The sequence below is a fragment of the Lygodium microphyllum genome, chromosome 26 (genome assembly GCF_053477565.2).
Source record: "Lygodium microphyllum isolate KBCC chromosome 26, Lygodium_microphyllum_v1.1.10, whole genome shotgun sequence".
NCBI lineage: Eukaryota > Viridiplantae > Streptophyta > Polypodiopsida > Schizaeales > Lygodiaceae > Lygodium > Lygodium microphyllum.
In genome coordinates this window covers 96,491,613-96,779,970 of record NC_141160.1, presented here as the reverse complement: position 1 = coordinate 96,779,970, position 288,358 = coordinate 96,491,613, and the positions used below count along the sequence as shown (strand labels likewise).

Here is a 288,358-nt window from a genome sequence, read left to right as displayed (position 1 = left end):
CACTATGCTGCGATCAGAAGACTTATCCTGCACTTTGTCTTTCCCCTTATCTTTGTGCCTTTCATTGCACAGTTCATGAAATTGTGGCCTAATATGGCCCTTTTTCCCACAATGGTGACAAGTAACATCTGCATTCCTGCCACAGGATTTGCTACGTGACTTCCCACGAGACTTGAACCGAGATTTCTGAGAATCCCGTCCACAGCCACTACCATTGCCATGCTTTCCATATCCATCATTCTTGCCTCTAACTGTCATAGCATGCGACACACGAGAGGCATCCAAATTCTTATGGTTAACCTCTTCCTGCAAAAGTTCACTCTCAACATCAAATAAAAGCAAGGTAGCAGCAAAGGCACATAATGCAGTGCAAAATACATCCCATGACTCATTAAGAGTACTAAGCAAGAAAAGAGGAGTGACATCCTCTGCAAAAGTGATATCCTGCGAAGTCAAGTTCTTGAGTATAGCATGGAACTGGCTCAAGTGAGCAGACATAGTCACATTCTCCTTCATGCGCAGATCCATAAGCTGCTTCAGCCAATACATCTGACTCACTGGAATTTTCTTGTCAGAGATTCTTGATTTTATCCCACAACTGCCATGCACTCTATTCTTCCTCAAATACATTGTAATGAACTTGTTCTATGAGAGATAATACAATAGTGGACTTGCATAACTCATCAAGCTCAAGCCATGCCCGCTCAACCTCAAAGGTTTGATCTGCAATTTTCGCACCAACACCTGCCAAATCTGGCTCTTCCAATAAGAGTAATTCGTACCATCAAACTTAGTGATGTTGAAAATAGCATGATGGACGAACTCGCCATAATGCAGGTTGGAAGACTGTAGAAGTTCAAAACTGCTTGCTGTTTACTGCAAAAAATGACAAAAAAATCACCAAAATCGAGAGAAATTTGCGAGAAAAGTGTAATCAAAGCTGCTGCCCACCAAGTACTAGTGAAAGTACATCATTTCAAAATATTTCAACATGAAAAATCCATGTCAATCCGAAGTTATATGCTTGTTGTAATAAATGACAGCAGGGTACTGTGAGAGTCAATTGCTGATCAAATCACTACACCGAGTCAATAAATGATAGCCAAGATATGACCAGCCATAAACAGGCATATATCAGCACCAAACAGTCATCAAGACCCTGAGCAAACACCCAAACATGTCACCAAAGCATATACATAACACTGGCAAGACCTAACACCAGTAGGTGTATACTCACAAGAGTGCAAAGCCCAAGCTCAAGTCAAAAGCAACTCCAAGGCATCAGTGCATGAACCATGCAACATCTAAGTGTAAGAGATCCCAAAGTCTCAAGTATCTACAAAATGCTGTCGGTCAAGCATACAATATGCTCCCACTGGCACAAAAGGCGGATAAATGAGCTCAATAGCTCAATCAAACCAAGTCAAAATGCCAAAGACAGGTGACCAAGACAATGCCTCGATAGCATCCCAAGAGCATGACGGCTACAAAGCAACTATAGGTAGCATCCATGAGTAAGACATACATCCCAATAAACTCTGACAAGCCAAGTAACATCCAAGACAACTCCAGATAATCCAAAATGCATCCAAGATAGAGATTCAATGAGCACTCAAGCTCAACATATGCATAGGGTAATCAACCAAGACATGAGCATCAAGCAGTAGGCAACGGGTGACCCAAAGAGCATTACTGTCAAAGCATATACCACTGTCAAGCATGAACCATATCAATGAGTGCATAATGTCAAATCTCTTCCAAAAGCATCCAGAATGGAATCCAAGCTCAAAGTCGTACCCCGAAGATCAATACTTCATTGCATATATCCAAGACATAACCCCGAATCAATAGGCATAACCCAAAGCAATCAAATGAGCTTCAGCCCACTGTTATTATAGCCAAGAATGACTATCAAAACTAAGAAATTTCAGCATGCAAATCAGTCCAAAAATGATGGCATAACATGTGCAATCCATCCCCAAGTCGATCGGCATCCAATAGGCATCAAACCAGTTGACTATGTATGCCTAGACAAGCATAGCATTTACTATCAATGTAGCATCAGCATAACATGACTATGAACTGCTGTAAACAGTCCCAAACAGTGTTTGAATCAGCCTCAAATCAATGTCCAATTCTCAAGCTTCAAGACCAAGCCATAGACCATGTCAAGAGTGCATTATGAAGCCTAAACATCATGCCAATGACCACCAGGAAGTAGGGGGCTGTTTTGGTGCTGTACACAAGCTACAAGAAGATGGCTCAAACTATCCAGATCTATAGGGGAGGCCTGCTACTCACGTGGCTGAAGTTTGAGGTGTTGGGGGGCAAGAGAAGTGGCCAATGGTGACCCACAATGAGCCCCAACAAGTCTTGTTCAAAGGCAAGTGAGATATGAAGCAAGGGAGCTTCAATGGTGACTGCCCCAATCTTGTTTACAGCCTATGAGACTTGATAACTGAAGTAAACCGTGAAGAAAATGATCAAATACCTTTGCTTAAATGCCCTGAGGGTGCCTCAATAGGCCGGGAAGAAGCTCTCGGGAAGCCGAGGAGTAACAGGAGCTGGGGAAGGTCGGATATGGCTACCGGGAAGGAGACCCAATGCGAGTGGGGAGTCGATGGGAAGCTAAGAATGCCACGAGCCAAGCTCAAGAGTTAGGAAGCTGAGCTCTGATACCAATTGAAAGGTGAGAATAATCAAAGCTTGCACTCGAGAGCTATGGGGGGAGAGCAAGAGCAAGAAAGAGAGAGACAAGAAATGGGAACTCCAACAGTCACAATGTGTGACCAGGCCTTCCTTTATTCAAACTGTCACTAAAAGAATAAAGAATAAATGGACGGTGAAAGGTAACCGCCACCTACAGTGTGTAGTGGCAGTGACTGTCAATGTAGTAATACACGGGCGGCTAGGCGGAGGCGCCTTTACCCCCAACACTTCCTATTGTGGGAAGCTTTGAAAAGCAAGGAGGAAACTATTTGCATGCTATGTAACCCAATGCCACCTTGGCATTGAGTGGGGGTATTAGAAGTGTAGCATGGGAAGCTTGAGTTAGCAAGGCTACATGCAGGAAGGTGAGGTGTGAACAAACTTAAGGTCAAGGGAAACCGTAACTCTAGCCAATAGTGAGGCTATATAAATAGTCCAAAGGTTACTCTCAAGTGTAGAGAGTGTACCAGTTGTACATTGAGTAACTTACTAAGCAAGATTTCCTTCTTTTACTTGAGCTCTCTCTTCCTCTTGTGCTGATGAACCTAGAACGGGCTGGCACTGGCTCGTGCACTAGCCGGACCTCTATCTCACGCGCTCAACAACCCCACGGCCTCGCAGCCATCCTGCGTTGATAACACATACATTGCCTTCCTAGACATCTTGCGTTTGTATTACGTCATTTGTAGTCCACTCTTCTCTCACCCACTACTCCTCAGAGGGAGTCCCTTACACATTGCCTAATGGCACGAAGCACAGACATAGGGGGTCCTCCAACGACTGAATGCCACCACCCCTGTGCGACTCTCCTACACCTTGGGGATTGGCCCCTCGATGCGTCGCTCAACATATAAACATTTCGCACAAAATCCACTCAAGGTACCATTTAATCGTATACAGGAATGTACCATTGTCCTTACTTCTCTTTTCCCTAGACCCCACAACTAGCCTATGGCTTAGGGTGTCCTGTCTCTCACTCAACGTGGGTCAAGGTCCTAATGAAAGCAATTGCTGTGCATCCAGGATTTCTGATACCTTTAAATATTTCCATGATTTATGCATATTGTGGATGCCAAGTGCTCAAACAATTATAAAATTAATATTGTGCACATGTGGAAAACATCCTTTCAATGATTTTCAACTACCATTCTTATGCGGCGTTGCACGAACCTAGCACCAAGGAAACCCTCGTGCTACTAGGCTCTTATTTTATAATTATTCACCGACCTATATGGCATGCAAACAAAAACAGCAATCTTTTCATCGTCTTACTCCACATTTAGACACACTTTAACCACTCTACCCTCCCATCGATCAAATGTTGCATTGTGGTATAGATTTATAGCACATTTTGCCATCATTTTATGTGTAAAAAGCAGGAAAAACACACTAGAACAAGAAGGTGGGGATGAACTGAGGCAAATCCTCATGCTTCAGTCCCCACAAACATTCACAAACATTTTTCTTAATTTTCATTAATTTTTCGCACCCAAAATGTATTTTTCCCCTATTTTTAATGATTTTCCTCTATTTTCCTTGTATTTTTTCTTATTTTCTGCATTATTTAATTACTAAAAATTCAAAATAGGTTATGGGCTGTGGCCCTTAGTTCCTTCTTGCAGCAAAAATGAAAATTTAGTTGGTGTTCCTATTCATTTTCCCATTTTTATGCCCAAAAACATCATTTTCCCTTGATTTTCCATATTTCACATGTTTTAGTGTATTATTTTGAACCAGAAGATGTATATTTTTCTGATTTTCTAATTATGATCAGCAAGTGCTCATGGAAAACAGCAACATAAACAATTTTTAGCCCACATGAACAACATTTTATCAATCTCAAAAGCCATGAAATCTCAAATTTCCTTTGAAAAATTTGAATTACCGCTTATTTGCGTGTTTCGGGTTTCATGTCCATGGCTGCAAATCTGAAAATCAGAACCACTTCATGTTCAGCACGATCACAAATCACCATTTCCAGCCCGTGGAGCAATCCGATCAATGCCGGACAAGCCTCCACCATTCTTTCTTCTTCCTTCTTCTTCCCACATGAACTCCCTCTTAGAGGAGAGAGAAGGAGGAGAGAGAAAGACTAGATTTCCATCTCAGCATTCAGGCCATCAATTGAGAAGCGAAGGGCGGTGAAATGACCAGCATACAGAGGGGAATGAGGGCCAATGATCTGCTTGATAGGTTGTATACAACCTCCATGCCATGATGAAGGAGGAGGAGGCGCATTTTTCGGGCGCATCCTGGCGCCTCCTCTCTCCACGATTTCATGCTCTCCTTGCATCAAACTTTCATGTGACATTTAAATTTCTTGGGCTCCCAAAATTCATGCCCACTTTGGCCACTCTAATGTCCACCTCTTCGCATCTTGCCCAACTTCTTGGCCATTTCCCCGTCCGGACTCGGAATTGAGCTCTGAAAAATCCTGGGCGTCCGGCTTAGACTCCCGCATTGGCCAGTAGCTCGTGTCAACCTGCACGACTGTTTGAAAAATTATGAAAAATCAACAAATGTCGCTCGGGCACCTTTAAAGCACTTTGGTGCTTAAAATCGTCCTAGATCGAGCCGCCGCCTTTGACATTGAATATTTTTCCCTTGATATTCATAATTTTTAGCTATTTTTAAGCACTTCCTGGCACCTAAATTCCGCTCTCATGTGCACACTTTCCCATGCTACTACTCTGATGTCCTAATAGAGATGCAATTTCTTGGTTGCTCAATAACTCTTCAAGTATATGGAGTCCTCACAATATAGTTTGTAGCTACAATTATAAGAAATATTGCTCATTTGTGAAGCACTTACTCTTGGAGATCAAATTCCTTCCATATTTGTGTAATCTCAAATAAATATATCCTTAATCTATTATAAGACTACAATCAATCTTACTTTCTTCATGTGCTTTAGATCAACTCCAACATTCATGGTTGTTAATTAGCTCTAACATCAAAATAGCATTGATAACTTTATCAAATCCAGGGGCTTGTTAGAATCTAGCTTTAGGTTTTCTGGCAGTGGAGATAAGTCTACAATCCCTTTTCTTTCTTTTCTTTAGAATATTACTTTGCTTTGGTACATTCAATGAATGGCAACTCATTGATAGTGAAGTAAACAGTGATTTCGATGTCAGAAGAAAATTACTTATGGTGGCATTGCCTCATTAGATGTGAAAATGAGGCAATGCCACCACGATTGTAATCTCTAATCTCTCGTACAGATCACTTACATAGTGTCTCCATCAAGCACATGTTCTATTTGACTTTTCACCTCTATTCTTACCAAAAGAGCAACTTAATGTGTTCCTCATATTCATAAGCAAGTGATTTGTACATCTACTACTCATGATCCACGAACTACCTTAAACTCTAGTAGTACATTTAAAACAAGATGGTAAAATGAGTGTCAAATTTATTTTAAAGACAAGGTGTACAATATACATAGTTAATATGGAAATTATATTCAAAACCATGTGCACCATATGCATAAACTTATTGATATGAAAATTATACATATTCAACTAACATATTCATACCAATATTATGACCTGATGGGGTAAGCCACATATTCTTCAAGACTTCAACATAGTCATATAATCTTTTGCAAACCCTTAAATCTTTTGAAAACCAATGCAATTCTAATACCCAAACAATTTAAAGAAGCCAATGATGGTGCATAATCAAAAAATCTTTTGTAAGCCCTTATATCTATCAAAAACCAACACAAGTCTACTACCCAAACAATCTAGAGAAGCCAATGCACCATCAATCTATTCCATAGCAAAAGTATACGTGCAAGAAATATAAAGTATGAATATATATTAATTTAGAGGCAACACATAATCTAAGGATTCTACCATGATCCTTCTCAATAATAAAGGTCCATACAAAGAGCTACATTGTTAACCCTCAAAGACAAACAAGATGGAAAATCTAAAACATCTAAAGTAGTAGACAAGGCCAAGGAAAAAGTGAAACGGAAGACAAAGTCGTGCCAAGAAAAATTTGGAAACATAATAAGTGCAAAAAATTCCTAAATCAAGGAGAGAGACACACAAGAAAAAGCACAAGTCATTACTTTTGTAAAAGAGCGAAAGGTGCACCATGATTTATTTTGTAAAAGAGAGCCGGGCTCTCACCCATGGGCTCTCACCCGTGCAAATTATAAATGGTTGGAGGCACGGGTTGAGGCCATGCCAATAAGGAAGAGGAGGAGAAGGCTTGGAGGAATGGGCCAAGCTCATACCAAAAAGGGGATGACGACCCAAAGGGAATTACGGTTAGGGTTTTATATAAAGGTAAAAAGTGAATGAAGAAGCTCATTCTTATATGTAGCCAAAAGTAGATCTCTTCTTCTTCTTCTTCTTCTTGCTTGCTTGAGCTTGTGCTTGACAGAGGGACCGTGAGAATGTGAGGGAGTGATGTGTGAGGGTGAGGGACGATGGTGGAGAAGCTCTCCATCTTCTTCTCTTCTCTTCTCTTCCCTTCTCTTCTCTTCTCTTCTCTTCTCTTGCTCGTTCGTGGCAATAGAGCTTAGAGTGTGGAGCTTGAGGATCGAGCTCGCTTGAAGCTTGCACTTGGATTGTGGAGCTACTGGGGTGCTCAGGAGAGGAGGCAACTCGATTGGGCATGGAGGTAAGCTCACTATACTTGAAGAGAGAGATAGCGTGTCGGCTATGTGAGCGGTAGCCATTAGTGCTCAACTTAAAACACTTGAAAGAATAAGCGATCCGTGGGTCTTGGCGGTTGAGCTTGAGCTTGCCTCTACATTTTGGTTCCGTTGTGGGACCAATGAATTCAAGCCTTGAGTGCTTGCATACTCCAAATAGAGCATTGAAGTAGGGTTTTTCCCGAACCAATGCTTGAAGTAGATAGGTAGAAAGCAAGGGAGTTTGAAGAGATATTTGATCTCCTTAGCAAGTAAGTTTTTGGTTTTTTGGATTTGGAAAAGTAGGTTGGAGTAGTGTTGGTGTTTCCTTTGTGATTTGGATGCATTAGGGTAGGAAAACACAAAGAAGAAAAGGAAAACAAACATTAGGGTTTTTTATGTGAAATAGGTCCAAACAGGGCACAAACAGGGAAAATAAAATGGAGAAAAAGAGTGCTTAGAGGTGTTAGAATTGCATAGGGAGTGATCGGGAAGAGTAAAGTTGAGCCCAACAAGGGTTTATGACCCTAGGAAGCAAAGGGAGACCTCATTTTCAGGTTCTACAATAGAGAGAGAGCTTGAGAGCTTGTGAAAGACTTGGAACTTCCAACGAGTCAATCAGCGAGACCACATGAGTTTTCTATTGGGCTTAGGTGTGTAGAAACCTTTCTATGTATCTACCCTTGGATTCTGGAGAATCTTGCTTGTGGGCATGGCCAAAAATCGTTGCCCTGAAGCAATTTTCATTGCCGATGTTTATGTGCTATCAGAATCGAACACGGTCCACAAGGGCCCGATTCCCAAAATTGGACACTTGGACCAACCCATCCTATCCAATCAGACATACCTTGTCCAATTTCAAAAATCAAACATCCCATAATTAGACACGAAAATCGGACATCCCATAATCAAACACAAAAATTGAACCATCCAAAATCGAACACATGTCAAATCGGACATTTAATTCCTAGAATCAAACACACGAAAATCGGACACACAAAAATTGGATCAACCCATAATCAAAATCCTAGAATCAAATGCACGAAAATTTAACCAATTGGACTCGAACCATTCGATCAACCAATCGGAAACCCGAAATCAGACATCCAATTCCGATAATGAAACTCCTAAGAATCGAACCTCTGAGAATTGGACAGAAAACTGTCAAAATTGAACAAGTAAATAGAATACAAATTTGACACATCTAACCCCTAAAACCGACCCGGAGAACATATAGAGCCGAAAGCACATCATAGATCTATCACTGGGCTAAAATCCAGAGCAAGTAGTTCAAAATTTGGCTACAAACGGTCCTTCAAATCACACATGGTGTTTAGCATAACGGCTTTGCGGGCTGGGGGGACTGCTTCCCCTCCCCTGGACCCCCACGTAGGGGACTCTACCCCCTCCGCACCTCCCCCAAGTAGGCTAGAGAGAAAATGCACGCAATGATAGGTCCTCCAAATTAGATCCTAGTGTAGTAATGGCTTTGCACAAGCATAGATTCTCACTTGCAAAATAGCAACCAAAAGCCCATACCCGAACAAAGATAAACAAAGACCCTAAAACCTCAATGGGCCAATCTAGCCAACAAGGGCAAAAAGGCTACACCACAAAAACATGTATATATTGCGTTTGGGCTGCATCTAGTCAAAGCAGAATACAACAATGTCAAGCTACAACTGAGAGGATGACTAGACATGATAGTCCTGATGATAGGTGCATCTTGAATGGGCACTACGCAGATGACCCAAGACATCAGTAGAGAATCCACATCTATTGGGGACTCAAAGGCATGTATCAGAAGGCTTGAACTTATGAGCCAAGACCCAGAAGACGAAGACATAGTACTGCCTACTTATCTTAGGGTCAAACTCACTGCAAAAAGAGAGCACAATGTTGATGCTCTCATCAATGAAGGAGTAGATTTTAATATCTTGACCTATGAAGCCTGGACTAGGCTAGCCACACCGACTAATGCAACTCTTAATCCTTACAAAAGACACCCATAAGCACTTATAGGAAAGTGCAGGATCCTTGTAACTATTGAAATTGAAAGCTTGCCTATCCTATTCCATGTTCCTCTAAATAGTGTAAATTGTAGAAAGGAGACCCTCCTAGGAAGACCCTTCAAAAGGACGATGAAGTGTGAGGCCGATTACGTAGCACAGAGGATACACTTGACACTACCATGTGTGAGGATAATCACAACCTTTAGCAAGGGTGACTTCATCAAACCTCGAGGGAAAGACAAAGAATATTCTGACATACTAGGCAAGCATAGTAATGAGAGCAAGGACTTGTTGAAAGAGTTGATACAAGCGCATGTTGAACAGAGAGAACTAGTGAGCGAGGCCATGCTTGAACAAGAAGGTTAGGAGGACAATGCCAAGGATAGGCTTGGACTTACAAATATCGTAGAAGACTACAAAAGAAGTCCAAGCCTTATAGACAAAGGTATCACTGGTGAAGAGCCAACACAACGCCATGATAGATATCCAAAATGTTGCTACATACTCAAGGGTATTACGCAAGTAACCAATGGATTTGCGTACCAAAATCCCCCACTAATTTACCTCTACCAGATAAAGGTCAAATCGTATCAAAAGTGAAGAAGTGCAGGAGGAAATCTAAACAAAAATCCAAGACTTGAGCCAAAAACATTGGAGTGATTGAGCCCCTCACGATTGAAATCAAGAAACCAAACATGACTATTCAGAAGATAGATCCTCGGCCTAGCATGCTTAACAAGTGGATGTCAGATTTAACCATCGAGTCTACACAAAGACGACCAGTCCCCAAGGATTCTTTGACTTCTAACAAGGATAATGAACACCATAGATGCAATGTTGCTCATGATAAGGCTGATTTCTCAACAAAGCAAACTCCAGAATCATCTAACAGCCACCAACAAATCTTACAATTAGTGCCAGGTCCACCTAGGAGTCCCAAATCTCCTACACCCTCTTTCCCTAAATGGACACATGAAGCACAATAGCAGTCATCAAGTGCAGCTGCTCAATCCCAATCTCTATCTCCATTTGAGCTTCCAAATGTCCAAAGTGCAGGACACAACACCACCCCTAATTCTCAGCCTAAGGATATGCATGTGCAATGCACCGTGACTAGCTCAACTGATGCTCAATCTACACAAGTGAATGCGCAAAGGGCAAAAAAATTCACGACCACTTCTAATCTGCTCAAGGACTTGACACTGTAGTCTACCAATAGTAGCCAGTCCACCTGAACTAGCCGATACTACTTCCAATCAGGAATCACAATAGTCACAACCTTTGGCCAACAACGCCCCTTTTGCGAAATGTGTCCTTAGAAATTCACCTATTGAAGAGATGTCACAACCAATATCCTTGACACCTCCAGCACTTCTAAAGCACCTAAAGCCATCACATGTGCATACACCCATAAGGACATGGGAAGGCCAACACCAGAGCACACAAAGATCATAGCCAAACCCCCAACTTGGGATGAGCAACAACATGTTTGCTCCCATTATGTAGCGATCGATTGCTAAAGAAGTCATAAAGGACATCTCAAAAGCCACAACTAGGGAATTGCACTTTTGATACCCTCACTCTATACTACTCAATGTGAGACAAACAAGGAAAAGCTCAAAGCAATCAAACAAAAAGGGAAAGGACAAGGTAACTTTGTGCAGAAATGGTACTCCAACCAAATTTTGGCAGCCAAAATTGGCCACCGACGAACGACACTCGCTGAGTAAAGGAAAACCCTTTGGACGTTAATACATGATCCCACGTACATTGCCCTGACTTCATTAAGAGTGTTGGCAATGGTCCATGAAGTCCAGCTTTTTGGCACTATCCAAAAACATCCCTCATACGATAAACTACTTCTAGAAGAAGATCTACATGTGGCTAGTAGGCTAGGAGTAGGGAGCATGGTACTTGATGTTAGCACATATGTCTTCTGCCTCACTCAAGACCCTGTAATCCTAGATCTCTATGCTTCCCATCAATAAAACCTTGACTTCTTTAGCTAGTTTCATCCAAGCCTACATGACAGGAACCCTAAACTATCTTTTGGTTCTACACTAGAGTCAACCAAACCTCTAGAGCAAGAGCAAAACGACTCTAAACACAACACCCTCCCTGATAAGAAGCAATGGGGGCATGTTTCAATGTGTAAGGACAAGAGTTTAGAGCAAATGCCTGACCAAGAGCAACTACCAATGCAATCGGGTGAGGGGCTAAACAAAGGGGAATCAACTAAAGAGCTAGACTCTCCAAAAAAAGAGGTAGTTGTACCTTCACAACCTAGCGAGGCTGTTCAACAAGTCGCGGCTATATCCCATGAGGACACATTAGAAAAATGGAATATTGAGGCCAGCCAAGCACATCAACAAAATTGACCTTGTTTAGGGACTTGAGTCTGTAAAGGATACACATTTATTGCCCAAGAAAAAGAGGAGAAAACAATGAAAAAAATGAAAACAATGGCAGTTGCAAGTGGCTGTAGGGCACCAAGAAGATTGAGACAAAGAGTGCTCAAGAGCTAAGGAATAAAGCATCAAGAACCGACTGCTATCTCTCCTAATGGTAGTGAAACCTCAGACACATCTGTGTGTTTTTCGATAAATTAAAGTAACCATTACCATCAATGGTTGCTTGCAACACTCAATCCACTGACAATAGAACTTACATTGAACAATCAAGAGTGGATACAACACTGTCACAACAGGTTGACGAAACTATACCAGTCACATTCGAGGAGAACCATGACACAATAGTAGCAAAGGCTCAAGAGAAACATGAAAACCCCCGAGGACATGAGCAATCCTAGCATTGACCAATCTTGCTCATCTAGGCCTGAGCCCTCAACTATGCTAAAACCTAGGGAAACTCCCAAACCTTGAATGAGATAGCAACCAAGCAAGCCTTCATTGAACATAGAAGTGTCACAGAGTGCTTGACCGAGTTGGATACTAAACTCAAATTATTCGCACGTGCCTACGTCCTTTGTGAACATGGGCACATTTCCTAGGGAGTGACTTGAGGAATATTTTTCATATACACTATCCTGGGAAGAGCAAGAATATCTCAATGGACACTATGACAAGCTCCTACATGAACACATGCAACTCATCTCTAATGAAGAAGCCCATGAACTACGCTTAACTATGACATCCAACGAAGCACTTTGCCAACCAAATCTCTTAGAGATAGAGTAGGTAAAGTGACAATCAGAGGGTCGAAGTCAATTTAAAAAACATTGGTTTGAAACGTGTGTTGCAATGGCTAGAACTTGGAGCCTAGATTAGTCTTAGAGGAGCAAGTGGCCCAATGGCAGGTCTCAAAGAGACCTGTCCAACCTATGTGAGGCCAACTTCCTTTCGAGTACTAACTACTGTTCAGGGTATAGACTTAGCTAGAACTAGCCAAGAGAACTCTCTAATAGTTAAATTTCTCACTGAGGAGGAGCTACATGTTGCTAGTAGACTCGAACAAGGCACCATGCTACTCGATGCTCCAAAATATATGTTGTTACTAAGTAGGCTGCCACAATTACTAGATACATATGCCACACTCTAGTACAATCCTGAGTTCTTTTTATCCTCACAAAGTGTCATGGATTCATAAGCATGTACATAAATAAACAATGTGTTTTGTGACTATGTATAAATAATACCAAAAAAAGAAAAGTTAGCACACACACAAGCAATGATAATCAAGCACAGGTGATATGCATTGAAGTTAACACTATGGGATTCAGACAAGTGATGTCTTTTTGAGCTACAACTATCCATTATGGTTGAAGCATATGACTTGCATGTACTCTCACAGTTTGCCAAGTGAATGTAGAATGACAGAGGTCTCTGTATGCAAGCGTTCAATGTCCAAGTCACCACAAGACCACCAACCCCCACAAAGAATCATTATGGAGAGCGACATAAATACCAAGAACAAAGAGCCATGATGGAAGCCTCGTTGCTAGAAGAGAAAATCACCCCTGCAGAAAGCATACATTGCATTTGAGCATGGCCCAAAGCTTAACCATTGGATACTCTTTCTTTCTTGGCCAAACTCTACATCCGGGTAGGAGCCATGCTCTCAACTATGACAATTGTTTCTTCATCAACCAGTATTCAATTTTCTAGATGCTCTAGTCCCTTGTCCATGCACAACTCACTCCAGTGCTATCTCAATTGGTCTGATGTCTCACACGTTATAAAGAGGTTTGCAAAATTTCAAGTGTATCTCTTCATCTCAATAACTGTTCCTCTAGCATCGAGGCTAGTAACACAATCATCTTTGTAATATCCATTTTTCACAACCTTTGGATCTCGATATTTCCCAATCCAAATGAAAGGCTAATAGCCTTAATATATTGCATTGATTGTATTCATTTTATCCAAAGAGAGATAGAGAGAGAAGAGAGAGAAAAAAAAAGAAAAGCAAAGAAAAGAAAAGAATAGAAGAAGGCACCCATGATCACATCACAACATCTAAGGGTCCTCCAATTAGGTACATCTAGTGACCTTGGTTAGCAGGCTCTGTCCCTAGTCCCCTAGCCCTTTATACATCCCCCACAATTGTTCAAGGCACATCAAGGGCATGACATACCTAGGGAGCTTGTCTTGCCTATGGTTATCGCCTATGGTTAGACCTATCACCCTAAACCATTTGCACAATTCCTTTTCACACTCCATCTCAATGCCATCACAATCAATAGTGGTAAGTAAGGCACAAAAGACCATGGAAAGTATATCATACTCTTCAAACAATACAAGTAGCCACCAGCTATCAAAAGCTAAGGTGTCAATGAGCTCAATTATGCTACATCGTATTGTCAAAATCACAAATGATGTCTCAAGATGCCTTCAAGTGTACTTCTCCTCAACATCAACAATATTTTCCACCCCATTGAACCCTCGCTTCATCCACACATTGCTACGAGGAACCAAACTAGCACTCTTATAACTACGTAATATCTAAATATGCACATGCACTCACATAATATTTGCACGAAAATCTATACATAGTTTGGGTCCTCAAATGCAGGACAATACTCTCAGCTTGCTTAGAGTTTGACCTATCTCCCAAACTAATCAAACTACATCTTGTGCACGATAAGAAGACTAGTACTAACCCCTAGGGAGAGACCATATGAGAGGTTTTTAATTACAGGTATTGAAGACTCCAATGAAAGTACCGTCAGCTCTTCATCAACACTCAACTCTGAACTCTTGTCATTTATCATCGTGCAAGCCCATCAAAGAATCGTCATGCGCATAATCCCCAAAAACCAATACCTGTGCCAGCCATGAGTGCAACTCCCAAACAAAGAACAAACCTATCACCAACTACAACAACCCTATCACCAGCCAATCATGCCAACAAAGTACCACCAACAACCTTCATCTGCACCACCACCAAAACTCCTCCATGGCAAACCATAGTAGCCCCTTTCACCCACATCTTTGGTGCATGCCAAAGCCTGCTACCTACGATGGAGAGTGTCATGGGACTGGCATTCATCTAGGAGGGGGAAAATGTTAATCCTCAGACGAACAAGGTGGAAAATCTTGAAAATCTAAAGCAAAAGACAAGCCCAAGGCAAAGTGAAATGGAAGAAGAAGGTGCACCAAGAAAAATCTAGAAACACAAGAAGTGTAAAAAATTCTTAAATCAAGGAGAGAGGCACACAAAAAAAAGCACAAGTCAATACTTTTGTAAAAGACGCAAGGCGCACCATGATTTATTTTGTGAAATTGTGTTGGGCTCTCATCCTATAAATGGTTTGAGGCACGGTTTGAGGCCATGCCAATAAGAAAGAGTAGGAGAAGGGTTGGAGGAATGACAAAAAAGGGGATGACCACCCAAAGGAAATTAGAGTTATGGTTTTGTATAAAAGGAAAAAAGTGAATGAAGAAGCTCTTGTATGTGGCCAAAAGTAGCTCTCGTTTTCTTCTTCTTCTTGCTTTCTTGCTTGAGCTTGTGCTTGAGAGAGGGAGTGTGAAAGTGTGAGGGACTGAGTGTGTGAGGATGAGGGACCGTGGTGGAGAAGCTCTCCATCTTCTCTTCTCTTGCTCATGGAAATGGAACTTAGAGCATGGAGCTTGAGGATCGAGCTCGCTTGAAGCTTGCACTTGGATCATGGAGCTACTGGAGCGCTTGGGAGAGGAGGCAAATTGATCGGGCATGAATGTAATCTCACTACACTTGTAGAGAGAAATAGCGCATTGGCTATGAGAGAGGTAGCCATTAGTGCTTGGTTTGAAACGCTTGAAAGAATAAGTGGTATGTGGGTCTTGGCGGTTGTGCTTGACCTCACCTCTACATACATGTAGATAGTGAAAATTCCTAAACACATCGAGTTCATATCCCAATTACATAAGTAAGATGAGTAGCTAAAAAAATAATGGAATTCTAAAATGTTACAATCTTTAAAAAATGATTTCTAAGCAAGAGTCGTTCATGCTTACAAAAGTTTATCATATAAACAATGTTCATATGTGGCAAAGTAAGCAAGATGTCAATCAACTTGAAATCTTCCCTACTACTTCACTTCATATGCCTTACCTAATTTGATTTGCATTGTCACCTTTATTTTTTAAGGAGGTTTTGGAAAGGAAGGGAAATTTCCCATTTTTACTTTTCAGTTCAAATGTTTCTTGTGGCTACGAGGCTCAAAGAATGGTTGTGTCTTGGCTAGTGAATTCCCAAAGTTATCCTCAATAGAATGCAAGCTATTAAGTGGATGTGCAAGTTGTGTCTTTGACACCTTTGCTTGTTGGACTACCATTTGCATTTGAAGAGCAAGGCATTGAGAAAACTCCAAAAGTTCTACATCACCATTTGCAAAGCACAAATTATTTAAAGATACGCATAATGTTTGTCACATGGTCAAAGCTAAGAATGATTATAGTCAACACTTGCTGCATTAGAGGAGTGTCTCATCAATGAGTTGGTGTATTTTTGCAATCTTATACTCATTTGATGTCATCGATGAGCTTACTAATAAATCACTTTCTATTAATAAATTATAATTTGCAATAATTTAACAATGATGGCTTGGATTTATTGGTACATGCACCAACCCCAAAAGGAGAAATGGGAAGTGGCTCCTCAACATCAATTGGGTCCATGTGGCATAAGAAACCATGACCTACCAAAATCCTCAAAGTGCAATTGGGTCCCTACCATGCCAAATTGGGTCCATGTGCCAAATTGAGCACCATGTGGCATAAGAAACCATGACCTATCAATTGGGTCCATGTGGCATAAGAAACCATGACCTATCAATTGGGTCCATGTCTGCCATGGTACTCGAAGACATAATGGCCTAAGCAATAGGGATGCCATTTTTTTATGAAAGCCAAACACCAAGATGGTGTAAAAATGGAATTGCAAAAGATCATTCTTGTTAACTTTAATCAAACTTATTTCAATGAACACAAGATCCCTAACAAATTATTTTCCAATATTATACCTTACATTTATTGGTACCAAAAGTGGCATCCATTGCCAACAATCCATTGTCCTCATGTGTTTTTGCCATCTCTAGTTGCCAATCAATTTGCACACCAAGCACAAATGCATGCCCTTTTGTCTCATCAAAGAATCAATTTTAACAATTTTGGCTCTTATTGGAGAGGACCCAGTTATGCATGTTGTGTGCATCATCTTGGTCCATTTGCAAGGTGATTTTTTCAAACTTAGTGGAAATATTTAAAATATCTTACAATATTAAAAATATAAATATTATGGTATTCAAGATACATCTTGGCATCCATTTGCACTATATATATGTGATGCTGCAATACGTGTTGTGGAGTGAAACCTTTGTGAAGCATGTCACAAATCCATGATCATATCCTCATTGACAACCATGGTGCAAAGCCATCCTTGCATTGGATTGTCCAATGTAGTGTGCACCATGACATGCATTTTCTTTTGTATCAACATGCTCACATTGTATATAATTTAGACAAAAAATGGTGGGTCATAAGTATAGTTTCACTGCTATTTACCCTTTGTTTTCCAGCCTTCTTTTGGGATTTCATTGATGTTGGGTTATCGTGAGCACCAATGGGGCCAAAGTTGCACTAACACCTATAGAACACAATAGAACATTCAATAGCATTGTAGAAAGTAGTCCACATTGGAAAAAAGTCACTTAATTGAAGTATGCTACATTGGGCTTTGCAACTATTGATTTACCTAATAAGTTGCTTATGACTATCTTCCATTGGACATATTAGTTTGTATCATGCACTCTTTGAAAGCCAATTGGTGTATCCTTTCTTTGAGATGCACCACATATGAAATCATCCAACTAGTCCCATGGAATGTATACAATATTTTGGAAGTAAAATTTTGATGATGGATCAATACACGTCTCCCATTGAAGATTTGAGGCATCAAATGGACTCGATGGGAGTTCTGAACATTAATTTTTTGATTTGTGATAGTGGATGTGACATTTTTGACAATGATATGAGTCATGGTTATGGAGATTGGGCTAGGTAAATGCCCATGAATATAACTTTTGTTGTGGATGCTAAGCTTGAAAGAATAGCACCTTTGCTATGGGAAAAAATGACAGATTTAAAAAATGATAGAAGTGATAGGTCCATTATGTTATGGCAAAAATTGATAGAAAAGCTAGCTTTGATATCCTCAATGCCTTCTATGTATAATAGATTTTCTAAACTTAAACACAATTTGCATTGAATGGATGGGAATAAAGGATGAGTCTTGAAAGTGGAATGGAGGAGGAGGGCATGTTCTTGTGAAAAACGCAAGAGGAGAGCATGAAAAAATGTAGGATGAGATTACATTATGTTTTGGATTAACATGAATGGTGGAAAGGGAGCCCATTATTAATCATTTTATGTTTTGACACCACCCCATGGATGCATCAAAATGGGGTCGAATGATGGGTGTAGCTTGATTCTCCATCTCATAGTGAATCTCAAATCTACTCTATGTGTGATTTGCCTGTAGGACCCTTTTTGCAGCCGACGTGTACAAAATGCCAAAAGACCTCGCTTGTTATTTAGGAGGCCTACTTAGACAGCATCCAACACTATGGCAAGAGCTGAAACAGTGGGTTGAAGAATCAAATGAACAAGTTGTCGTAGACTTGCATGAGTATGATGCGGAAACATAAATACCTAGCCTAACATTGCACTTCGTACCTCAATCCTTGCACATGAATGTCTTTTGGAAAGGCACAGAGATGCACGTAGTCTTGCCAGTCTTAGCTCTTAGAGATGTCACGAGAAAGAGAATTGTAGACACAGGAGTGGGAGTTAGTGTGCTAAGCCATGTGGTGCTTCAAATTTGGGGTAATCCACTGGTCAAGACTGCTAGGTTCAACATCACACTAGCTAACGGAATTAAGGTAAAACCGTTCGGCATGTTAAAGAATTAGCCAATGAAGATAGCAAGAGTCTAGTTCTCTGTTGACTTTATAGTCATGAAGGGAGTAGACTATGACATCCTGCTAGGCTGACCCTAGATGCACAACACAAGAGTCATACAAGACTGGGGCAATGGTCTCATCTTTTTAGGCAATCGAACGAAGGCTATAAGAGTAGAGATGGACACCTGAAAGACTACGACGGTTGACCTAGATGCAATCTCCACTATGCTAAAGGGTGACAGCCAGATTAGGGAATCCTATGGGGCCTTAACTAGGTATATTCAATGTCCCGAGGACGAGCAAAACTAGGTGCATGTTCTTGCTACCATCAACCTGCCGTTCTCGGACAATGAGGAGTACGAACAAGCCATTAAGATGATTGGCAAGCCCAATGACACACCCTCAGTACCAATCTACATGATGGTTGGAAGCCTACGAGAAAGACCCAACCCTATTACATTCCAAGTCTTGAACAATAGATGAGAGTTCCTAGAGATCCTAGGATATTTGACCGACAAGTTGGTTGGCAATCTAGCAACAAATCTCAAGCCACTCCAATATCTCTTGGATGAGCTTGAATGACGATGGTCCAAGTGCACAATTTAAACTTGAGGTACAATTGGGCTTTAGTCCCCAACTAGCCAGAGGAGACGTATCATGACTTAGGAAATGGGGAGCAATCAGACAAAGACAGCTCTGATGAGGAATATGAAGATTGCTGCTCCTTCAGTGATGAGAGTGAAAGGGAAATATATACTATAGAATACGACACTTGGGGACATGTAATCAAACAAATACGAGTTGACTCTAGACCATGGAAGCAGAATGCATTTAGGGAAGGGAGAGGAGTCATGTGCATGGACTGTGACCAAACCTGGTTGGAGCACATAGGCACAATTGACTATGAGTAGGCAAGCCTAACCCAACCAAGCGATGCACCATTGATAAGAAAGGACTCACCTTCCGAGCTATGACTAGTAGGAGAGACTTCCGCTTCTAGCGAAGATGGGAGTTTGATTCTAAATTGGAAGTTATTTTAGAGAGCGATCCTAAGATACATTGACCTCCCAAGACTAGATGCACCAAAGGGGGAATCTACCCATCTACCTAAGACACCGACGGTTAAGGAAGGAACAACAGAAGCTGCCTAAGAAAACGCAGACAAAAGAGTAGCGAAACCCGCAAGGCCTACCAAAGCGATTAATGAAATTCAAAAAAGGAGATAGGGTAGTTATCTTGTTGGGAGCCAAATGACAGGGGCAAGCAAGTGAACCAATCGAAGGACCCACTAAGGTCAAGGAGGTCAATTTAGCCAGAGAAGGGGAGACACCTCGACAAATTTTTATAGCTGAGACTTGACTGAGGAAGAGGAAGCAAGTCTCACTGCTCTCTTACAAGAGTATATAGACGTCCTTGCTTGGTCACTAGAGGAGCTAAAAGGGGTAGATCCGAGTGTAGTGACTCACAACATACCCATGACACGAGATGCAATGCCGAGCAGCGACCATATCCCATGAACCCAAAGCACGCCCACACCATTCAGGAAGAAATTGACAAGCTAATGAGAGAAGGATTCATCTACGAAATTGAACACACTGATTGGGTTTCGTCACCCATAGTCATCGTATTAAAGAAAAATGGAAAGATTAGAGTGCGTGTCAATTACAAGAAGGTAAACACTGCTACGAAGAGTGATAACTATCCATTGTCATACACCGAGCATATGCTCGAGAGAGTGAGTGGCAAAGAGGCCTATAGTTTTTTGGACGGCTTCTCTAGATACAATCAGGTGCAAGTGCATCCTAATGATAGGCATAAAACCGCATTCGCCATTGAATGGGGTGTCTTTGCCTACAGTCATGGCTTTTGGGTTGACTAATGTGTTGGCCATCTTCCAACCAACTGATGTGCACGATATTCAAAGACATGCTTAGAAAGGAGTTAGAGGACTTCATAGACGACTTGTGTTCTCACTCTACTTGGAGGGAACACTTAGGTCTTTGAACAGTGTCGACTATATCGTCTCTCATTGAACTCCTTGAAGTGCCATTTTTGGGTGAAGCATGGATGCATCCTAGGACACATGGTGTCAAAGAACGGCATTGCCATAGATTTCTCAAAGATTAGGGTCATTGTCAATCTTCCACCCCTGACTGATTACAAGGGTGTTCAATGCTTCTTAGATCATACATGGTATTATCGGCAATTTGTGTTGAACTATGCATTGATTGCTAGACCTCTATACAAGCTATTGATCATATTCAAATGGACCAAGGAATGCCAATGCGCATATGAGAAATTGAAAAAGGCTTTGACAATGGCACCAATTTTACGAGCCCTAGACTTGACACTCAAATTCCATGTGCACATTGACACTTCGAAATTCGCCGTAGGAGTTGTGTTGTGCCAGCCTAGTGAACACAACGTAGACTACCCATTGAGCTTTGCTACTAGCAGACAACTTACTGATACCGAAATAAATTACTTAACAACGGAGAGAGAAGGTTTGGCTATGTTGTTTTTGTAAAGAAATTCCGGCATTATCTTTTGGCTATGCCTTTTACCTTCTTTGTTGACCATCAAGCCATGTTATATCTTGTTAATAAACCCTGTGCTACAAGACATATCACTTGATGACTACTTCTGCTTTTGGAATTTGACTTCTCCGTGGTGGTGCGTAAAGGGAAGCAGCATTACATGGCTGACCCATAGGAGAATCCGTCAGGCAAGGTATTGTAGATGAACTGCCAGATGCACATCTATTCAACCTGTCCAACAAAAGGTATTTGTTTAGAGCCAACATGACGCCATATTGGACAGATGATATAGTCCAAGTGCTTGAGCACAGACTACTTGAACGACCAATAGAAAATGCCGACTTAGGTGACTCATTCTGAAGATCCAACCCTATCAATTGATAGCAGGCCAACTCTACAGGCTGGGGCAAGACAGATTGCTGTGCAGATGCATGTGTGAGCATGAAATGTATGATGTAATCATAGAGGCACATGATGGAATTGTAGGTGGACACTTCAGTGGAGATACGACAACTTGCAAAAGGGATTTGTTTAAAGCTGACATGATGTTGTATTAGGCAGATGACATAAGGGATTCAACCTATCCCAGTGAAAGGGATTTTTTTAGACCCGACATGACACTGTATTGGGTAAATGACATAGTCCAAGTGCTTGAGCACGGACTACTTGAACGACCAATAGAAAAGGCCTAACTTAGATGACTCATCCTGAAGATCAAACCCTATCAATTGATAGCAGACCAACTCTACAGGCTGGGGCAAGATAGATTGCTGTGTAGATGTATGTGTGAGCATGAAATGCATGACATACTCACAGAGGCACACAATGGAATTGCAGGTGGACACTTCAATGGAGATATGACAACCCGCAAGGTGTTGCAGTCCTAGCTGTGGTGGCCTACCCTTTTCCGAGATGTAGCACGATTCGTAAAGCATTGTGATGAGTGCCAAAAGACTAAGGTCCCTATTCATAAGGATCACATGGAGCTGACCCCAATCATTGCACGACAACCCTTCGAGAAATGGAGAATTGACTTCATCAGACCCATTAGTCTCGCCACACAGTATTCACAAGCCAAATACATAATTGTCACCACCAATTATCTAATGAAATGGATGGAAGCACGCGCTACGAGAGGAAACGACACTCAAACCACTGCCAAGTTCTTATGGAAGCAAGTGATCTCTCAATTCGGTTGCCCCTTCAAACTTGTTAGTGATCAAGGCACACACTTCATCAATGAAGTGATAGCTCATCTCTTATCCACCTTCCTAATCATCCATCAGAAGTCTTCACCTTATTACCCTCAAGCAAACGACCAAGCTAAATCCACAAATAAAATCTTGGTGAATGTATTGACCAAGGTAGTCTTTACTTCACGCAACAACTGGGATAACAAGTTGATGGCAGCCTTGTGGGCCTATCGCACGGTTGTGGATTAGAATCCCTTTAGGTTGACCTATGGAACTAAGGAAATTCTACCCTTAGAGTTCTTCATTCCTAGCTTGAGGATAGCCCTTCAAGAGAGATGGGATGGGAAAGAGATGTGGACGAAACACCTACACTTATCGAAAACTCGACTTCTAGCCACCCATGCACTAATATGCGAGAAGGCAAGACGCAAAAGCTGGTTTGATAAGCATATCAAGCAATGAAACTTTGAATAGGGAGACTTAGTACTGCTATACTCAGTTAAGCGACATAAACAGAAAATGAAGTTTCGGGGGCTAGGTCATTTTAGAGTTTGAATCATCAGCCGCCGCCGTGAACTAGCAACGTAGAACTCGAAACCCTAGAAGGTGAGGGCATATGCTTCTTCAATGGTAGCTGCATGAAGAAGTACTTCCCTCCCACACACCCACTGCATGAGCCTCAAATGCTAGCATCCCTTGTTAAAGTACGAGTAGCCACTATCACCAAGATGGACGATGAGGACGAGGACGCTATAGAACCAGCTTACCTAAGCATAATGGTCACTGCCAAGCACACATGCACCATCAATGCATTGATCAATGAGGGATATGAATTTAATGTCTTAAATCATGATCATTGGACCCAAATTGGCAAACCGCAGTTATAGCCCACTAATGCTAAGCTCAGCCCGTATGGGAGCCAATCATATGCACTCTTGGGAAAGTGCAAGGCTACAATTTCTATCGAGTCTGAAAGCATGCAAATGATCTTCTATGTGTTGCTTAACACTAAAGATGTAGGTAGAGAGTTGCTATTGGGACGAACCTTTAAGAATCAAGCTCGTTGCAATGTGATCGACTACGAGTCGTAGAGTGTATCCACCTTGCCATGGGCAATGTTCTCATAGTTACAGCTTTCAGCAAGGGCGACGTGACTCCTTCTAAGTCTACAAAGCCACCAATAGAGAAACCCACCGTCAAGTTTAAGGAGGGGGATCGTGACTCATCACAACCCACAAAGTCTCAATGCCAGCAAACCATTGAACCCAACGCTGAAACCCATGGACCCCAATTCAAATGGGTACCTAAAGATTAAGGACCACCACCTTGAAACAGAAACCCACGGCCTCGCAAGGCTAATGACCCACACTCAAAACCTAGCAGGCCAAGAGGAAACTATAAACATCGACGTACGGTCAAGCCGTGATGCGCCCCCAAGACCTTATTGCAAGCGCAAGGCTATTATGAGGGTAACACCTAGATTTGGCTACCTAAAGCCAAAACAAGCCCTACTCAAATGCCAAGCTTGACCACATGAAACATTAAGCTAGAGGCACTTGGGCCACAAGGGCCGCTAAGTACACAAAACCTCCAAAGCCTAGATCAACAGGGCCTAAACCAATCTATCACCCAAAATCGTAGCCTGCTACTAACAAATGCCCAAATCTAGCATTAATGGTGCCCCTCAGACCTCAGAAGCATCTAGTAGCATGACAACCGCAACTACAACCAAACCCATCAAACATGAGTCCAAGCTACAACCTCAAGGGCAAACTAAGTAGCAACCATTAGCTGGTTGAACTCTCTAGTTTGGTCAAACCTCAACCACCTACCATACTTAGACCCTCTAATGAGCGGCGATCAATTCTAACCTTGGCCGCAGACTTTGCCAAAAATACGGGGGATGACTTGGTTGCTTTCCTTAGATGCTTAGACGTGACTTTCATGACATTTACTAAAAGCTATGATCGACTAGACTTAGGCCTCTTGGAGGAACCTATAGCAATAGAAGTGCGAACACTCCCTTGCTCTTGGGAGGAGTTGAAATTTGTATTCATTAAGGCTTCCAAAGCAGCTGAGGAGTTAATTACAACTAACATATGTAGAGAATAGGCAATTAAACATCGTCTCATTATGTCTTATAATAAAAACATGATCATGGCCACAGGCTAGGAATTTGAGAAGTTGAAACAACTAGCTGACAACGACTCCTGTTTTTTGTGCAAATGGTATGCTCTTCGATTGTAATGGGAGCTAGAGGGTTGCCAAATAATGACCAATGCTGAGTAGGGACTTGCAATCAAGGCATCAGAATATGACCTAACATATGTAGCTCCAACTTTCTATAGGGTGTTGACTACCATATGTAATCGACCCTTGAAAGAACACATTAAGGGACATCCTTATTTATATCGCATCCTCACTGAGGAAGAGCTGCATATTGCTAGCCGAGTGGACTCCAACGACTTCTTTCTTGATGCCCTCACTTACATTACACATGTAGGCATACATCCTTTTGACATGGACAACTATGCTAATTTAGAATATAATCCAAATTTCTATGCGTGGCTCATGCGAAAGTAAAACACTTAGATAATGTGTTGAAGGCCCTCCCTCCTCTAACCCTTTAATCCTAGGAAGGATTCTTCTCATTTTACAACAGAGGGAGAGGGGGTAAGGTGAATATCAAACCAAACACATAAGAAAAACAATAAAGGACAACACATTGGAAACCTCAATGGTAGGATGAAACAACTTGTGATCGAGAAAAATGTAAATAAAATTTGAAATCAATAGACTACTTGGGGGAAAAGTCTACTTTTGCACTCAAGCATTTTAGTTCAGTAAGTATGTAGTCGTTTCCTTTTGCTTGTAATTATTCTAAAAAACACTAATGGAGAATATGGCTTCATGATAGGCACCCATCATGGCAGGTCAAAAAGACTAGAAAAGTGCATTTTTTTGAAGAAGAGCAAGCAAAATATGACTTTCGGTGGAAACACAGGCCTTCAACCAGTTTACGTTCCAGCATGTCTTCAACCTAGAAGACTTAGCCATTGAAGAATGGGTTGTGAGGCAGATCATTGAGCAATGCAACCTACAAAAATATTTGGAAGCAGTAAGCCAAGGGGTAGACTACATCCATTGTGCAAAGTTCTTGCAGACCTTTCACAAGAACCATAGCACCATGATCGTGCGAGAGGGGAAGGAACCTCGTCGAGTGCATATTGAATTGACCCCGGAGGGAGCTGGTAGAAAAAGCATTGGGCTTGGCAAAAAAAGTAAAGAGGAAGCCTAAGAGAGACGTGTACGCCTTGCTAGGAATGGACAATATGAAGGTCCACACCAGCAATGACATCAGCTTGGCGGATAATCCAGATCCTGAAATCCAACTCCAAGCTAAGATGGTGCATGCGTTGTTTTCTAGTCAGAGGTACACCATAATCATGAACCACATTAATGTACCCTTATTAGAGAGCATTGCAACATGGTCGATGGATGAGGTGAACCTCAACGGGTTTGTGAGGAAGACCATGGAGACCTCGACAAAGGCTTTGGTGATAGGAGGACAGCCTGCTGGGGAAGAATTCCCTGCCATAAAGGCTAAAAGGAAAGCTTCATCTTCAAAGGCCTCAACAGTTGGATTCGGTGGGGCCCTTACCACCATCATCAGAGAAGCCTTAGGGCAAGGGAAGGAAGGAGGAGAAGGAGTGTTAGAAGATAGGCATAGGAACCCATTGTAAGCAAGGGTGCATGAGGGAAAATGAGTGTGAATAGTCTTAGGGGCATGGGAAACCCTAACCCTAGCTTGGCAGAGGCTATATAAACGCCCTATGGGTCACTATCATGTGTGGGAGAGTGTACCCAAGTTGTACTTGTAAGCAACTTACTAAACAAGATATTGTTCTTGTACTTTGAGCTCTCTCCTTCCTCTTGTGCACACATTCCAATGTTGCAACTCTACGTTTTCACATGGTATTAGAACCTCCTCTGATCCCCTCAGCTTCCTCAAATCTTAGCTCCACTAAGTGCACAAGACAATCTCCATCTCTCTCATTTTGGACCTTCAAACTCCATAGACAGCCAGACCCCTTGACCTTGGAGGAGTTGGTGTGGGCAACAGAAGGGGTTTCAGTCTCTGGTTTCTTCTGGAGATCTTCTCCTAAGCACTGAGCAATTTAGCGTGGCACGTCAATCCCTGACATTGGACGTCGTGGTGAGCAGGATTATCAAAAACACAGAACGACGCAATTAGCCAGTTCGTACTAAAGTGTAGGTTGTGAGAGACACATTGAAGGCGGCCACCATAGGGATTTTGTAGCCCCCTAGTGGGCCATCTATTCCTAAGAGGGATATGGGAAATTTGACCTCTATTGGCTGCTATAAGCCAAACCCTAACTGTCAGTCAGCCATAGCTAGGAGCTCCAAGCTTCGTCCATCTTCAACTTTTTTCAATGTTTGGTCATCAACAATGATTTTAATAATTGAGTTAACTCTTCAGAATGAGTTATGAACCTGGGAACTTCATTTTAGAGGTTCCTCTACTCAAAGGGTCATCATCAAGCTTATTAAGACTAACATTTACCATCTCTGGCAACATGAGCTATAGATGAGTGCTTGTAAGCACTAAGGCACATTGCTTAATCATAATTGTTGCTAATACTTACATAATCTGAATGTTTTTCATCGGGAAAATAAAACAACTAAGTACCTTGCTTCAAGTTGTAAGGCTATGTGTACAACTATAAACACATAGACCATCATACATTAGAAGTGTATTGCATATTTTGAGTGATTTTTTCTTAAGTATATTGGTCAATGAAATTAGAGGGATGAGTGTCATTGTACTCTCCTCAAAATCATTAGCAACAACCATTGAAATCATAGACCATCCTTGTCCAACACAAGGGTCATCCATTGAGCCATACCACAAGGAGGAGCCTGAAGTCTAGTCTAGGTTCAAATCATTGAAGCTTAAAAAGATCATTAAACCTCGGAAGAAGATTGCTCCTAAGAAAGGACCACCAAATTCATATTTTGAAATATTACATATGTATGATTTTCAGCCTTTCTCCTCATTATAACTTTGAATTGCTTCCACATTTAGTGGCAAACTTGTAAGGGACTAGACACTACCCTTGTTCTAGCAAGTGGTAAGACCTTCCTAATGGCCACAACATATGTTGATGTCCGTCCTCAAATTTGAAAATTTGATAGATTTCCACCCATGGCAAGTACTTATCAAGTATAAGATGATGGAGAGAGGATATTGGCCTCTCATTCAAGGAACTAGAGCTATAAACTCTACAAATCTAGTTGATATAGAGGATGACCAACGTGCCTAGGCAATCATTATTTTACACTTAGATGAGTCATTGATTCATCATGTTGATCAACTACATACTGCTAAAGAAAAATGGGATGAGCTTGAAAAGCTCTACGGAGCCAGTGGTAAAAATACTAAAATCTTCCTTAAAATTGAAGTCTTTAGCTTCAGGAGAAGACTTGGGAAAATTCGTCTCTCACATGATTGGACTTATGGCACAGCTTGCCTCAGTACAAGCTCCAATACATGAAGAAGATGCTATTGCTATTCTCCTAAAAATTGTAAAACAAGTGTTTCCTACTCTTGTAACCACTCTTACCAACATTCTAGATCCTACATTGGCAAGTACCATCCAATCCTGTTTGGATGAAGAAAAGAGGAACCACAAAGAAGGCAGCAACAGTTAGGCATCTTCAACTTCCAGTATTGGTACATACAGTTCTCACTAGATGTTCTTTCTATAAGAAAAAAGGACATCTTGTAAACAACTGTTGGAAGAAGTATCTTGAGAAAATGAAATGTAACAAATGCAAGAAGATAGGGCATATCACTAGTAAATGCCCCAACACTCTTGACGTACCCAAAGAACTGGTGGCCAATTATGCCTCCAATTCATCTGAAGTTCGACTTTTTTGAGTCTTTAAACCATCTACCTAAAAACACTCTTGTAGCCTGATTTATAAAGGCATCCCAGTTGTTTAAAGGGGGGGACATCTTACATGCCAATCTTATATGCCTTGTAATCCAATGCCACCCTGCCATTGAGGGGGGTGTTAGAAGATATGCATAGAACCCACAGTAAGCAAGGGTGCATGAGGGAAGATGGATGTGAATAGCCTTAGGAGCAGGGAAAACCCTAATCCTAACTAGGCAGAGGCTATATAAACAACATATAGGTCACTGTCATGTGTGGGAGAGTGTACCCAAGTTGTACTTGTAAGCAACTTAGTAAACAAGATATTGTTTCTGTACTTTGAGCTCTCTCCTTCCTCTTGTGCACACATTCCAATGCTACAACTCTGCTTTTTCACAAGGAGTGGATGAGATACCAAGCAGGTTGCAACCTCACCAGGAACAAGAGGCACAATCCAGCGAAAGGGCGTTGAGTGAGGAAGAAGAAAACATGGAGTAGGAAGAGCAGACTAGCCGAGGAAAGGCTAAGAAGATGAAGAAGAAAATTGCACACGAAAAGCAAGAAGAGGAGAGGAGAAAAAAAGAGAAAACAGACTTGCAAAAGGCTTGTAGGGAGTTCAAAAAGGCTGATGAGGAAAGAAGCAGAAAGCAGGAAGAGGAGGAGGAGGAGTTGAGAAGAAAGGAGGAAGACATGGCCCTCGCAACACATAGGTCCATTGAGTAGGAGTCCAAGCAAGATGAGTTGGAGCCCACGAGCCTGCTTAGAGATGAAGGGCTAAGCTCAAGCGCCCACGTGCCAGAGTTCATGCCACCTACAGTGTGAGAAGGCAAGGGCAAGGCCCCAATCACCCCCATTCTCACTCTCCTGGTGCCCGCCACCACCACTGCCATGTCCACACCCAGTTCTACGACCCAGGTGGATGCTAGTAACCTAATGGCTTGGGTGTAAAATATTACACGGCGCAGCGAACAGAATCTGAGAAAGAGATAGAGAGTACACAACAGATAAGAGGAGAATCAGTAAATTCTTTAACTCCAAACAACTGATACAAAGATGGCTCTGTCCACCCGTGCGCTTCCACTTTGTGAAGCTTAGATGGCGATCTAGACAGAAGATAGGTGAAGAGTTTAAGGCTAGCTGGAACAACAACTCTGACTGGGTGAAAGATGAGTGAATGATGGGTGCGAAGGGGTTTAGCTTTTATAGCCCGCGAAGGTCGTTAGGTCGGCCTGCTGACCGACCTACCATATGAGCCTCCACTAGTCGGCCAGGGAATATTCCAGGGAATATTTCCTTTACCATCGGGCCGGGGGCGCTGCCCCGGACCCCACAATAGGGGCCCCTTTTAACTCCCTTACCACGCAACTCAATGCAATGTGCCTCGAGTTGCTACCAACTTAACCACTCCATCTAACCCAAAGATTAGACCCACAACAGTCACCTTTTTGCCATCCGGTCACATAGACCTCATCTGATATACAAGTCAGGACTCAACCAATGTCCGGGCTCACATTTGGCTTCTCCTCATAATGGGGGCCTTACAACTTTGAGCACCATGGATCATTGGTAGCACCTAATGAGGGTGGGGCATTGATCATATCTAACACCCCCCCTCAATGTCCACCCATAGGTGAACTATCTCCTCGGCCCAATGCCGAGTCTCTGAAGATGAACTTGAAGCAGATCCTTCGTAAGTGCTTTGGTGAAGATATCTGCTCCATTCTCCTCTGTTGGACAGTAGACCAATTCCACTATCCCATCCTCCATCAAATCACGCACATAGTGATACTGGATCTCTATATGTTTGGTACGTGCATGAAACACTGGATTTTTGGCAATGGCGATGCAACTCTGATTGTCACATCTCAGCACAGTTGGTTCTTCATCCTGCACTCCCATATGCCATAGAATCCTTCTCAACCATACGGCCTCACATGCAGCAAAACAAGCTGCCTTGTACTCTGCTTCGGTAGAAGACAATGCCACTGTTGGTTGCTTCTTACTAATCCAAGAGAAAATTCCTGAACCCAAAGAGAAACAATAACCAAAAACTGACTTCCTGGATTCAATGTCTCATGCCCAATCTGAGTCACAGTTCCCCACAAGAGAAGTTCCGAAACTATATGTGATACCATAGTCAAGAGTTTTCTTCAAGTATTTGAGCACCCGCATCCCAGCCTTCCAATGACTCTCATGAGGTTTGTTTGAGAACCTGCTCAAAACACCAACAGCAAAACTGATATCTGGTCTGGTGTTACAGAAGTAGATCCGACTGCCGACCAACCTCCTATACCTCCCAATGTCTGCTAATGCTGATGTATCCTCGATGGATAACTTTGCATTCACCTCCATAGGTGTAGCTATCTCCTTGCACTCGGTCATGCCAAATGCCTTCAAGATCTCCCATGCATACTTCTTCTGAGAGATGAAGATCTTTCCTGGCTCTTGCCAGACTTCAATCCCCAAACAATAGTGCAGCAAGCCCAAGTCTGTCATTTCAAACTCAGAACTCAAAGCCTTTCGAGTTTGGTTGATCATATCTTCATAGTCACCTGTAATAAGAAGGTCGTCCACATATAGGACAATCACTACAGACTTTTTACCATCCCTGTAAACATACAAGTTAGCATCTGAGGCACATCTTTTGAAGTTTAGGTTTAAAAAGAACCTATCTATCCGCTGGTACCATGCTCTGGGGGCTTGTTTCAGCCCATACAATGCCTTCTTCAGTTTACACACTTTATTCTCAGAATGGGGGGCCTCAAACCCTGGTGGCTGAGCCACGTACACCTCCTCCTTGAGGTCACCATTTAAGAACGCTGACTTAACATCCATTTGGTACACTGGCCACTTCTTGTGGGCAGCCACTGCAAGTACTGTGCGAATAGTGGTCATTCTGGCAGTTGGGGCAAATGACTCTTGAAAATCAAACCCTTCAACTTGTGAAAATCCTTGGGCAACCAGTCTAGCTTTGTACTTTTCTAAGGTACCATCAGCCTTGTACTTTACCTTCCAGATCCACTTGGTGCCAATAACCTTCCGCTTTGCTGGTCAATCCACTAGCTCCCAAGTGTCATTCTTCATTATGCTGTCATACTCCGCCTGCATAGCATCCTTCCATGATGGATCTGCAAGTGCTTCTTCTAAGTCAGTTGGCTCCTTTACTTCTCTCATAATCTCAACCATCAAGGCCATATTGACTATGTGAGCAGAAGCCCTCCTTTGCTCCTCTATTCTCTGAGACCTCCTTGGTCCGTCTGCCTTCTCCTCAACAGATGCAGGCATAGGATTATTGTGGTCATAGAGCTGCTTCACCCAGCACGGCAATGGCTTTTCCGGTGGGGTGATGTCAGGTTGGTGAACTTTTTCCTCATCATCTGAAGATGATGCTTCCTCCTCCTTAAGGATAGGGATAGCTCTCGAGACAGGTTCATAATGGACTACTTCTTCGCTTGATGATAAAGTGGAAGAACTTGCCTTCTCCTCCTCCACTGTATGCGGCTCCTCCTTGAACACCACATCACGACTCGCGATGATCTTCTTTGCCTCTTGGTCATATAACTTGTAAGCCTTCTGCTCATCACTATAACCCAAGAAGATACATTTTCTGCTTTTTGGTTGTAACTTGTTTCTCTTCTCATCTGGAACATGTGCATAACATTCACATCCAAAAATTCTGAAATGTGAAACAGATGGTTTCTTACCAGTGTAAGCCTCATGAGGTGTTTTTCCCTTGAGAGCCTTTGTATAGCTCCGATTTAAAATGTAGACCGCAGTATTAACAGCTTCAGCCCAAAAATGGTTAGGCAATCCCTTGCCCTTTAGCATGCATCTTGCCATCTCCACAATGGTGCGATTCCTGCGTTCCACAACACCGTTCTGCTGAGGTGTGTGAGGCGTCGTCAATTGACGCTTGATCCCTTTGCTCTTGCAAAAGCCTTCAAACTCCTTTGAGTTGAACTCACCACCACCATCTGTTCTAAATTTCTTCACACTTTTCCCTGTTTCATTCTCAACAAGTATTAGCCATTCTTTAAACTTACCAAAACCTTGAGCCTTATCACGAAGGAAGTACACCCACATCTTCCTACTATAGTCGTCGACAATCAACATAAAATAAGAAGATCCCCCCAAGGCCTGTGTAGGCATCTTACCACACAAGTCAGCATGCACCAACTCTAGAGAAGCTTGTGCTCTATTCTTGCTTTCTTGTGGAAATGCCTTTCTTTGTTGCTTGCCCATCATACAAGCTTCACATGGTTCCTTCAATTCAGTTATTGTAGGTAGGTGAGCAACCATACCTTGCTTTTGCATCTCCTTCAATACTGCAAATCCGATGTGTCCAAACCTTTCATGCCAAATCTTACTTGTGCCCACTCCAGCGGTGGCTGTAAGAGCACTTAGCTCATACAAGTTGTTCCTTCTTTCTCCTTTGCCAACAACTGTGCCAGCACTATCAATAATTTCTGCACCTGTCTTTTTGAACCTCACTTCATGACCAAGATCAGTTATGGCAGCAACTGATAAGAGATTTCTCCTGATTTCGGGAACATACAACACATTTGAAAGGTTTTTGACTTCACCATTTGCAGCAACAAAAGAAATAGTACCTGTGCCCGCAGCAGGGCATTTAGCATCATTTCCAACCGTCACAGTGATGGATTCTTGTAGAGGCTGCATAGAACTATATAGACCTTTCTTGTTGGTCATGTGACGGGAGGCCCCACTATCCAACACCCAAGAGTCAGTGGTAGATTCTTCTTGCGCCGAGGAGCACACTTCCTCAATGGTCGCCATGAATAATTCCAACTCTGCTTCAGCCGTATTGGCTATCTCTTTCCCTTTACTTTTAAGGGTACCATTCTTTTCATCTGCCTTCTTGACACGACAATTTGCAATTGCATGTCCTTTCTTCTTACAGTAGAAGCACTCTCCTTGAAACTTCTTCTTGCCGCCCTTCTTCTTTTTGTCACCATCATTTTTGGTGGAGGAAACACCTTTGCCTTTTGCATTGGCAGAGAATGCAGCATCTCCATTGTTGCTTCCTTCTCGGGCTTTCAGCCTCAACTCCTCGTCCATTAATAATGTACAAAACTCCTCAAAAGTCAAAGCTTGAGGTCTCACCTGAGTATTAAGGGCAGTTACTAGTCCATCAAACTTTTGTGGACAAATCCGAAGACACCTCCGAGCTAGCTCTTCGCTAGTCTTTTGTATCCCAGCGCCAACCATCTGGTCGCGCAGATTCTTAATCCGAGTGATGAATGCTTCAACCGTCTCTCCTTCAGCAAACTTCTCCGCTGCTAGTTGATTCTCCAAGTTTTGAATCCTTGTTTGGTTTCGTGTTTCATACTGACTCCTTAGTACATTCCAAGCCTCTGACGCTTTGGTTGTATGCTGAATCAGAGTCAAAACACTGTCAGAACAACTTGTAACTAAGGCACACAATGCATCTGCATTCCTTCGTTTCCAAGCTCATAGAAGATCTGCATTCGGAGGAATCATCACACTAGGATTTGATGGGTCGGGGGTAGGCTGTGGTTCTGCGTCAGTCCCCAACATAGTCTCCAGAAGCTCATAAGAATCAAGGATAGTTGTAATTTTGAACTTCCACAAGGTGTAGTTTGTACCATCTAACTTGCCTTCGTTGAAGGTTGGTGGACGAATCCTCAGTGTTTGAATAGCCGGTACAGCAGCACCACCTCCTACACCGCTTCCTGATGCGCCAGAACTGCTTCCCGGAGTCGACATCGTTTCTCTTTGCTGTTGAAGCCTTTGCCTCTTGCACGCTCTCCGATCTCTAGAGCCCCCTGGGCTCTGATACCATGTAAAATATTACACGGCGCAGTGAACAAAATCTGAGAAAGAGATAGAGAGTACACAACAGATAAGAGGAGAATCAGTAAATTCTTTAACTCCAAACAACTGATACAAAGATGGCTCTGTCCACCCGTGCGCTTCCACTTTGTGAAGCTTAGATGGCGATCTAGACAGAAGATAGGTGAAGAGTTTAAGGCTAGCTGGAACAACAACTCTAACTGGGTGAAAGATGAGTGAATGATGGGTGCGAAGGGGTTTAGCTTTTATAGCCCGCGAAGGTCGTTAGGTCGGCCTGCTGACCGACCTACCATATGAGCCTCCACTAGTCGGCCAGGGAATATTCCAGGGAATATTCCCTTTACCATCAGGCCGGGGGCGCTGCCCCGGACCCCACAATAGGGGCCCCTTTTAACTCCCTTACCACGCAACTCAATGCAATGTGCCTCGAGTTGCTACCAACTTAACCACTCCATCTAACCCAAAGATTAGACCCACAACAGTCACCTTTTTGCCATCCGGTCACATAGACCTCATCTGATATACAAGTCAGGACTCAACCAATGTCCGGGCTCACATTTGGCTTCTCCTCATAATGGGGGCCTTACAACTTTGAGCACCATGGATCATTGGTAGCACCTAATGAGGGTGGGGCATTGATCATATCTAACATTGGGTCAAGTACTTTGTGAATAAAGAAATGAGCCAAGGAGTAGGAGAAGGAACCCCTTTGGCAAGAACCAAAAGTGGCATCAATAGAGGCCGAGTCGAGGCAAGACTCGAAGAGGCAAAAGGTGGCAACCTCCACAACCTCCATCTTCACAACAGAGAGGCCGCATGTAGAATACGATAAATATGTCAAGGAGCTTCTCTCTCATCTAGAGAAAGCCAAGGAGGAGAAAAAAATCGTAGTAGCATAGCTAGAAGTTGAAAAAGAGGCCATGGCTACATCCTAGTTGAAGAAAACACGCCATATAGCCATGGCTCAAAAGAAAGTTAATGAGATGAAGGAGAAGCTACAGGCTAAAGAAGAGACAGAAGCTAAATGACAAGCAATATTGGATGAAGAAATTGAGGCCATATGGCACCTGCGAAGACACAATGAAGAGATTGTGGGGCTCTATGAAGATATGCAAGCTGAAATGGAGAAGATCACTGAAGCCACATAAGAGCTAGAGGCGTTGAGGGAGGAAAGAGCACATAGGTATGAAAGAGAGGTGGAAAGATTGACACAAGAGGCAACCTCGGCATAGGAAGAGTAGTAGAAGCTAAGAGGAGAAATGGAAGACCAAGAACGAAGACTGACAATGCTAGCTTAGAGGCAGGGAGAAAGCCTTGAGGACATGAAGAGGAGAGTGGAAGAATGGGCCAATCAAAATGACTGAAGAGTTAAAACCTTGGCACACCATCTAGCTCAGGTGGAGAAAGACAAGAGATTGGTTAAAAGAAATGTAGTGGCTGTCCACATGAGTTTCGAGGCCCAGTAATGTGCCTTCCTCAATATGCTACTTAATGTCACTCAGATAGAGGAAAGGGAGGCTGTTGAGACAATTAAGAAGAAGCTTGGGATTGCATGTAAGGCCTTGAAGGCAGGCCTGCAAATGCAGGCGCAACCAGTGGGAGTCTCCCTAAGCTCCGAAGAACAAAGAAAGTATCTGTTGCAAGCAGGCATGACCACACAAGAGGTGGATGAATTAGGGTTCACCGAAAGGGGCGCAGTTGGAAGCTCAACAAGAGGAAGAGGCTGGATTGAACTTCGAGATGGGAACGGACCTCATGAAGAGGAATTAGTCCCACAGCCTCCTTCCCCACCACGGCCAGAAGACCAACAACAGGCGGACACCTCCGAAGAAAGAAGAGCCACACTCAAGGAAAAAATAAAATAGATGGTGGACGAAGCAAGGAGAAGGCTGAATGCCAAATTGATACAAGTGCCACCTGTGCCTATTCCACTGAGAGCTAGGATACTGTCCTAGCAAGCTTCCACATTGATATGGTGATCTGGGAACAACATGAGACCTCCAAAAATCCCTTCAACCTGAACTTCCAGTTCCCTGCTAACTTGCATAGGGTTTTACCGATCAAGGTGGTGGAAGAGGTAATCAACATCAAAAGCAGGCTCAAGGAAAATGGCTGACGGAGAGAGAATTGAGGACAAGTCTGTTGACCTTGTCAAGATCTCAACTGACTAGAATCCTGCAGATCTACTCACGAAAAGCCTCTCTACAAAGCGATTTGCCTTCCTCAGGAGGTTGATGGGCATTGGATGAGATGACATCTTTCCTCATCCTGTTGTACATGTTGTACTGCCTTTTTTCTTTTTCTTTTCACTCCTCACTAAGGCAGATTCGCCTTTAAGTGGGAGGTTGTTGGGGGTAAAGGTGCCTCCGCCTAGCCGCCCGTGTATTACTACACTGACAGTCACTGCCATTGCACACTACAGGTGGCGGGCGCTCGCCACCGTCACTTTATTCTTTATTCTTGTAGTGACAGTTTGAATAAAGGAAGGCCCGGTCACACATTGTGATTGTTGGAGTTTCCATTTCTTGTCTCTCTCTTTCTTGCTTTTGCTCTCCCGCCATAGCTCTCGTGTGCAAGCTTCGATCCTTCTCACCTTTCAGGGAGAGTAAAAAATGACCCTAATTTTTGTTTAGTTTGTCCCCAAGGACCCATCTTTTTAGCCTAAAAAGTGAAAAGTTGCCTAAAAGAAAAAAAACTGCTCATGAGATAGGAGGCACATAATCATTTTTCTCAACTAATTTATTTTTAAAAAATAAGATCCTTATACTAGAGTATACCCATACATTATGCAAATTCTATTTTCCTTAGGTCTGCCATAGAAGCCAAAAAATATTTATTTTATGGAATATTACCAAGAAAGACTTAGTTTTTGCAAATTCTTACACCCCCATTGGGGTAGGTACACAATAATTCTTCTTTTATTAATCATGCAAAACATATTGTTGAACATGCTACAATTCTCAATGTTGTACACATCAAGTAGAAATGCCATTTAAATTGTAGATGATTTCACCCCCATTGAGGCAAGTAAACAACAAATATGTTTTTACTAATCATGTAGAACATACTGCATTTTATGACCATGGAGTTTAGTGGTTACCTCAAAGAAGCCACCAAAAGATTTATAGAAAGACTTAGTTTGCAAATCACAATGTTGTACAATAAACCAACTAGAAAGGCTATTTTTATTGCAAATTCTTTTCACCCCGTTAAGACACAAGTCTTTTTTTACTAATCATGCAAAACATACTACAATTCATGATCATGCAACTACTAGTTACCTCAGAGAAGCCACCAAAGACTTAGTTTTCATAGACGTAGGCTATTGATCAATAGTTTCAAGGTTGTATAAGTCATGAACAAAGATATTATGATACTTCTAACATCTTAAAGATTGACCAAAAAACCTTATTCAATCAAATTTAGTATTGCAAAAGACACAAATAATTATCAAATTTCTAATCCACAATTAGAGAATAATGTAGATAATTCAATGCATAAGGAAAATTCTATGCAAATACTTAAATGCATGATTGCTTGATGTTGCTATTAAAGTCATATCTTGGATGTGGTTGAAGACGAAGACTGCTATAGAGATTTGTGAGAATAGGCTACCCTTGTGATTCTTTCTACACGAGTGTCCTTTTAAAGTTGCAATTAGATATTAGCAATGAAGCTCCGAAGAAATTGGAGGAGAGTATCAAATACAACATTCATCTTGCTAATGAAAAAGGAGGAAAAATCCATGCATAGGTGGTGTGCCTATTAAAGGGAGAAGGGGTAAAAAGAGGAAGGTGTTTGTAAAAAATGGGTTATATATGCATGCTTTGAAGTGTGAATGTTGTGTGCATATGAGAGAGAGAGAGAGAGAGAGAGAGAGAGAGAGAGAGAGTGTGTGTGTGTGTGTGTGTGTGTGTGTCCCTGATTTTCAACAATGTGTGCAAGTGGATGAGAGAGGAGCAAGTACAATAGTTGGTTTCAAAGTTAACAAACAAGGATGAGGTCTGTATTCACTTTTTTTACTTTTACACATTAGAACTAGGGTTAGGATTTGCCACCAAAATTTGGGTACCCCACCCACTTTTGTGGCATATGCCTAGTCCTTTCAATAATATATGCACACCACTTAAGTCAATTAGACCTCATCTAGACAAAATTAAATAGACATTGCATATCCACAACCCTCACATTCATTGTGGGCTTTCTAACGTATCTATAAAAAATATTATAACTTGGACTCGAACCTCACATAATGTTACAAACTTGAGATGACATCATATGATAAGTAATAATAATGCCTAAATTAATACAATGGAACCCGAATAAACAATCCTCTTTTGAAATTAAATTTTAGTGCTTTGTTTTAACATGCTTCTAACACTTTGACTTATACTTTACATCCTTCTTTGCTCCTTAAGATTAATACAATTTTAAGACAAGTTCTACAATATGGAGCCTTAGGCTACCACAAGGAGATGAACAAGTATCCATTTTTTTTGGAATTGATAAATTAAAGACAAGGATGCCTTACAATTCAAGGAGCACATGTTAGAAAACAAAGGTCAATTAAATCTTTGAACCTTAAAATATTGTGCTTGTACTGGGTGTTAAACATGAGCAAAGATATGTAATATTTTCATAAAATTAAAAGTTAGATATTCAATCATAAGTCAGTAGGTTAGTTATGAGCTAGTTAGCTAAGTTAGCTTATACATTAGTAAGTTAGTTAAGTTAGTAAGTTAGTAGAATTACTAACTAAAGACTAACTAAGCCTAAAAACTAACAACTAACTAAAAACTAATGATTAAAAACTAAATTTAGTAAAACTAACTAAGAAAACTAACATTAATTATTAACATTTAATAAAAAGAAGAAAAAAATGATGACTATTGATGCCGAAAAGAAGGCCGGTCGCCTCATCATCAATGACACCATTATCATAATCATAATCATCATCTTTGTCATCATCATCAACATCATCGTAGTCATTGTCATCCTTATCATCATCGTCATCACCATAATCATCATAATGATAAAAATACCCTTTATCATGAAATCGTAAAAATCTCGTTTATCATGAAAATCTTCTTTATCTCCATTTACAGGCATCGGCAACCTCACAATACCTCCTTCACCACCCCCCCCCCCTTCCCTTGCTTAGTTTAGAAAAAAAAAGAGAGAAAAATTTTAAAAAATAAAAGAAGAGAGAAAGAAGGTCCCCACTTTGAGTGAAGGAGCTTTATCTAAAAGAGGGCAAAAAGAGAGGGGAAGGGAGAGGCAACCTGCACTCCCTTTAGCCTATAAAAAGGCATGCCCTCTACTTATTTTAGAGGCCAAGGGAGACCTCGAGGGGCACATGTAGGAGTCCCCACCCGAAGCACTAAAGCCAATAATACCCCTCCTGCAGAAGTTTAGGTTCCATCAAATTCACCCTTTTCATTTTCTGCATGATATGGGTGCAATAAGAATAAATTCGCATAGGGTAGTCTTAATCGCATTGAAAATTTACTATAATTGGACGCTTTGTTTTAAAAAGATCATAGGAATGTTTGGGAAAGTTTTAGATCGCATCACAAGGTATTTATATTTCCTGCACCATCATGATGAAAGGTTGTTGCATTCTTGAATATATGGTTCATGTGTTAAAAGATGCACTCATGCAATAATGTCCTAGTCGCATCGCACACATAGGTTAAATATATATGCGATGCTCATGTACATTGGAAGGTTTGCATTGGGTAACTTACGTTGGCAAGAATGAGTTATGTTGTACACAATGCATTTGTGCAATAAAAAAATCCCTTGTGATAACCGTAAATAGGTTGATTCATAGGAGGATGTTTAATTAAAGAATAGGTAGTTGCTATGGAGAGGAATAAAAGGGTTATATTTTCGCATAAGCAACTGCATTCTATTTCACGTGACTTGCGTGGGAAAGGAAAAGATTATGCTTTTATTTCAATATCACTGTAATTGTACATAGCATAACCTGCATGCATAAGCAACTTGCATGCATAAGTAAATGTATGAAAATGAAAAGGGTTATATTTTAGTTTTTTGGTGAAAAGCATATCGGATGCAACACCATGAAGTGATAGTTACAATCAATATGAAAAGATAGGCGCTTGCAGAGTTAATCCAACAATCTCGCACTTAGATCATTCTATGTTGCGAGTAATGAGAGGGTACGAGGCCTTAGGACACGAACACTAGTAATATCGACAAAGGGATGTAATTCCTCAAGATAGGCACTGCTACCTATCTCGTGCAACTAAGTCTGCAAGGTCAGATGCTATTGCAACTAAATTATAAGATGCTACTACTACATCTTAGGCCAAGGGAGGCGAGACCTAATTACAAGCTAGATTCATTAAGAAGTCGAGTTGTTGCCCTACTACAACTCTCTCTCTTGGGGACCGATTTGTCAAACTTAGGAAAATTGTGAATTGCCAAGAAGCAAATCGACCAACCGAGGGCAACGGGGTTGTCCACAATCTATGTTACAAGGAGACCTAAGGTAAGGATAATTAGGGTCGGTAGGGTACAAACCCTAACCCAAAGAATAAGGGGAAACAAGCAACCTAGCTTGCCAAGCCCTTGGAATCTCACCAAGTTGCGAACGATCCAGGATCGAATGTTGGGAGTATTCGGGAAAAAGGAATCACACCTTAGCACTTGGTCGTATGAACGACCATAGAAATGATCGTGATTGTACACTTAGGAACATTGTTTGAACTTCTTTACTCAAGGAACTAATTCAAGGCCAAACACTTAATGCTTCAGGTTAATAGCCTGGAGGGAGAGGCAGGTTTAGTTACCTCCGAGGCCCTATCCAAGGGGGTTGTTAGCCGCACCAAGTACATGGACCAAACCTGCCGCCGCGAGAGGTCTCTCCGTGGGTGCTGCTTGGAGCGGGAGGACACTTGGGTGCCAGGGGAGGCTCTGGCTGTAAATTCCTTGCCTCCAGATCCCGCACAAGAGGCCAGCGTGACTTGAGATGGGATCTCGAGGCCCGTGTACTAGTCTACGGGCGAAACTTGGAGCAGCAATCCTGTTGATTGCTGGGATAGCCTTCGGGCATGATACTTGATGCATTCCAAGACTATGATAAATAAAGGTCAAATATTTGGAAAAGTAACTTGCTTGACATTTTTTAAAATGTTAATGCCTAAGTTACGTGAAGGAACCTGTGTTTAAATTGATTAATTAAGGAAGCTGCTTTTGTATGTCAAACATAATGTGGTAGGTAATTAGATAACTTAGCAACCCGAGGAAAGGTTGAGCTTCGCATCCCTCTCGTTTCCCATTCTCCATGAACCAAGTGTAGCATAAATCTGCTTCGACTCTGTTGTTCCTACGCAAAGTGGTTCATCTGGAGCTCGACGCTAGCTACTTCTTAGAGACTTGGCTGATAGGAAAGAAACCCTGATTTCAAATCGGTCCTAAGTGGGAATGGCCGAATACTTTTGCTTTGGGGCAGACTCGGGAAGACCTAGATCGCAAACCCTGTGACATTCCTTGCGAGTGCCAGGTGGCGCTTTCTAGACTCTCTTCCCGATGGGTGCTAAGACGCGTCCCACAAGTGGACAAGCGGACATGTTACATCTTATGCAAAATACAAGTCTACATGCCATACAAACAATGATCACATGAACTGAATAATCCAAGAGGAAGAGATACTTAAAATAGGTAATGCTTTCATTCATTTCAAAGACATGTTCCCAAGGCAATGATACCATAAAGATACATATGGAATATTGGTCACAACCAAAACATGGTCAAAACATTAGAAACAAGCAAAGGGTAGAGGTTGCCAACCTTGGTACCTCTAGCAAAAATAAGACTGCCACCACAGGTGATCTTTCATGAAGAATCACCAAAAGATACATGGTACTTGTCAATATCCAATTTTCTAATTTAGATAAAGCTTTTAGTCAAATCTGGGACATGATGTATATCATGAAACACAAAAGGAGCACTAGTGTCAAATTGTATTTTAACATCACTCATGCCAATGACATCCAATCCAGTATCATCTTTCCAGTCTAATAGAACCTGTAATAGTATAGTAGTTATGAAAAATGACAATCCAAGGTAACACGGAATGAATTCTTCAAATCAAGTAGCCAATATTGAGAGTAAGTGGATATTTCATCAGTCAACTTAGTAGCATTGACAGATGAAGTTGTGAGAATGTAGTCATCATAATAGAGGTTGCACCTGGGCAATGGATGGTGATATGATGGGAGCCCCATCGCCCTATCAATATGGTGATATGATGGGAGCAGGAGAGCACATGGATCAGCCATATGGCAATGAATAAAATCTAATGTAAGGTATTGCATGCTAATAATCCCAAGCTCCCTTAAAAAAAATAATCCTAGAAATGTGTACCTTTCATTAATTCTAGATTCCAAATAGTGCAAAATGGGACCTTGAGACTAGCAATGTAAGTAAAATAGATAATCACATTAACTCCGTGGATGGCGGACCACTGATCATGCAAGTGTATCTTACATTTCCAAGGACTACTCAAAAAGTGTTTAGGGTTCAAAGCTTTGATAGGATGCCCTCTCCTACTACACTCATGCTCTCTAAATCTCCTTTGATCATGCCGACTCTCTTGCTCTCTCTTGCATTTGCTCTTTATTGGCTCCTACTTCATCCATGCACTCTTGTCATTGTTGCAATAGAGACATACCACATTAAGCATCTCTGATCCAATGATGGATACCATCTCTGTACGTGAGGTGCCATCTAACAATGCAACAGGTGTAGGCTATTTCTAAGTTCATGTTATTGATAACCAAATTGAATAGTAACTTCATAAATCTAGATGCTCATTAAAGGGATGTGTAGTTTCATAAAGGAGATACCCTCAATGGTAGTGTAAGGTAGGGCCCTTGTACATGACCCTGGACAAGGGGGACTTAACTAAGGCTCAATAGCCTAACTTTGGACAAAAAACAAGGAGTTTTAATTGAACGGGAGTAGCATATTCAAAAGGGAAAAAAAAAACAGATAGTGGCATTGTGGGAGGAGCAAGCAATCCTAGATGTCTTGGGGATAACCCTCTCATAAATTGAACCTGCAATGATCAATCTCCTACATTTCCATCATCTCATGCACATGTTGAGGACATGTTTTGCTCACCCATATGTTGAACATACATATATACTTTGTGATTAAGCAAACAAAACAAAAAGAAAGCGAGAACCTTTGCGTTGGGATAACTCATCTTTCATGCAAAAGGAAGAAAGACATTACCTACAGATCACAAGTACTCCCAAAGATTGCATAGAGGCTTCAAAGTGAGAGCTTGTCACAATTTACTACTGTCTAACTATGTATACAATAGGGTATCTACTATCCACAAGGTTTTTTGGATAGATTTATGGTCTTTAGAGACTCTCGTTGAATGCTGTTGATGCTCTATTGTTGATAGATGATTGCCAAAACCAAAGGACATGCTTTGGAGTGATTTTTGGGCAGTATATGTATGTTTTAATGTTGCTGTAATAAATTTGTCTAAAAGGGCTAAAATAGATTTAGAAGGCCCATAATGGGTTAATAGAGGTATTGATGAGTTTTGATGGATGATAGCACTTTTGGGTAATGACACCCATTATTTACTACAGGGATTTTGTTACATGCATGGTAGTACTCCCATAGATTCCATGGAGGCTTCAAAGTGAGAGCTCGTGTATACATAGTTTATTGCTATCTAAACTAGGTATACAGCAGGGTATCCAAGTTCCATAGGGTTCTTCAGATTGATTTATGGTCTTTAAAGACTCCCATTGAATGCTATTGATGCTCTATGGTTGATAGATGATTGCCATAACCAAAGTACATGCTTTGGAGTGATTTTTAGGTAGCATATGAATGTTTTAATGCTGCTATAATAAATATATCCGAAAGGGTTGAAATGGATTTTGAAGCCCAAAATGGGTTAACAAAGTTATTGATGCTTTCTCATGGATGATAGCACTTTCGGGTAATGATACCCATCATTTACTATAGAGATTTTGTTATATGCATGGATTTATGAGGCGCATGTCATTGATTTTTGGAGTAGTGATATTGATGTATGCCAGAGTAATATATGTGAGTCATAGTCTCAAAGTGTGTTATGGGCTAGCATCCCAAGTGTGTCTTCATGCCTAGGATTTAGGCCATTATATGGATATACTACGATTACTTTGCCAAGTTACATGTGATACAAGATCTTTGGATGGTGCCTTGATTATTGTCTTTGGATTCATCTAATCTTTATATTCTCTTTCTTTCATCTTGTTCTAGGACTTAAAAGCTTTGTATCCATCTCTCTTTTACCCTGCGGTAGACCTTTAACCTACATACTCCGACAACGTTGTTCAGAGCAACCTCAAACCAAGCTGGACATACCTTTTTTGTGCAAGACAACCATATTCTTATGTTGTGTTTTCAGCCCAGGGTTTACTCTGCTAGCTTGGCACTACAATAGCCTTCTAGGCAACATGTTTAGCACTCCAACAAGTACATTTTGTGTTGTGTTTTTGCACTGGGTAGTAGGCTTCTCACTGGGCACTACCCTAGTAGTCTGGGCTACACACTTTGCAAGTGGGGAACCTATTTTTTTTAGGTAGGTTGATTATCTTTATTGTTGCATTTCACATTGGGCTGGTCTTTCCAAACTTGGGTAGCACCTTAGTAGTTTGGGTGGCCTCTCTATCATGCTAGTATTAGGACATATTTGCATTTATTGCAGGGAATCCATTTTCAAGCACTCCTAGTTCTTGACCAGACCTTGGATTAGCTACATTTATAGGTTGAAGACTTGTTTTCCTTGCCATTTACTACTCCATCTCTCTGGCCAACATTGCGTGTTCCTTTTGATATCACAGACTCCCTATCTACCTTGCCTAAGTTAGCCTTCTTCTGTATCATGGCCCGATTGACCTAGATTAATCAAAGGACACCTCTTATTGGTTGCTTTCACTCCAGTGGCAGCATCTTTATTGCTTTCTTGTGAGTACTTATTGAAGGAAACCTATGGCCGAGACATGTACTTTTTGGGGGATTGTATGGTTCGAGACAATTTAGACCAGCCACCATCCTATCATTTTTTCTTGCTAGATTATTTGGGGGCTTCTAATCCCTAATTGGCATTGATGGCATCTCTTGAGCAAGTGTCAATCCTACCCTATCTACCCGCATCCGACAAGTTGGATGGGATGAACTTGTGAGAGTTTGCAACACAAAGGGGAACAATGTGACTATAATGGCTAAAGGTACAAGGTTGCAAGAATTAACCCCAACACATAGCAATGGGACAAGCTTCTCTCTAATGAGAAACTCTTGGCTAGAAGAAGTGAGAAGACTAGTGTAAAACACATCTTATGTTGATGATGGAAGATGTGAGAGAGGTGTCACAGCTAGGTCCTTCAAAGAAATATCCATATTGAGGGATGCAAGCTCATCCCAAATCTCCTCCATCTTGTGGATGTGATCCCACATTGTAGGGGAATTTGCGACCAAAAGTTGTAGCTTCAAATCGAGAGATAATCAATGCCCAAATGTCTATATGCGAAAGAGAGATTCCAATATCTTCCAAACCTCTATGGCAATGCAGATATATCTAACATGCATGAGTGCAAAATCTACACAACTCAAAAAAAGAAAAGAGCAAGCTTTAGCATTCAATCAATGCCTTACAAATATTGAATCTATGAGCCACACCATCATGGCTATTTATAGTAGATTGGGATATTGAGAAAGAGAATGCAAATAATGTCAAGGGTAAATAGATCATAGATCTTGAGATTCAAGCTCTTAGTCTTTGGTCCGTTGTTTATCCTAGTTGAATAAGGAGGTTAAGTCACACTGACTTAACCATGATTTGATCTAGGTCTGTTGATCTTTTGTGTGAAGTACACAGTTGTCTTTTTGTGTGTTGAAGAAATGGAATGACAAGGAGCATGTTTGCTACCCTTCTTGCATGTGCCTTTGTCTTGGTCCACCTATCTCTCTTTGAACTCTAATATGGTATCCGAGCTATTCTTGTTCCTGTGGTAGGAAGTTCATTTACCCCACCATCTATAGGCATGATGAAAATGGTTCCAAACAGGCCACGAGTTGTGACCATTGCAAGGAAGAATGTGGGTCAATGGTCACGTGTTCCCAAAAGGTATGCGTTTGTTTGCCAGCACTGCTAGTATGTACATTCTTGCAACCATGGAAGCGAAACACGGAAGCGGACCCAATGCTGCGGGGGTGGAAAGATGACGACTTGACAAGTCTGGAATCTCTTCTGGTGCAAATTTTGAATGTGGAATGCATAACTAGGCCTGGCTACAGCAAGATTTCTTGCAAATGAACGTGCAGAAACACATCAGGTGCTTTGATTTCCCATCTTGAATTGTAGTGTATGCTTTCGTGATGGGCTTATGGGAGATTGTTCCTCACTTGGTTACATTGAGGGTATCTTAACCTGTCAAGCTACTTTTAGATATATTGTCAGTGATGAACAGTGTCTGCATTTACGTCCCTTCTCCAATGAATAAACTCAACATTGGCAGGCCCGCTTACATCAAACCATATCAACAACCGTGAAATTTCAACCTCATATAGTCATGGCTATTGATTTGAAAGGCTTTTGTTTCTGATTTTTCAAGTATTTGAAGGTTTGTTGGTGTAGGAAAATGTATACACAATCAACAAACATGTCCCTTGAATGTTCTTTACATGGCTCCTTCAGCATGGGCATGGAAGAGACCAGAAGAGAGGCTAAAGAAGTGGACTGGTGTTTTTGACTACATTCTATGTATTCTACCTTTTGAGGAGCCGCTTTTCAAAGCAAATGGCTTTACCTTGGCTCCATGTATAAGCTTCCTCTGTTGTACATTCAAGAATTGGAGAGAAGGAAAGAAGTCCAGTGTGAGAAGAACCCAACCATCATTGTGAAATAGAGAATAGGAATTAACATCTAAATAAATTCTTCACTGATTGATTAAGTTTGGTAAACTTGTAAGGATAGTGTGATAGCAAGCTTCAAGGATCTTAAGCTAGCTGGAATAGCATCAAAAGCTAGCTTCTCCTACAATGGACAAGTCTACCCAGTGATCCAAAATTGATGTATAGTTGGTTTTTGCCTCTTAAACTACTGCAAAATTGCCTCTCAAATTCCAATATTGTTCTCTCCTTCTACCTTGAGCATATATAGCACTGTGAATATAGACGCAGTTCCTTGCACACAAAGACCATCTTCAAAATGGTAGATGCTCTTGAAATGGAGTGTGCTTGATCACGAAGAAGATTGATCCGGGGTTTCTTAAATAACAGGAATGTATCCAATTCTGCCCGAGCTGCAATACTAAAAATGGAAGCAATGTTCCTAAGAGAAGGGTAGAAGAGACAAAGCACAAAGGGGATTGCTCAGTGATGAGAGGCATGAGTTTGTAGTCTGCTATATTTTGCATTCTTCTGATTGATAGAATCAAGCAAATGAATGTCTTTGTGGAGTTCAAGGGTGCTCATCATAGATGTCGATAGTGTGGCACTAAATGGTCAATGATAGACATGTGCATATTCAAGAGCATTGTATGCTCAAGCTTCACTTTTATGAGGCTGATTTGATAGACTGCTAATTACAATTAAAAAAAACTGGTTGCACTACAGGTCACTGAAGGATATTGCCTGCTAGTATTTTGAGAAATTGACTAGTTTTGCAAAGTTTAAAACTTTGAAATGGCAAACACAGGAGAGAAGGATATTATTACTCAGATAGTTGGTGAGAAGCTGGACTACAACAATTTTGTTCGATGGAAATTCAGAATGTCTAATTTCTTAATTGGAAGAGGCTATTGGGACCTAGTTACAGGTCTTGAAGATGAGCCCAAGCTACCGGAGGATAGACCTCCAACACAGGATCAGTTAAAGGCACACATGTGTTGGTTGGGAAAGGCTAGCAAGGTCTTGCATTGGCTATCGTTATGTGTGTCCGACACAAAGGCTATGCAAATTGCAAATTGTACTTCCCCAAAAGTTGCTTGGTTGGGACTTATGATGAAGAATTATGGGCATGTCACTCATACAAGAAAGACACAATTGAAGCAAAAATTAAGCCACATATCCAAGAATGGAAGGTCTATTGAAGACTATGTTAGTGAGATTAGATCCATTGCAGAACAACTAGGCTCAATTGGAGTTGAAGTTGAGTATGATGATTTGGTGGCCACTATCCTCCATGGACTTGGACAGGAGTATAAGTAGTTTGATACTTCCATTTCAGTGCGTCAGGAGCAACCTGACTTTGATGAGCTTGTAGCACTTCTATTGCATTAAGAAGTGAAACTTAGACTCAATACAAGTTCTAGTGGGTCTTAAAAATAGCATAGACAGTGCCTTCTACTCCAATCAAAGGGGTAGAGGTGAAAGATGAAGATCAAACTTTAGAGAAAGAGAAGCTAGAAATGCATATGCAGCTTGTGGGCAGCAAGCTATTGGATGGCAAAATAGGCAGCCTCAAGCAAATAGAGGTGCCTCAAATGCTCATGGAAGAGGGGGTTATTCAGCTAGAGGAAGAGGCACTTGGTAGCAACCTCAAATAAGTCATGGACAACAATCAAATGTAAATAAGGATTGCCATTATTGTGGCAAATACGAGCATGTAGCTAAGGATTGCTACAAGAAGTAGAATGATCAGAGAATAAGAGGGAAGCAACATGGTAATTATGCTTCTTCTAGTGGTATGCATGAGGATGACAAGTTGTTTGCAATGCAACATGTGAAGAAAGGGTTGCCCACACAAGGTAAAGCATATGATGTATGATATATAGACTTAAGGGCATCTAACCACATGACTCCTCATAGAGAGTGGTTTGAAACATTGGTAGAAGGTGCTCATGGATATGTTTGCATAGGGGATGATACGCAACATGACATTATGCATAGAGGTACTGTTCCCTTGATGATGCATATGGTGACAGGAAAAAGAGTCTCTATGATGTGTTACATGTATCCTCCATAACCTTGCTTTCTGTGGGACAAATTGCTAAAGAGAATCTACAGGTTACATTCAATAGAGATGGATGCTACATTGAAGAGTACGGTCAAGGATGCAAACTAATTGCTAAAGGCAAAAGAAATGGCAGGATGCTTACATTGGATACAAAAATTCCAGCATTGAATGCTGCTATGTACTCATAGGACAATGCCGCAATAAGGGACATTGAGATATGGCATAAAAGGATCGGTCATGTAAATGTTCAAAAGATGAAGAATATGTAGCATAAGCAAGTTGTAATTGTACTCCCTAAGTTCAAGCATGCAGAATTGGGACATGTGTGTTAATCTTGTCAATTTGGGAAGCAATTAAGGCTTCCATTTATGAGGCATGTAAGCACTACTACTAGACCATTACAGCTTGTACATTCTAATGTATGGGGACCCTCACAAAATGCATCTCTTGCGGGATCACGTTACTATGTGTCATTTATAGATGACTATAGTACGTACAAATGGTTGTATGTGCTAAATCACAAGAGTGATGAAATGGATGCTTTTCAGGACTTCAAGAGACATCTAGAGAAAGAATTGGCTTGCTACATCTTATGCTTGAGATCTGATAGTGGTGGAGAATATGTTTTTAAAGACTTTGATCACTTCTTGGCAGCTCATGGGATTAAAAGGCAATTGACATGCAAGTACACACCACAACAAAATGGTGTGGCAAAAAGAAAAAATAGGGTGATCATGGAATCTGCAAGAGCCATGTTGAATGAGAAAAGCCTACCAAATGCATATTGGGCAGAGGCTGTAATGACTACATAATGTATGTCATTAATCGTACACCAACAACTGGTATACATGAGGTGAATCCTCATGAGAGGCTTTATGGGATAAAGTAGGACATTAGCCATCTTGAGGTTCTTGGATGCTTGGCATATGTACATGTTCTAGATGAAAAGAGGAAGAAGCTTGATCCAAAGGTAGAAAATGCCATCTTTATTTAGTATTCACAAGATAGGAAAGCGTACAAATGCTACAATCCTTCTACTCATGAGACATTGGTCTCAAGAGATGTAGTATTTGATGAGCTAAAATAATGGCATGAGAAGATGATCACTTTGATGAATGATGATGATGGTTGTCAGGAGACTTATGTACATGTAGGTACAGATAAAAGTGCAAAATTTTTTGGGCATTCTAAAGATGCTACTATATTAGTTAGTCCTTGGACAGGTAGATTGAGGACTTCAGCATCTTTGTCCCACTGACATGGGTATGCCAGTGAGGGGGAGAAATGTGGATAAAGGCAAAGGCAAACTTGATGATGTTACAGAGCCACTCAATTGTGGTTATGATTCACCTAGCACTGACAGCTTGGATAGTGAGTTTGGTATTCCATCAGTTGTGATTCTTGGTTTGAGACATAGATATGTACCACCTCATGAGAGAGGAGAGTCTCATGCTGCACCTTAGTTGAGGAGATAAGAAAGAGTTAAGAAGCATGTGGATAGGCTTACATACAGTGGTTACATAGTGAGGCACTATGCATATATGGCAAAAGTCACTAGCTTCAAGGAACCCACAAAGTTTTCTAAAGCTATTTTGGATGATCATCGATGTAAGGCAATGGACAAGGAATATTCAGCATTGGCTGAAAATGACACTTGGGATTTGATTGATTTGCCTGAAGGCAAAATGGCTATTGGTTGCAAATGGGTATACAAAGTGAAGTGAAAATCAGATGGCACATTGGAAAGATATAAGGCAAGACTTGTGGCAAAGGGTATGCACAACAATATGGTCTTGATTATGAGGAAACATTCAGCCCTATTGCTAAAATGGCAACCATGAGGATAGTGATTGCTTTGGCAGCATCTAAAGGATGAAGTATGTATCAGATGGATGTGAAGAATGCTTTTCTCAATGGTGATTTGGTTGGGGAAGTATACATGGATCAACCCAAGGGCTATGTACATCCATATTTTCCTACATATGTGTGTAGATTGAAGAAAGCATTATATGGGTTGAAACAAGCACCTAGAGCTTGGAATGCTAAGATAAGTGTATGCTTATAGAAACTTGGTTTCACTATGGGCAAGACTGATCATAGCCTATTTACAAAGAAGACAAGGGCTGGTTATGTGATATTGGTCATCTATGTGGATGACTTGATCATTATAGATGATGATGCCACAGGAATGAGAGAGATCAAGGAAATGTTACATGGTGAATTTTAGGTCAAAGGTGGGTAGTATCCACTATGAGAGAATTTGCACGGGCCAAAGAATCTGCATGGGATGTAGCCTTCCATTTCAGACTCATAGGAGTAGAAATGGCCTTACGTCCCTCCATCTCAAACATGGACAAAAGCTCTTGCACATACTGTTGTGGGAAAGGAAAATCCCCCTAAGATTTTGATAAATCTCATGGCCTAGAAAGAAATGAGGAAGGCCCATATCCATCATCTCGAGCACCTCATGTAGTGCCTCCTTAGTCTCCTTGACCTTCTAACACAATATTAGTGTTTTTGAGAAGCTCCCAATTTCCATTTTTTGAATACTAAAAAGGTGGCACCTGGATAACATGCCCATAATTTTCTCAAAACCATATGATGACCTATCATTGGAAAGCACTTGAAAAATGGAATCTATTGAGCTGTAGAGCGCTTGATTTGGAGTTCTAGTATTCAAGTTATGACAAATCCAAAGATTTGACCACATGTCCCAAACTTATGGGAAATTCCCATATTCCCCAATATGGTGTTTTTTAGGCATGGTCACTTGTCAAAACAAGATTATCTACATAAAGCAGAAACAATGCTGCCCTCTAACTTAGGCGTGGACATACAATTAGGGATCAAAATAGGAACACCAATACCCCAACTTCCCTTGGAGAAACAAGTCTATCTTCTCGTTCCAAGCACATGGAGCCTATTTGAGGCTATAAATGGCCTTCTTCAACCTATACACCTATCCATATGATGAGGAAAAAACAAGAAGCACATCCATCCATAATCCCACTATTGTACTTGAAAAGCTTAGAATTTTGGTTTTTTCGTTAAGACCAAGTATGGAATCAACCATAGAGGTCCTCACACTCTTACGATGTGGCAGAATAAGAGGCTCATTGATGACATGCTCACTCTATCCATGGTTATGTTAGAAAGGGCATATTGAGAGGGCAGTAATTGTTGGTTTGTTTGTTGGATTGATATTGATTAAGATACGATATATTTGAAGAGGAACAAACACAAAACAAATACTAAAAAAATGGGTGAAATCTTAAAGGAGTAGAGGCCTCAGCTTCACATGGATTCATACTAGGGTTGGATTTTGATATTCATTGAGCACAAAAGAAAAGGAAGATTAGCAAATGGCTTGCTTTGTTTTCAAGCTATAGTAGAGATTAAGTTTTGCTTCAACTACTATACCACTAGAGTTAAGAATAAAAGAAAGGAAAAACATTGAAAAGCAACACTTGTGGCTATGTGTGCTACTAGGAATAGCAAATATTGTTTTTTTAAGTAAGAAGGATGTGAGAGGTACCAAGAGCAACATTTTAAAGGAGTGGGTGGTCACCAAATTATTAAGAAGGTTACTAGCTACTTGCCTCTCTCCTGACCCCATGGTGTCTGGCCAATGGCCTTGACTAATTTGTTGGCCCGTAGCATTTAGACTTTGACTAAGCGGCACTGCTTGTGGTGCAATGGCATCCCTCAATTTTAATCGTGGGGGTGGAATTGGTGTGCTTATGCCTAAGAGATCATCGATCTCATCTTCCAGTATGGGCTTAGCGTCTTTGAGGTGCTCTTGGGCTTCTTTCATCCACTCCTTCACCTTCTTGATGGCTTCAAGCTAGTGCTTTGAGTTGGGGTACTCCTCGACCCTAGCACTTCCCATTGCAGCTGTCTTCGGAGCTTACGTTTTTGCAGCTGCACCAGTGACCTTCTATCCAGCAAGCAATGTCATGGCCCTTTTGGTTTTGAGCGTGACCTTAGCATCTGGTCTCTTCTTCCTGTGTCTCCGAATCTTCTTTCCGATTGAGATTGCGTCGAGATTGCTAGGCCCTAGCAATTATATGTCGACCTGCTTTGTTTGTGCACGGGTCATGACATGCAAGGGGATAGGCATGGCCTCCCCATTGAGTGTCTTGACACCAAAAAACCCCAATGAAACCGATGGCTCGTTTGTCGAACTAGAGGATGGTTTCATCTAGGGAAATCGACAAAGAGATGAGTGATTTCACACTCAACACATCTTAGGTCAGCCTTGTCTCTATTAGCTTGCTCCCTCTCGGTGCAGCACGAAGAAATGTGCCCTAGGTAACGGCAAGTCTAACACACAATTGGCTCTTGTTTCTGGCCTCCTAGGCCTCTGCCTCTCCCTCTACCTAACGCCATCACCGATACGGCATTGCCTTCTTCATCATACGATGCATAAGGGTTTACATAAGGCTCCTCATCGTTTGGCTCCTCCATGTAGTGGACTGGAGTATTGTCAAGATTGTGGGAGAGAAGGAAGGAGTCTCACTTGTAGCTTTCTTGCTTGCACAATGGGGGAATACACACAAAGGTGGAGGCTGAAAATTGTTTTCCTCTTCTTAGTTGTGTAATCCAAAAGAACTCAAGTACATAGAAATAGAAGAACCCTATATATGGGTCTCAAACCAAACTCAACTAACTAAGGTGGCATACTAACTGAGCCACGAACTAGAGTAGATAAGGATAGCTGTCATCTAGCAATTATTCATGGGCGGTGTACCAACCGCATCTGCAACAACTGACAAGTCGGTGATATAAATGCACAACGGTCACCCTGGCATATCAGAGTGGAGCTCGATATCTCAACACTCCCCCTCGAGCTCAATCCCAATTCCTGCACACCAAGCAGGTCTCTGAACTTGCGCAGCTTCCCTGTGCCCAATGCCTTCGTAAATATGTCAGCTACCTGATCCTCTATGCTAACATAAACTAGATCAATAAGACCTAGTAAAACCCTCTCTCGCACATAGTGATAATGCACCTCAATGTGCTTTGTTCTAGCATGATAGACTGGGTTATTTGCCAAGTGTATACTGCTCATGTTGTCACAATAAATGATAACTGGCCCATCTATAGGCTGATGCATATCATAAAGTAGCTTATGCAACCAAGCTACCTCACATGCAGCCATTGCTACACCCCTGTACTCAGCCTCTGTGCTCGACAAGGTAACTGTTGGCTGTTTCTTGCTACTCCAAGTGCTGCAACACTCCCAAAAGAGAACACATATCCACTGGTAGATCATCTATCAGAAATACTACCAGCCCAATCAGCATCAATGTATCCATACAACTGTATCTGAACCCTAGTCTCATAAAGTAGTCCATACTGCAATGTGGACTTCACATACCTGAGTATGCGTCTAGCCGCATCTAAATGCGGTTTCCTTGGAGCCTGCATAAACTGACTTACCAATCCAACAGCATAGCTCAAATCTGGCTTGGTAATAGTCATATAAATCAAACTTCCTACTATGCGTCTGTACATAGTAGGGTCTTCCAGAAGCTCACCTGCATCTGCGCTCAGCTTCACATTCTGCTCCAAAGGAACTGAAATAGGCTTACAGCCTATCATCCCATATTTGGAAAGCATGTCCAATCCATACTGCCTCTGTAAGAGCCATATCCCACTTGGTGATCCAATCACCTCAATGCCCAAGAAATAACACAGCTCTCCCAAATCCTTCATCTCAAACTTTTGCTTCAATAGCATTTTCACAAGAAGGATATCTTCATTACTATCACCTGTGATAATCAAATCATCAACATAAATGACAAGCAGCATAATACATTTCTCTGTTTTTCTCACATAAAGTGAGAAATCTGCCTTGGAAATCTGAAAGCCAATAGTGACAAGATACTGTCCTATCTTGTCAGACCATGCTCTAGGTGCTTGCTTCAAGCCATACAATGCTTTCTTCAACCTGCAAACAAACTCAGGATGAACGGCATGCACGTAACCTAGTGGCTGCTCCATATATACCTCTTCTTGCAAATCACCATGCAAGAAGGCATTCTTTACATCCATCTGATGTAAAGACCATTCCTTTGATGCAGCCATAGCAATGACTACTCTTACGGTTGCCATCCTTGCAACTGGACTAAATGTTTCTTCATAATCAATGCCATATGTTTGTGCATACCCCTTGACTACTAATCTTGCCTTGTATCTGTTCACAGAACCATCTGCATTGTGCTTCACCTTATAAACCCACTTACAGCCAATTGCATTCTTACCTTTAGGCAAAGGTACAGATTCCCATGTAGCATTTGCTTCCGAGGCATCCATTTCTTCATCCATGGCTTTCTCCCATTTTTCTTTTTCCATGGCTTGCTCAAAAGAAGTGGGTTCTGGTTCCTGTATCACTTTGACCATATATGCATAGTGAATGGCTATAAATCCATCATATTTCAGCCTATCCACAAGATACCTAGCTCTGGTAGACCTGCGCAAAGTAGGTTCACTCCCAGGTGCTCTCAAAACATCCCTGGTCTTCCTTACTCTAGGTGTAACAATAGAAGGAATACCTGACTCATCATCAATGCTCTGTTTTGAGCCACTGGATTCACCATCCACATAAGAGTGACATGCATTCACATCAAACATGGGGCTGATCTATCTTCTCTTTTCCTTTTCGTGATACCTGCATACCACTATCTGCATTGCTTTGAGAAGATTCTCCTAATCTCAATCTACCTGTCCATGGCGAAGAATGTGAACCACTGCTAGAGGATGCTCCAGGTCCACTAATATCTTGTGACTGCTGTTGTGAATTCTGTGCAGCATTACCATTTTGTGCATCTACATTATCAATCACATTTACTAGTTTATACCAGCTACTCATCTCATCAAAAACAACATCTCTGCTCACTGTAAACTTACGAGTAGAAGGGTTATAGCGTCTATACCCTCTCTACTGCAGAGAGTAACCAATAAAGATGCACTTCTCAGCTTTTGGATCCAACTTGGATCTCAACTCATCTGGCACACGAACATAGGCAATGCAACCAAAAATTCTCAAATGAGAAATATCTGGTTTCCTACCAGTATACCTCTTCTCTGGAGTCATCCCATGTATTGCTGCAGTGGGAGTCATGTTCATTATGTAGACTGCTGTAGAAACTGCCTCAGCCCAATAAAAATCTGGCAAGTCTTTTTCATTGAGCATGGCACGAGATACCTCTCCAATATGCCTATTTTTTCTTTCTACAATTCCATTTTGTTGTGGGGTATGACTACATGAAATTGCTGCTTTATGCCATGCTCCTGCAAGAACCTTGCAAACTCATTTGAGAGGTACTCTCCCCCTCCATCTGATCTTAGGCATTTTATTTGCAAGCCTGTTTCTTTTTCAACCATAGCTTTAAGAGTTTTGAAATGACCCAAAAACTTCACTTTTCTTTTTCATAAAATACACCCAAACTTTTTTGCTATAGTCATCAATAAAAGTGACAAAATAATGACAGCCTCCAAGAGATGCAGCTTTAGTAGTCCACACATCAAAGTGGATTAATTCCAATGGCTTCTTACTCTCTTGAACATGTTTAGGAAATGGTTTCCTTGCCTGTTTTCCAAATTGGCAGGCTTCACATACCTTATGCATTTCTGCAACCTTGAATTTAGGCAATCCTGCAACAATATTTTGGGCCTGCATTGATTTAAATCGTTGTACATTAACATGACCAATGCGTTTATGCCAGATATCAATATCTGCAACTACACCGGTCCCATGTGCAAACATTGCTGCACTCAATTCAGACATGTCTGCATCCAACGTAAACATTTTGCCCTTCTTCTTTCCTTTTTGCTATCAAGCGACCATTATTTTTCATATCCTCAACAAAGCATCCATGAGAGTTAAATCTGACCTGCAAGCCCTGCAAAACCATTTGACCAACAAAAACTAGGTTCTTGGTGATATTGGAGACATGAAATACATCCGAGAGATATTTCTTTTTCCCATCCTGCATAGACAAATGAATTTTTCCAATCTGCACAATAGGATGTGCAGTATTATCACCAGTCTCCACAAATCCTGGTTTTTCCATTTTCCTTGCATCCTGCATCCATTCTGCATGACTTGTCATGTGGTTTGATGCACCTGAGTCAACATACCACACATCGTTTCTTTCTTCTGCACTTGTCACAGAATTGGTCATGTGCTGCACCATAAACAAATGCTCATTTCTGTCATCACCCTGTCTACTAGAAGATGCATAATTCCCTTGTTGCAATTTTCCATTCATGATGTCATTCTGCTTTTTATAGCAGTCCTTAGCCATATAACCCATTTTACCACAGTAGTAGCATTTAACATTGCTGTTTGCATTTTGGCCTCTTTGCCATCCACCACGACCTCTTTGGCTCCCCCTGCCTCTAGAGTTACCACGTCCTCCTCCATAGGACTGGTTTTCTTGAGTTTGCTGCATATTCTGATTTCTACCACGGCCTCCAGATCGGCCTCCTCTACCTCTACCTCTACCTCTTCCAGCATTTGAGTAGAAGATAGCTTCTTTTGAAGTTCCTCCTGAAAAAGATGCACCACCATTTCTCTGCTCCTCAAAAATTAGAAGAGCAATCAACTCCTCAAAATCAGGAAATCTTTCACGGACGGAAATAGATGTTCGGAACTGTGCATAATCCTTTCCTAGACCATTCAAGGTCACATAAACTAAATCATCATCTTCCACTGGCGACCCAATGGAAGCAAGTGCATCTGCAATCTTCTTCACCTTCAGGTGGTAGTCATTGATGCTCATATTTTCTCTTTGCACATTATGCAACTCTTTGCATTTTCCTGGCTTGTGTATTTGTGCTATACATTTTTGACAAAGTATCCCATGCCTCCTTTGGCGTACTTGCATCTTGAATATGCACAATCATAGAGTCTGAAATGCTGATAGACAGCCAGTACATAACTTTCCTGGCTCTCTCATGCCATGCTTTAAATGCCTGCATTTGCTGTTGATTGGGAACATCAAGAAGAACTGGTGTTCTTCTTCATTTCCTGCAACAAATTCCCAATATCCTTTTCCCATAAGGAAATTTGTCATTCTAAACTTCCATGCTTGGAAGTTGTTCTTCTCAAGCTTTTCAGTGACAATCTGTGAAAGAGAATTAGACGCCATTACAAAACACTGCAAAAAATTCTGTCATTGCAAAGAACACAGCTTTAGCCTCACAAGGGCAAATCTGCAAAACTGACGAAAGTGGTATTTGACCACACAGTCACTTCCTAGTGACGATTTTGCATCAGCAGGCAACAAGGATGATTCTGTAACTCCCAATGTCTCTGTGCACAGGCATACGATGCAATTTATACAGTAACTTTTCACCGACCTGTAGAACAGTGGTCGCACAGCATAAAACTGGGCCTTTTCCTGAGTGCGTGCAGAAAACTTCCGCCTCTAAAACAGGTTCCGAAATGGCCTCAAATAAAAAAAACAGGGACACCAAGGGTTAAAGCCCTTTCCCGCAGCATATACTGCCCTCTTGCTTCACCACGAAGGGCGCCTCAACCTAAGACAATGCACTCTTGCACTTTCTGGCTGTGCTACCTGCTCTGCAGAGACTTGTTCCCAAAACAGAAAAATGAAAGCAACACTGGACAAGATTTCAGGGTGCGCCTTTTTATTTTAAAATGCGCCCTTCCCCTTTTGCCTTTGCCTTGGACTTTTAAGGTTGCCCTTGCGCTTTTGGCCTTTTCTCCTTTTCTTTCTTCAGTCGGGCTACCTTTTTTCCGCCTTTTCCCTGCGTCTTTTCCACTTCCTTTTGCTTTCTTCGTGGTGGGGTTAACATTATCCCCCTCCTAGACGAGTGCCAGTCCCATGGTACTCACCGTCGTAGGTAGCAGGCTGTAGCATGCACCGAAGTCGTGGGTGACAAGGACGCCTGTGGTTTTCGTGGAGGAGTGTTGGTGGTGGTGTGGCAGAAGGTCCTGGGGGCCTGTTGGTGGCCAAGGTGGCTGGTGGAAGGTTGTTGGAGTTGGTGGTAGGGCTATGCTATGTTGGGGATTGCATTGATGGCCAGCACAAGTGTTGGTTTGTTGGGGATTCTGCACATGACGATTCTTTGCGGGCTTGTCGGATGGTAAGGGACAAGCATTCAAAGTTGAGTGTTGATGAAGAGCGAACAACACCTTATACCTGCAATTGGAAAACCTCACATGTGGTCTCTCCTTAAGGGGTAGTGCTAGGCTTCTCATTGTGCACAAGTCATATTTTGATTAGTTTGGGAGATAGGTCGAACTCTAAGCAAGCCTAGAGTATTGTCCTGCACTTGAGGACCCAAACTATGGATATACTTCAGTGCAGATATTATGTGAGTGCTCGTGCATACTTAGATATTACATAGTTAGAAGACCGTGGGCTAGTTTCTCATAACAATGCGTGGATGAAGCAAAGTTGTCTATGTGGAGAAGGAGTACACGTGAAGGTATATGAGACATCCTTTGCATTGTGACTGCACGATTTAGCCTAATTGAATACAAGGACACCGCACTTTCAGTAAGCTGGAAGCTATTGGACTTGCTTGATGAGTACGGTGTACGTTTCATGGCCAATCGTGCGATGCTTATCACCACTGATTGCAATGGTACTAAGGCAGAGTGCAAAAGAAAATTGTGCAAGTGGGTCAGGGTGACAGGTCTAACCCTAGGTGAGACAAGCTCCCCAGGTATGTCCTACCCTTGATATGCCCTAAACAATTGTGGGTGATTGTAAGGGGCTAGGGGACTAGGGACAAAGCCAGTCGACCAAGGTCACCAGACGTACCTAATTTGAGGACCCCTAGGTGGTGTGGTATGATCGTGGGTGCTTCTTATCTTTCCATTCATTTCTTTTTCTTTTCTTTTCTTCTTTTTTTTTGATTTGCCTGAGTGCAACCATTACAATATGTTGAGGCTATCAGCCTTTCAATGGGTTGGAAAATGTCAAGCTTCGAAGGCTCAGAAAATGGATAGTACAATGATGATCGTGCCCTAGCCTCGTTGTTAGAGAAGCAGTTGGCGAAAGGGGGAGATACACTTGAGATATTGCAACCCTCCTTGCGGCACATGCGATGTGGGTACAATTGAGGTAACGACTGCCGTGAGCCAACTATAGAGCTTGGCCGAGAAAGGGGGCGTGGCCCAGGGATGTGTTTTGGGCCATGCAATGTGGGTGGTTGGCAAGGGTGATTCGTGATTTCGGCAAGGTGGCTTTGCCGCAGATCCTTGGGGGGTCAATGGTCTTGCGGTGATCGAGCATTGAACACTTTCGCCCAAAGATCTGTCCCATCCTGTATCCACTTGTCGCTTCATGAGAGTACAAGCATGGCATATGCCGCAACTATAATAAGCCAGTGCAATGCAAGGAGACATCACTAATCTGAATTCTATGGTGTTGACTTAGACATTTATCACCTGCGCTTGATTAGCTTTTTCTTTGCTAAAGGCGTAAAATATATTAAACGCAGATACGAAAAGTTCATACAAGTCGGGAACATGTCAACACTTAACAAGTCGGGAACACTTAACCATTTAAAAACAAAAAGTTATGGCCAGTTATCATTTGATAAGCCCTTTATGCACCATGGGCTACTCGATTTGTACGAGGCGGGGTGAGTCTAGGTGGCCGGGTGATTGGGGCTCTGCTGGTGTGGGACTCCCGTGGGGGTGAGCAGGGAACATGTCGACCGGGACATGAATGGTGTAATCCCGGCCCGCTACCGTCTCCAAAATGTCTTTAAATAATTCATTAAATTCTTCTCTTTCCCGAGCTGCCCTTTCTGCCTTTGAGCATCTGTGGCCCAAGCGGAAGCTGGGAGTTCGTACCACTAGTGCTGCCACCTGTTGCGCGTTTCGAGTCTTGACTTTCTTGACTCGAGGCCTTCGCCCTGGGCAGTGTCGCTTAGGGCCTCGCTTCTTGGCATACCTTTTGATGGTGGGCACATAGCGCTCTGGTGAAGGGGCGCGTGCCACATGCTCCCGCCTTCTGCGAAGAGCGTCTTTGCATGCTAGATCTCCATGATTCTCCATGCGTTCCGCCGCAAAAGGAAACCTGCAAAACGCAATCCAAGGGTTAGACCTGGATATATGATACAACTGTTTGCATGGAAGGGATTTTAGTGTGGTTCATGAAGCGCATATGACAAGGAGGGAAGGGGTGAGGCATGCGGTGTTTGTTGTAGAGGAATGGCCCCCATGCTGATGTTCGCGTTGCACCCAGTCATTAGCAGATATTAGTTTATGCTAAGTCGCATGGACTGGTTGTCATGGAGCGGAATAGGGCACATCCTCGGAAGGGTAGACCAAAACGGGAAGAAGGTGTATAGAAAGGGACTGCACCCTGTCTACAACATCAGTGTTGTTGGTCAAGGCCTCCTATGGCAGTAATGTGGGTTGCATGCCCTTCACTTGGGGGTGGGAATGGTCACACAGCTTTTAAATGTGTGATGAGAAGAGGACTTGAGGAGCTTAGCCTGTCAGACCCAGCTCTTCTGCCTGCGCTTGACTATCATTGCTTGCGTGTGTTGATATTGTTTATACAAGGTGACACAAGAATCAGTGTTTATTTATATACATATTCATGAATCCATGTCACTTCACGAGGATAAGAACCAAGTGTAGAACTCGGGGTTGTACCGAAGCGTGGCACACGCATCTAGTATTCGTGGCAGTTGACTTAATACTGATAGATATTTTGCCATGTCGAGTAGCATGGAACCTTGACCGAGTCTACTAGCAATATGTAACTCCTCCTCAGTGAGAACCTTATCAATCAAAGGGCCCTGTAGCCTAGTCCCAGCTAAGTCCGTACCCCGAATGTCAGTGAGCACTCGAAGGGAAGTTGGTGCCACGTAGATTGGGTCTCTTTGAGACCGCCATTTGGCCAATCGCTCTTTTGAGACCGTCATGATCTGAGCCCCTAGTTCAGCCATTACAACGCGGCTTTCACACCAACGCTGCACAAATTGACTCTGGCCTGCTGACAGTCACTTTAGTAGCTCTATGTCTACGAGATTCGGTCAGCAGAGCACTTCATTGAACATGACGGTTAAGCGCAGTTCGTCAGCCTCCTCATCAGGGATGAGTCGCATATGTTCATGCACGAGCCTATCGTAGTGCCCGTTAAGATGTTCTTGTTCTTCCCATGATAGAGGAAAGGTCAAGTAATCTCCAAGCTGCTCCTTGGGGATCGTGCCCATGTCCACAAGGACGTAGACACGCGCGACCACTTTGAGCTTAGCCTCCAACTCAGTTAAGCATTCTGCGGCACTTCTATGTTCAACGAGGGCTTGCTTGGTTGCTATCTCATGCAAAGTTCTAAGAGTTTCCTTAGGCTTTAGCATGGCTGGGGGCTCAGGCCTAGATGAGCAAGATTGGTTAACGCTAGGATTTCTTATGCTCTTGGGGTTCTCACGTTTCTCCTGAGGTTTTGTTACTATTTTGTCATGGTTCTTCTCGGATGTGACTGGTATAGATTTGTCACCTTGTTGTGACAGCGTTGTATCCACTCTTGATTGATCAATGTGAGTTCCATTGTCAGTGGATAGAGTGTTGCAAGCAACTGCTGATGACAACTGTTGCTTTGGTTTGTCAGAGCACACAGATGTGTCCGAGGTTTCACCGCTATTAGGAGAGGCATCAGCGGGTTCATTGGTGGGTGGACTCGATGCTCTATTCATCAGCTCTCCAGTGCCCTTCGTCTCAATGTTCCTGGGGGTCCACAACCACCTGCAACTGTTGTTGTTTTCTCTGCTTTCTCCTCTTTTTCTTGATTAATGAAGGTGCCTCTTTCAACGACTCAGGACCCTGGGCTATATCGACCATTGATGTGCTTGGTTGGGCCTCAACATTTCCCTTCTCTAGTGTGTCCTTATGGGACATAGCCGTGGTTTGCCGAATAGCCTTGCCCGGTTGTGAGGGCACAACTGTCTCCCTTTTCAGGGAGTCTAGCTCTTCAGGCAACTCCCTTGCGTGTAACTCCTCCAGCCTAGGCTTTACACACTTTGAAAGAGCTGGAGTTGTCGAGGAAGTTGGTTGTGACACCTCCTCTACAGGTAAATTTCTAAGGACACGTTCCACAAGGGGCATTGTCACGGCCAAGGGCTGTGACTGCTGTGATCCCTGATTGGAAGTAGTAGCAACTAGTTCAGTGGGCTGGCTACCCTTTGGGGATTGTGGTGTCAAGTCCCTAGGGCGATCAGAAGTGGTTGTGTCTTTTGTTGGCCTTTGAGCACTCCTTTGTGTAGATCGAACATGAGCTGATCTAGTCGCATTAGGTGGCTCAGGCATATCCTTGGGTCGAGAGCTACAGATGGCATCCTGTCCCACCTCTTTGACGATTGGGAGCTTAGATGGAGATAGAGATTGGAATTGAGCAGTCGCCCTTGACAACTGTTGTAGTGCTTCCTGTGTCTGTTTGGGAGGAGAGGGCGTAGGAGATCTAGGACTCGAATGATTTTCTCAAGGCTATTAGATGATTGTGCCATTTGCTTTGTTGAGCGAGTAGCCTTGCCATGAGCAATGTTGTGCCTATGATGTTTGTTCTCCCCTTGGGAAATCAAAGGCTCATTGAGCACTAATGGCTTTTATGCACGCTCAATGGTTACATATGACATCTGCTTATTAAGCATGCTAGGTTGAGGCTCTTTCTTTCGAACACTCATGTCTGGTTCCTTACCTCGAGACCTAGAGTTTCTCTTAGATTTCCTCCTGTGCTTCGTTGCTTTTGATGCACTCTGGCCTTCAGTCGACCAGGGAGGTTTAGCAAGGGTTTTTGGCACCCAGATCCATTGGTTGCCTGCATAATACCCTTGAGCCCGAAGCAATGCCTTGGATATCCATCGTGACGTTGTGCTGGCTCTCCATCGACGCCTCTGTCTATAAGGCTTGGGCTTCTTTCGTGGTCTTCTATGATATTTGTGAGTCCAAACCATGTCCTTGGCCTTGTCTCTTGACCTTCTTGTTTCCGGCATGGCCTCACTCACTGGTTCTTGTTGTTCGACTTGTGCTTGTATCAACTCTTCCAATAAGTCCTTGCCCTCGTTTGTAGGCTTGACTGTTATGTCATCACCTTCCTTGCCTTTCCCTTGAGGTTCGACGAGGTCACCCTTGCTAAAGGTGGTGACTATCCTCACACCCGGTAGTGTCAGGTGTATCCTCTGTGCTACATAGTCAGCCTCACATTTGGTCACCCTTTTGAAGGGTCTTCCTAGGAGGGTTTCTTTCCTGCAGCTAGCACTTTTTGGAGAAACATGAAATAGGATAGGCAAGCTTTCCGTTTCAATTGTCGCAAGGATTTTGCACTTCCCTATGAGTGCTTGTGGGTGTCCCCCATAAGGGCTAAGAGTTGCACTAGTTGGTGTGAGCTCTGGTTGGCCTAGTAGGGTCCATGATTCATAGGTCAAGATGTTAAAATCTGCTCCTTCATCAATCAGAGCATCGATAGTATGCTCTCTTTTCGCGGTGAGTTTGACCCTAAGATAAGCAGGTGGTACTATGTCTTCATCTTCTGGGTCTTGGCTTGTAAATTTAAGCCTTCTGACCGATGCCCTTGAGTTCTCAACTGCACGACCAGATGTGGATTCTCCACTGCTGTCCCGGATCGTCAGTGCAATGCTATTCAAGGTATATCTCTCGTCAAGAGTGTCATGTCTAGTCATCTTCGCATTTGTAGCTTGCTGAAGTTGCATTTTTCTCTGACTAGTCACAGTTTGAACACAATGTCTTTGTGTTCTCGTGGTGTGGCCTTTTTGCCCTTGATGGCTAGATTGGCCCATTGATGTTCTAAGGTCTCTGTTTATCTTTGTTCGGGTATGGGCTTTTGGTTGCTCTATTGCAAGTGAGACTCCATGCTGGTGTAGAGTCATTACTTCACTAGGGTCCAATTTGGAAGACCTGTCTCACTGCACGTGTTTCCTCTCCAACCTTCTCGGGGGAGGTGCGGAGGGGGCAGATCGCGGGGGTCGGGGGGGTCGGGGGGGCAGTCCCCCCCGGCCCGCAGGGCCGTTACGGTAGACGCCATATGCAATTTGGAGGACCGTTTATAACCAAATTTTGAACTACGTGCTCTAAGTTTCAGCCCAGTGAGGATCTGTGATGTGCATTTAGCTCTACGTAGCCTTTGGGGTCAATCTCAGGGTTTAGATGTATCAAAATTTGTGTTCTAGACACGTGTCCGATTTTGACAGTTTTCTGTCCGATTCTCAGATGTTCGATTTTCAGGAATCCGATTATCAGAATCGGACGTCCGATTTTGGGTGGGTCCGATCGGACCAGTGGTCCGATTTTGGTCATGTTCGATTCTAGGAGTCAGATCGAAAAGTGGTCCGATTTTCAAAGTGGTCTGATTCTGGGACTCCGACAACCTGGTCCGATTTTGGGAGGTCCGATTCTGAGCTGGTCCGATTCTGGGACTCAGATGGCCTGGTCCAATTATGGATTGGTCCGAGTGTCTGAGTGTCCGAGTCGGACAGGTTGGGGTCCGAGTCAGAGTGGTCCCAGTGCCACGTGGCACGTCCGATCGGGCAGTCCGATTCTGGAAATCGGACGAGACTGGTCCGACTCACTCTCAGTCGGATGGTCCGTTTCTAGAAATCGGAGAACTCGGGTGGTCCGATTCTGGGAATTGGACCACTGCGAGTTGGTCCGAGTGCGTCAGCGGCGGGCGCAATTCCCGCACGTTTGACCCCTCCTCACTGTCTGCTGCACCCAATCACCACAGACTTTCTAGATCTGATTAGGGCACTTGTTGGAAAACACCAGACTCACCTAGAACAGCATGAATTGCCGGCGCCTAGAAATCGAGGTAGTGCTTCCTCGTCCTGTGAACCAGAAGTTCTCTCTCCCTCTCTCTCTCTCACACAAGGCCAACCAAGGAAATGAGGTCTGTCCTGGCCTCCCATGCCTCTTAAGGTCCTTTCCCAATGCCGCAGAGCCTTACAACTAGTTCCCTGTCCATGTCTCACCCAGAAACTTGAATCTGGTCCCCTGTTTCCCTGTTTTAGCGTGTTATACAACAACAAAAAACCCTACTGTTTGCTTGTTTTTTCTTCTTTTTCTTTGTTTTTTCCTACCCTAATGCACCCAATTCATAAAGTAAATACCTACACTACTTCATTCCACAACATAAATCTCGAAAGCAACAAACCTACTTGCCAAGGAGATCGAATACCATCTTCAACCCCCTCGCTTCCTACCTATCTACCTCAAGCACCGATTCGGGGGAAACCCCTTACTTTAATGCTCGATTCGAAGCGCGCAAGCACTCAAGGCTTGAATCCGTTGGTCCCGGCAACGGAACCAAAATGTGGGAGCTTTCACTCAACCGCCAAGACCCACTGACCACTTATTGTTCAAGCGTTCCAAGCGAGCTCTAATGGCTATCTCTCACCTAGCCGACGCGCCGTCGATCCTACGAGTGTAGTGAGCTTACCTTGATGCTCAATCGAGTACCCTCCTCTCTCTTGCACTCTGATAGCTCCACAATCCTAGATGCTAGCTCAAGCATCCTCAAGCCTCCTCCATCTCCAAGCTCCATCCTCCATAGCCGCGCGCGCAAGAGAAGAGAAGAGAAGAAGAGGAGAGGAGATGGTGAAGAGCTTCACCCTCTTGATCCCTCACTCTCACACACACTCACTCCCTCACACTCTCACACTCCCTCTCTCAAGCACAAGCTCAAGCAAGCAAGGACAAGAAGAAGAAGAGGAAGATGAGAGCTACTTTTGGCCACACACAAGAATGAGCTTCTCATTCACTTTTCAACTTTATATACAAAACCCTAAATCCCTTTTGGGCGGTCATCCCCTTTTCCCTTTTTACATGGCCGACCATAGCCTAGGCCCTTTTTCCCATTGTCCTTCTATCTTCCTAGCTTCCTGTCCACCGCCCGTCTACATTTACAAATTGCACAAGTGAGAGCTCAGCGCTCTTTTACAAGATTTCAGGGTGCGCCTTTTTATTTTAAAATGCGCCCTTCCCCTTTTGCCTTTGCCTTGGACTTTTAAGGTTGCCCTTGCGCTTTTGGCCTTTTCTCCTTTTCTTTCTTCAGTCGGGCTACCTTTTTTTTGCCTTTGCCCTGCGTCTTTTCCACTTCCTTTTGCTTTCTTCGTGTTGGGGTTAACACTCAGGAAAATCTTCTAGGTCAAGTTCTTCATTGCTTCTATGGCCTGAGCTGCCCTCTTCCATGTCCAAGACTTCCTATTCTTCCAAGTTATCGATAAGGTTGATGAGATTGAGTAGATCCACTTCCACGATAGTGTCGGTCCTTGTTGCATTCGGCTTTTCAACTGTGTTCTTTGCTTGGTTCTACTTTTGGGGATTCAATCACCTGTCTATATCTTGGGATCTTCTCTTACTGGTGGGCTCCTTCAAGGTTTTACGTCTGAGTGAGTTCCTTGTTAATTACAACCAGTCCTCAACTTACCCTCACTCTATGCGTGTGTGTGCGTGTGTATTCTTTTTTGTACGCCGTGCACAACCATGCTCTTAGCTCTTCTCAAGTATATTTCAAGTGCTGAAAAGCAAAGTGAGTGAGAAAACAAAGTGTCTACGCAGCTCTAGCACTCTTGTTTATGGTGTGGCCTGATAGGCTTGTATGTTCAGTTTCTAGCTATCCTCGTCACCTTATAGGGTTTTTCGCAATGCTATGCCGAGTCCAATTTTGAAAATTGGATGTCTGATTTACATGTGTCCGATTCTCAAAATCAGATAGGGTCAGGTTTGATTGTCATAATCGGACAAGGTGTGTCTGATTGGACAGAGTGGGTTGGTCCGATTTTAATATGTCCGATCCTTGGAATCATATAGGGGCGCTTGATCCGATTCGGATAGGTGTTCCATCAGACAGGTAGATAGGTTTGATTCTGTGGTCCGATTGTCGCGATCAAATGGGTCGAGCGTCTGATTGGACGAGGTGATGTGTCCGATTTCTTCTCATCCGAATCTCGAAATTAGACGGGGGTGGGTTGTATGAGCGGTGATGTGGTGGGTCCGATCCTAAGTGTCCAATTATCTGGGTTGGACAAGGTATTTGGTCCAAGCATCCGATTCTGGGAATGAGATACTGGGAAGAGCATCCGATTCCCTTAATTCTAGGAATCATAGGAATCAGACATTGGAAAGAGCATCTAATTCCACCAGCCGAAACACGTGTTGACTACAATTTGTTGAAAATCTCCACATTCAAGCTACTATCACCTACAAGATCTTCCAAAATTCAAGAAAGGGTGCAGGCCAAGGGTCTCATGTATTTGAATCTCGTAGAAAACTCCGACATGCTCCGATCGATCCAATGTGGACTCATGGCCTACAAGCTCTCTCTCTCTCTCTCTCTCTCTCTCTCTCTCTCTCTCTCTCTCTCTCTCTCTCTCTCTCTCTCTCTCTCTCTCTCTCTCTCTCTCTCTCTCTCTCTCTCTCTCTCTCTCACTCTCTCTCACACACACACACACACACACACACACACAAAGCTAAGACTGCAAATGAGGCTTTCCCTTCCCTCCCAAGGCCTTAAACCCTTGCTAAGCACAGCCTTAGTCTTCTCGATCACTCCCCTTTCGACTCCGATACATCTAAACATTCATTTTTCCCATTTTTCCCTATTTGTGCCCTGTTCACACCTAGTTTACAGTAGCAAATCTTGAGCTTTCCACACTAATTTCTCGATCCTTTCCTACTCTAAATGCAAAAAAATCAAAAGCAAAGTACTGAAATGATTTCTCCTACTCAACTAATCATCAGAAACCAAAACATACTTACTTGTAGTACGGATTAAAAATCCAAAACCTCCTATCTATGTCAAGCTCCGACTTGGGGATGAAACCCTTACTTCGACGCTCGATTTGAGTGTACAAGCGCTCAAGCTTGAATCTGGTGGTCCTAACAACGGAAGCAAAATGTTGGGAGCTCACGCTCAACCACCAAGACCCACGGACCCCTTATTGTTCAAGTGTTTCAAGTGAGCACTAATGGCTACCTCTCACATAGCCAATGCGTTATCCCTCTCTATGAGTGTAGTGAGCTTACCTTGATGCTTGATTGAGTTGCCTCCTCTCTCAAGCACAACGGTAGCTCTACGATTCTTGATGCAAGCTCAAGCATCCTTAAGCCTCTTCCTCCAAGCTCCATCCTCCATAGCCACATGCAAGAAAAGAGAAGAGAAGAGAAGAGAAGAGAAGTAGAAGAGAGGAGATGGTGGAGAGCTTCACCTCCTTGATCCCTCACCCTCACTCGCTCACACTCTCACACTCCCTCTCTCAAGCACACCCAAGCAAGCAAAGAGAAGAGAAGAGAAGAAGAGAAGAAGAAGAGTCTCTTGTTGCCACATACCAAAGAATGAGCTCTCATTCACTTTTTGAACTTTATATACATGCCCTAAAATCCCATGGGCACCCATTCCCTTTTTTACATGACCGGCCATTGTGGCAATGTCCTTTTTCCCATTCCCTTTTACTTGGCCTATTTCTTTAGTTTATGCCAGTCTACCCTTTTACAATTTGCACAGGAGGGAGCCTAGTGCTATTTTTCAAAAAATTTGGAGCGCCTTTCACTTAAAAATGTGCTTTTGCCTTTAGCTTGATTTTCGAGGCCATCCTTGCGCCTTTGCTTGTTCTCTATCCTGCTTCTTCCATTGCCTCTGTATTGTACTTCTTTTTCTTCCGTCTCAAGCTGGGATTAACACCTACCATATCCACAACCTACCATTTTCTAGAGAGGGGGGACGTTAGAATGATTGGGTGTACTCATATGAACATGTACTTAGAGAATATCTTGGAAGAAAATACTAAATATTTAGGAGAACTAGAGAAGATGGATCTAGAAAGTGTGGATGATACTTCAATAATAAGAGAACCTACCATATCCAAAACCTTATTGTATGTATATGTATACTCTCAACGATTGCAATACAATTGTGTGATTCATTCTCCATCTCATTGTCTTGTTGTCTCTCCCCCTCTTTCACTCACGAGCACTTTCACTACATGAATGCTAGAAAATATAAGATTAAGTATCCTATTTCACAAAAGAATTATATAGATCATCTACTTATTGTTATTCTTTTCACTTCAAGCATGGAGGGAAAACACCAACTAATGGTTCAAACATCAAAATCTTTTTTAAAAATTGCACTTATAGTCTAACACCTCTATGAAAACCATGGAGGAAATTCATCAAGAAAAAAAAATTAACCTTAGATTTAAGATGGCACAACTCCAATATGATCTATATGGATACATATAAGCTAAGTATGAAAACTAGGAAATGTATTCAATTTCTAGCTCTTATCCAAATATTATCAAAATATAAAACTTATCCCTCATGATATGGAATGATATCATATTGTAGATCATTAGGGCTCAAATTCTCTAAGAAGAAGTCTGTAATTGAGGCATTAGTCTTGTTAGAAATCAAGGAATCCATTATGTGTACTCTTTTTTGCTCATCTAGTGGTAGTGTAACCAAGAGATACCCACAAAAGAATTTTAAGATTAGATGGGTGGGACATAAGGTTTACAAACTAATCAAAGTATATAGCACCATGTTTTCTTAAAAAGGATCAAAATGTGTAGTAAGACAAAAAGGAATTCATAAATGCACAATATAAGTCTAGATAAGGACCCGGACCTTGCAATGCACCATGTTTTCTTAAAAAGGATCAAAATGTGTAGTAAGACAAAAATAAATTCATAAATGCACAATATAAGTCTAGATAAGGACCCAGACCCTACAATGCACAAGGAGGCCATTCGAGAATGTTAGAATGCCTTATTTGTGCACCATAGAGACCAGACCCAAAATTGAGAAATTTTGTGCTTACAATGAAAATCTAAAGGTTCTACACAACCAACAACTGAGACAAAACCTAGGTTACATTATACAACTTCATTTTATTTTATAAGTCAAAATGCATAGAATTACTATATGATATTTGAGTATACCTATCTATTTCTAAAATTATTGGACCATTTATCTCCTTGTCCTTCCTACAAAGAAAAGTAGCATTCCTTGAGAATTGGTGAGGTAGTCCAAGTTGCCATCAACTTCAACATTCACAAGCACCTACCCATGTATCCCATAGAAGTGCACAAAAGATAGTTATTTCAACTCACATATAACTTTTAAACATGTGATATAGGAAGTATTAGGGAAAACTAATAGTATTATAAGCCAAAATTTAAGATGCAAATGAGCCAATATGAATATTCTTGATGCTAATTTTTTAAATGAGGATTTTGATCATTTTAAGGCATATGTGAGCTCAATATGCCCATTTTGATTGTTTTGAGTACAAATATGACTCTATTTTGAGCTTTGAGTGGAATTTATGACATATTTTGTGGTGCAATCTTATTAGGACCCTACAATGTGCAAAAGGTCGCTTTGATCAAGTTGGACGGTGCACAAAGTCCTGATCAAACAGCACCATAAAATATGCTATAACTTTCACTATAGAGCTTGGAACATGGTCATGTTTGTACTCAAAACAATCGAAATAGAACTTTTGAGCTCAAATCTGCATTGAGAATTTTTATCTTTCTACTTGTGTTTGCCTTGCATGTCAGACTTTGGCTCATAGTACTATCTTTTTCTCTAAGTAGTTAGTAGTATCATACTTTGTTTCCAAGCAATGTTATCATGCTCCTTAAGATTACAATGTTAGCTCAAACAGTTTTGCTTTTCTCCAAGTAATTGGTGACATTGGTATATAGAGAATAAGAGTTGATGTAGAAGGCTCAGAGGATCCTAGCATACAAGATCGTTATTTATAATAAACTGACAATGAATATGAATTTTCAACTAAGAACTTATTTTTTTTTCTTTATAAAGCAAGATAAACTTATCGATTTAATAGTGCATCAAGATCTTAAATGTACCATGCAATATATATTATGTTATCTTCTCAAATACTTAGTAGGGATATTGGTGACAACTACTTTTGAATATGAAATCCAATTGTGAGAGGTTCCATTACATGTGCCATCTAGTAATTGCAATTGCACCATTTATTTTTCTCCTTTATAAAGTTGAACAAATTGTTTGCTTTGATAATTATCTAAAAAATCAATGTACAACTCATCATATAGCATGTAATCTTATCAAATCATATTGCTTTCATGAGAAGTTTTAGAGTTTTAAGAAAATGGTGGAGATTGAAAAAGCCTGGAAAAAGTGGTTACATGATTCAAGACTTTTATACACTATCCATTTCAAGAAAGATGCCAAATCCAAAGAAGGGCTATAAAAAGAGGGTTGTAGATGCTTCCTCAAGATTCTAGAGCAACACTGATTGTTCATTCTATAAAGTAAAGTATGAGCTATATGAAATTTGTTTAACAGTCTATTACAGGTTGCTGTGTAATCCTGGACAGTCATAAAGAATCAATTACAGAAAGGGGATATTTCACTCTGAAATATTGCTTCTTATACTCAATGTGTAGAGGACAAAGTTAGATTCGACCCTAGCTATAGAATACTTCATTTGGACCAATGGATCAAAAGTTTTGGCCATTTTAGTGACAGGTGGTCATTGTAGACAGCACTAGGACTGGTTGATAGGGTACACTGTTTTGATCCAAAGCAACCACATACCTCTTCCAAAGTTGTTATTTCAGTAAATCAGGTATATCTGTTTTGGTTTGTATGCTTCTTGGCTACTCAATTACTCATTGAAGAAAATATTTCCTCCTTCTTATACTTGGAAATAGATTTCTTCAACTAAATCATGTTGAGAAATTGACAAGGCTTAGGTAGGAGTATTACATAGATATAATGCATAGCTTTGAGAAATGGAGGACTTTGTGGATTTTTCCAATGAACAAATCTCCTTCTTGGGTATCAATATCCTAGATTCTTTAAATTTTGTAAAATGCTAACTTGAATTTTTGCTCATTTAATGATATTTTAAAGCTTATTTTGGTGGTACAAGGGCTAAGATTGAGGTGGATCTACACTTGCCCATTACTTTTCAAGGCTTAATCTAAACATGATTGAGTTTATTATGCTAAGACTTTGATAAGCCCACCTTGCCACTTATAATGCTTAAAACTTTATAAGGATAATGTTATATTTAATGAAACATATGGTATAATTAGGATTTTTAATTATGATTTAGGCTTCATAGGTTCAAGAAGTGGATATCTTCCATGTCATAGTGCTTCTATCTTGATTGCTAATCCTCCCTAGAATCTTCATTGCAAGGTTATAAGAGAAAAATGTATCTCATGCATAATACAAAAAACACTCTCTTGCTAGAAGGAAACAAAAAATGATGACAAAGTTGAAAATAACAAAAAGAAGATCCATGGATCTCTGATTGAATTCTCTGCAAAGTAATGTGATTAAAATCACATGTATTGTATAAACTCTCATTATACTAATGAGAAGCTTCATATTGAATAACATTTGGATATTATTCTATGTTTTCTCAATCTATTACATGCTTTTATTAGTATGATATCAAGTCTTCTAGTTATAATGGGAACATCCTTACTTGGGAGTAGATTTCTCCATGTGCAAGTGTCTCATGCTAATGGTCACTTATTTATCGACAAAGGATATTCCTTACCTAAATCAAATGGTGCTACACATGAAAAAACCATATTAGAAGCTATAGAAGAGAAAATGTAAAGCTTAGGAGGTTGAGTTGAAAGATGAAATACTTATAAAATAAAATGTGATGCCATCTTAACTAAGCATTTACTATCACGTCTATTGTGATAATTGAATGTGTGTGTATAGAAAGGCATATAATAATTGAATATATATTTATTAGGACATCCAAAACTATTACACATGTGATTATAAATATATTTGAGTATTTCAAATTATATCTTGACAAGTTACTTAATTTTTGCACTCAAAATGATATCTCAAGCTTCTTCCAATCATATATCCAAATGCATGAAAGAGAAAGAGAAATACTGAGAGTAGAAAGAACAAAAAGATCAAGACTTGAAATAATCAAATGTTGGTTTATTAGGGCTTCTAAAACTACCACAAATTTAAACATAAGGAAAAAGAATACTTCTAATATTCCAAAAATTCATTAATGAGTTTCTTACTTCTTGAAATCCAAATGATACATTAGACTTCTATCAATGGCGCATACAAATACACGAGAGAAAGACAAGTGACACACTTGAGAGGAAGAGAAAGAGAAATAATATCTCATGCTTCATTTAATGGCAAGAGAAGCATGAGGAGCAGAGTCTCTTGCCTCTTGCAATCCAATTGTCTTGGCTAAGCTTCTTTCAACTATGCATATGAATACATAAAAGAAGTGTGATAGAAAAGAAAGAAGAGAAAGCATTCAAAAGTATGTTAATGAATTTTTAAGTTAATACAAGTGAAAACACAACGAATTATTTTTATATTGCCATTCTAGTTACCTTGATAAGTTTTTTGCATTTTCTAATCTAATTGAAATGCAAGCTTTTCCAAATAGAGCATAAAAATAACAAGAGTAATGGTTCAAAATAAAAAAAGATAAACAAATAGACTTATAGCAATGGAAAATTCTTAAATCCTTTCAAATGAAAATACAATGAAAAAGTGTGCTTTTGATATTGAAAACAATACCTTGGTGATCTTTTTGTCTCTTGCAATAAAAATGCTACATTAAGCTTCTTCTAATTGTGTAATTATAGTACAAAGAAATATAAATATTGAGAAGGTTTCTTCCAATACTAATGCATGGATGGAATGCACAAAAAGAGAAAATTTGAGAGGGAAAGAGAAGGAAGAAGAGAAAAATGTAATCAACACAACAAAAGAAATGATGGAAAGTAAATTAAATCGGCATCTACAAGTCATAATTAAATATCTTGGGAGATGGGGCATTATTTTTTAGGTCTTAAATAAAATATTTAGGAATGGGTTCATTAAGCACAAAATTATGAGAGAGAGAGAGAGAGAGAGAGAGAGAGAGAGAGAGAGAGAGAGAGAGAGAGAGAGAGAGAGAGAGAGAGAGAGAGAGAGAGAGAGAGAGAGAGAGAGAGAGAGAGAGAGAGAGAGAGAGAGAGAGAGAGAGTTCACATAAGCTCAAAAATACATTGTCCCTAGAGGTGCTACTAAACTTGGAGGTGTTTGCTCTAGGAATAATATACTCAAATGTGCACAATTAAACTTGATGATTTCCTAGAAATATCTACATTCATCTTGTTTGATGTTGCTGAACACAAAATAGGGACTTCTTAGGGGTAGTCATTAGCTTTTTCATGACTGAATAGCCCAATGAAAAGGCTCCACAAAGATTGGGGTAGTGCTTGCTCAATCTAGTAGGCTAGCTTTTTGGCCTTTAGAGTGGATGGTTGCTCAGATTGGCCAAACCAACCATTTGGACCGTTTGTTCATGGAAAGTTGTTTGCAATCCATTGGCTTCGGAGAGATTATCAGTTTGTCCCCATTCTCGTGTTCATGTAAGGCTTCTTTAATATTGAGGATTTAGGACAAACTATTACAAAACAAACGTAGAGAGTCAAAGGTAGGCCCACCCTTGTGACTATCTCACAAAGGTGAGAGATCCCTAATGTGACACAATCAACAACTTGAGCATCACATATGCATTTTGAAGGCACTTATTCGTCATCCAAATGTCAAAAAGAGTAACCCATGTAAAAGTAGTGACGCATGCAAAAAGTCGTAATCCTTGTGTGAGGTGATGCCTTGACATGACACATGAGCAAGAAAAGGCTATGGAACTGCTTTTTGATTTTAAAAGAGGCTAATGGACAGGCAATTGGAGTGTGAATGAGGTAGTGGTAGGTTTACCATTTGAATCTTTGCCAATGAGGCAATCACAAGTTTATTGTTTGAATCTTGGGTGTAATGTATCATACACCACGCACATAATGTACGCATCATGTGCAAATGTACATGTCATGTGCATGGTAGAAAACTTGTTTTTAAAAATACCTATTATGTGTTACTTCTCATGCACGTGCATTACAAATTTATAGACAAATGACTTCTACAAACACCAATAAAATTATGAACGGGACGACTTTGTACCAATATGCTGTTGGCAAGTAGATAGATAGTGCTTGCAGTCTCATTCCTCACCCCTCAAACGAAGGAATTTTCGTCAGCATATTCACCTAGGATTTCAACGAGATGTCTTATGAAGCCCTTGTGTGCGAAGTGTATCAATAATCACAAAAGCAACATATTCGCCTAGGATTTTAATGAGATGTCTTATGAAGCCCTTATGTGTGAAGTGTATCAATAATCACAAAAGCAACATATTCACCCGAGATTCTAAGGAGATCCTTTATGAAACCCTCATTTGCGAAGTGTATCAATAATCACAAAAGCAACATATTCACCCGAGATTCTAATGAGATCCCTTGTGAAACCCTCATTTGCGAAGTGTATCGAGATTCTAATGAGATCCCTTGTGAAACCCTCATTTGCGAAGTGTATCGAGATTCTAACGAGATCCCTTATGAAACCCTCATTTGTGAAGTGTATCAATAATCACAGGTTTCTGGGTTCAGAGAACACCAGTTACCGCTTTTGGCAGGGGTTACCTACTGGAATCTGGATTGCCTCCAGATACAGTTCGCGCACCGTCCGGACTCCGAGTCTCCGAGGTAGCGACGAGGCAAATGACAAGTCCACAGCGAAATGAGCTAATATTTTGGCCTACGTGAGCAGTGAAACTGGAATCTCGGACCCACGATCGGCGACAGGGACATCGTGGACAAAAAGCTAGCATATGGAATCGACGCAAGCACACGGACGGAGTATCTGTGATCGTACACAGAGAGAGAGAGAGAGAGAGAGAGAGAGAGAGAGAGAGAGAGCCCTCTTCTTGTGTTTCACCTCTCGTCCTGTGACCTGCTGTCTCTCTCGCACACGCAGCCTCCAACATGCAGCTGTTACCCAGGGAAAAGGAAAAGCTTCTCTTGCACCAGGCTGGATACCTCGCCCAAAAACGGCTCGCCAGAGGTCTCCGCCTCAACGCTCCAGAAGCTAGCGCCCTTATAGCTTCCCAAGTAAGTAGCGAACAGATCTGTTTAATTGTCACAGTATTGATTGACTTCTTCCATTGCCAGGCAGATTCGGTTCTTTGTGATCATCGAGTAAAATCATAGTGTCTCTCTCAAGTGCAGCAATCTGCGCATTTGTGGCTGCTAAGTCTCTGTGCTTATGGATCTCTGGCTGTTGCAATATACATGGCACACATTTCTTGACGTGCATAGGCTTTAAGCACCTTTGGCTTGCCTCTTTTTTTGTACAGTGAGTAGCTCGCATAGCGCATGTGGAAGAGCTAAAGTGATTGATGATCGCCCTGCAATATGAAATCGCTCCTTATAAGAAGAGTAATAATCTACATCAGTGAGAGGCTGGTTAATCCTCATGGCTGCGTTCCTGAACACAAAAGAGTCAAAATTTCTTTTAACGTAAGTCAGTTCCAAGGCGGCAAAACCTCAGAACTATCGAAGGCAATGACGTTACATACTGCGGTGCTGCTAGCTCGGCATCAATCCTCCTTCGTCAGTCTTTCAACCAATGGCTTTTGTATGTGCAATAATAACACGGGAAACGGACAACTAATAAGATGAATAAGATGTTGATGTCCTATAAGACTGGGTATGTTAAGCAGCCTCGGACTTCACACAGAAACGAGGGCCTTAGAGCCATTCTCATGGACAGAAACAACAGTGGAAAGTAAAAGAAAAGAAACGTCGAAGGCTTTTCAACAAACCTTGAGCCATTGTTGCCATGACTAATGGTTTTGCCAGTAATCTTCAGCTTCAATTATACCTCCTGATAGTGCATAATGTTGTCCACCAACTTCTTGGCATCGGCACCTTGAGAGGCAAGTCCAGTGTCTATGACAATATCATATCCTCTCTGGGCATTCATTAGCCCAATGGTCTCTCTATATACCATACTAGTGACATTGGGATAATTCTGAATAAGACAAGTAAGACGATGATGTACATCTAGATGGCTGTGATTGGTGACCTTTGTTATTGTGTTGTTTATGACCACCTTTGTGATGAGCCTGGGCCAGTTTTTGGAAGGGTGTGTATATTTAGCAGCCTCAGATTCCACATTAGAAGTGATAGCCTCGAAGGTGGGACCCCCAAGTGGAAACAACAATTAAAATTGCACAAAAGGAATCTGTTTCTTTACCAAAGTATTAACCATAATCTGATTACTGGTAAACTGTAGTCTTACGTATGGCCTTAGCTTTAGTCATAAATCCTGATACTACATAACTTGTTCCATCAACTTGGTACCAACATGAGACTTCCAGTCATGTAGCTATGCTCAAGATTGACACCCATATAGTGTCTTTCACTGCAAAATCAGTCTGCAAAAACTGCTAAGACAAAATTTCAAGCACACTAGCTCAGTGCTAATGATAATATCATAATAACGTGCTAGCCAACTGTGGGCACTCTCTTCTTCTAAAGATCATAAGTATCATCTTTAGATCTAGATGCTGAATCAAAAGTAGGAAATATCCCCTAAGCCATATGCATTTAATGAAAGTGCCAATGCAGTAGGACATTGTAGCAGCTCGAACTGCTGAAAACAAAGTTGCCTGAGCATGTCTGTCTTAAGATCTTGGATTAAATGCAGGTGATTGTTACTGTTGTCTGTCTGTCTAGGAATTGGACCTTACCTGATTGAAATGCAGCCTTTGATGCACCTCATCTTGGTTAAGTGCAACCTTTGCTGTGCATGACAGCCTTTTGGTGGTTTACTATTATGACACTCATCAAAACAAAGTATTGCCGCCATTTTTTGTAAAAATGGAGCTCCTGTTGCACATGAACAGTGCTGAGCTGCCTCACTCGAGGTAAATGCAGCCTTGTGCTACAGTTGAGTAGCCAGAAAACAATTCAACCTGTGGAAACACAGCCTTTGCTGCCCACAAACAACTGTGAATCGCCTCACTTGCTAGTTCAGCAACATCTTGTCCTTGGTTCCAGTGCAGCCTCCTGCTGTAGACACCTTTCTGATGGCAGAGATTGACTTTAAAGACATGGAAATGTTGAAAACACAGTTGCACTAACTCAATGATCAACTCGAGGCATTTATTCTGGTGAGAAAATGCAATTCTAGCAAGTATATGCATATGCTTCTACATCATATTGTTTTGCTAAATCTGCAATTGTACAGATAGGTCTCTGTGTTGAGCTTCATGAAGGTGTCAGAATAGGGGGTGGCGAAGGAAGAAAGAGATACTGCTGTAATAAACTGCAAAAACACAAAGAACGACGAAGAATACTGCAAAGAACACAAGAGCTCAAACAATGAATGAACGGGCAATGGAATCCGCAAAACAATACAAGAGATGTATCATACAAACTACACAGGTGAATGGCACATGTGGTGACCAGCAGTAGCTGTGGATTCCCTCTCTCCAGATGGATATAATCTGATACCACAAGAATGGAGGAGTGGAGTATAAATAGACATTGTGGAGAGACTCCAGACAAATGAGCTGGCCCCAAAATGGATTGCCCAATTGCCCATAAGATGCTCTATACAAAGCCTAATAAATGGCCTAACATCCATGAATTGTACATAACACCCTCTCTCAAATCATAGGTGGTCAATACAATAAAATATACAAGGATGGGGAACAACAGGCCCCTAAAATCATCACTATGTCCATTGTAATGATTTGCTAGAAACCTATACCATCATAGAACATACAATAATGATAAGGGATGCTTGAAGTACCCGAATGCACCACTGGAAATACTCTAAGATGCTCGAAGTACCTGAATGCACCACTTGAAATGCTCCAAGACTCTTAACTCTAGGTTACGACTCCAGTCTAGAAGACATCTAAGAAGAAGCACCAAGTTGATGTCAATCATACTCAAACTGTGATCACAAAAAGTGAAAATAACTGAATCCCTATTTGTCACTAGTGCCTTGTAGAAGTACACCATGTCCATGGATTCTTAGCCTTCATCCAGACCACTGAAGTGGCCCCTTATCTAAGCTCAACCTAGGAGCAAAGATTGCTCTCTATCAAATAGCCCATCACAAACGTGGAAGTCCATCAGAGCTCTAGGATTTGATCTTGCCAAAATGTCAATGCATGTAGAAAGCATGCATCTGGATCCATCGCATCATATCAATGTATAGTAGGTATCAACATGCCCAACTACTATCCTGTCACAATCATCCCTCTTTGGCAAGGGGATATGTGAGGAGCATCATCGCACTTCTATAGGACAAAGAGATCTTTGCTGTGTGCCAAGTCATGCACTCCGAAGGAGAATAGATGTTGCGGAAGAGGAGATCAAGGAATGTTAGATCCCCCAAAAGAAAACCTGCTAGGCACTAGTTCATCTCAACCATGACATAGAAGTAGTTGGTTTCCCTCCTTGACATAGAACCACCAAGTCAATTCGAGGAGTCAAGAGTCCATGGAGTAGCCATGTGTCCATGAGTGGAGCAGAAATTGTGAAGATATCCTAGGGTTTGCACTGAGGAAACACAAAAGTACGACCACGACTGAAACACAAAGACTCAGACAATGATGTGCAAAACTCAAACCCTAAATGCAAAACACAAAAAGCACACAAACACAAATAGAGAAGAGGAGAACTCTGAAGTGAATAAATGAATGCTGTAAATGAAGGAAAGAATGTACAACATGCTCAAGGGCAAAGTTGTCCAATAGTCAATGGCTCTTGTGGGAGTGGGAGGTTTTGATGTGTATCATCCACTTGAGATGGATCCCAAGTGTAGTAACCACTAGTCAAGAGTAGAGGCTAATGAAGAAGAGTGCTGAAAACACAAAAACAACATGATGTAGATGATGGAAGTTGTTACAGACATGGGATGCACACTGTTCCTTTTGTGGTTTCATCTTCCTAGGAGATTTGCTCTTCTACTAGCCACGTGAAGAAACTACTAGGGTTTGCACTAAGGAAACATAGAGTGTACGACCATAATAGGAACACAAAAGACATAGACAGTGATGTACAAATCTCAAACCCTAAACGGAAAACGCAAAACTTGAAACTCAAAATGCAAAAACACAAACATATATAGAGAGAGAAGGAGAACTCCGAAGTGAATGAATCAATGTAGTAAATGAATGTTAGAGTGTATAGAATGCTGAAGGGCAGAGTAATAGAGTGTCCGAGTGTGACGTGCACCAGAGATGGATCCCTAGTGCTGTAACCACTAGTTAGAGATGAGAGTTTGCTGAATAATGAAGGGCGACAAGATGGTCATCAAAACACAGGAGTCAGAGGCTGAAATCTAGTAAATGTAGTAGTGTACCACTAGAGAAGGCTGAAAATTGATCACCCGAGGCAGAGAATTATCACGTGACAATAGGAGAGGTGTTTACTAATGTAGGCGGCCTATTGGACAACAAAAATGCAAGTATTATAGTAGTTGCTTGGTGGGAGAGATGGCAAGAGATGCTGAAAATGCAAGCTGATCAAGTGCTATGATGATGCAACAAATGGAGATGTCCAAATAGCAAGGTGATGGCTGGAAATAGGCCGTCTAGGGCTGGATGGTGATGGGCTATAGTTGATGATAGCTGGATAGCACATGGTAGGTGGCTGGTGGCTGAAATATGCATGGTAGAGTCAGAAACTTGCAACTATTTATAGATGTGGATGGACCCTCCTAAATTAGGGTTTGCACAGAAACTCTCTCGAATTGCTCCTCATTTTAGGGTTTTTCATTAAGTAAACATGTTTTGGGGTTGTTATCTCCCTCTATGTTTATCACTCACTCACTCACTAACTCACTCACTCACTCACTCACTCACTCTCTCTCAATCCCTCAATCCCTCTCCTCTATCTCCCTTTATCTCTATTAATCTCTGTTACAGTGCAGCAAATGCAGAAGCGTATAGACAAGATTAAAAGAAAATGAACACGAGAGAAACAGAGAGAAAAGAGACAGAAGAATACAGAATTCTGCAATCAATGAATGCTGAAATGAAGAGTGTGGATCTTGAGCTAAAACATGTATTACTTGCTGATTAGCCTCTTAAACAGCCCCAAAACACACTAAAAATGCTCTTTTAGAGTAAAACCCTAAAATGGGGAGCGGTTCGAGAGAGTTCAGTGGAAACCCTAAAACGGGGAGTGGTTCGAGAGAGTTTAGTGGAAACCCTAATTTTTGGGCCACCCTTCCACATCTATAAGTTGCCCCCATTCAGCCTCATTCCGTCTGTGCAGGTTTCTCACTCCACGTGCAGATTTCAGCCATCAGCCCCCTCCCACGTGGTTGTCCAGCCCTCCAGATTGCTGCCACTCAATTTGTGTTTGCTCCTGCTGCTGACACCTTCATCCATGCTGACGTCAGCTGCTGGCGACATCAGCATTTGCTGCGATTTGATCATCCAGTCATCGCCAGCTACATTAGACACTGTTTCAGCCCGTTGTTTACAGCAGACTGTGTGCAGTTTTCAGCCTCTAATCGGCGGTACATTGCTGCGTTTACCATTTTTCAGCCTCCAGACTGATGCGTTTTTGTGACCAGCCTGCTACCATTCACTTTTAGCACTCCTACAATCCGACTGGTGGTTAGAGACTTGGGATCCGTCTCTGGTGGACGTCACACTCCAACATTGCTCTGCCCTTGAGCACAGTGTACACTCTTACATTCATTATAGCTTTCATTCACTTCAGAGTTGTGTTCACTCTCTCCCTTCTTTTGTTTGTGTTTGAGTTTCTGTATTTGAGTTTTTGAGTTTTGAGTTTAGGGTTTGAGTTTTGAGTTTTGCGTTTAGGGTTTGAGTTTTGCCCTCTGTGTCTGTGTCTATCTCTTTGTGTTTTTGTCGTGGTTATACACTTTGTGTGTCCTCAGTGCAAAACCTAGGAGTTTTCTTCACATGGTATCAGAGCCGGTGCTCTTGTAAAGAGTATCCTGTAGATATTGTGGAGAGCTTGTCTTTGTGCGAGGCACACAATACGACTCCTAACCTAATCACAATGTCCCAGATACCTTCTTCTCCAGTTCCTATGATGTCTTATCAGGCTTCTCCATCATTGGAGGCCCTAAGACGGCATTATGGACTCGGTGAGGAGGATGACACTCCACCTTCACCAGATTTCACTAACATGACAAAGGAGGACTTTGAGGAGTACTATCGCAACAAGTACGGTGATGTTTACACCCCTCCTACCAGTTTTGCTACCATATCTGGACTAGTTGGTGAGGCTGGCCACCTCTCCATGGCCACCTCTTCGATCATGGAGGACATACGGCATTCGGAATGTCTGGCGATCCATCTTCATCATCTCAGCCAGGTCCAATGTCAGGTTTGTACAATTCTTTTGTGTTGCATGAATCAAAATCCTCACCTGTTTCTTCTTTTGAGGTACAGGATCCGGATGGCTTTGCATATGTGAACTTCAATAAAGGGGGCTCACAAAGCAGAGGGAATTCAGGTCCATCTACAGCTTTTGTTTCATTTGAGCATATCACACATACTTCTCACTTCCCTCCCATCCCACCCTCTTCTATATCACACCTTGATCACCTCTCATCATCTTCCCAAAACCTTAGATTACACTCCACATCTGCATCACACACCCTAGGGGTTGGATCTTCCATCTCCACTCCTAGCACCTTTTCCTTCTCCAACCCATTCTCTACCTCTTTGCACCATGATACTTCGTTATAGGGAATGCCACCCTTTAACACAGTGCCTCTCACCTTTCAGCAAATGAGCACACCCATAACTCCTGGGTCGACTGTGATGGGCATTCCCCTCACTATCCCCAGCTTTACATCTCACATGACCACTCATACGCAGGGGTTTCTATCCTCAGCTTATGGTGTGTCTTCACATTCTTCTTGGGTTACACCTACACAGGGATTCCCATCTTTTGCTCCTCGTGTTCCCATTCCACCTCCTTGGGTTTCTCATGTGGCTACCATGCCCATGCCTAGTCAGCCCATCTCTACCTATGGATCCACCTTGCACACTACCTGCATGCGTGGTGGGCACTCTGGGGCCCATTCCCAAGTGTACTCCATTCCCCCATCCTACCCACACTACACTTTTTCACACTATCCATCTCCGAGCACTACCACTCCTGTTGCAACGGCCAAGAATGCCTTCACGGATAATACACGTTTTAACGGGTCAAATTTCACCACTTGGTCTAATTTCATGCAACAAATGCTTGAGTCTCAGGGTCCTTGGGATCTAGTCATTGGTCTAGAGCCTATGCCGGACCCTTGACTAGCTCACCCTAATTACATCCGTCAATGGAGAGCCCTCGACTATGCCGAATCCTCGACTAGCTCACCCTGATCACATCCGTCAATGGAGAGCCCGCAATGCCACAGCCATTGTTGAGCTGTTGCAGGGATTGTTTCTTGAGTTTCACTCTCAGTTGCAACACTTCCCGCTCGCGTCAGAGCGTTGGAGTCACCTTCTCGACTGCTATGCGGCTCGTGATCGTACTCGGTGCATCAATCTCAACTTCGAGCTTCAAGAGTTCTCTATTAAGGAAGGGGATGATCTAAAAGTCAAGCTGGCTGAATATAGGTGGTCACTTGCCGAGTTCGCCACTATTGGCTCTCCAAAGTCAGATGACGATTAGTTTACATTCTTCTTGAATAAGTTGCCTGAAAAATACTTCAATTTCATTCACCACATCATCTCCCAACCTCGATTGCCAACCTTCTACGAGTTTAAGTGCTAGTTTTTGCGTTACGTAAGGTTACATGATCAAGTCCACAAGAAATCCTCATCATATCCTTATTCAGAGTAGAGGGGGTTGGTTGCCTCTTCTTTGGGAGGGAAAACCACCAGTGGCAAGAACTGGCAAGATGCGAAGGCAAGCCAATCAAAGGGCGACTCCTCTTCCTCAAATGGAACCAAAGAATCTAGACCTATCTGGCAGCAACTTCCTACTAAGAAAAACCGGTTTTGCACACATTGCTAGAGAGCAAGCCATGTGGACGAGGAGTGTCGCTCGAAGGCCCAAGGTCTTCTATCTAAAAAGCCTTTGCAGACCGCTGCAACTACACAGTCCAATGGGGCTACGCCTTCCGCTCTTGCTTCATTTGCTCTTTTTGCACCCGCTGTTTTTGCTGGACGTGTGGCTCGAGTACAGCCTCAGTAGCCCATCTCTTTCACTACCCCTGAGGGACTGGCTGATTGGTCTGCAGGTTCCGATCCCATTACACTTCATGCATCTATCTCACCTTTCTTTCCACCTCGTCAGGTGTTTCCTTGGCAGAGCCCTACTACTGGACGTACGCGATGGTAGCCACCTTCTTAGACTAGCATATCTCTAGGTCCTTTCATATACCCTAGGTCAGTCTAGCATTCATTTTTCACACTCTTAGCGTCGGGCCCATAGGATTCATTGTCCTTAGCTTTTCCATTCTTTTGACTTCCGCTGCATTTATTCACACACATACACATTCATTGCATTTATTTTGAGTTACATTTCCTTTTTGTTATGTTTTGCTTTGGAGCATCTCACCACTAACCTCTGTGTTTGCAGATTCTCATCTCTTTTGTAGGGTTTTGTCTTTCCGTGTAGGGCTAACTTGCAGATTGCTTTGGTTCTACCCGGGCTAGAGACGTGGGGATGTACACCGTTCCTTTCATGGTTTCATCATCCTAGGAGTGCTTGCTCTTTTTTTAGCATGGCGGTTTTCCCTCTCGAGGCGGATCGTGCAACATCTCTCTCGATGCTATCATGGCGGTGACTTCTACCTTGCTCTTCTAGCGGGGTGCTTCATCCACTTCATCCACTTTCTCTTCTTTCATTCCTCATGGTTCTCGGGACCATCCAAAGACCGAAATTAGGCTCCTCTTCCTTCTTCGGCATCTACATCCAGGTTGAGAGGGGGGTTCCTACTCTTCTTGGTATTTTACAGGCTTCAACACTTTGTCTTCAACATCGGCTTCTTCCCCCTGTTGTACCTTACCCTTTGCATTGCATGATTTCATCATCTTTGTTATAGGGCACTTGGGCAAGTGAACAATTTTCCCATGAGGGACATTGTCCAAGTGGCACCTGCTGCATAAGCATTCTTCAGCATGTAGTATACTTTGCATCTCATTGTGCAAAGCACCACTTGAGTGGATCCTAAGCTGTTTCCATCGGCGGCTGTTGTTACCACACCACCATCCTCTATCACATGGATACCTCATCACCTATTTTTCCTCGTCATCGACACCCTGAGTGGATGGGTTAGCTTGTTCTATTTTGTGATGTGTTGGGTGTACTCTCCCTACTTCCGTCTTCTGGGTGACTATTACTCAATCAGCCGCATCCCATAAAATTTACCTCACTTATTCAAAAAAAAAAAATCATGTAGTTCCATCCGCCTTTGTAGGGCTTGGTAGGCCACTAGGCAGCTGCCGCGCACCCTTTGTCCGATGCCTTGTCCTCTCTAAGGTGACTACTTGGATTCCCTTGGTAAGATGACAATCACCTTTGTAGTCTTGGTAGGCCATTGGGTAGTCGACGTGCACCCTTTGTCCGATGCCTTGGTTGCTTTGCGGTGGGATGCCTTGGGGTAAGTAAACATCACAATGGCTAGCCTCACCTTTCAGCTCAGTTTTGGGCCTGAGAGGGGGTATTGAGCTAAAACATGCATCACTTGTGCTGATTAGCCTCTTAAACAACCCCAAAACACACTAAAAATGCTCCATCATCGAAGAGAGGCCTTCTCTTGCTCCATCATTGAAGAGAGTCCTTTTTTTTATAAAAAAGATCATGGAAAGGAGAAATTCGTGCACAATGTTTGATAATTCCACAACTAATGTATGAGCCTAATAAGGTGGCTCTTCAAGATGTACAACATGGATATCAAGCCATTCTTGGATTGTGGTTACCTTGTTGAGATTCATTTGAATGCCTTTGGAAGAGATGACATACCCACGTTAAGCTGATTCACTAGATGAAAAAGTCACTCTTTTTAACATGGATTAGGGTTTTTTTTTTGTAGTTTTAAAACAATGTTTTGGTATTGACAAGTCCTATCACAAGTCTTACCAGCCTTGGAAGTTCATGAGGGAAGGAAAATTTAAGCCTTGGAAAATTTGTTTTCTATGTCATGTTCTTATTTGAGATTTCCTTATGTTTCCATTTGTTATTGAAGGTATTGGAGTTCATCAGAGAAGGAAAAAATGTGGCAGAATTGATGGCCCTTGGTCGAAACTTTTTGGGCAGGTAGATTTCGTTTTGCTTTTTTTTTTGGGAGGTTTGTGCTAATTTGTCTTCATTGCATAGTTGAATGTGTGCACATGTGATTCATGTGTATGCATGTGTGCAGGCGGCAAGTCTTACCAGCTGTGGCACGTCTTGTTGAGGTTGTTCAGGTAAACAATGTTCTTGTAATGTTTGATCAGTTGTGTCATACTTCTCATGTTTTTACATATGCTAAAACAAAACCATCAATTATTGATACATTTTATAGCGCAATGGTCTTCCCCTATCCCTCTATATATTGTTGGTTATTGGGGCTGATTGTTTTATGTTTTCATCTCAACCTATTCCTTCTCTGAGATAGTTTTTCACTGTGTGATAGCGGAATAGGGAGACTGATGTATTTTAAATGGCAATATCAAGATACCATGCCACTAATACAGACCAATTCAGGCATGTTCATTTTCTTGGTCAAGCTTGTGATTCCTCTCATGCAAGCGATTAAGTTTGACCTAAGTCTTTGTCACTCCTGCGGAAGAAAGCTTTGCAAATGCGATAGCAGTAATTGGAGTACTGTGTTGAGCTACCTAAACATAAATTTAGAGAATTAATCCTAAAAAGACAAAAGTTGGTAGGTAAAACGGCTTGAGCAGCTGTATAAATGGGGCATGTGGGGCATGGCCACAGTTCATCCTTGATCCTTACACCCAAGCACCATCATTCATCATCAGCTTCCGTTCTTATCATCCTTGCCACCTTCGCCATCAGCCTTTGGTCCATTTGGAAGTGATGTACTTATCCAGTGCATTTTGTGATGTATCTCGGGGGAAGTGGCAGTCTTTGCTGCCCTGGTGCCATCATTTTCTTCTGAGATATCATCTTTGCTGCTGTGTTTTGCAGACCCTGTTGCAAAATATAGGTTCTCCTGTGTTTTCTGCCGCAACAATCAAGGCTGCTGCTGCTGCCCAATATGCTGCATCTTGGATCTACCACATCATCAAAGTGGAGCTCTACTAGTGCTGCTGCTATCCAGAAGGTGCTGTTGCTGTGTATACCTGCCTTGCAAGACTTGCTTATTCTTCTTCTTTTAGCATTGAATTTGGATGGTTGGTCACCTTCGGGGTTTGTCTGGCGTATGACACACTTTTGCTGTTTGTGTTGCCATCAACAACTCCGTCAACCCCCCTTCAGCCCACTCCCAAAGAGAGGGACCTGTTAGGGTTTCTCTTCTGCCTCTGCATTGAGCCTCCACCTCCATGCTGGCTACATTGCAGTTGGTTCTTCAGCTCATTAAGCATTATATCATGTCAGAGTGCAGCGGTGCGGAAGCGTAGGACTGAGAGAGAGAGAACGCAGAGAGAGAAGAGAGAGAAAGAGACAGTGGACGATGAAGATCTGCTGTATAAAGAATGCTGAATACAAAGATATGCAGATATATACACGGGCGCAGTGCGCTGGACTGCGTGTCTCCACCTCGACGATGCAACCTGCTGTCCACCTCGAAGTCCGCTGCAGTCTGCACTGTCTGTTGTCTGAAATCTGCGAACAGAGACGGAATCTGCGCGTGTCACCGGTCTGTAATCTGCGAGCAGAGAAGTGTACCAGACTGTTGAAAGTGCCAGGTATAAATAGCCGAAAAACCGGGGGAAATAGGGCGCCAGAAATAGCCAGGCGGCTGCATTTAAATGCAGCCGATTGGCTGCTGCAGGTCGGACTGCCACGTGGCAGTCCGACTGTGCAGTCCGATTGCCAGTCCGACTGCACCAGCCTGCTGCCCCTGATCAGGCTATGACCTGATCTCTAACACCCCCTCTCAGAGCCTGGGCAGGGCAGAAGCCTGAGGGATCTGGAATGTCTCCGAAGTAGAGCCTGAGGAAGCGCCTTCGTAAACAAATCCGCAAGATTGTCCTCCGTCTTGCAATACTCCACAGTGATGGTCTCATCCTGAAGCTTTTCTCGGATGAAGTGGTACTGGATCTCGATGTGCTTCGTCCGGGCATGAAAAACAGGATTCCTTGCCAAGGCAATGCAACTCTCATTGTCACATCGCAGCAATGTAGGACGAGTCTGGGGGCACCCAAGCTCCTCCAATAATCTCCGAAGCCACACAACCTCGCATGTGGTGGAAGACGCGGCCCGATACTCCGCCTCAGTAGACGAAAGGGCTACCGTGGGCTGCTTCTTGCTACTCCATGAAATAACACCTGCACCCAAAGTAAAACAGTAACCTGTAGTAGACCGCCTGTGGTCCACATCACCGGCCCAATCCGAGTCGCTCCAACCTGCAAGTATAAGATCTGACCCATCTGTCCCTGCGGGGTAATGAATCCCTAAATCAGACGTCCCCCTCAGATACTGAAGTATCCTCTGAGTAGCCTGCCAATGCACCGTCTTAGGTTCACTCATGAACCCTGCCAAGAGCCCAACAGCAAAACATAGATCAACCCTCGTGTTGAGAAGACAAATCAAAGACCCAATCAACTGTCGATAGCGGGACGCATCCGCCAAAGGAGAAGCTGAATGGGAAGTGGCCTTCCAGTCCGGATCCATAGGAGTAGAGAGGGCCCGACAATCCTCCATCTCAAAAGACACCAAGAGCTCCTGTACATATCTCTCTTGAGAGATAAAGATCCCCCTCTGAGACTAATAAATCTCATGGCCCAAAAAGAAGTGGAGTAGACCCAAGTCCGTCATCTCGAACGTCCGATGTAAAGCTGACTTCGTCTCTTGGACCTGCTGTGCAGCATCACCTGTGACAATCAAATCATCAACATATAATACAAACAGCACACAACCATCCTCGGAAGTGTGAACATACAGCTGCGGATCGGCCTGGGACCGCCGATATCCCAACTGAGATTGGAGGAACGAATCAATCTTCTTGTTCCATGTACGCGGAGCCTGCTTGAGGCCATACAAGGCCTTCTTCAACCTGTAGACTTTCCCATCGGAAGATCCAAAGCCTGGAGGCTGCTCAACATAGATCTCCTCCTTCAAATCACCATTGAGGAAGGCCGACTTCATATCCAACTGATAAACAGGCCATCTCCTATGGCCAGCCAAAGCAAGAACAGCTCTAATGGTCGCCATACGAGCTGTGGGGGCAAAAGTGTCATGACAGTCAATCCCGGGGCGCTGTGTAGAACCTTTAGCAACAAGGCGAGCCTTGTGCTTATCCAAAGTACCATCGCTTAGGTATTTGGTCTTGAAGGCTCACTTGACGCCAATCGCCTTCTTCTTCGGGGGGCGAGGCACGAGTGACCAAGTGCCATTCCTCTCAATAGCCTCCAACTCGGCTTCCATAGCTTTCTTCCATGGGGCGGATTGTAAAGCCTCCTTCACGGAGGTGGGCTCTCGATCCTGCATAACACGGGTCATCAAACAATAGTTGGAGCAAACAAGCTCCGTAGAATGTGCCTGGTGCCTCCGTGACCGCCGCGGACCATCCTGCGGTCCCCACTTCTGAGGAACCCCCTCGATCCCTGAATCACGGAGTGTGTCACGGGCCCAGCGAGGAGGAGGCCGAACCTCCCCTTGTCTTTCTCCATCAGCAGAAGACTCTGGAATATCCACCGGCGGTAACTCCTCAGAGGTGTCCGGTGGAACAGTAGACTCTGTGTCAGAAACAGAATCATAATCAAAAGGCAGGGCTCCAGTGGAACTGTCGAAGGAGCCCAACTCTCCCCTGGATCTCCAAGAACGGGATGCTCCTCACCCGTTGAAGTAGCCGGAACCTCCACAAACCGCACATCACGGCTAGTGTACACATCCCGCTTGACGGGATCATACAGAAGACCCGAAAGTAAGAAACATCTGGCTTCGTCCCAAAATAAGCCTCAAATGGGGTCATCCCTTCCACGGCCGAAGTCGGGGATCGATTAAGGATGTGGACTGCAGTAGCCACAGCCTCGGCCCACAGAACCTGAGGGGTCTGTCGGTGCTCCATCATGGTGCGCGCCATCTCGATCACACTGCGGTTCTTCCGTTCAAGAATACCATTTTCTTGAGGAGTATTGGTATTGGCAAACTCCTGGTGAATTCCTCTATTTGCACAAAACCGAGCAAACTCATTAGAAACAAATTCACCTCCCTTGTCGGATCGCAAGGTCTTCAACTTCCGGCCTGATCGGTTCTCCTCAAAGAGAAGCCAATCCTTGAAGTGCGAGAAAGCTTCTGACTTTAGTGCCAAAAAGTAGGCCCATGTCATCCTGCTGTAGTCATCCACGATCAGCATGAAGTACGAGCTCCCACTCAAGGACTCATTCCTCATAGGGCCACATAGATCCGTAGATACTAGCTCCATCGGTGAAGTAGACCGCCGCGAAGCTGTGTGGGGAATGGCATCCCTATGCTGTTTCCCCCGTATGCAGGAGACACATGGCTGCTGGCTCACCACTATATCCGGCAACCCTTGAACAAGCTGTCCACGTGACGCCCTCCAAAGATAGTCATAGTTCAGGTGACCAAACCGAGCATGCCATAACTCTGACTGTGACTGAGAGGTAAGAAGAAGAGTAGAGAGGGCGGTGGAAGACTTCAGTTTGTAAATGCAGTTCTCCTCATATCCGGATGAGAGAACCTTCCTCGATCCACGATCAAGGACTCGCACCGTAGTACTGTCAAACTCCACCAAAAGGCCAAGGGAGCAAATCTTATGAACTGAAAGGAGATGGTACCCTAAGCCTGGTACATGCAAAACCTCTGAGGTATGGGTACCACCTCGTCCATCCGGAATAAGCTGCATCTTACCCCGACCTGCAATAGATACGGAAGAGCTGTCTCCAATGAGAATCTGCCCACGCGAGGGTCGCAACTGGGCAACACCATCTAAGGAAGGAGTCATGTGCCGTGAGGCACCACTATCAACGATCCACTCTCGAGCCTGGGGAGCCGTCATCGCAGCATCAGAAGCATTCGGTGAAGCGTCCTTAATGACAGCTAGATGAAGAAATGCAGCTGATGAGGGTGCAGCCACCGCTCCAGAATCCTTGGTGTCCTTCTGCTTGGTGTCCTTCGTGTCTTTGTCAGGGCAATCCTTCTTCCAATGGCCAGTCTTTCCACAAATATGGCATGTGGAGTCTTTGTCCTTGTCCTTCTCCTTGTCCTTCTTGGACTTGTTATCCCCCTTCTTCTTCTTTTGGTCCTTCCCCTTCTTCTGAGAGGCTTGACCTGTCAGGGCTTCCGACTTGGAAGCATTTTGTCCCTTTAACTGTTCCTCTTGGTCCAAGACCATAGGAACCAACTCTTCCCACCGAAGAGTAGACTCTCGCCCCGAAGCAATAAGGGCAGAGTAAAATGTACCGAATCGTGGCGGCAACTGGGACAATAGTGTGATCGCCATGTCTTCGGAGGAAATCGGCTTCCCCGCATTCTGAACCTGCATCTGTAGCTGCCTTAGCTTGTTAATGTGCTCCCGTAGCGAAGAAGACTTATTGACGGACAAGGTCCACATTTGTACCTCCAAAGAAACCCGCTTCATTAGGGTCATCCGATTGTACATCTGATCAAGCTCCAGCCATATCTCCCGAGCCACCGTCAAGTGCTCGATGTGAGCGATCACGGCTGTAGTGCATGATAGAAAGAGAAAGGATCGAATCCTGGCATTCAGTTTGTCCCAATGAGACTGGGCCTTGGCCAACTCCGCACGAGCATCGGAAGAGAGTTTGGACTCATCTCTTACCGAGGACCGGTCAATCTCCTCCTGTACCAACTCCGCCAAATCATAGGACTCAAGAATGGCCAACATCATGACGCGCCAAATGCGGTAGTTGTCGCCGTCGAGCTTCTGATCTGTAGGAAGAGCCGGTAAGACAGGCACCTTCCGGTCCATAATCGCTTGGAACTCCAAGTCAATCTCTGTAGACATCTTCACCTGCAATGCCTTCACAAACGCAAAAGCAGCCCCCTCTAACTGGGTAAACTCAGCCTGCTAAGACTCTTCTGCGTCCTGAACCTTCACCCGCCGGAGGCGATGAAAAAGCGAAACCTGCACTTGTAGGCTGAAAACTCAAACTTCCTCCGCGTCAAACAGCAGTAAACAGCAGCAAATCCACCACCTGTACTCCTTTCCTGTGCGCCCACACTCATTTCAGCCTTGTTCCAAGGCGCAGCCCTCCTGTCTGCCCTTAAACGCAAAAAACGCAAAATTGTGTCGCGATGGAAACTCCTCTTCAGGTTGATTCTGCGCTCAGTCAGCCCTCAAACACTGCTCTGATACCATGTCAGAGTGCAGCGGTGCGGAAGCGTAGGACTGAGAGAGAGAGAACGCAGAGAGAGAAGAGAGAGAAAGAGACAGTGGACGATGAAGATCTGCTGTATAAAGAATGCTGAATACAAAGATATGCAGATATATACACGGGCGCAGTGCGCTGGACTGCATGTCTCCACCTCGACGATGCAACCTGCTGTCCACCTCGAAGTCCGCTGCAGTCTGCACTGTCTGCTGTCTGAAATCTGCGAACAGAGACGGAATCTGCGCGTGTCACCGGTCTGTAATCTGCGAGCAGAGAAGTGTACCAGACTGCTGAAAGTGCCAGGTATAAATAGCCGAAAAACCGGGGGAAATAGAGCACCAGAAATAGCCAGGCGGCTGCATTAAATGCAGCCGATTGGCTGCTGCAGGTCGGACTGCCACGTGGCAGTCCGACTGCCAGTCCGACTGCACCAGCCTGCTGCCCCTGATCAGGCTATGACCTGATCTCTAACATATCATTCATGTGTTTGCTACTTTGATCATTTCATTTCCATTCATTTTGGGCAGTCATTTGCTAGCTGTTCATACATTCTTGTGCTTTGTTTGTTAGGCCTTGTCCTCTCACATGGTATTAGAGGTGGGCACTCATGACACTTGAGCTGCCCTGAGCATCAGGGATTTCAAGGGTGCAAATTATGGGAGCTTCAAAGCTTGAACCCTCTCATCTAGTTTCCCCCTCCCCCCCTCTATGAAGGCTGTGAGGGAGTGCTGCTTTCATCCATCACCTTTTATGTCCATGTATCCTCTCCATATTCCTTGTACATCTTGGAGCATTACCAAACCTCACGATTTGAACATCCTCAACCCAAGGTCTTTGGAGCTAGGTTGTCACATTCGATGGCGTCCATAGTACTGTCCGGTACTAGTACAATACTAATCGATCTTGGACATACATCTGATACAAAAAATTTATACATATAATGTAAAGTCTATACTCAATATTTGGACTTAAAACACAATATTGAGGAAGTAAAGAGAGCTTGAGGGAGTAGAAGGTTGAGGAGGTAGAGAGAGCTTGAGGGAGCAGAGAGATTGGGAAGCTCAAGTGAGTAGGAAGGATGAATGACAAGGGGGAGGGGAAGAGATTTTTATAGAAGAGGGAGCGTATTTTTGTTGTGAGAGAGAGAGAGAGAGAGAGAGAGAGAGAGGGTCGTTGCCGTTCGTCCCGTTGCCTGTTTGCCTCTTCGCAGCACCCCCTTCGACGACTGCTTCTGTGCCTGATTGCTTTCGTCAGGCAGTCTCTCCCTCGCTGCACGCCTGGCCACTTCAACATACTCCGCTAGCTGTGCAGATCGTTTTCTGAGGCGTCGCTGCATCTCCATCCCCAGCTGCGTCTCCCGTCCTCTCATGGACCATCCGAGCTCACGCCCGTCAGACCTCACGCCTGCGCTGGCCCCTGGCAATATTGAGAATTTGAGCGCAGCAGGGTATTCGTGACACTAAAGGCCAGGGCAAGTCGTGACGGGCAGAGGCGCAGTCCAGGGGTGTAGTCCAGAGCCTTTGGGACCTGCGCGGTGTATATTGGCGTGACAAGAAAGAAGACAACAACTTGACATGGCAGACAAAAGGCGACCTGCAGATTGATGATTCCAGCCTCAGCGAGAGAGAGAGCAGAACTGTTTTAGGGTTTCGTTTTCATCTGTGATGCTGTTCTAGGGTTTCGAAATTCCTGTACAGACCCGTTTTTAGGGTTTCGAAAGCAGCTGCAGAACTGTTCTAGGGTTTCGTTTTCATCTATGCGTGGCAGCAGCTGTGCTGACTCTGTTCACAGAGAGAGAGAGAGAGAGAGAGAGAGAGAGAGAGAGAGAGAGAGAGGCCTGTAGAGAGAGAGAGAGAGTGATATAGTAGAGGGTCGTCCTCCGCCGTGTGAGAAACCAGCTTACAGGGGTGCAGATTTCTAACTCAGCAGACAGCGATCTGCACTGTGTGTCAGTCCTCCTTCGAGATCAGATCGTGATACACGATGGTTGTTTTGGATCTGGATTTCATAGACCAAACGGTGGCAGCACTTGGCCCGGATTCTGATGCTGAGGAACCTGAGGATATGGTTCCGTGCACCGAAGAGATGCCCCCTGGTCCTGACATCCAGCCTGCGGGTAAACGTACCAAGCATACTTCGGAAGAGATAGGTGTTCATCACGATCGTTCCTATGCTCAGGTTGCTTCGGATTCTGTGGACTCTCAGGATGTTGACTGGGAGCATTTGCTGGAATTTGCCAACACTCTGCTTGGCGATTATGTTCAACATAATCAGGAAGTCTTTTCTGACTCTGCACCTGACGATGTTCTGGAAGCCACCGTGGACCCAAAAACTGTCCTACGCTCCTTTTCTGTGTTTTATGATCGCGCCGTTATACTCTTCTTCACTGGTCGAATCCCGCTGCTTTCCCGTATTCGCCAGTGGTTGCACAGTGTGCTACAAGGGGAATGTGTTGAAGAGATTTTTGTTGGGTCCCGAGGGTTTTTCGAGGTCCTGTTGAAATTTGAGACGCACCGTGCTGCTCTCCTGTCTAAACTGCCTTTGTTTTTTGATCGCTGGTTGGTTCATGTGGTTCCATGGCGCCCAATGGCAGATTTTCAGCGTCTGCTGCAACGTGAATGCCCTGTGTGGGTAGAAGTGGAAAATTGTCCGGCTGTTTATTGGCCACTATTGAAGGATGCTATGGCCGCTGTGGGCACTGTTCTGGTCCCTCCCAGTCTCAGGGCTGTGAATCACAACCGCTTGTGTATGTTATGGGACACTGCAAGGAAAAGACCTGCGTGGTTACGCCTCAATTGCTCTGGCATGCATCCGTTACACTTTTGTTTGAAATGGGGCAATTTTGCAGGACATTGCTTTTCCTGTGACAGTTGGGGCATTTTATGGCTGAATGCCCGGAGCAGCAACACACTTCAGATGTTGGCCATGTTGCGCCGCCCATGGAAGATATGGTGTGTGATACTCCGTCGTTGGATACTATCCACCCGCCCCAAGTTCTGGCCAAAGGTAAACAACAGGTTTCGGGTCTGGATTCCCGTGCCACTGATTGGGTTGAAGTACGTGCAAAAAAAGGCAATAGGGTTGTTGCGGGCATGGAGAATACTGTGCCTACTACCTCTCAAGATTCCATGCGTACATATATGCGCAGGAAGGAAATGTTGTCTTCCGAGCGCTCTGCTCCTGCTATGGTTTCCTCTGCCCCCCGTCCTCAGCCCGCCAGGAAAATGTATTCGGATCGTCCAAAGGGTCCACCTGCTAAGCTGGCTTTTGATACCAGAGGCAACGTCATTACCCCGTGGGACCGTCGTTATCCCCGTTCCAACCCCAAGCCAGCAGACATGCCGTCTACTTCCAAATCTGGTCCTCAGAACTCTTTTGTGGTGTTGGCGGATTTCTTGGACGAGGGAGTCCTGGACATTCTCGCCGACAAAGTCCAATCGAGGCAAGCTGTGCCTCGTACCTGATTTTGTTTTGAATACACATGAAAATAGCCACGTGGAATGTGCGAGGAATTTGTTCTCGACACAAGCAACATGCCATGTGGACTGCATTGTATGAGAATCAATGGGATGTCCTATGCGCTGTTGAGCACAAGAGTCACGGTGAAGCCGGAAAAGTTGTGGATTGCCATGGCTTTCGTTTGTTCTATGCAGGGACACAGGCCATGCATTATTCGGGTGTGCTCATGATTGTACATGACAAATATCAGCCTGTTCTTATTAAAAATGATGTTCATGGCCGCTTTTTGGTGATTGAAATTTTATTCGAAGGGGAAATCTTATGGTTACTTGGCCTCTATGCTCCGAATGATTCGTTATCTCGTCGCGAGCTTTGGCACACTTTGCAGACCTCCTTGTCACTTGGCAGACGGGGCTTCTTCATGGGGGATTTCAATATGTGTGTTGATTCTTCCCAGTCCACATCGGAGCATTCGGTAATGGATGCGTCGGAAAATCGTATGTGGCATGAGTTGGCTCTTGCTGTTCTTAAGCAAGATCTCTGGTCCTGGCTACACCCGTCTTCTACAGGGTTTACTTTCCATTCTGCCTAGTATGCAACAACATGGTCGCGGTTGGACTGTATATATATCATGCAGAATGATGATTTTCTTCCCGAGATGCTCGAAATAAAAGTGTTGCAGCAATATGCCTTGTCGGACCATTTCCCTCTGCAGCTCGAGCTGCTTGCACAACCCATTGCACCTTTCAAGCAATTCCTGGAGAGACTCCCTTTGCGTTTCAACTCGTCTTACTTGAAGCATGCAATCTTTCAGGGCTATATGCAGCAATTGATTGACAGATTCTTCTTGGACTTCTCCTCTCAGGGCACTGCGTCATTTGAAAGATTGCTCTCTAATGTGCAGTGGGTTGCTCGGCAGTATGGGATCTATCATGCCTCTCTTTGTCGGTGGCGTCGACAGGCAGCGGAGGACCTGTTGGTTTTGGTTCGTTCTCTGCTGGTGGACACTCCGGATGATGCATTTTTGCTCGCACTGGCCATGCGGGTGGCTGATATTATTAAAGAGTTCCAGTTGAAATCATATCAGCAGGCCAAATTGCAACATCTGACGGAGACTTTGCAAGATAGTGCATGTCAGACCCATAAGTTCTTTCAAGCTCTCCACGCCTCTCCTGCTCGAGAGAATATGACCAGACTCGAGGATGCAGAAGGCCACCTTATCCTGGATTCGCAAACTATTGTGCATATGTGCAGGAATTATTTCCGCGACCTTCTCGGTTCCACTTCTCCACCTTCAGCCCAAATTACTCAGGCCCGTTCGGTTTTTTATGACCTGGTCCGCAATCAGCTTCCGCAGGACATGCAAGCTACTATGGAGTCAGATATTTGTGAGGCAGAGGTTATGGACGTCTTGTTACACTTGCCCAAGGATAAAAGTCCGGGTTGGGATGGTCTCACCAATGAGTTCTTTGAAGCTTTTGCTACCCAACTGGCGAAACCATTGCAGGCTTTGTTTCAGCAGGTGTGGGAAACGGGGACCATGCCTTCCTCATGGAAAGAAGGACTTATTAAACTGCTTCCAAAAGTTCCTTCGCCATCTAAGTTGACACAGTGGCGCCCAATTTCTTTGATGGGTTCAATGTACAAAATCTTTTCCAAAGTAATGGCGAATCGGCTCCATAAGCATCTCCCTGCCATTGTGCACCCTCTTCAGTATGGTTTCATTAAGGGCCGAAACATTCTGCACAATGTATTGAATGCTCAACTGGCAATTGATTATGCAAGGCATTCTAATCAGGAGGTAGTACTGATTCAACTGGACCTGGAAAAGGCTTTTGACTATCTGGACTGGTCTTTCGTTGCTGAACTTATGTCTGCTATGGGCTTTGGTGCTCGGATGTCTCGTCTAATCTACACCATTAGCGCTGCGGCGTCTTCGCGAGTCATGCTGAACGGAGGTGTTACTGAGCCATTTGTCCTTGCCCGCTCTGTCAGACAGGGGTGCCCTTTGAGCACTCTATTCTTTGCCCTTGCGACACATCCAGTTCTTTTGATGTTATCTCATATGGCAGCCTCTTCTCAGTTGGCCGGACTGTCGCTTCCTACAGGACAGCACTTCATTAGCCAATCCCTGGCGGATGATAGCTTTATGATTTTGCGTGCGGACAAGGATAACCTTCGAAAAGCATTGGATGTTTGGGGTCTCTTTGGTCAGGCGTCCGGCCTTCGTATCAATGCGCTCAAATCAGCCATTCTCAGCTGCACGGAGTCGGATTTGCAGTCCTTGGACTGGCAGGGTCTGGTTGTTCCTCGTGGCTCCATTGTCAGGCATCTTGGGTACCCTTTGGGTGTTGATGTTCCCCCAAAGCAGCTTCTGCAGTGGATTTCTCAGAAAATGGTGGCTAAGTTTATGTATTGGAAGTCTCAGGCCTGGCCCTTCCATGTTCGCCTCAAAGTAGCCCAGACAATTATGTTGCCAATGCTCACATGTTTCTTGCCATTGTTGCCCTGGACTACTACGACTCTGAATGCTCTTACTCAGTCTATTCGTTTCATGCTATGGAAGAAGGACTTGTTGCATGCAGGTATTTCCTAGATCTCTTGGTCGCATGCGTGCACCCCCAAACGCATGGGTGGCGGAGCTATTTTAGATGCCCAAATTCACATGCAGGCACTCCAATGGTCTCTTTTCCGCGCCATGTGCTCGGATCATCATCCATGGGTCGATATAGCCCGTTATTTCCTTGAGGGCCATGGGCTTCTGCATGGCAATACCCAAATCCGGAGTTCTTGGTGGCATGTTCTTAATGCTGATTCGCGGTTCTCCAGTTCTTCTTCATCGCTGCTTACTCATTTGGTATGTTCCTGGAAACAGGTCCTCCAGAAGGCTCAGTGGCATCCAGCGGAGGATCGCTTAGCTACTAACTCTTTTCAATTGGAATTGCTGGCAGTCTCGCGTTTACTTTCATGGGAAGGTAAACATGAGCTTAGACCACAATTCAACCGGATGGCACGTTTGGGCTTGTCTTCGGTTGCGGATGCCACCCTTGCCAGTCGCAATGTGCTTATATCGTTTTGTACAACTAGGAGGCTTTTCAGGATCCCTCGTGGATATAGGCCTTTATGGGAACAGCTTTTGAGGGTGCTCCAGAGCAGACAACCCTTTCCTGCCCTTGCTTCGGATCATCCCTGGCAGGATTGGGACCTACAAGGCCGGCTGAATTTAACCAAAGCTTCTGCTAACCAAGTGTATCATCTTCTGATTAAAGATCATCAATGGCTAGGTACTAAAGTAAATGCTTTATGGGGATTGCGTAAATCCCGGTCATGGTGGAGGGCAACTATGATGGAGGGCTGGTTGAACAAGACACCCTTCAAATATAAAGTCTTTCTTTGGAGAGTGATGATTGGTGGTCTTCCGCTTGCTTCAGCTCTTTCCAAGCGACGAATCTCCAATGGCAACTGTTTCTTTTGCACCACTACTGTGGAATCCGCCCGCCACCGATTTATTTCTTGCCCCATCGCTAAGAAAGTCTGGTTATTTTTGTCGGCTGTTTGGCAAGGGGTGGTTGGTTTCACCCTGCGCCCCTTTGATTGGGTTTTTGGGCAGCCCAAATACCCCACTCCGGCACAGCCACATATGAAGCTCATGTATCACTTTCTTCGATATTGGGGCTGTTGGCATAACTGGACCATTCGGAATGCTTTTCTTTTTGACTCCGCCTATAATGTTCAGCGGCATATTGCGAGGCTTAAGGGCCTCTTGTATTGGCAGTTAGATCTTCTCCAGCATTTTGATTTGCTCTCTAGGGAGGACTTACGTCCCTGGCATATGGCAATTTCCTCCGCGTCTTTGCCATGACGTTGTAACTTGTAGTACTTAGAACCTCTTCACATGATGGCTTAGATTGTCGTCATGTATCTTGTAATCAAGTAATCTTGTATTTTTTTTTCGTAATTAATACAATTACCTTTTACGAAAAAAAAAAAGAGAGAGAGAGAATGAGAGGGTGATGATCGGTGGTCTTCCTCTTGCTTCAGCCCTTTCCAAGCGTCGAATCTCCAACGGCAATTGTTTCTTTTGCACCACCAGTGTGGAATCGGCCCGTCATCGATTTATTTCTTGCCCTCTCGCTAAGAAAATCTGGTCACTCTTGTCAGCGGTTTGGCGAGCAGTGGTTGGTTTCTCGCTAAGCCCTTTGGATTGGGTTTTTGCGCGGCCCAAATACCCCACACTGGCACAGTCGCATATGAAGATCTTGTTTCACTTTCTTAGATACTGGGGCTGTTGGCACAATTGGACCATTCAGAATGCTTTCCTTTTTGATTCAGCCTATAATGTTCAGGGACATATTGCTAGGCTTAAAGGCCTCTTGCATTGGCAGATAGATCTCATTCGGCACTTTGACTTACTCCCTCGGGAAGACTTACTTCCCTGGCATATGGCAATTTCCTCTGCGTCTTTGCCATGACTTTTGTAACTCTTTTGTCGTTTAGTACTTTATAAATATGACATCCATTACGAAAAAAAAAAGAGAATGAAAGGGAGCAGAGAGATTGGAAAGCTCAAGCAAGTAGGAAGGACGAATGAGAAGGGGGAGGGGAAGAGATTTTTATAGAAGAGGGAGCATGTTTTTGTTGAGAGAGAGAGAGAGAGAGAGAGAGAGAGAGAGAGAGAGAGAGTTTATTTATTTATTTAATTTAAAAAAAAAAAAAAAAAACGCGATGGCGGGGAGAGAGAACGGCGCTCTTCGTTAGACCTGCGCGGCGGACGTTCAGCGCTTGTCGCCTGTGCATCCCGTCGCCCACGTCGTCATCGCCTGGCGCCTGTGCATCTCGTCGCCACGTCGCCCGCCGCCTGTGCAACCCGCCGCCACGTCGCCTGCAGGTCTGCGCGCCCCGTTGCCTTGCCGCTTGTCGACTGTGTGAGCCGTCGTCCACGCGCCAGGCTGTCCCGTCGCCACGTCGCCCGATATCCTACCCCTGCCCCTGCCGTCGCCTGGACCTGTGCGTCCTGACAGATCGTGCCGTTGACGCCTCGGGCTTGCCTGCCTGTCCCGCCCCTGTTCGCCTGTGCCAGCCTGCACCTGCTCGCCTGACGACTGCCCGCCGGAGCCGCTGGTGATCGTTTCCCCTGCGTCAGCGTGTAGCGCCCTGTGGCCCCGTCGACGCCCGAAGTTTGAACGCCTTCCATTTGCAGAAACAGGAGCGACCTCAACTAACCTAACTCGCCCTTTACCAGGACGAGTGTGCAGACAGCAGTATGGCTGGCCTGGATATGGATTTTCTTGACCGGACGGTGGCAGCCCTTGGCCCTGATTCCGATGCAGAGGAGCCGGAAGATATGGTGCCATGCACGGAGGAGTTACCGCCGACTTCTGAACAGCCGCCTGCCGGCAAACGCTCCAAGCATACGCCTGATGAGCCAATGAGCCCTCCGGAACGCTCCTATGCGCAAGTGGCCTCTGATCCTGTGGATTCGCAGGAAATTGACTGGGAGCATTTGCTGGACTTCGCCAATACCCTGCTTGGTGATTATGTCCAGCATAATACCGAATCTTTTTCTGTTGCGGGAACGGATGATGTGCTGGAAGCCACGGTCGACCCCAAATCAGTCTTGCGATCCTTCTCGGTGTTCTATGACCGTGCCATTATACTTTTCTTCACTGGCAGGATCCCAGTGCTTTCGCACATTCGCCAGTGGTTGCACCATCTGTTGCAAGGGGAGTCGGTTGAGGAGATCTTCCTTGGACCTCGCGGGTTTTATGAGGTCCTGCTGAAATCAGAAACGCATCGCGCTGAGCTCCTGTCCAAGTTGCCGCTATTCTTTGACCGCCGCTTGGTTCATGTTGTGCCATGGCGCCCCATGGCCGACTTCCAGCGTCTGCTTCAACGCGAATGCCCGGTGTGGGTGGAGGTGGAAAACTGTCCGGCGGTCTATTGGCCCACGTTGAAGGATGCGATGGCAGTTGTGGGAACAGTGCTGGTTCCCCCAAGCCTCAGGGCGATGAACCGCAACCGTTTATGCATGCTCTGGGACACGGCCAGGAAAAGGCCCGCGTGGCTTCGCCTCAATTGTTCGGGCATGCATCCTTTGTATTTTCGCTTAAAATGGGGCAACTTTGCAGGCCACTGCTTTTCATGTGGAAAACTGGGGCATTTCATTGCCGAATGTCCTGAAAAGCAGACGTCTTCGGAGGATGCGCAGGTTGCGCTGCCCAAGGACGACATGGTGCTTGATGCCACGCCCCAGGAAGCCCTTCAGTCTCCTCATGTCATGGATAAAGGCAAACAACAGGTCCTGAGTGTGGATTCCGGTCGCACTGACTGGATTGAGGCACGTCCTAAAAAAGGTAAAAAGTTGGATGCAGGCCTGCCGGATCCTGGGCCTCCCGCTTTCCAGGATTCCGTGCGCACGTATACGCGCCGGAAAGACATGGCCACTTCACAGCAGGCTGCGCGTCCTACGGCCCCGTCGGGCCCCCGCAATCAGTCTCCAAGGAGAGCCTATACCGACGGCCCCAGAGGCCCACCTGCCAAGCTGGCGTTCGATGCCAAAGGAAATGTTATTACACCCTGGGATCGGCGTTATCCCCGCCCCTCTCCCAAGGTAGTGGATTTCCCTTCTACCTCCAAAGCAGGTCGCCAGAATTCTTTCGCAGTATTGGCTGATTTTCTGGATGAGGGTGTCCTGGATGCTCTCGCGGAAAAGGTGAAATCAAGGCAACAGGTGCCTCGTTCCTGACTTCCTTCTTTGAGAATACATGAAGATAGCCACGTGGAATGTGCGAGGCATTTGCTCTCGCCATAAGCAACATGCCATGTGGACCGTCTTGCACGAGAACCAGTGGGATGTATTGTGTGCAGTTGAGCACAAAAGTCACGGTGAAGCAGTAAAAGTGATGGATTGTCATGGATTTCGTCTGTTTTATGCAGGGACGCATGCTTCGCACTATTCGGGCGTGCTGATGATTGTCCATGAGAAATATCAGCCTGTCCTTGTTAAAAATGATGTGCAGGGCCGGTTTCTGGTGATCGAAGTCTTATTTGAAGGAGAGATTTTATGGCTGTTGGGCCTTTATGCTCCGAATGATCCCGCATCCCGACGCGATCTTTGGTCCACTTTGCAAGGCTCCATGTCACTCGGCCGAAGGGGGTTCTTGATGGGCGATTTCAATATGTGTGTTGACTCTTCACAGTCCACTTCAGGGCATTCGGTAATGGATACGCCGGAAAGCCGGGTGTGGAATTCCTTTGCTTTGCACGTGCTCAAGCAAGATCTTTGGTCGTGGCTTCACCCTTCTTTTTCAGGGTTTACTTTTCATTCCGCACAATATGCAACTACCTGGTCACGACTGGACAGAATGTATATCATGCAGGGCGATGATTTTCTTCCCAAGATGCTGGAGATGAAGGTCTTGCGCCAATATGCGTTGTCGGACCATTTCCCCCTTCAGCTTGAGATGCGAGCACACTCGATTGCACCTTTTGTGCAATTCCTGGATAGGCTTCCTTTACGTTTCAACTCCTCTTATTTGAAGCATTCAATTTTCCAGGGCTATATGCAGCAGCTGATTGAGAGGTTCTTATTGGACTTCGCCTCGGAGGGCTTGCCTTCATTTGCACGACTGCTTTCCAATGTGCAGCGAGTTGCTCGCCAGTATGGGATCCATCATGCCTCGCTTTGTCGCCGGCGTCGACATGCAGCAGAAGACCTACTGGCATTGGTCCGTTCCTTGCTTCTGGATTCCCCTGATGATGATTTTCTGCTGTCTTTGGAGAGGCGGTTGGCCCATCTTATTCAAGTGTTTCAGTTGAAATCCTATCAACAGGCCAAGCTGCACAACTTGACGGACACAATGCAAGACAGCGCCTGCCAGTCTCATAAGTTCTTTCGCGCCTTGCATGCGTCTCCAGCTCGCGAAAATATGACCAGACTCCAGGATTCGGAAGGTCGCATGGTCACGGATCCGCAGACCATTGTCACTATGTGCAGAAACTATTTTATGGAACTCCTTGGTTCCTCTTCCTCGCCTTCTAGCCAGGTTACGCATGCCCATTCGGTCTTCTATCAACTGGTCCGCCAGCAGGTTCCACTTGATATGCAAGCCGCTTTGGAGACGAATATTTGCGAGGAAGAGGTTATGGACGTTTTGTTGCACTTGTCGAATGATAAAAGTCCTGGCTGGGATGGCCTCACTAATGAATTCTTTCAGACCTCGGCCACGCAGTTGGTGAAGCCATTGGTGGCCATGTTTCAGCAGGTGTGGGAAACGGGGGTCATGCCCTCCTCATGGAAAGAAGGCCTTATCAAACTAATTTCAAAGGTCCCTTCGCCGTCAAAGTTGCAACACTGGAGACCAATCTCTTTGATGGGCTCCATGTATAAAATCTACTCCAAAGTGCTGGCGAATCGGCTTCATAAGCACCTTCCAGCTATTGTGCATCCTCTCCAATATGGCTTCATTAAGGGCCGCAACATTCTGCATAATATCTTAAATGTGCAAATGGCGATTGACTATGCGCGGCACTCCGGTCAGCAAGTGGTATTGATCCAATTGGACTTGGAAAAGGCGTTTGATTATGTGGACTGGTCGTTCATTGCAGACCTCATGTCGGCTATGGGCTTTGGTACCCGCATGTCCCTACTGATCTACACCATTAGTGCTGAGGCTTCCTCCAGAGTTATGCTTAATGGTGGAGTTACAGAGCCATTTGTCCTTGCGCGCTCGGTCAGACAGGGTTGTCCTTTGAGCCCGCTCTTTTTTGCCCTGGCGACTCACCCGGTCCTTTCAATGTTATCCTCCATGGCAGCATCTGCTCAGCTGGCCGGGGTGTCTCTTCCGTTGGGTCAGCACTTCGTTAGCCAATCTTTGGCTGACGATACCTTTATGATCTTGCAGGCGGACAGGGACAACATTCGAAGGGCATTAGATGTTTGGACACTCTTTGGTCAGGCCTCTGGGCTTCGCATCAATACCCTTAAGTCAGCCATTCTCAGTTGTACGGAGCCTGATCTGCAGTCCTTAGGCTGGCAAGGCCAGGTGGTTTCCCGTGGCTCCATTGTCAGGCATCTTGGATATCCATTGGGGGTGGATGTACGGCCAAAAGACCTGCTGGAGTGGATTTCACAAAAACTGGCGGCGAAGTTTATGTATTGGAAGTCGCAAGCGTGGCCATTCCATGTCCGCCTCAAAGTGGCCCAGACAATCATGCTTCCGATGCTTACATATTTCCTGCCTTTGTTGCCATGGACGCCTACTACTTTGAAGGCCCTCACTCATCCCATCCGTTTCATGTTGTGGAAGAAGGATTCACTGCAGGCCGGCATCTCCTGGATTTCATAGTCACACGCATGTACCCCTAAGCGCATGGGTGGAGGAGCTATTTTGGATGCACACACTCATATGTTAGCTCTCTGCTGGTCCCTTTTTCGTGCCATGTGTGTGGGCCATCACCCATGGACCATCATAGCCCGCTATTTTCTTGAGGACAGCGGGCTCCGCCATGGTAACACACGGCTTCGGGCCTCCTGGTGGCATGTCCTTAATGCGGACTCTCGTGTTTCCAGCCCCTCTTCCTCTTTGTTACTACACTTGGTCGGCTCTTGGAAAGTGGTGCTCCAAAAGGCCCGTTGGCACCCAGCAGGGGACCGCTTGCAGACTAACTCCTTTCAGCTGGAATTGTTGGCAGTATCGAGACTCCTTTCATGGGAAGATAAACATCAACTCAGACCAAGATTTAATCGCATGGCCCGTTTAGGTGTGACGTCGGTGGCGGATGCTACCCTTGCCACTCGCAATGTCCTCGTATCTTTTCGGACTACTCGGCGACTCTTCAAGATCCCGCGTGGATACCGTGATTTATGGGAGCAGCTTTCGTCGGAACTTCAGGGTCGGCAACCCTTTCCTGCCTTGACTGTGGACCGCCCTTGGCAGGATTGGGACCTTGCAGGCCGCCTGAGTCTGGAAAAGGCCTCTACTAATCAGGTGTATCATCTTCTTGTGCAAGATCACCAATGGCTGGGAGAGAAAGCTAACACTGTTTGGGACCTGCGGAAATCGCTGTCATGGTGGCAGAAAACGCTGATGGAGGGCTGGCTAAATAAGACACCTTTCAAATGCAAGGTTTTTCTTTGGCGGGTGATGATTGGTGGTCTTCCTCTGGCCTCGGCCCTTGCCAAGCGTCGCATCTCGAATGGCAATTGTTTCTTCTGTACCACACCGGCGGAATCAGCCCGACATCGTTTTCTCTCTTGCCCGCTCGCCAAGAATATCTGGTCGCTCTTGTCGCACATTTGGCGCGCGGTCGTGGGATCCTCGCTATCTCCTTTCGACTGGGTTTTTGTGCGCCCGAAGTATCCCGCACCGCCACAGTTGCATGAGAAGATCTTATTTCACTTTTTCAGATATTGGGGATGCTGGCACATTTGGACCACGCGCAATGCTTTTCTCTTTGATTCGGCCTCTAATGTACCCCGACATATTGCCAGGCTTAAAGGGCTCTTGCATTGGCAGTTAGATATCATCCGACACTCCGACTTGCTCCCTCGGGAGGATTTGCATCCGTGGCATATGGCAATTGCCTCTGGGTCGTTGCCATGATTGGTGTAACCTTTTCAGTACATTACTACGGGGCTTCCCCACACGTTGGCCTAGGGCCCTCGTGTATCTTGTAATCAGAAGAACAGAGAGAGAGAGAAAGAGAAAACCTCTTCACATGATGGCTTTGTGTCATCATGTATCTTGTAATCCAGTAATCTTGTATTTTTTTCGTAATTAATATAATTACCTTTTACGAAAAAAAAAAGAAAAAAAAAGAGAGTTCATTTATCTTTATGAAAAAAAAAGGAGAGAGAGAGAGTATATTAACATCTCTAAAAGGTATTAACATCTCTAAAAGGCCAATGTGGCCTATGAGATGAACGCAATACATGCAATGATGGTGTGTTTCTCATCTTGAATGAGAAAAGATGAAAAACATGTCTATCAGTAACATTTGAATAAGGGGAGGCAGGTCATACATTGTGATTGTTGGAGTTCCCACATCTTGTCTCTCTCTCTCTCTCTCTCTCTCTCTCTCTCTCTCTCTCTCTCGCTCTTGCTCTTTTCACCATAGCTCTTACTTCCGCTCGTGTGCTTCCACTCCAGGCTCACTCCCTTCAACTGGTATTAGAGCAATTGCATGGCACTGAAGAGCTCAACCCAACACTGTCTCAGTTTGCATTAGAATACCTACAACAGTTCACAATCATTGGCTGCCATAGCTTTAACCTTCAAGGTATGAGTTGATCTCCCATTGCTCCAGCACTTATCAAGGTCCCTTGAGGCTTGTTCGAGGGCTTCATGTGGTCTGCCTGAGCACCTTAGAGTGCCTCTAAAGCCTCACCATCATCAGCATAAGCAGGCAGCGTGTTTGCGCCTGCTGTCCCTGCTCTTCTTCTTGGCCCACTCGACCTCCTTCCCAGTTCCTGGACACTCCTCTGAAGGCTCCCCATTAGTGTTGACCACCCTTGGCACTAGTGCTCGGAATTTGGCATTGGATTTGAGTTCCTCTTCACCCCTATTTGCTGTTATTAACAGCAGACCTGCTGTTACAGGTCTGTCATAGGGTCTCTTTCACAGCTTGGAGCTCATATAGGTATTCATTCATGCCCCTGTGGAAATACACTGATGTTGGGATGCTATGGTAATGTTTTGTAAATGCTACTGGCCTGATTTGAGCTTGTACTTAGCTCAGTTTATCAGAGATTTTCATTGCTGAAATATTTCAGGGCAGTAAGCATTTGACAGTCACAGCTTATGTCTATTGCCACTCGATGCTTCCGGGGTTATCTATTGGATGTACTGAAATCTATGATGGATGCTACATGCTTGGTTGTGCTCATAATATGTTAGTGAGCTGATTTTGAAGCTGGAATACATTGACATTGGCTGTCATTCACTGTTATGGATGCTTCATTGAGTGTTACTACTTCGAGCTTTGCAGACTACTTGGGTCAAATACTTCTGGATGTATGCTATATGGATCTTGGATGTATGGATACCATCCAGCTTTGCTTGCTTATTTGGCGTTTGACTTTTGTTTTTAGTGGGAGCTATTCGGCTTTATGTATTGAGCCACATTTGACACTTGGATGTACTACAGAGCATTTTGGTTTATGCAATTGAGCTTGAGCTTGTTACAATGAGACAGTGGGGCTCAGTGTGACATGTACATGATCTCTTCATGCTATATGTAGGTAGTTGATGCCTAGTGGGCTGATTTGAATTTTGTTTTGGGTTGGCACCTATCTCTGTCACACTGTTATCAATAGTATATTCATCTTATATGGCTATGCATTGAGCTTCTGTTGTCATTGCTTAGTCAATTGTGCCTTTGATAGGTCTCTTCTGTTATCCGTGAGACCTACTATATGCATGATGGTTATGCCTATGGGAAGTATCTCAATCTAACACATTGACTTTTGACAGTTCTCAGTGCTGGTTGCATATTCACTCACTGCTAGTTGCAGTTCTTCCTTGGCAATTGCAATTTGCATTTTATCAATGACAGCTCATACTATGCTTTGATTTATTTCTGCTATACTCTAGTTTTAGCATGTTGTAATTGTAGTTTACTGCATTTTTAATGAGAGCAGTCACCTTCTCTTGATAGTCTTTTGCTTACAATTTGTGGACAGCTCATTACTTTGGTAGTATCTCTTGTTTCCCGCTTGATTTAGCAGTGGTTTTGGGGTTGATTTTTGCAGGAAATTACAACAGCCTGTTTTACTCTTTTTTGCATTTGCTTGGTCTCATTATGGCTAGTGGTTCTCATGATAGTGCTATCTTCAATATTGAGAAACTGGATGGGACCAACTACAGCTATTAGAAGATCTAAATATGGCAGGTTTTAGTGCAGAAATTGCAAGTTAGACCACTAAAAAATGAGGGTGCCAAACCTGAAAACATTGCGGCTGAGGATTAGGATGCATTGGATAAAGTATGCTAGTCCATAATCATTTTATCACTCTTTAAGCAGGTTCACTACAATGTTGTAACTGAAAATCAGACTCTAGATAAGATTTGGATATAGACTAAGAATCTTCATGACAATTAGAGTCCTGCATCTCAAATGTATTCAGTGAAACAATTGATGGATCTTCATATGAAGGAAGGGACTTCTATGTTTGTACATTTGAATGAGTTTCACTGTATCATGAACCATCTAGCTTCGCTGGAGATTGAGTTCAAGGATCCTTTGCATTCTTTATTTGTGCTTGGTACCCTACTTGAGTCGTGGGATACTTTCCGTATGGCTCTATGTACTAAGGATGGGTTTGAAATTGTAGGATATTGAGAGTGCCCTTTTGACAGATGAGGTGAACAGAAAGAATGCAGATGCTTCTTGTACGTCACATGCATTGATTGTGAGAGGTCGGCAGGATGGAAATGACGGTAGTAGAGACTTTTAAAGGTTTCGGTCCAGGACACGTAGATAGTCTTGCGGTAAGTCCTGTGGCTGTAAGTTTGGCCTTGTCATTATTGTGAGAAAGCAGGTCGTATTCGGCCACAGTGCCATAAAATGCGCGAAGACAAGCGCAAGGAAAAGGGAAAGGGTAAGTGTAGGACAAGAATGATGATCACAACATTGTGCCTAGCAAGTCTAGTGTCAAGATTGAGGAAATTAATGTGGTGTAGCTTGATGATCTCATATTGGAAGTCTCTTCCTTGGATACTTCATAACTAACTGATGCTTTGTTAGAATATGCTCAATGTTGGTTGATAGATTCAGGGGCTTTTACGTGACCCCTTATAGAGAGTGGTTTCACTTCTATTGTAGCATGATTGGATCTGTCCATTTGGGCAATGACTTGTGATTGGAGATCGTTGGTATTGGTGATGTCAAGCTATAGTTTGGTTTAGGCAGCATGTTCACTCTTCATGATGTATGTCATGTACCGGCTCTCACGAAGAGTCTTATCTTTGCTGGCACCTTGGATGATATAGGTTATGTTGTCTCTTTTGGTGACTCCTCATGGAAGATTACCCGTGAGAATCTTGTTATTACATGTGGTGCTAAGTTTAGTAGCCTCTATTTCTTGCTGTCTCTGGGTTAGTTGACCATATTTTGGTTGTGACTGTAGTTTTACATGTATCTCTTTGACATCATCACTTTGGGCACATGTCTTTGAAAGAAATGAAAATGCTTACTAGTTTGTAGTATCTTCCGTCCGTAAACTATACAAGTGTTTTGAGTCTTGTGATCATTGTTTATATGGCAGGTAGACATGTAGTATGCCTAAGAATTTTGCTATGAAGCTTATAGGTGAGCCTTTGGCTTTTGTTCGTTTGGATGTATGTGGTCTTATGCCCTGTCATTCTCTAGGTGGTGTGAAGCACTTTATCACCTTCATTGATGATTACTCACATAAGATTTGGGCTTATTTTATTAAGCTGAAATCGGATGTCTTGTCTACCTTTTAGCATTGTCTTACTCTTATTAAGAACTAGTTTGGATATGGTTAGAAAGCCTAAGGTCAGATAATGAGGGTGAGTATGTCTTAAAAGCTTTTGGAAAACTTTGCGACGAGCAGGGTATTAAGCATCAGTTGACCACCCCTTATACCCCTCCCTATAATGGTATTGTTGAATGTATGAATAGGATGATTAAAGAGAGAGTGCGTAGTATGCTTAGCCAAGCAGGCTTACCACAACACTTTTGGGGTGAGCTAGTTACTACTGCATACACTTGATCAATAGGTCCCCTTGCATTGCTGTTGATTGCCAGGTTGTAGAGGAGCTATAGATTGGGAAATCTCTATCATATGCTCATTTGTGCATCTTTGGTTGTGAGTCATTTAACCATGTTTTCAAGAACAAACGCCATAAGTTGGATTGTAAGTCCGTAAAATGAATCTTTCTTGGTTATGGGGATGCAAGTGAGATGGGATATCACCTATGAGATTCGTAGCCTTGCATGATTATCCGTAGCCATGATATCGTTTTCCATGAAGAAAAGATGTATAAGCAGCATGAGCAATTAGTTGAGATACACAAGGTGATTTTTCAGGAGGAGCCTTTTGCTCCTGTACAGCCAGCTAGACAACCTGTAGCAGTTGATGTTGTAGTGACCTAGGATCCGCTTGTTGTGCAGGATCAGCCTGTTTTGAGACACTCTACCAGAGCTAGATGTCAGCCTCTGAGTGCTTTACACCCTCCATGGATTATGTTATGGTGACAGATGCAGGTGAGCCTCTCTCTTATGAGGAGGCCATGCACAAAGATGATAATCACTCATGGGATAGGGCTATGTAGTTGGAGTTTGACACCTTACAGGCAAACCATACGTGGGATTTGGTGTCTTTGCCTACTGGCAAGAAGGCATTGCTATATGCAAGTGGGTGTACAAGTTGAAAAGTATTCTTGGATGCCCCAAGTCCGCTTATAAGACGAGATCGGTAGCTAAGGGTTTCAAGCAAGAACATGGTGTTGACTTTGATGAAGTCTTTTCTCCTGTGGTCAAAATGATGACCTTATTCTTGGTACTAGTATTGGTTGCTTAGCTAGATCTGGACCTTTATCAGATGGATGTAGATATGGCTTTTCTACATGAGGACTTACATGATGAGATTTATATGCAATAACCTAAGGGCTTTAAGGAAAAAGATAAGAAACACCTAGTATACAAGTTGAGAAAGAGCCTTTATGGCCTTAAGTAAGCACCTAGGGATCGGTACCACATGCTTGATGCTTTTATGGATTCACAAGGATATAGCCATAGTGCTATGGATTCGTGTTTATACACGAAGACGGCTTGTGATGGAAGCCTTATGATTTTGGTACTCTATGTGGATGATATGCTTATTGCTGGGAGCGCTCATGATGAGCTAGATGCCTTGAAAACTCAACTCAAGAAGAGCTTTGAGATGAAGGACATGAGACAAGCCTTTCCTATTCTTGGGATGCGCATCACGAGCGACTGCTCTTAGGGGCTCCTTTATTTGTAACAGAAGGAGTATATCCTAAAAGTCCTTGAATGGTTCTATATGCAGGATGGTAAGCTTATTGGATGTCCTCTTCTTTCTCATGTGAAGGTTAGTTAGGCCCATTGTCAGCAGTCTAATGAGCATAAGGCGGAGATGGTCAAGATCACTTATGCATTTGTAGTGGGTAGTTTGCTATATGCCATGATAGCCACTCGTCGTGATATTGCATTTACAGTGGGAGTTGTTACTCGCTATATGGCTACACTTTGGCAGATGGCATTGGGATGCTGTGAAGGGTATCATGAGGTACCTGAAGAGCACAATAGCTACGTGCATATGTTATGGTGGCTAGGATACAGGAGTCATGGGATGTATTAACTTTGAGTATGTAGGACATGGAGACAGTAGGAAGTCTACCTCTGGATATGTCTTCACCTTTGCTAGAGGTACTATTTCTTGGATATCCAGGGTGCAAAAATGCACAACCCTCTCTACTACCAAGGCCAAGTATATTGTAGCCATTGAGGCTTGCAAGGAGAGACTCTTGTTAGGCCGTTTGGTAGTAGACCTTGGTATTATTTAGTTAGCCTAGAATCTGGTCTTCCATGCGAAGATGAAACACATTGAGGTGCATCACCACTTCATTAGAGAGGTCATTGAGGATAGGTCTATTGATCTGTTCAAGATCGAACTGACTAAAATCCTACAAATTTGCTTACCAAAAGTCTCTCAGTGGATGGTTTTGCCTTCCTTAGGAAGTTGATGGGCGTTAGATGAGATGATGTCTTTCCTTATCCTGTTGTACTTATGTACATTTGTACTTTGTTACTTTTTTCTCGTTCTTTCCTTACTAGGGGCACATTCGCCTTTAGTTGGAGGTTGTTGGGAGGAAAGGTGCATATGCTTAGATACCGATGTATTAGTTACACTGACAGTACTCACACACTTGTACATTGTAGGTGGCAGGCACCCATCATTGTTACTTTATTCTTTATTCTTTTAGTGACATTTTGAATTCCTTACCGTGGTAGTCAGATGGTGTTTGAATCACCGAGAATTGCCGGTTCAGCCCCTTCTTATGGAGAGCGGCATGAACGGTTGCCCTCTCAATCTCGGCTTCCATGCACTGATCTTCTTCTTCATCTAATCCTTTAGTGGTAATATTGGAAGTTTTTGCCCTTCCCAATGTTGCATGACCCCGGCCACGGGTAGCCCTGGCTTGGCCTCCGAATTTCCCTTGATGGCAGTCACCGCCAAGTTTGGGACATTCCCTTTTGAAGTGCCCGGGTTCATTGCAATGGAAACAATGTAGGCTTTGATCACTTCTTTGAGTGGGGACAAAGTCATTGATTGCATTTGCTCTTGGCTGCTTTCGTTGGCCTTGACTCTCTCCTTGAGCCCTTTTAATTTGAGTTCTCGACATCCCCGAACTCTGGTCTCTGTAAGCCCAAGGTCTGGACTTTGGCTCGACTTCTTGGGCAATAGGTCCTGCTCTTATCAATGCATCTTGCAAGTCCGAAGGATGCATTGATTCCAACCGAGTGTTTATTGGTGGATTCAGCCCATCACAAAACTTTGAGACTTGTTGGGGGATACTCATTGTTAGGGCGTATTTCAGCAAGGAAAATTTTTTCGAGTAGTACGCCTCCAGAGACAAAGACTATCTATACTAAAAAAAATCAAATGGCAATAGTCAATCCACTTGAAGGGGACAAAAAAGGAGGGTTGGAAGAGTGGGACAATAGGCTATTAAGGCTAGAGGAGATACCAGGAATGACAAAGGACGATAGGATTATTAAGAAAAAAAGGAATAGAGGGAGCCTTTCCTGTCTAATTGAAGAAAAAGTGGGATCTTTGACAGGGCTAAAAGCCCAAAAAGCTGCTGCTCTATCCAAAGGGACACCTACAGAAGAAGAGGTTCAATGATGATGTACTCTTGTAGGCAGTGTGGTAGTAGTAGGTATGTGAAAAAGTCAGTGACCACTCTTTGTCTATGTGAGCCAAGTTGTGGGGGCCTCCTAATCCTGCCCTCCTATCTGCCTCCCTCAATCCTCAGGTGGTGGGATGAGGTATGGATCTATTGACGAATAACTATGCGCAATCCATGAGGCAATTGTGTATCCATGTAACTTGGTTGGTTGATGAAACCATCCTTAGATACTTGAAGGAAGTGGTTTTGGTAGTGTGCCATCCTTGTGCCATGAAGGGAGGGGCATTGGATCCAAGTCTTCTTTGTATCTAACCTTAGTATGTCTGCTTTGATCACATGGTTTAGCTCTGATCGGCTTAGGTCATGTAGGGAAATCTAGGCTATAGTGAAAGGGGGGTAGCTTGTCAATCTGCAGCCCATGTAAACTCATCTATGCACTCATTTGAGCATACCAATGATGTATGTCACCATTTGTTGCTAGCTGTCTAGAAGAGGCAGGGCTAGCTGTGGGTATCTATCTTGGGGGAGCTCCTATAGTCTATGTATGAAAGTCATTGCTTGGACCAAGGCCTCAACCACCATGGGTGATGCTCCCAATTCAGCTCTAATAAACTTGAGAGAGAGAGAGAGAGAGAGAGAGAGAGAGAGAGAGAGAGAGAGAGAGAGAGAGAGATCTTACAAGAAATTTTGCAAATGCGAGTGTTATAGAGCTATGCCTTATCAGATAATTTCCCTTTGCAGCTTGATATGATTAGGCAGCCAATGGATGCTTTCCAAGGTCTTTTCGGCAAACTGCCATTGTAGTGCAACTCATTTTCTAAGTCATGATGTTTTTAAACAATATATGAGCCAGCTCTTGGAAAGGTTTCTATGCGAATTTCCATTGGAAGGCTTGGCCTCCTTTGATAGACTGTTTCTTAATGTTGAGTTGGTGGCCAGACGCTATGGGATTTATCATGCCTCGCTTACAAGGCAGTGTTTGCATACTGCAGAAGATATTCTCAGCTTGGTTCATCCACTATTGCTTGATTCTCCCCATGATACATTCTTGGTTTTGTTATCAGCAAAGCGGTCCAAACTTATATAAAGCTTTCAGCAATGGTCTTATAAGCAGGCTAAGCTCCGCTGATGGCCTTTTGGATAGTTCTTCTCAATCTCAGAAATTTTTTTGAGCTTTGCATCCATCTCCTGCGCGAGAGAGTATAGTGAAATTATAGAATGCACAGGGTCACATGGTTACATGCCCTCAATCCATTGTATGTATTTGCCAAGACTACTTTGCAAATCTTTTGGGTTCTTAGCGAACATGCTGGTTACTCGGGCCTGTGCAGTCTTTTGTGCCTTGGTCAAATCCACATGATATGCAAGCTTCTTTGGATGTTGATATTCATGAGAACGAAGTTACGGACGTCTTATTGCAATTGCCCCATGATAAAAGCCTTGGCTAGGACGGTAGAACCAATGAATTCTTTGAAAGTCATGCATCTCTTTTGGTCAAACTGCTTATGGCAATGTGTCAGCGGGTTTGGGATTCAAGTAACATGCCTTCATCATTTGGAAAGAAGGGGTCATTAAGTTGATTCCTAAAGTTCCCTCCCCTTCAAAACTAGAGCATTGGAGACTGATATTTCTTATGGGCACCATGTACAAGATCTTTGCAAATGTATTAGCAAATTACCTTCATGAGCACTTACTTGGCCTGGTACATCCTCATTAGTATGGCTTCATTAAGGGTAAATTTTTTTTGACTCATATCCTCAATCCCAAATGGCCATTGATTATGCACAACATACACAACAAGAGGTGATCTTGGTGCAATTGGACTTGGAAAAGGCATTTGATTTTCTAGAATGGTCTTTCCTTGTGGATCTTATGCAAGCTATGGGTTTTGGGCCTTGCATGGCTAGGTTGATCTACATCAATAGTGTGGGGGCTACATCTCGTGCTATGATGAATGGTGGCATCATTAAGCCCTTCTCTCTTGCACGCTCAGTTCGTTAGGCCCTGCCCCCTGCCCCCTGCCCCTTGCCTTGAGCCCCCACCCCCACCCCCGTCCCCGTCCCCGTCCCCATCCCCGTCCCCTGACCCTGCCCTACCTCGCCCCTTCGTGTGTTTCTCTCTTTGTCTGTTTCTTTTCTTTTCTCCTTTTCCATCCCCGCAGGGCTAGCGTAACTTAAGGAAATCCCCCCCAAAGGGGGATAGGAGCACCCTAAGAGGGGGTAATCTTCTCCAACATCCCCTGCTTATGTTAGACACATCCAAATAGAGTGGCGAAGAAAATCCTTCTTGTCTACCCTTTCACAATCTGTACCTATGATATTGCCACCCCCCACAAAACCATCAACATGGGATTTTTACCTCCTTCAGGAAATAAAGAAATTGCAGGTAGAGCTTTTCCACGTTAAGCAAGAAGTAACCAAGAAAGATGAACAAATAGTAGAGCTCTAGTTGCAAATATGAGAAAATGAAGATAGAGCAACACAAAAGCGGATTCCACACCACTAGTTGAGGTAATAATCCCATCTGCACCACCAGTAAAGTTCACAGAAGAAGTTTTATCAGTCATCAAGGAAAAGGAAAGGGTTGAAAGGAATCCACACTTCCACAAGAAGAGCAGGGAAACTATATTCTTAGCACATATGTACTCAAGGAACAAGTGGGAGAGGTTGTCCCATTTGTGGAGTTGGGAGATCAATGTTCATTGAAGTGAAGGGTAAGCAGGCAAGAGTTCGGTATTTTGACCTGGAAGAGAAGATAAAGGTCATGAAGCGGGCCAAGCCATTAGGGGGGACATCAGTGTGGATATTAGATGAAGTGGCACCACTCCAACTCAAGAATAGAGTAGCAGAACATAGCAAAGTTAGAGAAGCCAGGAAGGAAGGAAAATAGGTAGTTTATAGAGGAGGGAAAGCTATCATTAGAGAATTCCTTGTGAAAGCTCCTGACAAAGGGACAAGTCTTTAGTTTTTATCTCTCTTGGCTAATAGATAATTTATAATGTAGTGGCGAATCTTATGAGTCATAAGAGTTCTTTAGGATCTCAAATTTTGCCTTTTCTTTTTATTTTACTTTTGCCTATATGGCGATGGCCCAAAGTGGAATGTAAATGGAAGCATCTATGTCCCATAGGTCGAGTTCGGCTTTCCATGGACGTGAATATGACTTTCCTTCTTTCTTTCTTTCTTTGCACTTGCTATGCATCCCATTCTCTATATGCTATTGCATCTTGTTGATATGGGTCAACTGACTGGTTTTATCTCTTTCTTCAAGTCAGCATTTTATTAGTCAAGCACTTGCAAATGATACCTTTATGGTTCTCAAAGCGGATGCCATTGATCTTCACAAAGATTTGGATGTTTGGGATCTCTTTGGACATGCATTGGGTCTTCGTATTAATGCTGCCAAATCATCCCCTATTGCTTCCACGGGCTCTAATTCATTAAATTTGGGATAGTAGGGTGTGATTGTTTTACAAGAATATATTGTGAGGCATGTTGGTTATCCCCTGGGTATCCTTGTGCAACCTAAACACTTGCTCAAATGGATCTTGTCAAAAGATGACGTATCAGCGAGACAGTAGGGTTGGCGGGGAGGAACATGGAGTGAACTTGATAGACATGGAGAAGAGAAGAGAAGAGAGAAGAAACTATGATGAATGGAATGATGAAGTTCTAAATGATGGAGTGAATGTTATACAAGGGAACAAGGGTGCCGTAGCACAAGGAAGATGATGAAGACAGCCACGAACCACAAACTGCAATGTCCTCGTGAAGGGGTGTGAGGGTAGTGGAGATGCTGGAGAGAAGAGGTGACGGACTGAATGAATCAGCTGTGAGGAATGAATGAAAGAGTGGCCTATAAATAGGCAGAGTCAGTCTAGGATGGCGCTCCTTTTTGGGGCTGCAAACCCTAAACGCAAAACGCAGAAATGCAAAAACGCAAACTTCAGGTGAAGGGTTTCTCAACACCACCTCTCAGGCCCAAAAAGGGGAACAAGAGAAGAGTGAGGTGGAGATGCAATGCTACATGCTGAAGAATGCTCATACAACAGGTGCCAGTTGGCCAGTGTCCCTCGTGGGGAAATTATTCACTTGCCCAAGTGCCCTAGTACAAAGATGATGAAAACATGCAATGCATAGGAATGTCAGGCTTTGTGTGGTGCCGAGAACCATGAGGATATGCCCTTACTCAATCTCGGGAGGTGGCTCCATGTTGACCAAGGGACGAAGGCAAGAAGAAGAGGAGGAAGAAGATGTAGAGGATTCCTAAGATCCAAGATTTCCACCGGAAAGGGAACTTGCAGTAAAGAATAATAGACAAAGTGAACAGTGGAGAACCCGAAACTCAACCTCGCGAGAGAAGCTACTAGCTCTGTGCATCCATGCTGGAAGGAATACGAAGGCCTTGTCACCAAGTCGCGGCTGAACCTCCGAGGTCCCGATCTAGGTGGGACCTGAAGATCCTGGGTATCAGTAGAAGAGATGACTGATTGAAGACAACCACCCTAAGAAAGTAGAGGATGGGTGAAGAACTGCATGTGGAGGAGGTTCCCCCTCTGAGGTGGGAGATGGAGGGGACCCTGCGGAAGTCGAAGAAGTAGATGCCCCCTTTGAGAGCAAAGAAATAACATCCCCCTCTGAATCCTCCTCTGAAGTAGATAGGGAATCCAAAAACTCATGGATCACGGACTCCGAAATGTTTGACGACGAAGGAAGTGCCGCCGGTCGTGCTGAAGAAGGTATCCGGGGTGCCAAAGAGTGCCCAGAGGTGGCCTCTCGAACCTGAGTAGTCGAGGGTGGGGCCCAGAATGAGCAAGAGTTTGGCAACATTCGCTTTCTCTGAGTGGAGCGGATTGGGTAGCCGAAGAAGAGGAAGGAGTCGAGCAGCCACTGTCTCTCGAAGGAGGAGACTGACGAGGAGATGGTATCAAACAATCATTGTCTCTATATGGAGCGGACTGCAGATCCGTAGGTCGTGGAAGCCCCTGTACCTGAAAATAAGTGGGAGAAGACTGCTGCTGGCATTGCGACGATCTCCAGGAGGTCATAGTGCCAATCGATCCTCCATGTGCTCGAAAGGACTTAGGGTGCATCGGATGCGTCTTATTGCCTTGAGCATAGTACTCTGATAGCCGATGCAGAATAATCTCTGTGGCCTAGAAAGGAGAGGTGACACAAGGAGTGCCTGGTGGAAGACGCATGTACTCCGGAGGAGTGGGGAGCAAAGGTCGAAGTCGGCAAGCATTGGTGGTGTGTCCGATGATGCCACAGTAGGAGCACCCAATAGTCTGGTCATCTATTGGTAAAGAAGCCATGGATATCAGTGTCCCTTGCTGAAGAAGGAAGAGGTCAGCCACCATGAACCACGAACCACAATGTCCGTCTCAAGGGGTGTGAGGGCAGTGTGAAACACGAACCGCAATGTGCGCCTCAAGGGGTGGAGGGTAGTGGAAGGGCTGGAAGTGCGCTGCTAGTGGGAGGAGGATGTGATCAGCAGTAAGAGATTGCAACCAGTAGAAAAATGCAGGTGAGGAGAGAGAAAGACTAAAAACGCAGGTAATAGGTAAGAGAAAGACTAAAAACGTAGGTAGAACAGCCTGTAGGAGAGAGAAAAACTAAAAACGCAGGAAAAAACAGCCTGTAGGAGAGAGAAAGACTAAAAACGCAGGCAACAGGACTGTGATGATGTGGCAGGCTGTACGGCAGTAGGTTTGCACAGGAACAGCAGTCGCTTGGTTAATCAGCTCCAAACTGCGTGAAGAGGGCTGGAAATCAGGCGCCAACTAATGGAGACATCAATGGACAGCTTTGGTTGAGATGTCCTCCGTAAATGGGGTGTGGGCTGCAAGCTGAAACACCTGAAATCTGCAAAAACGAGATTTTGATGCAGCGGAAGAAGAAGTGGATGCCGAACCTGCCACCGGTCTTTGTCTTCACTGGAGTGGAGGATCTTCGCTGCTAGGTGAGCAGATGCAGCTCTGATACCATGTCAAAAGATGACGTACCAGCGAGACTGTAGGGTTGGCGGGGAGGAATACGGAGTGAACTCGGCAGACATGGAGAAGAGAAGAGAAGAGAGAAGAAACTCTGATGAATGGAATGATGAAGTTCTGAATCATGGAGTGAATGTCATACAAGGGAACAAGGGTGCCGTAGCACAAGGAAGATGATGAAGACAGCCACGAACCACGAACCGCAATGTCTACCTGAAGGGGTGTGAGGGTAGTGGAGAGGCTGGAGAGAAGAGGTGACAGACTGAATGAATCAGCCGTGAGGAATGAATGAAAGAGTGGCCTATAAATAGGCAGAGTCAATCTAGGATGGAGCCCCTTTTTGGGGCTGCAAACCCTAAATGCAAAATGTAGAAACGCAAAAACTCAAATTGCGGGATCTCATACAAACTAGAATCCAAATTTGTTTATTAGAAATCACAAGCTTGGCCCTTTCATGTGCGCCTTAAGTGGTGAAGACCATTATGCTTTTTATGCTCAGTTACTTTTTGCCATTGTTGCCTTGGACTAATGTGGCTCTAAGGGATATCACCCAACACATTCGCTTTATGCTCTGGGAGAAAAACTCAGTGCATGCTAGTATATCATGGATATCTTGGAATCATGCTTGTACACCAAAATCCATGGGGGGTGGGTGGTTTTGGATGTGCATACTCGTATGACAGCCCTTTGTTGGTCACTTTTGCAGTGCATGTGTACTGGTCAACATCCCTAGACAGTTGTTGCCCATTATTTTTTTGAAGATCACAGCCTTTAGCATGGTAATAGGAAGATTTAGGGTTCCTGGTGGCATGTCCTTCATACAGATGTTGAGTTCTCTACATCAGCTTTAGTACTCCTCACTCACTTGGTACGTTCGTGGAAATTGGTGCTTTCCAATGCGCAATGGCACTTGGCCGTTGGCTGCCAATTCTTTTCAAATGGAAATTTTGTAGTTTCTCGTCTACCCTCATGGGAGGACAAAGCAGAGGATAGACCTAAGTTAATTGCATGGCTCGCTTGGATTGGTTTCAGTGGCTAATGTCACTCTCCTACCCAAATGCACGCTCATGTCCTTTTGCACAGTTAGGTGGGTTTTCTGGGTCCCCATTGGCTACCATGCCCTTTGGGGCAAGGTCTTGAGACTTTTAGAGGACCGGCAACCCTTTCTAGTCCTACACTCTACCTGTCCCCAGCAAGATTGGAACCTTGTAGGCAGCTTAAATTTCCAATCTTCTTCAATTAATTAGATTTACCACCTCATGATCAAAGATCATTCATGGTTGACCATTAAAGCTAATGCACTTTGGGGACTTCATTAATCAAAATTTTGGTGGAAGCTTCCAATGATGGAAGGATGGTATAACAAGACACTGTTCAAATGCAAGGTGTTCATTTGGCGCATGTTGGTGGGTGGCCTTCCCCTTGCTTCAGCCCTTTGTCGCTGGGATATTTCCAATGGCAATTGCTTCTTCTATACTACTGCTATGGAGTCTTTTCGTCATTGATTTATCTCTTATCCTTTTGCCAGGAAAATTTGGTTTCTCATTTTTGAAATTCGGCATGCTGTGGTGGGTGCTAGGATGCGTCCTTTTGATTGGGTTTTTGGTAAGACTAAGCATCATGGTCCACTGCAACCTCACATGAAGATTCTATTTCACTTTCTCAGATTTTGGGGCTGCTGGCATATTTGGGTCATGTGCAATGCATTCCTTTTTGATGTTGCCTCAGACATACAGAACTATGTGGCCAAACTTAAAGGACTTCTTCAGTGGTAGTTTGATCTTATTCAACATGTTGATACATTGTCTGTAGAGGATTTGGTACCTTGGTGTTGGGCGGTTTCTTCAATGAACTTGCCTTGATGTTGTACTCATTGGTATCGCTTTCATATTTTGCTTGTAAAGGAGAGTTGAGTTTATGCACGATGGCCTAGAGTCATCTTGCATTTTTCAATCATGTAATGTTGTAATTTTTTTGTAATTAATACAACTACCTATTACGGAGAGAGAGAGAGAGAGAGAGAGAGAGAGAGAGAGAGAGAGAGAGAGAGAGAGAGAGAGAGAGAGAGAGAGAGAGAGAGAGAGAGAGAGAGAGAGAGAGAGAGAGAGAGAGAGAGAGAGAGAGAGAGAGAGAGAGCTTTGTCGCCGTCGTCGATCTGCAGCAGAGGAGCTACTGGCTTTGGTCCGCTCCCTGCTCCTGGATTCCCCAGATGATGATTTTCTGCTGTCATTGGAGAGGCGTTTGGCCCATCTTCTTCAAGTATTTCAGTTGAAATCTTATCAGCAGGCCAAGCTCCATACCTTGACTGACACATTGCAAGATAGTGCTCGCCAGTCTCATAAGTTCTTTCGCGCCTTGCATGCGTCTCCGGCTCGCGATAATATGACCAGACTCCAGGATCCGGAGGGTCGTATGGTCACTGATCCGCAGACCATTGTCAATATGTGTAGAAATTATTTTATGGAACTCCTTGGTTCTTCTCCCTTGCCTTCTAGCCAGGTTACGCATGCCCGCTCGGTCTTCTATCATCTGGTCCGCCAGCAGGTTCCATTGGATATGCAAGCCACTTTGGAGGCGGATATTTGCGAGGAGGAGGTCATGGATGTTTTGTTGCACCTGCCGACGGATAAAAGTCCTGGCTGGGATGGTCTCACTAATGAATTCTTTCAGAGCTCAGCCACGCAGTTGGTGAAGCCATTGGTGGTCTTGTTTCAGCAGGTTTGGGAAACGGGGGTTATGCCCTCCTCATGGAAAGAAGGCCTTATCAAACTGATTCCAAAGGTCCCTTCACCGTCAAAGCTGCAACACTGGAGACCAATCTCTTTGATGGGCTCCATGTATAAAATCTACTCCAAAGTGCTGGCGAATCGGCTTCACAAGCACCTTCCCGCTATTGTGCATCCTCTCCAATATGGTTTCATTAAGGGCCGCAACATTCTGCATAATATCTTAAATGTGCAAATGGCTATTGACTATGCGCGACACTCCGGTCAGGAAGTGGTATTGATTCAATTGGACTTGGAAAAGGCGTTTGATTATGTGGACTGGTCTTTCATTGCAGATCTCATGTCTGCTATGGGCTTTGGAACCCGAATGTCCCGAGTGATCTATACCATTAGTGTTGCGGCTTCATCCAGAGTTATGCTCAATGGTGGGGTTACTGAGCCCTTTGTCCTTGCACGCTCAGTCAGACAGGGTTGTCCTTTGAGTCCGCTCTTTTTTGCCCTGGCGACGCACCCGGTCCTTTCAATGTTATCCTCCATGGCAGATTCGGCTCAGCTGGCAGGGCTGTCTCTTCCTTTGGGCCAACACTTCATTAGCCAATCTTTGGCTGATGACACCTTTATGATTTTGCAGGCGGACAGGGACAACATTCGCAAGGCATTAGATGTTTGGACGCTTTTTGGTCAAGCCTCTGGGCTTCGCATCAATGCCTTTAAGTCCGCCATTCTCAGTTGCACGGAGCCTGATTTACAGTCATTAGGATGGCAAGGTCAGGTGGTTTCCCGTGGCTCTATTGTCAGGCATCTTGGATACCCAGTGGGGGTGGATGTACGGCCAAAGGACCTGCTGGACTGGATTTCACAAAAACTGGCGGCAAAGTTTATGTATTGGAAGTCGCAAGCGTGGCCCTTCCATGTCTGCCTCAAAGTGGCTCAGTCAATTATGCTCCCAATGCTATCGTATTTCCTGCCATTGTTGCCATGGACGCCTACTACTTTGAAGCCTCTCACTCATCCCATCCGTTTCATGCTATGGAAGAAGGATTCTCTGCAGGCAGGCATTTCTTGGATTTCATGGTCGCATACATGTACCCCTAAGCGCATGGGTGGTGGAGCTCTTTTGGATGCAGAACATCATATGCTGGCTCTCCGTTGGTCCCTTTTTCGTCCATGTGTGTGGATCATCACCCGTGGATCATCATAGCCCGTTATTTTCTTGAGGACAGCGGGCTCCGCCATGGTAACACCCGGCTTCGGGCCTCCTGGTGGCATGTCCTTAATGCTGATTCCCGTTTTTCCAGCTCCTCTTCCGCTTTGTTACAGCACTTGGTCGACTCTTGGAAAGTGGTGCTCAAAAAGGCCCGGTGGCACCCGGTAGGGGACCGCTTGCAGACTAACTCCTTTCAGCTGGAATTGTTGGCAGTATCGAGACTACTTTCATGGGAAGACAAACATCAGCTCAGGCTGCGATTTAACCGCATGGCCCGTTTAGGTGTGACGTTGGTTGCGGATGCTACCCTTGCCACGCGCAATGTCCTCATATCCTTTCGGACTGCTAGGCGACTTTTCAAGATCCCGCGCGGATACCGTGATTTATGGGGAAAGCTTTCGGCGGAGCTTCAGGGCAGGCAACCCTTTCCTGCCCTGGCTGTGGATCGCCCTTGGCAGGACTGGGACCTTGCAGGCCGGTTGGGTCTGGAAAAGGCCTCTACTAATCAGGTCTATCATCTTCTTATTCAGGATCGCCAATGGCTGGGTGACAAAGCTAATACTGTTTGGGGACTGCGGAAATCGCTGACATGGTGGCAGACAACGCTGATGGAGGGCTGGCTGAATAAGGCACCTTTCAAATGCAAGGTCTTTCTTTGGCGGGTAATGATTGGTGGTCTTCCTCTTGCCTCGGCCCTTGCCAAGCGTCGCATCTCCAATGGCAATTGCTTCTTCTGTACCACAACGGCGGAATCAGCTAGACATCGTTTTCTTTCTTGCCCGCTCGCCAAGAATATCTGGTTACTCTTGTCGCACATTTGGCGCACTGTGGTGGGCTCCTCGCTAACTCCTTTCGACTGGGTTTTTGTGCGCCCGAAGTATCCCACACCGCCACAGTTGCATATGAAGATATTATTTCACTTCTTCAGATACTGGGGATGCTGGCACATTTGGACTACGCGCAATGCTTTTCTCTTTGATTCGGCCTCTAATGTACCGCGCCATGTTGCCAGGCTTAAAGGCCTCTTGCACTGGCAGTTAGATCTCATCCGACACGCTGACTTGCTCCCTCGGGAGGATTTGCTTCCTTGGCATATGGCAATTGCCTCTGGGTCGTTGCCATGATTCGTGTAACTTTTTAGTGCTCTACTACTGGGATTTTCCCCACGTTGGCCTAGGGCCCTCGTGCCTCTTGTAATCAGAAAGAGAGAGAGCGAGCGAGAGAACTTCTTCTCCTGATGGCTTAGTGTCATCAACTATCTTGTAATCAAGTAATCTTGTATTTTTCGTAATTAATACAATTACCTTTTACGAAAAAAGAAAGAGCCAATGTGGCCTATGAGACAAAAACCAATACATCTATATCCAATGTCATCTTATCATAGTAAAGATGAAGTGAAGTAACATGAAATAAATAAATAAATGTATCCTAATATGACGCTAAGTTCTACTAAAATCAAAATGAATCTAAAAAGTGAAGACTGTATATGACATCTAGCTAGAGTGGTCCATCTCTTAGAATCTCCATCTTGAAATGGCCCAGGGCCGCTTTGCTAATGTGTGGAGGGGTGAGTCTCGTGTCTCTCGCAATAATGGCTCTAATTTGACTATGGAATGGGCCGCTCAAACGTTGGCTAGGTGGTTGGGGTGGTTGTGCTTTGCAAAGTGCAATGGCCTAGTCTAATGTGACTCTGCGGCATGATGTAGATATGGTTTGAATAGATGGGGCTGGATTTGCTAAGCTAGTGGTATCTATGGAATCTAATTTGTGAAAGAATTTTGTCACAGGCCTTTGCTTGGGTCCTTTTGGATGGGATGGTCTCCTATCTCGTAACAATGTTGCGCGGAGCCTCTTTAGAGCTCAAGGAGGAAAAGCCCTAAGCATCTCTGGTCCTCATACTCCATGACATGCCAAAGGTGACCGAAGCCATCACGGAAGAGATAGTGGTATCTCCCTTGTATATCATAGTAGACTGTGCATCTACATATGTAATGTTTCTCCGTCTTTGGCTCTTGATTGCAAAGTTGACATATCCTCTCCTTTGCTATAATATCCATCCATTTTCCTGTCTCTAACCGTAGGTGGTGGGAGGAGATATGTATCTGTCCAATAGTAGCTCGAATACCATGGGAGAGATGTGTCCATGTACTGTGGTTGATTAATGAATCCATCCTTCGAGAGGTGTAAAAAATGATCTCGAGTAATGCTCCACCCTAGATCCTAGAGGGAGAGGTGACTCGTTCCAAGTTCTCCTTGTTTCCACTCTCAAAATGCTAGCTCTAATGATTGAATTCAGCTCAGATTGGTCCGGTAAGGGGGAGTTTAGGGCAATCCAAACTATAGTCAAATGGGGGGAGCTGATTGACATCTAGCCCATGTAGGCTCATCCATGTTGTCATCTGTGAGTACCAATAATCTTTCTCCCCTTCTTGTGCTAACTTTTTGGGGGAGAGAGAGAGAGAGAGAGAGAGAGAGAGAGAGAGAGAGAGAGAGAGAGAGAGAGAGAGAGTATATTAACGTCTCTAAAAGGCCAATGTGGCCTATGAGACCAAAGCAGTACGTACAATGATGGTGTGTTTCTCATCTGGAACGAGAAAAAGATGAAAAACATGCGTATAAGACTGAAAAAGAATGAAATAGTATCCTATAAAAGGGAAACATGTCAGTGATCTGAAAGTGAGAGTAGAGAAAGGAAAACTCTCCATCAATGATATGTCTGTTCTCTAGGGAGGTGTATCTTTGCATGGCTGAGGCGTCTCGGCATCTGTCTCCTGTGGCGCTCAATGATGGCTTTAATTTGTCTGTGGTGTGGATGTCTAGGCCTTCGTCCGGGTGGACGTGGGCGCCTAGACCGGCTAAGTGCCACTGCTCTATCGAAAGGGACACCTATAGAAGATGAGGTCGAATGATGATGTACTCCTGTAGGCTGTGGCAGTAGTAGTGGTATCTGCCATACTCTGTCGTGTATCAGTGAAAAAGTCAGTGACTGCTCTTTGTCTATGTGAGCCGAGCTGTGGGGGCCTCCTACTCTGTAGAATTGTTGCTCTGCGTCTCTGGAGCTCCAAGAGGAAAAATCCCAAGCATCTCTGATCCTCAAATTGCATGATCCGTCTCAGGGGTCCAAAACCCTCTCGAAACAGATAGTGGTATCTACCTCGTATGTCATAATACGCAGTGCATCGGCAGATGTAGCGTTCCTCTGTCTCTGGCTCTCTGTCGCATAGTGGGCATATGCGTTCTTCTGTCTGTATACCCTCCCATCTGCCTGTCTCAATCCTCAGGTGGTGGGATGAGGTGCGGATCTGACCAATAGCTGTGCGTAGTCCATGAGGAAGTTGTGTGTCCATGTAATTGGGTTGGGTGATGAAACCATCCTTAGATACCTGAAGGAAGTGGATCTGGTAGTGTGCCATCCTCGTGCCATGGGGGGAGGGGGGTCGGATCCAGGTCTTCTCCGTATCTAACTTCAGTATGTCTGCTCTGATCACATGGTTTAGCTCTGATCTACTTAGGTCAAGTGTAGGGCAATCCAGGCTATAGTCAAAGAGAGAGAGAGAGAGAGAGAGAGAGAGAGAGAGAGAGAAATGTCTACAAAAGGCCAATGTGGCCTATGAGACGAAAATCGATACATCTATATCTAATAGATTCGGAAGATTGTTGTCATTCGGTTATTGCCCAAGGTTCCCTCTCCATCCTCCTTGAAACAACGGAGACCCATTTTCTGTAATGGGTTCTTTATATAAAATCTTTTCCAAAATCATCACCAATAGGTTGCAGCGTATTTCCGCAGTTGATTCATCCACGCCAATACGGTTTCATTAAGGGCCGGAATATAATGCACAATATTTTGAATGTTCAACTGGGGATTGACTATGCTAAAGCTTCAGCCCAGCAGGAGGTTATACTTCAGCTTGATATTGAAAAGGCATTTGATCATGTTACCTGGTCTTTTTTGTGGCAGCTAATGACCACCATGGGATTCAGGCCTTGTATGATTTCTCTTGTGGATACTATTAGTCAAGGTGTTGTCACCCACATTGCTCTTAATGGAGGGATCATGATGAAATTGCCTTGTCCCGGTCTCTTTGACAAGGCTGCCATCTCAGCCCTTTAGTGTTCACTTTAGTCACTCACCCGATGCTTTCACTGTTGGACAACTTGGCCGATCAAGGGGAGATTGTAGGTCAGACTCTTCCTAGTGGGGCCCAACTTTTGGGGCAATCTTTGGCAGATGATTCCTTCATGTTTCTTAAGGTTGATCACTCAAATGTCAATCGAGCAATGGTTGCTATCGCATCAGGACTTCATATTAACACTCAGAAATTTGCATTGCTTTCTTGCACAGAGAATGATTTGCAGGCCTTGGGTTGGCATGGAATTGTGATTTCTAAGGGAAACATAACTAGACATTTGGGCTATCCTATTGCTGTGGATGTAGCTCCCTGTACATTGTTGGATTGGATGTCATCCCGTATTCATGATCGGTTCATGTATTGGAAGTCTCAAGGCTGGCCTCTTCATGTGCGACTTAAGGTTGCTCAATGCATCATGATTAGCATGATTTCGTTTTTCCTGCCTCTTCTTCCTTGGACCTAGAAGTCTCTCCTGGAATTGGTTCAACCTATTTGATTTATGTTGTGGAAAAAGAAAGGGAATTGCTTGGGCCAGGTGTGGATTTCGTGGTAGCATATTACTACTCCTAAACGGATGAGGGGAGCAGCTTTGTTGGATGCCAACTTGCAAATGGCAACCTTGAGGCTAGCTTTTTTGCAGCCTTGAGGCTAGCGTTTTTGCAAGCATTATGTATAGAGAATCATTATAAACGGATGGGGGGAGTAGCTTTGTTGGATACTAACTTGCATATGGCAGCCTTGAGGCTAGCATTTTTGCAAGCATTATGTATAGAGAATTATCCTTGGTCAGATATTGCAAAATTTTTCATAGAAAATATTGGAATCTCTCATGGTAGCACGGTTACTCATGCTTCTTAGTGACATGTGCTTAATTCCACAAGGCCGTAAAGGTCTCTCAATCTTTTCTCCTTTCTCATTTGATTGCCTCTTGGTAGGCGATGTTACGTTTTGCAGTTTGGCGCCCTCCTGACTCTCGTAAGGAGGAGAATTCGTTGCGAGGTGAAGTGTTGGCTACTTCCAGGTTGTTGGATTGTCCTCATAAAGATTTGCAGAGAGAGAAGTTTCATCCGATGGCTCGTTTGGGGTTATAGAAAATTCTTGATGGTGTAATTCCTAGACAGGCCTGTTTTTATTCTTTTCGGCGTGTATCCGTTAGCATTTTTCGGTACTCGAGATTATCATGACATTTGGTCGTCTATACAGGACAGGATTTTGAGGTTCTCCCCTTTGCCAGTATTATAGCCGTGTTCTCCCTAGTGTGATTGAAAGTTCGTGATTCGTGATGATTTTGAGAAAAAGGTCAGCCGACTAGATTTATTATCAAATGGTGGAGGCTAAGAGATGGGTCAAGGAAAAGGCTAATAAAGTATGGCATATTCCGGATAGCAAAAAGAAGTGGCAAGAAAGATTCATCTAGTGCTGGAAGTCCAAGGTTCCGTATCAAGGTAAAGTGTTCATGTGGAGGCTACTTATTGGGGGGTCTTTGTTGGGTATTTCACTCACGCCTCACTTACGCCTATGCTCACATCGGAGTGTCGGTGATCGGTAGGGCACTGGGGCACTTTTTACTCTTGGCAGGAGAGGTTTTTTCCCCTAGACTTATGGTATTATTTCGTATGTGCTTATGACACACACTTATCGGCACTTACGGTGTTCGGGTGTGAACACCCCCCTACAACCCTAAGGTTTAAGGGTTGTACCTTGTACTTTCAGTTTACACTCTTTCAGTTTATTCCATTGGGTGTCCTGCTTCACTCTCTTTTGTCTACCGGTTTTCTGTGTTGAGCTTCGATCCTCTCCTTCCTCACATTTGGTATCAGAGCATTGGCTCTGTTTAGCCGAGGCTTAGTTCTGCTCAGCCTCTAGGAGCTTCTGGCTCTTTCAGCACGACCTGCAGCAGCTTGACCAGTGCCCCAACAGTAGGCTTTGTCGCTGATTGCATTGGCAATTTAGTGGTCTGAAATCGGTCTATGACTCACATAAAGCGGTAGTTCCTTCAATTAACCCTTGGTCTTACACACACACACACACACACATAAGCAGAGATCTCACTCCCTCGCTCAACACCAGATTGGCCCCGAAGACCGGCACCCCTCTCGGTATTACAAAAATGATAATGTTCCAAAATACATAACCTGTGAACAGTTAGTTTTTATCTCTTCTGAGTGAATCCCAGCTGCATAAGAACAGTACAACATGTCCAGATCTACATCCCTTTTAGGAAAGCATTTTCTGTGACCAAAACTCAATGATTCCTATGCAGAATTGTAGTCTGCAGATATTTGAATTCACTGTTCTTACTGTCTAACACACTGTTCTTACTGTTTAGCATGTGACCAAAACTCAATGATTCGTGTGTAGAATTACAATCTGCAGATCTCTGAATTCACTCTTCTTATTGTTCAGCATGTGAACAAAACTCAATGATTCGTGTGCAGAATTACAGTCAAAACACAGAATTGTACCTTTGATGGAATCAGCCCATCATGGAAGCATTTCCTTTGAGAATAGAGAGAGAGTTGATTAGAGGGAGCAAGCTCTACCTCCGTACTTGAGTCAGAGACATAGAAGTACTCTCCATGGCTGATTTTCTTGCAGCAATTTATCCTCAGCTTCTCAAAACTTCATTCTTCCATCTGCCCCTTATGTCTATTACGTTTTTTTTAAAATGCTCTCTCTCTCTCTCTCTCTCTCTCTCTCTCTCTCTCTCTCTCTCTCTCTCTCTCGGGAATTCGTGCCACATGGCATACATGTAACAATTTTCCCGTTTAAACCTTCTCGTCTAAAATTCTCCATGATCGGTGCAAAATTTAACCTCGGCACAAACCAGAGAATTAATCCTTCTGCAAAAACGAAGATAATGACGTGAACAGATTTTGAGGTCCAAAAATAATAACTCCCTAAATTTTAGGGATGGTGACCCCTGCATTCCTCAAGTTGTTCTGAGCAACTTTTATCATTGTGACCACATCAAAAAGTGTAATGTGGCTCAGTTACGGTGACTTTTATTCCGTGAGCATTCTCACATGTGCATCTTCTGTCTTGGCCAGGCTTATTGTCCTCGTGCACCATCTCCAGTGGCTAAGCACACAGTCCCAAACCACTGGCATTCTATTCTTCAGTGCCCATTCAATATGGAACCGGTCCTAAGGCTCAAACAAACCATTAGTCCAATTTGTTCCAATGGATGCCTCTTTTGGCCATGCAAAGAATCAAGATCCCTGCTTATTCCAAGAGAACTCTAGGGGTAAGAAGCAACATTAACAAAAGAAAAGAAAAATAAAATATTGATATAAGTAAATAAGACAAGCAATTGTAAAAAGTATCACCACCTGGTGACATATCCCCCTCTTGATAGAAGCAAGTGACCTCGATTGCATGCCACACATGCTAACGGATGACACAGGGCGATAACAAGATTCTCCATGTTATTAGTGCCATCGCATGTATCACTTGCTAATAGATGATACGGGGCGATGGTAGGAGTTTCCCCACTACCATTTATGTCATTGCAAGTTCAAGTCTTACATAGGTGGAGGATTACATCCTGTATCCAACTATGATTACTAGGAGCCTTTCTAATATACATGTTTGAATACTCGAGAAAATATATTGGCTTTATATGCTCATGACATGACTTTCTACTTGGTTTTGATGTATGCAAGCACAAGGGCTTGCTTAAGCAAGGGATCAACTTGTCTCTTTGAAGCAAGGGACCTACTTGTTCCATGCAAAGGATTTAAGGAGAGGACTTAGGCTTGGGCCTTAAGCAAAGGCTCTACATTTTTCTATATAGAGAAAATGAAAGAGAAAGAGACTTGATTATTTACAAAGACCGCAATGTATATGGAGTATGCTATTGTTTTGAATGCACGAAGAGATTGTTTATGCTAAAAATGATACGTATTGATAAATTTTTCCAATGGGGTTGCTCATATTATTTTCTTATGTTTTTAAATGTTTTGTCAGCTATATGACATTTGTTTTATCACAAAGACAATCCTCTAAACATTAGTTAGTAAGTGACTAGTTTTCACTCTAAGGCTTCTAGATTACTCTCGATTTCCACACAAATTTTGATGGATTTTTTATCTTAAAGGATTTTCCATACTTATTTATGCTTATTTCATAGAGATGATGTAGGTTGAAATTGATTTGTAAAGGTAGTTTACTTGCTCTTCAGTAGTTGTTTATGCTCATAAGATAGCTAGAATACTTGGGACAACTTACATAACATTCATATACCTTTGGGAGTGCTAAAATATCATTTTTACATAAGCTTTATATTGGTTTGAAGCATCTGTAGAGGTGAGTCAAACCATGAAGATCCCTTGGCCCATGAGGACTGTCTCCACGATCTGTGTTGTGCCAATGCGCAACGTGGAGTGGAGCCAAAGTCCCGCAACTGGGCCCTTGATGGGGAGTGTCTAACGACCTGACCAAAGAGAGGATGATGCGCAAGGTGTTTAACTGGGGGGCACTCATGGAATGAGCCAGCGTCTAACTAGAGGTTTCCATTGCGCGTCTCTGTTGAAAACCTACCTATCACGTTGCAGTGCTACCCGGGGGGACCCGGCGAAGGCGACGGGCAGGGCAAGTGCGGGCGTGAGGGAGTAGTCGGGGGGCGGGGGTAGCAGGTGATGCGACGGCATGAGTTTTGTGAAAGGGCGATGGAAGGATGGTTGAACTGTTAGCAGATATTAGTCAGCTCATGGTGTGAGTCTGTGTGCAGAGGCTGGGCATTTTATGTAGCATTTTATGCAGTATTTTATGGCACATTTTTGTCGCCATTTATGATGTATTTGTAGCATTTATTGCTGGCCGACCAGCATTAAATGCTGGCCGACCTGCATTTTATGCTCCCCACTTTTGTGGCTATTTATAGGGCTCCTCCTCCACAGTCTTTGGTACTTTAGCCATCAGTGGAGATCCTTCTGGGAGAGAGGAGCCGGTGCTGAGGAGCCCACGCAGCCAGTGACTCACCGTTGTATGCTGCTGTCTCGTGTTCGATATGGATTCTATTTCCCGAGCATACATCTGAGTTCTCATCTGTCTACTGTGTTCATTCTTTCTTCTGTCTTGTGTTTCAGCATTTATTTCAGCATATTCTTCACGCTTCCATTGCTGCACCACTTCTGACATGGTATCAGATTTCAGGCTGCAACCTATTTGTGCTGTGTTTTCTTGTTGATTTCAGGATTTACACCCTTTTTGCTGATCAGCCAGCTGTCCTTCTTGCTGGCGACTGCTGATTTGCTGCTGGCGACAGTGTTTCAGCATTTGCGTTTTGCGTTTTTCTGGACAGATTTGCGTTTACTGCTGTTCCCCTCTTTGCTGCCCGTGTTTCCTTCATCAACCTGCTGGCAACAGTCTTTAGACTCTGTTTCTTCAGTTTGCAGCCTGTGTTTTGCTGTTTACAGCATTATTTTTGACTGTTTTTTTGATTATTCAGGCCGTTTTTGCTGTTTTTGGCAGTTTTTGACTGTTTTTTTGACTTTCTGCAGCAGCTTTTGGCTTATTTTGGTCAGCCTTTGGGTTATATTGCATGTGAACTCACTATTTTTGGTGTTTTTTGGTTGCGTTTTGGCTGTGCTCACTCTCCAAACGACCTTCTTTTCTTCTACTTCTCTTTTCTACCTCCTCCAGATGGCCCCTCCGTGCACCTCAAGTGAAGATAAGTTACATGGACCTGATTACCTCACATGGAGTGCTGTCATGAAAGCTTGGTTTGTGCAGAAGCGGCTATGGTACATCGTCTGTGGAGCTCTTGCTCGACCTCTCCGTCCTTTTCCTCTTCCTGAAGACTTTGATGAGGACAACCATGAGGAAGCGGTGCTCACATGGGACTCGGACGATGCCCGTGCTTACTCGGCGTTGCTTCGGTGTATTTCTAAAGCGGTCTTACCGGCGGTTACCTCCTGTAGGATATCTCCTGAAGTATGGCAGAAGTTGCAGCAGATGTACGAGGCACCTTCCACCATGCGGGCCGTCACACTTTATGGCCAGCTCCAGCAGATGAAGTTTGAGCCGAAAGATACTATTCAGTCTTTTCTTCTTCGTGTTACGCAGGTACAGGACCAGCTTCGGCACATGCAATCTGCTCTTCCCGAGGTGCATCTTGTCGGGACGGTCCTCTACAAGCTCCCCCCGGAGTTTGATGGAGTGGCCAATGCTTTGCGGGCGCAGACATCATCGTCTCCTGTCAGTTTTACACATATGACCTCGATGCTTCTTGAGCATGAGGCATCCTTGAGATTACAGGGGCGGCTTCCGGCACATTATGGAGGTGAGGCTTATGTAGCTTCAGAGAGGGGTGACGGGAAGAAGAAGTCGAAGGCCCAGTGTTACCACTGTGGCAAGAAGGGACATTTGCGGAAGGACTGCAAGAAGTTAGCGGCTTCCAGGAAGAAGGAGCAGAAGACGAAGCGAGATGCTGACTCTACCGATGAGTTCTCTCCTTCATCAGCCTCCGACTCCGACCCTCCGACCCAGGAGAAGTCCAAGGCGCGGAAGGGATCCTCTTCTTCGGATCGCGGGAAGGGCTTCGTGGCCCCTTCCTCGGCTGCTTTCTAGTGGTGGTGATGCGGTCATCCCTCACGACTCCTCGGTGCCAGAGAGGGAGTGTGAGCGGGTGTTGGTGGGGCTGCCGTGCCTCATCTATATTTTGATACAGGTGCACAGGATCCAGAGAGGGATGTCCCTGCCGCATCGACGGTATCTGGCAGTGAAATCCTAGAGACTGGTGTTGATTTCTGGGTTCATGATGAGCTGTTCTTCTTGACAGAGAGCGAGAGGCTTTCGTCTGGAGCTCACATGAGGGGACACTTTGGTGGTTTGGCCAAAGGCGGGAACTCCATGGTCACATGTTCAGAGACATGTTTGGCAGATTGGCTTTGTATGTCCTGAGTGACATAGGTGACATTACACAGAGAGCTGCTATGAGTCTTCTCTATTTTCAGGTGTTGTTGGTACGATCGACATCGACATCAAATACTCTCCGAGGCTTCTTGGTGGTGGGCTGGCCACTCACCGCTTGGACATCCATGGTCCTTCTGGTGTTTATTTGTTGTGTAGTTTATGATTCTCCATCATTGTACTATTTCATTGTATCCGATCACACATGATCTGAGAGAGGGTGTTAGCAGATATTAGTCAGCTCATGGTGTGAGTCTGTGTGCAGAGGCTGGGCATTTTATGTAGCATTTTATGCAGTATTTTATGGCACATTTTTGTCGCCATTTATGATGTATTTGTAGCATTTATTGCTGGCCGACCAGCATTAAATGCTGGCCGACCTGCATTTTATGCTCCCCACTTTTGTGGCTATTTATAGGGCTCCTCCTCCACAGTCTTTGGTACTTTAGCCATCAGTGGAGATCCTTCTGGGAGAGAGGAGCCGGTGCTGAGGAGCCCACGCAGCCAGTGACTCACCGTTGTATGCTGCTGTCTCGTGTTCGATATGGATTCTATTTCCCGAGCATACATCTGAGTTCTCATCTGTCTACTGTGTTCATTCTTTCTTCTGTCTTGTGTTTCAGCATTTATTTCAGCATATTCTTCACGCTTCCATTGCTGCACCACTTCTGACATGAACAAGATCCCATTCAAATACAAGGTCTTTCTTTGGAGAGTGATCATTGGTGGGCTTGCCATTTCTTCAAGCCTTTCTAAGTGGTGAATCTCAAATGGCAACCGCTTTTTTTGTAGGAGTGTGGAATCTTTTCATCAAAGATTTATTTTCCGCCCTTTGGCTAGAAAAATTTGGGCTCTTTTAATAGATATTTGGCAAGCGATTGTTGCTCTATCATTGTGCCCTTATGATTGGTCTTTTGCTAGGGCTAAATATCTCACCCCAGTGTAGTAGCTCCTTGGCATATGACAATAACTTCTACTTCCTTGCTGTGACTTTTTGTCTTTCATGTCAACTGACTTTTGTATGGCTTCTGTGATTCGATATAATATAAATTACCCATTATGAGAGAGAGAGAGAGGTATTTATTGTTGTTTTCATTAGTCACTCACCCGATGCTTTCTTTGTTGGATAAGTTGGCCAATCAAGGTGAGATTGTTGGTTTATCTCTTCCTAGTGGGGCCCAACTTGTGGGTCAATCTTTGGCAGATGATTTCTTCTAACCCCACATGATCACATCTTGGCAGGTGATGTTACGTTTTGTAGTTGGGCGCCCTCCTGATTTTCGTAAGGAGGAGAATTTCCTGCTAGGTGAAGTACTAGCTTTCTCCGGCTTCCTCTAGGTTGTTGGATTGGCTTGATAAAAATCTGCTGTGAGACCGTTCAATCGGATGGCTCGTTTGGGGTTACAGACAATACTGGATGGCGTCATTTCTAGGCAGACTCGTCTTTATTCCTTTCGGCGTATTCGTCAGCACTTTGGGGTGCCTAGAGGATATCATGATATTTGGACGGCCATACAGGAGAGACTTTTGAGCTACTATCCTTTTCCTGCATTACAACTATATTCTCCCTCGCGTTTTTGGATGTTTGTGATTTCTAATGATTTCGAGAAAAGGTCAGCTAATCAGATATATCATCAGATGGTGGAGGCCAAGAGATGGATCACGGGCAAGGCTAATCAAGTATGGCATATTCAGGATAGCAAAAAGAAGTGGCATGATAGATTCATTCATCTCTAGAAATCTAAGGTTCCGTATCAGGGAAAAGTGTTTATGTGGAGGCTACTTATTGGGGCTCTTCCTATTGGGAATGTGCTGCGTGCTTGCAAGATCTCTGTTGGTCGATGTGTATTCTGTACTGCATACAATGCTTCATCTTTTTGTCTCTTGCCCTGTTGCAAGACAGATTTGGAGTTTTGTTTTCCGTGTGTGGTATTTGTTGACTCAGCACCGGATATCAGCTCGTTCATGGATTATGGGGAAGATGACCTCCATGACCTCTTTGTGTTCAGATTATTCCTGCCTTTTCCATTTCCTCGGATGGACAGCCTCGTGGCATATTTGGTGTACTCGGAATGCCTTCATTTTTGATTCAGTATCTGGCATTCATGGTCATGTGGCCCAAATTCGTGGCTTAGTGTTGTGGCAAATCTCCTCTATGGTGTCTGCTAATCTGGTTCTTCCTGACATTGTTGCTCCCTAGCTGGATACTGTTCGCTCCACACCAGTTGTTCTTTCAGTGTGACATTTCTGTGCTAGAGTCTGTGTAGACTTTCCTTCATGTCTGTTATTTTCAATGCTGACCTGATGGTCTGATGTAAATATTTACTACTTGATTCAAATATGTTCACGAAAAAAAAGAGAGAGAGGTATTTATGTCTCCAAAGGCCAAAATGGCCTATCACACAAAGAAATGAGCATTGTTTCGATTGGAGAACAACAATGAAAATGAAAGCGATTAACTATGACTACTGCAAGTATAAGCTACCATCATGTACAAAATGATCTTTGGATGATTGTTCAACTAACTTGTAGGATCCTACCCTGATCAATATGACTCTAGAAACAATGTACCCTCCTCGAGGCAAGAATATTTGTCATGGAGTGGTTCAAGTCATTGTCTTTGATGGTGAGCAATGATGGCTCGAGTTTGCTGGAGGTAATGATGCTGGGTGTGATGATGGGATAGTGACTGCTTCACCGCTTCACTCTACGGACTGTGGCTTCCTGGTCTGCTGTGATTCCTCTGACTCGTGGATAGTGTATTGGAGCTATGTAGTGGTAGTATTTGTAATAGTACCATGTAGTGAACTAGGTGTGGATCTAGTAGTAGTAAAAAACTCTGTATGAACCTGTTGGCTTGTTGAATTAGCCTTTATTTTTGTGTTGCTCCTTGATAAGTTCTTTCTCTATGCTTGGGTCTCCAATTAGAATAGTCCTAGGCATCTCTAGTCCTTGTACTCCATCACCCTGTGGAGACAAGGTGGCTTGACGACCGAAATCCATCACTGGTCTAGCAAACCAGTCAAACATCCTCTCAAGAGTTGAGGAAGACATAGACTATGATGGCTGACTGATGGCAGTGGAAGTGTGAGATCTTCACTACCCCTAATTATTTTGGTTGCCGTCACCTTGTCTCCATTGTGGGTGTGCTACTTTATGACTATGGGGCAAGGGTCTGAGTGGGGGTTTCTTGTGTTGTGTGCCTTTTTTCTTTGAACAATGAAATGGCCAACCTTTTAACAATGCTGGTGGCACCAAATTTTCTTGGGTATATTCTACCGTCTGACTTTGAGTTGTGATTGGGTGTTTCCTTGCGACTCAGTTGACTTCTATTCTTGATTTTGGTTTCTATCTTTCTTGCCCTTTCCTTTCTTTCCCTTTCAAGAAGTGGAAACAAGGGCCCCCTCTAAAGATGTGAGAGGAGGTTCCTTATGCAATTGGTGAGCATGGTTGGCCATAAGATCGCTTGTACAAAATTGAAGCATCTATGTGGTAAGTTATTAAGAAACAGTGTGACTTGGTCATTAGAGGACTTAGAAAGTCTTGTAGTTACAAACTCAACTAGTAAACACTCACGGCTTGCTATTTGGTCTTTCGCGAGCTCCTGCACTTGTGTTGTCATCCATTCCCCAATGTGAGAAGTTGGAAGGAAGAAGGCGTAGTTTGGCCCATCCGGTGGGGCTAGTAAATGGGCCTTCCTACCTTGGGACATGTTGACCACAAAGATTCCTAGTTCCAAAGGAAGTAGAAACTCCACTTGGCCCACAACTCCCATGTAGGACCAAGGGCCATTGCAGAAGGACTTGTGTGGGAGAAGTTACGCCATTTGGGGGAAAGTGTAGCGTGCTACTCAGGCAATTGTGCTAGTGGCTGGAGGGGGGGAGGTACGAATGTTGAGGAGGAGAAGAGATAGGAGTGTGAGGCTTGTCGCCCCCTATGGGAAGAGATAGTGGATTGGGGGGGTTTTGAGAAAAGTGGCCTATGGGGCGGGGGGTGGCGGGGGGAGGTCTGTGGTGGGGGTGGGGGTTGGTGGTGAACTGACTTGGGAGGTTGGGGTGGGGGGATAGGATGTTGTGTCAAGTCAGGAGGTGGGGTGAGGGTAGTTGAGGGGGAGGGTGTGTAGAGGGTGGTGGTGTGGGCTGAACTTGATGGATGGGTGGGGTAGAGGGGTGTCTCTGTTTCGGCGGAGGGGGGTGTAGTAGGTGCTTGGGGACTCTGGCGGGGGGACTGCCTTTTGACCTCCTACTCCTCTGTTGCAGGCATTGTGTTTGAGGGTCCGTCATTTGAGGTCCATCCTACCTCTGCTGTCACCGTTGAACCCTCATGAAGCCATCATGAATCGCTTGTGGGGCTGTGTGCTAAGATACCTTAGCCCTAAACCGAGTACAGTTAGAGGCTTGATGCTCGAAACCATGGCATTGCAGGCACTGACCAGGCTGCCATGTCACAATAATGTGCTGTCTAAAGGTGTGCCGTCCCAACCTCAATCTCTAAGAACTTGGGAATTTTCTTGGTGTCTTAATCCCACCCATACCTTGGGAACACTTGCAGTCATCATTGCATCAGCAAACGAGGGGGGAAGGACAATATCAGATAGATGCCCAAAGTCCTTTACTAGTTTCGCGGTACTTGACTGGCAATCTGGGGAAGAGAGGGGTAACAGGGTATTGAGGGAATCTTTTGTGGAAAAAAAGGCCTGGACCACTGATCCACTGCACCACAAGACTAGATAAATAACCCTCTTTGCAGAGAGGATCGGAGAGCTATCAATCAGCTCCTATGCCACCTCTGAAGAAGAGAGTTGTACCATGACGGCGCCCTATGGCCCCTACCCCATCAGCACCACCTCTGCTATCTGCGAGGTGCTAATGTGTAGGGTGAAATGAAGCTAGTCATGAAGCCGTGCCCTTGACGGAGAATGTCCTACGATCTGTCCAAAGATTGTGGTCTCCTCCAGATCCTTTTTTGTGGCGCAGATGGACAAGAGCTGTTTCTCAGTGAGAGTGATGTGCAAGACATTTGACTGGGGGGCATCCGAAGAGTGCTTTTGCATCAGACCAGAGGTTTCCGTTGTGAATCTTTACTGAGGACCTTTCAAGAGTGTTGTTGTACCACCGAGGTGAATGCTGCTGCAGAGGGAGGGAGCAGCTTATATAAACCTTGTATTCAGCCAATAGGAGGGAGCTGACGGAGAAGGTGGTTGGGTGCGGATAAGACAATGATGGTGGGGCCGGGAAGAAATTCAAGTGGGATAGGCCTGAGAATGAGGCACCCATGCCAGAGGAGGCACCTATGAGTACTGCCTTCCAGTGATCAGGTGGGACCGGTAAGGGGGCAGAGACAGGGTAATTTGCACAAAGTAGTGCACTGCTGGGTGATTGAGTGGCGCAGTGGAGAGTGCCAGTGGGCTTGTGCAGGCAGTGCAGGGGATGGTAGAGGGGCACTAGAGGGTACTCATGGCCAGGGTATTGGACAGAATGTTGAGCTAGCAGTAGACCGTGCAGTGCAGCGTTCTACTAGAGATAGACGCGCTCCTGATAGATTTCATCCCTCGATGCATTATATCTTGGTTACAGATGCAAGAGAGTCTTTCACTTATGATGAGGCTATGCGTAGGGGTGACAGTCACTCCTAGGAGAGGGCTATGCAGTCTGAGATAGACTCCTTGCATAAGAATGAGAATTGGGATTTGGTTTCCTTGCCTAGTGGTGGCAAGAAGGCTATGTCGTGCAAATGGATGTACAAGTTGAAGAGTACCCCTGGACACCCCAAGCCGACTTATAAGGCAAAACTCGTCGCTAAGGGTTTTAAAGACCATGAAGGGGAAGAACACCACATGCAACGTTGGGTGTCCAGGCGGATCAGGGGGAAGATGGATGCAGCCAGGCATGAACCAATCGGCCCACATGCAGTCGCATGCCTTTTCTTTAAAAAATTGGGGGGGGGGGGGGGGGGTTTTGAGGATGACGGGAGCATAGGCAGCGTGTCAGGGAGAGGCTTGGTGGTAGCAGCAGACGTGTGGAAGGGGTATTTTTGTGGCTGTTTAAAATGAGCTAAATAAGGTTTAATGTATACCACACCTATTTCAGCTCACAACTCCTCCTCCTCATGTTGCTTCTCCCATACCACAAATGGATCTGCAGGTGAAGTCATGCTCTTTCCCAACATGCGCAAATCGACATTGGCAAATAGCAAGTCATTTGCTTTCTATACACCTAAACAATTCCACTTTTTTGAAGCAATGTGTGAATAGCATAACTGCTCCAAACAAGAGGAGCTCACAGCAGAACTCAAAATACAAATAGCCAATGACTACAATTGAGGGCCATTGGATCCATAATCCTCCCACCATACGTCAGCCCCAACTTTACACCTCTCATCATGTGCATCTGCTTCCAATGACACAACTGGGGGGGAATCTAATTCTTGACCAAATCATAAAACACAGACCAAGCAATCTCACAACCCTCTCAAAGGCATGCAGCTAGGGACCAAGTAAGTATATAAAGTAATCTCTACACATACGCATAATGGTCTATGGATCTATAACCATCTTATCCAAGGATTTTTGCAACCACACAACATTTTCCATGGCAAAAAAAGCATGTAGGATGCAATAAAATTTACAAGTCTGGCAACAATTTTGTGCAAACTGTCAGTCAATGTTGCAAGGCTAACTTATTGATAAGATTCGAACTGAAAATGTTTACCAAAATTTGTAAATGCAAAGCTGCAGAAAGCAAGACATGAGCACTTGGATTGTCAATGCACCAATGCTAATAGCTGCTGGAGGGCTGCCAATCTCTACCTTCAAAGTGTAGAATGGTGGATCCCATATTGTCTTGCATTACATTCGAGTAGATCATAAGAAGCAACTCTAGGGAGATCAATCAAAAACTGACCCAAAGCTGCTTCATACAACCATCAACGACATTACATTCAAGAAATGAGGAGTTAAAACACAATGGCAATTTTCCCAAATGATGTTGAAAAAGGTGCACATGCTACACAGGATTGTAAATTCTAGACGAATTTGGTTAAAAAGGGCATACTCCTGCTAAACCACAATCTCCAACACCTCTGGTAAGAGGAAATCATCATACATAACATATGCATGATCCAGCCTGCTGCCTACTCCAAGTCCCCAAATACTGAGCAAAGTTGAAGGTGTAGTCATGATGCGAAGGACATAGTCAAGGCCATAGATCCTGTTTAAGGACTGTCCATGAAAGAGCATTCCAGTCATTACCTTGAGGTGTGGCCATGAGATCATGTCTAGATATAGACTGGGAAAGATCCACATACATGTTATATTAATGACAAGGAGGGAGATTGCGAGGATGATGATTATGTCATATGTGAGGCATCCTCCTACAGCTTAGACTTGAATATTGAGTGTACAGTGCGCACTCATTTTGAGTTTTGACATTTTGCATTTCTTAGTGCCTAGTCGTTACTCAGTTTGTATTGTTTCTTGTAGTCTTCAATTTGAGTACTTCTATTTAGTGTTTATTGTTGGACTTTAGTCTTCATGCCATATGGCATTTCTAAATTCTGAGTTCTCTGTCTGAAGTCACCATTTGGTATTGTTACTTCTTTTCAATTCGAGTATTCATTGTTCAGTTATCTTCCCCCTTTCATGGCTCATGTATTGTTTTGAAATTTTATATGACATTTTAATGAGGCTTTTGAGTTAAGGTATCATATTTGTTTAGTTTCTTTATAGAGTATCCCAATTATGTCAAGAAAACATATAATTTTTAGGTCCTAGTCCTGGTTCCTGTCCCCTGTCCCCTATTATCCCCATCCCCATCCCCATCCCCCTGTCCCCGTCCCCCATTCCCAGTCCCTGGTGACTATGCCATACCACTTAATTTAAGCTGCTTCCTTCCCCTTTTCTCCTACCATCCCATTTGGCTGCTACCAATTCACCACTCCACTTTCATTAGCTCCCACCTTGTGTGTTTCTCCTAAAGAGATCAGTCTTGGCAGCTCTAGCCTTTTGATCTCATTAGAGCTTTGCATGTTTCCATTCCATGGAGATAGATGAATGTTTCCTTCTTGACTCTGCTGGATAATGTAATAGTAGCAACGGACATAAGATGCGCCAGCATTACAATTGCATGCTTATCATCTAAGATGTGAGGGTTTCAAGACATATGAATTTGTCCTTGGGCAGCTGCACTCTAACTATAACGAGGAGTTCTCCTAAGCTGCAAAATATTTGGAACCTTAAATCAGAATATAATCTGGATGGTATTGGGTTATGAAGCAGCTGCAGCTTGTATATAAATCATTTTGTCCTCCTTTCCAATTGCATCTAATTCTGGACTTCCCTTGCATCTTTAGGCATTGGCCAATGTTTTATTCACACACAGTTTTTTACTATTCCACATTATGATTATCTGGATAGTTGGAAACCATACAGCAAGAGTTGAATGACAAGCTACTAATGGTTTGAGTTGTTTTGTCATTGGAGGTTGAAGGAACTTTTGCAGATGGCACAAAGCTTGTGACAATTCACCATCCAATCTCCAGAGAACATGGCGATCTTTCCTTAGCACTTCATGGATCATTTTTACCAAGTAATAGCAACCATAAGATTCCTTTTATTGCTGGTATTCATATATATTGGGGCTTTTTTGCTAGTTTAGGTGTATTTTTAGAAACTCTGTTGCAGGATATTGAAAATCCTTTCCTTGTGGTATACTGAAAGTACTGAAAAAGCTTTAAATTACATGGTTGCTGGGTCTTTTTCATTCGTCAAAAGAAGCCCTGTTCCAGGATATCTTCCACACACCGTTTCCTATATTCTTTTTTTTCTAGTTAACAAGAGGATGGTTAGATAGTTATTGCTTTCGGCTGTGTTGCTATTGCAGTTCCTAGTCTTGATGCTTTTCCTCAACTTCAAGAAGAATGCACGCCTGGAAATCTTGTAGTAAAAGAGGGAGAAATTATTTTAAATTGTCACCGTAAGGCTTGTACTCTTACTGTTTGCAACAAAGCGGACCGTCCTGTTCAGGTATAGCAATAAAGTCATGATTGTTGTGCATTGTGTTAAGTTTGTTGTCTATAATATGATCATTTGTTTTATATGCTGAAGGGGTGGATTTCTGATCTATGAAAAACTATTGAATTCATGGATGTGCATGTGTTTCCAGATGAGTATGTGAAACTAGCCTTCCTTTTAGGGTGTTGATTGACATGAATCGACTTAATTTACAGCAAGCAATAAATTCACAAATCTATGAAAAACTATTGAATTCATGGATGTGCATGTGTTTCCAGATGAGTATGTGAAACTAGCCTTCCTTTTAGGGTGTTGATATGCAAGACGAGCCAAGAAAGAAACAATTGCCACTAGTGGAGTGACGTGAATCATAATCACCAGCCCAATCAGAATCAGTGTAAGCATGTAACTGCAGTGGTCCCCCCTTGGCATAAAGCAATCCAAGAGATCTAGTACCCTGCAAGTAACGGAAGAAACGCTTAACAGCTTGCCAATGTGACATGTGTGGCTGATGCATATATCTGCTCAGGGCTGAAACTGCAAATAAGTAAATAAGACATCCAACTGCTGGAGCATATGTGTGTATATCAAACAAATCACTGTCATCATGTAATGACAGTTTAAGTCCAGGTTCCATGGGTGTACAAACTGGCCTGCAATCCTATAAGTCAAACTTCTCAAGAAGTTTACCAATGTATCTTGACTGTGATAACCCAATACCTCTAGTATCATGTATGAACTGAATGCCCAAGTAATAATGCAAAGACCCCAAGTCTGACATGTCAAAAATTTGCTGCAAATTTTGTTTAAATGCTGAAATCTGATCAGCATGTGTCCCTGTAAGCAAGAGATCATCAACATAAAGCAGAGGTGAGTCGGACTAGAAGATCCCTTGACCCATGAGAACTGCCTCCACGATCTGTGCTATGCCAACGCGCAGCGTGGAGTGAAGCCAATCCCAAAGTTGGGCCCTAGATAGGGAGTGTTATACGACCTGACCAAAGATTGCTGTTTCTTTTAGCTCCAGCTCTGTGGCACGGACGGCTAAGAGTTGTTCCTTACAAAGGATGATGCGCAAGGTGTTTGACTGGGGGGCACCCGCAGAATGCATTGGTGTCTGACCAAAGGTTTCCATTGCGCGTCCCTGCTGAGAACCTACCAATCACGTTGTTGTGCTACCGGGGGGGGGGGGGGGGGTTGCTGCAGATGAAGGGAGCAATTGGAGGGGGAGGGGCCAATGGCGAGGAGGGGAAGAAGCTGTTTTCTGACGGTGGGGGTGGTGTAGGATGCCACAGATGATTGGCTCATGATAGGCACAGTGCGGTGGTGGGTTTGCCGGACGGGGCCACAAGGCGGAGGAGGTGGGGGCAGCGCGGGGGAGCAGCGTGCCATGGGGTGCAGGTGCGCCACGGGGGGGGGGGGGGGGGGGGAGCTAGGCAGGGACAGCGTGCCACGGGGGCAGCAGGGTGGGGGAGAGCTGGCGCGATGGTGGGGAAGCAGCGCGATGGGCAGGAGCGGGTGTTCTTCGCTGGCGAGGTTCTTCATTCCATTAAGGCCTCTCTATTGGAAGAAGAAAAGAAGATAAAAAATGTGCATTTAGTTTATTGTCATGTAATGTTTATACCAACCATTTTCACATAGTCCTGGATTGCTCAATCTCTACTCTCCTTATCCAAAAGTGTATCATTCATATAAATTACAGAGATAGGCTGATTTGTGGGATCATAAGAAACCTACATAGGCTGAAAGACTACGGCATTTGGTGGTATATGTCACTGCACACCACTGAAAAGAGGCAACAAAGTGTCATAGGTATCTTGTGAGTGTACATCTATCTTTGGTACATGAAAGTAGAGGCTCAATAGCATCTTTCACAAAGACAATGTCACCATGCAATTGAAGACAAATGTAGATATGCTTTTCTCAGGACATGGGATGCTGGCAATTTCTTCTACTGTCAGCCAGACATGGTTTGGCATTATAGACCTCTTGATTGGCTATTCATTTAGGCCTTATGATAGACTTTCACTTTGTTTTTGTCATTTTTGCTCTGAGGTCACTTACATGGATCTTTTTGTGCTGCACCTTGGGATACTTTGTCTTGAATTCCATAACATTTGATCAGTTTAAAAAGCAAAAAGCTTTTAATGATTCTCGTTCTGTGGCTTTGGGCCAGTGCCCCCCCCCTCTCTCCCCGCTGAAAATGGTAGCAATGGACAGCTTCATTAGCCAGAATTTGGCAATTTGAAATCTTCAAGTGTGTTTTAATAGAAGTGAGGTTTTATTAGGGTAAGTGTGTTTATTTATGGACCAATTGGTATCATGGCATCTTTGGGGAGCAAGTATTGTAGAAGTTACGGGTGTAGTGGAGGGCTGGCAAGCTAGCTTGCGAAGATAGGTGGATTATTGATAGAATTTTATTCTGTGTGGAAAAAACAGCAGTGTCTTTTTGCTATCAGCTGTTAAAATTCAATTTATCTGTGTAGATCTGTTTGAAGATTTTCATACATAGAATATTCTGCTGTCGTTGAAGAGGGAGAAAAGCTCTAATTCAACTGTCATGCTACTTTAATTGTGGGGATGACTTATCAGCATGTGATTTCTATGTTTGATTATGAACATATATCCCAGTTTTGAAAGGAGAATCCATTCACTAAGTTTGGGAAATAATAAACAAAGGTTTTGCTGTGCATTTAATCCCAACTGATGTTATTTGAGGTCTCATGATATTGTGTCTTGCAGGTAGGGAGTCATTATCACTTTATTGAAACAAATCCGTACCTTGAGTTTGATAGAGAGAAGGCTTTAGGTATGCGCTTGAATATCCTTGCCGGCACTGCAGTCCGGTTTGAGGTACGAAGGCTTCTAACCATGGAGCACTGCCATTTCAAAAGGAAATATTGTATAGAAAAATGATGAGTTTTATCAACTTTTCTTTTTCCTGTGTGCAGTTCTACTGTTGATCCTTAGTGCTAGCTTTCTCATTCGGACCTTGTTTAATACAGTGGGAAAAACAAAACCTTGAAGCTATGAGCCTTTTTAGTCCTCAACCTCTGATTTGATCTATATGTTCCAAAGTCTCCCCTCTAGGCTCTGCAGACTAATTGGTGATTTGCAATCATAACTAAGCTCGGATCCTGACTTCAGGCTTGTGTCTAATTACTAGATACTACAATATTCTTCACTCTCTTTCCTGTACTGATAAAAAAATTCTCCCTAAGATTGGTTCCTCACCAACAAAGCATATGCTCTTGGTGTAAGAAAGTAAACCCAATTAATGTGAAAGTATGTGGTAATCTGGTATGTGACCACAAAGCAGAAAGGATCATCTCCTGAGGAATTGTATTACCTTCACCTATAAAAGGAGAACTAGTATTTTTAATCTTTGTTTGCCATGACATGGCCTTGGTAGTGATATATGTTTGTTTTTGTATGCATCAATAGACCTAAGATCAGAATTCACTTGTTTTTGCCAGAAGCTTGATTTGGAATACCCTGAACTCCAAAGAGAAGTTCTAACAAAACCATTTTGTTTTTCTAGCCAGGTGAGACCAAAAAGGTAACCTTGGTTGAAATTAGTGGAGAAAAAGTTATCAAAGGGGGCAATTGCCTTGCAAAAGGTATTGTGAGAGCCTTGAATGTTCCAAAAGTATTGGGCCGAATAAGGGAAAATAAGTTTGGACATGCTCCTCAAGAAGACGTTATGTATGTATCTCAGCTCATGGAAATCCTATCTATATTTTCTTTTTCTATCTCATGTGGATGCTTGTGTTTGACTCTAACTAATATTATACTCCACAATCAAAAGTTAGAGCACACAGGGCTGAAGGTGCATGCTTTTTCTTGATTGTTGAATTTAATCAAGTTTCCTTCTTTTTTATCCCTTTTTTTTTTTTGAGTATGCCTCTGTGTGGTCAGAATCTTTTCATCTCTCTAAGTTGGCCAGCCACAGCTTTGGTATCACAGGAACAGATGATCATGTGACCTCGAAGATTCCTCGTGAACTGTATGCAAACATTTATGGACCAACAACCGGTGATAGGGTGCGCCTAGGTGACACACAACTGTATGCTGAAGTGGAAATGGACTTCACTGTTTATGGGGATGAGTGCAAATTTGGAGGAGGAAAAGTATTGCGTGATGGAATGGGTCAAGGATGTGGATATGCAGCTGATAAAGCTCTTGACACTGTCATAACAAATGCTCTAGTTATTGACTACACAGGAATTTTTAAAGCAGACATTGGAATCAAGGGTAATCGCATATGTGGTATAGGGAAGGCAGGAAATCCACATGTCATGGATAAGGTGATACCTAAGATGACTATTGGGGTAAGTGTCTTTAGTTACATAAAGTCGATTTTATTCTTCTAACTATGATTTTTAAGCATCTACCAAATACTATTGACTGTTGGTGTAAGTATCTTTAGTTACAAAAAGTCGATTTTATTCTTTTGACTATGATTGTTTCGTATCTATCAAATAGTATTGAAGCCATGTCTCATCAAAATACTTCTTTTTCCCCATAGAAAAGAAATTTTTACTAATAACACTTCAGCAAAACCTTCTATGCGGTAATATCCAAAGTACAAAAGAACCTTCCATCAGAAATGAAGACTAATGTTGAGTAAGTATCCAGTGCAGCCAGCTGTAATGCTAGACCATATGTGACTTGAAGTGGACAAAGGTGCTAAAGTCCCAAGTAGGAACAAAAGTATCTCTCCTCATGTGGTCAAAGTCACGCCGTAGTCCCATCTCCCATGGACTGTGTGGATAATCTCTGTCCAGATCCTAGGTGTGATAAGTCTTACTTAAGAAGATCCTGATAGCAAACAGGAATTTCCTGTCAATCCATCATTGCTTAGGGAAGGAAGGCTGAAAGGACCTACACAAGCACCTCCTCTATCAAAGGGGTGTTGGGTTTGACTCATGCCTACGCTCAGAGAGGAGTGTTGGTGATCCTTGGTAGGGAGTTGGGCACTTATCGTGTTTTACACCTTTCAGGTGTGAACACACATTAGCAACCCTAAGGTTTAAGGGTTGTACTTTGTACTTGCACGTTACACTCTTTTGATTATTGCATTGGGAGTTGTGTCTACACTCTCACTCTCTCATCACTATCAACTGTACTCTCAGCTGAGCTTTGATCTTTGTGCATCCTCTCTCCTCTCACATTTGGTATCAGAGATGAGGTGAGCTCCTCGGCTATTGTCCGCAGCACCACCAGCTGAGCCGCCACCTACATCTTCAGCAACTCTACCTGCCTCTGCCTTGTCTGCCACCTGCAGTGCCTCTCCTCCTTGTAGTGCCTCTGCTTGTGCCGCTACCACCAAGTAGGTCTGCCTCTAGCTCCTTGCACTCCAGGTCTGCGCCGCCGCTTGGGACCTCAGACAGTCAGTGCTGGCTGGCACCACCAGCCTCCAACTCCCTGTGGGTGCTCTAGCTAAGCCGCTTGCTTTATGCCAAGGGGGGACCACTGCAACTATATGCTTACAGTGATTTAGGTTGGGTTGGTGATTTTGATTCATGTCACTCTACGAGTGAAAATTTTATTTTTCTTGGCTCATTTTGCATCTCTTGGCTTAGCAAGAAACAATCCACTGTTGCCACATCGTCTTGTGAAGTTGAATACAAGGTAGCTTTCACTTCCACAATTGAATGTGTATGGTTGAGACGTTTGTTGGCTGATCTTGATGTATTTGTTACGGAGCCTACTCCTTTGTTTACTGACAGTCAAAGTGCCATTGCAGTGGCACGGAACCTAGTGTTTCATGCACACACAAAACACATAGATATCCACTATCACTTTGTCGGAGAGAGGCTACATGCAGGAGATATCAGCCTTGTCTACTATCCCACCACCAGTAATGTGGTAGACACCTTCACCAAAGCTCTTCCTTGTGACAAATTTGAAGCATTTCGCAATGCTTTAAATTTGATCTCCTTTGGTGGATGGTCTTTGTATAATTGTTCTTCACTCCAGGGGGTTTGTTGGGTTTGTGACTCATGCCTATGCTCACAGAGGAGTGTCGGTGATCCTCGGTAGGACATTGGAGCACTTTTTACTCTTCCTACGAGAGGTTTTTCCCCCCAGTTTTATTCTCTTTTATTTTTTGTGCCTATGTCACACAGTTTGGGCACTAATTGTGTTTCACATCTTTCAAGTGTGAACACACATTAGCAACCCTAAGGTTTAAGGGTTGCATTGGGAGTTGTGTTTCCTCACTCACACTCTCTTCACTGTCAACTGTACTCTCAATTGAGCTTCGATCTCTATGCATCCTTTCTCCTCTCACAAGGGGCTCCACCAAAGTAGTTTAGGAAACAGTTTCATAGAGTTAAGAGATGACAAGAAACAAATTACATAGAATAGGGTAAATAAGTAGAATTTTATGTGTAGAGAAAGCTGAAAAAGTGTCAGTAATGATGTTTCATTTTATGAACTAATCCAAATTACATGAACAAAGAAGAGATACATAGCAATACATAGCTTATTTGTTTCAAAATGCTCGAGGAGAGTCCCCTTTTAGTCCCCTTTGATAAAAGGCCAAGTTTTTAAGAAATATGTTTTGTAAGTAAGAAAAGCTTAGAAATGTTTTGTACCATTAGACCTAAATGAAATAGGTTTGCATGCAAATGTCTACTTATGCTCTCTATGACCACCCTTCTAATGTGTTGCCAAAATGTGTCTAGGGGTTCACTCATGGATTCCAACAGGGTTTTCTGGTGATTTTTGGCCACCATTTTGATCTACTAAGGGCCGTGTGCTATGGATTCATTTTCTCTTTTGAGTCTCTACACCCCTCCTTGTCTAGAGTATTTGGGCCTTGCAATAAAAAAATACTCCTATAAATCCTGCCCCTTAACTCTGCGCAATAGGAAGCTCTTGCATCATGTCTAGATTCCAATCTAGTATCCATCAATCCATGCTTTTCTTTAGAGACATACATCCTCTCAACCATCCATCTACAAGATGGATGCCTCTTTTTCCCCTTTGCAGTGTTGCAGATGAATGATGCTCTAGCTATTCTCTCCCTCTCTAGAAGGCCCTATGTCCTCAAAGCCTCCTCTTTGAACAAGCAACTGATCTTCTAGAGGTACTCACCAAAGTCTTCAGTTGTCTGGCTGAGTCTATGCAACTTGCTCTTTGAGATCATCGTAACATAGTAAAGGTGGTTGGTAGTTGTGACACTAGGAGGTCCTTTGATCCTCTCAAGGAGAATCAACTTATAGGAGAGTGATCCAAGAGAATAGGGTCAAAGCATAATGCCAACTAAACCACCTCTCTACCAATCCCACTCATCCACATACTACTTGTCAGTCCCGGATTAGACCGTAGCTCTTGCTACCTTGTCTCTTTTAAAAAATTGGAGAAAGCTAGTGGATTTTCCAAACTCCGTTGTCAATGAAGGTTCATGTGCCTTGATTGGGAGATGAACTCATTCCAGGTTTTGCACTTTGGTTCTCTAATATTATTAGTATGTGTGCCCCTCCTGTCCTCTAGAGCCTTGCACATCCACCATATTAAAGTCTCTACCCAGTATCCATAATCAAAATTGGGTCAAAGACTGAGTAAGGGTGATCCAAGACTGCCCACTATCTGCCCACTATCTAGCTGACCCTTCAGGGCATAAATGGCCAACAATCCAATCAGTGGATCATCAACTTTCACAAAAATCTAGATGACCTTCCTTGGAACTAGGATGCCTCAACATTGCATTGCTTGAGTCCATCTTGGTAATTATATGCATTTCTAATGTGAATCATGATCTTAGTCCGCAAGGTACAGGCATGATATTTTCCCAAGCTTTGAAGGTTGTGTTTTGGGTCATCATTATAGGCTCTTTGGAATTCGAATGGGCCTTTTTAGCTGGTTTCTCATTTTGAAAATTGAGGATAGATTGCATGATTAGACCATTTCAACAATGGAACAAACCATGATTTAAGATATCTGAACATGCCCATCCCCTTTGGCATCATATGGAATCTCTTGTTAAATGGCATCAAAGACTTTCTTAACTTTGGACCACAACACATTGCGACTAAAGGATATACTTTTTTTAATAGACAAATTTGTTTGTATTTTTCCTTTACGTGCTTCTCTCTCTTTGTTTTGGAAAGTTCTTCTAGCTCGTTGGATGTTTCCTAGTTAATTTGAAGCCATATCCTAATTTCTTTTTTTGGGTGTGATTATGAACATCTAGATAATATGGAAAACCCACAACTTGGATACATTACAGTGTATTGTTTCTCAAGCAATAAAACTTCAGAAGATCCCTACATCAATCTCTTTTTGTTAGCCTTGTCGCAAAACGATTCAATAGACCTCAATATGATCTTTCTCACGAGTGCCTTTGAGCATTTTTATGCTGCACTCACGGGTAGTTTCCAAGTACTTCGTACATTGTTCGTGAATACTTAATTTTCCACAAAAACAATGTCCCCATGTGAAGCATGCATGAGCTAGAGTGAAAAAATTTGAACTATTCTTGCTAAATATGTCAAACACATGTTGGTGGTCTTGGTAAGGGGCCTCCTAGCCATTGGAAACTCCCATTGGTACTTTCTTCTAGTCAAAGGCAACCCTTTCATCTTGAAGAGTTTCCTTATCCAATTATTCTCATGATGGGTGTGGCTCTTCTCCAATACCTCCTTAGTCACTTTGGATGTACGGTCTCAACATTTGCCTTGTCTATTCTACTCTTTTAGGGATCATGATGGCTTTTATGGTGAGTGAGTTGTCTAGGGGCCTTTGTACCATTGGAGGGGCTCCTTGATAAAGACATATAAGGGATTAAGCTTGTGTTGTGAGAAGGCTTCACCTACAAATCCTTTGAGAGAGGGTGCCTCATCAAAGGTAAGGCAACTCAATTCATCAGAGGCTAGGTTTAGTTTTGTCATTAATTTATCCAAGAATGTGTCACTTCTTGTTGAATGACAAGCGGAGGAACTAAGGACATCCTCACCATCAATTCAATACATGGGCTCAAACTATTTGAGGGAAAAATCTGAAGTGTAGGAGCATTTTTTCTTGCAATGAACATATGTTTTTTGGGGAAAGGTTGTGAAATTTGAATGTTATGAGAGGTGTATAATGTGAGGTTTTTCAGTTTTGGGCGAATTACCGGTGTCATTTCGACTAGAAAAATTGAGATTAATTGTTTGAAAAGTTGTGAACATGTTTCAACATGTAGAACACACATTTCACCATGTTTCAAAATGGAGATTAATGGTTCCAAAATTGACATTGCATATCATGAAGCATATTTCAACATGTGGAATGCATGATCAGGTCGCTTTATTTAACTTCCTTTTTTATTCGGTATGACAAATAGCATTTTCTTACAAAAGCATTTAGCATTCTTCTTGATTGCTAGTATCTCATTTCTCATGTTCGTTTCTCTTAAAACCCCGGGCTTTCCCTTGTCTCCACAAATAGGTAAACACTGAAGCAATTGCGGGAGAGGGATTGATTTTGACAGCTGGAGGCATTGATGCTCATGTTCATTGGATTTGCCCTCAACTAGCAAAGGAGGCAATAGCTAGTGGTACTTCTTCCCCTTTGGTTGGAAAATATGATTTTTGTTTACATATCACACTGTCAGTCCATTTAATTCAATTTCAAATATCTGATAAAACCATTGTCTTCTTTTCTTTCTTCAAGAAAAGGAAATGCCTGATGAAGACACATTAGCAAATACAATCACTAACATGGAATAATTTACGAAATAAGGTAAAACTAAAAATATACTAATAGACATCTACTCAATTGACCGGTCTTCAGGGAGGAATGCCCAGTATAATGGCAATGAGGAGGGACTTGGGCAGCCTACAATATCAAACATTGCCTATATTTGATTGCTTACGTTGTCATTGTATGCTGCTCCTCTGTAGCCTCATTGTCTCCATGTCCAAATGTATTAGACAATGATGTTGGAAATAAGCTTCAAATTTTTGGAAATGTCTTGTGGTCTTGTCTATTTTGAGTGAAGTCTAGAGTGTGTGCATTGTGTAGCAAATTAGTGATGAGGGAGGATATGCGTTGCTAAATATTCTCAAAACCACAAGCTAATCTCTATTTGTAACCTCAGCCATTGCTCCCGTAGTTGATAGTCCCTACTTTCATTCTGTGAATCAAAAACTTAAGAGATCTCCTTTGTATCTACTCCTATGTGCCATGAGCCACAAAAAGAATAAAATCTTCCCGGGGATAAAATTGTCCTCCAAAATTTCGAGAAGAATGGTTGCTAATGCCTTGTGTTTGTGAATACTAAGAAGATGTTGTGGGGAGGAGGATCATAGTGATGCCAACAATGTCTCAACACTGACTGCGAAGGGTATATCATCACTTGCTGACTTCTGAGGAGATTTGAGGCCAAGAAAGATTTCACTCTTTCTTATGTTATTAGCACATGAGTTTAGCATGTCATACATCGCCTGGCTACAGCAAAGGCCCTATCCCTTGTGTTAGATGCAGGAAGCTAGAGGAGGAACAAAGACACTACATTTGAGATTGCCTAGGGTTCAAGAGGTTTGGACGAGAGCCCTTAGGAAGTTGTTTCATCTTACTGTAGACTCTAAAATTGTTACATTGTGGATGGTTTCTTGGGTCATGGATAGAGACCCAGCTTGCAGATATGAGAATGTACAGGGGTTTCATGCTTGCCTTGTCTTGATGCAACTTGAGAGATAGATTGCCATGCCATATTTCTCAAAGACAATGTGAATCCAGGGGCATTGCCATAGATGGGAGCTCATAGTTAGCACTATTTCTTGGTATATATGAACCGCCAGAAGCAATCACATTCATGATTTTTTGGACATATCCACTGCAAAGACTTTCTCTAGGATTTGGACAAAGATTGTCTATACCATTTGTGGGAGATGGGAGAGGATACGGGGCAGTTTGATAACTATGAGGAGGAGAGGATTTTCTCAAGATCTAGGATTTTGACATAGTTTTCCATTGTCAGCTGCATATACTCTGGCAGTGTAGACCTCCCAACTGGTTATTCTGGCCTTGTAATTAACTTGCAGTATGTTGCACACTCTTTGTTATGAAGCTCCTTACATGGATGATTTGTACTTTATATTTTTCCTGGGGATTTATTAAGAGAAACTTTTCTCTTTTCATAAAAAGAAAAAAATTGTGTTGAAAGGGGTCTCTGTTAATGTAGTCTCTTACATTCCAATCAAGTCTTTGCAGGGATGTCCTCTAATATGCCCAATACCTTCAACCTTCCTACGCACAAGTGGCAAAATCCATATATATGTATTACTTCTAGTCACAACGAGCTATCACCCTAATCCTTTTTGAGTGCATCATGCTGATTTGTTTCCCAAGTCTACCTCCTCCCATATGAGCTGACCGGTCTCTGCCTGATCCAGAAAAGCAAATCCCTCCCTCGATGTGTGAGCCATCTCCAAAGAGAATTTTCCCCAAGAGAATTGGCATCTTTTCCCAAGAGTGTGTTAAGTTCGAGATTTTTGTGGCTCTTGAAGAGGAGAGGTTGCTCTACCATCCCCTCAAATGAGCTCATTTCTATTTGGAAAAGTGAAAAGTGATCTTTAAGGTCAAATTATGGCCATTGCAAAATTGACCACAAGACCTATTTCGAAGGCTCTAGCTTTGATCTGATGATAAGGGCCTCCTAGTTGTGCTCTAGTGTCCAAAGCAAAAGGGTAGTCTACGGTTCTTTGCTTGGAAGATTTTCAGGATTTGTCTATTTTTAAAATGTTATTTTGGGATCTATTAGAGTAGACCTTAACCCTAGCCGTCATATTTTTTTTTGCAAATAAATGTGGCTGATTATATTACTCAAAAAAACTTCTTACAATGGAGTGCTCATGCTCAACATACTAGCTGGAGCTGATGCAAAGTCACAAATACATCATGAATACAAGCCTCTCAAGGCGGTCTAGGGGGGATGGGGGCAAGAAGCCATGTAGGGGGGGTGTATCGCCATTTGGGGCTGCTTGCCTGCATCACAAAAAACAGGTCCTGGCCACCCCAGGTATGCATGAAATGACTACGGAGTTCCTGATGAGCCCTGGACTCGCCCTGCACCTGATCCCAACGGCCGCGGAGGGAGTGGATGATGGAGGTCCAGAGCTCTGCTAAAGTCGCCTGTGCTGACAGTTTCTCTCCGCCGAAAGTCTCCTGACACCGCGCCTTCTAGATAAGCCATCTGGTAAGACTCCCTAAGATCTCCCATACCTCGGAGCGGTTTGTGTGGGCTCCAGTACTTGACGGATGGGTAGTGCCTCCAAGCCAACCACTACGCATGACCTTGCCTCAATGATGAATATCGTGTTCTGCATCCTGGCCTCATACAGAAGGTGCCGGTCCTGGCTGATTGCATGTCAATAGAAAGCTCCCCATGAGATATATCCGAGACTGGGTGCTATACGACGAAGGATGCGGCATGCTCCTCTCCACATGAGCTGCGCCTCCTCACATGACCAACGGCAGTGCTTGGGGGTTTCTAGAGGCTGCTGTGTGCAGCGCTTACAATCTCCCTTCTTCTGCATCTGGGCAAGCCAACTTTCCACTGCCAAGCCTCCATGTGCCACCAGCCATAAGAAGTACGATACCCTCCTCGGCCTCTAGCTATCCCATAGGCGGTGCCAAACGGTCAATCGGAACGGCTCCATGATGCTGTACTCCGCCCAGTGCCTGCTATGTGACGGTGCCCAATCCATGTCCTCTTGCATGAGTACGTGTTTGCCAATCCTGGCAATGTATTCCAAGAACCTCGGTGGCTTCTTGGCGACTGCCGTGGCCGGCCATAGCCACTCTCTCGGATCCCACTCCTTGGGCTCCTTCTAGAAAACATAGGGGTCCTAGATCCAAAGGCGCCACTCCTTGGGCTCCTTCCAGAAAACATAGGGGTCCAGTCGCCATGTCTTCCCTTGAAGGCCCACCACCCGAATCCTCCTCCACGAAAGGGTAACTAATCCCTCATCTTGCTGCTCTCTGTCAAGGGCTAGACGCCCCCCCTCTTGAACAGTGAAGAAAGTCTCCTGCGGGGCGCCGTCCACTCTACCCGCCACCTGTAGGGGGATGCCTGCTGGTGAGAACCTAGCGGCCCATACCTCCCTGGGCTCTATCGGCACTCGTATCCGGGGAGCAAGCCACTCCAGAGGTATTGTTGCGTCTATCTCCCTTCGCCTCAACTCCACTCCTCTCTGGCAGCCTGATACTCACTGCAGCACCTTCTCGTCTGCCATCCTGTACACCTCCCGCCATGTCCTAATGGTATGAGCTGGGCCAGCCTCCCAACCAGCACACTGGATGTGGGGGCGCTCGGCAATCTGTGCCCCTTCCTGATCTTTGTCCTGGGGGTTCCAGATCACCGGCTGACGGTCTATCTCCTCCTGACAACCTGGGGGGCTCTAGATTAGGGCCTTATGCAGGCCTTGCCACAGCAGAGTAAGTTGCGTAGGAAAGGTGATCTGGGGGGGGGGGGTGATCTGGGCTGACGTGAAGATCCATCTCAAGGACGGCCTCCACTCTCACCGCCAAGCCTTGGTCTACAATCTTGAAGACCCTCTTGCAGTAGGACCTTCCAGGTCTGCCCTCGTGGTGTGAGGCCGCGTACAACTAGCTTGCCCAAGAGGGCTATACTCTGAAACTCTAGGTCTATGATCCCGAGCTCTCCCTCTGACCGATGCCATATGATGGTCGCCCATGCCACCTTGGCCTGGAAATCCCTGGAGCCGTTAGATCCGGATCAAAGGAAGTTCCGTACAAGGCGGCGAAGCTGCACTATGTAAGACGAGAAGAAACACCAACACGAGGCGATGTACCAGGCCGTCGCTAGGACCTGGTTAACCACCCGGGCTCGGCCGGCTAGTGAGAGATGGAGCCGTGCTCTAGTAGGTCAGCTTCCTCTGAATAGAATCGAGGACTGGAAGAAACTGCTGGGCGGGAGTAATGTCGAGTCCCATCTGGAATCCTAGGTACCGGATTGTATGCCCTCTGCTCACCCATCTAAATCCAAGGTGGATGCCCCACTCTGTGCTAAAGTCCGGGTCTGTGAGAAAACCAACCGACTTTCGCTAGTTGATTTTCGCTCCTGCCGCTGAACAGAACACCTCAAGGGCTAGCCTCACTCTCTCCAACATCAACTCATTGTCCTCTATGTAGAGTGTTGTATCGTCTGCGTCTAGCAACTTCGTCTTCTCTCTCACTAGAAGTTGGAGGCTGCGTAACCGCTCACACGGGACCTGAGGATGTGAGACACCGCCTCTGCAAAGAGTAGGAACATGCATGTGGCTAGGGGCAGCCCTGCCAGACCGATCTCTCCAGCCGAAACTCCTCCCCACACCTACCACCTATGAGAACCCTGCTGGTGGCCGATCTGTAAAGTGCAGAGACCTCGTGAATCGAAGCCTGTGGGAAACCCAACCTTGCCATGGTGTCCTCTAAGAAATCCCAGTCCACCCTATCATAAGATTTCTTGAAATCCAAGAGAAGTATGGCTAGTCTTTGCCCACTGTGCTGAGCCCACTCTATCGAAGGTAAATACATTGTCGAGGATGCTCCTATCCTGGACAAAGCGTATTTGTGTGTCATGGATGATGTCTGGCAGCACGAGGCGTAGTCACCTACGAATTATCTTTGCCAATGCCTTATAGGCCACTGACAATAAGGTGATCGGTCTCCATTGGGAAAGCTCCAATCAATCTCCCCCTTTGGGGAGAAGACTGATGAGGCCTGCCAAAAGGCTCCCTGGCATCTGTCCTGAAGTGAAAATCTCCTGGAAGGCCATCAGTAGGGGGAACTTCACCACTTTTCAGTATATAGTAAAGAAGGCTTTGGAGAGGCCATCCTCACACGGGCATTTTTGCCCATCTTGTGTATGGAAAGCCTCTTGTAGTTCTTTCTCTGTGAGGGGGAATAGGGGGAAGCGTCCCATCTCCTCTGTAACGAGGGACGAGATGTGATCCCAGACCTGCTCCCTACATCGCTATCCTCTATCTGAGGCTGTCTCCTACTAGAAAAGGCGGCCATAGTAGTCAGTGACGATCTCCATCACCTTGTCTGGGCTAGAGCGAGTCCTCCCATATTGATCTCGGAGGCTGGGTATCTGCTCTCCTGAGGTGCGAGGCTGGTGCACCTAGAAGAATTCCTTGCACATCATATCCCCCTCCCGCGCCCAGAAAGCTGCTAAGGTGCGGAAAGAGAACTTTGAGCGCCTGTCCTCTAGGCCAGCAATGGCTGCTCGCGCTCGCATCTCCTATGCGTGGAGGGTGGGATCCTCGGGTGCCTCATGTAGTAATCTCTGCGTGGCTGCAAGGTCCCGCCGGAGTGCTGTCTCCTCTTCCCAGCTCTACTGCCTGGCCTGTATGGCTGCCTCTTGGCAGATTCTGCTTGATTTAGCTAGGACCTCTGCAACCTCCTCTGCGATCCGATCCCTCCTGCCCCATTCCCTAGTCCAAAGCTACTCTATTTGTCTCGTCAGATCCTCCCTCGTATAGATCGAGTCAAGGATCCGACAGGATCGTGTGTCTAGGGCAGATGCTGGGGGGCCTAGTGTCAAGAGAACCGGGCAGTGATCGAACAACGTGGTGCCCGCCAATTGCCCTATCTGGTCTCTACGAGAGCCTCCCCATCTCCCACCTAAAATCTGTCCAACTGTTCCAGCAAGACTCCACCTATGCAGCAGGTTCTCGGTGGAGATCGCAGATGGACTCCCGGATCGTTGAAGGAGACTTCAACAACCTAGAGGCTTTGGAGGACGAGCATGGCGGAGGCAGAAACTAGTAGGGCATGGCTTGGGAGGAGTAGGAGGCATGCGAGGTCTTTCTATTGGCAGTAGGAGCACGGGATGCTTGGAGAGACCCTGCCTTCGACAGGAGGGAGAGATCGCTAGACTTCTCTTGGGGATAAAGGCGGCTAGGTGGAGTCTTGTTGGAGCGGTTGGATAGGTTTTATGTGGGAGAGTGGGGAGGCTCTCCTGGAGGCCAGATTGGGCAATTGGCGGGCACCATGTAGTCCGATCATTGCTTGGTTCTCCTGACACTAGATCCCCCGGCATGTGCCCTAGACACACGATCCTGTCGGATCCATGACTCGATCTATAAGAGGGAGGAGCTGACGAGACAGATAGAGGAGATTTGGACTAGGGAGTGGGGCAGGAGGGATCGGATCGCAGAGGAGGTTGCAAAGTTCCTAGCTGAGTCAAGCAGAATCTGCCAAGAGGCAGCCATATAGGCCAGGCAGTATAGCTCAGAAGAGGAGAGAGCACTCCGGCAGGACCTCCCAACCACGCAGAGATTATTACAAGAGGCATGAGGGGATCCCACCCTCCATGCACAGAAGGTGCGCGTATGAGTAGCCATTGCTGGCCTAGAGGATAGGCGCCTCGAGTTCTCATTCCGCACCTCAGGAGCTTTCTAGTCCCGAAAGGGGGACACCATGTGCAGGGAGTTTTTCGAAGTGCACCAGCCTCGCACCTCAAGAGAGTAGATACGGAGCCTTCGAGATTAGTATAAAAGGGCTTGTTCTAGCCTAGACGAGACGATGGAGATTGCCACCGAGTACTACAGACGCCTCTTCCAGCAGGGGACAGCCTCAGCTAGAGGATAAGGATATAGATAGCAAGTCTGGGATCGCATCCCGCCCCTCGTCACAAAGGAGATGGGACACTCCCTCCTAGCCCCCTTCACAGAGAAGGAACTAGAGGAGGCTTTCCATACACAAGACGGGCAGAAATTCCCGAGAGAGGATGGCCTCTCTAAGGCCTTCTTCACTACCTAGTGGGAAGTGGTGAAGGACCCCCTACTGATGGCCTTCCAGGAGATTTTCACTTCAAGACAGATGCTAGGGAGTCTCTCGGTAGGCCTTATCAGTCTTCTCCCCAAAGGGGGAGACAAGTTGGAGCTTTCCTAGTGGAGACTAATCACCTTATTGTTAGTAGCCTATAAGGCACTGGCATAGATGATTGGTTGGCGACTACGCCCTGTGCTTCCAGACACCATCCATGACACACAGGCTGGCTTTGGCCAGGATAGGAGCATCCTAGACAATGTATTCACCTTCTTTGAGGTGACAGAGTGGGCTTAGCGTAGTGCATAGATACTGGCGGTACTACTCTTTGATTTCGAGAAAGCTTATGACAGGGTGGACTGGGATTTCCGAGAGGGCACCATGGTGAGGTTGGGTTTACTTTAGGCTTGGATTCGTGGGGTTTCCGCACTTTACAGATCAGCCACTAGCAGGGTTCTCATAGGTGGTAGGCGAGGGGAGGAGTTTCGGCTGGAGAGATTGGTCCGACAGGGTTGCCCCTTGGCCCCGTACCTGTTCCTACTCTCTGTAGAGGCGATGTCTCACTTCCTCAGGTCACGTGTGAGCGGATTACGCGGTCTCCGACTTCTAGTGAGAGAGGAGACTAAGTTATTAGACTCAGAGTACGCAGATGATACAATAGTCTACATAGAGGACGATGAGTTGATGGTGGAGAGAGTGAGGCGGGCTCTTGAGGTGTTTTGTTCTGCAGTAGGAGTGAAAATCAACTGGCGAAAGTCCCTTGGTTTTCTCACAGACCCGGACTTTAGCACGTAGTGCGGTGTCCACTTGGGATTTAGATGGGTGAGCAGAGGGCAGATTGTCCGGTACAGAGGATGCTGACCTACTTGAGCACGGCTCACCTCTCACTAGCCGATCGAGCCCTGGTGGTTAACCAGGTCCTCCTAGCAACAGCATGGTACATTGCCTCATGTTGGTGCTTCTCCTCATCTTGCGTAGTGCAGCTTCGCTGCCTAGTGTGGAACTTCCTTTGGTTAGGATCAGACGGCTCTAGGGATTCCAAGGCCAAGGTGGCGTGGGTGACCATCATACGGCATGGGTCAGAGGGAGGGCTTGGGATCATAGACTCAGAGTATTAGAAGTGGGGTCATACTCCAAGGTTTTGATAGCACATCTTTGTTCGGCATTGTCAAGAAAAAAGATGCCCATTAAAGTTGGAGAGTGTACAATTTCCTCAAGAAAAAAGAGGCATTGTCAGCAAGCTGCTTCATCTCTTCGATTTCTTGGTCGATGGTATAGGCAATACGCTTGCCATATGACGTGATGAGGTGTCATTTCTATGCTTGCTCGTGGAAAATCTCCATGGCGATTAACTCCTCATCTGCTTCGGTAGTCTTAATGAATACAAATTCAAAATCTTCCCATGAGCAAGGTAGTGTACGCACCTCTGTTGCTAAAGGCTCTTCCAAAAGGTTTATGGCCCTCTTGGGCAAGCTAGTTGTTCGTGGCCTCACATTGGGAGGGCAGACTTGGAAGGTGCTATTGCAGGAGGGTCTTCAAGATTGTGGACCGAGGCTTGGCGGTGAGTGGAGGCCATCCTTGAGATGGATCTTCATGTTAGCCAAGATCACCCCCCTCAGATCACCTTATCTGCTCAGTAGCTTGCTCCACGTGTGGTAGGGCCTCTGTAAGGCCCTAATCGAGAGCCCCGCAGGCTGCCAAGAGGAGATGGACCGTTAGCCCGTGATTTGGAACCCCCAGGTCAGGGATCTGGAAGGGGCACAGATCGGCGAGTGCCCCCACATCCAATGGGCAAGTTGAAAGGCTGGCCCGGCTCGTACCATCAGGACATGGCGGGTGGTGTACAGGATGGTGCACGAGGTGTTGCAGTGAGTATCAGGCTCCTAGAGAGAAGTGGAGCTGAGAAGAATGGAGATAGACGCAACAATATGTCAGGAGTGGCTTGCTCCCCCGATACGAGAGCCAATAGAGCCTGGTTGGGGAGGTATGGGCCGCTAGGTTTTCACCAATAAGCATCCCCCTATAGGTGGTAGGTAAAGTGGGCGGCGCTCCAGCTGGGACCTTCTTCACCGTACAGAAGGGGGGCATTTGGCTTTTGACAGAGGGTAGCAGGATGAGGGGATAACTGTTCTTTCATGGAAGAGGATCCCTGTGATTGGCCTTCAGGGGAAGACAGGGCAGTTGGACCCTTTTGTCTTTTTGCAGGAGCTCAGGGAGTGACGCCTTTGGATCTGGGAGGGCATGCCACTTGATGAGCTGGAGTGGGATCCGGGAGAGTGGCTATGGCCGGCCACTGTGGTCACCAAGAAGCCACTGAGGTTCCTGGAGTACATTGCCAGGATTGACAGACACGTACTGATGCAGGAGGATATGGATTGGGCACCGTCATGTAGCAAGCACTGGGTGGAGCACAGCATCATGGAACCTTTCTGACGGACCTTTTGGCACCGCCCATGGGATAGTTGGAAGCCGAGGAGGGTATCGTATTTTTTATGGTTGGTGGCACATGGAGGCTTGTTGGCGGTGGGAAGCTAGCTTGCTTGGATGCAGAAGGAGGGAGGTTGTAAGCGTTGCACATAGCAGCCTCTGGAAACCCCAAAGCACTGCCTTTGGTCGTGTGAGGCGGCACACTTGGTGTGGAGAGGAGCATGTCGCATCCTTCGCCGTATAGCACCACAGCCTTGGATGTATCTCATGGGGAGCTTTTTGTTGGCAGGCGGTCACCCAGGGCCGTCACCTTCTATATGATGTTGGGATGCAGGACAAGATATTCATTATCGAGGCAGGATCGTGCGCAGTGGTCGGTTTAGAGGCTCTACCCATCTGCTAGGACTGGACCCTACATCGGACCGCTCTAAGGCATGGGAGATCATAGGGAGTCTTACTGGTTGGCATATTTGGAAGGCGCGGCGTCACGAGGGTTTCAACGGAGAGAGACTGTCAGTAAAGGCGACCTTAGCAAAGCTTTGGACCTCCATCATCCACTCCCACCGTGGCCGATGGTATCAGGTGCAAGGTGAGTCCAGGGCTCGTCAGGAGCTCCGATGTCATTTCATGCGCACTTGGGGTTTCCAGGACCGTTTTTCGTGATGCGGGCAGGTAACCCCAGATGGCATGGATTCTTGCCCCCATTCCCCCCAGACCACCCTGAGAGGCTTGTATACATGATGTATTTGTGACTTTCATCAGCTCCAGCTAGTCTGTTGAGCATGAGCACTCTGTTGTAATTAGTTTTTTTTTTAGTAATATAACTAGCCACATTTTACTTGAAAAATATATAAATGAATAAATATATTTCTCCCCTCCATCGGTACGTACTATAATCAACTTGCATCCATTGCCGTTTTCAGCCAAGGCGAAGAATGTTTTGAGGCATGCAAACACTTCAAATTTGTGCTTTAAAGTATATGCCCAACATTGATGAGTCATGTGATCAATGAAGGTAACAACGTACAAGCATCCTTTGATGGATTTAACACACATGGGCCCACAAATATCACTATGTAGAAGCTGTAATTTCTGATCAACACGCATAGAACCACCCTTGGAAAATGAAGCACGATGTATGTTGCCAAGTAGACAACTTTCACATACATTGTGAGTAGGTGCTATCAATGGAGGAAGATCGAGCACCATACTTTTGCTTTGTAGGCGAAGCAAACTACCATAATTAAGATAACCAAAACATGCATGCCATAACTTAGTGTCATCCACAATGGTGGCATCAATATGTAATGCATTCTCTGATGCTCTCTTCTCATTTAAAACAAGCTGATAGAGTCCATTGTACAAAGTACCAGTGACAATGAGGGCACCTCCATCACTACAACATAGACACTGCATGGAGTCATGTGGAATTTAACCACAAAACCAGTACATGCAATGGCTGAAATTGAAAGAAAATTTTTCTTTATGCGTACAAGACCTTTTCAAGTATGATAGTTTTCCCATCCATTGCAATAATGGCGATCTGACCAATGCCTTGAATTGCATACAAAGCATTGTTTGCAATACAACGGATCTCCCCTTTCGTATAGTTGTATATGATACAAACAAGTCACGAAAAGGCGTGATGTGCTCAGAAGCTCCAGTGTCAAAATACCATGTGCTGCAATTTTTAGTAATGAAAGACCATGCGCATGTGAAGAAGGATCGTATGAACAATGCACAACAAAGGCATAAGACTAACGAATGTCCAAGCTTGCTAAATGTGCCATTGCATGCTTTGTATTTGGTGAATTTTCAGCAACACTCATGTGTGATTGTTTCTTCTTTTCACATGCCATCCTCTTTCTGCATTCTTCGTTAGCATGCCCCTTTTTCCTACAAATGTTGCACCTCTTTTTCTTAGCACCATCGTCCTTGAAAATTGAGGAGTCCATAGAAGAAGGTTCTTTCCTTTTTCCTTTGAGTTAGTGGGCTGCGATGGCTTCCCTTTGATTCAATGGTTGGTTGCAAGTGCTTGATTATCCATACTTATATTAGAGTGATTCAGCCTTGATTGTTGTTCTTGCAACAATAGTGATACCAACTCATCAAATCTGTATGCATTAGCATCTCCTTTTGCAAGTAAATGAAGAGTAGTTGAGCTCCAATAAGTATCAGGTAGACCAGCAAAGACCATGGATACAAGAGATGCATTGGAAATGATTTCATCAATATTAACAAGCTACTCCGTAATGTCCTTGACACATGTAATATATGCATCCACAGAATCACACTCTACCATGTGCTCCATCTCAAGTTGCTTATGCAAATAGGCTACATGAGCCTTATTGTGCACTTGATACAGCAAAGCAAGCTTATCCCAAGCATCCTTGGCTGTTGTCGTGATCGAATATGTGTGGGATAGCTTGTCTCTTTTACAAAAATGCAATCAAAGCATGAGTTTGTGCATCACACCCATCCCATTTCAACTGCTCTGTTGTGGGAGGTGCAGGAGGAGTTGGAGCGGAAGATGCACCAGCGATTGTGATGAGCTAGAAGAACCTGTGACATTCTATGTAGCCAGGCCTGTAGGCCTAACTTTTGAACCACATATATATCCCCAAAGCTCCTTGGAAACAAGTACATCATGTATCACCACATTGGATAATTAGTGCCATCTAATTTGTTTGAGTCCCCAAACATGTGGAGCAAATAATTTTGCCTTGCTATTGCTTGCTTTTTTTTTTTGGTAACCAACTACTGTTCAAAGTATAGATACAAGTGCAGCTTCGAAAGAAAGTAAAGAAAAGACCAAAACCTCGCAATCGTTCAAAAAATTGGTGTGGATGAAGAATTTGCAAATGAGAGGGCTCTGATATGTGCGAATGTCATGGTAGGTGTAATTGGCCTCAATGTCAGTGAATTTGGAGAAGTTTTGCAAAATCCCCAAATTCAAAGCTCAAATGCGAAAAGTCCCAAATTTTGGTACAAGACCATAAGTATGGTGTGAGAAATCCCCAAAATTTTAGTGAGATTTTGGGTATTTAGGCAAAAGCTTCAAATTTTCTTAAGAAATCAAGCAGAAATTGATGTCGGATTCAAAATCCCCAACATTTCGTGCTTGTGAAGATGTTGCACACGAATAGGGGTTTAATGTTGATTAAGGATGAGTTAGTATGATGATATATTAAATTTTTTTAATGGCGAGATTGAGAAATGCAAACCGTCGCATCAACGTGAAGTGTTGGGCCAGTGGGCGGCAGCGTGATGTGGCAAAGGTTGACAGAGATATGTGTGATGTCGCGGGATTAATGGCACCTATCAGCAGGTCAGACGGTGCTGTCTTGGTGGAGACGGGTAGTGTGGTAGGTGTTGGTCGAGGTAGAGGTGACGGTGATAGGCTAGGCAAGATGGGAAGTGCACTAGGTGTTGGTGGGGGCAAAGTGGTAGGTGTTGGTCATGGCAGAGGTGACCTTGATAGGCTAGGCAAGAGCACAAATGGTAGGTCAGGCAAGAGCACAAATGGTTTGGGCAAACAGTCATTGATAGACGATTATCGAAGCAATGGGCGAGACTTTGAGGCTAACGATGCAATATAGAGAATGCAACATGCAGACTGGTGATGATGATGAGCAAGGCAGACATCGATAATGGTGAGCAGGCTGGCACAACTTATGCAGGCTACTGGCGTGCACGACGAGATAGTTGGCAAGCAGAAGAGCAGCCAGGCACACAGGGCTCAATGGTGGCTCAAGTGGTGATGGTGGCGGCTGAAAGATATGCTCTAATACCACCACTAGGTTTGGATTCAGCAACACACACACGCACACACACACACACACACACTCTCTCTCTCTCTCATAGTGAACAAGTAAACATGAGAGAGAAGAAAGTGCTAGAAGGTCACATCCACTTTGTGAGAATGAATGAAAGTGCAATCCCTAAGGTACTAAGTACCACACCCATTCCACTAACGGGTGTTCACAGGAGTTTAAAAACCTTCTCCAACTAGAAGGTAAAAAGTGCCCGTGGGATAAGGGAGTGTTCACACCAGAACTTAGGAGGAACACAATAAGTGTAACAATGACAGTCGTGTTGATTGCATAGGCGGGCCACAAGTGATTCGTGTAAATACTCATCTTCAATGCTAAAGAAATATGGTATGGGGCACTCACCTTGAGGGCCAATCTAGTGTCATCTCCTTTGCAAGAGCAAGCTAGCTCTTAAGCTCTCTGTGTCATTTAAACTTTATTTACTTTGCTGAATTAAATAGTTTGGTGCTATATGTTTCTATTCATTCTCCTATAAATGGGATCGATAGGCCTACTTCAAATACCTCAGGATGTAAACATATGTCTATGAGAGTCATGCCATTGCATGTTCAGAACCAAGAGCCACTGCTATCATCATCATAATATTGACTATAGGATGGCTGATCATCATAGAAGTACTGATCAACATGCTGCCCATGTTCACTAGCATAATGCTACTGCCTTGCCCCGTTGTCTAAGGCCCAGAGAAAGGGCAAAACATGCAACCATGCTTCTGCCCCTAAACATGCAGCCAAGATGATTTTGAAAGGGAATTCCCTTTGAAACAAGGCAAGGGTGTAATTCAAAGGGAAGGAGCATGACATGTCCATCTTTTCTCATTGATAGTCCTTTTTTCGTCCAAGAAAAATAAATTCTAGTAATAGCACCTCACCATTCAGGTTTCAGCTATATGAGTTGCAAAACTACGAATTTACATCCCTAGAACATGCCCTAAATATTGTTTTGGTTGTTTAAAGTTTAACAGTTTGAAAGCTATGTTAATCCTAGGGAACACTGGCATTATGAAATGTGATCTATTCGTGTAACTGACTATTTGTTATTGAGCCATGCACAGGTTTAACTACATTAGTTGGTGGAGGTACTGGACCAGCACATGGCACTTGTGCTACCACATGCACACCAGCCCCAGCACACATGGAATTAATGCTGCAAGCAACAGATGAAATGCCTTTAAACATTGGTTTTACAGGGAAGGTAATACTTCAATTAATACTTCAATTCCAATTCAGCAGTTGACATGCTTATAATTTTTTCATTTGCCAATACCTGGCTTACATTTTCAAACTCTCTGCAGTCATTGCTACACGACTTACTTTTGTAAACCATCTGTGCTTATTATTGAACCTCATAAATCCGGTAGAGATTTGTATTGAGGATGATATAGGTATAAAATCAGAAAGTCTAAAAGATTTTGAATACATTTGAAACCAGGTTTTAGAAAATCTGCATGTAACAGACGGGAATCAAATATTAGAAGTCTTCCTAGGATCTATGTACAAGCCTCACCTTGCAATGTATGATGTTATCCTAGACTCTCACAAACGTTGATGAACTGGGCTATAATGATGGGTCTCCTGGTTTCTCTTCTCATAATGGATGCAGTAAGGTTTGAACTGGAATAACAGCACTTATAAATCTAATCCTTGTGCTCTACTAAGAAAAGTGGAAAGGAGTGGTTGATATAGTTAAGAATACATATCATGATTTACAAGCCAACATAAAATTAAGGTGGATGGGACCCATCCTAAAATATAACTGTGGTTTGATGATAAGACCAAACTTTGTGAGCTAATCCTGATCATCATTTGATGTTTCTGTAAGAATATGTTACCTTTTTTATAGTTCCACGCTGTTATCCTTATCTCTAGAGTATTTGTCTTGTAGGCTGCGAGTCCCTAATCGGACCTGGTGGGTTGGCGAGACCAAGATGTAGTATTAGCAACATAGTAACATGGGATGGCCATTTTCTAGCTTCCCGTCGTAGTTCTATCCCATCCTTGCACCATCCCAATCCCATCCCCATGTTAGAGCCCCCTTCTCATGGTGACAGAGATGGCAATTGTTGTTCCTATTTCCGTCTTGTCCATGTTCCCAAAACCCATCCCATATTACTAGGACATGCAAGTTGTTGACAAAGAAGGTAGGGGAGAAGGTTATAAGCAAGGTAGAAGCAGAAGGGGACACATGTTGCTATGATCAAGGCAGGACCTCCGCAAAGCCCTTGATACTGTGCCACGTGCAAGACTTATGCAAAGGTTGCGAGCCATTGGGGTCCGAGAGGATAGACAATGGTGTATTTATGCATTGTATGAAACTATGACATGGAGAGTATGAGTGCCTGGAGTCACAATAGACTCAGTCTCTAGCACAGTGCGCATGAAGTAAGGCTGTCCCCACTTTCCTTTGCTTTTTTTGATTACATGCAGAGATGGGTGGTATGGGAGCCAGCTTGGCTGGGATACTGATACCAATTTTGTTATATGTTGATGATATGGTTGCTGAGCTAAAATATGCATTACTTGCTGATTAGCCTCTTAAACAGCCCCAAAACACACTAAAAAATGCTCTTTTAGAGTAAAAACCCTAAAACGGGGAGCGGTTTGAGAGAGTTTAGTGGAAACCCTAAAACGGGGAATGGTTCGAGAGAGTTCAGTGGAAACCCTAATTTGGGAGGCTCCAATCCACATCTATAAATAGATAGGTTGCCCACCATTCAGCTATCCTCCTTGTTTACAGGTTACACCAACCCGCACACCCTCTACTGCTGTTGGCGCCAGTTTCCAGCGTGCAGCCCGCCTCCATCTGCTTTCCAGCCATCATCGACTGCAGCCACATTATCCCCAGCTTGCGTTTACAACATTGCAGGCCCTGACACTCTCTGACACACCTTCTCCAGCTGTCGTCTTGCTGTTTACAGCACCTGTGCACAGTTTCCAGCTTCTGATCGGTGGTACACTACTGTGTTTACCAGTTTCCAGCCTCCAGACTATTGCGTTTTGGTGACCAGCTTGCTGCCATTCACTATTCAGCACTCCTACACTCTGATTGGTGGTCACCGACTTGGGATCCGTCTCCGGTGGACGTCACACTCTGACATTGCTCTGCCCTTGAGTACACTGTACACTGTAAATTCAGCCCATTCACTTCAAAGTTGTGCTCTCTCTGTCCCTTCTTATGTTTGTGTTTGAGTTTCTGTGTTTGAGTTTTGAGTTTTGCATTTAGGGTTTGAGTTCTGCCCTCTGTGTCTGTGTCTATCTCTTTGTGTTTTTGTCGTGGTTGTACACTATGTGTGTCCTCAGTGCAAACCCTAGCAGTTTTCTTCACATGGTATTAGAGACAGTGCTCTTGTAAAGAGTATCGTGCGGATATTGTGGAGAGCTACTCTTTGTGTGAGGCACATAATACGACTCGTAACCGAATCACAATGTCCTAGATACCTTCTTCTCCAGTTCCTATGATGTCTTATCAGGCTTCTCCATCATTAGAGGCCTTAAGACAGCATTATGGACTCGGTGAGGAGGACGACACTCCACTTTCACCTTCACCTTCTTGTACTCCTATTCCAGATTTCACTAACGGGACAGAGGAGAACTTTGAGGAGTACTATCGCAACAAGTACGGTGATGTTTACACCCCTCCTACCAGTTTTGCTACCACATTCGGACCGGTTGGTGAGGCTGGCCACCTCTCTGATCATGGAGGACATACAGTATTCGAAACGTTTGGCGATCCATCTTCATCATCTCAGCTAGGTCCAATGTCAGGTTTGTACAATTCTTTTGTGTTGCATGAATCAAAACCCTCGTCTGTTTCTTCTTTTGAGGTACAAGATCCGGATGGCTTTGCGTATCTGAACTTCAATAGAGGGGGCTCACGAAGCAGACGGAATTCAGGTATATCTACAGCTTTTGTTTTATTTGAGCATATCACACACACTTTCACTTCCCTCCCATCCGACCCTCTTCTATATCACACCTTGATCACCTCTCATCATCTTTCCAAAACCTTGGATTACACTCCACATCTGCATCACACACCCTAGGATTGGATCTTCCATCTCCGCTCCTAGTACCTTTTCCTTCTCCAGCCCATTCTCTATCTCTTTGCACCATGGTACTTCGTTAGGGGAAATGCCACCCTTTAACATAGTGCCTCTCACCTTTCAGCAAAGGAGCGCACCCATAACTCCTAGGATGACTGTGATGGGCGTCCCCTTCAATATCCCTAGCTTCACATCTCACATGACTACTCAAACGCAGGGGTTTCCATCCTTAACTTATGGTGCGTCTTCACACTCTCCTTGGGTTACACCTATGCAGGGATTCCCATCTTCTGCTCCCCGTATTCCCATCCCATCTCCTTGGGTTCCTCATGTGGCTACCATGCCTATGCCTAGTCAGCCCATCCCTACCTATGGATCCACCTTGCATACTACCCACATGCCTGGTAGGCACTTTGGGGCCCATTCTGAAGTATACTCTACTCCCCCATCCTATCCCCACTATACTTTTTCACACTATCCATCTCAACCACTCCTGTTGCAAAGGCAAGAATGCCTTCATGGATAAGACATGTTTTAACGGGCCAAATTTCACCACTTGGTCTAATTTGATGCAACAAGTGCTTGAGTCTAGAGTCTTTGGGACCTCATCATTGGTCTAGAGGCTATGCTGGGCTCACCTTGACTATATCCGTCAATGGAGAGCCTGCAATGCCAGAGCCAATGTTGAGCTGATGCAGGGGTTGCTTTCTGAGTTTCACTCTTAGTTGCAGCACTTCCCGCTCACATCAGAGCGTTGGAGTCACCTTCTCGATTGCTATGTGGCTCGTGATCGTACTCGGCGCATCAATCTCAACTTTGAGCTTCAAGAGTTCTCTATTAAGGAAGGTAATGATCTGAAAGTCAAGCTGGCTGAATATAGGCAATTACTTGCTGAGTTTGCCACTACTGGCTCTCCAAAGTCAAATGACGATCAGGTTACATTCTTCTTGAATAAGTTACCTGGAAAATACTTCAATTTCATTCAATACATCATCTCCCAACCTCGATTGCCAACCTTCTAGGAGTTTGAGTGCCAGTTTTTGCGCTATGCAAGGCTGCATGATCAAGTCCACAAGAAGTCCTCATCATAGCCTTATTCAAAGGAGAGGGGGTTGGTTGCCTCTTCTTCGGGAGGGAAAAGCACCAGTGGCAAAAACTCGCAAGAGGCGAAGGCAAGCCAATATAAGGGTGACTTCTCTTCCTCTGATGGAACCAAAGAATTTAGACCTATCTTTTTTTCTTTTTTTTGCAAATAAAGAGTGGCTAATTATATTACTGTGAGATGGAAGGATCAAGGTACAGCTGGGATTCAGTAGACAGTGTGAGAGTGAGAGATAGAGTTGAAGCACGACACCCAAGAGAATAGACTGAATGAGTGCTACCAGAAAGTACAAAGTACAACCCTTAAACCTTAGGGTTGTAGGGGGTGTTCACACCCGACACACACTAAGTGCCCAAATGTGTGTAACATAAGCACATAAGTACATACGACAATAAGACCATAAGTCTGGGGGAAAAAACCTCTCCTACTGAGAGTAAAAAGTGCCCCAGTGTCCTACTGATCACCGACACTCCCATATGAGTGTAGGCGCAAGTGAGGCGTGCGTGAGTCAAATACCCAACAAACCCCCCTGGAGTGAAGAGTGATCAAGAGTACAAGGATCATCCGCCACCAAAGGATATCAAATTTAAAGCATCGCGAAATGCTTCAAATTTGTCACGAGGAAGAGCTTTGGTGAAGATGTCTGCCACATTACTGGTGGTAGGACAATAGACAAGGCTGATATCACCTGCATGTAGCCTCTCTCTGACAAAGTGATAATGGATCTCAATGTGTTTCGTGCGAGCATGAAACAGTGGGTTCCGTGCCAGTGCAATGGCACTCTGACTGTCAGTGAACAAAGGAGTAGGCTCCGTAACAGATACATCCAAATCAGCTAGCAAGCGTCTAAGCCATACGCATTCAACTGTGGTAGTGAAAGCTGCCTTGTATTCAGCTTCACATGACGATGTGGCAACAGTGGATTGTTTCTTGCTAAGCCAAGAAATGCAAGAAGAGCCAAGAAAAAAACAATTACCACTAGTGGAGTGATGTGTATCATAATCACCAGCCCAATTAGAATCACTGTAAGCATGTAACTGCAGTGGTCCCCCCTTGGCATAAAGCAACCCAAGAGAACGAGTACCCTGCAAGTAGCGAAAAACACGCTTGACAGCTTGCCAATGTGACATACGTGGCTGATGCATATACCCGCTCAAAGCTGAAACTGCAAACTGTATGTCCGGCCTAGTTTTGTAGAGAAAGATAAGACATCCAACTGCAGGAGCATATGTATGTATATCAAACAAATCATTGTCATCATGTAATGACAGTTTCAGTCCTGGTTCCATGGGAGTACAAACTGGCTTGCAATCCTGTAAGCCAAACTTCTCAAGAAGCTGCCCAATATACCTTGACTGTGATAGCCCAATACCTCGAGCATTATGTATGAATTGGATGCCGAAGTAGTAATGCAAAATTCCCAAGTCAGACATGTCAAAAGTTTACTGCAAATTTTGTTTGAATCCTGAAATCTGATGAGCATGTGTTCCAGTGAGCAAAAGGTCATCAACATAAAGACATATAATCAGCATAGATCCCCCTTCTTTACATATGTAAAGGGTAGACTCAGATGAGCTGTTTAGAAACCCCTGACCAAGCAAGAAAGCATCTATATTTGCATACCAAGCTCAAGGAGCTTGTTTCAAACCATATAGTGCCTTTTTGAGCTTGCATACCAGATGTTCTGAGCCTTCAACTGCAAAACCAATGGGCTGCTGTACATAAACTTCCTCCTGAAGTTCCCCATGTAAAAATGTAGTCTTGATATCTAGCTGATGCACTGTCCAACCATAATGTGCAGCCATAGCAATCATAGACCTGATGGTCGTCATACGGGAAGTAGGAGCAAATGTCTCCTCATAATCAATGCCCTTTTTCTATGCGTAGCCTTTAGCTACAAGCCGTGCCTTGTATTTATCAATGGATCCATCTGCTTTTCTTTTTAGTTTGTAGACCCATTTCGTTCCAATGGCTTTCTTCCCAAATGGCAAGGACACCAAATCCCAAGTTTGATTCTTAGTAATAGAATCTAATTCAGCTTGCATAGCTGCCATCCAATGCACACTGTGTTGTGCATCCTCATAACATTCAGGCTCTCATTATCAAAAGTACTTGCTGCCATAATAAACTCCATGGTATGTGCTGAATCATGCAAACGAGTTTGCCTTCTTGTACGACCAGCCATGGATGCACCAAAGGACTATCTTGCATAGTCTGCAAATACCATCTAGGTAGCTGTCTAGCATCCTGACTGTGTGCAAGCTCTTGCTGAATTTCAGTTTCAGCATGATGCTGAATATTCCGATCAGCCAATGGCTGAATTTCTGCACTTTCCAATAGGAGCAGTTGGCTGAACATTAGGTTCATTTTCTGAAGCTCCAGCTGAATCACCAAAAGTAATGGGCAGCAGCCCTTCAAAAACATCACGGGCAGCCTGATATGTGTCCAAACCAGCCAAGGATAATTTTGATTTTTCATCAAAAACAACATCCCTGCTGACAAAAACCTTCTTTGTAACGGGATCATAGAGTCTGTAGCCTTTGCTCTCATTGCTATATCCCATAAAAATGCACTTAACAGCCTTGTTGTCCAATTTTTTTCTAAGTACCTGTGGAATATGGGCATAGGCAAGACACCCAAAGGTACGAAAGTGACCAACAGAAGGTTTACGGCTGTTCCAAGCCTCAAAAGGTGTGATGGTCTTCAAGGCTTTGGTAGGGCATCTGTTCAAAATATGGCAAGCACACATGACTGCTTCCATCCAAAAACTATGAGGCAAGCTCTTTGCCTTCAGCATACATCTGGCCATCTCCATGAGTGACCGATTCTTCCTCTCTGCTACCCCATTCTGCTGTGGAGTATAGGCTGTAGTATACTGATGGACAATGCCCTTCTGCTGCAAAAAAGAATTCAGCATAGAGGACATGTATTCCCCCCCTCGGTCCGAACGGAGAGTCTTAATCTTGCATCCAGATTGATTTTCAACAAGTGCACTGAAAGCCAAAAATGCATCATACACTTCTGACTTCTTTTTCAAACAGTAGACCCAGCAAAAACGTGTAAAGTCATCAATGAATGTCACAAAATAATAACAACCACCCAATGACATGGTTTGCATAGGCCCACAAACATCTGAATGCACCAACTGCAACCTGGTTGTTGCTCTGAAAGCAACATCACGAGGAAATGAGAACCGATGCATTTTCCCCAAAATGCATCCCTCGCATAAGTGCTCAGGAGGTTTCTCCAAGAGAGATAAGCCATCCAGCATCTGAGTATGCTGCAAAAGCATCAAGCTGCCAAAGTTTACATGCCCCAAACGAGCATGCCATAACTCCGCCTGTATCATAGCAGGAGTAAGAGTGGATGTCAAGTATGCCGACTGATCTACTGAAATAGCATCCAACTCATATAAACCATGACACAAAGATCCTGTCAAGACCAAAGTCATGCGTTTTTTATCTCTAACCATGCAACGGTCATCATCAAAGGTGACCTGCAAACCACAACGTGCCAAAGAAGAAATAGAAAGGAAATTCTTCTTGATTCCAAGCACAAACAAAGCATCTTGTAGGCGGAGAATAGAGCCATCAATGGCTGTGAGCTGAATCTCCCCAATACCACGAACAGGGTATGATGCATTATTGGCACACTGTACCGATTTCCCAACGGGAGGTGCACTAACTGAAGCAAACAAATCTCTGCGAGATGTAATATGGCTAGAAGCACCACTGTCAAAGAACCAAGTGTCAGCATCCTCTGTAGAGCTAAGTGCTCTATCGGCCCAAGAGATGTCATAATTGCAAGTGTAAAAACAATAGTCCCTGTCCACAACAAAGGACGCGGACTCACTAGCAGTGGAAGGAGTAGTAGAAACAGACATTCCCGACTCCTTCTTCTTCTCTTTGGCAATGCGCTTCCTGCACTCAGTGATATAGTGGCCGGGCTTCTTACAATAATGACATTTTCCTTTTTTTGCTTGCGCCCCCCCTTGTGTCTGATTCTGCGATGTGCCCGAAGTGCCAGAACTCTGTGGAGCATTTTTCACCTTGCTGTTTTTGCCTTTCTGTCTTGCCACAAAAGCCTGCTCAGAGACTATAGCATCCACACCACTATTTTTCCATGTTTGCTCCTCCTCTAGAAGCAAACTAACCAGCTGAATAAAAGTGAGTGGATGCTCAGCAATCTCATGGTGAGGTTCAATGCAGTATGAAAAGACAAGTACGAAGGAGGTAAGGAATTCAAGGTGGTGGATATCAACTGTGCATCCGAAAAATACTCATCTACATTGATGAGCTGCTCTCTCAAGTCCTGAATCTTATTTAAGTGATCCTGCATAGAATCACCCTCATGCATCTTCAAAGTTTCCAACTCTTTCTTCAAGAAAGAGATTCTAGTCTCATTCTTTCCTGCAAACATATGCTCCAAAGTCAACCATGTATCTCGTGAAGAAGATGCCGAACGGATATGAGGTATGATGGACCGTTGAACTGCCAGAGCAATCAGCGACAAGGCCCGTGCATCACGTGTATCCCAAGCTTTTTGAGCTGCAGTTCTTGGAGGAAGTGGCTGAGGTGGAGCGGGCTGAGGTCCCCGTTGTCCACGTGCGCCTTGGGGAGGAGGAGTAACGGGAGCTACAACTCCCGGTCGAGTTTCCTCTCCACTGACATAATCCCATAAATTTTTGGCCACTAATACATTCTTCATCATGAATGATTAAAGCGGATAGTTGTTTCCGTCCAATCTGTCTTCCTTGGATACATACGTAAAGACATCACCTCCCTGATTTGCCATGATGACAAATTTCCAAAGACAAAATGAGCAATGTCAAAGCAGTAGGACTAGAAATCTGCAAATTTTCAGAAATTGCAGTAAACACGCTTCTGCAATTAATGTGCAAGGGCGTACTCTGTCAAAAAACTGTCTTTTAATGCACGATTCCCAAGGTGCAAACAGTGCTAAGCAACACTGTTATATCAAAATCCCCAAAATGTTTGCCAAAATTTCTGTCAAAACAGTCTTTTTGTGACTGTACCAGCAGTTCATATGCAACTGTTCTCAAAATACACAAAAGCCCCAAAATTTCTGATGATCCAGTCCAGAAATTTGCATCAAATTTATCCCACACCTCTGCTGTGCCTGCGGTCCCTGCTGCGTATGAACCTCCTCTGCCAGAAATTGATTCTGGACTAAAATTAAAAATTTTGTTTTTTAAGAAAAACTCACCTGATGTGGTCAGGGCGGACGAGCAGAGTGACAGGTCTGACGTGGACTGGGCAGGCGGGCAGCCGTTTGGGCAGACGTGATGGCGCTGGCGACGTTTACGGCTGATGTGGATTGGATAGGCAGGCGGGCTGGACAGTCGCGAGCAGACGTTAGACAGACGTGGAGCAGGCTGACGTCTGACGGACAGGACGAAAGTCGACTTCGGCGGCGCCTGGGCTGACGACGACAGCGCTGACGAACAGTGCGCTGGTGGAGCTGCGCTGGCGGGTGGCTCTGACCTGGCGGGTGGCGCTGACCTGGCGGGTGGAGCAGCACGCTGTAATCTGGAGCTGCGCACTGTAACGCTGGCAGATTGACGGGGGCAGGGGCACGCTCAGCAGGCGAGCGGCTCTCTGACGCTGGCGACTGTTGGCGAACAGCACTGGCGCGCTGAAGACTGACGACTTGGAGCAGAACTGGCGTGGGCTGCAGAGTGCAGACTGAAGACTGCTCTGATACCAAATGTGAGATGGAAGGATCAAGGTACAGCTGGGATTCAGTAGACAGTGTGAGAGTGAGAGACAGAGTTGAAGCACGACACCCAAGAGAATAGACTGAATGAGTGTTACCAGAAAGTACAAAGTACAACCCTTAAACCTTAGGGTTGTAGGGGGTGTTCACACCCGACACACACTAAGTGCCCAAATGTGTGTAACATAAGCACATAAGTACATACAACAATAAGACCATAAGTCTAGGGGAAAAAACCTCTCCTACCAAGAGTAAAAAGTGCCCCAGTGTCCTACTGATCACCGACACTCCCATATGAGCGTAGGCGCAAGTGAGGCGTGCGTGAGTCAAATACCCAACAATTACTTCAAGAAAAAACTCCTTTGAATACAAGGAAGTGCTCATGCCCAAGAGACTAGCTGGAGCTGATGTAGAGTCACAAATATATCAAATGTACAAGCCTCTCAGGGCGGTCTAGGGGGGATGGGGGCAAGAAGCCATTGGGGGGGGGGGGGGGGGTGTAACGCAATTTGGGGCTGCTTGCTTGCGTCTCGAAAAACAGGTCATGGCTACCCCAAGTGTGCATGAAGTGACAATGGAGCTCCTAACGATCGAGCCCCCTAGACTCGCCCTGCACTTGATTCCATCGTCCGTGGGAGGAGTGGATCATGGAGCTGCAGAGCTCTGCTAAGGTCGCGTGTACTAAAAGTCTCTCTTTGTCAATAACCTTTTGACATCGCGCCTTCCAGATATACCATCCAGTAAGGCTCCCTATGATCTCCCATACATCAGAGCGGTCTGCTGTTGGCCCAATACCTGGCGGATAGGTAGAGCCTCCAAACCGACCACTGCGCACGACCGTGCCTCGATAATGAATATCGTGTCCCAAGAGATGCATCCAAGGCTGGAAGCCACATGGTGAAGGATGCAGCATGCTTCTCTCCACACTAGCTGCGCCACCTCGTACAACTAAAGGCAATGTTTCGGGATTTCTAGAAGCTGTTGTGTGCAGCGCTTACAAACTCCCTCCTGCATCTAGGCAACCCAACTTCTTACCGCCAAGCCTCCATGTGCCACCAGCCATAAGAAATACGATACCCTCCTCGGTCTGTAGCTATCCCAAAGGCGGCGCCAGAAGGTCCATCGGAAAGGCTCCGTGGTGTTGTGCTCCGCCCAGTGCTTGCGACACGACGATGCCTAATCCATATCCTCCTGCATCAGTACGTGTCTGCCAATCCTAGCAATGTACTCCAGGAGTCTCGGTGGCTTCTTGGCGACTGCAGTGGGCGGTCATAGCCACTTCCCTGGATCCCATTTCACCTTATCAAGTGACCTGCCCTCCCAGATCCAAAGGCACCACTCCCTGAACTCCTCCCAGAAGACAAAAGGGTCCAACCATCATGTCTTCCTTTGAAGGCCAGCCACTCAGATCCTCCTCCATGAAAGGACAGCAATCCGCTCATCCTGCTGCCCCCTGTCAAGAGCCAGATGCCCCCTCTTGCACTATGAAGAAAGTGCTAGGTGGAGTGCCGCCCACTCTACCGGCCACCTAGAAGGGGATGCTTGCTGGTAAAAACCTAGCGACCCATACCTCCCCACATCTATCTCCCTTCTCCTCAGTGCCACTCCTCTCTAGCAGCCTGATACTCGCTGCAACACCTCCTCGTCCACCAACCTGTACACTATGTATGACAGTCAGCCTGTGGAAATAGTTAGACAATATGTATACCTCGAGGTCACTTTCAAAGGGCCACAATTTTCATGGAAGGAAACTTCAGAGGCTAGGCTTGCACGGGCGTATGTAGCTTTGGGTACTCTAGAGCGGTAGTGTGCATACATAATTTCAAGAGCCTCGATTGTGGCTTTTTCACACTTTCGTTATGCCCACACTACTCTATGGGACAGCCATTTTGGGCCCAAGCCTTTATCATACTAGATGGATGCTACTTATGGACTGTGATGGACCGGAAGCACAACATTATGATGGCTGGGAACACATGGAAAGACCATTGGTCATGATGATAGCACGTATGATAAGGGCAAAAGCCTTAGTACCACAAGAGATCATCCGGGAAGAATTAGGTGCTGCATCCATGCTAGTTGAGGCATTATTCCAAGCAACTACTTTCCTCTAGAGGATATGGCAACTCCCTAAAGACCGATATCCTAGACTAGGGCTGGAGTTTTCAAGACAGCTTGTAGTAGAGGGAGATAGATAGTGTTGGTATGGACATATGAGCACGCGGCTGAATTTACATGGCATGAGTATAGATAGACTGCCGCCATTTGATTACAGCCTTGACTGCCCTACTTTGATCCTCAGTCGTGCAGAGCTGAATAGTGTGATCAGAGTAGACATCACTAAAGTGGAGATAGAAAGGACTTGGTTCAAGCCCCCTTTCCCATTAGGCACGAAAACGGCACAATACCAATGTCACTTCTTGTAGCTGTTTTATGAGGGTTTCATAGTGAGGCCGAGATATATGGATGCTCAGCTTTCCCATGGACTCCGAGTTGCTATTGGTCAAATTCGCATCTCATCGCATCAGCTAATGATTGAGACAAGTCGATAGAGCCATATTGCAGCCAATGAGAGGATGTGCTAGCTTTGTAGATTGGGGCCAAAGACGAAGGAGCACTTCATTTGTAGATGTACTATATACTATGATATCCGAGGCCACTATCATTGCCTCTTTAAGGAGGGCTTTGGACCACTGAGACGGGTGATGCACTATGAGGACCAAAGATATTTGGGTCTTTTCTTATTGAAGCTCCAACGACATAGAGCATTATTGCTACGGGATAGGAGGCGACCCCAGCATCATCCACCCCTCCAGAGAGCAGTTACAGACTACTTTAGCGTAGCTGGACCCCCAGCCGCGACCACCCGAGACACTGCATCTCCTACTTATAGGTGTTGTCGAGATACAACATCAGGAGGCATCACAGTTGACAAAGCTACAACGTTATGCAAAGCATGACGCCCTAGAGTACCTACTCGACAACATAGGTGTGCCCATATGCGCCACATTCGCATCATGATTGCTCGTTACAGAGGTAGATTGGCACGGTGACTCAGTCAGAGGTAGCTTGCAGAGTCTTGGTGGATTCCATAGATTGAGGGGGAGATACTCCATACTCTTGCTCTTTTCAAACTTAGTTTTTTCCAACTTTTTCAGTTTCCATACTTCTCATTCCAATCTACCATGTAAACTTACATATAAAATTTATCTCTTCTTATCTGATGAGAAATGATGATACTAGTTGTATTGGTTATGTTCTCATAGGCCACTCTAGCCTTTTAGAGATGTTAATAGATCTTTCTTTCTTTCTTCCCTCTCTCTCCAGCAAGGCCTTCTAGAAAAGATCACAAAACTTGAAATTGAATCCGAAGAATGGAGGAGTGAGAAGGCAGCCATGGTAATGGAAATTCAACAACTAAAGGAGGAGATTGTGGCACTGAAGAGTACCAGACAAGAGGAAGGAGAGATCCAAGAGGACATGATCACCACCATAAAGGAGGAAATCTCTGAAGTAGTGGACATTAAGCTTGAGGCCATGCAACTTTTTTTTTTGCAAGTAGAATGTGGTTGATTATATTACTAAAAAAAACTGATTATAATGGAGTGCTCAAGCTCAATAGACTAGTTGGAGCTGATGAAAGTCACAAATACATCATGTATACAAGCTCCTCAAGGTGGTCTGGGGGGATGGGGGCAAGAAGCCATGGAGAGGGGTTGTATCGCCATTAGGGGCTGCCTGCCTGCATTACGAAAAACAGGTCCTGGCTGCCCCAAGTGCACATGAAATCACATCGGAGCTCCTGACGAGCCCCGGACTCACCTTGCATGTGATCCCATCGGCCACAAAGGGAGTGGATAATGGAGGTCCAAAGCTCTGCTAAGGTCGCCTGTACTGAAAGTCTCTCTTCGCCAAAAGCCTCTTAACACCGCGCCTTCCAGATATGCCAACTAGTAAGACTCCCTATGATCTCCCATACCTCAGAGCAGTCTGCTGTGGGCTCCAATACCTTGCAGATAGGTAGCGCCTCCAAACCGACCACTGCGGGCATGACCCTGCCTCGATAATGAATATCGTGTCCTGCATCCTGGCCTCATATAAAAGGTGACGGCCCTGACTGACTGCCTGCCAGCAGAAAGCTCCCTATGAGATACATCCAAGGCTGGATGCTATACGATGAAGGATGCCGCATGCTCCTCTCCACACGAGCTACGCCGCCTCACATGACCAAAGGCAATGCTTTGGGGTTTCTAGAGGCTGTCGTGTGCAGCGCTTACAACCTCCCTCCTGTATCTGGGCAAGCCAACTTCCCACCGCCAAGCCTCCATGTGCCACTAGCCATAAGAAATACGATGTCCTCCTCGGCCTCGAGCTATTCCATAGGCAGCGCCAGAAGGTCCGTCGCAAAGGCTCCATGATGCTATGCTTCGCCCAATGCCTGCTACATAAGGCGCCCAATCCATATCCTCCTGCATCAGTACGTGTCTGCCAATCCTGGCAGTTTACTCCAAGAACCTCGGTGGCTTCTTGGCAACTGCAGTGGCCGGCCATAGCCACTCTCCCGGATCCCACTCTAGCTCATCAAGTGGCCTACTCTCCCACATCCACAAGCGCCAACCCGTGAGCTCCATCTAGAAGACAAAAGGGTCTAGCCGCCATGGCTTCCCGTGCAGGCCAACTCCATGAAAGGACAACTATCCCCTCATCCTACTATCCTCTATCAAGAGCCAGACGCCCACCCTCTTGTACGGTGAAGTCCTAGGTCGAGCACCGCCCACTCTACCTGCCACCTGTAGAGGGATGCCTGCTCGTGAAAACCTAGCGGCCCAGACCTCCCCAGGCTCTATCAACTCTCGTATCGGGGGAGCAAGCCACTCCTGAGGTATTGCTGCATCTATCTCCCTTCTCCTCAACTCCACTCCTCTTTGGCAGCTTGATACTTGCTGCAGCACCTCCTCGTCTACCATCCTGTACATCTACCGCCATGTCCTAATGGTACGAACCGGGCCGGCCTCCTAACCCACTGGATGTGGGGGCACTCGCCAATCTGTGCCCCTTCCCGATCTTTGACCTAGGGGTTCCAGACCACTGGCTGACAATCTATCTCCTTGTGGCAGCCTGGAGGGTTGTGGATAAGGGCCTTACAGAGGCCGTGCCAACACGGGAAGAGCAAGCTGCGTAGGAAAGGTGATCTAAAGGGGGGGGGGGTGATGTGGGTTGACGTGAAGATCCATCTCAAGGACTGCCTCCGCTCATTGCGAAGCCTCGGTCTACAATCCTGAAGACCCTCTTGCAATAGGAGCTTCGAGGTCTGCCCTCCTGGTGTGAGGCCACGGATAACTAGCTTGCCCAAGAGGGCCATACTTTGATACTCTGGGTCTATGATCCCAAGCCCTCTCTCTGACCGATGTTGTATGATGGTCCCGCACGCCACCTTGGCCCTAGAATCCCTCGAGCCATTTGACTCGGACCAAAGAAAGTTCCGCACTAGGCAGCGAAGTTGCACTACGCAGGATGAGGAGAACTACCAACACGAGGTGATATATCAGGCCGTCGCTAGGAGGACCTGGTCAACCACTAGGGCTCAACCTGCTAGTGAGAGGCTCCAGTAGGTCAGCTTCCTCCGAATAGAATCGAGGATTGGAACAAACTGCTGGGGGGGAGTGATGTCGAGTCCCACCTAGAACCCTAGGTAATGGATGGTCTGCCCTCTACTTACCCATCTAAATCCCAAGTGGACGCCCCACTTTGTGCTAGAGTCTGGGTTTGTGGGGAAACTAACCGACTTTCGCCAGTTGAGTTTTGCTCTCATTGTAGAACAAAATACCTCAAGAGCCAGCCTCACTCTGTCTAGCATCAACTCATCGTCCTCTATGTAGAGTGTTGTATCATCTGCATACTTTGAGTCTAGCAACTCAGTCTCCTCTCTCACTAAAAGTCAAAGGCGGCGTAATCTGCTCACACGTGATGTGAGGAAGTGAGACATTGCCTCCGCGAGTAGGAACAAGTACGAGGCCAGGGGGCAGCATTTCCGGATCGATCTTTCCAGCCGAAACTCCTCCCCTCACCTACCGCCTATGAGAACCCTGCTTGTGGCCGATCTGTAAAGTGCGGAGACCGTGCGAATCCAAGCATGGGGGAAACCCAACCTCACCATGGTGCCCTCTAGGAAATCCCAGTCCACCCTGTCATAAGCTTTCTCGAAATCCAAGAGTAGTACAATCAGTCTCTGCTCACTGTGCTAAGCCCACTTTGTTGCCTCAAAGGTGAATACGTTGTCTAGGATTCTCCTATCCTGGACAAAGCGTGTCTGTGTGTCATAAATGATGTTTGGAAGCACGGGGCGTAATCACCTACCAATCATCTTTGCCAGTGTCTTATAGACAATTGACAATAAGGTGATTGGCCTCCACTAGGAAAGCTCCAACCGGTCTCCCTCTCTGGGGAGAAGACTGATAAGGCCTGCTGAAAGACTCCATGGTATCTGTCGTTCTGAAGTGAAATCTCCTGGAATGCCATTAGTAGGGGGTCCTTCACCACCTCCTAGTAGGTAGTGAAGAAGGCCTTAAAGAGGCCATCCTCTCCCGGGCATTTCTGCCCCGTCCTGTGTGTGAAAAGCCTCCTCTAATTCCTTCTCTGTGAAGGGGGACTAGGAGGGAGTGTCCCATCTCCTATGTGACAAGGGATGGGATGTGATCCCAGACCTGCTATATGCAACGCTGTCCTCTAACTGAGGCTGTCTCCTGCTGAAACAAGCGTCTGTAGTAGTTGGTGGCAATCTCCGTTATTTCCTCTGGGCTAGAGTGAGTCCTCCCATTCTGATCCTGAAGGCTGCGTATTTGCTCTTCTGAGGTGCGGGGCTGGTGTGTCTAAAAGAACTCCTTGTACATCGTGTCTCCCTTCCGTGCTCAGAAGGCTTGCTGAGGTGTGGAATGAGAACTCTGGGAGCTTAACCTCTTGGCCGGCGATGGCTGCTCGTATGCCCACCTCCTGTGCATGGAGGATGGGAACCCCTGGTGTCTCATGTAGTAATCTCTGCGTAGCTGCTAGGTGCCGCCGGAGTGCTCTCTCCTCCTCCCAGCACTGCTACCTGGCTTGTAGGGCTGCCTCCGGGCAGATACTGCTTGACGAGGCTAGGACCTCTCCAACCTTCTCTGCGATCTGGTCCCTCCTGCTCTGCTCGCTAGTCCAAATCAGCTCAATCTGTCTCTTCACCTCGTCTCTCCTATAGATCGAGTCAGGGATCCAATAGGATCGTGTACCTAGGGAAGATGCTGGGGGATCAAATGTCAGGAGGACCAGGCAGTGATTAGACAGAGTGGTGCTAGCCAACTGCCCTATCTGGCCTCCGTGAGAGCATTCCCACTCTCCCACATAGAACCTATCCAACTGTTCTAGCAAGACTCCGCCTAGCCGCCTGTATCCCCACGAGAAGTCCAACGACCTTTCCCTCCTGTGGAAAGCTGGGTCTCTCCAAGCATCGCGAGCTCCTACTACCAGTAGGAAGATCTCGCATGCCTCTTGGTCCTCCCCAACCATGCCCTGGTAGTTTCTGCCTCTACCCTCTTGGTCCTCTAAGGCCTTTAGGTTGTTGAAGTCTCCTCCAACGATCCAGGAGTCCACCTCTGGGAGTCCTGCTGCAATCTCCACCGAGAACCTGCTGCGTGCCCTGACCTCATTGGGGGCATAGACATTGAGGACTCTGATGTACGGATCCCCAATATCCAACCTGACCCATAGAACCCTCCCTGCCACAATCGCCCCATGATCCCGTATGCAGGCGGTAAGGCTCGGGCCAATAGAGGTGCATATGCCTTCACTCCTGCCGTGGGCACTAATGGCGTACTCCCAGTTAGGTGTGTGACCTAAATGGGAGAACCTTCCCTACCCGATGGGCTTGGGCGGGGGTGAGCTTGTGCTCGTGTAGAAGCAGAATATCTATCCATCCTGCAAGGGCATGCTGCAACTCTTGCCGAACAATCAACTTCCTTGAACCATGTGCCCCACTGTAGTGGAGACTATTCACATTCCAGGATGCCAGGTGTAAGATCATGGGGAAACCTGTGACTGACCGAACAATAGGCATCTGTTCTGTGTGGAGGTTGCGGATGAGGATGAAGAACTATGGGGCATACAAGTACGCTTTCCCGTAGGCCTGGACAGCGAACTCCAGTCCCCCATGATGGGCCTCGAGTGGCGGACCACGGTGGTGATAGATGCTCCAGGTGGTACTACCAATGCATCTATCAGCTATGCTGAGAGTCGTGACTCTGTACATTGGTAGAAACGGGCCGCTTGTGCCAGGGACCACTCAATCATACCCATCGGAGCTCTCCACTATGGGGGGGGCTCGAAAGATAATGCTCAAGTGTGGGACCTCGGCACCAACCCATCAGTTAATGTCCATAATGCAACCTGGCCATTGCTATGTAAATAGTGCTAGTTCTTCTTCTCCCATCCACTAGGAGATGTGGCGTGCCACCTGACTCTTCACCTCCTCCTCTATCTGTGTCATCATCCAATCCCTTGAGTGAGAGGACTGAAGGAAAAAGGCATAGTTTGGTCCATCCGGTGGTGCTAGTAGATGGACCTTGCCCCTCCTTGACTTACGCACCACGAAGATCCCCACCTCTAGAGGTAGTGGGAACTCTCTGCGCTCCGCAACTCTTAGGTAAGACCGCGGGCCATTGCGGAAGAACTCCTGTGGTAACGACTGTGCATGTCATGGGAAGGTGTGATAGGCGGTAGGGGCAGATGAGCTAGTGGCTGTGTGGGGGGGGCAGGACTGCTGGTGCGAGGAGGATGTAGGTGTGTGGCTCATCACCTCCTGTGGGGGAGGGGGGGGTGGGTCTGGGGGGGATCACCTATACCGGGTGCAGATCAGGGGGGGTGCTCGGCAAGGGAGGTAGTGTGGGGGAAGAGGATTGAGGGATGGTGGGGTGGTCAGAGGTGTGTAGCGAGTGTGGGGGAGGGCTAGTGGTCCTGGAGGGGGGGGCTATGGGCCAAGGTCAGTGGGGGATGCATTGGAGGTGGGGGGTGGGTGTGGGGGCTGTGGGATCTCAGGTGAGGTAGTCTGTGGCACGGGTGGTGGATGTGGGGGACTTTGGTCCTGCCGGGTGGGGCGGGCACGGGGGGACCGCGGAGTGCTCTGCAGGGAGGGCGTTGCTTTCCCTCTTGCTCCCTACTAACGAGGTTGTGTCAGAGGAGTTGGCCGCGGCCCCCCCTGCCGTCTCCCTCTCTGTTGTCTTTAGATCCGTGTGAAGCCGTCAGTGTCCACCTGTAGGCCTATCCAGGGAGCCACCTTGGCTCCAAAATGCGTGCAATCTGCTACGTGATGCCCAAAGTCGTGGAAGCGCAGGCATGCCGTGGTTGCCCAGTCACAATGACCTCCTGCCTAAAGGAGTGACCTCCTGCCTCAATCTCTAGGAAGTTGGGTATATTGTTTGTGTCTTTCACGACCACTCACACCTTTGGGACTCCTGCAACTGTCACTGCATCCGCGAAGGAGATAGGAAGAACTATGCCAAAGAGCCGTGCAACATCCTCCACTAACTGGTTGTACTCTACTGCTACTCGGAGGAAAAGTAAGGTGACTAGATGTCTGAGAAATCTATTATGGAGCACAAATGTCTCCACTGTGAAGCCGCTATACTAGGGAACCATATAATTGACATCCTTCATGGAGGCATAGGGTGAGCTCTCCACTAACTCACGAGTTGCGTCCGCAGAGGTGAGTCAAACCATGAAGATCCCTTGGCCTATGAGGGCTGCCCCCATGATATGCGTTGTGCCAATGCGCAGTGTGGAGTGGAGCCAATCCCGTAGCTGGGCCCTCGATGGGGAGTGTTCAACTACCTGACCAAAGATCGTTGTTTCTTTCAACTCTAGCTCTGTGGCACGGACGGCTAAGAGCTATTCCTTAGAGAGGATGATCTGCAAGGTGTTTGACTAGGTGGCACTCACAGAATGTGCCGGCGTCTGACCAGAGGTTTCCATTGCGTGTCCCCGTTGAGAATCTACCTATCACGCTATTGTGCTACCGGAGGGGGGATATGCTGCAGGGGGAGGGAGCAACTGGGGGGGGGGGGGGATAATAACGGGCAGGGGGTTTGTAAGGGGACAGGCAGGGGGTGGGCGGGATAGGTGTAAGGAGGGAGCAAGGCGGGGGCGCAGGTGGGCGGGCGTAGGGTGTGTTGGGGGGGGGGGGGGGGGGGCGGCGGAGGACTAGCAAAAGGCGGCGGGGGGGAGGTCGGGCGTAGACCACAGTTCAGGCGGAGGCGGGGGTTAGCTTCGCGACGCGATGGCTGAGGCCATGCAACATGGGTGGGTGAAGATAGTGAAGAACATAAAAAAGGTGGAAAAGGACAACCAAAAAGAGGAGGTACACATTGTCATTGCCACGTTGGAGGAAGAGAAGATGAGACAAGCAAGGCAACTAAATGTACGGGTAAATGGAATACGCGAGGAGGAGGACACATCACTCAAGGAGGACGGTAAGAATTTGTGCATACACCTTGAATACAAAGAGGAAGAAGCACTTCCCTTTACGAAAGCCTAGAGAGTTGAGAAGGAATAGAAAAAGTGCACACTCATCTTGAGGTTTTGGGATAAAATGGAGAGGATGACCTTCATGAGGAAGAATCCATACTACAGGAACTCTCAAGGGATTCCATCTAGATGGCAAGGCAGTTGAATAGGGTTGTGCGGGCTATGAGACAAACACCTCAAAGATATGGATGACAATATGGAACTCTAACGGCTCATTATGGAAACACCAAGGAGGATGGAGTTGATGGAGAATTATGAGCTGATTTTGATCACAGACACACACCAAAGTCCCTAGAGAGGACTACCCAGAGTACACGGATATGCATGGGAGTTGATGTACAAGAGTTGCCCGAGACATCATAGCACGACCCGAGGGTTAGGAGGCGTGGTGATGTTGATCAGACAGGAGATACAGGAGAGTGCACATCATGGCATGAGATCCCGATGCACGACACATGTGGATCACAGTGGAGATGTCCTGTGGCTGGATGCTATATATTGCCCTCTGCTAGTTTCCCCCATCGGGATCGAGATATGCTACTGGGAGCCACAGCAGGAAGGAGAGGGAGATGGAGGAGAGTCCCCTTTTACAGACCCATCCAATGAGATTGTACACTACTGCAATCTGTACACTACTCCAATCTAGGGGGAGATTCTCCTAGTTGAGGATTTTAATGCAAGGGCACACAGCAGATAGTGCGACACATATGATTTTAAGGATGTAGGGAAGCTATAGGTGATGGATGTAGAGGAATCACACACTACGGCCAGTACCTACTAGAGCCAGGTCCAGACACCATCTTGTTATTTACAACAGGATGAAGAAGTGGCCTGGATCCAAAGCACTAACTTGCTTCCATGATTTGCTTCCAACCCACATGCTCTAGCACTGTAGACTATGTACTAGGTTCCATCGAGACAACAAAACTAGTCAGATCCTTCATCATCCCCCCTTGCCCGATCGGAGGAGATCATACCTACTTGTCCCTCACCATATCCTCCTCCCCACACATACAAATGCCAGCCATTGTCCATACCTAGTCCACCACTTTCTATTTTAGGCATGAGCTAGCTGACATATACAACCATCATATATGATGGGCTCACACAGTTTGAGCATAATGCCCCCTTAGGGACACTCACCTCCCAACTCACCTCCATCCTCCACTCCGCTACTCTCCAGAGCTTCCCACACTCCACACACACTAGCAGACCCACCAACCGACCTGGGACCATGCCTCAACACGGGTGGAACATATACTTGAAGGGGAACAGACTATGTCAAATATTTCCCAAACACCATCAGTGACGAGTCCTGCTTTTGGATTTCAAAAGAGCTATACTTTTTTCTCTAATATCGGTTCTGAAATATTGAATGTTGTATACAAGGCTATTTTAATAAGAAAATATGCAGGACAGTAACACTGTTAACACCTTTCAAAACATTTTAGCCCACCAAACATCAGTAAATCAATGATGGGTTATTTAGGGAAACTCATCGGACCCTGAAGGCCTAGAAGAAATCATAAAGGCAGGGGCAATTGGGCTAAAGCTTCATGAAGATTGGGGTACCACCCCTGCTGCAATTAGGAATTGCCTAGATGTGGCAGACAGGTTTGATGTGCAGGTAATCATTTCAAGTTTTACAAATCTTTTGTTCAAACATTTTACCATGTGGGGATAAGTAAAGACTTTCACATGTATATCTTACTATGCTTGTATCGTCTATTTGGCTTGCTGCAGGTGAATATTCACACAGACACATTAAATGAGTCAGGATGTGTTGAGCATACAATTGCAGCTTTTGGTGGGCGCACTATTCACACATATCACAGGTCTTTCAGCTAAATTAATCAACTGGGTTACATCGTATAAGTTGAATGTTGCTGATAAATCAGGTGCAAAATTTTTGAGTGCTCTATATAGGACAGGAAACTGACTTTTGTCTTGGATATGCAAAAGACAAATGATCTAGAATAACAATAGATAGTGAGGCTCTGGACTGTAAATGGAAGGACTGAACATGCAGAACTAAAGATAAGGCTTGCAGCCTTGGTTCTACTCTTATGAAAGCCTTGACAAATTTCTTATTGTAACTGAAATTTTGCAGAATATTTTCAAAAAAATTCTTCACAATAGCTTCTTGCTGCAAGTTTCATACCTGCTACCTGTTTCCAGAGATCTTTTGTGTTTCCACGAATTCCTCTCCTGTTTTCAGAGAAGCTTCTCAAACAGTCTCTTCTGCTGCAAGTCTCTTACCTTGTAGTATGCGCTACCCTTTTTTCCAGAGTTTATGAATGTATGCTGCAATGAGAAATTCACCCACACTGAATCCAATTCCTGAGCCACATTAGTGCATAGAGTTGGCTCTAGCTCCATTTTACTTGTCCCTTGGTTTCTCACACTAGCCTAACATTGAGTGGATCTACAACCTGAATTTTACGTTATGGTCCAGTAAATTATCTCAACCAGCACTTCAAAAGAGTTCAAAGCTCCAGGCAGCACTAGTTTTTTTTTTGCAAGTAAATTGTGGCTGATTATATTACTCAAAAAATTGATTACAACAGAGTGCTCATGCTCAACAGACTAGCTGGAGCTGATGCAAAGTCACCAATACATCATGTATACAAGCATCTCAGGGCAGTCTAGGGGCAAGAAGCCATGGGGGGGGCTGCCTGCCTGCATCACAAAGAACAGACCCTGGCCGCCCCAAGTACGCATGAAGTGACCACGGAGCTCCTGACGAGCCCTGGACTCGCCCTGCACCTAATCCCATCGGCCGCAGAGGGAGTAGATGATGCAGGTCCAGAGCTCTGCTAAGGTCGCATGTGCTGAAAGTCTCTCTCCGCCGAAAGCCTCTTGGCACCGCGCCTTCCATATATACCATCCAGGATGACTCCCTATGATCTCCCATACTTCCGAGCGGTCTACTGTGGGCTCCGGTACCTGGCGGATGGGTAGAGCCTCCAGACCGACCACTGCGCACGACCCTGCCTCCATCATGAATATCGTGTCCTGCATCCCGGCCTCATACAAAAGCTGACGGCCCTGGCTGAATGCCTGCCAACAGAAAGCTCCCCATGAGATACACCTAAGGCTGGGTACTATACGTCAAAGGATACGGCATGCTCCTCTCCACACAAGTTGCGCCTCCTCACATGACCAAAGGCAGTGCTTTGGGGTTTCCAAAGGCTGCTGGGTGCAGCGCTTACAGCCTCCCTCCTTCTTCATCTGGGCAAGCCAACTTCCCACCACCAAACCTCCATGTGCCACCAGCCATAAGAAGTATGACACCCTCCTCGGCCTCTAGCTATCCCATAGGCGGCGCCAGAAGATCCGTCGGAAGGGCTCTGTCATGTTGTGCTCTGCCCAGTGCCTGCTGCGTGATGGCGCCCAGTCTATATCCTCCTGCATCAGTACATGTCTGCCAATCCTGGCAGTGTACTCTAGGAACCTGGGTGGCTTTTTGGCGACTGCAGAGGCCGGCCATAGCCACTCTCCTGGATCCCACTCCAGCTTATCAAGTGGTCTGCCCTCCCAGATCCAAAGGCGCCACTTCCTGAGCTCCTTCTAGAAAACATAGGAGTCGAGTCGCCATGTCTTCCCCTGAAGACCCACCACCCGAATCCTCCTCCATGAGAGGTGGAAATCCCCTCATCTTGCTGCCCTCTGTCAAGGGCCAGACGTCCCCCCTCCTGAACGGCGAAGAAAGTCCCCTGCGGGGCGCCACCCACTCTACCTGCCACTTGAAGGGGGATGCCTGCTAGTGAAAACCTAGCTGCCTATACCTCCCAAGGCTCTATCGGCTCTCGTATCGGGGGAGCAAACTACTCCGGAGGTATTGTTGCATCTATCTCTCTTCTCCTCAACTCCACTCCTCTCTGGTAGTCTGATACTCGCTGCAACACCTCTGATACTCGCTGCAACACCTCCCACCCAGCCCACTGTATGTGGGGGCGCTCACCTATCTGTGCCCCTTCCCGATCTTTGACATGGAGGTTCCAGATCACCGGTTGACAGTCTATTTCCTCCTGGCAACGTGGGGGGCTCTAGATTAGGGCCTTACAGAGGCCCTACCACACGTGGAGTAGGCTGCGAAGGAAAGGTGATCTGGGGGGGGTGATCTGGGCTGACGTGAAGATCCATCTCAGGGATGGCCTCCACTCACCGCTAAGCCTCGGTTTGCAATCCTGAAGGCCCTCTTGCAGTAAGACCTTCCAGGTCTGCCTGCCTGGTGCGAGACTGCGAACAACTAGCTTTCCCAAGAGGGCCATACTCTGATACTCTGGGTCTATGATCCCAAGCCCTCCCTCTGACCTATGTCGTATGATGGTCGCCTACGCCACCTTGGCCTTGGAATCCTTGGAGCCATCAAACCCAGACCAAAGGAAATTCCGCACCAGGCGGCGAAGCTGCACTATGCACGATGAGGAGAAGCACCAACACGAGGCAATGTACCAGGCCGTCGCTAGGAGGACCTGGTTAACAACCAGGGCTCGACCGGCTAGTGAGAGGCGAACCGTGCTCCAGTAGGTCAGTTTCCTCCGAATAGAATCAAGGACAAGAAGAAACTGCTGGGCAGGAGTGATGTCGAGTCCCACCTGGAACCCTAGGTATCGGACGGTTTGCCCTCTGCTCATCACCCATCTAAATCCCAGGTGGATGACCCACTCCGTGCTGGAGTCCGTGTTTGTGAGGAAACCAACCGACTTTCGCCAGTTGATTTTCGCTCCTGCTGCAACACAGAACACGTCAAGAGCCAGCCTCATTCTCTCAAGCATCAACTCATCGTCCTCTATGTAGAGGCCTGTATCATCTGCGTACTCTGAGTCTAACAACTCAGTCTTCTCTCTCACTGGAAGTCGGAGGCCGCGTAATCCGCTCATACGTGACGTGAGGAAGTAAGACATCGCCTCTGCGAAGAGTAGGAACAGGTATGGGGCCAGGGGGCAGCCCTGTTGAACCAATCTCTCCAGCCGAAACTCCTCCCCTCGCCTTCTGCCTATGAGAACCCTGCTGGTGGCCGATCTGTACAGGCCGGAGACCCCACCAATCCAAGCGTGGGCCCTCTAGGAAATCCCAGTCCACCCTGTCATAAGCTTTCTCGAAATCCAACAGTAGTATTGCAAATCTCTGCCCACTGTGCTGAGTCCACTCTATCACCTCAAAGAAGGTAAATACATTGTCTAGGATGCTCCTATCCTGGACGAAGCCTGTCTTTGTGTCATGAATGATATCCTGAAGCACGGGGCGTAATCGCCTACCAATCATCTTTGCCAGTGCCTTATAGGCCATTGACAATAAGGTGATCGGTCTCCACTGGGAGAGCTCGAACTAATCTCCCCCTTTGGGGAGAAGACTGATAAGGCCTGCCGAGAGACTCCTTGGCATCTATCCTGAGGTGAAGATCTTCTGGAAAGCCCTCAGTAGGAGGTCCTTCACCACTTCCTAGTAGGTAATGAAGAAGGCCTTAGAGAGGCCATCCTCCCCCGGGCATTTCTGCCCATCTTGTGTATGGAAAGCCTCCTCTAGTTTCTTCTCTGTGAAGGGGGCCAGGAGGGAGTGTCCCATCTCCTCTGTGACGAGGGACGGGATGTGATCCCATACCTCTTGTCTACATCTTTGTCCTCTAGCTGAAACTGTCTCCTGCTGGAAAAGATGCATGTAATAGTCGGTGGCAATCTCCATCACCTCATCTGGGCTAGAACGGGTGCTCCCATATTGATCCCAAAGGCTGCGAATCTGCTCTCCCGCGGTGCGAGGCTGGTGCACTTGGAAGAACTCCCTGCACATTGTGTCCCCCTTCCGCGCCCAAAAGGCTGCTGAGGTCCGGAAAGAGAACTCCGAGCGCTTGTCCTCTAGGCCCGCAATGGCTGCATGCACGCGCACCTCGTGTGCATGGAGGGTGGGATCCCCTGGTGCCTCCTGCAATAATCTCTACGTGGCTGCAAGGTCCCGCCTGAGTGGTCTCTCTTTCTCCCAACACTGCTGCCTGGCCTGTATGGCTGCCTCTTGGCAGATTCTGCTTGACTCGGCTAGGACCTCTGCAACCTCCTCTGCTATCCGGTATCTCCTGTCCCACTCTCTGGTCCAAATCTGCTCTATCTGTCTCGTCACCTCCTCCCTCCTGTAGATCGAGTTTGGGATCCGATAAGATTGTGTATCTAGGGCGGATGCTGGGGGTTCAAGTGTCAGGAGAACCGGGCAATAATCGGATAATGTGGTGCCTGCCAACTGCTCAATCTAGCCTCCACGAGAGCCTCCCCACTCTCCGACATAAAACTTGTCCAATAGCTCCAGCAAGACTCCACTTAGCCGCCTGTATCCCGAGGAGAAGTCCAACGACCTCTCCCTCCTGTGGAAGGCACGGTCTTTCCAAGCATCATGTGCTCCGACTACAAGCAAAAAGACCTCCCATGCCTCCTGCTCCTCCCCAGCCATGCCCTGGTAGTTTCTGCCTCTGCCCTACTGGTCCTCCAAAGCCTCCAGGTTGTTGGTCTCCTCCAACAATCCAGGAGTCCACCTCTGGGAGTCCAGCTGCAATCTCCGCCCAGAACTTGCTGCATGCCCTAACTTTCGTAGGGGCATAGACATTGAGGACTCCAATACACGAGTCCCCAATATCCAGTCTAATCCATAGAGCCCTTCCTGCCACTATCGTCTCGTGGTCTCCTACACAGGTGGTAAGACTCAGGCCAATAGAGGTGCATACGCCTCCACTCTTGCCGTGGGCACCTATGGCGTGCTCCCAGTAAATGTGCGAGCTGCCCGGAAGTACCTTCCCAACCCACTGAGCCTGGGTGAGGGTGAGCTTGTGCTCCTACAAAAGCAAGATGTCAATCTGTTCGGCAAGGGCAGGCTGCAACTCTTGCCGAACAATCAACTTCTTGGAATCCACTGTAGTGGAGACTGTTCACATTCCAGGATGCAAGATGTAAGCTCTTGGGAAACCTGTGATGACTGACCGAACAGGCATTTGTTCGGTGTGGATGCTGCAGATGAGGAGGAGAGACTGTGAGGCATGGAAGTGTGCTTTGCCATTGGTCTGGATGGTGAACTCCAGTCCGCCATGGTGGCCCTTGGCCGGACCATAGGGGTGATAGATGCTCCAGGTGGTACTATCAATGCATATATCAGCCATGCTGAAAATTGCGACTCTGTACACTGGTAGAAAACGGCCGCCTGTGCCGCGGGCCACTCGATCACGTCCCTTGGAGCTCTCCACTGTGGAGGGTCTCGAAAGATAATGCTCAAGTGTGGGACCTCGGCACCAGCCCACCAGTTAATGTCCATCATGCAACCTGGCCACTGTTGTGCAAATAGTGCTAATCCTTCATCTCCCATCCAATGGGAGATGTGATCCGCCACCCGACTCTTCAACTCCTCCTCAATCTATGTAGTCGTCCACTCCCCTGAGTAAGAGGATTGAAGAAAAAAGGCGTAGTTTGGTCCATCCGGTGGTGCTAGTAGATGGATCTTGCCCCTCCTAAACTTACGAACCACGAAGATCCCCACCTCTAGAGGTAGTGGAAACTCTCCGCGCTCCGCAACTCGCAGGTAGGACCATGGGCCACTGCGGAAGAACTCTTGTGGCAACAGTTGTGCGTGTCTCGGGAAAGTGTGGCAAGTGGTAGGGATGGATGAGCTGGTGGCTGTGTGGGAGGGGGAAGACTGCTGGTGCATGGAGGAGGTAGGTGTATGTGGCTCATCACCTCCTGTGGGAGGAGGGGGGGTGGGTCTGGGGGGGCTCACCTGACTTGGGTGCGGATCAGGGGGGGTGCTCGGTAGGGGGGGTGATGGGGGGGGGGGGGGTGGAGATGATGGTGGATGGGGGGGGGGGGAGGGGGTGGTCGCCCTGGCAAGGGGGGGCTATGGGCCAAGGTCAGTTGGGGGGGGGGAGGGGGGGGCATGGGATGTGGGAGGCGTGGGTGAGGGGCCTGTGGAAACTCAGGCGAGGCAGTCTGTGGCGCGGATGGAGAATGTGGGGGGCTGCGGTCCTGTCGGGCGGGACGGACAGGGGGGGGGGGCTGTGGAGTGCTCTGCCGAGAGGGGGTTGCTCGCCCGCCAACACCCTGCTGATAAGGCTGGGCCTGAGGAGCTAACTGCGCCTCCCCTTGCCGTCTCACTCTCTGTCGTCTCTGGACCCGTGTGAAACCGTCAGCGTCCACTTGCGGACCTGTGGACGGAGCCGCCTTGGCTCCGAAACACGTACAAACTGCTGTGTGATGCCCAAAGTCGTGGCACCGTAGGCACTGCCCTGGTTGCCCAGTCACAATGACCTGTTGCCTAAAGGAGTGCCCGCCTGCCTCAATCTCTAGGAACTGTGGGATATTCTTGAGCTCTCTCACTACCACCCGTACCTTTGGGACTCCTGATGCTGTCACTGCATCAGTGAAAGACGCGGGAAGGACGGTGTCGTCCAAAGTCTTCCACCAATTGGCGATACTCAATCTCCAGGCCGGGGAAAAGAAGGGTGACCAGGTGCCAATGAAACCTGTTGCGGAGTGCAAACGCCTCCACAGTAAAGCCACTGTACCAAGGGACCATGTATATGATCCCCTTCGTGGACGCATATGGTGAACTGGTGAGTAGCTCACGAGCTGCGTCTGCCGAGTTGAGCAGATCCCTTGGCCTAATAGGACCGCCTCCACGATCTGCGCTGTGCCGATGCGCAACGTGGAGTGAAGCCAGTCCCCAAGCTGGGCCCTGGCTAGGGAATGTCCTACTACCTGACCATAAATCGTTGTTTCCATTAGCTCCAGCTCCTTAGCTCGGACGGCTAAGAGCTGCTACTCAGAGAGGACTACGCGCAAGGTGTTTGACTGGGGGGACACTCGCTGAGTGCGCCGGCGTCTGACCATAGGTTCCCATTGTGCGTCCCTTCTGGAAGAACCTACCTATCATGCTGTTGTGCTACTGGAGGGGGAGTTGCTGCAGGGGGAGGGAGCAACTGGAGGGAGGTGGGTGTCGATGGCGAGGGGGGGGGTGGAGATTTTTGTTTTCGATGGTGGTGGTGTGACAGTCTGACAAAGGGCTAGGCCTCCAGGCGGGGAGGTGGAGGGAGAAAAAGATAGGTGGGGGCGGGGCGTTGGCCAGGGGAGAAAAAACGGGGCTGGGATGGGCGGGACAGGTGCAAAGGGGGGGGGGGTAAGGTGGGCGCAGGCGGAGGGGTTAGGGCGGGCGCTGGTGGCGCGGAAGACTCAGGCAGTGGCGTAGGGAGCTGGCGATGGGGCCCTGGCGAAGGCGAGGGGGATGGGGCGCAGGCTATGATGAGGGGGGATGGCGATGGTCCTGGCGATGGCGAGGGGGGATGGCGTTGGCGAGGGGGGATGGCGTTGGCGATGGCACTGATCACGGGACGTGACGATCAGATGGGGCAGGGGGGGGATAGCTTGCGCGACGTGACGAGGTTGAGACTATTGGCAGCACTAGTTAGATTGTTGACATTTCCAGTTCCAATTCAATATTCTGAACCTGGTTCCATCATTACATTATGTTCCAATAAATTACCTTGACCAACTCATCACAATGGATGTTAAATGTCACCATCCAATTTTGCACTAAGTTTCCATTTAGCCTGATTTGTTTTTTTAAAAAATTGCAAATAAAGTGTGGCTAATTATATTACTTCAGAAAAAACCTGAATGCAAAAAAGTGCTTATGCTCAACAGACTAGCTGGAGCTGATGCACAGTCACAGATATATCAGATATACAAGCCTCTCAGGGCGGTCTAGGGGGGATGGGGGCAAGAAGCCATGGAGGGGGGTGTATCCCCAGCTGGGGCTGCTTGTCTGCATCACGAAAAACAGGTCCTAGCCACCCTAAGTGTGCATGAAATGACAATGGAGCTCCTGATAAGCCCTGGACTCGCCCTGCACCTGGTCCCATTGGCTGCGGAGGGAGTGGATGATGGAGGTCCAAAGCTCTGCTAAGGTTGCCTATATTGAAAGTCTTTCTTCGCCAAAAGTCTCTTGACATCGCGCCTTCTAGATATGCCATCTAGTAAGACTCCCTAGGATCTCCCATACCTCAGAGCGGTTTGTTGTGGGCTTCAGTATCTGGCGGATGGATAGAGCTTCCAAACCAACCATTATGCACGACCCTGCCTCAATAATGAATATCGTGTCCTGTATCCCGGCCTCATACAAAAGGTGACGGCCGTGACTGCCTGCCTGCCAATAGAAAGCTCCCCATGAGATACATCCCAGGTTGGGTGCTATACGGCGAATGATATGTCATGCTCCTCTCCACACGAGTTGCGCCGCCTCACACGACCAAAGGCAGTGCTTTCGGGTTTCCAGAGACTGCTGTGTGCAGTGCTTACAACCTTCCTCCTGCATCTAGGCAAGCCCACTTTCCACCGCCAAGCCTCCATGTGCCACTAGCCATAAGAAATACGATATCCTCCTTGACCTCCAGCTATCCCATAGGCGGCGCCAAAAGATCTGTTGGAAAGGCTCCGTGATGTTGTGCTCCACCTAGTGTCTGCTACGTGACGGAGCCCAATCCATGTCCTGTTGCATCGGTATGTGTCTGCTAATCGTGGCAGTGTGCTCCAGGAACCTCAGTGGCTTCTTAGCAACCGCAATGGCCAGCCATAGCCACTCTCCCGGATCCCACTCCAGCTCATCAAGTGGCCTGCCCTCCTAGATCCAAAGGCGCCACTCCTTGAGCTCCTTCCAGAGGAGATAAGGGTCCAACCGCCATGTCTTCCCTTGAAGGCTAATCACCCAGATCCTCCTTCATGAAAGGACAACTATCCCCTCATCTTGTTGCCCTCTGTCAAGGGCCAGACACCCCCCCTCTTGCACGGTGAAGAAAGTCTTAGGTGGAGCACCGCCCACTCTACTTGCCACTTGTAGGGGGATACTTGCTGGTGAGAATCTAGCGGCCCATACCTCCCCAGGCTCTATCAGCTCTCGTATCGGGGGAGCAAGCCACTCGTGAGGTATTATTGCGTCAATCTCCCTTCTCCTCAACTGGACTCCTCTATGGTAACCTGATGCCCGCTGCAACATCTCCTTGTCCACCAACCTGTACACCTCCCGCCATGTCCTGATGGTGCGAGCCGGGTTGGCCTCCCAACCAGCCCACTAGATGTGGGGGCGCTCGCCGATGTGTATCCCCTCCTGATCTCTGTCCTGGGGGTTCCAAATCACTGGCTGATGGTCTATCTCCTCTTGGCAACTTGGGGGGCTTTGAACTAGGGCCTTAGGGTGAAGTAAGCTACATAGGAAGGGGGATCTGGGGGGCGTGATCTGGGCCATCGTGAAGATCCATCTCAAGGATGGTCTCCAATCCCCGCTAAGCCTCGGTCTGCACTCCTAGAGATCCTCTTGCAGTAGGACCTTCTAGGTCTGCCCTCCAAGTGTGAGACCGCGGACTACAAGCTTGCCCAAAAGGGCCATAGTCTGATACTCTGGGTCAATGATCCCAAGCCCTCCCCCTCTGACCGGTGCCGCATGATGGTCGCCCATGCCACTTTGGCCCGAGAGTCCCTGGAATTGTCCAACCCGGCCTAGAGGAAATTCCACACTTGGCGGCGAAGCTGAGCAGCACAGGATGAGGAGAAGCACCAACATGAGGCGATGTACCAAGCCGTCGCTAGGAGGACCTGGTTGACCACTAGGGCTCGGCCCACTAGGGAGAGGCGAGCAGTACTCCAATAGGCCAGCTTCCTTCGAATAGAGTCGAGGACTAGGAGAAACTGCTGGGCGGGGTGATGTCTAGTCCCACCTGGAACCCTAGGTAGCAGACGGTGGTTTGCCCTTTGCACACCCATCTAAATCCCAAGTGGACACCCCACTTCGTACTAGAGTCTGGGTTTGTAAGGAAACGAGTTGGCTTCTGCCAGTTGATTTTCGCATCTGCTGCAATACAGAACACCTCGAGAGCTAGTCTCAGTCTCTCCAGCATCAACTCATCGTCCTCTATGTGAAGTGTTGTATCATCTGCATACTTTGAGTCTAACAGCTCTGTCTCCTCTCTCACTGGAAGTTGCAGGCCACGTAACCCACTCACACGTGATCTGAAGAAGTGAGACATCGCCTCTGCAAAGAGTAGAAACTAATACGGGGCCAATGGGCAGCCTTGCCATACTGATCTCTCCAGCCGAAACTCCTCCCCTCTCCTGCCACCTATGAGAACCCTACTGGTAGCTGATTTGTAGAGTGCAGAGACCCCATGGATCCATGCTTGGGGGAAGCCCAACCTCTCCATGGTGCCCTCCAAGAAGTCCTAGTCTACCCTATCATAGGCTTTCTCAAAATCTAGGAGTAGTACAGCCAATCCCTGACCACTGTGCTAGGCCCACTCTGTCACCTCAAAGAAGATAAAGACATTGTCTAGGATGCTCCTATCCTAGACAAATCCTGTCTAGGTCCTCCTATGTGAAGGCGCCCAATCTAGGTCCTCTTGCATCAGTACATGTCTACCAATGGTGATTGTTTACTCCAAGAATCCAAGTGGCTTCTTGGCGACCACAGTGGCCGGTGATAGCCACTCTCCAGGGTTCCACTCTAGCTCATCAAGTGGCTTGCTTTCCCATATCCAAAGGCACCTCGCTCGAAACTCCAATCCCGTAGGGGGCACCGGCCACTCTACTTGCCACATGTAAGGGGATACCTGCCGGTGAGAATCTAGCAGCCCACACCTCACCAAGCTCCACCGGCTCTCGAATCAGAGGGCCTAGCCACTCCTGAGGGATCGTTGAGTCAATCTCCCTCCTCCTCACCTCAACTCCGCTGACAACCTAATTCTCACTGCAACACCTCGTGATCCACCATCCTGTATACCTCCCACTATGTCCTGATAGTATGACCACGGCTAGCCTCCCAGCCAGCCCATTGGATATGGGGGCGCTCGCCAATCTGTATCCCGTTCCGATCTCTGACTTGGGGATTCCAGAACACCGACTGGCGGTCTCTCTCCTTCTGGCATCTTGCGGGCCTCTGAACTAGGGCCTTGCGAAGGCCCTGCCACACTCTTCTGTAGGTTGACAATGATCCCAAGGCTTTGGAACTCTAGGTCAATGATCCCAAGCCCTCCGTCAGACCGATGCAGGATGACAATCGCCCATGCAATCCCTGGGACCGTCTGAGCCGGCCCAGAGAAAATTCTGCACCAGGCGGTGAAGCTGAACCACACAGGATGAGGAGAAGCACCAACAAGAGACGATGTACCAATCCGTTGCTGGGAGGACTTGGTTGACCACTAGGGCTCGGCATGCTAAGGAAAGGCAGACAATGCTCCAATATGTCAGCTTATGTCTAATAGAGTTGAGAATTTGAAGAAATTGTTGGGCAGGAGTGATGTCGAGTCCCACCTGGTACCCCATATTTCGGACGGTCTCACCCATCTGAACCCCAAGTGGACACCCCACTCCGTGCTAGAGTCCGGATCTATAAGAAAACCGGTTAACCAAATTTCGCCAATTGATTTTTGCTCTAGTTGTAGTGCAAAATATCTCCAGAGCTAGTCTCCATAAGCTCATCATCCTCTACATAAAGAGCGGTATCATTTGCATACTCTGAATCCAGCAGCTGAGTCTCCTCCCTCACTGGAAGTCGAAGGCCACGTAGCCCACTAACACGTGAGCGGAGAAAGTAGGACATGGCCTCTGCAAAGAGTAAGAACAAATACGGGGCAAGAGAGCACGCCTTGCTGGATAGATCTCTCTAGCTGAAACTCCTCCTCCCTCCTACCACCTATGAGAACCCTACTAGTGGCCGATCGGTAAAGTGCAGAAACCCCACTAATGCATCCCCCAACCTCGCCATTGTGCCCTCTAAGAAGTCCCAGCCAACCCTATCATAGGCCTTCTCGAAATCTAGGAGTACAACCAATCCCTGACCTTGCTGAGCCCACTCCGTCGCCTCGAAGAAAGTGAAGACATTGTGTAGGATGCTCCTATCCTGGACAAAACCCATCTGGGTGTCATGAATTATGTCTAGAAGCACGGGGCTGAGTCGACTACTGATAATCTTGGCCAGTGCCTTATAGGCCACTTATAACAAGGTGCTCAGTCTCCACTGGGAGAGCTCCAACCGATCTCCCCCTTTGGGGAGGAGATTGACAAGACCTGCCGATTAACTCCCTGGCATCCGTCCTAAGCTGAAAATCTCCTAAAAGGCCAGTAGTAGGGGGTCCTTCACCACCTCCCAATAGGTAGTGAAGAAGGTCGTAGAAAGACCATCTTCACCCAGGCATTTCTGCCCATCGTGTGCATGGAAGGCCTTAGCTAACTCGTTTGTGAAGGGGTCTAGGAGGGAGCGTCCCATCTCCTGTGTGACAAGGGACGGAATGCAATCCCAGACCTATTGTCTACAATGCTGTACTCTGGTTGAGATTGCCTCTCCTATTGAAAAAGTTGTCTGTAGAAGTCATTTGCCATCTCCATCACCTCATTTGGGCTAGAGCGAATCTTCCCGTACTGATCACGGAGGCTGTGAATCTAATCTCGTGAGTTGTGAGGCTGATGCACCTGAAAAAACTCCCTACACATCATGACCCCCTTCTGCACCGAAAAGGTTGCTGAGGTATGGAAGGAGAACTCAAAGTGCTTGTCCTCAACATCGGCGAGGGCTGCCTTTGCGCACACCTCCTATGTGTAGAGAGTGGGATCCCCTGGTGCCTCCTGGAGTAGTCTCTGAGTGGCTGCTAGGTCTCACCGGAGTGCTCTCTCCTCCTCCCAACTCTGTTGCCTGGCATATAGGGTTGTCTCTTGGCAGATCCTGCTTGACTTGGCTAAGACCTTTGCAACCTCCTTTGTGATGTAGTCCCCCCTGGCCCATTCCCTAGTCCAGCTCTACTCAATCTACCTTCTCACCTCCTTCCTCCCATAGATTGAGACAGGGATCCGACAAGATCGCGTGTCAAGGGCTGATGTAGGAGCATCAAGTGTGAGGAGAACCAGACAGTGATAAGACAAAGTGGTGCCAGCCAACTACCCTACCTGACCTCCTCGAGAGCACCCCCACTCGCCCACATAGAACCGGTCCAACCGCTCCAAAAGAGCTCCACCCAGTCGCGTGTATCCCCAAGAGAAGTCCAGCGATCTCTCCCTCCTCTGAAAAGGGTCGCACCAAGCATCACGTGCTCCTACTGCGAGGAGGAAGACCTCCCATGCCTCCTGCTCCTCCCCTTCCATACCCTGGTAATCTCTGCCTTTGCCCTGCTGGTCCTCTAAGGCCTCCAGGTTGTTGAAGTCTCGTCCAATAATCCAAGATTCCACCTCTGGAAGTCCTATTGCAATCTCCATCCAGAACCTGATGCGTGCCCTAACCTCAGTAGGAGCATAGACATTGAGGACTCCAGTGCATGAGTCCCCTAAATCCAGTTTGATCCATAGGACCCTCCCTGCCACAATCGTCCCATGGTCTTGCACACAAGCTGTACGGCTTGGGCCAATAAAGGTGCATACGCCCCCACTCTTGCGGTGGGCACCAATGGAGTACTCCTAGTAGGTGTGAGAGCTGACGGGAAGTACCTTCCCTACCCGATGGGTCTAGGAGGGGCTCAGCTTGTGCTCTTGAAGAAGATGTTGATCCATCGGGCTAGGGCAAGCTGTAGTTCCTACCAAACAATCAATTTCTTGGAACCATGTGCCCCGTTGTAGTGGAGGTGGTTCACGTTCCAAGATGCTAGGTGTAGACTCATGGGGAAACTTGTGACTGACTGAACAGGCATCTGTTCGGTGTGGAAGGTGCTGATGAAGAAGAAGAGCTATGAGACATGCGAATGTGCTTGGCCACAAGCCTAGAGGGTGAACTCCATTCCCCCATGGTGGCTCTCGGGTAGATCATGGGGGTGGTAGATGCTCCAAGCGGTACCACCAAGGCGTCTATTAGCAAGAAGCTGAGAAGTGTAACTCTGTGAGCTGGTAGAAGCAGGCAGCTTGTGCGAGGGGCCACTCAATCACATCCATCGGTGAGCTCCACTGGGTAGGGGCTTGAAAAATAATGCTCAGATGTGGGGCCTCGTCTCTAGCCCATCAGTTAATGTCCATCATGCACCCTAGCCACTACTAGGAGAAGAGTGCCAACCCTCCACCAATCCACTGGGAGAGGTGGTTTGCAACCTGGCCCCTCACTTCCTCCTCTATCTATGTGATCATCCAATCTCCTTAATGAGAGGTTTGAAAGAAGAAAGCATAGTGCGGTCCATCCGATGGTGCTAGTAAATGGACCTTACCGCTCCTTCACTTGCGGACCACGAAGATCCCCACCTCCACAGGTAGTGGAATGTAATGTCCCCCCCTGTGCTTCCCCCATGCCTCCCCCCTCATAGGAACTCCCTCCCCTTAATGAAAAAAAAATTATTAAGTTTAGTGCAAAAATTTTCCCCCCCTCTCTCTCCCCGCCGACAGGACGTCGGGGAGAGAGAGAGAGGGAGTGAAGTGATAGTATAGGGGGGCATGCAGCCCCCCAGGTGGGAGGGGTGGCGGCCATGCCACCCTCCTCCCCCTTCTATAAAGGGAGCTTCCTCCCCCCTTCCTCGTCTACAAAGAGTACGCCCCCTCCCCAGCTTGTCCGTAGGAGGAGAACCTCCCCTCCCCCCCCCCGGTCAATCTTCCCAACGCCCCCCCTCCGTGCGACAGCAACAACCGCAAGAAGAGGGGAGAGTGAAGTGAGATAATTAGGGGAGGATATAGGGAGAGCGAGAGAGAAAGAGAGGGGGAGAGAAGACTATGAGATGGAGAGGGTGAGATAGATGGAAAACTAATTGGGGAGAGGGTAAAAAAAGAAGAAGAGTTATGCATGTTGAAGTCATATTGTTTGGCCTTAGATTCCTTGTGAACCCGCATACCACGTCCTTTCGCTAGGCCAAGAGCAGTTGATTTACCTCAAGGGTCGCAAGACTAGGAATTCACAAGGATGGCATCCAAGAGACGAGTTACAAGGAGCACAAGTGCTGAAGTTGCAAACGGGGCTAGGAACATATCCAATGCAAGCGGAGACATGAATACCACCAACCCTCCAGCAACTATAGCACATATCCAGGTTGTACCAAGATTTAGATTCTTCTCATGCATCTTGAATTCTTAAATAGAGGTAGAATTGCATGTATTCGCCATTAAAGGGGTTAGGATGGGTTGATCTTCTACCCTAAATAGGTAGCCATGATTAATAAAAGTCAAGGTGAAATTACTTAGTTCATTTAAAGGTTCTAGAAGGAATTTGTTAAATCGACCTTGTGAAACCCTAATCCAAGGGGGAGAGCGAACTTTAGGATAATTGATTTATGCTAAGCATGTTGCTTGGAATTGTTGAAATGGTTTTAACGAAGGTTGATCTTGTTAAAGATGGATTGTTGACCCAGGTTATGCTTGATTGTTTGAAAAGGGTATCTCCAAGTGAATGTCGACTGGTTGTGTTGGTAAGAGGAGAGAATCTTACTAAGGATAGGTGGATCATAAGCAAGGTGATTGCTTGATGTGGTTTTGGATACTAATCCAAGTTTTTTGTGATTGATGATTGCATGGCCGGGTCTAAAATGACTAATTGCCATGGAAACAAAAGGGATGTTTTCCCTAGTAAATGTTATTAAGCTGGCTGCTTCAGCTGTGGTTGATTTTCTAAAGGGATAATTAAGGAAGGATGGCGCTAGCTACCCCCCGCGAACCGCCAAATCCTAACCAAGGGGGTTATGAATTCGCGCCGGGAATGTGGACTGAATCCGTCGCGAGAGGTCTCTCCGTGGAAATTACTTGGCGTAGGAGGACGCTTGGGTGCCAGGGGGGGCTCTGGCCGTAAATCCCAATGCCTCCGGACCCTACACAAGTGTTCTACGTGACTCGAGATGGGATCTCGAGGCCTTGATACTAGTTACAAGGCAGAATTTTGGTAGGATAAACCTTCGGATTTTTATTGCAGGGAGACGGAAGGATTTTTCTGCGGAGGCAGGAAGGGACACTTAATTCTCCTGTATGGGCAGGAGACAAAATTAATTTTGAAGATAAGTTAATGAAGTGTTTAATCTTGTTTTATCTTGTCTTTGTGTCAGTGCCCTAAATTACGTAAAGGAACCTGTGATTAACGGGTTAATTAAGGAAGCTGCTTTTATGTGTCAAACATAATGTGGTAGGTAATTAGATAACTAAAACAATCCCTGAGGGAAGCGTGGTGGATGTGACCAATGGGTCTATCCTACGGAAGGGTGGTCTCAGTTAGCCGAGAGCTTTCCTCAAAGGAAGCGTTACCAAGGAATGTTAGGAAAAGTCGGACGATGACCTTAGACAATGTTGGTTAGAACCCTGATTCATACCGTTTTAGGGGGCCGAAATGGGACTATGCCCTACGGGCAGAGAGGTCGAGCAATGCATCCCTCTCGTTTCCCATTCTCTTTGAACCAAGTGTGGTATGAGTTTGCTTTGGTCCAGTTGTATCTGCGCAAAGGGGAGCAGTTGCAGACCGACGTTAGAAGGCTGTTAGGAAGACCCGATTACAAGGAACCCGGACTTCAGGTCGATCCTAGTGGGAATGGCCACATAAGTTCCGTTGCGGGGCAGATTCGAGAGACCCTAGTTGGCAAACCCCGTGTCATTCCTTGGGAGTGTCAGGTGACGTCTTCTAGATATATCTCCCGATTGACTGCTAAGACGTGTCCCGCGATTTGAGAAGCGGGCACGTTACATGGAAACTCTTCGGGCTCCACAACTCTCAATAGAGCCATGGACCACTGTGGAAAAACTCTTGTGGGAGCAACTACGCCTTTCAAGGGAAAGTGTGATGAGCGGCTGGGCCAAATGAGCTACTCGCTTTGGGGGGGAGGGGGGTGCTTTTACATGTATTGGGTGAGGATCAGGGGGGTGATCGGAAGGGGAGATGTTGGGGAAGAGCAAGAGTGAGGGATGATGGGGTGATCGAAAGTATGAGGTGGGTGTGGGGGGGAGCGAGTGGCCCCAGAAGGGGGGGGACTATGGGATAGGGTTGGGGGGCAATCCATGAGGAGGGGGTCGGCATGGGGGCTGGGGGATCTCTAGTGGGGTGGGGTGTGATGCCTCGATGGGTGATGGAGGTGAAAGCATGTAATCCTGCTAGGTGGGATGAGCGGGGGGGCTACTGCGGGGTGCTCTAACGGGGGCCAGTTGCTCGCCGTCTTGCTCTTTGCTGTCGTGGCTGTTCTGAGGGGCTGACTGAGGCCCCCTTGCCATCTCCCTCTCTATCTTCATTGGACCCATGTAAAATCGTAAGCATTCACCTGCAGGTCTGCCGGCTGACCTGCCTTGCCTCTGAAACACGTGCAATCTATTGCCCGATACCGAAAGTCATGGCATTGCAGGCATTGACCAGGTTACCTTGTCACAATAACATGTTGCTTGAAAGAGTGTCTGTAAAGAAATTCCCTAACACAGAAACATAAACAGAAACCGTATGACAAAGCATAGATTGGTAAAAGAACACAGTTAGGGTTAGGGTAACTCAGAGACAATGAACACAGTAAATAAATGAAGTGATATAACTACTGAATAATACGATGCTCATGCAGCAACATACTATACAGTGAATGAATACTGAACCTCGAACTCCTATATCTCAAGGATCAAGGTAGGGGTAATGAGCTGGAGAGTGTGTCGTACTCTGAACGGATCCCGAATCGTAGCAAGGCAGCCTTCGAATGTCGAATACCAGCAAAGGCAGCAGTGAGAAGCTAGACTTGATGGAGACAGCAGTGAGGAGAGAGAAAGACTAAAAACGCAGGCAGCAGGACTGTGATGTCGTGGCAGGTTGTACGGCAACAGGTCTGCACAGGAACAGTAGTTGCCTGTCTGGAATCACGTCCAAATTGCATGAAGAGGGCTGGAAATGAGGCACCAACTGATGGAGACAGCATTGGACAGCTTCGGCTGAGATGTCCTCCGCGAACGGGGTGTGGGCAGCAAGCTGAAACACCTGAAATCTGCAAAAATGAGATTGTAGAAGAGTGGAGGGCTGGCTGCCTATTTATAGAAAATTAGGGTTCTAGATCCTCTCCCACTTAACTGTCTCGATCTGCTCCCCATTTTTAGGGTTTTGGCTAAAATAAGCCTAAAATAAGCATGTTTTGGGGTGTTGTAGTGGCCAAGTGCATTTCTTAGCACAACACCCCCTCTCAGGCCCAAAATAGGGCTAGAAAAGTAGGCCAGTCTAAATTTTAATTTACCCCAAGGCGTCTCACCCCAAAGCAGCCAAGGCATCAGACAAAGGGTGCATGTCGGCTGCCTAGTGGCCTACCAAGACTACAGAGGCGATGGTTATGTTACCAAGGGTGCTCGGCGGCTTCCCAAGGGCCTACAAAGGCCTACAAAGGCAGAAGGAAACAACAATGGACTTGTTTGTTTTTTTTTTTTTTTTTTGTGATTGGTTGAAAAGTGTTCTGAAAATACATAAGTAATATAGGGGCAACGGCCGATTGAGTGACAGATAGGAAAAGATAAATAGAGTTTTAAACCCAAGTCATTAACAAAACTAGCAAGCCAATCCCTCACACGGACTAGGATAAGTGCCTAAGGATGATAAAAGTGTGTGTGTGCCAATCATGTGGTGATATGGGGACAAGCAAAAAAGATGATGATGGGCTTAGCAAGAGAAGAAAAGCAAGAAAGCAAGGGTAGAGGAGAACTGCCATGCATTATGCCACGAATATGATGGATCCTAGAGTCGACCACTCCAAAAGACCAAAGAGGGATAAATGCGCACAGATACATGTTTACATGACCAGAATGCTAATGCATGGGGTAATGCAAAGGGAGATGCAAGATGTCATGCTCATGTAATATGCTATGCAACGGTGCCACTTCGACAGTGCCCTCGCAAGGGAATTGTTCACTTGTCCAAGTGCCCTTTTACAATCAGGTCATCCTGACAGTGCAGATGAAGTTACAAATGTTCATAATACAATACAAAAGAATAAATGAATATAATATCTAAAAACTGTAAGCATCATCACTGTCATGATCAAGAGTAGAAGCCACCCCCTCTCAATTTGGAAGGAAAAGCAAGAGGGAAGCACCCTCTCCCCATCAAGTTCAAGAAGTAGGGGAGGGTGTATCCAAGCCGATCCTGGGTAGCAGGTATTGAAGAATCGGTCGGTTGACCGCTTTGGTCAAAATGTCTGCAAAATTATCTGATGAAGACACAAACTCTAGGCAAATAGTGCCTAGCTCAACCTGCTCTCTAGAAAAGTGAAAGTGGACTCCCACATGCCACATCTGTGGTGTGATGATCAGATTTCCTGCAAGGGCAATGGCACTTTGGTTGTCGCAATAGACAACTATGGGAGAGACACAAGGAAAATAAAGTGCCACCAGTAAACTCCTCAAATAGATGGCCTTGGTGGTGCCATCGAAGAGAGCCCCGTACTCAACCTCGGCCGAGGAAGCCGCCACCGTCTCCTGCTTACGGCTGGACCAAGAAATGGGAGTTGTGCCCAAGGTAAAGAGATAGCTGCCATGGGAACACCGAGTGTCAGGATCTCCTACCCAATCAGAATCATTGTACCCGTGCAAACATAAACCAGAACCATATGTCGGGCCATAAGAATAAGTACACTGTAAATAACGCAACGCACGAAGACATGCAATCCAATGTGACATCCTAGGTGCTGTGAAATACTGACTGAGCATGCTAGCTGAGTAAGCTAAATCTTGCCTAGTGTGAATTAACCAAACAAGTTTTCTTACAACAAAGCGATAGGTATGTTCATCGAAGGGCTCTCCTAGGGTATCCCTCGACAAGTGGACAGTAGGATCAAAAGGCGTGGCCATTGGCCGTGTATGATCCGTAGTGTATTGTTCCACGAGCTAAAGTGTGTACTTCTGTTGTGACACAAAAATACAGCCCCGAGAACGAACTATCTCCATCCCCAAAAAATAGGACAGCAAACCAAGGCTTGTCATTTCAAATGTAGCTTTAAGCTTAGCCTTAAATTCCGCTATGGCAGCAGAATCTGAACCTATGATGAGTAAGTCATCAACGTATAGCAGGATATAGCTAACCCTCTCTGCCATAGATCGAACATATAAGTTCGGGTCACAAGGGGTAGAATGGTATCCATGAGTCTGTAAGAACTCATCCATCCTATGGAACCAAGAGTGCGGCACCTGCTTCAGCCCATAAAGAGGTTTATACAAGCGGAATACCATATTCCTCGGGTTTCCAAAAGGGAAGCCTGGTGGTTGCTCCACATAGACCTCCTCCTCGAGAAAACCATTTAGGAAGGCACTCTTGACATCCATCTGATGTATCGGCCAACCGTGGTGAGCGGTTAGCACAACTAGCAACCGAAAGGAAGTCAACCGTGCAGTAGGGGCAAAGGTCTCTTTATAATCAATGCCATACTTTTGTCAAATCCCTTGTATTACAAGGCGAGCCTTGTACTTGTCTAAAGTCCCATCAACTTTTAGCTTAGTCCTAAAAATCCACTTTGTCTCAATGACTTTCTTGTGGCTCGAACGATCCACCAATGTCCAAGTCTCATTTCAGCCAACACTCTCTAGCTCCCTCTCCATGACCACTCGCCATTGAGGGTGCTGAAGAGCCTCCTGCCATGTATCTGGCTCAAAATGCGCTATGTAATCAGTTGTAAATAGCGACGCAAATGAGGCCTAAGGAGCAAGCCGAGCAGATCTTCGAGGTTCCTCCGGAGTGGAATCTGGTGGTAGGATCCCCGAATCCCGCATGGTCTGCTAGTACCAGTGAGGTAACGGGTCTCGCGAAGGGGGCCTGAGAACTGAAGAATCTGCGGGAAGATCAGAAGCGGGAAGTAGACTAGGCTCAATAGGCACGACCTCTGATGATATGGAAGAAGGAAACGGATCGGAATGCGGTGCAGAAGACTGCACAATATCCCTCTCCTCAAAGACGACATCCCGCCTAATGATCACCTTGTCCGTCCGAGGATCGAACAAACGATAGGTTTTCCCCTTAGAAGAATATCCCACAAAAATAAGGAGATCAGCTCAGGGAGTGAGCTTTCTTATCTTGTCACCAGGCGTGTGTGTGTATGCATGACACTCGAAGACTTTGAAGTGGGAAATAACAGGCCGAGAACCAAAGAATGCCTCATATGGGGTCTTCTGAGAAAGAGCCGCAGTCGGGCACCGGTTAAGGATGTACACTGAGGTGTTAACACCCTCGACCCAAAGGCGCTTAGGAAGCTCTACTGCGAATAGCATTGAGCGTGCCATTTCCATGACTGTCCGGTTCCTACGCTCTACGACTCCATTCTGAGAAGGGGAGTTGGTAGAGGTGAGCTGGCGAGAAATGCCATGCTGTTGTAGAAACTCGGAGAACTCGTGAGAGTTAAACTCACCACCGCTATCACTCCTCATGCAACCGACACAACGACTAGTTTGGTTATAAACCAGCATCACCCAAGCAAAAAAGTATGTGAAAGCATTAGACTTATGCTTGAGGAAGTATACCCACATGTATCTAGAATGATCAAAAGTACAATGCGCCATTCAAAGGAGCAGTGGATGTCGGCCCACAAAGATCAACATGGATCAATCTAAGAGCCCTTCAACTCTATGAGGTCTGCTGAGGAAATGGGGTATGGTACTGCTTTCCAAGCTGACAAGCTTTAAAGACATCTCGAGCTAGCTTCAGGCGTGGAAGGCCCTCAACCAACTCACGGCGTGACAACTCATAAAGTGAGTCATAACCAAGATGCCCTTAGTGAAAATGCCAAAGACGCTCATTGTTCGTAGGCTCCCGAGATGTGGCTAAAGCCTAGAAGCTATGGAACACGGAGCCATCGGCTATCGGCTCGGACAGAAAATGAGTCATGTGGTATAGGCCATTAGGCTGTGCCTCACCGCAAGCAATCACTAAAACCGTGTGAGAGTCAAGCATCTCGACTGTGGTTGCTTTAAAGAAAACCGCTCACCCCAACCAGCAAAGCTGCTGAATAGATAACAAGTTCACCCCAAGCTGAGAGACATGATATACATTGTCCAGCATAGCTAGATCCGGACCCCTTGTCAGTGGCAAAACTGATGCAACCTTGAGCCTGAATCTTGACCGAGGAGTTGTTTCCTACGTGGACCCGTCCGGCTGGAGGGGCTCGGGAACAAAAAATGTCCGCTATAGGAGTCATATGATGTGTAGCTCCACTATCCACATTCCAAATAGGAGCTAAAGTGCTCTGTTGTGACGAGTGGGCCTCTACAGTAACCTCATTAGAAGGCAACTCACAGATGCGGACGAGACTTACATCTGATGTCTCTATGGAGACGATGTGGATCTTTGTAGACCAGTCAGACAAGCCCTCTGAATTTGAGAACGTTGTCGACTGAGATGGTTGAGCGGTGGCAGTATGAGTTTGACCTTTAAACTGCTCCTTGCCATCACCCTGCCTCCCCTATGGGGGGTTGCCCGACTGAGGGGCGGGGGTCTAAGACTTATATTTTGGTGTTGTGCCTCTTGCCTTTGATCAACACTCGTTGTCAAAATGGCCAGCCTTTTGACAAGGTTGATAATACCTATTCTTCTTAGGTACATTCTGCCACCCAAGTTTGAGAGATTGGGATGTTTCTTGGGATTCCCTGGATGGATTTTGATTTTGATTTTGATTTTGATTTTGAGTGGAGTTTTGGTTTAGTTTTCCCTTCCCTTGTTGCCTTTGCTGAGAATGAGCAATAAGAGCCCCCTCTGAAGAGGAATTCATATGAAACTGATCGAACAACCGTGCGTAACGCAATAGCTGACACTTAAATTCATAGAATGTAGGCATGGTACACAAAATTGAAGTATTTCATGGGGAGTTTGTTTAGGAACAATGTGACTTGATCGTCAAAGGACTCAGGAGGTCGCGTACTAGAGAATTCAATGAGGAGACACCGATACTCAGCCAACTTGACTTTCAAGTCATCCCAGTCAGTGATTTTGAAAAGCTGAAGCTCATAGTCAAGATTAATACGATGGGTCCTATTGCGGGGTCCTATCGCGAGCCACATAGCGGACAGTCAAGTGTGCCCATCGCTCTGACACCAAGTCAAAATGCTAAAGCTAAGAATGAAACTCAGGCAATAAGCCCTACATCAGCTCGACTATAGCGGAGGCATTCCTAGCCTTCCATGAGTGGACAACCTCGTATGGAACAAATGCAGGATCGGGTTGGGGTTGCAACCCCTGCACAAGATCCCATAGGTTTTGGGAGTCAAGGACATGTCTCATCAATTTCGACCAAGTAGTAAAGCTTGACCCGTTAAAACAAGTCTTGTCATTAAATGCATGCTTGGAAGTAGTAAAGCTAGAACCATGAGGTGTCGAGTAGGTAGGGTAAGATGGATGTGGGGGATAAGATTGTGGAGGGTAAGATGGTGAAGGTGGATATGTCTGATAAGGAGGGGGAAAAGATGGGTAGGCAGAAGTAGGCTGTGAGTATCCAAGGAGTGCTGATTGAGGCAGAGGCACTGGAACATGAATGTTTCCATAAGGTGCCGATGTAGATGGAGGCACTGGGACACGGAAGCATTGTCCAAAGTGAGGTTGGGGCACAGCAGTATGACCAGAAGGCCCGAGGTAAAGCCATGGAGGCAAACTGTGGAGTCAACTAATCCACACACTTGAGAGACTGGGGGGGAATACCCAGGCTGCAATGATCCCGAAAGTGTGTGTAAAGTAGGTGGAACACCACTTGGCAAAGGTAAGGATGAGTTCCTAAAGGATGTGCCTATGTTTCCATAACCCCCCGGTGTGATGTGCGGTGCGACATAAGGTGTCTGAAATGGAAAAGTGAATGGTGTGAATGGAAGTGGAGAAGCAGCGGATGAATGTGGTGGGATGGGCGGGTTTTGAAAATGAGGTGTATGAGGTGTAGATGCATTTTGTTTATTTTTATCATTTAATGATTGGAAATGAAAATATGAATATGATGATGCACCATACAATGAAGAAAAAGAAACACCAAATTCATTCTAATTTTGTGAAGTAGATGGAAAAGAAGGATAGAAGAAGAGGTACCTGGCTTTTTCTTATAATCCCCACAATGTGTGTTAACATACAAGAATTGGTCCTCAAGAGGACCTTTTCTGTAGTCAACAGACTGGACTCTTTCGTCCACATGATCTCTACCAGAATATTGCAAAGCAGAAGATGTAAAAGAAAAAGGAACAAAAGACGAATCTACAGTACCTTACTTCGGAGTGGACGGAAGAGGATGAAAGAAAGAAACATACTCTTAAGTCTTCTTCTCCAAGAGGGGGGCCCATCCTTGATGGAGGTCTCGACAGCCCTGTAACATCATCAGATTTATGCGCAACATCTGAAGAGAGAAATTCATGCATACCTTCATTTAGAAGCTTTTCTTGAAGGGCAATCCTTCGATCAAGCTCCTCAATCTTCTTTCGTCTATAAGCTGTGATCAGTTTGTATTCTTCAGAGGTCAGCTTGCCTAGCTTTTCTTCCATGTAATCAGAAGTGTCTTCCACCATGTCGGAACTTTGTGGAGCAAGCTGATCGGCCCACTCTTGCTCGGTTCTCGGCATAGTTGGTTTTGAAGAGTGAATCGGTGTTGTTGTGTTCGAAGTCATTTAAACCTATTGTAGTTCTTGCTTCTTGTGTAGAGCTTTCAGATCAAAGGCCTAGGTTTCTCAGAGAGTACCAGGTTTTGATACCATGTAAAGAAATGCTCTAACACAGAAACACAAACGGAAACCGTATGACAAAGCACAGATTGATAAAAGAACACAGTTAGGGTTAGGGTAACTCAGAGACAATGAACACAATAAATAAATGAAGTGATATAACTACTGAATAATACGATGCTCATGCAGCAAACACACTATGCAGTGAATGAATACTGAACCTCGAACTTCTGTATCTCGAGGATCAGGGTAGGGGTAATGAGCTGGAGTGTCGTACTCCGAACGGATCCCGAATCGTAGCAAGGCAGCCTCTGAATGTTGAACACCAGCAAACACAACAGTGAGAAGCTGGATTTGATGTAGACATCAGTGAGGAGAGATAAAGATTAAAAACGTAGGCAGGACAGCCTACAGGAGAGAGAAAGATAAAAACGCAAGCAGCAGGACTGTGATGACGTGGCAGGCTGTACGGCAGTAGGTCTGCACATAGGAACAGTAGTTGTTTGACTGGAATCAGCTCCAAACTGCATGAAGAGGGCTAGAAATCAGGCGCCAACTGATAGAGACAGCAATGGACAGCTTCGGCTGAGATGTCCTCCGCAAATGAGGTGTGGGCAGCAAGCTGAAACACCTGAAATCTGCAAAAAGGAGATTGTAGAAGAGCGAAGGGCTAGTTACCTATTTATAGAAAATTAGGATTCTAGATCCTCTCCCACTTAACTCTCTTGATCGGCTCCCCATTTTAGGGTTTGGGCTAAAATAAGCCTAAAATAAGCATGTTTTGGGGCTGTTTAAGTGGCTAAGTGCATTTCTTAGCACAACAGTGTCTACTTGCCTCAATCTTAAGAAACTTAGGTATGTTCTTTGTATCTTTCATAGCCGCCCGTACCTTCAGGACTCCTACGGCTGTCACTACATCTGCGGAGGGAGGAAAAACTGTTGAACGTCCAAAGTCCTCCACTAGCTGACGATACTCTATTGTCAGTCCGGGGAATAGAAGGGTGACCGAGTGTCTAGGAAACCTATTGTGAAGCATGAATTCCTCCACTGTGAAGCCACTATAAAAGGGAACCATATAGATGACCCCCTTCGTGGAGGCATAAGGTGAGTATCCATGAAGATCCCCTGACCCATAAGATTTGCCTCCGCAATCTGCGCTGTGCCAATGCATAGTATGGAGTGAAGCCAAACTCGAAGCTGGGCCCTAGATGGAGAGTGTCCTACAACCTATCCAAAGATTGCTATTTCTTTCAGTTCTAGCTCTATTACACAAACAGAAAGGAGTTGTTCCTCAGAAAGGATGACGCGCAAGGTGTTTGGACTAGGGGGCACTTGTAGAATGCACTGGCGTTTGACCAAAGGTTTCCGTTGCGTGTCACTATTGAGGACCTACCGAGCTAGATGCTATGATAGCGGGGGGTGTTGCCGCAGGCGGAGGGAGCAACTAGGTTTTTTTTTTTTTTAATAAGGATTTTCGTGGTCAAGTATTAGGCCTTGATAGGTAGACAACCGGGTTTGTAGGTCAGTACAAAGCAATCAAGTGTGACAGGTCAGATAGGTCACGGGGGCAGTTCGGCAACAGTGCAGGGCGATCAGGCAGGTTGTGGGGCAAATGCCTTAACTAATCCCATAGTAGAAGTACACAGAAGTGCCAGTTGAGTTGAGAGCAGATAGATGGCCATAGAGCGGTTGAGAGGGGTGGGTGAAGTTGAGAGGGTCTATTTGGCGAAGGATGTAGGGGGCCTGGAAGCCGTCAGCGAAGAAGACAAACTTGACATTTGTCCTAATGTTGATGAGGTCAAAGGTGAGGGAGCCGCTGCATGTGTGAACAACACAGAAGTGCCACAAATGCTTGGAGCAAACCTTGTCGGCCCAGGCCAAGTGCGTTGGATCCGCCTTCAAGCGCTGAAACTGGATTTTCTCTCTACTATGAAGAAAGAGCTTCAAAAAGCCGAAGTTATTTATATGTGCACTTTGTAATTTCACATTAAATAATTAATCTAGCTCTCAACTATTGAACCCTTGCCATTGATGGACTTGTCCATGTCGTGCAACTTATGCAATGTCTTTCTTGCCCAAAAAGCTAGGATTTAATCACATGGTAATCCCAAGCTTGTAAAAACACATCTTGCTAACACAAACACATGTCTACTATGTGTCTAGAGTCAAATCCTTCGCTTCCAGTGCAATGGTCACCATGCCCAAAGCTAGAAAGCTGACCAAGAGCATGTTAGATGGCAATTCCCTTGGACTCATTGTTGCATGTGTTGTTGCTATTGGGGCTAACCAAGTAGCAATCGGTTGGTAGCATGCATGATAGAAGTAAAAGCGGCATCTTCAATGATAATAGCATGAGGAGCATCCTAGAAGACAGACAAAAATATATTGTAATTACTCCCTAGAAAGGAGCAATCCTATTTAACTTAAAGTCAAGGGACTAACATCCTAGGATACAGACAAAAATATCTTGTAAATACTCCCTAGAAAGGAGCAGTCCTATTTAACTTAAAGTCAAGGGACTAACACCCCCACTCATTTCAAAATACCATGAGAAAGCAAGGAGCATCAGACTTCAGTGGTCCCATTTCATCAAAGAAATCTCCATCAATATCTCCTAGCCCTACACAAAGTGCACCTTCTATCCGTAGTAGGTGAAAGGATGTCCAACTATGCTTGAATTCTGTCCCTTTAGCTCGTTTCAATGATTTCTTGGATTAATTATATGAGCTCTAGGGGTGAGAAGGAAAATTTCTAGGCATAAGAGTTGCTTCTCTTTCTCTATATAAGTTTGCTTCTGCATCACCTATGAAGTCACAATGTGTTGTGGTGCAAAATGCTCAATCTCTTTGTATTTGTAATGTGCATGCGAAGGGCTGGAAGTAGCAACTGATAGCCAATGAAGTAGGGACTAGATACGAATGTTTTCACTTTTACCTTGAAAGGGGAATAAAGATCCTCCCTTTCAACTAATAGAAGGGTTATTTTTGGAAGAAAATATGACTGTTGTTTCTACAAGCATGTGTTTTCTGAAACCTTTTGAGCAAGTCTCACTTTTATTTTTTACTGATCTCATCATATCCTTTGTCAGTGAAGGGGCTGGTGGTGGACATGCACCTGACATAATCAAGGTTTGTGGAATCTCGAATGTCTTGCCATCATCAACAAATCCAACAAGGCCATTTACTGTAAACACTGTTGATGAACACCTCGACATGCTGGTAAATAATTACCTTTTTAAAATCTTGTCTTTAGCAATAGTAACAATTTCTCTTACTATCAACACCAGGTGTTAAATCCAGCTGACATAGATAGGCAAACCCTAGTGAAATTCCCTATTTTGTTTAGATTGGATGATTGAAGCAAATTCCTGCCATTTGAGACATGCTGACCATGACTAGACACTAATTCACCCTGCTTCTTCATTTTTCAACTCCCATATAAATTTTAGCTATTGACCCTCATAATAACTAGTCTATTTTGCTTTATTGAAGATGAAATTAAGTTAAATAATTTGTTGTCATTTTCTCCAAGCATCACCTATCTTACTCTACAAACATGGGCTAGCAATCTATTGTGTATTAACATAATACATTTAGCTGGAGATAACACCTTGTGTATATTAGTGTAATACATCTAATTTTTCTGCCAAAGAAAACAAGGGTGCGCACAAGAGGCTAAGTGTCTAGCGAGAGTGTGTGCACACACGCGTGTGCATGTGCGCACACACGCGCGCGAGGCTAAGTGTCTAGAGAGAGTGTGTGCGCACACGCGTATGCATGTGCGTGCGCACGTGTGTGTGTGTGCACGTGTATGTGGGTGTGTTGGGGGGGGGGGGGGGGGTAGGTAGACTTCACATACACACGCCAAAGATGCATGGAGGTCTCAGTATTTGGAATACTTGCTATCATATGTAGCAAAAATATTCCTGGACAATTATGTTGGCAGCCATGACTATGAATATGAAAACTGAGTCATATGGAAATTCAAGTACAGATTAAAGAAAAGTTTCAGACTGTCCATACTTCACTCAAATCATACAGGATTTGAAGATCATACTATCCAACATACAATGAACCTATTAGAGCTTACAATTTTCTGAAATTAGGCAGGAGATACATTGGTAATGGTTGATTCAGAGGGTTAGGGGCTCTCTTTTGCACGTACTTGGAGTGCAGATGGTATTTTCATGCATGATCGGCCTATTTGGAGAAAATTAAGGACTCTGTTGTATATGGAACTGACGGACTCGATGAAACTCAGAAGTGACACACTGGGTTATCATGCTTCCTCTCTCCAAGTTACCACCTCAGTTAAAATTGATAGTCGTATCTTGACTCCACTTTGGATAGACAAGTATGCTAACACTGTTTGTACATGGATCAATCACTAAGATGGTGGAAGTCAAATCTTAGAAAAATTTGGAAAAACAAGCTGCCTTTGAAGCAAATACTATCCTGTTGGAGGTGTATGGTCAGATTTCTGTTGGTGGGGCGAAAACTGGCAAAATGCAGCATTGGATCGCCTCACAGTTTGAGACGCTCATCTGTTTTGGAGACTGTCCCACATCTCCTTTGGTATTGCTCAACTATTGAAATTATTTTGTTCTTTCTCTCTCAATATACTAGTCTCTTCACTTGGGTCATTTTGGGCCCTCTGGACAATTTCAACTCAAAAAACCATCCATATTTGGGAATTCAGTCATTTCAACCCTATAGTTACTTTCATCACTGGCTGCAGCAATCTTTATTTGATAGTTGCCAGCTCAATGATACAAATGCTTCTGTTTTCGATGTGTTTTAACTCTTATTCTAATTCTTTGGAGTACATTTTACTATGAAGTCTACTCTCTTTGCACAATTTTGATATACCGAACAGTGATTTCATTAAAAAAGTCTGTTGGCTCTGTGTGGAGAGAATGAGAATGCTGCATATGGTGGTTGCTGCCTCAAATCTTCTGTGTGACCTTCTTTTGGGGCCTCTCGTGTGTGCAGAGTTTAGTTCCATCATATTTCCTACTTGGCACTGCCTGTGTAAGACCTGGTGCTGCCCGTTTAGGACCTGGGGCAGCCTGTGTATGGCTCATTTTTTCTGGGTCTGATCTCTTCTCAACATGAGGTGACCTTCTGTGGCTCTGAATATCCGAGAAGGACACTTTGGATCACGTTTGCTGCTCTTGTTCAGCCCTTATCACTTGCGTCTTGCCTCCTTTCTCAATGATGCTACCACACACGTGCATGTATGTGTGTGTGTATGTGAAGGCTGTTATTGGCAGCATGGACTCTCTCCTTTGTCTCTCATCCAGTTATTCGGCTTTGCCTTCCTACTACAACAATCAGCCCTTTCAGTCCTCATGTATAGTCTGTTTATTACAGCATGGTATCTCTGTCTGTCTGATTCAGCAGTATGCCTTCCTGCAACTTTGACCCAAGGGAATTTGACCAAGAAGAAAGTTCCTTTTTCCTGAATCCTCACTCATTTCTTGTGTCACTTGCAATCATTTGATTCCATCCTTTGCAACATAGGTATATATAGGTATAGATATATGGCTATCTCAGCATATGACGTTATTATGGCAGAAAGCTATATGCAGCAGTAGCCTTTCTCAGTTTGTCATATGCAGCCGCTGCACCATCCTGCAAGTCTACTATAGTATTGTCACGATTCATAGCCTGTAATCTGATTTGGTACCTCTTTTTCAAGCAATATGTCAGTGAATTACAAGGTTACAGTTGCTCAAATAAAATGTTTGACAATAATAATACATCGTGCAATGGAAAAAGGAACTTATTAGGATGTTGGGTAGCCAGACTCTCCTAAGGTGCCGTTTTTAATTGATGCATTACATTGAGTATTTTCTTGAAAGTCACACTAAATGGACTGATCCTCTGACTTTCCATAATAAAATTAATCTTCCCACCATAGTTTCCCCACTAAAACATATTCTGGGAAAGTGGTGATCTTTTTGTTCTCAGTGAAAATGCCTTCAGCGCAAGATGTAGCACATAGGTACAATCAACTGTTGGCGGCTCCTTTTTGTAGAAGGTGTTCATTAATGTTTCTGGTGGCTCTTAGAATGTATTGCTCACTAAACAAGTACAAACAATGTTTGCTAGACCAATCACCTCTTTTGTATCAGACCCCACCTTATATGTGTTTTTATGGAGTCACCTACTAAAGACTATCAATCATTGATCAGTCTGTTACAGGTTGAGGTGGTAGACTTTCCTCATTACTTAAGCATCTACTAAGCACACCATAAAGTTAGGGAAAAGTGGTGTGTCTGCCTAGGCTGACAGCAGACCATAACAGATTTTGCAGAAATTGCTGATAAACAGATTTTGCATACTATGGGACACTGATTAGCAGAAATAGCTGGTTATTTCAATAGCGGTGGAAATTATCAAAGGTATATGAGCCGGTGAAAATCTCAAAGTTACAGGAACCAGTATTTTAATTCGAAATGGGGGGTCTCACCAAGTGCCTGCTTTGCCTGCCATAAATTCAAGCGTGTCTTCAAAATGCCCTTCTGTGTGCATCCATCACCTACAAATGTTGTTCCTCTATGGAAAATGCAACAAAACTTTCACAATTCAAGGGTTCTAGTAAGTAATAGTCTAAGATATTGCAATTAGGCAAAGATAAAGAAAAGACTGAAGCTGCCATTCAATGAGATCCTGTAAAGGCTACTAGTATGCAGTCAAAAGCCAAAGAAAAAGTAACTTCTGAAGGATGGCAACCTTCAACACAGCATTTACCTCCCCATAAGAAATGGTACAACCCAGAAATTGGACTTCATCTTCCATGATGGGACAAGCAAATGTCCCATCTTCTTCAACAGTTAACGAGTTATGGTTGGTGGACCTCAAGGTGGAATTACATATCAGTTTCATATGAAAGGAAACACTAGGACTCTGTCCCCAGAAACCATGACAGTGACTTTTGTTCAAAACCATATGAATCAGTTACGACATGTATAGCATCCTTAATTGTCAAGTCATGAGCATTAATACTATCCTGTTGCTCCTCATGGTGAGGCTTGTTTTTTTTCATAGATGAAAGGGCACTGTATATTCTGTCCCATAGTCATAGTTCTCACCATTGATACCATAGAGGTATCACAATGTTCAATTGAATTAGCTTCAACCAATGATCCTCCATAAATCCATGGATTGAAGAGGATAAACTCACACACAATAACACACCTACATAAAATATACACACACATATATATATAGACATGTACAAAAACACAGTAGTGTAAATGGCAAGACCCAAGAAATGGAGAGTGAATTATATTGCGATGATAGATCAAGATACATCAGCAGACTTGTGGGATGCAAGTATTTCTTCTTGAATTGTATGCTCCATGTGTTACTGTCATTCCAATGACTCCACTTATAGTAGCCAATGGATGGGGATACCCATACGTGCCAAGTTATTCTACTATATCTTATCCTTTGCATGAGCCCTGAAGTTACAAAAACTTATCTATAAGAAAATACTAGGGAGAACCAGGACAATTTTTGTTAGCCGTCACAAGGTAAGTTTTGTATACATAAGTTCATATAAGCATTGAGGCCATCCTATGCATTAATTGGTCCTTTTCACATGAATTCTTATTGAATTTTGAACATCAGTACTCTACAATAGGGAAAAAGGAAAGTTAAGGATAGGAAAACTTTGAGATTTGATTAACTGAGCCATAAGGTAACACTTTAGAGTAAGAGAAGGCTGGTTTTCAAGAACATTTTTTAAAATGTGGAATGTAACATACTTTTCTGGATAAAATTTTCAGTTTTAACATATCTGAGAATCTTCATTCCAACAATCATGGTTTATCATATGTGCCAATGTTCAAACATAACCTTTTGGACATTGGCAGCAGTACTCTAACTAGGAAGTTTTGATGGGATTTGTGCCCGCTGAAGCTGTCCATCTGCATCACGTCTCTGTGATTTGGGACATGTATATGATTAAACTGTCATCAAAATCATGTTTCATAAAAATTAAGATTTCAAGTTTACGTGTCTGGAAGGGAGGCCCTCAAATGGAACTCTCATGAGTGCTTAGCTTTTTCAGGGTCTGGGTTTTCTTTGTTCTGATGAGTGCCTTTTTCTAATTTCCATGAGTATTTATATATGCTGACATTCATTACAGAGTTCAATTGTTCTAATATTCATGTGGTCAAGCTGTCATAGACGGTACAATGGAGCAATTGTATTCGACATTCAGTTGGTGAAGCTTCAAATCTTTGACAGTTAATTGTTCATCTTTTTACAATTATGGTTCATGAAAATGAGAAGATATCTCACATCGAACGTGAGTATACACATTTTTGTGAAGGGTGCTGAAGCTGGCCTTTGGAAATAATCTAAAGGGCAATGAGCATAAACTAACTTGCACACATGAAAGAAATCAGCAAATAGACAAAAGACAGAGTTAGAAGGCTCTTTCATAGTGGATGACACCCGATAGAATTGGTCACCCTCACAGTGTTTCTTTATCATAATTCAAAGCTTGCACGAATCACGAAGACCTATTGTCACAAGCCAACACTCTACCAGTGATATCCATGTGCCTCTCTGGAATCAGCATAGACTTGTCTCCAACACGGTCCGACACTATTGCACATGGCAAACAATGTGTAATGCATGTAAATCTTAGTTTGAAACTGATTTGATCTATGAAGCCTCAGCCCTATTCTTGCATCAGTCCCAGTGCTTTGCCACCAATTCAATGTCAAACTAGGTAAATTTAGACATTTATTACCACCTCAGAAAACCAGAATCAATTTATTCCCAAAATTACTTTGATCCCTTCTATATGCATTCCATTAGGTTCTGCCTTGCCACAGAACAGCTGCAATTCCATGTTTGCATGCTCCAAATTAGGTATAGATTGATGTATCCTTAGCAATTTCACACAACACAATCAATCCATAGGTGCTCAATGAACTTGTTAGCTTCAATGTTGGTATCCAATCAACTTTAAAATGTTTGAAAGATGGCTAAAATCCTAAAAATGAGATAGCATTTGTGCCCAATCTCACGGAGTATTTGCTGTGACAATAGTCTTTCATAGTTCTCATGCAATCCCACACCGGCAATCCCATGAACAGAGGGATTTGTCATAGTGAAAATGTGAGAAAGTCACTGTCTCAAGACTAAGTTATCCAAAAAGTTCACAAGGCTCAAGTTCTCAAAGGAGAAGAGATTACAATTTTTTGTAAAGAAAATTCTATTATTAACACCTTAGAGAGAACCTAAGGCAAAATAAAAAGTACAAGGAGCTCTATAAAGAGTAATTGAGTAAATCACAAATGCAATGGTTGTGTAAACAACTATTTTGGTGGCCTATGATGCCAAACCTTTCGAGGGGTACTATGGAAGAAAGTGCCTAAGTCTCATGTCCGAAAGGTCTCTCTTCTCTTCCTCATCCTCTTAGAGCTGCCTTGCATCCTCTCCCATCTCATGTGGAGAGTGTGGATTATCTCTATCCAGATCCTTGATAGAATCTCTACTGTGGATACATCCTAAAGGTCAATTACATGGCTATATCTCGTGGTCCAGATATATGAAGCTATAATACTAGCAATCAGCTCCCATCTATGACAATGTCCCTGGATCCATTATACATGTGAGTAATCTAGAGTGGAGATCCTGCTCAAATGTTGTCCAATGATGAGAAAAAGAAAAGCTCCCCTAAACATCCTCATAGCTGCATGTTGGGCAACTATCTATGACATGCAACAGCCTCGCAAGTCACCACCATGGTCTCTCCTATGCCATGAAATACTATCCTAAGAGCTGTCCTCCATGCCTTTTGGGCTCTAGGGCAATCCCATAGGCAATGTTTCTATGTCTCATGTTGCTTGCTAGGTGCCAACTACTAAACTCCTTGAGCTACAAGGCATAGGAAGAGAGAGATCTTCCTAGGCCTAAAGCTATCATGTAGCCTCCTCCAAAAGTCATATAAGAACTAATCTGAGATTCCCTTTTTGTGCCAATGAGAGGTGGTTGACGGCTATGCTTTGATCATACCCATTTTTATCCTCCTTCCCGGCATAGTAGTGTAGCCAAAGAAGGCCATGTCACATGGCCACTACTCTGATTCTCTATCCAGAGCACATAATGAATGTTGTCTGTGGTCAAAGTCCTCTCGCTATGGGCAGCCATCCTCCTCTGCCATAAAAGTCAATGTTTTGTCTCTGCTAGTTGCAATGACTTAGAAGAATGTCCCCTCTAGAGAAGAAACTAATCCAATACCCATACCTGTTCATCTATCTAGTGGAACTCTCTTTGTCATGGCCTCAATGATAGCTTTGGATCCTCTAAGACCTTGTAGTCTGTCTCTCTGAGTCTCTTGCAGTAGCTCCTAGAATGCAAACTAGTCTCCCACTGATGAAGCAACCTAGAGAGAGAATCTTCTCCATGATAGATATGTCCTTTATCCAGAGTGTCTGATCGGAATTTGATCTCAAATAGTGATTGAAGATAAGAGACTGTCTCCTCTTCTCTTCAATTATACACGGAGGTAGTTGGTGAAGCCCAAATGATACGAATCTTATGCTCTGATAATGGCAGCTACAAATCTGACCCCAAAGCTCCTCCCTAAATCTCTAGTTCTGATCTCTTGAAAGATCCAGTGAATGTTGCACATGTGAAGGTGTCATAGCTTGAAGCCTCCCTATCAGAAGTTTCTAGATCAGGCTAAAGTGATGGACTCTTAGAAAGTGAAGGTATTATATCACACTTGCTGAAATCTGCAGAAAATCATCAAGGGGTGAAACCCTGATCTCGCAAATGCAATGTGATTTCATATTATATTAAGCAAAGTGTTTTATTAGAAGAGTTTGAATAAGAGTCACTTACTGGAGTTTTACTGTCATTGTCATTTATCAGATTGAGAAGATGGTATTATTTTCTGTCTTTTTAGATGGTCTGCCACCACCTAGACAAAAATATTGCAGAAGATGTCGCTTTTGCGGAGTCTCGGATTCGTGGAGAGACCATCGCTGCTGAAGATATATTGCACGATATGGGAGCAATCAGCATGATGTCATCTGACTCTCAGGCTATGGGGCGGATAGGAGAGGTATTCCTAGTATATACTTTTTTGGTGTGCCCAATGTGTATAGTAACACCCATGATCTACTACCTTATTGATTATACTGGAATACTCAAGGACACAAATATACATGCATCAATTATTCGTTCAATGTTTGAATCTCAATGTTAGTTTAATTTATGCAAGAAGGTATTCCTTTGAGGTCTGGGCTGAAACATCTTTGTTCCTCTCTTTCTACAGGTAATTACACGAACCTGGCAGACTGCTGACAAAATGAAGATGCAGCGGGGCTATCTGGCAGAAGATAGTGACTCTGACAATGACAACTTTCGTATCAAGCGTTATATTGCTAAATACACTATCAATCCTGCAATAACACATGGTTTTTCTCACCTTTTAGGTTCAGTAGAGGTGAGCATTCTTTGTGGGTGGAAGAGAACAATGATAATGTATTTTGCATTATGTGCCTATCTTTCTTGTGTTTTCTTTCAATGATGGTGTCTAGATGTGTCACTTCCTGAATTTCATAAAGACTCAATGATTTCAACTCTCAGTATAGTTCAAAAGTGCCTTCAGCTGCAACTTCTCATAGTTATATTGTGTTCTAGTTATTATGTTGCTGGTAGTTGCTGCAGCCTTTTGCTCCTCAATTGTGTGATTTCTCCCCTCTCCAATTACATGGATGCGAAACTTCTTGCTTTTGCTGGTTCAGTCTCCCCTGCTACTTCCTCTGTCTCCATGACCTTGACTCTACATTTCTTACTGTTAACTTTGTTTTTTTGTCTGGAATTTCCAGTTTCTGATGAAAAATGTCATCTTTCATGTCTTAACATTTCAGCAGACAATATGAGTTTTCTTTTATTTCTGAGCAAGGCACAATCTGTTGCTGTGCAAAATGCTCAATCTCTTTATTTTTGTAATATGCATTTGAAGGGCTGGAAGTAGTTATTGAATGTTGCACACCCATGTTTCATAGAATTTGCACCAATTAATGAGGCTCTCCAAAAATTCTCTGCTGCAGCCACAAAAACCTGAAATTATCTTCATCTCCATCTAAGTAAAAAAGTATATCTTCTGTGGACTCTACACCTAGAAGCTCTCATCTATCTCTAGCTGCCCATCTAACTGAGAAAGGTCTAGACTGCCCATCTCGCAGTCTTCTTCAAGGAGGCCAGGAGGAGGAGATAGTGCCTTCTAGAGAGGGAGAAGACTGCGAGAGCATCACTAGCTGCACTTTGGACAGAGGGATAGGATGAGCAAGCATATGATGACCCTTTTTACAAAGGAGCTAGAGAGACACTCTTGGCATTGCTCCCAAGCAAATGTTCAGGAGAAGATGGGCTGGATAAAGTCCTTTTTGGCTATTGGTATCTTACCAATACTGGCCTCATCATAGCTTTCCAAGACATTATGGCATTGAGGGTTATGCCATGCCATAGAGACTATTTGAGGGATTGATTCATCTCATTCCCAAGGGTAGTGGAGATAGACTAGATATTAAAAAGTGGAAGCCAGTCACTTTGCTTAGAACTACTGATAAGATCCTTGCAAAGGCGACTAGTCTAAGACTAGCCCCATTGATGCTAGAATTATCCACCCCACCTAGAAAGGTTTTGTCCAAGAGCATAGCATGTTGGATCACATCTTTACTATTTGAGAGTTCACTTCTCTTGCTCGTTCCAAAGATCCAGATCTCATTGTGCTCCTTGTTGACTTCGAGAAGGCATATGATCCCATGGATTGGGAGTTTTATAGAGGGAACCATGTTGAGGATGGGATCTCCAAAGCAGTGCATTAGGGGGCTGCTGCCTTTACTCCCCAAAACACAGCCAGGTATGTCAACAGGGCCAAAGGAGAAAGATTTAGCATCGAGAGAGCAGTGAGACAAACTGCCTACTTGCCCCCTTCTTATGTTTGCTTGTAGTAGAGGCCATGAGCTCTTTGTTAATAGGCAGATCTAGAGGTAGCAGAGGCATCAGGTTACCCATCAGTGAGCTCAAGGGGCTCCTTGATGTGGAGTTTGTAGATGACACAATAGTTTACTTAGACAGAAATGAGAGCAATTTTAGGGCCTTTGTAGCAACCATGGTGGTATTTTAAAGAGCATTAGGTGCCTTAATCAATTGGCACAAATCCTATGATTTTGGGTATGTGACACTAGGCAGTCGAAATGGTGACCACACGAGGATTTCACGTACCTATCTTGGATGTGACATTATTCAAAGCAGTAATTGGCACTCTTCTTTTGAGCATCAAACAAAAGCTCCTTTATTGGGGCTCTGTGAGGCTCTCATTAGCAAGGAGAATGGTGGTCGCCAACCAGGTTCTTCTCATGACCATGTGGTATGTCACATCTTGCTAGGCGTTCTCTAGGTCATGCATTGGCCAAGTGAAACACCTCATCAAGAACTTTATTTTGTGAGAAAGAGATGGGGAGGCCAACTAGGGAAATGGTGGCTTGGGATGTCATTATACAACCAAGATCCAAAGGATCCATTGCCATCATTTACCCAATGCTCAAAGCAAAGCCGTAATGGTCAAGCTCATTGTCAAGGATCTCCTTCTAGTCAAGGATCCTTTAGAAGAAATTTTTGATATGGAGGCTTCAATCCATTACACCTACAAATGGAAACTTACTATTCTTTGGATCTTCAAGAGATGAGGACTAGAGACTTAGGGAGGAGTTTCAAAGATTCATAGCTATTATCATTAAAACACGGAGATCTGTTTCATCTAGCCTCCACCAGGCTACCACCATCCATAGTCAAAGAGAAGAGGAGATAGCGTCTTCTCTTCAATCACTATTTACATTCAAGTTGGGCCACACTAGTGGACAGAGGATATACCTATCCTAGGGGAGATTCTCTATACAGGTTGATGCCTGAACTGGAGATTGGTCATACATTTCAGGAGTTGCCGTAGAAGATCCAAAGGTAGAGACTACAAGGCCTCAAGGGTGCCAGATGTATGATAGAGGCCATGACTAAGGGAGTGCCTCCAAAGTGGAGGCTGACTAATACAACCACTTCTCAAAGTTGGATTGGTCTCTTCTCTAGAGGAGCATCCTCCTTGGGATTGGAGGATCAAAGTAGGAGGTGGTACATCAACCCAGACCTAGCCACCTGCTTGTCAGATGGATGGTGACATTGGGCTTATCACAAGAAGCCCTTTCAAAGATTACAGTGGTATCCAAGAGAGTGGGTTTGGAGGGATCCATTCCTCCATGGACCATCCATTGTTGTCTTATTTGCTTACACTACTAGGCTCCAAAGATGGTCTCAATTAGACAACAGCCAATAACTACTAGCCATTGCCATAAATAGGACATCTCAGGTCATTTCTTGTCAATTTTTTGGAGGCTGCATGACAGCTTTAGGCTAGAAAGATATCCCTTCCTATGGCTATTAGTTCACAGGAACTTACCAATTGATAGATGGCTTGGATATGGCAGGGCCCCAGCAGCATGTGCAAGATGTGGGGAGCTAGAGGAGACTTAGAGAGACTGCCTATGGGACTATCCCAAAGCCTAGGAGATATCGAGGACGACTTTGGGATGGTCTTTCATGGTACAACAAATACCATGGTTGTGACTTGAGTTGTTACGAGGACATGAATTTTTAATGTATTGCTTTAGCATAATTAAGTTGTGCATATGTTAAGTGCAAGTTAAATTTGGACATGGTGATTGTCAAAGAGTGATCATCTGATGATACATCGATGCCTAAAGATTCCCAAGGCAATGAAAACAATGCAATGCCCACTCTTGGAATGTGCACTTAGCATGGGCAGCATGCTGAAAATGTTGGCTTTGATCATGAAGCAGGTCCTTCACAACCCCATAATGCTGAAGATCAACAAGAAAAGGACCTTGATGCACAATTTAAAGCACAGTTGATGGAAGCAATTGATATGTTGTGTCAACTTACTAAGGATCCATGGTTTGCTGATTGTATGCAGCCATCCAAAAGGACAGCAAGGGCAAAAAGAAGAAATCATCTTCTAAGGCTTCTGAGAAGTATGAGTTGCCAAAGATTGAGGTGGCACAACCTCAAAATGCACCAAATGCTACAAATGAGCAAATGCAATGGCAACAAATGAGTAGCAACCTTGTAAATCCCAATACAATGCCTTTTGGATAGCAAGGAATGTATCCAATGTTGGAAATCTGGGGTGCTTTGGTGGTGGTTTAGTGTTCCGTGCAATGGTTTATCATGGCATGGCATCATTTGGTATGCATGGCTCAAATGCCTTTGGTATGCAGCAAGGAATGCATGAGATGCATAGTCAGATGTATCCAGAATGCTTAGGGGAATGCCAAATCCAATGTACAGCCATATTGATACGCTCTATGATGCACAAATGAGCATGTTTGTAATGTACTTGCTACTCCCGCTATGTTTGGGACACATGGTTTTGGTGTTGGTCCATTTGATGTCATGCTTAATGCTACTCATGATGGAAAAACAGCAATTGCACCCTTTTTGCAGCCACGAATTTATGATAATGTGGCATCCAAAGGCAAGGCAAATGACTTCAATGAAGGCGGAAAGCCAATGAAGTTTGATACTTTCACTAGTACACAAGATAATTTGAAAGCATTAGCTTTCATTTAGCAATTTGATGCTATGTATTCAGGGGATAATTTTATGGAGTCATCAAAGGTGTGTAAAGCTGCCCCTTTCTCTAAGGATATGCTTTGTGGTGGACTTCTCTTCTTATGCAAGGTAGATTACTATCCATGTGGGTGTAGTTTAAGCAAGTGTTTGCTTCAACATGGCTGATTACTGCATTCAAAGTAGATGTAATGATTGCATGGAAAATGTTGGATGCTTCTCATGTAAGAATTTACAGCAGTATAACAAGAAGTTTTGGGAAGGATCGCGACTTGTTACTTCATACCATGCAATACTACTACAAGAGCAAATACAGAAGTATTGTTGTGGGTTGTCCAAAGAAATGAGAGCCTTTTGCATAAAGACAACAGTGACTAGCATGTCCCAATTGATAGAGACGGCATGTACAGCCGATGCTTTGCTGTGGGGAAAGTCTTCTAACTTCAAATTTGATGAAGAAAGGTCAAGGCAGCAAGGACTGAGAAACATGGGACATCTACTACTACTGCTAAGAAAAGGCAAAGACAGCAAAGTACTTGAAAAAATGGAGACAAACATAAAGACTTGTGCCATGCCAACAAATGCTATGTGTGTGAATAGGAGGGGCACATTGCTAAAACTGTTGTAATAGGCAGCAAGCTAAAAATGCTAAAAGCCAAGGTATTCCAAAGGGAAAAATCCCCAAAACCACGGCTGATTTGGTCTCTGATGTACTCAATGAGCAGCGGAATGATGATGCTACAGAGTTTTCTAGAGCATGGGGCAAGGTTAAGGATCAGCATGCATTGATTTTCTTTGATTAGAGAGGATGAGATTGGACCGATGGGGGAAGTAGTTATGGCATGTCATGGTTATGTAGAGCCAATCACACTTATCATTGAAAAGTTTCATGTTCACATTCATAATTACATGGACAATGAAGAGTTCTACATTGCATCGTTGGATGTGATGTTCTGGATGGTGTGCCATGGTGTTGTCAAGTGTATGCATTGATTGATACTCATGCAAAAGAAGTCATTATATAGCATAATAGCAAGACCCATACTGTAAGGTGCCCGCCCATCAGTTGTCCAGGCACGCTTTTAGCGGTCTATCGAGAAACGAATCTAAGCGTCGCTGCCCGGCACTCCCATGGAATGTTCCGGGTTTTGTCACCTAGGGTTCCCCGAATCCGTCTCGCAACGAAACGTTTACGGCCGAACCCACTAGGATTGACCTGAAATTTGGGCTCCTAGTGGCCAAGGTTTCCTAACAGAATTCTAGCATCAGATCCTGGGCATCCTATTTTACACAGAGATACCCAAGCCAAAGTAGACCCATGCCACACTTGGTTCAAAGAGAATGGGAAACAAGAGGGATGCGTTGCTCGACCTCTCTGCCCGTAGGGCATAGTCCCATTCCGGTCCCCTAAAACGGCATGAATCGGGGTTCTACCCTAACAATTTCTAAGGTCAATGACGGTAAAACCCCCCTCAATAGCTTTAGTTTTCTAATTAGGTCCTACCACATTTATGTGTGATATATAAAGTCAGCTTCATTAATTAAGCCTTTTAGGGAACATGGTTCGTTCACATAACTTACAGTATAGATACGAAAACAGAGCAAGCAAAACAAGTTCAAAGAAATTCATTAACTTATCTTCACGTTAATCTTTGTCCCCCATCCATACAGGAGAAATTATACACCACTTCTGTCCAACAGAAGTAACTGGTCCAAATCACATGGCACCACAATTCTATCCTCTAGAATAGGATATCCCAACATGCCCAGACGTTAGGAGCCACGGAGGTCTTCAACTCCATACTAGACCTAGCAAGGAATGTCTAGAGCTCCACCTGACCCGCAAGCTGTCTAGGAGCGAAACATCATTCCCGTGGTTGGCATTTTCACCACTCGACCTTCGGCCCATGGATCGAGCAGTACCCTGTTGGGGTTAATCGGCAGTGCGATGGAATAATCATCCAAACAACAAACTAACAACTAATTGAATATAAAAGCATTTAGGATGTTATTCGATCAATCAACAAAAAACCAATTGTATTCTTCCCAAACAATGCAAGAATAGTCGCGATAACATTTCCATCACATATTTGCTCTCCCCCTTGGAATCAAAGAGCGATTCTATGTAAAATTTACTTAACACTTGTATGCACAATTTTTAATGTCATGATTATGCTATTCATAACCCCTAACCAATTCTTCCTTGTAATTACTCTATCAACGAATAAGCCATATGCAACTAGGTGCAATTAACTTCCCTTGATACATGCACTTTGCAACCTCGATCTTTTGAATACATGAGATGAAAGTTATCCCTTCCGATGACCTATACTCATGCATCATAGTATGGGGCCTAACGTATCTCATACGAGAATCAAAGCAATCATCTATCAATTTGGAAATGCATTACTTACAACCGGTACCGCAGTTGGATTGACAGTGATGTCTTCGCCCAAGGCTTCGTTGTTGGTTATGGGATTGCCATCCGCACGCGACATCCTTCGCTTGGAGGCCATCGTCCGCAAGTAGATTCAAGAGGTAAAGAAGGTAGAATAGATTCAAGATAGGAGAGCGTAAGAGAAGATGGCTTAGTCGAAGACTGAGATAGGGAAAAATTGAACTAACTCTCTCCCTCGCAGCCTCTCGGGATAACTCCTCTCTCTCTCTCTCTCTCTCTCTCTCTCTCTCTCTCAAGCTTCTTCTCGTAATCTCTTGGAGGGGTATCCTTCTCTCTACCTCTCTCTCGCAGCCTCTCGGGATCTCCTTATACTTCTTGTGCCTCCCCATATCTCATATTTATAGTGAATTAGAGAAGAGGCTTATGGCTGAGAAGAGAAGCTCTTTGTGGAGAGGGATCTTGGAAAAATCAATGATTTGATGCTTAGATCATAAATCTAATGGTTCCATTGGCTCCGAAAGGGGGGATAAAACTCCAAGATACTTGATTAGAAAGCTCTCAGTTCACTCATTTTTCTTTTCTCTGTTCGAAGTGTTGTTTTCTATCTATAGACTGCGATCGCGGCGCGCGCGATTTCGTAAATCTCTCTCTTTATTTTTGTTCTTTTTATAAAATCTCCAAATCTAACTAAAACATGACTTATCTTTTTTTTAAAATGACATCCAGTTCTAGAAATCTCCATATCTTTTTAGGATATATCTTAAATATCTAGAATATGCTAGTTTTGCTCAAAATCTAATATTTTTGGACCGTCCAAACTATACACATTAATACTAATGATTAATATAGCTCATAAGTCTCGTTCACATTGTAACTTCCGTGAAGGGTGGCTACGGTCCTTGTCAATCCGAGAAAAATATTGGATTTATGACTCTCGATTTTTTTAACATATATTTTTAATTAAATAAAAATCCTTAATTATTAATGTTAGTTAGTTTTTTACTTTAGTTAGTCTTTTACTTTAGTTACTCTTTAGTTAGTAATCTTACTAACTTGTTAATTGACTAACTAACTTTCGAACTAACCAACTAATTTTTAGTTGTGTGGAAATATTACACATACTTTGGATATAAAACTTAAAGGGAAATTTGTTCCCAGCATATCACATTCTGCCATATTTAAAGTATTGAAAAATCACTTTTCAGTGTACTTAGTATTTGCCAAAAGTAATGATGATAATGAATTAGTAGGTAATGTGTATAAATTGGATAAGGAATGCATAGCATTCTTAAATCAACGCGAGGATTATTCCTCACAGTCTTTGCCAAGGAAACTACCACTCAAAAGGCAAAAGGATTATATCATAGATTTAATCCCTAGCAATAGTCCACCAAATAGACCACCATCTAGGGTGAATGAAGCCCAACAAGAGGAGATCATGAGCCAAGTGTAGGAGCTATTTGGAAAGGGGCTGATTCAGTTCAGTTCATCTCCTATTGCTCACCAGTGTTGTTGGTGCAGAAAAATGATGCTTCATGGCACATATGCATTGATTAGCATGCTCTAAATAAAATCATGATTAGTGCAATTCCTAGGATCATGATGCAATGGATGGGTTGCAAGGGTCTACGATTTTCAGCCATATTGATTTGAAGAGTGGCTTTGTCAAATACGCATTAGGCCTAAGCATATGCACAAGACAGCATTTGTGACTTCTTTTGGATTGTATAAGTTCTTCGTTGTGCCATTTGGACTTGCCAATGCTCCCACCACATTTAACCAAATGATTGATAAGATCTTTCGTCCATACAAGGCACTTGTGGTCACATTCTTTGACAACATAATTGTATACTCAAAGAATGAAGAGAAGCATTGTGAGCACTTGGCTATTGTGTTTAATGAACTGAAGAAACATTGGCTGGTCATAAATGATAAAAAGAGTGAAGTTGTCTTGCATGAGATGCACTTTTTGGGGCACATTGTTTTTGTTGATGGTGTGCGTATGGACCTTGCAAAATTTGATACTCTTGTAAGATGGAGAGAGGATCGAAGCTCAGCTCAGAGTGCAATAGACAATGTGGAGAGTGAAGCACAACACCCAATGCAATAGACTGAAAGAGTGTAATCTGAAAGTACAAGGTACAACCCTTAAACCTTAGGGTTGTAGGGGGTGTTCACACTTGAACACGATAAGTGTCCGTAAGTGTGTGACATAAGCACATATGAAATAAGACTAAGTTTGGGGAAAAAAACCTCTCATACTGAGAGTAAAAAGTGCCCCAGTATCCTACTGATCACTGACACTCCTATGTGAGTGTAGGCATACCCAACAAAACCCCCTGGAGTGAAGAGTGATCAAAAGTACAAGGATTATCCACCAAAAGAGATCAAATTTAAAGCATTGCAAAATGCTTCAAATTTGTCACGAGGAAGAGCTTTGATGAAGATGTCTGCCACATTACTAGTAGTAGAACAATAGACAAGGCTGATATCACCTGTATATAGCCTCTCTCTAACAAAGTGATAATGTATCTCAATGTGTTTCGTGCATGCATGAAACACTAGGTTCCATGCCACTGCAATGGCACTTTGATTGTCAGTGAACAAAGGAGTAGGCTCCGTAACAAATACATCCAGATCAGCTAGCAAGCGTCTAATCCATACGCATTCAACTGTGGTAGTGAAAGTTTCCTTGTATTCAGTTTCACATGACGATGTGGCAATAGTGGATTGTTTCTTACTAAGCCAAGATATGCAAGATGACTCAAGAAAGAAACAATGGCCACTAGTGGAGTAACGTGAATCATTATCACGAGCCCAATCAGAATCATTATAAGCATGTAAAGGCAGTGGTCCCCCCTTGGCATAAAGCAATCTAAGAGATCTAGTACCTTGCAAGTAACGAAAGACACGCTTAACAGCTTGCCAATGTGACATGCATGGCTGATGCATATATCTACTCAAGGCTGAAACTACAAATTGTATGTCCTGCCTAGTTTGCATAGGTAAATAAGACATCCAACTGCTGGAGCATAAGTGTGTATATCAAACAAATCACTGTCATCATGTAATGACAGCTTTAGTCCAGGTTCCATTGGTGTACAGACTCGCTTGCAATCCTACAAGCCAAACTTCTCAAGAAGTTTACCAATGTATCTTGACTGTGATAGACCAATACATCTAGCATCATGCATGAACTAAATGCCCAAGTAATAATGCAAAGACCCCAAGTCTGACATTTCTAAAGTTTGCTGCAAATTTTGTTTGAATGCTGAAATCTGATCAGCATGTGTCCCTGTAAGCAAGAGATCATCAACATAAAGACAAATGATCAGCATGGATTCCCCCTCTTTACATACGTAAAGGGTAGACTTAGATGAGCTGTTTATGAACCCTTGGCTAAGCAAGAAAGCATCTATCTTTGCATACCAAGCTCTAGGAGCTCGTTTAAACCATATAAAGCCTTTCAGCTTGCAAACCAAGTGTTCCAAGCCCTCAAGTGTAAAACCAATGGGCTACTGTACATATACTTCCTCATGAAGTTCCCCATGTAAAGATGCAGTTTTAATATCCAACTGATGCACAGTCCATCCATAATGAGCAGCCAAAGGAACCATAGACTTTATGGTCGTCATACGGGAAGTAGGAGCAAATGTCTCCTCATAGTCAATGCTTTTTTTCTATGCATAGCCTTTAGCTACAAGCCTTGCGTTGTATTTATCAATGGATCCATCTGCATTCCGTTTCAGCTTGTAGGCCCATTTTGTTCCAATGGCTTTCTTCCCAAATGGCAAAGACACCAAATCCCATGTTTGATTCTTAGTGATAGAATCCAATTCAGCTTTCATTGCTGCCATCCAATGCACACTTTGTTGTGGATCCTCAAAACATTCAGGCTCCTCATCATCAAGGGTGCTTGCTGCCATAACAAACTCCATGGTATGTGCAGTATCATGTATACGAGCTTTCCTTCTAGTATGACCACTGACCAGCCATGGGTGCATCCAGATGACTATCTTTCATAGTCTGTAAATACCATCTAGGCATTTTTCTTGTCTCCTGACTGTGCATAAGCTCTTGCGGAATTTCAGTTTCAGCACTTTGCTGAATATTTAGATCAGCCAATGGCTGATTTTTTGCATTTTCCAAAGGAGCAGCTAGTTGAACATTGAGTTCACTTGCTGAAACTCCAGCTGAATCACCAAATGTAATGGGCAGCAGCCCTTCAAATACATCACGGGCAGCCTGATATTTGTCTAAACTAGCCAGGGACAGTTCTGATTTTACATCAAATAGTACATCCCTACTGACAAACACCTCTTTAGAAACAAGATCATAGAATCTATAGCCTTTGCTCTCACTGCTATATCCAACAAAAATGCATTTCACAGTATTGTTATCCAACTTTTTTCTGAGTACCTTTGGAATATATGCATATGCAAGGCACCCAAAGGTAGGAAAGTGTCCAACAGAAGGTTTTCAACTGTTCCAAGCCTCAAAAGGTGTAATTTTCTTTAATGCTTTGGTGGGGCATCTGTTCAAAACATGGCAAGCACACATAACGGCTTCCATCCAAAAACTGTGTGGCAAGCTCTTCGCTTTCAGCATACTTTTGGCGATCTCCATGAGTGACCGATTCTTCCTCTCTGCAACCCCATTTTGCTATGGAGTATAAGCAGTAGTGAACCGATGAACAATGCCCTTCTGCTTCAAAAAGGAATTCAGCATAGAGGACATATATTCCCCCGCTCGGTCTGAACAGAGAGTCTTTATTTTACAGCCAGATTGGTTCTCAACAAGTGCAACAAAAGGCAAGAATGCATCATACACTTCTGACTTTTTCACCAAAGAGTAGACCCAACAAAGTCGAGTAAAATCATCAATAAAAGTCACAAAATAGTAACATCCTCCCAATGACTTGTCTGCATAGACCAACATACATCTAAATGCACTAACTGTGACCTGACTGTGGCTCTAAAAGCAACATCACAAGGAAACGAAAACTGATACATTTTTTCCAAAATACATCCTTCGCACAAGTGCTCAAGAGGTCTCTCAAGAAGAGGTAATCCATCTAGTATATGTGTATGGTGGAAGAGCATCAAGCTACCAAAGTTCACATACTCCATGCAAGCATGCAATAACTTTGTCTGTATCATAGCAGGAGTAAGAGTGGATGCTAAGTACGCTGACTGATCAACTGAAAGAGCATCTAACTCATATAACCCATGACATAAAGTGCCAGTCAAGACCAAAGTCATGTGTTCTTTGTCTCTCACCATGCATCTGTCATCATCAAATATGACCTGTAATCCACAACGTGCCAAAGAAGAAATAGAGAGAAAATTCTTCTTTATACCAGGCACAAACAAAGCATCCTGTAGGTAGAGAATAGAGCCATCAATGGCTGTGAGCACAATCTTCCGAATACCTCTAGTAGGGTATGATGCACTGTCGGCACATTGCACAGACTTGCCAACTAGAACAGTACCAATGGAAGCAAATAAATCTCTGCGAGATGTGATGTGCCTAGAAGCACCATTGTCAAAAAACCAAGTGCTTGCATCCTTAGTTGAGCTAAATGCTCGATCAGCCCAAGAAGTGTCATAACTACATGTGTAAAAGCAATAGTCTTGTTTGCAACAAAGGACACGGACTCAGTAGTAGTGGAAGGAGCATTAGAAACAGACATTCTTGACTCCTTTTTCTTCTCCTTGGCGATGTGCTTTCTACATTCAATGATGTAGTGGCCTAACTTCTTGCAATAATGGCATTTGCCCTTTTTGGCTTGCATGTCCACTTGTTTTTTAGTTCCCTATGAGGTGCCAGAAGTCCCAGAGCACTGCAAAGCATTCTTTACTTGGCTGTCTTTGCCCTTCTGTCTAGCCATAAAAGCCTATTCAGAGGCTATGACATCCACACCACTATTTCTTTTTGTTTGCTCCTCCTTTAGAAGCAAACTGACTAATTGAAGAAAGAAAATAGGTTGTGGGGCTATCCTCATTGTGAGGTTTACGGTAGTGTGGAAAGCCAAGTACGAAGGAGGTAATGAGTTCAATGTAGTAGATATCAGTTGTGCATCTAAACAGTACTCATCGACATTCATAAGTTGCTCATGCAAGTCCTGAATTTTGTTGAAGTGATCCTGCATAGAACCACCCTTATCCATCTTCAATGTCTCAAGCTCTTTCTTTAAGAAAGAGATGCGGATCTCATTCTTACCAACAAACATCTGCTCCAAAGTTAGCCAAGCTTCGTGTGAAGAAGTTGCCGAACAAATGTGGGGGATGATGGACCATTGAACTGCTAATGCAATTAGGGACAATGCCTGTGCATCCTTGTATCCCATGCTTTTTGAGTTGCTGATCTTTGGGGAAGTGGCTAAAATGGAGCAGGCTGAACAGGCTGAGGTGTTTGTTGTCCACGTCCTCCTGGAGAGGAGTAGCTGGAGCCACAACTCTGGGCCTAGCTTCTTCTCCACTGACATAATCCCAAAGATTTTTGCAACAAGCACATTCTTCATCATTAAGGACCAAATTGAGTAATTTTTACCATCCAATCTGTCCTCCTTGGATACATGGGTAAAGACATCACCTCCTTGATTTGCCATGATAATCAATGCCAAAAGAAGCAATAGAGCAATGTCCAAGCTAGACCAACCTGGAAATCTCAAAATTTTCAGAAATTACAGCAAATAGCTTGCTGCAATTAGTATACTAAGGTACACTTTGTCAAAATTGTATGTAATGCACAAATTAAAAAATTCAAAAGCCCTAAAATTTCTAATAAATTTTGCCCAGAAAGTTGCATCAATCGTGTCCCAGACACATATCTAGACCAGTGTACCTGTTGGGCAAAAGGCTCCTCTTCCAAAGATGAATCTAGAGTAAAAAGATAAAAAAATTTAAAGAAAATACCCCTGAAATGTTGAGCTGGAGGCAGTCGATGCAGAGGAAGGTGCCAATGGCCTCGTGTGTAGCTAGCATCGTCGGGCACTGCTGAGGAGTGGTGAGGGGCAGGTTATAGGTTTAGGCGGCTTAGGTGGCGCTGCAGAGACAGATGGGATTAGGAGACGGGGTGATGTCGCCGGGGCGGGTGTGGTATAGGGGAGACGCAGGTCATCAGTCGCATGCGGGGACAAGTGGCACAGGTACAGGCGCAGGTGGCTCTGCTGACGGGCGTGGTACAGGGGAGGCGCAGGCGGACAGGCAGCGCTCATGTCGCTGGTCAGGGGCAGGACGTCTACTTCTTGGACGTTTGCTTCTAACGAGCTCAAGCTGACTTCCTGGACAAGGGGGGAGATTTGTACTAAACCAGGACTCCTGAGTAGAGTTGAACTAAGCAAGAACTCCCAAAGGCTGAGCAAATCTGAACTGTGCAAAGCCTCTACTCTGATACCAAACGTAAGATGGAGAGAGGATCGAAGCTCAGCTCAAAGTGCAATAGACAGTGTGGAGAGCGAAGCATGACACCCAATGCAATAGACTAAAAGAGTGTAATCTGAAAGTACAAGGTACAACCCTTAAGGCCTTAGGGTTGTAGGGGGTGTTCACACCCGAACACGATAAGTGCCCATAAGTGTGTGACATAAGCAATATGAAATAAGACTAAGTCTTGGGGAAAAACCCTCTTGTACCAAGAGTAAAAAGTGCCCCAATGTCCTACTGATCACTGACACTCCTATGTGAGCGTAGGCGTAAGTGAGGCGTAAGTGAAAACTCAACAACTCTTTGCACATGGCCACATTTGAAAAATGTATATGAGGTTTGTAACTTCTTGGGGCTATGCTCATACTATCGTTGGTTTATTCTCCATTTTGTTGAATCCGCATCACCGCTACATGCTTTACAAAAGAAGGATGTATCTTTGAACAAAGATGAAATTTCAGCATTCAAAAGACTGAAAGAAACATGAGACTTCAAATCTTGTGTTTACATTTCCAAATCTTTAGAATTCATTTGTGGTTCAATGTGATGCTTATTAGTGATAACAACATTGAGACCATTTTAATGCAAGAGGGCCATGTGGTTGCCTATGAGAGCCCTGTTTTGCATGGTGTTGAAAGAATTTTGCAAGTCTATGAGAAAGAATTACTTGCAATAATTCATGCACCTTCTATGTGGAAACCCTACCTTTAAGGAGTGGATTTCACTGCATAGATCAACCATCAAACCTTGAGATATTTTCTTACTCAAACAAAGTTATCTGAGAAGCCTATGAGGTGGGCAAAGGTCCTCTTGATGTTTTATTTGCAAGTCATGCACATTGAGGGTAAGAAAAATGTCACGGCTAATGTACTTTTAAGGAAGCCCCAAACTTCAGCAATTACCATGGCTTAGCACTTCGAATTCAATGTCATGAAAAAGGAATATGTTGTTGATTCAAACTTTTGGAATGTTTATGATCAGCTTTGCAATGGCCAAATGCATGAGCATTATGGTCTTCGTGATGGCTGATGCATGATTGGTTATACGTCACAAAGCAGTCGAGGCCAAAGGTGATGATTGAGGATTATGCTCCTCCCTATACAAGGCATAGAGAGATTGATGCTACAATCAATGCAAAGTGGCAATACTTCTTTTGACCAGCTTTGAGGCATGATCTTGAGGACTTTGTATGCTCATGCATCACATGTCAGAAGGTCAAATACAATAGGCAAAGGGCTCCAAAGTTATTGTGCCCTTCAGCTATTCCTGATAGACCTTGGTAGAGCATTGCAATGGATTTTATTTTTGATCTTCCAAGGTCACTTACCAAAAATGATGGGATTTGGACTATCATATGTAGGTTCAATAGACAAGCTCATTTTATTCCTATTTGCAAGAAGATTGGGATATGGTATAGGTTTTTACATAGCACAAATTGAAGAATCATGGCATGCTAGAATCCATCATTAGTGATAGAGATCATCAAATGACTAGTTTGTTTTAGAAAGGACTACTTGAAAACATGGGTACCACACTAAAACATTCATCATCCTTACATTCCACAAATCGATGGGCAATCAAAAGATGCAAATTCTATAGTGTTGGATCTACTAAGATATTTTGTATTAGAGCATAAGTCATTGTGGGAACAGTTTTTTTCATTCGTTGAGTTTGCAAACAATAATACTATCAATAGTTCCACTAGAAAGGCTTCCTTTGAGATTGTGGAAGGTGGAAAAAAAGTTCCAACTTCCACCTATGTTGCATGCAGAGGATAAAATATTTGAGGCTGATAGATATGTGGAGAGCATGGATGTGGCTTATCAAAAGATCAAGCAAGCACTTCAAAAATCACAACATAAGAAAAAGAGGAAAGCTAATTGCCATAGATATATATTAAAATTTGCAAAGAGTGGTTGGGTATTGCTACATTTTGAAAAGGCAGGGCTAGAAACGATGAAAGGCAAAGAACATTTGTATTCAAAGATGAATGTGTTACTATGGGCCTTTCCATATGTTGGAAAGGTTGTGATGTGCCGTATAGGCTGAGGCACTACTTAGTGAAGTTTCATAATTACTCACCAATGGATAGAAAATGGATAGAAGAGGGTGACTTGGCAAATCATCCATAGTCATTGCAACTTTACCTCAATGCATTTCAACTAGAGCTGACTATAGGTTGGGCTCATTTAGATTCAGCAAAGCAAGGGCTCAAGAGTATGGCCTAATATGAAGGGGGGTAGCACTTTCACTCCTCTAGTGATGGACAACTCATGTATATAGTGAATCTTAGATGTACTTTGTATCCAAGCAAGTCTTAGAATTTTCCGATTCTATGGGCAGTGCTCAATGTAATTTGTGTGGTGTGGACACTTATTAAAGTGTCAATGTAAGGTGTGTACACCTAGTGTCTTAGAAACTTAAAAGTAGTGACACTAGGCTCTAGAGTAAAATAAACCTAACTCTAGTTAGTTGGTGGAAGGCTAGTTAGGTCAACCCTTGGCCTAAACATAAGTTGTACTTTCACTCTATCTTTCATTCTTGCAAGTACACTCTGCTCTTTTTGCTTCAGCTCACTCTTCTGCTGTCATTGTCTCTCCTCTCTCTCTCCATAGCTGGCTGCCATTTTCCAACATTTGGTGTCTGAGCAGCTCGTACGCACGGATTCCGTTCAGCCACGGTCAACCGGTGCCATCCCGCCCAAGCTCCTACTGCTGCCAGCTTGAATCTCAGCTCGAGGAAGGGTTTTCAGCTGCTGTGAGGTGCTACTAAAGTGGAGGAGGAGCTGTAGCTGAGCCGTCTCTTGTCTACTCCAGATCTGTCCAATTCAGCCATCAGCTCCAAATCTGTCCATTTGCTCCAGATTTGTCCAGCTCAGTCATCTGCTCAAGATCTGCTGTTTTCAGCCTGCGCGCAGCCCTGCATGCAGTCCAACGCGCAGTCCCACACACAGTCCTGCACGCAGCCTGAGGAGCTGCTGTTTTGGAAGAGCTGCTGCTGTTTTCAGCTTTGCCCGCCATTTTCTCAATCCTGCCAGCCAATTTCTGCAACCCCTAAAAAGTGCAAAAACCCTAATTTTCAGATTTGGGGTTTTCTCGAAATTTCTGGAATTTCTAGTCTATTTCACCCATCTCTTCTCGATTCTCAGCTCCTGTTGCCCAAAAATTTGGGGCTTTTGCTAATTTTTACTCCCGGAGTTCAAATTGACAACCAATTCGAAGAAATTTTTCAATTTCTTGGACATTCCCACCAAAAATTTGGGGCTTTTGCCCGATTGGAAGCCCTACACAAATTGTTACCAAACTCATAGACATTGCACAATTTCTTCCACATTGGCTCAAAAAAATTTTGAGCTTTTCATTTTTTTCGATCCGGCACGCATCACGAGGTAGATTTCAGCTGCTGTTCACTGCTGACACGCATCCCGAGGCGACGTTTCTGCAAAAATTGTAGCTGTAATGTACAAATTTCTTCAATTTCTTTGAAATTTTAGAAAGAAATTTAGGGCTTTTGCTCGACATGCACTCCAAGGCAAGCAACAAGCAGTACAACAACATTTAATTGCTGTTAAAGTCAGATTGGGCAGAGAATTTTGGAAAAATTTAGTAAATTTTAGTAAGAATCAACATTAAGTTGTTGTATTTTGTACTTTTGTGGACACACATTTCAAGACGGGTATGGTACAGTAGTATAGTATTGTAATTTACTGGCTGAGTGCTGATTTTGGTGGCATTGTGCACACTTTGGCATTTGTGTGAAAATTTGGTACTTATTTCTTAATCCCGTGGGGGATTTTGGTACTCTGAGGAGTATACTCTATACTTCAGCATTGAAGTATTTGGATGTAGATTTTTGTTTATCATTGACAGCATGGCACGTCAGGGAAGTAATGATCAGAGCAACATCCTTAGTGTCCTCACTCAGGAGGACAAACTTGATGGCTCAAACTACCCACTATGGGGTTTTATGGTTTGTAACCTTATTGTGGCGAAGGACATGTGGAGCTATGTTATAGGTAATTTGCAATGACCAGAAGGTCTTGCACCTTAGACACCTCAGCGTAACGCTCGAGGACAGGTTGCTCGTGCTGCTGCTGCTGGTATTGATGTTGCTACTACTGCTGCCCCTCCTCTCCCTCCTATCGAGGATCTCTGAGGAAATAGGACTCAAAAGATGCACAGGCACTTTCTTTGATTGCCTTGTCAGTGAAAAGGGCAATTATTCCTCACATTCGGTCTTGTAAGTGTAAGAGAGGACAAGATCGAAGCTCAACACAGAAAACTAGTAGACAGTGTGAGAGTGAAGCACGACACGCAATCCAATAGATGAAAGAGTGTAAACTGGAAGTACAAGGTACAACCATTAAACCTCAGGGTTGTAGGGGATGTTCACACCCAAACACGGTAAGTGCTCGTAAGTGTATGTCATCAACACATGCGAAATAATACCATAAGTCTCGGAGAAAAAATCTCTCCTAACGAGAGTAAAAAGTGCCTCAATGTCCTACTGATCACCGACACTCCTATGTGAACGTAGGCGTAAGTGAGTCGTGAGTGAAATACCCAACAAACCCCCCTAGAGTGAAGAGTGATTAAGAATACAAGGATCATCCACCACCAAAGAAGATCAAATTTAAAGCATCACGAAAATGCTTCAAATTTGTCACGAGGAAGAGCCTTGGTGAAGATGTCTGCCACATTACTGGTGGTACGACAATAGACAAGGCTGATATCACTTGCGTGTCTAACAAAGTGATAATGTATCTCAATGTGTTTCATGCGTGCATGAAACACAGGGTTCCGTGCCACTGCAATGGCACTCTAACTGTCAGTGAACAAAGTAGTAGGCTCCGTAACAAATACATCCAGCTCAGCTACTAAGCGTCTAATCCATACGCATTTAATTGTGGTAGTGAAAGCTGCCTTGTATTTAGCTTCACATGACGATGTGGCAATAGTGGACTATTTCTTGCTAAGCCAAGATATGCAAGACGAGCCAAGAAAGAAACAATTGCCATAGTGGAGTAACATGAATCAGAATCACCAGCCCAATCAGAATCACTGTAAGCATGTAACTGCAATGGTCCCCCCTTTGCATAAAGCAATCCAAGAGATCTAGTACCCTACAAGTAACGAAAGACAGGGTTAACAGCTTGCCAATGTGACATGCGTGGCTGATGCATATATCTGCTTAGAGCTGAAACTGCAAACTGTGTGTCTGGCCTAGTGTTGCATAAGTAAATAAGACATCCAACTGCTAGAGCATATATATGTATATCAAACAAATCACTGTCATTATGTAATGACAGTTTAAGTCCAGGTTCCATTGGTGTACAAACTAGCTTCCAATCCTGTAAGCCAAACTTCTCAAGAAGTTTACCAATGTATCTTGACTGTGATAACCCAATACCTCTAGCATCATGTATGAACTGTAATAATGCAAAGATCCCAAGTCTGACATGTCAAAAGTTTGCTGCAAATTTTGTTTAAATGTTGAAATCTGATCAGCATGTGTCCCTGTAAGCAAGAGATCATCAACATAAAGACAAATGATCAGCATGGATCCCCCCTCTTTACATACGTAAAGGGTAGACTCAGATGAGCTGTTTATGAACCCTTGGCTAAGCAAAAAAGCATCTATCTTTGCATACCAAGCTCTAGGAGCTTGTTTTAAACCATATAAAGCCTTTTCAGCTTGCAAACCAAGTGTTCCAAGCCCTCAAGTGCAAAACCAATGGGCTGTTGTACATATACTTCCTCATGAAGTTCCCCATGTAAAGATGCAGTTTTAATATCCAACTGATGCACAGTCCATCCATAATGAGCAGCCAAAGCAACCATAGACTTGATGGTTGTCATACAGGAAGTAGGAGCAAATGTCTCCTCATAGTCAATGCCTTTTTTCTGTGCATAGCCTTTAGCTACAACCCTTGCGTTGTATTTATCAATGGATCCATCTACATTCCGTTTCAGCTTGTAGACCCATTTTATTCCAATGGCTTTCTTCCCAAATGGCAGAGACACCAAATCCCATGTTTGATTCTTAGTGATAGAATCCAATTCAGCTTTCATTGCTGCCATCCAATGCACACTTTGTTGTGGATCCTCAAAACATTCAGGCTCCTCATCATCAAGGGTGCTTGCTGCCATAACAAACTCCATGGTATGTGCAGTATCATGTATACGAGCTTTCCTTCTAGTATGACCACTGACCAGCCATGGGTGCATCCAGATGACTATCTTTCATAGTCTGTAAATACCATCTAGGCATTTTTCTTGTCTCCTGACTGTGCATAAGCTCTTGCGGAATTTCAGTTTCAGCACTTTGCTGAATATTTAGATCAGCCAATGGCTGATTTTTTGCATTTTCCAAAGGAGCAGCTAGTTGAACATTGAGTTCACTTGCTGAAACTCCAGCTGAATCACCAAATGTAATGGGCAGCAGCCCTTCAAATACATCACGGGCAGCCTGATATTTGTCTAAACTAGCCAGGGACAGTTCTGATTTTACATCAAATAGTACATCCCTACTGACAAACACCTCTTTAGAAACAAGATCATAGAATCTATAGCCTTTGCTCTCACTGCTATATCCAACAAAAATGCATTTCACAGTATTGTTATCCAACTTTTTTCTGAGTACCTTTGGAATATATGCATATGCAAGGCACCCAAAGGTAGGAAAGTGTCCAACATAAGATTTCCGGCTGTTCCAAGCCTCAAAAGGTGTAATTTTCTTCAATGCTTTGGTGGGGCATTTGTTCAAAACATGGCAAGCACACATGATGGCTTCCATCCAAAAACTGTGAGGCAAGCCCTTTGCCTTTAGCATACATCTAGCCATCTCCATGAGTAACCGATTCTTCCTCTTTGCAACCCCATTCTGCTATGGAGTCTAAGTAGTAGTGTATTGATGGACAATGCCCTTCTGCTTCAAAAAGGAATTCAGCATAGAGGGCATGTATTCCCCCCCTCGGTCCGAACGGAGAGTCTAAATTTTACAATCAGACTGGTTTTCAACAAGTGCAATAAAAGCCAAGAATGCATCATACACTTCTGACTTTTTAGCCAAAGAGTAGACCCAGCAAAATCGAGTAAAGTCATCAATAAAAGTCACAAAATAGTAACATCCTCCCAATGACTTTGTTTGCATAGGCTCACATACATCTGAATGCACTAACTGCAATCTGGCTGTTGCTCTAAAAGCAACATCACGGGGAAACGACAACCAATGCATTTTCCCCAAAATACATCCTTCGCACAAGTGCTCAGGAGGTCTCTCTAGTAGAGGTAATCCATCTAGCATCTGCGTACACTGCAAGAGCATCAAGCTGCCAAAGTTCACCTGCCCCATCCTAGCATGTCATAACTCTGCCTATATCATTGCAGGAGTAAGAGTGGATGTCTACTACACACAGTTTTGCATGCACCATGAGTTATGCATTCAAATATGGGGATTGATGATCGTATCTCGCAAACAATCACATTTGTCAATTCTTTCCAATTCTATCATTGTTGCCATGTGCACATTTGCATATCAACATTTCATGAAGACACATGACTGATTATTGTTGTTGTTGTTTGCATTGGCTTTATGAACAACCATCTTCGCTGCAAAAGCATTGTATTGCATGTAAATGTCTTTCTCATCAATGCATGAGCAAAATAATCATTGCATAGTTTTCAGCAGGTAAAATCATGTAAGTATGTTTGCATGTTCAAATCTATCTTCTAAACAGTAGGCCATGTTGACTGATCAACTGAAAGAGCATCCAACTCGTATAACCCATGACATAAAGTGCCTGTCAAGACCAAATTCATGTATTCTTTGTCTCTCACCATGCATCTGTCATCAACAAATGTGGCTTGCAATCCACAACGTGCCAAAGAAGAGATAGAGAGCAAATTCTTCTTTATACCTGGCACAAATAAAGCATCCTGTAGGCGGAGAATAGAGCCATCAATGGCTGTGAGCACAATCTCCCCAATACCTCGAACAGGGTACGATGCATTGTTGGCACACTGTACAGACTTGCCAACTGGAACAGCACTAACAAAAGCAAATAAATCTCTGCGAGATGCAATATGCCTAGAAGCACCACGGTCAAAAAACCAAGTGCCTGAATCCTCAATAGAGCTAAATGCTCGATCTACCCAAGAGGTGTCATAATTGCATGTGTAAAAACAGTAGTCCCTGTCTGCAACAAAGAACGCAGACTCAATAACAATGGAAGAAGCATCAAAAACAGACATTCTTGACTCCTTATTCTTCTCTTTGGCAATGCGCTTTCTACACTCAGTGATGTAGTGGCTTGGCTTCTTGCAATAATGGCATTTTCCCTTTTTGGCTTGTGTGTCCCCTTGTTTTTTGTTTGCTTGTGATGTGCCAGAAGTCCCAGAACTCTGCGGAGCATTCTTCACTTGAATGTGAGAGAGGACAAGATCGAAGCTCAATACAGAAAACTAGTAGACAGTGTGAGAGTGAAGCACGACACTCAATCCAGTAGCTGAAAGAGTGTAAACTGGAAGTACAAGGTACAACTCTTAAACCTTAGGGTTGTAGGGGTGTTCACACCCGAATACAGTAAGTGTCCGTAAGTGTGTCATAAGCACATACGAAATAATACCATAAGTCTAGGGGAAAAACCTCTCCTAACAAGAGTAAAAAGTGCCCCTGTGTCCTACTGATCACCGACACTCCTATGTGAGCGTAGGCGTAAGTGAGGTGTGAGTGAAATACCCAACAGTAAGACCTCAAAATCAGCATGGGATGTACTTACGCGTATGTTTGCAGCACGCAATGAGGCCAGGATATCCTATCTCCGCAGAGAGTTGGCCAATGTGACTATGGATGAAGGTGATAGCATGACAAAGCACCTTACTCACATACAGGATTTGTGTGAGTAGCTACTCAATGTTGATGAGGTCATTCAAGATGCTGAATTGGCAAACATCACATTGAACTCTCTTCTAGAGTCATATCTTGGTTTCCACACCTCTTTGATGTTTTCTTTGAGGAGGGGGCAGCAGCCTCTTACATTTGTGGAGTTGGAAGGCCTCTTGTTGCAAGAGGAACAGACTTGGAAGAATGTGCCATTGCATTCAGATGATGTGGCTATGCTTTCCAAGCTCAAAGGCAAAGGAAAAGTCAAGAAAAATGTAAAAAATCAGCAATAGGGTGATGCTAGACAGCCATCAAATAAGGTTGTCCAAGACACAGAAAAGACTAAAAAGAAGGGGAAATGCCATTATTGCAAGAAGCACGGTCACTATATCGATGAATGTAGAAAGAGATTGGCCAAAGAGAAGAAAAAGAACTCCGGTTTGGCTGTCCAAGAAACATCAGCCAGCAAATCTACTGATGATGATACTTCAACAAACTTTGTAGAGGAGGACTATGCATTTCTCACATGCAATTATGATTCTTCAATGGCTGATTCAGCATTTAATGCTGCTAAAACGCAAGAAACATGGTATTTTGACAGTGGGGCATCACATTGGCACTACAGGGGGGTGTTAGAATTTTCCGATTCTATGGGGAGTGCCCAATGTAATTTGTGTGGTGTGGACACTTATTAAAGTGTCAATGTAAGGTGTGTACACCTGGTGTCTTAGAAACTTAAAAGTAGTGGCACTAGGCTCTAGAGTAAAATAAACGTAACTTTAGTTAGTTGGTGGAAGGCTGGCTAGGTCAACCCTTGACCTAAACATAAGTTGTACTTTCACTCTATCTTTCATTCTTTCAAGTACACTCTACTCTTTTTGCTTCAGCTCACTCTCTTGTTGTCATTGTCTCTCCTCTCTCTCTCTCCATAGCTGGCTGCCATTTTCCAACAGCAGCTACCTGTTTTTCCCATGAGGTCACTATTTAGTGTACTAGTCACTATGGTTGGTATGCAGATGTGTACTATGCATTTCATGTGACACATCTTTGCATCGGTTATTCTCGGTTTATGCATTACTTTGTCTTGATAAGTCATAATAGTTTTAGATTTTGGTAAATGGATGCATCCCTTATGGTTCTGTTAACAATCTTGATTCATATGTAAATCATAACTTGGTTGTTTTGGCTGGAAATTTTTGTATGATATTGGCATGGGTTTAGCTAAGCAATAGCCGTTACAGATGTCATTTGACTATGATGCCGCAGGCTTTGCTAGTAATTTCATATGTTTATATCACACTACAATAATGCAATCAAAAACAATTGCAGGGATTAAAGGGGGAAGTCTATCATGGGGACATGAATTTTAACTTGTTGCTTTGGCATAATCAAATTTCGCACATGTGAAGTGCAAGTTAAATTTGGGCATAGTGGCAGTCAAACCTAAGCTTCAACAGCAAGAGACACTAACAGAAGTTGTCATATGCTGTGATAAATAGGTGCTAGTGGGTGACGAGTACACCAATGCCTGGTGACAATTCTTGGCTGTAGGCATTACATGTACCCTTGGAAATGACTTGTGATGTCATGGGGGTTAGAAAAAGTAAACATTCAATGCCAAGTACTAAGGCTGAGAATTTCGAATAGTGGATGGGCAATGGCCAATTTGTGGGCATGAACAAGAAATTTCTTATTTTCAACAATTATGCATTGCTAGAAATTCATTTCTAGAGGTTGAGTGGTGCATGGGCAGGTTTGCCACTTGGCATATAAGGAGAGATCATGTCATGCAAGGCTAAGGTAGCCTATGGGAGGCTAGTTGGACTGGCTCTTTTTTTTTTGTGCAGGGGAAAACCAAAGTACATCTCTGTCCAATGTCATCTCATCACAAAAGTGAAAGAAAAATGCATCCTAGTATAAGGCTAATATCTAAAGATCTCTATATCTAAAAAATTGAACGTATAAAATGTCTAGCTATAATAGCTCCTCTCTAATTGTCAAAATCAACACATGATCCCAATCATGATGTGATCCAAGGCCACCCTGCTAATGTATCGAGGGGTGAGTCTTGTGTGTCTTGTAATGATGGCTCTAATCTAACTATAGTATGGGCCCCTCAGTCGTCGTCTGCATGGTCGAGGTTGCAGTGCTCGACAAAGTGCAATGGCCCTATCTAGTGTGACTCTGCAGCGTGGAGTAGGGGTAGTCTGGCAAGATGGATCCATGTCTATTGAGCCGGTAGTGCCTATGGGTTCTAATCTATGAAAGAAAATTATCACTACTCTCTACCTGGGTCCCTCTAGGCGAGTTGGTCTCCTTTCTCGTAGTTGTGCTATGTGGCACCTTTAGAGCTACAAGAGAAAAAGCCCTAGACATGTTTGATCCTCATCCTCCATGACACGACAAAGAGGTCCAAAGCCCTCATGGAAAAGGTAGTGGACCTTCCCCATATGTCATAGTACACTGTACATCTGCATACATAGTGCTTCTCCATCTCAAGCTCTCTATCATCACATGTTGGCATATCCTATCCTCTAATGGAATATCTGTCCATCTACCTGTCTCTATCCTCAACTGATGGGAGGAGGTACCCATCTGTCCAATAATAGCCCGCATACTGTGGGAGAGGTGCATGTCCATATACTATGATCGGACAATAAATCCATCCTCGGAGAGGTGTAGGAAGTGCCTCCAGTAAAACTCCATCTTTGATCCTAGAGGGAGGGGCAGCTAGATCCAAGTCCTCCCTATCTCAACTCTCAGGACATCGGTCCTAATGACTGAATTTAGCTCAAATCAATTGAGAGGGAGTGTAGGACAGTCCAAGCAATAGTCAAAAGGTGGGAGTTGGTTGATGCCTAGCCCATGTAAGCTCGTCCAAGTGGCTATCTGTGAGTACCAACAATCCCTCTCACTTACCTCTGCTAGCTATCTAGAGAAAGTCATTGCCAATCTGGGATATTTATGGCACGGGAGCTCCCATATCCTATGTAAGAAAGTCACTACTCTAAGAGTGCCTCCACAGCCATAGGTGCTACCCCTAACTCCACTCTGATGATAGGAAGTAAGGTGGAGGGCTTACTCCTGATCATGTGTAATATCATCATCACCAATGGTCTCTATATGTGGTCCCAACCATCATAATGGTCTCTCGCTAGGGTAGTCTGGTTAGTAAGTGTGCTCAATCATCTGTGATGTAGGCTGCAACCCCAAACCTCCACTCCATAAAAAAGAGTAGGTGTGACTAGTGTGTCAAACAACCATAGTTTGGTGTGAGGTTCTTGAAACTGTATATGGGCACAATATCCATTAATGGCCCCTAGTACTTCATAGCCTCATGCCAACCGAGTCTTAGCTACCCCCCTTAGTGAAAATATCGAGCCAGAGAAAATGACTCCTATGTATATATATTCTCTCACATGCTCCACTACATTGCCCCCAAATGTGAACTGATACATAGATTGGGTCACCCATGTTGCCGAGGTGTTGAATACCACAACTTTGGTTTTTCCAAGATTCACTGTGAGATCTCTATTGCTGCAAAAGATATATTGTGCATCTAAGTGACATTGTAAGCCCTCTGGTGAGTCTAAAATTAGTACAATATCATCAGCATATAATACTATCAATATTAACACTCTAGCTAGGCTAGCTCTCGAGCTCCACCTCCTCTATCAATGTAGTCAGACACCTCATCTATGTAAAGTCCAAATAGTGTGGGTGAAAGTGAGCATCCCTGTGTTGCTCCTATGGTGTCATTGATCCTCTTAGACATCCCCTAGGTTTGCACACATGGCCTGTCACTTTCTCACACAATGTATAAGTGCCCCATTGTATAACTTTTAGCACTTCAATCTCCTACAATCTCTACATGAAATGTTCTCAAGGTATTGTGTCAAATGCCTTGTGAAAATTCACAAAGCCACAACGAATCCTCTTGTCTCAAACTTGGCCCTCCTCAATGATTTCCCTAAGTGTGAGAATATGGTCCAATGTGATGTATCCACACCTAAGTATCCAAGGGCATATACATTCTTCTTTTATTGGCAAATCAAGTACTAGGAGGAACTAATACTTTCCCAATCTTAAAACCACCCCCCCAAAAAAATTCATTTTTAACATCTCAACAAATGTGAAGAGATTCAACATCATTTTGCTGAAATCAGGCCTAATTTCTGCAGTAATTAGGGTTTCTCAGCAAACTTCAGAAGCTTCCAATTAAGCTCAGCCTTGTGACAGAGCGATCTGGTACAAATCTGAAAATTTACATCAGATCTATGACGATTTTCCCATCCACACTTGAAGTGACTAGCATGCAAATGTGAAAGACCTAATTTGTGTCTGGATGTGCTTAGAATCAAAGGGCAATTTTGGATTTATGCTGCTGGCCACTTATGAGTCATGACAGCCCTAAGTTCTAGAATTTGTACAGAGACGGGCTCAACACTAAGGTGGGAAGGAGGATGTAGAGATGAGCAGGATCAGAGCAGTGCCAGCTGCAGCTCAGCATTGGATTGCCCATGGCATATCATGGCCTTTCTTTGTAGACTTCTAGAGGAGATTGGAGGACAGATTTAGACCAAGAAAGATGCCACTCTTTCTTTGGTTACTAGCACACAGGAGTTTAGCAATTGGTACATGGCTTGGCTATCGTAGATGGTACCTCCTTAGACATCCAAACGGGCACTAGTCTCAAGGCCCTATTGTGCACATTCGTTGTGTGATCACTAGTCTTGGAGCTTTGGCTTGTAGGCCAACACGTCCATACATTGGGACAGTGTGGACTAGTGGTATTGTGTCTGATATCCAATCCCTTTATGTTCGTGGATATAGTCGTCCCTTGTGTGTAGGTTGGGATCCTACGTGGATGTTTTAGTAGAAACCCTATCCCTTACACTAGATTTTGGGGAGTGTGACGAGACACAGGCACTACATATGGGATTGCACAAGGGCTCAGGAGGTCTAGAGGAGAAGCCTTAGGATGGTGTTTCATTGCACTGCATACTCCATGATTGCTACAAGGAGGACGGTTGCTTGGGTCACAGACGAAGGCCCAACATGTGGATATGAGGATATATAGGGATATCATGCCATGCCTATCTTGTTTGGGGCCAGCTTACAAGCAAGATTATCATGCCAAATTTTTCACAAACAGTGTGGACTTAAGGGCATTGTCACAAGTGGGAGTTCGGAGCTAGCATTATTGCTTGATACATATGGACAACCAGATGTAGCCAGCCTATTGATTTTTTGGACATATCTACTATAAAGACTCTCCCTAGGATCTGGACAGAGATTGTGCATACTTTCCACTGGAGATGAGAGAGAATACAAGCCAATTCAAAGCAGCTGAGGAGGAGAGATGTTTTGCTCAGGACGGGATTTTGGCACTTTCTTCCTTTTCGAGATCCACATGGTCTTGCATCATAGACCTCCCGACTAGCTATTCATTCAAGCTTTGTAATAGACTTCTCCTTGTTACATATTTTTTGATATGGAAGTCCCTTACAAGACTGCTTTGTATTTTGCATTTATCCTTGGGATATTTTGTTTTGAGTCTGATTAACAGAACTTTTTTCTCTTCTCTAGAAAAAATATATATTGTAAGGGGCACCAATTTTGGGCCAATCACATGTTAACAAGTGGTGAAGTGTTAATTTTAATTTTTATGAATTTACTGCTTGCTGTAATTTCTCGTTAATCAGGTGATTTACCACCCTACCCAAGAAGAAAGGCTGGTTCCATTGGGGGCCATAGCTTGCTTGCTGTAATTGTCGGTTAATCAGGTAATTTACCACCCTATCCAAGAACAAAGGCTGGTTCCATGGGGGCTGTAGCTTGGGTCACAAACAGAAGGCCCAACATGTGGATATGAGGATTTTTAGGGGAGCCACTTCTTCCTGGTGATTGGCCAGCATTTGAGCAGGGTCTCCCCTCTAGATCTTCAAGATGACTCCACTGCAGAGACTCTTTTGAGGATTTGGATAGAGACCATCCATACCTTTGTGGGATATGGGGGAGGCTGCAGTGTGACTCAAGAGGAGGAGGAATGCCTTCCTGCGGACCTGAGACTTTGGCACCTTCTTTCACACAGCCCCTTGTTGGCCTGGCATTATTGCCCACCAGATTGATTTTTCACACAACCCATTGTAGTTGTGATGTACTTAAACTACTCTTTACAGCATTCTTTGTGCTTTGTACTTTAACTTGGAGGGATTTTCTTGAGGTGTTAGGAGTAGGACTTTCCTTTCTTGCTTAAAAAATTAGGATGCCCTATATGATTTGGTATTGTAGACTGCTAGACTGGTTTTATATTAGCTGTGTACTAGATTGATCATTCTATTAGCCTTGTATTAGACAAACAACTTGAGCACATAGCCAGGAAATTGTTGACCCCTTTCATTTTCATTCATTTCATGTACTGGGATTTTGTGCTTTGCATATTGACTTAGTGATGATCACTACTATTGAAATGTTCTTAATAGAATTGTCTTTCTCAGATTAAAAATTATAAATGCTTATGCTTGGAGTACTTTACAGGTTGGCAAAGTAGCAGATTTGGTCTTATGGCACCCTGGGTTTTTTGGTGTTAAGCCATTGATGGTCATTAAAGGTGGTGTTATAGCATGGGCACAGATGGGGGATGCTAATGCTAGTATCCCTTCGCCAGAACCGGTAACCAACTTATTAACGTGTTTATGTACATGGTGTTACTTCGACATTTAGTCATACTTACTATTTTCAACATATGGATTACTTACAGGTTAGGATGAAGCCGATGTTTGGTGCTCTTGGGAAGGCTGCCAGTTCACATTCTATTGCATTTGTTAGCAAGGTTTGAGCTCCATTTGCAATGAATTTTTTGGCAATGTGAAGATTTTTATGCTGATTAAATCCAGTGCTTGTTGTTTGTTGTTTGTATGATTGAAGCTATATGAACCTCACACTGGGAATAACCATTGTATTGAGTCGTGCTATTAATTGCACTGGAAAAAGCAAAGAGTAGGACTTGCCTAGACCTGAAAACTTTATGATGTCACAACTTAATGATGTATACCAATGTCGTCTTTATCCTGCTGTTTGCAACTCATGAGGTGCAAGGGACAGTAGCAAACTATTATCCGGACGTTTTTCCACAGTTGACTATAGCTTCACCACATAAATCATCCTTGTAGTTCTAATCTACAATCACTACCCATCTCATCTATGGTCTGAAAAGTGCAGGAACCTTGCAGGTACAAGTCTTCCCATATAAGGTGAGTATAGTAGTACTCAGAACATGTGGTGATGCTCATTTGTGTACAAAATGTGATTCCTTGCTTCATAGAACTGAGCCTGACGTGCAACACCTGGGGGACCTTTTCTTGGAAATCAGTCAGGCAGGGGGTGGCAGTTACTCCATGATGTTGAGATGCAAGCTATAATCTTCATCATTTAGGTTAATGTCTGTGCCGGGCCAGCAGGTTTGGGAGCTTTCAGCATCACGATCAGAAGTCTCAGAGCCCATGGAGAGCCTTGCAAGGTGGCACATCCAGTGCCCTTCTGTGTACACTCCTCTTACCTTGCTCTATTCTTCCATTATTCACTTGCTCCATGGATGCTTGGAGCAGCTCCAAAAGGATTCATGGCATCACTAGGAGCTTAGGCAAGTGTTTCTTTGCACCACCTCCTAGTGAATTATATTCCTCTTCCTTGGCTTCTATCCCTTATACCACTTGGACCACCCTAACAGACCTTGTATGCATATGATGTAGCTACTATACGCTTGAGCCATGCTTTGAGCCCACATACTTGAAATACCAAACAAGAGGATGATATAACAGCCACCTCCCAAGATGTTTCATACAGAAAAGTCAATTTTGATAGGGATTGATGATGATTCCTCGAAGGACACCCTGGATTTGTCTTTCCCCATTTTGAGGATCCAATCAGGTCATAGATGGACCAATAGAGACCATGGATGATTTCTGAAAGGACGTCCTAGACTTGGATGAGTTTCTCCTCTCCCTCCCTGTGATCCAGTTGAGACATAGAGGGATCAGTAAGCAAGTCATATAGACTTAGTATATGCCAGCATTGCCAAGAGATGATAGAGATCAGTTGGGGTGAGAAGCAAGGCCATCATAGAGAATTGGGTTATGACTGAGGATTCTCTCATGAAATGTAGGAAGTAGATCAAGATGCCAAGACAGCAAGAACTTGTAACCAAATGAAGAGGAGTAACAAAAAAGAGAGAATGGAGTGGGCATCCACGTAAAGGAGTGGCCGCCCATCTTGCTTCTAGTGAAGGTGTTCCCATCAGTTGTTGTTTGGGAACCATTTGAGCAACGCACCTTTTTGGGGCAAGGACTTAAGGCATTGAATACAAACTGGCTGATCTCAAACAAGAGGAGGATATAGCAACCATCTTCCACAATGTTTCACACACAAAATGTTAACTTGACAGGCTGAGGATGATTGTTCAATGGACTCCCTTGACTTGAATGAGTTTCCTGCTCTCAAAGACCTGAGAATAGAGGGACTAGTAAGAGATGCAAGTAGACCTGCTCTATGTCAAGTGACATTAGAGACTAGTTGGGTGAAGAAGGGAGGCCGCTCTAAGATAGGTAGATTTGAATATGAGGATACCCTCTTGAAATATGGGATGCTTTGGTAAGCATTCAATTTGATAGGGGTGCTATCTTTTGAGAGAAAACCTCTTGCACCCAGACCATGCTAAGAGACCTTTTATGTTTGTCACGTCAATCAATGTGACAATTACAAGGAAACATCAATAGAAAATTGTGATTTTTCATGTATAATAGATTATATGTGTATGGAGTTCAGGGGCACACTACAGTTACACATGTGAGACACACGTGTGAACACACTGCTTTTCTAAAGGAAATCCTTTCAGAAAGTGAAGTTGAAAGAAATTTGGATGATTTGGAGTACCATGAGATAATCCTCAAGCTAGAAGGGACTGATAACTTTCAAAAAGCTGGGTGTATCTACAGACTCCCACTGAGAAACAGCCCAAATCAAAGGAACCATCCTGTAGACCTATTGGGAAATGTAAAAGAAAGTTCCTTTCACCAAAGGTGGCGAACCCCAACCATTATTTGTAAAGGACAAAGCATGGGTACGGGTGGTCCTGGATAAAGCAAAGAAGATTTTGGTAAAGCTAAGAAACAAAATTTGTGTTTTTCTCATCTTGGCCATCTAGTGCATAGTAATACAGAACAGCCATGTTTTAGCTTCTCATCCCAGTCCCATCTCATCTCCATGCCATAGGTTGAGGCCATGAAGAAAGCTGAAACAAAGTATAGATACCATGTGAGAGCTTTCTTCTGGACTCATGCAAGTGACAAGGTTACTAGAAAATCTCTCTATAGTATAAGATCACAACCACTCCAGACAGGGAGCAATGAGGCTTGCTGATGCTCAAGAGTGGATGGTTCTATAGCAGGTTGGACAGACTACCACAAAGTTTATACAGCTTTTTTGAGATCTACAATGAGGCCTCCTGGTTTCAAGGCTGACATAGAGCTTTAGCAAAGCACCAAGAGAGTACTGACAAATGACATTGGCTGCCTCCACAAAGGAGCTGGGCAAGGACTCATGCAACCTTGCCAGAAGGCAAGTGCCCAATAGATGATAGAAGTAATCATTCTGCTGCTGGGTAAGGCAGCCTCTAAAAGAGTGGAGTTTTCTCAGAGGGCATTGTGTCAAGGAGAGGCTCCCTAGAGCAGTATGTGTATGAGGTGGAGCATGTCCACCATTGGTGTCGTGACTCATAACTTAAATACAACAATTTTGCACCCATAAGATTCACAAAATCCATGAACATAATAAGAAAATTGAACCAAAATAAAATAAAAAGTGAACAAAGGGCTTGACCAACACCATACTAGTGATGAATTCGTCAGTGTGACACCTTTGAAGGTTCTATTAGTCAAAGCAAGATCATGTGGGCACAAGCTGCAAGCACGTTATTATACAATCCTCAAGCAACTCTGTGCACCAATTGACCAGTGTATGACTCCATTGCAGGTCCTATTAATCAAAGCAAGATCATGTGAACACAAGCCATGACTATGTTATTGCATGATTGTTCAAGCAAGTTCATACATTCTGCTCTTCAATCTTTAGCCCCTTGCTAACATAGGGCAATGATGTAGGTGGGTCATCATCATGTTGTAGAAGGATTGGAATTTGGAAGGGTGACACAAGAAGGAAAATCGGGGAAAGTAGAATACATGAGGTTCTATGGCATAGGTATGCCATAGGGAGTGGGTGGAAGACTTCATATAAGCCTGTAAGTGGTCTATTTTGTTGTTCCACTAGCAACAAGGACTAGGCCTAAGCTTCCAACATGAGGCTTTATGGCATAGGTATGCTAGTAGGGAGTGGGTGGAAGACTTCATACAAATTGGAAGGAATCTATTTGCTTGTTGCACTAGCAGCAAGGACTAGGCCTAAGCTTCCAGGCCTCTCAACAACTAATGTCCCATGTTACCAACCCACACCCCTTAACTGTACGTACACAGCTATCCCAAGGCTAGAGTTCAAGATCCTCTCCCATAATTGATCCCAAGGGGACCTTTTATAGGATTCCTTAACCTCTTCAAATTTGGCCATTGTCCACTAACACTACCCGCCAAACTACTATCAAATAGAGTCTTGTTAAGCAAGCCTAACCATAAGGCATGGGATTTAAGTTTGTAGATCTAGTAACTCCCCTTTCCCCCAAAGAGAAGGTAACACAAGATATAACAAGGTCTTCTTTTCCCCAAGAACACACAAGCACTTGGTTTTCCTTTTTTAAATATGAAATTATTGTTCAGTAATTCACACACACTTATCAACACACAGAACATGTCTAGCATTGAAATTATTGTTCAGTAATTCATACCCACAACAACACACAGAACATGTCTAGCATTGAGGCAAGAGCCATGCTAATCGATGCACAAGACCAAATGTTGGCCACGTCACAAGTGATGTCTAGCTTAGGGTTTAGTAAGAGCCCATGTGGATTCATGCCATTGCACCAATCACCTTGCCAGAGAGAGACTGCTACACAATAGTGTCCCCTAAAGGGCAAGAGTCACAAGGATGTTGGAAAATACATCAGTGTCCTTGGTATCGCCAAGAAATGCACCTTGAGGTTAGTACTAATTAACTGTACAAATTATACCCAAGCTTGCATATTTATATAACCCTCTACTATGAAAGGACTTGTAGGAGGCCTTTGAATTGATGGAGGTATAATGATTTCTATTATCATGCTTAGAAGTTACTCTCCCATCTTCAGTCTTCCAAATCCTTCCAAAAGATGCACTAGGCACTAGAGGAAAAGCAAAAAGAAATTGGTGAGGGGGAGATGGTGTGGTGTGTGTCAGTGGGTGGTAGGGGTTTCATTTTCGCGCCAGGGTTTTTTTTTTTTGTTTGGCACAATTTCTTTTGCTACTGTGCCGGGACTCCTATATTTCTCCTATGATTAATATAGTTACTCATTACGAAGAAAAAAAGGAGAGAGCATGTGCATGGAGGGCTGATGGATTTCTTGATTTTCTTTCTCACAGAGTTATTAAATTAATATAAGTTGTTGAGCCAATCAATATCACAAGCATGGTATTACTAAGTGTTTACTATGTTTGTTTAAATGCAACACATAAAATCTATTAATTGCTGAAATGTAAGAGTCCTAGCCATGAAAAGAATCTAGTGCATCAGAAATGCCCCGAAACCATGGGAAAGCTAGATACTTTAAGGGTAGTGTGGAAGATGCCTTCAAGATTGGCTTTAAGTAGTAGCCTTTGTCGAGCAAGTTAGGCTGGTTATACACAACCATGGGCACTCAAATGGATGCCCATGTTGTGGGCGCACACTTTGATGGTGGGCAGTCATCTTTTCCACCACCCTTTACACATTTTGATGGTGGGCAGTCATCTTTTACTCTACCCTTTACACATAAAGCAGTGGACAACTTTTGAATGTTAAGATGGCAGGTGGGCTTTTGTCCATGTCCTGTGTGTAGCCACCCTTAGAAAGAATTCCTTTACCTTTAAGGTAGATTGCAATGCCTTAAAGCACTCTCGTGAGCTGTTTTGACCAGACTCTGTCATAAGGTCTTTCATAGCGTTTACTTCGAGAGTGTTCATGATGTTTCTGGGACAGTCTTTGAGCTCCTGCAAATGCTTGTCAAAAGCCTTCAGTGCTTGTGGAACATTATTATGAGAGCGCGTTCCTGCTAACAGAACTTCGATGTTGTATTTGTAGAGGTTCTAAAACTGGTTGTATTGTGTTTGATCTTGACTGCTGTACAAAATTTGCAATCAACTGTCTTCTGAAATTGGCCAGCCCTTGGATATCATATGTTTACACACACACACACACACCCCAACATCATCTTACATGCAAAAGTAAAAGTACTTGTCTGTAAAGAACAGAAATATGTTTTGACTCAAAGCTGCTGCTGCAGAGTGCTTATGACGCTGGAGTTGCAGCACAATATGGGCTGAGCAAGATTGTCGAAGCTGTGAAAGACGTTCGAAAGTTGACAAAAAAGGACATGAAATTAAACGGGGAAACTCCTAACATTACAGTTGATCCTGAGACTTATCTGGTACAAGCCAACGATGTACCGTTAAGATGCGCGCCGGCCACCAAGTTACCTTTGGCTCAAAATTACTTCTTGTTCTGAGCTGCAATTTTTGTAACTGGAAAACACACACACACACAGTCTCTCTCTCTCTCTCTCTCTCAAAACTATGGCAAACTTTAAAAAACTCTTATGGAAGGCCACTAGGCTTCATACATCTTCTAAAACTCGAAAGTACAGGTAATGCACCTCATTCTTGACAGCCAACATGATGCATGTGCAAATCATAGAATGACAGATTTTCATGACCTTTTATCTTGATCCAACTTACAAAAGCAGAATAGCAAAGCATTGTAGCTACCGCCAAAAGCATCAAAAATTTGAGAGACTCCTCTCAAGTTAAAGCACAAAGTCAACCCAAAGCCATCCATGTTAAAGTAGTGCTCCCTGAGATGTAGAAGGGCATATGAAATGAGAAAACTTACTTTGCCCCCTTCCATGGGAAATTAGTTTTGATGTGCATTTACAGGAAAGGTTCTAGTGTATAGTGAACTTCACATTCATCCTCAAACAAGTATCTGATTGTTACACAAGTTCTAATAATTGTCCAAACCTTTTCACTATGAGGACCAACTTTAAGAACCAAAGACTTGATAAAAATCAATTATCGAATTCTCAATTGTATGGATTGCATTCATTACTTGTCTATTACTAGCATCTTAGCTACCATTAGTGAAAGCAATTTACAATGAGAACACCATATAGATCAAGCTTTACATGAATTGTATAATAACGAAATACTACAAGTAGTACCCTCATTTCATATGTAAGAGTAATTGTTTTGCTTTTTTGCAATCAACTTTAAATTTTAAGATTGACCCTATGATTGTTTGTGAACCAAATGACAATGGATATTGCAATAAGCTACTAAAACGTTTTACAAATTCACGTTTCATCACAAAAATATTAGTAGTTGAAGGATACACTGATTTCACTTGCTCTTAATAATATTTTTGAGGACTTTGGAAAAGAATCCAATATCATTGAGAAGCAATCCAATTGCTTAGGAGTGTGTTTGAGTTGTGGGATGTCAAGGGTAATCTACAATTTGGTAGCTTTACAATGTTGCACCTAAGAATTGCTCCTCTCCCTCTTCATTGCCTTGTACCTATATAAATTGCATGTCATATATCAATCATTTAAAAAATGCAATCATTGTATTTTGCTATATGACTATGCCAATGGGCCTAGTGACCTCTTGAACTTTATCAAAGAAATTCTTCATTTCAAATAATACTTGATTAATATCCAAAATGCCACAAAATTCTTGTCTACACTTTTTTATTGTGGTCATTTCATCAGCTTATGTATATGCAAACATTCTCTCTCTCTCTCTCTCTCTCTCTCTCTCTCTCTCTCTCTCTCTCTCTCTCTCTCTCTCTCTCTCTCTCTCCACACATGGAAAGATTCTTGATATTGTCACATTTTATATGTACACAAGGGACATCAATTGATCAAGTAGTCCAATTGAGTTGTCCAACTTAGCCGGTCCCGATATCCTAGGCTGAACGTAGACCTCAATGACACATGAATATGCAGATATAGATCATTTCTTGGTCTAGAGCTAGCCCTATGTAACTCCATGACACTCCTAATCTTGGATTTTGTACATCATGTTTTATAACTTCCATCAAAACTTCATGAATAAGATTATGACCCTTAGCTTAGTATTCTAGATAATAATCTACCTCAAAATTTAGATTCATGCAAGTAGAAAATGCATTATAGCTTTCATGGTAAGTAATTACAATAGCCAAAAAGATGAAATATCTATATATGCAAATCAAAGGTGTTAGAAAGGAAAAGGTGAAAATATTAGCTTTGATGGTAAGTACTTATCGCAGTTGAAATGGTGAAATCTCTATATATATGCAAATCAAAGGTGATAAATAGGAAAAGCTAGAAATTTACATTTTTCGCCTTACAAGGGGACAAGTAATCATGTGCAATTTGAAGGCTCATAGGTAAGGTCTAACTCTGTAAGCAATTTGGAAGGCTAGAGTTAAAGTTGATTTTTGAAGGGACCTAAGGCAATCCTTTTTGGGAGGATCTCATCTAAAAGTATGCTTGGTTTTGGATTTTGGTATCTAAACTAGGAGGCAAATTAAGAGACCCCCTTCTCATAGTAATTATATCTATTTTCCCCTTTGTCAACTTGTCAAGTCAACAATGTAACTATTGCTCAACATCTTTCTCCTCCACTCCATTTGGATACTCTTTGTAATAGTGGCCCTATAAACCGCAGTTAAAACAAGTACCTGCAAACTTGCTCCATATCAATCAAAGTTTGAGTTTTCCAATAGTTGGAACATTTAGCTCCACAAAGTCTAGCTTTTCATCCCCCAGTATTCCACAACAAGCAAATACAGTTTCTAAACAAGCTTGTAAGTGGTGGCACATACAAAGTCCTCCCTTGGACATTGGCAATGTCACAAAGTAAGCTCCATAAGTAGGTTGGGAAATCTATGACCTTCGCCCAAACCAAGCACTCTCACTTGAGTGCATCTCTACCAATTTCAACGAGTTGTCATTGAATAAAATATTCCATATCCAAGCCCCAAAAGTAAATATATTGAGCAAAAACTTGCTTAGCAACCTCCCTTTTGTCAAAGACAACTTCAAAGCATCCAACATCTCCATAATAGCTTTGGTCCATAGCACCATCCCGTAAGGATTGTTGAACCAAGTGGCCACATTCATTGCTTTGGGTGGGCATCCTATAACGAAAATGAGAGCTGCTTTAGAATTGAAACAAAGGATATTGTTGCAAGTCTTATTTGCATCAAGAACAATATGGTTAGCAACTCCTTTATGCTTCTCCTCCTTGTTTTGCTTAAGAACCTCTATCAAAATGTCAAAGATTGTAGCCTCAAATCAGAGTTTGAAGCCTTCAAACAAGTTGAGAGATTGATCATCAAAATCAATTGCTTCCTTTAGTGGTTGACTTGCCCCAAAAAACACTTCATTAGAATCAACAGAGTTGGTTTCATTGCCCCAAAAAACACTTCATTAGAATCAACAAAGTTGTTTCATTTCTCTTCCTTTTGTGAGAAAGGCTTATCATTGCATTCTCTCCTAAGTCCCTCTCATTGATGGTCTCGATGTCCTCCATAGCCTCATCTTCAATCTCCATTTTGCAAATGAGAGACCCAACTAAGCCCCATGCAATGAGTTGCATGCTGGGAAGTTATCTCTACATGTTTGTGCTAACACATGTGCAAGAGTGAATGTGTAAATGAAATGCATGTTAATGGCCATTTTTGTGTCATAATGCCACATCCTTTTCTAAATACCAGTAACAATTTTAAGCTACAACCTTTTGTCTAACAACTTACTCCCATTCCATCTCTCACTTACTCTACACCTTTGCTTACACTTCAACAAAGCGCTCTCTCTCTCTCTCTCTCTCTCTCTCTCTCTCTCTCTCTCTCTCTCTCTCTCTCTCTCTCTCTCTCTCTCTCTCTCTCTCTCTCTCTCTCTCTCTCTCTCTCTCTCTCTCTCTCTCTCTCTCTCTCTCTCTCTCTCTCTCTCTCTCTCTCATGGTGCTAAGGGCACCTTGCCATGCATTTCTTTTTGTCCTAATGGCTCCTTGAAGTGGATTGTAGCTAAAAGCTTTTAGCTTTGTCTTTGTCCTATATCCCTATGAGGCATCTAAAAGGATGTTAATATAACTTTCCTTTCGTACAACTTTCTTGTGGAGATATAACTAGCTTCCTTCTTGTAACCCATGTAGAATAACCTAACAATTATGATGTGTTGAGGACTTTGCCGACTCCATGGAACCATGAAGAGGTCTCAAAAGAGTGGTGAGATCACGACTCTATGATACAAGATATTGAGGTGTAGGGATGTAAACATATTGGAGTCCTTAGCAAAGTAGAAACTTAACTAATAAGATGGAAATAGCCTTGTTGCATCAAATTCCCTCGTGTCAGTCATAGATGGTCGTCTTTTCTAGGTTTCAATAAAGGCAATGTGTTTTCATGCACGAGCATCATAACGAATATTCACTAAGCACTAGCATCAATACTAGATTGTAAAGAAGAAAGCACAAAAGTATATGACAAAGGATACAAAAAGGATGAGAGAAAATGTCCAACTTGATGAAATCCGATGAAACTAGATTTTCCAAGTTGTGTCCAGATGTTGGCCCAAGGAAACATAAGGATTGTCAGAAAAATCAAAGAAGAGGTTCTTGGGCAACCTCTTGTACATCCATCATTCAATGGATTATGACAATCAATAAGAAAATTAGAGAAATCAATATTCTACAATATTTGCAAAACCTTATATAAAAAGGTTAAGGTCACGTACTTGAGTAACAAGTTGTTTCTTGAAAGGGAAACTATGGTGACCTACATCAATTCTAGGGATATATTGGATGCAAAACTCTTGAGTGAAAGAACACCTGCCAACCCATTGGGTATACATAGGAGGAGTGTCATTTTTGCCAATGCACACTTGTACTATGAGGAGGACAACATACTTTTCCCCTTGTTTATGTGCCATTGACATGTTCATCATACTACAACTATCACATTTGAGATTAAAGACCTTGTATTTGAGGAAATGGAGAGCTAAGGCAAGTCAAATAGATGCATTGGATTCTTAACAAAAACCTTTTTATCAATCCTCTTTGGCAAATCTGTAATCTATCCTTGAATGTGCCGTCGAAATCCTCTCAAGCACTTTGTGAGGTGGCATTGTTTTTCATTTCACATTCCAAAGCTTGTAGAGCTTTCTTATCCTCTTTCTCATAGTTAACTACATAAGGACCTTAAATCAATGTCTTAAGGCCTTTTAAATACATTGAAGCCCTCCTAGCCTCATAATTACTTTCTTATCCACTTATTTCTCCTAGTTTAGTACATAAGGACTCTTAATCAATGTCTTAAGTCCTTCTAAGTACTTTAAAGCCCTCCCAACCTCTATCTAGAGTACTCATAGTTAGTTTCATTGCTACTTTAAAATGTCATCAAGGACTCCCAATCAATTTTTGTACTTCTATTAAGAGAAACTTAGATATCTATCAAATAGACTTAGCCACTCCCAACCACTCTTAGTTGCTTTCTCTTGGTGAAATTATGGTTGTGTGGTATATTTGGTCATTTTAACTTCTAAGTTAAATAAGGGGTGATGTTGTAGTGTAAGTGATTCCATGTTGGTTTGTTTTGTGAGTTTGTTATTTCTTCTATTGCATTTTCTTTTCTTTGTTTTCATTTGTGATTTTTTTGTTGGTTTTTTTGTGAGTTTTTTGGGTTGATTTTCTTAAAGTGTTTTTTTTGTTGGTTAGTGAAATTTGTTTATTGATTTTTTTTTGTTTATGTGTTTGTTTCTATTTTCTTTGGTTTTCTAGTTTTAAGAAAATGTATGTGTGTTTTTGTGGTATTTTTTTTCTGATCCTTTTATTGTGGATTTTTTTGGGGTTTTTTGTGTTGTTTTTTTCTATTTAATTATAAAGTCACAATTTGTATTTGTGTTGTGTGGGAGTAGATTCGCCATGTTGAAATTTTATGTTATAATATGGAAATGGGAGAATACCCAAAAAATTGATGCCAAAAAGCACATGAACAATTGTGAGAAGTTCGGCAAGGAACCTATACACGAATAACAAGCACCTAACTAGCACTTTGCACATGAAAAGCAATAACCATGAACACAAGCAAGATCGCCTACACTCAAAACCACTACGTAAATCCTGATCAAAGGGAAAAATAATAATTTAAATTTAAAATTTTAAAAAACCCAAGGAAATGGGTCTCCCCCAACTATTGGGTGGGTGTCAAGGTGAGGGTTTGAAGTAAAAAAATTGTTGTGACATGATTGAAAGGGGATCTTGGAGCAAAAACAACATAGTGGGGTCACCTCAAATTGGCCTACACAAACATTAAATTCGAAAAAAAGAAAGAAAAAATGAGCATGCATATGAAAAACTACATCGAAAAACCTAAAAACATGCACATCCCACTACGAAAATTAATTTAATAAGATCTATAACCGGACTCGTGATACAATAAAAAGAAAATATGAGCAATTTTGAAGAAAAAACAAGCCCATCACATCCAAACTTTCTAGTTCCAATGTCAAATAAGTATGCTCACATGGAAATATGTCAAAAGATTGTGAAAAACTCATAAATTTCTTTAAAAAGTAACAATGTAAAGTCCTAAGTCAGAATGAAGTATAATAAAAAGGGAAAAGATCCATTGTGAAGGGACAAACAAGGCTATCACATCAAAACCCAATTCCGATGTGATAGGGACATGTGCACATGGAAACTTATCAAAAGCTCAAGAAAAACATGTAGAAACTTGCAAAAATTAATATAGGAAAATCTGGAAGTCATAGCTGCATGCTATAGAAAGGAAAAATATCAATTTTAAAGGGTGAAATAAGAGTGTACGCTCCAAACCAAGTCTCAAGGAGAATTGATATGTTCACATGGAATGGAAGGAATAAGAGATAAAATTACAAAGACACTGTAGAAAGGATCGAGCAGGGGATGCAACGTGATAACCAAAAGGGGAAGGGACCCTTGGAAACATAAGGGGGATACATGTAGTTTGGAAAGTTTGATGATACATTCACATGGGATAATACAAAAATAAAACAAAGGGATGTGTCCCCACACAAGGACGAAACATGACTAACTAATGGGAGTAACAAGGACCCTAGACATATACAGACTACCAAACCAAATTGTTCCCATACTTAAGACGAAAACCCAACTGACTAGCATGGCTGATAGGGATCCTAGATATATGGACTACCGAACCCAATTGTCCCAACACTTAAAACATAAAACATGTGTATAACACACAAAGAAGTAGAATTAGAAACACTTCACTTGAGTAAATTTATTGATGAAGAGCTTAGAATTATAGAAGCCTTCGAAGTAAACTACACATTCCATTAAACCAAAATGGTGAGCAATAAGAATGGAAGGGACCATATAGCAACATCAAGTAAAGGTAAAAGTTGCTAGAGGGGACAATGTTGTCGCTCTAACAAGGTGTCAATCTTAGAAATCACTCAATTTGAATGGATAGAATGTTGGGCCACCCCAACCACTCAAATCACTTAAATAATATAAAGGAGGATCCATTCACACACCCAATTTAAGAAAGCAACAAGCTCCGAGAGGTACAAGAGAAGTATGCCGATATATGCATTTGAAGATATAGTGGTATATCCCAACTTGATTGGCATACATACAAGACTAAAGGTCAATGAACCTTGTAGTGCCATACACAAAACAAAATGTGTCATGTTGTGCATGAAGAGACCTGTCCCATGATTGCGTAGTGGAATGAGAACATACTTGTCGCCATCTCTTGTAATGTCCCTTAGCTCTCATCTCTCAGATGATTGGTCACAATCAATCCTCCACTATCTCATGCCTCATTGAGAACATATTGGAGGGTTACCCAATTCCTTACTCCCATTGATTTAATCCATAGATGTATACTTGTGCAAAGTTTTTATGCATTGTGCACAATTGATGGTGCAAATATGTGTCCCACCCGATGTCAGCATATAATGTGAGAATAAAAGACCAAGGAGCCTTATAGAGCTATGCATAGAATAGATCGTGCATTGTATAATGAGATATCCACCCCACATGTGCAATACTTGTCTTGGCACATCTCAACTCTCATTGGATTTGAAGGGAAAAGATTACTCACTCACCCCACCCTCTATCTCATGCTTTGTTTGATAAATACAGAGGGAGACCCTTACTCACATCCCCATCTAGTTAAAATGAAATCCCACATCACTTAAGTGTTTGTTGTGAAAGATCCACTTGGCACTAATCACAAGAAGTGGCTATTGATGAAGAGGCATACCCAGGGATATCACCCACATATCAAGAACTTTGAATGTGCTAAAGGGTTTGCATGTTGTAAGGAGTAGTCGTACAACAACGTTTGGGATAGTAGCATACCTAGTGAGGTACATGGATTCTAGGGTTGAGAGTGAACAGCGAATGCAATGCACCAAGGGAGGTGGCTCAAAAATTGCATCCCATGTTGTTACTAATTATTACCACACCCAAGGAGGTGGATAATACTTGTGGAATATCAAATATTGAATCAAAGGATCTGGAGTAAGGGGTATCAACACCTTTTTCACAACCAGCTTTCCACCCCAAGAGTGTTGCCACTTTTTCTTATAGCAAGGCCTATTATAATATGGAAGTTTTTCATTTTCTTCCATAATAGTGTTTCTTATTTTTCTCTCGTGTTTTTTTTTTCCTAATCCCAAGGTTATTTCCACCTTTTCTCAAAGGGTAGGTCGATATGGCAAGGACTGAAGTCCATATCTCCCATAACCTTTATTATTTATTTATTGTTTCATAACATGAGTACCATCTATCACAATCAACCGTGCCACATTTGCAAGATTGAAGGGAGGGATAGTGGAATAGTGCTAGGTGTTGGGGACGATGGGATAGAGAGACTATACCCTTTATAAAATGATGATAACAACTATTAATAATAGAGTTGAAAGCATCATTGAGGAATGCCCAAGGGAGAAAGAGACTAACTGCTTTGATAGCCAAGATCCCCAAGGAGGGAAATACTTCTCCAATCTAATAGCCATTAATCAAGAAGGCATCGTCAAAGGCATCAACAAATTGTACCTAGATAGAGTCATTAGGGTTTACTATAAGTACCATGCTAGAACTAAATTGCCTTCCTTGAATTCATTATGCTTGATAAAGCTGTCATGATAAGCTTTGCATCATGCCTTTGTATTTTTTCTATACACTATAAAGCCATTATCCTTTTTTGTCCAAGCATTCCAAGTGCAATAGGTGGCGCTAAAGGCACTCCATCTCCTACGTTTTCCTTAATGGCAACTCGCATAGAGCAAAATTCTAGTTCAACATGAAAGGCAGCTTCTTTACCATACACCAATTGGAATGTCTATCTTGTGGTGGCTTTGTAAGTGGTTCTCTATGCCTAGAGAGTCTCTATAATTTTGTCATCCCAATCATAGCAATGTGCTATAATCACCCTAAAATAAAAGATTCAATTGGTGACTTTGACATTACCATTGGCTCTAGGTTAATAGGGGGTAGACTTTCAATATTGGATCTTGTAAACTTCTACTAGCTTTTCTATAATTTTGTTGAGAAAGTGGGTACCTCTATCACTAACAAGCTCCCAAGGGATTAAAAGTGGGTAATGATGTTTTGGTATAGATATAGAACCACAATGTTACCACCATCTTGTTAGAATATCAAGCTCATAGTATGTATGACCGACATTAGTTGTGTCCAGCTGTATCAGCAAGTGTGGGACATTAAATAAGTTGGTGGTCTTAGACCCAATGTGAATGGTCCTACGAACCTTAGTACTATTGTACACACTTATGTTATGTTTGGAGTCTATGAAAAAAACAAAATATGATGAATGACCTGAAGGTCAGGCAGCAGCTCCATTACGTTGTCTCTCCCCCTCTCTCTTCCAACATGGTATCAGAGCCATCATGGATGGGCTCTTGAAGGCATGAAGCTATGAGAAATACCTGCAACCTGAAGACTCAGGGCAGAGGTTGAAGAGAAGCAGGCTGTCGTTGTGCAGGCTGTCATTGTTTCTGCAAAGAGGTATGTGTTGAATGCATCTTCAGTATATTTGAAGGAGAGTGTGTCAGGACCTGTCTGGAGCCTTGTAAAGGCTTGGTTGGTCATCGTTGAGTGGATCTACGGTAAAGGCATCATCAGTGTGAAGCAGGAGAAGCTCAGAACAGTCCACGCAAACTGCGCCAGTTTGCTGATCTGCATATGCTAGCTGAATAAGCACATTTGAATGAAATGGAGCACTTAAATGCTTGTTGAATCATCACTGGAAGATGGTTTATTGTCCTGGAATGCTAACCCATGATGTAGAGCTCATTTATGAGCTGTGATAGTTGATTACAGATCTGAAAATAGTGAAGACCTGCTGTAAATGAAGGCTGTCCTGTTGCTACTGAAGACATAAATCACTACTTGAGTGATCCAGAGCTTGTATGCTTGCTTGGGAAGACATATTAATGATCTGACATGTCAATGCTTGGTTTGGAGCTGATGTATGAGCTGGAATACTAAAGTACAGATCTGAAATTGATGACAGGCTGCTGTAAACTGAAACAAGGCAGCATACACTAGAGTTCTCCTGAAGATTTGAAGCCATTTGATGAGCATTTTGAGCTCTACTGAAGTGAGGGCTCATTCAGGAAGCATATGTACTGAGTTTGATGCATTTGGATTGCATTTCACTAATAAAATATTCAAATCTGAGATTTTATGATAGGCTAAAAACTGTCATAAAACTGTCATCATCATGTACTCATTGCCTTGAAGAAATACATACCTTTTGTTACCTACATGGAGTTGTATGGTACGGGATATGATTGTTGAATGCTATGAGCATTGAGATGAGCATTGAAAGCACTTAAAAATTGAAATCTGAATCAGAGAACAAATGCTTTGACAGTGTATTGGCTGGTCATAAACAGTCCATGTACTTTTTGACATTTCTTCTTGAAGATAGAGTGTCTGCAGATGCGTGTTTGGTCATGTATTGACCTGTACACACAGTGGCATATGTATGAAGTGGCTTGAGGATCTCTTGGGCTGAAATACATCTTGGTTTGACATTTTATTGGCTGTATACAATCTATGAACAGATTTATGTCACTTGTACTTGCTGGATATGCACTGTTTTGTGCCCGTATGACTATGTCTAGTTGCCTACATATATTAGCAAATGTCTGGGAAAGTTTGGAGCATGTATGACATGTTTTAAAGTGGTTTTTGATAGTAAATTCACTGCTGGTACTGAAAAATCGCAGGTTTCAGATTGAATATTCTCTTTACTACAATAAGCGTGCATGACACAGAGATACAATACCTGCAAAGTCTATGTACTGACTGATGTACCTACGGGTTATACCACATGTTTGTGGATGTTTTTGAGGTTGTAAAGGGCTGAAATACCCTGGTTTTTGCAGAGAATAGTTGCAGAAAGCTGTCATAAACAGTCAGGACTGAGGTTGGTCAGAGTGACTTGTTGGCTTGCAGGAAGTCAGGCAGTGACTAAATAGTGTCTAGTAGAACATGGCAAATGCAGAAAGGACTGACAACATAACCCAGATAGTGGGGGAAAAGCTTGACAGTAACAATTATGCCATATGGAAGTTCCACATGGAGAACTTCTTAATAGGGAAAGGCTATTAGGAGTTGGTGACTGGAGCAGAAGCTGAACCTGAGCTCCCAGATCGACCTATGGCTGATAAGAGATGATTACACCGAGCTTGGACAGAAAGAGCTCATAGAGTCTTGCACTAGCTCTCTTTATGTATCTCAGATGCCATGGTAATGCAGATAATGAACTGCAGCTCTCCTAAGGATGTATGGGACATTTTGGTCAAGTATTATTGCACAACCACAAGTGCCAAGAAGATACAGTTGAAGCAGAAGTTCAACAATATGGAGAGGAAGAGCAAATCTATATAGGATTATGTCACGAAGGTTAAGACCATTGCAGATCAGTTGGCATCTGTTGGTTCACAGGTTGAAGATGAAGACATGGTTGCTGTGACCTTGAATGACTTGGGGCCTGAGTATAAGTCTTTTGACACTTCTGTGTCTGTGCCGGCTGAAATGCCTGATTTCAATGAGCTGGTTGCATTGCTTATCCATGAAGAGGTTAAGCTTGGTTTGGCTGCTGCAGGATCTAGCAGTTCTAAAAATAAGGATGCAGTTTTCTATTCCAATCAACGTGGCCGTGGAAACCGTGGTAGAGGCTATGGATCTGGCAGAGGAGGCCAGCAAAATGCATCCTATGGTAATAACAACCAGCAGGTTTCGAATGCAAGCCGTGGTGGAAACTTTAGAGGTAGGGGGAGATCTAGCCCTAGAGGTAGAGGCTCCTGGCAACAGCATCGTCCATCTGACAATCCAAACAAGGATAAGGATTGTCATTACTGCGGAAAGTATGGGCATATTGCCAAGGACTGCTGGAAGAAGTAGGGCAATCAGAAAGGCAAACAACATGGGCATTTTGCTGCATCTAGTCAGGCAGATGATACTTTAGGAGATAGATTGTTTGCCATGCAGTATGTAAAAGACAGAGTTGTTGAAAAATCCACTGATGATGCAGTTTGGTATATTGATTCAGAGGCATCGAACCACATGACTCCTAACAGTGACTGGTTTACAGATATGGTGCCTGAAAGGCATGGCTATGTATGCATAGGGGATGACATGCAGCATAGCATTGAGCATAAAGGCAAAGTTCCTTTGGTAATTCATGATGGCAGGAAGAAGTACTTACATGATTTACTGCATGTCCCGTCAATTACTAAAAATCTATTGTCTGTGAGCCAGATGACTGAGCAAAACTTGCAACTTAGATTCAACAAGCATGGTTGCTTTATTGAAGAGTTTTGTAATGGATGCAAATTGATTGCTCGCGGTCACAGGAATGGCAGAATGTTTACTCTTGATGCTACCTTGCCAGAGCTGAATTCAGCCATGTTTACCCATGGTTCTGGCACTATCAGAGACTTGGAAATTTGGCATAAGAGAGTGGGGCATGTAAATTTGCAAAGGCTGCAAATTATGCAGAAAAAACAGCTTGTTACATGTTTACCCAAGTTCCAATATTCAGATATTGGTCATGTATGTGATGCTTGCCAGTTTGGTAAGCAGTCAAGGTTGCCATTTGTCAGGCATGTAAGGCAGAGTACACGTCCGTTGCAGTTAGTGCACTCTGATGTTTGGGGGCCAGCCCATAACACCTTCCTTAATTAAGCCTTTTTAGGGGATAGGGTTTGTTCACGTAATCTTATGGCATTGACATGAAAACAAATTTGAACAGTTTTCCTAAAAGTACTTAATATTAACAAATTATCAAAATTACAAGTCTTGTTCGAAAGGGACAATATTCGCAATCCGTAAGGATGCACTTTAATTCCACCAAGTTTCTGCCCTTGCACTAGTAACAAGGGCCCCTCAAAAATCTATTGCGAGTCACGTTGATCATTTGACTAGGGCCTAGAGATAGGGAATTTACAGCCAGAGCCCCCCCAGCATTCAAGCGTCCTCCTACGTTCAAACCAATCCGCGGAGAGACCTCTCGTGGCGGGTTCGGTCCATGTTCCCGTCACAGCTATTTAAAACCCCCTTGGCTAGGGTTGGTGGCCAACTGGGGGTGGTTTGCCATGCCCTCCAAAAGTTCCACTTGATTCACTATACTTATTTATGAGTTTGGGGTTACACAATCTAAAAATTTAGAAATAGTGTTCCTAAATTTACAAGCACAAACCAAGGTGCAAGTGAGAGCTTGAGACATCTGCTAAGGTGGGGTCCCTCTCTTGACCCAAGCATTGTCCTTCATGTCTTTAGCGGTAATTTCCAATATCCTCCGAAGGGTAGGGAATCTTTCATTTATATTGAACGGCTCTTGAACAATTTTTTGTATTTCATAAGTGCGGTTGATAGTTATCTTCAAGATGAATCCCTAGTAGTGCAACTAGAGTGATCATGATGCCACGCAATTTAGAGGCGTAGCTTTCCTAGACAATACAATGCTGCAAAGCAGGCTTTTGCTTTTGGAAATTCATTTCGATGCACTTATGCCAAACACAAATAGAGACTTGTATATATATATACATATATATAGACATACATATATATACATATATATATATACATATATATATACATATATATATATATATTCCTAGGGTGGAGGACGTGGAGTTATCAGCCCTAAGGAAAAAAAACGAACACTCCCTCTGAAAGTTTATAGGAGTCGAATACATGTTTTTGTCTTGCAATGGTCTAGATATAACTAAACATATATATGTATATATATATACATATGTATATGTATACACACACACACACACACACACACACACACACATATATATATACATACATACATACATACATACATACATACATACATACATACATACATACATACATACATACATACATACATATATATATATATATATATATATATATATATATATATATATATATATATTCCTGGGGTGGAGGACGTGAAGTTATCAGCCCTAAGGAAAAAAACGAACACTCCCTCTGAAAGTTTATAGGAGTCGAATACATGTTTTTGTCTTGCAATGGTCTAGATATAACTAAACATTATTGTAACAATTTAGGAATTTCATGTACTTGGTTCAAACCCTCACTCCTACCTTTCCAATTTCACAAGTTTGTGATGCAAAGAAAAAAAATACGATTTCTACTTAATTGACGAATATGCGTAAGTGTTTCAACAACCCATTTTTTTAAAGCATGCTAACATTAGCACATAATCTGAAGTATTACGTGCATAATCAATAAGGCTCGGCTTCTTCTTTTGTGTGCATGAATACACAATTTTCAATATGATAAAATGATGTAAACTAGACGGTGCTTAGTTATGATAGACTTTTGTCGAACAGTTTTCCATTCCCAATGAATCTGGTCTATGTCCTTAAGACTTCCCCATCAGGGTAGGGTGAATAGAATGCACCTGATTACCAAGTGACGGGGTTCCTTGCCTCATGGCTCCATCGGTTGAGGCGGGGTTCATGTTTGGTTGGAACTTACTTCGTTTGGGAGGCATCCTATGATTTTTCTTTTGCTTCCCGGCTACGCACCCAGATTGCGAAAGGGACGGCTCCTCGCGGAAGGAACTAGGCTACAAGGCTTTTCCTCTAAGGGGGGAAAAAAGGTAAGAGAAACGGTGAGCTCCGATTTCTTTAATGAGGGAAGAAAAAACAATTCCCTTCTCTCTCTCTATCTCTCTTTCTCTCTTCTCTTACCCTCCTTCTTTTTCTTCTCTTCTTCTTCTCCTCTCTCTCCCCCTTTCTTCTTATTCTTCTCTTCTTCTCTACTCCCTCTCTCCCTCTCCTTCTTATTCCCCTCTTCTCCTCTACTCACTCTCTCCCTCTTCTTCTTATTCATCTCTTCTTCTCTGCCCACTCTCTCCCTCTCCTTCTTATTTCTCTCCTCTTCTCTACCCACTCTCTCCCTCTCCTTCTTATTCTTCTCTACTCACTCTCTCCCTCTACTTCTCATTCCTCTCTTCTTCCCTATTTGTGCAACAGAAGGTCGTGCCCCCCCCCCCCCACCTAGCCTTCCCACCCCCTGGTGGTTTTTTTTTAAAGGTAATTGAGGGGGGAAAGGAATCTATAATGGAGGCTCTCCCTCCTCTTCTCATGGCACGTTGTAGCCTCCCCTTGCCATCTCCAGGGCGCGTGGCAGTCCCTTGCCCTTCAGGCCTGCAACAGTCCCCCCCCCTCCTGCCACCTCCTTCATCACACAGCAGCCAGCCCCCCCTTGCCACCTCGATCGTCGACACGATAGCCCCCCCTTTCCCTCACGTTGTCCGTCAATTGTTGGCAGCGTAACCAGGGGGTTAATTCTTTTTTTTCAAAAAAAAATCATTTAGGGGGGGAGGGGAGTCCTATAGCGGGACTGTCACATTCTTCCCCCCTTAAGGGGATCGAGATGTCCTCATCTCGAAAGGAATTGGGGGGTATTGTTGGTTGAGAGTACTCTCATCAATCCATGTGGCATCTTCTTCTGGAAAGTCCTTCCACTGAATGAGATACTCCTTGAGGATTCTACTCCTCAAACTCTTTTCTCGAATGTCTAGGATTCTAGATGGCTAGAGCTCAAGGACTCCTTGGCTTGGCATTACAATTTGTTGATCATCGAGTATATGGCTAGGATTTGATACATATTTCTTTAGCAGGCTAACATGAAATACATTGTGAATCTTTACCATCTCAGGGAGTTGGAGTTTGTAGACATTGGGCCCAAGGCATTTGAGGATCCTATAGTGTCCGCAATACCTTGGACTCAATTTTTTAGATTCCCCCAATGACATGGAACTCCTCTTGGGCTGTACACGAATAAAAACCGTGTCTCCCTCATTAAAGAGCCGCTCTTGTCTATTTAGATCTGCATAGGCTTTCTGCCTATCCTTGGCGGCTCTAATGTCTTGTCTGATGGTCTTAACTTGCTCATCCATTTCCTCAAGCATTTTCTTAGAAGCTTCTACTCTTAAGGTAGGATCTGAGAAGTTCAATGGGGTGTGGCAATCATACCCATATAATGCTTGAAAAGGTGTCATTTGGATGCTTTGCTGGTAGGAAGCATTATAGGCGAACTCTACTAATTGTAGATATTGAATCCATCTCTTGAGTTCACGACAACAATAAGCTCTAAGGATGTCTTCAATGATTTGATTGACCCTCTCTGTTTGGCTGTCAGTTTGAGGGTGGTAGGCTATGCTGAAACAGAGTTGAGTCCCAATGGCCCCAAATATACCTCTCTAGAAGTGAGATGTGAGATCCTTCTAGGCAACCCATGGAGCTTGAATATCTCCTTGATGAATAGTTTTTCAATATCTAAAGCTTTATAATTTGTCTTGACTGGAATGAGGTGTGCAACCTTGGTGAGCATATCTACTATAACCATAATTGAGTTGTAGCCCCCTTGCACTGAGGGTAACCCAACAACAAAATCCATGTTGATCAATTCCTACTTCACTTGGGGGATGTCGAGAGCTTGTAGCTTCCCAGGCATCTTGACATGCTCTACCTTGATGCATTGGCAAGACAAACATTCTGTGATGTATTTAAGCACGTCTCCCTTAAAGCCTTCCCCAATGGTAGCTTTTTTTTTACCGTATTGAGGGTTTTGACATAACTGGGATAGCCTGAAAAGGGGGAGTCATGTGCTTCCCAAAGTATTCTCTATTTGAGTTTCTTACTGGAGGGTATGCATAATCTTGTCCTAAAATAGACAAGTCCCTCACTGACGGAGAATTCGTGATATTTAATCTTAAGTTTCGGGTTTTGGTCCTTCCCCAAAAATTTCTCTATCATCACCAGATATTCCGAATCATGGCTAGCTTCCTCCTTGCCTAGTTCAAGAATAGGATTGCTAGGCATTGACACCATAGTTGCCAAAGATTCAGCCATTAAGGGTTCCTCCATGATAAGAGAGTTGAGGAATGCCTTGCGACTTAGAGCATCCGTGACCACATTCTCCTTGCCGGGTTGATACCTGATCTCAAAATCATACTCCTATAGAACTTCAATCCAATGACGTTGCCTCATATTGAGGTCGGTCTGGGTGAGGATCCATTTAAGGCTCTTATGGCCTGTGATCAAAGAAAACTTGTTACTAAGCAAGTAATGTCGCCAAAGTTTGAGGGCATGAATCACTACTAGCAGTTCCATGTCATGGGTGGCATAATTCCTCTCATGAGATTTTAGCTTTCGCAAGGAATAAGCTACGGGATGACCTTCTTGCATTAGTACACATCCCAATGCAAGTGTGCTAGCATCCGTGATAACATCAAATTCCTTGCTTAAGTCAGGGAGCTTCAGAATTGATGCTATCACCAAGCAATGCTTGAGTTGATCAAAAATTGCTTGTTCAGAGGGCGTCCACATTATGACAACTTGTTTTTTCAGCAAATTAGTGAGGGGTGCTGCGATTAAAGCATAGTCCTTAATGACGATCATGTACCAACCTGTTAATCCAAGAAAGCTACGCACTTCTTGAATAGTAGTTGGTGGAGACCACTCTTGGACATCTTTAACCTTGGTAGGGTCTACAGAGATCCCTTCATTAGACACAATAAATCCGAGATATTCAATTTGCCTTTTTAAGAAGCACACTTTTTCTTCTTAGCATAGAGCTTGTGAGTCCTCATGGTCTCAAGGACGATGTGAACTTGGGACTCATGATCTTCCTCCTTCTTGGAATAAACCAAGGTGTTATCAAAGAAGACAAGTACGAAATCATCGAGGTGCGGTCTAAAAATGTCCTGCATTAGCCTGATAAAGGTGGCGAGGGCATTAATCAGACCAAAAGACATTACTATGAATTCAAAATGACCATATCTGGTATTGAATGCCATCTTTGGAATATCCTCATCCTTAACACGAATCTAATAATACCCTGACAAGATTTTTTCTCCCTGCAGTCGATCAAGTAACTCATCTATTCTTGGAATGGGGTATTTATTTTTTATGTTACTTGGTTCAGGCCTCTATAATCAATGCAGAGATGGAGTGTACCATCCTTCTTCTTTTGGAACAAGACTGGAGCTCCCCAAGGAGAACTGCTAGGGCGTATGTACCCTTGGTCCAGTAGTTGTTTGAGTTGTTCCTTTAACTCAATGGCCTCAGGAATGGACATCTTGTAGGGCCTTTTCACAACTAGAGCAGCTCCTGGGAGTAGTTTAATCTCATGATCCACTTCCCTAGGTGGTGGTAATTGAGTCAATTCCTCTAGGAACACATCCACATATTCTTTTAGCGATGATGGTTCTTCATTAGTGTCTTCCACCTGATTGGGTTTGTTTAGCTTGATCAGGTAGATAGGTAACCCCTTCCTTATTCCTTGAACTATTTGCGTTGCCTTAGCCAGCTCGATCTTTGGTCTACCTGCTTCACCTTGTGTTGTAACTAGCTCACCCTTAGGATTCCGAAAGGAGACTTGGCCCTTTCCACAATGAATGTTAGCATCATTGGGGATTAGCCAATCCATCCCGAGTAGGCATTCATGGACACCTATATTCATTACTTTGAACCTAACAATTGTGGGCTCGTTTTCGAGTACGAATTCCACCTTAGCAGTTTGTTTAGTACAAGTGACTTCTCGCCCATTTGCTAGTTCGATAAGCAAAGTGGGTGCAGCTATAGTGGCTATCCCTAACCTTCTTACACATGTCAGTGAGATGAAAGAATGAGTGCTCCCACAGTCAATCAAGGTTTTGAAATCCTTACCCTGGCAGTCCGATGGTGTTTGAATCACCGAGAATTGGCGGTTTGGCCCCTTCTTATGGAGAATGAACGGTTGCCCTCTTGATCTCGGCTTCCATGCACGGATCTTCTTCTTCATTTAATCCTATAATGGTAGTATTGGAATTTTTTGCCCTTCCAAATGTTGCACGACCACGACCATGGGTAGCCCTGGCTTGGCCTCCGAATTTCCCCTAACCGCGATCCCCGCCAAGTTTGGGACATTCCCTTTTGAAATGCCCGGGTTCATTGCAGTGAAAACAACGTAGGCTTAGTTCATTTCTTTGAGTGGGGACAAAGTCATTGATTGCATTTTCTCTTAGCTTCTTTCATTGACTTTGACCTTGTCCTTGCGCCCTTTTAATTTGAGCTCTCAACATCCTTGGATTTTGGTCTCTGTAAGCCCAAGGTCTTGACTTTGGCTGGACTTCTTGGGCAATAGGCCCTGCTCTTATCAATGCATCTTGTAAGTCTGAGGGACGCATTGATTCCAACCGAGTGTTTATAGGCGGATTCAGTCCATCACAAAATTTCGAGACCTGTTGGGGGATGCTCATTGTCAGGGCATATTTTAGCCAAAAAACAAATTTCGACTAGTATGCTTCTAGAGACAGGTCCAACTGCCTCAACTTAAAAAACTCATTCATTTTCTGAGTTCTATATGCAAGTGGCATATACCTCCCCTGCACTGCTTCCTTTAGCTTTTTCCAAGTTATTGTGCTTTCACTAACTACTTGGTCTTTACACCATTGCTTCCACCACAGCCTAGCCTCGCCGGTGAGCTTGAGATTAGCAATCATGGCATGGTTCACATGTGTTGTTCCTGTTGCACTAAAATAGTCTTCCATAAATTCAATCCATATTTCAGCATCAGCTTCAACAGTCTTCCCCTTTCCATCAAATTCTGGTGGCTTAATTTGTTTGAGAAAAAAGTTCTTCTCTTGTACTTCTGCTGAGCTCAGTGTGGTAACAGAGTTCTCGATCTGTGCTTTGGGATATATCTGATTACCATTTAAACTTTCCCGTGTTAGCTTTGCATTTACACACCCCTATATAACTTAAATCAAAGCGCACATATTTTTCCATTGCAACCATTCAGATGAACATAAAATTCTTATTTAACCATAGGGAAACGTAAGCCTCAAGTACAATTATTTGGGAGTGGATAGGGTTTGGCTGAGACAATTTTTTTCCTTCTGAGGAGTTACATTAGTGCCAGATTAATAATTCTCTATTGGATTCAGCTACATGGACAGAATAGTAGTATGGATTTGGGGAATGGATTCTTACGAAACGATAAGTCATGGGAAGTTCAGGAAATCCTTGTTTCTGATAGCTATGATGTTCGTATCACCCCATTATTTTAATTCTATCCACTGGTAAAATTTTAACCACCTCATTGTAGATGTAGCGGTTCTAATCTACTTGCCAGTGTCCGATGTGTAGGGTCGAATTCACACGAGCCTCATGGAAGATGAATAACTTGATAATCTTTAAGTCCTCCAACCACCTTAACCTCTTCAGATTGTTTGGAAGATAGGTGAGTCGGTTGGCATCTATGTAGCAGTAACCTGCACTCCAAGTCCAACGCCTTTCCACATACAGCAGTGATGGGTTGTAGAGCTGGTCTAGGATCCCCATCATGTCAGATCGTCTGCAATAGCTTGAAGTTTTCATAGCTATCATGAACATGATCTGAAATACGAGGAACCTATTCCATGCCCTGTAAGTCTGGAAGCGGCATCAATCCACAAGTGAGTATAAAAGAAAAACATTTAGTAATGAATATATCACCTCACTCTTCCCGATTTTTCTCCCTAATTGTGTTAGTGGTAGGTCGGTTCTGATACCAACTGTAATGTGCCCACCTATTGGCTGTCCAAGCACGTTTTTAGCAACATCCAAAGACGAATCTAAGCGACGCCAATCGGCACTCCCATGGAATGTCATAGGGTTTGTCGCCTAGGGTTTCTCGAGTCCGCCTCGCAACGGAATGTTTGCAGCTGAACCCACTAGGATCGACCTGAAACTTGAGTCCCTAGTGGTCAAGGTCTCCTGACAACATTCTAGCATAGGGTCTTGGACATCCTACTTTATGCAAAGATACCCAGCCGAAGCAGACCCATGCCGCACTTGGTTCAAAGAGAATGGGAAATGAGAGGGATGTGGTACTCCACCTCTCTGCCCATAGGGCATAGTCCCATTTCGATCCCCTAAAACAGCATGAATGGGGGTTCTAACCTAATGATTTCTAGGCGTCGATCGTTAGTAAAACCTTGTGAGAAGCCTCCCAGTTCTCTGGGACCACCCTGCTATAGGACAGACCCGTCCGGGGTTCCGCCCTCCCGCTTTCCTCACTTGGCGTACTTTAGTTGTCTAATTAGTCCTATCACTCTTAAGTGTGGCATGTAAAAACAACTTCCTTAATTAAACCTTTTTAGGGAACAGGATTCATTCACGTAATCTTATGACATTGACACAAAAACGAATTTGAGCAGTTTCCCTAGAAGTACTTAATATTAACAAATTATCAGAATTACAAGTCTTTGCAATCCGTAAGGATGCATTTCAATTCCACCAAGTTTCCGCCCTGCACTAGTAACAAGGGCCCCTCGAAAATCTATTATGAGTCACGCTGATCGTTTAACTAGGGCCCGGAGGCAGGGAATTTACAGCCAGAGGCCCCCCTAGCATCCAAGCGCCCTCCTACGTTCAAACCAATCCGCGGAGAGACCTCTCATGGCAGGTTTGCATGTTCCCGTCACGGCTATTTAAAACCCCCTTGGCTAGGGTTGGTGGCCAACTGGGGGTGGTTTGGCGCACCCTCCAAAAGTTCCACGTGATTCACTATAATTATTTATGAGTTTGGGATTACACAATCTTTAAATTTAGAAATAGTATTCCTAAATTTACAAGCACAAACCAAGGTGTAGGTGAGAGCTTGAGACATCTGCTAAGGTGGGGTCCCTCTCTTGACCCAAGCGTTGTCCTTCATGTCTTTATAGCAGTAATTTCCAATATCTTCCGAAGGGTAGGGAATCTCTTCGTTCCGTCCCCCCTATGAAGTAACCCAAGATTTGTCTTAGTTTCTTTGAAACCCTAAATAAGTTGAGTTGAACCCTATCCTTGCATGTATAGGGTTCATTTATATTGAATGGCTCTTGAACAAATTTTTGTATTTCATAAGTGCGGTTGATAGTTATCTTCAAGATGAATCCCTAGTAGCGCAACTAGACTGATCATGATGCCACACAATTTAGAGGTGTAGCTTTCCTAGACAATACAATGCTGCAAATCAGGCTTTTGCTTTCGGGAATTCATTTCAATGCAGTTATGCCAAACACAAATAGAGACTTGTATATATATATACACATATATACATATATACATACATGCATGCATACATACATACATACATACATACATACATACATACATACATACATATACATATACATATACATATACATATATATACATACACACACACACACACACACACACACACACACACACACACACACACACACATATATATATATTCCTAGGGTGGAGGACATGAAGTTATCAGCCCTAAGGAAAAAAAATGAACACTCCCTCTGAAAGTTTATAGGAGTCAGATACCTGTTTTTGTCTTGCAATGGTCTAGATATACCTAAACATTATCGTAGCAATTGAGGAATTTCATATACTTGGTTCAAACCCTCACTCCTACCTTTCCAATTTCACAAGTTTGTGATGCAAAGAAAAAAAGTACGATTCCTACTTAATTGACGAATATGCGTAAGTGTTTCAACAACCCATTTTTTTAAAGTATGCTAACATTAGTGCATAATCTGAAGTATTACGTGCATAATCAATAAGGTCTCGGCTTCTTCTTTTGCGTGCATGAATGCACGATTTTCAATATGATAAAATGATGTAAACTAAACAGTGGTTAGTTATGATAGACTTTTTCCGAACAATTTTCCATTCCCAATGAAGCCGACCTATGTCCTTAAGACTCCCCATCAGGGTAGGGTGAATAGAACGCACCTGATTACCAAGTGACGGGGTTCCTTGCCTCATGGCTCCATCGGTTGAGGTGGGATTCATGTTTGGTTGGACCTTACTTCTTTTGGGAGGCATTGTATGATTTGGCTTTTGCTTCCCGGCTACGTACCCAGATTGCGGAAGGGACGGCTCCTCGTCCGCAGAAGGGACTAGGCTACGAGGCTTTTCCTCCAAGGGGGGGAAAAAGGTAAGAGAAACGACGAGCTTCGATTTCTTTAATGAGGGAAGAAAAAACAATTCTCTTCTCTCTCTCTATCTCTCTTTCTCTCTTCTCTTACCCTCCTTCTTATTTTTCTTCTCTTCTTCTTCTCCTCTCTCTCCCCCATTCTTTTTATTCTTCTCTTCTTCTCTACTCCCTCTCTCCCTCTCCTCCTTATTCCCCTCTTCTTCTCTACTCACTCTCTCCCTCTTCTTCTTATTTCTCTCTTCTTCTCTGCCCACTCTCTCCCTCTCCTTCTCTCTCCTCTTCTCTACCCACTCTCTCCCTCTCCTTCTTACTCTTCTCTACTCACTCTCTCCCTTTGTTTCTTATTCCTCTCTTCTTCCCTATTTGAGCAGTAGCAGGTCATGCCCCCCACCTAGCCTTCCCACCCCCTGGTGATTTTTTTTTTAGGTAATTGGGGGTGGGGGGGTGGGAAGGGGGGGGGGGGGGAGGGAGGGAAGGAATTTGTAATGGGGGCTCTCCCTCCTCTTCTCATGGCATATGGTAGCCCCCCCTTGCCACCTCTAGGGTGTGCGGTAGTCCCCTGCCTTTCCAGGCACGCAGCAGTCCCCCCCTCATGTCACCTCCTTCGTCATGCCGCAGCAGCCCCCCCTTTGCCACCTCGATCGACACGATAGCCCCCCCTGCCCTCACGCCATCCGCCAGTTGGCAGCATAACCAGGGGGATTAAATAATTTTTTTCAAAAAAAAAATCATTTAGGGGGGGAGGAGAGTCCTATAGCGGGACTGTCATAGATATGCAACACACTGTTTAAGAAGGCCTCCTATTGTGCTAGCATCCCCATCTCTATTACTTCCACTTTTGCTTCAACCTTTATGCGCTCGCTTTCTAATAGTGCCATGGCACTTTGCTAAATCCTAGATTCTACCATCACTTATTTTCGCCCATCCTTCAACTCTCTCTTTCATCTATTTGAGGCTTTGGTTTTTCTCTTGTGAGAGGATGGTTACCAACTACTCATGTGCTTTCCATACCACAAGCATCTTTTATTTGTCTTGGCCTTAGCATTCCTCGTGCTCCTTTAGGATGCCCTACTCATGCAGTGATGCCTAAAGTTGATTATGCAGCTCCACCATCTTCTTCATGGCCTCTTCATCTCTTTGCATATTTATGGCCTACAACTCTTATCTCAATTCATCCCTTTGCCATTGAAACTCCTTGTTTTCTAACTCTAGACATTTTTTTTCTTTGGAGTTTAAGGCACATAATTGCTCTAAAGCCACATGGCTTTCCCTTTCTTCCTCATACAAGTCTCGCAAATTTTCTTCACCCTATCTTGCTTTCAAGGCCTCTTTCAGCACCATCACTTCCCTGGTGTATCTTGTCATTTGCCTTGTCTTTTCTGGTCGAAAGGCTACAAAAGCATCATTTTCTGCTTCTAACTCAGCAAGTGCAACTTTTCTCTCCTCATTCATTTTCTCACACTGACTCTAGAGCTCCTTCACTAGCTCATCATACTCTTCTATGTTGCGCAATGCCAATGGTATCAAAGTGGTTGATACCTCAAGGCGTGGCATCTTAGGAACTTGGCAGATTTTGCATCAACTATCTGCTACTGGTATCTTGGCTCCTACTATTGGGGGCCCTTCTGATGTATTGTTGGTTCTAGCTCATGCACTTTGCCCAGTACATATTGCACCCATGCAATCACGTTACTTCCATTGACCACTGCTTTTGTGGCTCTTAATGTTGGGGTGGTCGTGGTAGCCATGACCAATAGTATTGCATGCATGGGGGCCTTTTCCTTACCTTCTACCACTAGTCTTTGTTCATCCTCCTCCATGGCAGCACTTGTGCTAAGCACATCTTCACGTGTCAACCTCATCATGGATAGTTCTGGGATCGAGAGGTTTATTCCACTAATCTTCTGATAGCAATGGCCACCTCCTTCTCCTCCTCCTCTCATCTTAACCTTTCTTCCTCCTCCTCTTGTTTTTTTTTGCATTCCTCTTCAAGTCTCCTTGACTCTTCTTCAACCCTCTACAAGTCTTTACTTTCTTCATTGTTTGGTGGTTTTGGTCTTCCTAATGGGAATCCTCGGCATAATTATTTGCCTCTCCCCCTAATTGGATGGTGCTGAGCCTTGCTCCCCCTAGTCCATTCTCTCACTTGAGATCCCTCGTTGTTGAGTTTGGCGATCATCTTCCCTCTTCTTAGTTGTTTGCTC

At 44.2% G+C, this 288,358-nt stretch overlaps 1 protein-coding gene across 3 annotated transcripts; it reads left to right on the top strand.

Moving 5' to 3' along the window:
* The first annotated feature begins 76,988 nt into the window (after positions 1-76,988).
* Positions 76,989-263,176, top strand: URE (urease). 3 transcript variants are annotated; one of them, XM_087668541.1, is made up of 19 exons: positions 77,162-77,300; positions 77,546-77,826; positions 87,391-87,461; positions 87,565-87,610; positions 144,482-144,587; positions 144,882-145,024; positions 147,755-147,865; positions 148,554-148,717; positions 148,965-149,343; positions 154,451-154,559; positions 169,100-169,239; positions 190,963-191,100; positions 191,217-191,308; positions 219,132-219,261; positions 226,979-227,137; positions 227,351-227,521; positions 256,972-257,106; positions 257,195-257,266; positions 262,898-263,176. In XM_087668541.1, the coding sequence occupies exons 2-19, from the start codon at positions 77,818-77,820 to the stop codon at positions 263,117-263,119; spliced, it is 2,397 nt and encodes a 798-aa protein (XP_087524667.1). In that variant the 5' UTR covers positions 77,162-77,300; positions 77,546-77,817; the 3' UTR covers positions 263,120-263,176. The 3 variants fall into 3 exon arrangements, with proteins under 3 accessions (XP_087524666.1, XP_087524667.1, XP_087524668.1); XM_087668540.1 differs by lacking the exon at positions 77,546-77,826 and having other exon boundaries at positions 76,989-77,300; XM_087668542.1 differs by lacking the exons at positions 77,162-77,300; positions 77,546-77,826; positions 87,391-87,461; positions 144,882-145,024 and having other exon boundaries at positions 87,561-87,610.
* Positions 263,177-288,358: the final 25,182 nt, after the last annotated feature.

Excerpts from the sequence above, each read along its gene's own strand:
- URE (XM_087668540.1), top strand. The coding sequence starts at position 77,175 with ATGCAGCTGTTACCCAGGGAAAAGGAAAAGCTTCTCTTGCACCAGGCT. Across the intron at positions 169,240-190,962 it reads ACATTGGTTTTACAGGGAAG|GGAAACTCATCGGACCCTGA; the intron begins GTAATACTTCAA and ends TGGGTTATTTAG. Across the intron at positions 227,522-256,971 it reads ACCTTTTAGGTTCAGTAGAG|GTTGGCAAAGTAGCAGATTT; the intron begins GTGAGCATTCTT and ends AGTACTTTACAG.